Source organism: Scomber japonicus, chromosome 8, assembly GCF_027409825.1.
Source record: "Scomber japonicus isolate fScoJap1 chromosome 8, fScoJap1.pri, whole genome shotgun sequence".
Taxonomy (NCBI): Eukaryota; Metazoa; Chordata; class Actinopteri; order Scombriformes; family Scombridae; genus Scomber; species Scomber japonicus.
The window spans coordinates 19,589,012-19,799,630 of NC_070585.1; the positions used below are offsets into that span (position 1 = coordinate 19,589,012).

The window sequence follows — 210,619 nt, forward strand, 5'->3', positions numbered from 1 at the left end:
ATTATAAACAGACATGCATTTGCAAAGCTTTTGTGATGATCCCAGTTTCACAGGCACTCATCTCCTGCGGCTTTTTGGTCATCTGGCTGCGGATAACCTTTAGATAAGTTTAAAATTAAACAGTTGTCACTGGAATGTTTTGTCATAGCACTGATGTCTTTTTGGAGCTGTAAATCCCACCGTTATCCTGTCTGTTGAATCAATCAGCCGTGGATTAAATGTTGGTCAAAAACAATAAGCTCCAGCTGAGCACAGAGCACAGATATGCCATGCTGGAATCCAATTATGAGTGTCATTGCTTCATCAATCTGCCCGTAATTCAAAAGAGAACCAGCCAGGGGAACAAAACCCTGAACTCGAAGAGTATTATTCTCAGCAAAATGAGCTCCATGGCTCTCAGGGTCCTGTTTCGGACAGTGGGAATGGGGGGGCTCGCTTTGTTTCTGTGTCATACACAGCGCTTAAAGGATTAAACTGTGGGTGTGTAGTTGCCCTGAGTGCTTGGACAGCTCTGAAGCCCAGTCTGCGGCTTCTCTGTTCAAAGCACACTGGGACAAGAAACGGGCGGCCTTGTTATTCCCAAGCGAACAGGAAAAGGCCCCACTAAAAAGCGCATGGCCAAACCTCAGTGAATTCCTGATGAAGGAAAGAATGCAGTGAGAGAAGCCACGTTCTCTTCCTTTTTAGATTTTCTTTTTTTATAACCAATGAAAACCTCCCACTATTGGCTCGCTCAGCTCCTCATTCACTTGCTCAGCTCCAGCACAGAATCGTAAAAATCCCTGTAGTAGATATCTGGGGGAAAGAGGTGAGCAGTGGAAAAAGGCTTTAATTTTACTGCGGGAATACAGAAACAGCTCACCCACTGATAATTCATCCTCTGCTAGGAACTTTAATTTTGTTTGTTGGAGTGAGGGGTGATGATGGGTGTGTATAGCTAGAAAAATGGCCCTGATTATTTCTGTTTATTCACAGACAAGTTGTTTGGTATATTGCATAGGAAATGTCTGCTTAGAGAGCCTGACAGTGATTATATACACTGCTGTTTTATTAGGGAGTGGTGTCACCAAATTAATACTGCATGCAACAGTGAGAATTAGCAGCTGCAGATAACAGAAGACTGAAGAGATCTGACAGCCTGCAGTTTGTCAGGGCGACTGCATCTGGATCACCTTCTCTAATGTCATGCAGGGCCCTGACAACTAAAACCACCAGTCCCAAATATGATGGGGTTGATTTAAAAAATGAAATGACACAATAAATAAGGAACATACAATGAACACATAAATTAAACTCATTATCTAAAAGACAGTTGTCCAGCCTGAATGTCTGAAAGGTTTTGTTTGTTGTTGTGTTCGGGGGCTGGGGTATATGTGCACACACACACACAGCCTGGATTCCACTGGTTATCAAGGCTTCTGTGTTACCTGGCAACCATGTTGCTCCTGTGGGCGGAACCTGTCTGAGTTCTTTGGAGAAAAAGAACTCTAGTGATAACATTCCAGAACATTCCAGAACATTCCATTCAGGACTCAGGTACCCCCCCCCCCCCAGTATATGTGTGTGTGTGTGTGTGTGTGTGTGTGTGTGTGTGTGTGTGTCTCCCTGTGTGTCTCCGTGTGTGACCAGTATTACTGTGTTGTAGGGACATAAATCTGTTTGCATATCATGGGGACATCATCCCCATGATATATACTTGATCTAAGGTTAGTGTTGAGTTGAGTCTTGTGGAAATTGATGTAAATCAGGGTAATGTTTTTGATTGATTGATGGAAACATGACTGTGTAACAGTGTGTGTGCTGATATTTTTGTTTTTTCTATTGATTCAGTGTCAAATTGTAGAACTGTTTCCTCTGATTGTTGAGGCAGAAGACAGAAATTGATGATGAAAGTAATCAAACATTCTGCTTGGTATATTTCCTCGTGAATTATAACATTTTGTTCAGCTGTAATCAAATTTCATGAACATGAAAAACTAGTATGAAGCCGTGTCTTGAGATAACTTGTAATGATTTATGAATAAAAATAGTTTTCTTAAAGCTGCACATCAATTTCCTATATTTAAGCCTCCCTCCAGTCAAAAATGGGTTTTCTTGCTGTTCCTTAGTTGGATGTTTAGGCTTCACTGTCTAACACTACAAGGCTGAATGAAAACAGTACTCACCTTAAATATGAGTTCAATGGCGTGTACAAGCACTAGCTGATGAAAATGATGGAGCATTTAGCAGATAAAGAACTTTTTAAATCTTTATTTCACTAATGCGTTTCATTGCAGAGCCTTCATCAGGACAATTAAGAGAATATTGGACATCAGCAGGTGGTTTGAAACATGACTATAAATGCAAATGTTGCTCCCTGTCTCCTGGATGCATTTGCTAACCAGCTTGCCATGATATGTAAATATTTTACTTCTATACAAGCCAAACAATCAATAACTGCAGCTTTAAGTTTTCACTCATGAAATGAAACTATTTCACGGAAGAGGATTAAATATTTTAAATGTTTAAAAGAAGTAACAAAACAAAACATGTATTTGATAAGGTGTAGTGTAACACTGCTGTTTATTTTTTAAAGAAACCAAGGGGAGTTTGGAGTTTTTTTAATGGGAAAAAGGGAGAATAACAACCTCTAAGTGCAGGCAGACAGGGATCTGACAGACTCACACTCAAATACTTGAAGGGTCAAATGGGGATATGCAGGTGGGAGGTAAAATATCTTTTCAGTAGGTCACTCATCAATGCCTCTGTGCACGAAGACGAGACTCACACACAGAAGAGTGTCGCTGGGACTGTTCGCTCTGAGGCTGTAAATATTTGGGTCTGTTTACCGAGTCCTTTACAGCAGATTTGTTTCCCCACTCCAATGACCTGAATGCTTCTTCTCTCCGTCTCCTCCACGGGAACAGCTTTAGAAAGTCTGCTCATGTGGTCAGATGGTTTGCAGTCAGCCGTACTTTGTTTTTATCACAACTCTTTTTGATGATTTCTCAATATGCAAACCATATTGGTGTGATGAACTATGCAGGCTTCGCTTTGAGAGGCCTGCCCTACTTGAAGCTCACGTGTTTGCATTTTCCACAACGTACAACAGCTGTGTGGTCATCTCAAATCCAGATACTTTAAATGTCCCTCTTGATCACAGAGACATTTCTATATTACCAAAAATTATACTTACATCTAACAATATTTCTATGTAATTTCTCCCCTCTGGCATCAGTTTAAATTTCCCAAATATTCAACCCACACTTTAATGATTTTCATTCCTGAGTTTCTATCAAAAATGTTGACGCACATCTTTTCATTGTACTGAGAGGTTGGATGGAAAGTTTTGTTTCACAGGGAGCCGGAGACATGAAATTTATTTTCTTTTGCTAATTTCCCTGTTGGTTAGTATTGTTTTCAGGGTCGAGATATGCTCAGGGTTACTATCAACATAAGAAGAATAATATTAGCACTAAAAAGGAAAGTGTCAAAGATCACAGGGTTTGGTTGTCCTCTGTTGTATCATTAACAAATAAGTTATATGACATACAGACAGTTTACACCCATTTTTCCCCTATTTCTCTTCAACATTACTGAGAGACAATATTTTTTTTAGATCCGGTTATATTAATAAAACATATTTTTAGCCAGCAACTCTCTACTGCAGACTGGCATTTGACTAATTTGACAACAGTGTAAGTAACCTAATAGTGATAACCAGATTTATTTTGAGCCTCAGGACTATAATTCATGTTGTAACCATTATATCACCAACAGATGCCTTTCTTTCCTTCCATATATTCAGGTCAAAGAGATGTTTTAAAGTTGTTTTGTATGCCAGAGGTCAGAGCGACAGCATACCATTTGGGCTGTTTTCCAACCTCAGCAGACTCCCTCTCATACACTTCACTCTGCCCAGACTGGTTCAAGATATGAGGAGACACACTCCACCTCGCTCCTGATGGGTTTCATCGCAGTCAGTCAGTTTGCATTCCTTCGTTCTGTTTTTGCTAACTGTGTTTCCCCCCCTATTTTTTTCTTTTCCTCCTACAGTTCATGCAGCCAAACTGAAATGACATCATGCCGAGGGGAAGTCAGAGCTGAATACGTACCCACAAGGCCCTGAAGGAGAAACAGGGACCAATGGCGGGAGGGGTATCTGCTCGACTGTAGGATGAGATGTTTATCAGGAGGGAGGAAAATCTAACATCACATCAGGTAATTCCCTCTGCAGATGAACCTCTTTGCAACAACACGTGGACTGAAATGTGGAAAATATCCGTTCTGTTTTGACCTGATGATGAGGAGGGGTAGAGGACAGACAGATGGGATGGGAGGGCTTTGATGAAAGGGGATCGGGTGAAGAAGCAATAAATAAATCCAGATGGAAAAAAGGGGGGACATAAAACACTGGCACAGGCTGGAGAGGAGAAAAGGGACATTCTTTGTGTTCACAGCCCCAGTCTCTAAAGAACTGCTCTTGAAAAAGGGCTCCAGTTTCTGCAGTTCCTAAGTGACAGAGGGTTTGGGCGAGAGCAGGTCAAGAGCTTCAAGATTGTTATGAAAATTCTATTCTACTGTTTTAATGACTTGTTTGAATCTGAAGCCAATTATCATATTAAAGAGTTCAGAGAAAACCCTGTGATCCTGTTAATAAATCCCTGTTTGCTTAGAGAAACTGTCTCAGGGCCCTCGCAGAGTGTCAGCTGAATGGTCACACAAGTCTTGATCCTCTGGCCCACCATGTTGGCATTATGACTGGCAGAAGAAACCACCACCTTATTGTACAAATGTACACAAATCAGTCTAGTTTGCCCTAGAGGAAACATATATAAGGGATGAACTGTGTTTGTATAATATGGAACTATTACAGGCTTTGACTTGCACTCAGTACCACAGCACCATTTCCATGGAAATTTAAGGTATGCCTGCTCAGTGCTCATACATACCCAGCGTGAACTCACTCATCTGGAATCTTCTGAGTCCTCCAGACTGAACAAGCTCAGCTCAGACAGCTACCAGTAATGAGATATATATTAGGGAATCCTACACAAACACAGAATAATTATTAACACAAGTGACACCAACAGCTGGTAATCTGATGGATTTCATTTTCAGTTTGTGTCATTTGTTTTCCGCTCTTCCCCTATGTACGGTGACATATGAATAATGTACTTCCCTTAAAAAGGGGCCACATTTTAATAAACATGACATCTGTTTCATCAGAGGGGGAACAAATCTCTATGGCACCTCTTTGTTTTCTTAAATGAATCATCTTGGAAAGTGTGAGTGTGTGAGTATGGGTCAGTGAAAGTGTGTATGACTGATAGTGGTGGGGGTTGAGCAGAAAGGTCACTGACCTTCAGGAGCTGAGTGTTAAAGAGACAGAAGCTGAGGGTAAATCCACCACACACTCGGTTAAAGAGGATCATGCATATCATGCTATTCATGTTTCTCTGTTATTTACATATTGTTATGACGTCGGATATCTATGCTAAACACAATCAAAGGTGTATAACGAGTATGTTTAAATGCCACCTGCAAGTCAAAATCTCAGGCTTCAACCTGCTCTGAATGCTCTCTGCCCTTTTTTTTGAATAAGTAAAGTCTGTAAAGCCACTGGAAAATAAAAATACAGACCTTTGAATGTCCATGATATGTCTCCTTTAAATATCATAAATCAGTGAAAAGACTTTTTTTCCTTAATGCGCCCCAAATTTATACTTTTTGACAATAACCAGAAAACAGGAGTGCACTTTAAGATGTCAGCTGCAGTTTATACATATACTGTCAAGTGCAAAAGACTAAAAGTAAAAGAAAATAGAGAGAGAATAACAGCCTGTACTCAAAACTCAGTATATTTTGTAACTGCTCTCTATTCTGATCTATTGATTCTTAGTTAGTGGAGAGACTGCTGTCTTTGTCTCATCAAAGACAGATGTCAGCATCCATATCCTTGAAAATAACATCATGTCATTTATATTATACTTGGTTATCTTCAAGAATGGGAACAAAAAGCACAACATTCAGTCCCACAGGACACCTGGACTGCAGCCCAGTGATTTCTAAAGCTTTTGACTTGTGACCCCTTTAAATTAAGCAAGAATTACTTGTGATGCCTCATAACATGGTGTGGACATAAACTGTGAGCACCAGAGAGTGATTTTTTTCCCTTCTCTGATTGTCTCATTTGATGCTTTTGATGTTTTTTAGATGTTTTTTTGAAATTAGAGAAAACTCATGGCTCAGTTTCATCTTGGAGCCCTGTTCAGTGTTACCAGGTTCCACTTTTTTAAGCTGTAAGCTTATTGTACAAAGGGACATAATGCTGCTCACCTAAAAAAAAATGACTTCTGTTATTTTACACACACTATCAAAATCATCAAATGTCTTAAAGTACTCCTGCAGCGAAGTCAATATCTCTGGCAAGCGTGTATTTTCCCTGCAGTGCTCCATGTCCACATCTGGTCTGCCCACGACCAGAAGGCCTTCACAGTTTCAGTCCTGATGCTTCACAGCCAAAGAGTGGGCAATAAAATGACCATCACACCTGGTGTTCATGTATGAATGATCACAATTTGTGAGTTGGAGCCCATGACTTTCCAGAGCAGTGGGAAAAAAAGCACCATCAAACAGAGGCAGCAGTGTGTCAGTGTCATGGGGTCGATTCCCAGTCCAGGAATTTTTCTTTCATCTGGAGCTGACGTGTTCTTCCTGTATTCAATTGCTTGTGTCAGATGGATTTACAGACTGAGATGTGTGAAGCGTCTGTATTAGTCCTGTGATGGACTAGAAACTCGTCTAGAGCGTTTATTTACATGTGTCCGCCACACAAAGCATGCTGGGAGCTTTTTTCTTTGCTCCAGCCACTTGTAAATCTTGAAGGAATAAGCTGGTTAAAGCTGGATGAAGCTTGAAACATTTAATGAACGTTATTAAACAAACCAAATGGGGCCAGAAATTCAAGATATATCACCAGCAGCTGTTTTTAATGGTTCTGTGGCAGACTTTACTTAAAACTGTCAAAGAAACTGCAGGTGCTTCTTCTGAAAACTAAACCATAAGTGAACCTTGAAACACGTGTTAGACAAGCAACCACTAATATATACTGTATGACAGGCAGGAGACAGGTGGGACACTGGACCCGACAAGGTTGTTGTTTTTCATTTTGACAAGATGTCTCACCCTACACATCAATTTACACAGATTGACGAATTGAGAAAAGGTGACTGGAAAGTTTCCATCCTGTATAAGTAGATTTGATACAGGCTTTAAAGGGATATAGTTCCATATTCAGGGAAACCAGTTTATTTGTGTTTTTGCCAAGTTTAAATGAGAAGATTGATACCGCTCTCACATCTGTATAGTAGATATGAAACTAGGCTAGTAGATGGTTAGCTTAGGCTAACTCTGCCTGACTCTGTCCGAAGGTAACACAATTCTCCTACCAGCACCTCTAAATCAAACGTTATATCTCATTTGTTTATATGAGGTGTAAAAACAACAATTTGTTGGTTTATGTAGGTTATTTAAAAGACTAGCTCATTCTGAGCAAAAAAACACGTGTTAACCCACAAATTGTTGTCTGTACAGTTAGTTTTTTGTATGATTAAACAAAAGAGATATAATGTATTAATCAGTGAGATTTAGGCAGATTTTTTTTAGTTTAGCTTTGGCTTTATGCTAAGCTAAGCTAACCAGCTGCCAGCTGTCGCTTCATATTTACTGTACAGACATGAGAGTGCCATCAATCTCCTCATGTAACCCTCAGCAGAATTTTTTTTAAACACATTCCCCAAAATGTTTCCTTTAATTAATTAATAATTACAGATATATTTAGGGTGTGAAAAATATGAATAGCAACTTTTGTGAGGAAAAGGAGAGGACAGAAAGAGAGGAATCCACTGAGAAACAGGAGCCAAGTTGCTCAATGCCAAACCCACACACATACATACATACACACATACATACACACAGACACACCCGCACGCACGCACACACACACACACACACACACACACACACACACACACACACACACACACACACACACAAGGATATCTCTTGTGTTCACTGTCTGTAGCTCAGAGAGGACAGGCAGTGATACCATCATCACACACAGCGTGCTTACAGAGTTACACATTTACACTACTCTGGCCTTTTGCCTCCTACCTTCCTTCTCATCCGCAATGATTTCTCTCTATTTCTGGGGGAATATTCCTTACACTTAATCTGTCAACACAAATGCAGTCATGTTGAACAGGAACAGCACCAGCTAAAGATTTTATTACATGCAGCGCAGAGCAGGTTCGGTAGATGTTTCCTCTGGGGTGATGTGCAACGAGGACAACAGCGGCCACATTGTGCCGAGAGCCTAACTTGTGTCCTTGTTGGGAGATTCCTCAGCATTCCTGAAAGCACTGTCGCCGTGACTGGGAGCTCTGTTTCAGCACCCCTGAAGCCACACCAAACCCATGGGAGCGTTGCTACACGGCCTCCCAAATTCCACAGGTTCACAAAGACCCTGAATTAGAGATGAAAGACCTCTTGTAGATCAAGGTCAAGCAGCCAGGGAGTGTAGGACGAGGTGAACACTTTTGCTGCCAACATGCCCCAACAGTCCTCTGCCTGCCAGGTACAAGGTTTGAGCATACAGGAGTGGATTTCACCTCTATATATGACTCCTGGCACAGATAATGGTAATTAGAGCACAGTTATGCCAGAAACAAGACTTTTCTTGCTTGGGTGTAACTGTAGGCTACAAATAAAAGTGCCAAATGCTTAATATGATGGAAACTATACACTTAAGATCTATAACTGACTCAGTGAAGGAAAAACAATCACCAGGCATGTTGATACACTGCACTGATCTCTCATGGTGTTAAACATGTGCAATGCTAAGACTGAATTTGACAGCAGTATGCTTTCAAACATAATTACAATTGCATAAGTACATGCATATGTATTATACTTTATGATTAAAAAATCACTTTATGCCTTTCTTTCTCAAACCTGAATTTTCTAGTTGTCTGAAAATGGGTCCGAACAACATTCTTCAGTTAACTCCAATGTTAATGTTAAAGGGTTAATCAATTCAGATAATTCATATTATAGTGTATTACTGGTTAATAAAATGTACAAATGTTTATATATATTAATTATAAGCCATTATAAGAATAAAGCTTGGATTGGGAGTTTGTGAAATAACATATTTACCTGTATTATTTCTATCAGGTGATACTCAGGCTATAAATGATGGTAGACCATTAAATGTCTCACTGTCTGTAGTAAGAAGATGTTAATTAAGTGTTAATAAGTGGATTTTGGTCCAGGTGGCCACACAGAATCTAAATGTTTTTGTTGAACAATGTTATACAACAAATACAGGATATATTTTGTTTTGTGACTGAGATTTTGAGCAGATAATTATGGTTTGTCTAACTTTCCCTCCAGCACCAGAGGCAGATTAATGTTTTCTCTTGTCCAGTGAAAGATCTACTGAATGGATGAGCACAAACAGACATTCATGGCTCCCAGAGGATCAATCCCACTGACTGGTGATCCCTTGACTTTATCTCTATTACAACTACAATAACAACTATTACTACTAGTAACTTCATTTATAGAGCACTTTTCCAATCATTTACAAAGTGCTCAACAGTGAAAACCATCAGAGTAAACTGTAAAAATGCTAAAATAATTTGATTAGAGACTATTTAAAAGTAACAAGACTGAAACTGTAAGAAAATCAGGGAATAGAATAATAAGACCAAAACAAGATTCTTTTTTTTTTTTTTAATCCAAAAGTTATGATTTAAGAAAAGGCCATCTGATAAAACATTGACATGGGCACAATTTTTTCTTCAGACATTCATGGCTCCCAGATGATGAATCCTAAAGACTTTGATGATCCCTAGATTCTCTCTAGCGCCACCATTAGGTTGACATTTTGTATTGTGTGATTAAGATTATCAGTCATCCAGGTCAAGCTTACATGTTGTGAAACATACTTCAACTACAGTAGGATGAATGACAATTAAGTTTGGTACAGACATTCATGTTCCCATCTGATCCCTTATCTTTAGATTCATCATTGTTTAATTTCACTCATGCTTTTATAATAATAGCCTATTTAATATTTCAGCTTTGTGTAAAGACATCATTGGGTTTTTTTCATTTATTATAACATGTGAAATTAAACAATTTAAAAATGTGAGAATTTATTTATTTATTTATTTTTTTAATTGAAGGCCTTGATTTATTAACTAGCACACAATCAAATCAAACACCAAAACATAGACTGTTTCTCTTGTAAACAGGGACTGAACTCAAATTCAAATAAGCTTTTACTGGCCTGATAGATCATAAATCTATTTTGCCAAAGTAGTACAGAAGATTACTAACAGTGACAGATGATTTCAAATAAATATACAAGATGCAAATATTTACAAACATATCAGATACAATATTTAAAAGGCTCGCTCTCTCTCTCTCTCTCTCTCTCTCTCTCTCTCTCTCTCTCTCTCTCTCTCTCTCTCTCTCTCTCTCTCTCCCTTTTAGCCGACAGGCGGAGGCGGGGCGCTAGGACAGTGAGGAGGGAGGAGAGAAAGCACTTCTTTACAGACCACAGACTTTCATTAGTGACTCTCCCTGTCTGGGCTTGGCAGGTTACAGAGAGAAACTGTGGCTCCGGACATTCAGGGAGACTATTATTTGTACACTCTGCTAGAAAAAAAAGTGCAAGAAATATCTTCCTTGTGCTGAGGTCGGAAAGCACGTAGACAGGCAGAGAGTAGAAGGAGAGAAAGTACTCCTGCCAGCAGAGATGATGAGGAAAACCTGGAAAATGATCCTGAGCGACTGGTCTGATGGGGAGGAGGACGTGAGTGGGATGTAAACACGGGACTATCGATCTTAAATCAGGAGGTAATGTATCAGATAGTACAAACTATGCTTTACAAGTTTGCTCACAGTGCTTTCACAGGTAGCTAAAGGATTTGTTCAGCCTGATGTAGGCAGGTGTAAGGTGGTTATTTTAGGGTGAAATGATGAAACGAGGAATGTCTGGATGGCAGGTTTCATGTGTTTTTCTGTACTGTTTTTGTCTCACAAGCAGTCTTTAAACCATCTCCCCATGCTTTAATACAGATGTTAGAGAGAGCTTAACTTTATTTGACTGCTGCATACATCAGACAAAATTAGATGACTTTTGGATGCCGAACAGGGAGTCTACTATAGTCTGCACTGGACTGTTTTGCATACATGCTTGTGCAACATGTCTCCTGAAAGAGCAGACTGTAATATTCCTTTTTATGCACCAGATATGTCAAAACTGGCTGTCCAATCTGCAGGCAAAAAACATGAACTGAATGCCTTCAGTAATATATTGTCACCTGTGCACAAGGATTGATCCTTTTTTTCTGTAGCTTTCATCAGAATGAGAGTGCCTTTTGGATCAGAGCCTGATCATTTAGTTTTAGAGTCAAATACTCTAAACCACTAGAAATCATTGAGAACACATTTTTGTAACAATTTCACCTCACTCACCTGAAATCACCTGTGAGTAATATCTGGATCATACTACAGGGCTGTCACACAATATGGAGATGTATTTCACTACCCCACTGTCAACCAATTTACCACTTAAGCTCAGCTCTAACAGTCTGCCTCAGCTGTCATGTATCTGACACGTCAACATGGAGGGAAATGAGTGCCTAGCTCTGTAATTTCTCTGCGAACAAGAGCTCCTTCTTTATGTGACTCCTTTGTAGTTTCACATGATACAGCACGGAGGTGTGCTGACAGGCCACACCCTGCAACCCCTTTTGTTAGAAATAAAGCTCTTTTTCGCTGCCATGCCTCAACTTGTTCCTTTTCACTTTTTACACACCTGTTCTCTTCGTGCCATGAGTGCCTCCGGGCCCACAGTCTATAGAGAGGATCAAGTATCTCCTTGTCCCTGCTAATCTTCCCTGAAAGCCCACGCACTGCACAAGTAGTTAATGTTTGATGGGATACATCTCCTTATCTCTGAGCTTCAGCTTGTTTACCAACTCAAGCAGCCACGAATCTGTCATGTACAAAACACTCAACAATATTTCAGGTAATAAACCATCCAGCATTGTTCTGGTGTGGCTGTGGCTTTCTTTCTTCATTCCCTCTTTAATTGAACTTTCCTTCAGTTCCTTTGGAATTTGTTTGCGATTTTTTTGCCAATCAAACAATTTTTTGTTTGTTTCTGTCCGGCGGAAATCCTATTTTCCTCGTAATCTATATTATCAGAACAAGAGGTTCATTGTTGGGCTGTGTTGCAACATTAGATGTTAAGCTGGCCTCACTTACATAGGTTATTACAATCAACAATCATGTGTGAACGAGTCCAGATTTATTTATGGGGGTTTGTGTGTTTGTAAGACTCTTTGGGAATGTTTTACACAGATGTTTTCTTGACAAACATTTAGGAATTCGTGCAATCTCCCACGGGGGAAAGTTGGGAAGCTGTTATTCATTTTCCGTGTCTTTTCAGTGTTTTCCGTCAATACGATGACGCCACGTGACGGCTCCCTCCTGACTCACCTGCTCCTCATCCTTCTGCTGCTCCTCCAGCTCCTCCTGCCTCTCGCCCGGTCTGTCCTGCACCCTTCTCAACACCCGCAGGTCCATGTCCCGGCGCTGGTCCCTCACGCACCGACACCTCTCACCCGCTCCAGCTTCAGCTCTCAGACTCAGCTGGACTTTACCACTCACTGTAACGCCAGTTGCTTCCGCAGAGGAGAGCAGGAGGCCCAGAAGGAGCTGCTCACTGAGAGACTGGCCTTTGAGACGCTGTACTCTGACGGCTCCCGCACTCTGACCACCGTGGATGTGGAGGATGAGGTGGAAGAAGATGTCAGTCTCTTTGAGCGCAGGAGGAGAGGGCCCAGAGTGAAGCCCAGACACAAGCGTGTGAGGAGGCAGATTTATGGAGCGGACGGACGTTTTAACATCCAAGGAGACAACTTCCTGTTGGATTACCCTTTCTCCACGGCGGTGCGGATCTCCACAGGCTGCACCGGCGTCCTTGTGTCCCAGCAGCACGTCCTGACAGCCGCCCACTGCGTGCACGATGGGAAGGATTATGTCAAAGGCGCGCGTAAACTCAGGGTGGGCTTCCTGATTCCTCCATCCATTAACGGCACCCAAGCCAGCCTCACTTCTGCCAAGAAGCCTCTGGTTCGCTGGGTCAGGGTGAAGCGTACCCGTGTGCCAAAGGGCTGGATCCAGGGCCCTCAGGAGGTCAGCATGGACTTCGATTACGCACTGTTGGAGCTGCGATGGCCTCACCGCCGTCCCTTCATGCGCCTCTCTGTGGCTCCCGCTTCTGATGACCTGGCAGGAAAGCGCATCCACTTCTCCGGATTTGACAGCGACAGACCTGGGGAGCTAGTCTACAGATTTTGTCCTGTCGAAGAAGAGTCAAGTGATCTGATATACCAGCACTGTGACGCCCGACCTGGAGCCAGCGGCTCAGGGGTTTACGGACGAGTGTGGGACAACTCTTTAGAGCGCTGGGAAAGAAAGGTCATCGGGATTTTCTCTGGACACCAGTGGCTGGAGATAGATGGAGAGAACAGGGACTACAATGTAGCTGTGCGCATCACTCCTCTGAAATTTGCGCAGATCTGTTACTGGGTGCACGGCAACCGACTAGATTGCTTCCAGGACTAAAAGGGAGTTTAGAAAGTTTGGAGAGAAAGAAAAAGAAGCACAACGTGACTGAAAGAATACAGGGTGAAATGTCTTAGATTAAAAAAAAAGGATTAAACTGAAATCAGAATAGCATCCTTCAGTGGCACAGCAGTGAAACAGGGGCCACTTCTGGATCCAGTTTCCTCACTTGAATGATTTCTCCAGTGTTTAATTTTCTCTCTGTAACCTATTAAAACAAATCCGCCTGAGATCATCACCACGGCATCTTTAATATGTTTTACCCGCAGTCAGATTTCTAATAACACAGTCAGTGTTTCCACAGTATCAACATAAGCCACTTGTTACAAGAGGGGGAAAAACAATCGCGCGCGGGTGTGTGTGTGTATGTGTCAGTGGCACCAGATTGTAGATGATGTCAGTTTATTGAGGACTTTTTTTTCTACACATGCTTTGATACTTTAACAGCTCTTAAAGGATGTCTGGACTGCTTCTACAACAATCTGCAGACTGGTCGAGAAACCTGCATGAGCAATCAGAATACAAAACTCTTTATGGACACACCACTGATGCTCTTTTATCTAAAGTCTCAGCAGAGTATGCTCTTCTCCGTGTGGACTGGAGAGACAGAAGGTTTGTTAATTTTATTTTTTCGATGAAAAATGTTGGATATATTTTAATAAACAGAGATTTATGACGGTGTGTGTCGTCAGTCTTGACTTGGGTTTAAGGAGTGGTGCTGTCGTGCCACTCGGTGGTCAGAACAGGTACTGCAGCATGAATGGACCAGTATGTTGGCTAGTAGGTCTTTCACACCTTCACTGGTGTTTTACTGGGTGCTTCTGTGTCGGACTTGCATGAGGTCACCAAACTTTATGAACCAATAAGGGTGATAAAGGTGTAACATAACATAGATATTGTTACCAAAACCTGGCGGGAAAAACTCCAATAACATAACAGATACCTTCAACCAAGATGGACAATAAAAAATAACTACATTTTAATCAAACACAAATCAAAAAAGGGACAAGGGACTAAAATGTGCTCTTCCAAAAGAAAACAAAGCTCATGTATGATACTCGCCAAACTGCTGATCAAACAGGCAAAATCTTAAATCTGGACTTTCCAGAAACCAAATGCCTACAGACAAATATTCAAGCCCTCATCATGACAGGAGATAGTAAAACAATGTTGGATTTTGGACTGTCGATCAGACAAAAATCAAGCTTTTTTGACTATTTCCACATGGGATTTTCTAACAATTGACAGATATATTTAATCAAAAGGGGTTAATAAGAAGTAGCAGCTAAAATTTAATTGGAGTCTTTACCTCCCTAGCATACCTAAATATTTAATCTATATACACATATTTCTGAATGATTTAATAAAAACCTTGTCATTAATAAATGGGTGATTAATCCTTAATACAGCTTTCAGAGCATAGTGTATCCTTGTGGTTTACACTATTTGTCAATACATTTTAAAAAACTGGTCCTGTGTAACATAAATCAGAACATAACCACTATCATGATTTCAATGAATGAATAGCTTGATAATTGTTAATTTTAAAATTTGTGAGGCTAATTTAAACCAAAAACACTATATATAAAAATGTGCCAGTTGCCCAAAAACCTCAACAAACAAAACAGGTCAAATTTGCCCTAACAGTGTGCAAGTTAAATATGCAAGTTAAAATTTCAAGTTCTTACAAAAAAGGCCACCTACTAGAACTAATGCTATTACATACAAGTGGCTAATCTGATGTGTGAATCACACTGTCGACCAAAACTTGAAACATCTGACCACACTGCAGCTGTTGGTCTGCTTCCAATGCAAAAAAAAAAAAAAGCGGAAAAAAGAGAAGACCAAGTCAGTAGTTTAGTGCTTTTTATTAGAGATAAGGAGACGATACAAAACATCCACCATTCAATATTCAGGCTAAACTCTGACTGTCGGTCTTTCATTTACACATCGCTCCCCATCAGACCTTCATAACACCAAAGTTTTTAAATCGAGGAGATCCTGGTTTTGACAAGTACGAGGAATGTGTTTGTTTACTACATCAAATGCCATTGTTTTCAGACCCATAACTGGAAATAAAAAGGAATCACTCAAGTTTTGGAATTTGCATGTTCAAAAAGAAAAAAAAAAAAACAATCGAAAAACAAAACAGAAAAGAAAAATATATATATTTAACCGTGTTCCCCCAGAGAAGGTTTTGATACATTTTGTGCAATCAAGAGTGAATTAGTTTGTACTACACCTAGTCTCAACTACACACACTTACAAAACTTAACTAGAAGTTTGGCAAAAAAAATGTAGTTGGAACAATTATCAGGATTCAATGGTTGGAAAACTAAAAGGTTGTTTGTCCCTTTCTCTGCAATCGTTCAAATGGAACCCGGAAAGAACAAAACCCTGTCCTTACACATGTGTATTAATCATCATCATCATCATCATATCTTCATCATCCTTCCTTCATTCATTGTATCTTTACGTTTTTCTTTTGTGTGTGTTTTGTTCATAATCTTTATGTTGCGTTAACTGGAATGACAGTCTGCATTTCTGGAATTTGTCTTTTTTTTTTTAATATTCTAAAACTGTCACTTGACCCCACACCCACCCGCAATATCCCTCCCCAAGAGTCCCACAAATGGTGCTGGTTCTGCTTTTGCCCTTTTCCAAACCACACTGGAATGAACAGCTAAACCCAACAGATGTGTCTGAAAGGCCTCGATGATTGAAGCCGGAGGGGAGGGGGGGGCAATATTTATATAGGGGATCCTTCCAGGCTGATTACTGACGAGCCGCCGAGCTTTTCCGCGAGGGTGTGCCGGTCTTTGAGGTCTTCCAAACCATTCACCTGCCACTCGTGCTTGATACCTGAAATGAAGAAAAAAAAGACAGACACACATCTTAATGCAAAATCAAATTTAACAATATTCTAGTCAGAAGATCATCATGTAGGTGAATAAAAAGCACATTTCCTAAAAGGAGAGGTGATGCATGGTGCGTGTATTGTATACCTAGTACATTTTAGCAGGTTTTCCTGGAAAATCAGAAGAGCAGCCATTTATAGACAGATATTTTACTATAAAGTTATCATAAAGTTATAGAAATTTTAAAGCAACAGCTACAAAGGTATAAATGATGCAGCAAAATCTGTGACAGTAGACAGGTTTATATTTCCACAGAGTATGTAAGGTCTTATTGCCCAAGGAAAACTTCTAAAAATGTCTGTCCTATACATCCATAGAGGGTTTTTTTTAATAGGTATTTTAAACACTGTCAGAATGCAGCATTAGACTTGTGTTAAAGATGGCGGGATTGAGGTATCAAAGAAAACATAATGGCAACACCAATTTATTCTGCTAGGTTAGGTTAAAAAAAAAGTGTAGTGCAGTATTTTAAAGCGCTTTAATTTTGTCCACTAGGGGGCAGCAGAACACACTGCAAAGACAACATTCACGTTATTATACAAATATTTTGATATTGCGAACAGGTCTCCAAATTACCCAGTCACACATTCAGGCCACAAAACTGGCATTCAGTTTGAGCTGTGTTTCTGGCCATCTAAATTTTTTTTCAAATCAAACTCTAATTGTTACTCTGCTTTGGTCTCCAACAGCTCCTGAGGGAAGCGTCTGGCTCTTTAGATGTTAAACACTACATTATGTTAACAATGTTGTTTTTTAGAGCTCTTCACTGAAAACCGCTGCCCGCTTATGGGAAATGAGGATGATGAAACAGTAAAGTTACAGCTTGAAAAACAAAATAAATGAGCTGAACAATGTGGAGTCTGGTAATCACCATCTTTGGGTTTGTTACCAAGCGATCTCTTTCACATTACACCAAGTCACTTCACATATTCTTATTATAATAGTATTGACCGTTACAGCTGTTAGGTATGTATTAGCTGTTGTTAAGGTTGGGATTGATAGTTAATTAATGTGTGTAATGTGCAGCTCGAAATTTCGGATACTCACCTTCAAATTTTCTCTTGATAGCATCTTTTGAGCTGGCATAGATCATCTTGCTCTTCAGGGGGGCACTATCTGGAGCCCTGTGAACAGAAGGAAAAATATTAAAACCAAACGCTGCCGTAATGACAGTCAGTCAACACTTTATTATCTGATAACGGCTGCTCTTACCAGAAGATAAAGACCAGGTCCTCCTTCTTTGTTTCTTTGGTCTCGTAGGTGGCGTCATACAGGGCGTAGCGGCAGTCGTCTGGGGGCAGCATCTTCACAAAGTGCTGGTAGGGGTCCTGGACGGTGGTTCCCAAGTCACCCAGCAGGATTTCTTTGCCGTCATCCAGAACAATGTTCTTGAGGTCCTTGCTCAAGCAGAAGAGAATGGCCTTCTTCCTCTTTCTCTTCTCGTCCTCGTTCGCCTGAGCCTTACGCACCTTCATGTCGTTGAAGACTGCGATAACTTCATCTGTGACTTTCACACCGGAGGCCTGTGTAGAGAACGAGCTGTTAAGTAATGTAGTTACAGTTTGTGCTGCTCCAACAGGAACATTTAATATCCTTTTACAAACTGAGGCCTCAATAAGTTACACAACCCAGAATAATTATTGTGCGAAAGGAGGCACAAAGCTCAGAGTCAATAAATACAGGTTTCAGAAAATAACTAATTTAAAAAGCAAATAAAACTGGAATCTGTCATGATTTTTACAGGTGAAAATGGCACTTAAGATGAATTTTGGGAACATTACAATCCAAGGTAAAAAAACCCCCAAAAAAACAAAAAAGAAAAAGAAAAAAAAGGGCATTAGTGATATGTTTCAAAGTAGAACTGATATTATTCATAAGAAACCACCAATTAGATGATTATTTGTTTGAAATCACTTGCAGGTTAGAGCTTTTTCTATTCAGTGAAAAACTAAATATTTGGGTTTAAGACTGTTGGTAGGACCAAAAAACCCCAATATAAATACGTAGTTGTCGGTTATGGGAAAGTGTGATGGGCATTTTTGCCATTTTCTGACAACAAATTATCAGATTAATGGATAATGAACATTATTATTTGCAGCTTTGCTCTGCAGTGATAGTTCTGTCTGTATGTCGAGACATCCGTTTTGCCGTTGTGTTAAACAAGCCTCAAGTGACGACTCGAGTACAGAAAAATACAGCTATCATGAAGCTGAAGAAGGGCCTGAGAGGGCTGCATGTGACTATCACACACACAACAGGAATGCTCTTTACGAGGACTGATAAGGAGGATTGAAATGCAAAAGGTGTGGCCGTGACAAAAAGCAGTTAGATGTGGTTTTTTCCTTAAACTGCACAATTTAAAAATAAATGAATAGAAAGGCATCCATCATACTTGAGAGAATAAAGTGGGCAAGAAGTGAAAGAAGTGGGCAACAAATATAAATAAAAATGGAAAAAACATGAATAAAAACTTAAGTGATTGATCAGGACTTAATGTAAATAGGTGATCATAAAAATATTGGGTTTAAATTTTACAACAGTGTATATTTTGTATAGTATAATTTGTTTAAATATGCAGCAAATTTAATGGTGGTGGAAGAGTTAAGCTGTGTAATGCAATCTGAAAATTATCCAATTGTAAGCACAGCTGGTCCAAATGAAATCAAGACTGACGATTCGGTCGGTACAGCCTTTTAATTCCATTTGCTTTATGTAAGGTCAGACTGTAAGAATAAAAAGAGGAGCAGAGAGTGGCCAGTGCTGCTTGTCCAAAGTCCACCTGGATTATGAATACTAAAGCTGAGCTCAGCCAACAGGTGTGTCTCGCTGTCACTGTGACCGAAGCAGAACCAGGATGCAGAAAACATTACATAAGTTCTCTCTGCAGACGGAGGAGCAGCAGCCGAGGACACTATCTCTGCCATAAAAAATGACCATGTGGGTAAGGGTGTGGTCAGGCATTAAGCGTTGCAGTGCAGGGTTCACAGTCAGACAATGGGGCTTCTGTTGAAATGTAGAAGACAAGTCACATCGCCAAGTCACAGCTGCTCCATAAACTCACTCAGTCAGGTCTTCTGACTCTGTTTAACGCACTCCATCATAGGAAAATGCAGTCTCAGGACAAGATGGAAGAAAACTGCTTTCTAACAGCAGTGTGACAATGGGTAAAAAAAAAAGAAAAAAGAAAAAAAAGGAAAAGACAATGAAAAGGAAATAATGGGACAGGAAAGACGGAAAAGGAATCTGACAGCAAAGCAGCAGGAGCAGGCGCAGGCGCTGTATGTTTGCTTAGGGTGTAAACGGCCTATCAGACAGTGAATATTAGAGTAATAATTAACCAACTGTACTCACTTCCTTAATCTCCCCATCAATAAAGCATTGTAATTTGGTCTTTATTTGCCCCCCATGGTGGTGCAGTTTTAGCAAAGTCTGCTTTCAAAATGAGCTGCTATTTCCAGACTCTTTGCATGAGTCAGCATGACATCTGCCTAAATGCAATCTCCATACATATTAATTAAAAATGATTATCTGTAAAGTCAAACTCTTTATTCCTGCATTTTTCCTCCTCACTGCATTGCTTTGACCTTATTTGCAATGAATGCTGTTTCTATACACTGTTTATTTTTTGTTGTAGCAGCTAGCTAATATCACCATGATCTCTAAACTCCCATCTTATCTAATCTTAACAGTGGATACTTTTATTTATAGTAAAACTCTAGTCGCAGTCCAAGTCTGAATTCCTTTATACACACACTCACAGTTAAGGTTAGAGGCCTCAGACCACACCACAATTGCACTAATAGTTTCATATTCAAACTCAAAGGAAACACTGGATAGAGAAAAAGGGGAGGCGTGTGATGGGCTGATTTAATTGATGTCAGGTTGTTAACGGTGCAGACTCAGCAGCAACAGACGACATAGCTGGATTGTGACAAACAAAAAAACCCGATGGTATAACATTGATCATATGATATATAATGCTATGATTGTAAATTTACTTTTCATGTTGTAGTGATGCACAAAAGAATAACGCATAAGCCGTCATATCTCTCTCTTATGTTTGGTGACTCTGTATGAATGAATAGAGGCATCTGTTAATTAATCCCCTTTGTGTTGTGTGGTAGTATAATGCCATGACGTGCATGCGGGCTGTTTAAACTGCTGTACAAATCAGATGCGCAACTAATAAAAGATGCGCAGCAGCGAGCATCCAGATCCAGAGGCAGCGGCCCGTTAGCCTCAGCTAGCGGATCCGGAGCTGACACACCGGCGTTACATAATGAAGATAAATCTGTCAAATATGAGCTACATCCTGTTTTAAATACATGGCAAAAATATCACATAAACGGCTGCTTATTCAGTGTAACAGCAGATCTGGTTATAAGACGGCACCAAACAAAATGGTCTTTGCACCAAATTCAGGGTGGGGCCGTGAATGCAGCACACGCACATGTGAGCTGCTATAAAAGGAGAAACCCACCAAACCACCAATACGATGCAATTCACACATTTAGGAGCGTAATGAGATTTCGGCCATGAACTTACACGGTCCTTTTAGTCTGAAAAGGCTCAATGTAACGTGGTTCAGAGCACGAAGTCGAGCTGTATCCAGCAGACTGTCAGACATGAAGCCGTGAACAGACAAAGGAGAAATCTCAGCTAGCGCCATGATGGAGTCTGTTAGCAGCTCCGTTAGCTCCGTCAGCGGCCCCGAGGCGCTGCTGCACCTGCTGGCTTTGACAGTTATATACCGAGGACGCATCGACGAAGAGAGAAGAAATAACAATGAAATGATGCGGAGAAAAACCCCGAGGAGCCGTGTCATGGCAGCGGGCTGGGTGTTAACCGGGACAGGGCCTTTTGTAATGCGGCTTTCTGAGCCTGAAACACGGGGACATGGACGAAATGGCGCCCGTTGTTTAGGACCCGTTAGCAGCTTATCTGCCGTATTTTCACACTCTTGTCAAAGTTACCTCACGGCTAATAGAGTGTGTTGAGTATAAAACGCGGTTTGGCCCCGCTGAATGAAAGCAGCCCTCTCGGACAGCTCAGTGGCTCTCTGCTTGGCCCCGGTGCTAGCTGCTGCGGCACAGTCTGCTGCTCTCACCGGTTCTGATGTCTGATGCTAAAACAACTATCATCATCATCATCATCTAAAAATGAAAATAAATCTTCCACAAACGTCCCAGAATAACGATGTTAATTCTAAACTTGGCAGTAAATCCACTGAAAATATACAAAGCGTGATTAAAGACGACGATAAACCTACCATTGTTGTAGCTCTGAGTCGGTCTGTGTTTGTTGAATGGACTGTGATGATGAGGCGTCGCGCTCACTCTGGATACACCGCGTGAACGCGCCTATAAGTACGAGCCGGACTCGGGCAAAGTGCACGAGCGGGAGCACACGTCAGGATGGTCCGGCTGTTTATTTTGTTGTCTCCTATATTACATCAAGGTGTGGATGGTCCAATATCTCTTATAATACAACATGACGTGGACCATCCAATGTCTCTAATACACCACGGTGTGGATGGTCCAATAGGTTTTATAATACACCACGGTGCGGACAGTCTAATAATGTCTCTTATAATACAACACGGTGTGGATGGTCCAATATCTCTTATAATACAACACGGTGTGGACAGTCCAATATCTCTTATAATACAACATGGCGTGGACAGTCCAATATCTCTTGTAATACAACATAGTGTGGACGGTCCAATATCTCTTATAGTACAACATGGTGTGGATGGTCCAATATCTCTAATACACCACGGTGTGGATGGTCCAATAGGTTTTATAATACACCACGGTGTGGACAGTCTGATAATGTCTCTTATAATACAACATGGTGTGGACAGTGTAATGTCTCTTATAATACAACATAGTGTGGACAGTCTAATATCTGTTATTATACACCACGGTGTGGACAGTCTAATATCTCTTATAATACACCACGGTGTGGACAGTGTAATGTCTCTTATAATACAACATACTGTGGACAGTCTAATATCTGTTATTATACACCATGGTGTGGACAGTCTAATATCTCTTATTATACAACATGGTGTGGACAGTCTAATATCTCTTATTACACACAGTGTGGACAGTCTAATATCTCTTATTACACACAGTGTGGACAGTCTAATATCTCTTATTATACAACATGGTGTGGACAGTCTACTATCTCTTATTATACACCATGGTGTGGACAGTCTAATATATCTTATTATACAACATGGTGTGGACAGTCTAATAATGTCTCTTATTATACACCATGGTGTGGACAGTCTACTATCTCTTATTATACACCATGGTGTGGACAGTCTAATATATCTTATTATACAACATGGTGTGGACAGTCTAATAATGTCTCTTATTATACACCATGGTGTGGACAGTCCAATCACAGTCCATCGTGTGGAAATGTAGGCAATTAAATTATAAAGGTCATTATAATTATTAATGTTTAGCTTCAGTCGGATGACGTACACACACTCACAGATTACAACAGGTAATACAACAAAGCAATATTAATAATTGAATCGATGAGCCCCGACACATTTAACAAAGCCTGAGCATTATTGTTAAAATTATAATAATTTGCATCGATATACGGGAGAATATTTAATCTGTGAGCTCTACTATTTTTTGTTTAATTATTATTTTTAAATGTATTTTCTCCGCTACACTATAATGGCATTTTCTATTAATATTTCTATTTCCTTTGGCTGTGACGGCCTGCAGGCGTGAACAAATCAATTATAACAAGCGGGAAAGTGTTTGTATCGTGGTCAATTTGAATAAACCAACACATCTCTAATACTATCATATCTTAGAGACGGGTTTAAGAGTGCGACATTAGTGTCTGGTGTAGTTATATTAATTATTCATTTATTTCCATGAAGATTATGAATGAAGTCTTTTGTCAGGGCTCGTATGAAGCGTTTATCTATTATTATATTATCGTTAGTTTACTGTATGCCAGTACAAAGGTAAACATTAGTGCATATCTTACAAATTCCATAACTGTGAGTGACAGTGTAATTTGCGTGCCGGGGTAATAATTATTAGACCAATGGCGCGGGGGGTGATTATAAGGATGGGAGGTAACGCTCCGCCATCCATCCTCTCTCTCCCTTTGTCTCTCCCAGTCTCTCTCTCCCTCTCTCCCTCCCCTCCCCTCCTCGTGTGGTTTTTGTTGAACTCACTTCCATATTTGGAAGTGAACGGTGAGCGGCGGCGGCGGTCAGTGCACGCGCCTCGCTCACAGCACGAGGAGGGTCGGGCCGCGACGCTGATCACCATATAAGGAAACAAGGGACACCAAATTCGCTATAGAAGATTTTTTTTGCACGGCATCGCGTTGCGGGGAGAGAAAGAAAGAGAGGGAGAGAGAGAGAGAGAGAGAGAGGGAGAGGGAGGGAGAGAGAGAGAGAGAGAGAGAGAGGGCCAGTGTGTGAGGATGAGAGGCAGCGGGGAATGACACGTCAAATCCGGGAGCTGCAGCCACAACATTTCGCCTGTGTGTGTGAGAGACAGAGACAGAGAGAGAGGGAGAGAGAGAGAGAGAGAGAGAGAGAGAAAACGACGCTGCTGCTGTAATGTAACTGAGCTCTCATTCACATGATGTAGCAGCTATTTTTTGTTTATATATTTTTTTAAGGGGCATGTAGCTATAGCAACGGCGCTGTGGTTGTAAACACAAACACACTATGACCTACATTCATTATGTGGCAGAATATCCACGCCCCTCCCCCACAGAAAAAAAAACATTGAGAAAACCACGTTATAAGAAGCACGAGAACACATACTGTTTCATTTGCTCCAAAATTAACAAATCCACAAAAGTTGAGCACATATAAGATGCCATGACCTCTTTTAACATGCTAACTCTTTTACACTGTACACAACACACAGCAGTGTAACTCATACTATTCAACGTACTGTATTGTTACTGCTCATACTGTGCATATAAGTACATTGTTAGACATAATAATGCAACACATACTCATACCATATAATAGTTTATTAGTCTATGTTGTATTTGTTTGTGCCTGTCATACCATACTCCATATTGTTCAGATATTCATTATATGAGCAATCAATTACAGACAGGTGACAAATTTAAAGAAAAAAATAGTACAGGTCTTTTTGGGTTAATGTCTTCAGTATATACCTGGTGACATTTGAATGAAGGGCATTGAATGAAGAGATTGGAAAGACGAGTTTACAGTTTCAAGCTCTGTTTATTCTTTATAAAACAGCATTTCTCAAGTCAAGGCCACTATACCCCTGCAAGAGATGATTTCAGTGGCGGTTACCAATATATTGCATGCATTGAGTAACTTTTGGAACAAGCTGTTTGCAAAATCCACCAGAAAAGGAGGGCAGGTGCAATCTTAAGTGCTGTGAAACACCCTGAAGGTTCCTCCTCTTGCCAACAGGGAAAGATATGGAATGTGCAAAATGTTGGTCAAAAAATCGTGGACTGAGAATCTCTATTATCCTCTCATTCTCATTGTTTGTATGGTCACATTTAGCCCTTTATTCTCATTACTGGCACACAATGGAATGACTGTGAGATTAAAGCACTTTTCTTTCCTATTCTGTGTCTATGTATATGGTTAATTTTGAAGTGCACAATGCATTATAAGTCCAGACTACAGGACTCTACTTTCTGTCTGAGGCCATAAAGTCTCATGGTATTTAAAGACTTATCTTATTAAATACTTGCCATTCCACATTCTCCAATCCAATGTTTCCAAAAGAATCTGCATTTGATTATATTCAGAGAGGCGCAGATGCTTGGCCTCACAAAAGGAAAAAAACAATTATAAATCTAGTCTACACGTACATGAGGACTCACGGATCAAGTCAAGCCACCCCCGATTTATCATTTTTGTCATTTCTGTAGTATGGCTTTATAGGTTATGTTACTCTTAAAACGTGCAAGTCATTCAAAGATAAGCTATAACCTGAACATGCTATGCTGGATTCAGATATATATGGTCATTTCTCCCAAATTAGTTTGTCATTGCTCATATACTGAAAGCTGTTATATGTTGGCAAGTGTTCTTATAGTTTGAGAAATGTGAAATTGTTTAAATATCCACATTTTCCTTTAACTTGTAGCGAGATCATCAATGTGCACTCTATTCTACATCACAACAATGCAGCTCAGCGTACTTTCTCACTGCACTACAAAAAGGCCCACAGTCTCATTTACTGCAGGTTTCTCCTGCTTGTTATGAGCATGTTCTCGTCTGTCTTCCTTAAATGTTCCATGTCTGTTTAACACGTGATGTTTCAGTGATAAAGATTTTTCTCACTGTTAATTTCACGGCCATTTTATGTGCTTGAATGAATAAAACTTTGTTTACACTGCAGACTATATTTCAGCTATAGCTATATAGCTATATAGATATATATATATAATAATTAAAGCTAACTCTTTGGCTGTCTGGTTGCTGTATTCTTATGCTGGGCGTTCAGCACCTTTGACTATTCCAATAATGCATTTATCTTTGGAGTTTTGCAGAATAAGGATCCTATATATAATTTCTCTAGAAGAGTCTAGTGCCTAGTCACAAAATCTACAAAGTGTACATATTTCCCTCAAGGAATAATCAGCAAAGCATTTGAAACAAACGAGTTTCAACTGAACCTCCATTACAAACAGCTTCCAAAATCTGCTGAGCTATATATAGAAAGTGCATTTTCTCTTCTAATAACAAAGTAGTGACAGCTCACCTTTCTAGAAATGCAAATCTATATCAAAGATAATGTAAATCTAGAAACACAATGGAATGTTTTTAAGGCCACAAAGTAAAAAAAATATAGCCACAAAGAAATATGTATAAAGATAGAAGCTTTAAAGCCAGCATTTTTAAGTAATTATTATAAAGATATACTGCAGAAGCTCGCTGGAAAGCACCCTGACTACCCCTGCCCTGTCTGAACAATATACAGCCAAGTGAGATGCATTCAAATTAAATACAATTTAAAGTGTTTTAGAAGTTTCAAGGTAAACGCTGACTTGTCTTTTAAGACCAATTGTAAACTTGTAAAATGGCGGCAGTGTCGATTTAAGACATGAAGTATCAATCAGAAGGATTGTGACAGTTTGACCCCTGTCTCAATGAATCCAGTCACCTTTACTTGAGCCTGGGCTTCAACAGGCAGAGTAACGTGCACAATAAAGATGCTGGTAAATTGGCATTTTGTACCATTTGTGCATTTGTAGCCTGTGCCAATGTAGTTTAGCTGCATGTTTGTTTCAGTGGGTGGCATGATAAGGCTTTAGTGCTGAATGTGTGCTTGTGTTGTGCGCTGTGGTTGCATTGCATCGAGATTATGAAGGTTCAGAGGTCCTCTAACTGGATTTCTTCTGTTCTGCGATGCTTGTTCCTCTCGACTTGTTTAACACCACCGTGGCCTGGAGAAAGAGAGAAAGGGGAAGACAGTTAATTTGACCGCATGCGGTTTCAAGTGCTTCTTGCGACACTCCCTCACTTCAGTTTTTCTCTATTGTGGTTAATTCAATGAAAGCTCTCAGCCTCATTGGTCATATTTTTAACTCTGCCAGCATGAGTGCAGTCGATTGTTTCAAACCACTTCTGGTTTTGTGAAAGTAACAGGAGTGAACTCCTGGAAGAACAATAAATGGATGTTGACAGCTGTTAATGGGGTTAGTTTTTGTTTTCTGTTTGTCTCACACATTTTTAATTGAGTTTTATCCTAAAGAAAGCTTTCTTTCCACACTTCTTATAATATTAACACAGAATTGACAGCAATAAAAGTACAAGCAAGACTGCTGTCAACCAGTCCTGACATACAATTGAATTATCAAGGATATAAACACAATAAAGTCTTTTTGCAGAACTCTTGAATCTGAGAGGAATGATGTTTATTAAACGACCTCTTGTTGCATAGTTATGATGATTGCTGATGAGACTAAAGTGCTTAGTTCAGTAACCGGGAGGTGGATTTTTTTATTTAGCGAGTGAGACCTAACTTAGTTTTCATTCTTCTTCTTTCCACGCGATGGCTGTGAAACTGTTTGCAGCCCGTCCAGCAACAAACAGCTGACTGACAAAGTTAACAACTAGCTGGTGAACACCGTCCAGCACGTAGCAGGATGATTCAGATGGATGATTATGTTGCTCTTGTCCTCTGAATGTGTGTTTACAATCACATTGCCTTTGAGAAGTTTATATTTAAATCCGGCCTTTCAGTAGAAAACAGCTTTTAAAACACGTCAATTGAGCCAAAAGTCAACACTTAACAGATAGATTATCTACACTGCAGCTGGCTAAAAAACCACAGTGATGACACCACAGTCTTTGCTACTGTCAAAGGTCAGAAATGACTTGACATAGGACAATGAATATTGCTTTAGCTATAACAGCCTTTTTCTTGTTTATAAATTTGGACCCTGCTGACCACCATACAGTGTGATCCAAATTTCTGCAGAGTCTCCCTCTCCTCTTTCTCAAGTGACAAGAACGTATTTTAACTTTAACCTCTAAATCTACTAATACCCACTTTTATAATTCACACCGTACATTCACTTGATCTACTTAAACTTAAAATGTGCTTAAACTAGACTACTATTAATTTACTTTATCCTAGGGTTACTAAATGCCATTGTTGTTGTTCTTTCCAGTATCAATAGCACCCTCTCGTGGTTTTACTAAGGCAGTTCACAGAAATATGCTAAAATAAAAGCTCTGACTAACATACCTGTGCAAAGATCAGTCAATAAAAACTGAATCATTATTCCATATATGCCCATTATTCTCACCTGCTCCAGGACAACACCTGCTGCCTGATCAATGGCTCCTCCTACAGGCCGATACCGACCGGAGTATCGGATGAAGGCCCACGTCAGTATGGCCATCATGACCACGCCCAGACTGCAGTCACACACCAGGGCAAAGGTAGACAGGCCGACGAAGAGAAACACACCTGAAACCACGTAGAGGAGGCACACAAGCACAAACAGCACGGCAGGGGTCCGGAAAGCACTGAAGAGATTTTTTGACTTTTACAAAAAAAAGGAGAGAAAGAAAACACACAATTGAGAACACTTTTCGAGTCCTATCATTGCCAAAAAACAGCCTTGAATTAGTTTTTGTATGATAATAAAAGGCATGTATGAAACACTGCATATGTGAAAACTTTAATGTTGTACTACTAACTCACTAATATGAGAGTCACACTCAGATGTTTTTAAGGTTTAATAATGACCTTAAGAAAAAAACATACAAAGTTTTATGTTGCGTTTATAGCATAGTCTCATACCTCGTTGTGCTTGCTGAAAGACTGCCACATTTCCTCCAGCTCCTTTTCCAGCTGTACTTGGTAACGGTCACAAAACTCTTGTCCGCCCATTTTCTTGGTCGAGGAGAAGGTGTGAAGAGCTCCTCGGGAGTTAAACTGATGCTTCTCCTCCAGAGACTCAGGAGACACATAGGGCAGGTCTCCTCCGCACACCTTAGAGAGGAAAACAGAGAAAAGTTCAAATGTACTAATCATTTCTCTCTCACTTTAAAGTATAAGCTAATGGAAATAATGATAATCCCTTTTATGATGTTTCCATGTCCCACATTGCCAAAAGTGATCACAATATGGTTAATACATCATCTTTAACCCACCTTCTCCATGTTTTTGTAGTATTCATCTTTGGCTGTTGCCACGGCTGCCAGGTTATTGGCCTCTGCTGTAGCCTGTAGACACAAACACACATAAATTACACATATAGACAATAGTAAATAAGAAAAAAAGCATGTCAAAATAATTCTTGTCCATAGCTGAGTGTCGAAAGGAACATTTATTAACAGGAAAAATGTGCTTATTCATGTACCATGAGCATAGTCTTTGGCTGTGGCAGGTCTTCTCCCTGGTAAATCTTGATGTAAGCCTGGTGACACAAAAATCACAATATGAGATATGACAAATTGATTCAGGTTCAGCAAGGACACTCCGATGGAAAAGACGTTACCTTGAAGAACTCGAGCAGGCCCCTGCAGGTGACTTTGTTTCCATTTATTTCTTTCTCAGCCAGTCTGTCTGGGTGCAGCAGTTTGGGGATTAAACTCTGCAGCTGCTCTTTAAACTCCGGCGCCACATCTGACAAAATAGGTGTAATAATGCTTAGGCCAGCATTCAGTGTATTGTACTACACTTACATAAAGTCAAACTGTACGGAGAACTAGAGATCTTACCTTCAAGTTGTCCCCGAAAAGCAGGGTGGGTGGCAACCTTCAATCCAGGGTGAGGTAACAAGAAGCAGGAAATGTTGGTGAAGCATGAATGGATGTGCTCCCTCACTGTTTGCAGCTCCTCATGTTGCGCCTCCTTAACCTTTGAAAATGAACAAAACAGTACGATTAATTTCCAAACTCAAAATTCAGAACTTAAAAGGATTCAGCCAAATGATTTTCTATATTTTTCTTATTGTTGTTTTGTGCAGAGACAAACCAACAATGAATTGATCTATTTATAATTATTGCGTGTGTATCCAAAGCCTGATATATCTTATTCCTCTGTGCTGCAGACCTCCACTGTTTTCCAAAAAATACTTTGAACTAAACTGAACATTGTCAAGAACTTAAGTGCAAAGTTAAGAGGTTGTGATATGTAGCTCAAAAAGCTAGGAAAACACTGTAATCACAACTAGTCTCCTGAGACTGACAACATGCTCCTAATTATAAGTCTTTTCTTAAACTAACATGTTAATACTCTTCAGGGTGAAAGAACATCGCCCAGTGCAACAGTTTCACCCACTGATATGTTTATAATCATTTTTGAACAACAACAGAAGTCTATGGCACAAGAGAGTATGATATATCAGGCTTTGGACAGACACATAATACTTGTAAGAAGGATGAGTTCATTGCTGGTTTAACTCTTGTTGACAGTAAGTGAAATACAGGAAATCTTTTTATAGCTGAGGTCCAAGTGTATTTATTCTAACTCAACAAGATTGAAATTGGTACCTGTAACCGTTTATCCAGGAATTCCTTGCCTCCTTTAAACCCATAGGTGTATTCATAGGGAAAACTCCAATCCCTGATTAGGAACATCAAAGACTGTAGGAGGAAATAAAAAGTGACAAATATTTTCATTAAAAACAACAGCAACAAAACATTAGATCTATGTCCAACATCAGCAACAATGCACCAAATGTTATGGTTTCCCTTACTTACTTGCACATAAAGAACAAATAAAAAAATTCAGACTAGTCCGGATTAAGATTTTTCTGCATGTTACAGTACAGGGCTGTACAAACAGTGAAAAACTGAGCAAAAGAGCATACTTTTGCTTGCAAACCATTTCCCTTACTTACCTGAAATGGCTTCAGAAAGATTTCATCCATGGCAAGACGGCCATACTCCGTGAACAGCTGTGAGGAGGTGGAAGACAGGAAACAGGAATTATACAAAACTGCAAAACTCAGAGAAGCAGCAAAAAACCCACACACTAAAATGACTGACTTGCTTACTAACGTCTTTCTGTGAGACAAATAAAAAACAACTTTGACGATATATTAATATTAATGTAACAAGTAGCATTTCTGGATACAGTGAAACAAGTGTCATCAAAACAAAATATGCTATGACATAATCAGACCTGTAGCTGTTGAAGATCGTCCTCTTGTATGTTCTGTGACAGATTGTAAATCTACAACAGAGAAACAATGTGAGCATTTATTACAGGAATTCACTTTGAGAAACATTATGATGTCAAAGAGGAGATGAGTCACCTGTACTGAGCTGGTCATGGTGCTGAGGGCAAAGATGGTGGCACAGTCCTTCACAGTGGATTGGTCATCAAACGCTCCCTGAGTGTCCATCAACACTACCGCCACCTGCAGGACAAACAAAACTCACAACGTGACACCTTTGTGTGTGACTACAGTTTTCATTAAATGGAAAACTCCAACTTAGTTGAAATGTACCCGCCTTTTTTGTGTGTGTGGAAAAAATCATTTTAATGAAATAAAAAACAAAACCATTAATAATATAATAATATATTGTATTGGCCTGAATATAAGATAATTTTATTCTAGACATTGCATTTGAAAGCGTGTGAGTGGTCTTTTATTCAAGGACTAAACATGTTCATAAGATCAGATTTTTGAATGCAGAGTTCTACAGAGAGAGTCGCATTATGGGTTGTTTGAGGCATTATTTTTGCAAGGATAACAAGTGTCTTCTGGTCTGTTTATGACGAGTCTGTTGGACTAAGCCAGCACTAAAAATGTTTGGTTATCTCAGTTATCTGGTTATCTGCAGGATTTATTAGGAAATTCATGACTTGACGTATTAACTGCAGAGACACTGAATCATTCGTCAAACAGCCAAGATCCATCGATGACGAAGAGCTCAAACAGACTGTCTGAAAAAATATAAACTGACAGGAGAGACTGTTAGGGCCCTATTTTAACAATCTATAGCGCATGGCGTGAAGTGCGTGGCGCAAGTGCCTTTGGGGCGTATCCAAATCCACTTTTGCTATTTTAACGGCGTGAGGAATGGTCACTGCGCCAGGCGCATGGTCTAAAAGGGTTGGACTTAAGTCCCCTCATTAATCATAGGCGTGTTTTGAGCGTAACACGCGGTAAACCAATCAGAGAGTCATCTCCCATTCCCTTTAATATCCAGGAGCGCTGTCACTTTGGCGGATTGCTATTATAACAGCGCATTTACCCAGCAATGCGTTTCAATAATATAACATATTACTTTATTACTTTTGCTGAAAAGAAAGTTGGCTGATGAGCTTCTAACCTCGCATTTAATTCATATAAAAGGAAGAATATGGAGATATAACCAACCAGTCTGATGAGTGTAGAGGTGTGCAGCAGCCTGGTGTCATCATAAACAGTGAGTGGCTGTGTGTAATGGCACTGCGCTCTGTGCAGCATCTCAGAGGCTACAGACTTTCATAGGTTCTTAGGACTGTTCACAGCTGCATTCTCCATTTTTTTCTGATAAATATTATGACTAACTAATATGACATGTATTTTTAATATGTTGATGTACATCATAATACGAATTCACATTGTGGTCCTTTTATTTGTAATGTTTTGCATGTTTGTGTGCTGCTGCGAGTCCATGTGCATAACAGTGTCTGCTCCTATATACCCGCCTATAGGAGCATATTGGACTCTTGATGATGTGCCCCTTAAATAACAGTAACATATGTGCCAGTGACTTTAGACCTGTTTTTTTGGTCAGTAGCGCAATAGCTTTCCTCTGCCTCAAAATAGCAACACACCACCAATGCGCCTGACCACGCCCATAGGCGCACAGACTGGTGCAAGTGCATTTGCTATACAACGTGGGCACAGGGTTAGAAGATGACAACTGCGCCGGGGTAAACTAACAAAGACACATGCGCCACGCCCGCCATCCGCTGTGCGCCAACCGCAAGATGGAGCCCTCAGTGTGTGTGACTGGTGGGATTTCTGTCCTGCTTTAATGGAAGTATTTCACTATTATGAGAGAAAAGGACGAGGACTCAAAGATCTCAGGGAAACTTTCCCAGTTCCTCCTGTCTGCATGTCAAAATGTCTTTTAGCGAGATACTGAAATCCCAAAATTACTTTTGATGGTTGCGTCTGCACCCTGCGTCGTAGCTTGCCACCATTGGTGTGTGTGTGTGTGTGTGTGTGTGTGAACAGGTGAGTGAGCAGAAGAAAAGTTGTAAAGCACTTCGGATAAAAACGCTATGAGCAGCCATTTACCATTTCCAGAAACAGCTGTTGGATATGGAGAGTGTCTTTCAATCAGACTCGTCTTATGGTTGGGCCAGTAATGTTATGGTTTATAAAGATTAAAGTAACACAACTGCTTCAGTACTGGGAAGGTAACTGAACTTCTGAACCACTGTCTCTCATTGTTTCTATTTACTCAACTCTTATCATTGGTAGCATAACAGCAGAATAGTTTTCTGATTGAAGCTTTATCAAACATGCAGGTCAGACTAACACATGAAAGCCTAGTAACAAAACATTAAGATGAAAAGTTGCAATTCACCACTTTTACTTTTTCCGCCCTCAGTAATAATTCCAGTACCTCAACCCTGATTATCTGCTATGGAGCACAAGACAGATACCAGGTCATTCTTTCCCCCTAATTTAATATCAGTCTACTTCACTGTGCGGATCTCATCGGGATTATTTTTGAACACTGAATGACAGCAGAAACACTGAATTTCTTGATACCAGAAAGTGTTTAAAAGGGTCCGTTTCAACACTGATTCTGGTCCAAAGGATCAGGGAATCACTAGTGAATGAAGAGGTAATGCAGTTTAAGGGAACAAAATCAGAAGAACAGCCCAAACAAACTAAGGAGCTCTCACAGAAATGTCTTTATATGCATTAATTAATAAATAGATTTATTTTCAATGAACTTCATTGTTTTATTTCTTAAACTGTTTTCAGTCCAACAAACTTGAATCCAATAAGTAAAAAAAATGAAAACATAAGTACCTCTGTTCCATCACTCCTTTGGACGGGGAAAACTTCGCTCCACAGCTGGATGCCAGTTGTCTCTGGTTCTGAACCTCCCCTCCACGAAAACCCCGTCAGCGGCTCATCATCCTTACCCAGCCAGTTTTCATCATCCTGCAGTAATACAAAATTACACTTTTGAGTCCACTCAGTGAAAGGAAAAGGTAAAGAAATCTTCTGGTTTACTAAAAATATTAAACATGGCCTGTCGTGTCGATCATCCGGATGAACAGGTCAGTGACAAGGGTCGACAAGATGGGCAATTCAAAAATATCTTTAAAACTTGTTTTAAAAGAAGCATCAGGTTTGTTAAAATGTACATTTTGTATTTTTGTTGGTTTTATGTCATTTGAAATGACATTTGCAACATTTGTTTTTTCCAAAAGACTGAATGCACCTGAAAATATCAAATGGTGTAACCACAAAAGAATGATGAATATAAATGTTTTTATCCATCTACAGTGTATTTAAGTGTACTTATACAAATGATTACTTCATTTTATTCAAAATGAAATGGTTCCTGATTTACATGACTCCCCCAGATTCAATTTTATATTTAGAACAATTGTATTCCATTACCTTTATTTAACATAAAAAAGTTATGATGTAAGATCATGTCAAACTAGTTGATTTGGTGTTTTATTGAGAATGTTGTGTTTTTAAGCAAGTTTGATTATTTGGTAAGTTTGGAACGTTTTATATGGTTACACCACTTAGACATTTTTGCCAAAATCCTCTAATATATTCTCTAAAAATGGATTAAAAGCAGAAATGTTATGCTGGGTCCACAAAAGAAAATAATGTGTGCAAGATATTCAAACATTTATTTTGAAATTTGAATCCTTTTAAATTAGACTAAACCACATGGAAACAAAAAAACTTCATTGACCCAAATGCAGAAGCAGCAGCTGATGACATTTCACAGTGAAATATAAATGTAAATTCTGGCTGCTCTGCATTCTTTACAACACAAAAGAAGAGGACATAATTATGTCCCTCAGTTTACACTTCATTTAACTGCACTGAAAGATTAAAGTTTGGTCTGATGGTGGCGCTGCAGCAAAGAAAATAGAGCTACCAAAATCAATTTCGATTTATCAATGAGTACATCAAATGTAATGTCAGGAATTAATTAAAAAAATATGTGCAGAAAAGCAAACAATTCACAGACTCCACCTCTGGGCTGAGGCTAATGACTACCGTGTGAACTGATCCATTCACATGTTAAAGCAGGGATGGGCACTGCTGTGGGATGACTGCGTGTAGGATTTCATTCCAACTACGGACCGTGAGTAATTTTCCAAAGAAGAGAACAGAGAGATAGTCTGTATAATCTGCTGTGATCTCTCACTAGTGAACATGAAACTTTCCAGCATGAGTTTATGATTACTTAGCAAATAGTGTATTATAGTTTATAGTATATAATTGAGGTAGTCTATTTAGTTATTGTATATAATCTAAGCTTTATTTATATTTGTTTCTATTACCTACCTCATTCTTTTTGTATTTTGGTTCATATCAATATCAATGGCTGCTTTAACACTTTAATTTTCTTTGGCATTAATAACATACTCTCACACACTCTCTCTCGCTCTCTCTCTCCTCTGAGTGCTGTAGACAGATATATGGATCAACTGTATCTTGCCTTGAAAAACGAGACTCTGAAAGATTGTGTTAGCATGTGACTCACCTTTCTGTACATATAACGGAGCATGAAATCAAGCAGGAAGCTCTTCCCCTTCCTGAAGGCTCCAGCCACCGACAGCACCACCACATGCTTATCTCGGACTTCAGGTGCCAACAGAATCCGAGCCAAAGCCTCAGTGTCCAACGCAAAGGAGTGATCCTCCTTACACACTGTGACGACCTGAACTGGGCCTGGTTCACTCCCCATTGCTCAGAGGTGCTGGTCCCTGTTGTTATCACACACACATATATATATATATTGAAAATCACGAAATAGATTATTAAATTATCAACATATGACCAATCTGAGTCGGAGCAGCTCTAGTTTTTTCTGCCAGTGAGTCACAAGCAACTGTAAGACATCACTTCAGGCTCTAGTTACTTGTGATGGGCGTTGAGTCACAGATTTATCAGTTCATGAAAAAACAAGTAGATGAATCAATAATGAGAGAGGCCATTAGTTGTAGACTTGCAGGGTGTGTTATCTGAAGATCACATTGCTGAGCCTTTTTCTTTCCAGCTTCATTAAGACAAGAGACTTGGATGAAAATCACACTCAAAGCTGTTTACTCTGACAGTAAATGCCATCTCTGCTGTGCCTGCTGTAATATCAGACATGTGCATACTCTTTTACAGCGTCAGTCACAATGTTTAGTCTCTGTATCGAGATAACTCTGCTCTTATGGGTGTCATGCTGCTTTGCCCCCAGCTTTGAGATTCAGCATGCTCCCCGACACACTCCTCATCTTAGCTCCTTCAATGGGCTGCATTGTTGCAGCTTTCTGTGTAGGATGCCCTCTCCCATCATGAGTAAGACAGGGACTTGCTTTCATAACAGCGTGTATCTGCTCACTCTCATCTTTCACAAACCTCTCAAAAAGGTGTGGTTGTCAGATAAAGGTTTGTCAGGTATTTCTCTGCAATGAATGTGGTGGATCAAGTAGATGCCATGAAGCAATAATAAGCACTTCCAAGTAGTGCGGTAATCTCGCTGACTTTTTGCACAACACAAACCCACCTCCATAACTAGCTGGAGTTAGATTGCACAGTAACTTCAGTCCTCTGTAATTAAACGTGTTTATTTTAGCTGCTAAAGCTCACAGACAGCGATGTTATCTACGCTGGCAGAAAATCACTAAAGCTAAACAGATCTCTAATGTTAGCTTAGACCAGCTAAACATTTAACTAACGCAACAATTGTGTACGGACTTACTAACTAGCTGACGATGAAGCTCATAACTCAAATTAACGTAGTACGAAGCTAACATGTAGCCGCTGTTAGCCATCAAGGAAGATTATTGTTGTAAAAACTCACAAAACAAAAACATTTAAAGATTAACGTCCTAGATAATCTCCAATATGACCACTTAGCTTGATATAGCACCAGTTTTCTCAGTGTATTGTTACCTTTGAAGTCTTCAAACAGCTTCAACACAAACTCATGAGAGTTGAACAACGACTGAGACGTTACTTTTTAAGCCACTGGCATGAAAACAACCATTAAAACTTTTTTTTCCAACACGAAATTCGCATAACTTCCGTTTTCAACTTGTGCAATGACGTCTGGGAAATGTAGTTTCAATGCGTCTCTCCCCGGTAGTGTTATATGTGTCTGAACTACATTACCCAGTGTGCCCGTGCTTTCTAGCAGACATGGGACTTGTAGTTTTTTAACGTAAAATTACGAATGCGGAACCTCTGAGCAGGTAATGTAAAACAGCAGGAGTTTGACTTTAAACAAATCATTTATGAAAGACTGCCGAGATTAAGTATTTTAGCAACAGGTATTGGTTAAAAAAAAATAATAATAATCTAATCTAAAGTCAACAGACAACATATTAAGTGACTATGTGTAGAAGAAACTGTAATTGTTTACAGAGATGTGTAGAATACACAATTTTATTTATTTTTTGTAACTAAACTGACTGACCCAAACTGATCCGTTGTTTAAGCTCTAGTGCCCGAATGATACTGGATTTCAGGGGCCGATGCCGTCACAGATAGTAAGAGCAAAAAAAACCAGACATTGACATATTGGCCGATAATGTTATGAACAGAATATAAAAACTCTTTTTTGCAGTGATCCATTAAATGTGGTTATCAAACACTTGTGACAAAGATATGTAAGGGAGACTGTGATATTTTATCATTTTACAATAAACTATTAAATTCCTAGTGGTAATTACTGTTTCAGTGCACTGATTGCGTTCTATATGATATTTATAATTAGCTCTGAATAAAAAAACATGAGTATATTAAACTTGAATTAAGAAAAAGGATCAAATTCATATATTAAATGCTGCCTAAATAACTTTGAACAATAAAAAAAATTATCGGCACATATAGGACAACATATTCGCTGATACACATAATATCTGTGTGCTGATATCATATTCATCAGATGACTAATGTATTGGTCAGGCTGTAATAAAAAAGATCCAAAACGTGAGAGAGATACAGTCATAGTTCACAAGAACAGCATGACAGATTTTTATTTGTTAGATTACAAAATCGAAAGCTTTTGAAAATACATACAATTTACAGAAACACAAATTCAGTATACCCTGAAATGTAAAGTGGTTGAAATGGCAGTAAGTTCCTCTCATATTTTTAACTGAAAATTTAAATCAAACTGTTCCTGACATCTCAGTTTACAAGATTATATTTAGATTTATCCAAATCTACAGAAAACTTAAAGCATGTCAAGGAATTCAGTAACATCACATTTTGAAGCTAAAATCAACTCTAACAAACATGATCAACAGATTGATCAACAGTGTATAGAAACTAACTAGAATGAAAACTGAATGTACTTATTGTAACTGAGCAGTGCTTTCACATAGAATTTTAGATTATAACTTAAGTCGTCTTTTAATGAAGTATTATTACTCAGCTACAGTTTGGAAAGAGCAATTTCAGAATAGTTACAGTGTTAAGACATAATGAGCAATTGAGCTGCAACGAATATATGATTAATTGATTAATCCATCGACAGAAAATTAAATGTCAACCATTTAGATCATCAATTCATTGTTTTGAGACATCTTTGAAGAAAAAAATGTCCAAATTCTGCTGCAAAATGTGAATATTTTCTGGTTTCTTTAGTCCTCTATGATAGTGCACTGAATATCTTTGGGTAGTGGTCTGTTGGGACAAAACAAGACATATAAAGATGTCACTTTGGAGTTTAAGAAAAATAAATCATTATTTTCCCACATTTTATAGACCAAATGACAAATTGATTAATTTAGAAAATAGTTGACAGATTAATAAAAAATGAAAAAACTAATTAGTTGTAGCCCTAAAGAGTTTTTAAGTGTCTAAGAAAACTTTCTTATAAAGAAAAGATGGTCCCCACTTTCAAGAATCAGAGGCCTGAGGCATATTCATATTGAAACGGTAACAGTGTGGATGTGACTTAGTGTATTCCTCAGAAGAGCGACTTTTATGATTCTTCTAGCTTTTAACACAGTATAAATCTTATTTTAACATGAGAAATATCTTAGGAAACAGTGCTTCTACTTGAGTTGGAAGTCCTTCCACCCCTGAGAATGACCAGAGTCGATAAAAAAACAAAAAAAGTGCAAAACCTAAAACCTTTTCTATTAATACTTTCTCCTCAGTTTCAATATCTCAGAGTATCATTTTATCCATAGTTCTCAGTTTAATGTTACAAATGTGAATCTATGTATAATTTACAATTTGGAAAATTGTATTGGAAAGGAGAGAAAAATTTGAGAGTTCCTGAATCAAGTACGTAATGTGATTCATGGTCTTGTTAGTCCATCAGAAAAGTTGATCTATATTTTTTTAACTAACTACATAACAATATGTAAGCTTTAAGGCAGTGTAAATGTATCAGGGAGAAGCAGCTGATTTAACAATTATTCATCGTCACATAAGACCTTTACAACATAAATCCCCATTTATGTTGGTCTGTTGGAGTATTTGCTCGCAGCGGACTGAAGCACTGCATCACTTGTGACTGTTAGATGTGATATAGTATTAATATCCACCTCCTGCCAGGTCCAGCAGTGATCCAGCAGCCTCCTGGGCCTCGGCATCCAGCTGAAGGATCTCCACAGTCTCCAGGTCCAACTCGGTGTCACCTGGCAGCACCAGGTACTGGTACTGGTGAGACTGGAAGTAGTGTAACTCAATGTACCCACTGTCTGACAAGGGGTCTTTCTCCATCTCCTCACTGACCTCCTCCTGCTGGTAATCAACTGCCTCCATGGTAATGAGCTCCTCCTGATCTGGGGTCAAAGGGCAAGGTGGGTTTTCGGCAAAAGATGAATTATCAGTGATCAGGGTTTGGGATGAGGGCGTGGACAGGAGGAGGGTGTGTGAAAGAGGATCTGCAAGAGAAGAGACAATACATAAAGATTATGTATGTATTTTACATAAAGAAAAAGATAACTAGTAACTTATTTTAGTATAGACTGGATGAGCAAACACGTCAGATTCTTCAGTGGGTATATATGGTGCATAGATTTAGAAATAACAAGCGGGCAAAAGGAGACTAGCTAGACTATTTCAGGGTTGCCAAGGTAATAGAAGGTTGTTGCCATGGAAACAGAACACAAACACAGGAACAATGTTGCATGCTGAGAAAGCAGCAGAGATGGAGAAAAGCTGCAGGTAATAAAAGTGTCATGGAGAGCTGTTACTTTCCATTGATGAAACATTGTAGGTTAAACAAAAATCATAAAAGGTCAAACATGTGGTTTCCTGTGCTTATTAAAGGACATAAGCCTGAGTGAGTTTCCTCATCACTAACCTGAGATTTCCATAGATTCACACACTGCAGGCACCCCATAGTCAGATCCTTCCAACCTGGACAAAACAAGGTAAGATAGTTAGACAGCTACTTAAATGTGTGTTGTTGGTCAGATGTGAGTATATGTTTTGCTTTAAATACACCTCAGTAAAAGTGTCATTAAAAATGTAAAATTATTCAGAAACTCTTCACACGCAACAGACAAGTGGAGCATCATCATCATATCTTACTGCTCTCATTAGAAAGCAGTCCACAAAATATTATGCACTAACATAAAAATCCAATAGATCGAATCCATTCAAGTCAGACTTTAACTAATGATTCTATTCCTTATGGAGTTCTCTATTATAACAAAACATATTGTATGAAAACCGTCAAAAAATGTGAAAAGTGCCCATTGCAATTTCCAAGATTCTTCAAATTGCTTCTTTTTATTCAACTAATAGTCCAGAAATCTAATTAATTTCAAGTTATATTAAAATATTGAGCCAATGCATTTTTCCCATATAAATTAACTCATCAATGGTCAACTTTGTAACCAATTATATGTATTTCCGCTACGATTTAGAGTTTACCTGTAGTCCAATGTCTGATAAAGACTGAGTGAAAACAAAAAAAAGCATCTTCTCCACCTTTGATTATCAGTTACTTTGGTCATTTATCAAATAACAATACAACACATTTTCTGGTTTCAACTTTCAGCTTCATAGATGTAAGAGGCTGTTTGCCTTTCTTAATTTAATATTGTTTCAACATGAATATGCAAACAATAAATATTACATTTCAGGAAAGCCATTTAGGCTGTGGTACCTAAAAGCAATTATTATTTATTATTATATTTAAAATGATTGTTTTTGACCTTTTATGTCCTGAAATATTAATAAAAAAGTAATTAAAATAACTGTTTTGTGGCCTTAATGCAAATACTTGACCTGTGTGATTATACTCACAGTTCAGGCTTGTTTATCAGGTTGCTGTTGGTGCTGTGATAACTGTGGGTCTTTCTCAGCACCTCGAGGAGCGCCGGCCGATACTCTGGACACACACACCACAGCGATCCCTTCCCCACTGACTGAAACAAATAAAACATACAATAGATCAAAGATATTAAACAACAGTGACACATCATACTGTATCATTTCTCTTTAGGGAGGTCTAACTATTGTCTTAACAGCTGGATTTAGTGTGTTACTCAAGGACATTTCAGTAGGATGGCTGCTTTCAAATATGGCTTCTTAAACTTCAGTCCAATCATTAAGCACCATTTCTTGACTTCCTACGTGATGCTGTTGCCCTCGATGTGAGAAACCCACCTGGCTCTTGTCCCTCTGAATACGACGGAAGCTCTTGCTCAGGGACAGATTGTGTCGGACAGAGTTCCTCCAGCCTCCAGACGCTGTCCCGTAGTAGGGGAAATTATTCACAATCCATTCATAGATATCCTTCACTGGAAGCCTCTTGTCCGGTGAATCTTCTATTGCCATGAAGATCAGACTACTGAAGGAGTACGGTGGCTTAGAGGAGCCGGGAGGAAAAGGCTGAGAAGACATGGAGGACTCTAGCTGAGGCAGTGGAGCCATTTTGGGAAGGGGCTGTAGTGGAAGCAGGTTGCCTCTCTGATGCAGCCAGCTGAGGCAGGTCAGGTCATCCTGGTCAGATAGGTTCGGTGGGGTGAGGCAGTGCATGTTTTGTCCTTCGAGGCACTGAGATACCAAGCAGTGTGAAAGAGGGAAGGAAGACTGAAAAGACTCTGCTGTTGCTGGAGAAAGTGAGGCAGGGGACGGAGGGAATGAAATGGGCGAAAGTGGGAGTGAGAGACGGCCATTTGAGCAGGTCTGCAGCGGCGAGGAAGAGAACGGCAGAGACCCTCCGAAAGTGGTGGGACATGGAGATGAGGGTGGCAGTGTATGAGAGCTGTTCTCCATCTCTCTCCCAGGAGGACACTTCTGTCATTCAACTGTACTTCTGCTGAAAAAATACACAAACATGAATTAGTGTTAGTGCTGTGAGGAAAGATTGACCAGGCTGGATGAGGTCTGTGGTTGTACTGAGGATCATGGTAATGTTGGTGTCTATGAATATTGTGGTGCTGTGTTCTCCCCTGTCTATTGTACTGGCTTGAGATGTGTGTGCCTCTTTCCTGTTGTCCTTAATCCTACAGACCCCAGAGGTTTATTTTGTGTCATTTTTCTCAGGTGCTTTATTCTATCATTCCAGTTTTTAATGACTTTGTCAATCAGTTTGTCCTCTCCTGGCTTCATGTCATTTATTCTGTATTGGTCAAAAGCACCTAGTTCCCCCTATGCAGTTTTAATAGATTTAACTATTTATTGAGTTCATGCTTGCTCTGGGTCCTATTTTTAAAGTATTGCACACTATCAGGGTTAGCCCGCTAAATGGAAATTTTGTATTTGTGATAAATGTCAATATAAACTATATGAAAATCAACTAACTTTCCTAAAATAATAATAATCTGTTTTTATTTTTCAGATAATAACTAATAGGGCCTAATATTTTGAGAAGAATTAAGTTAACATTTTGCTATGATGGTTATTTCTTACCGTAGTTTATGTGTGTTAAATATGTTGATGGGATAATGGTTCATCAAATATTTTGTCATCATAATTCAAAAATCATCAATTTCAGCATGATGGGGCAAATGTGTCCAGAGATAAAAGAATAGTGAGATTGCACTAAAATGATTTGCATTATTTTAGTTTCTTTAGATTTTTAACTTTAATTTACTTTCAGAACACAAAAAGAATCCAAACATGCAGGATAGCTACCCCATATTTAGCCTATTCAACACCAACGTTTTACACTCAAAAGATACTGTAAAAGAAACCACTGAACAGCCTGATGCAGTTAAATGTTAGCTATCCTTTCCCCTCTGATGAACATCCACTATACCGTTCAAAGTCCACTATGAACACCTTCAGTTTTCAGGTGGCCAGAGGTGGTGGACAGGTGCAGGTCCGGTATAGAAAAGTCAAGGTTGCTCATTTATACAGAGGGTGTTCTGACATAAAGCAAAAACTAAGACAGCCAATCGATTTTTATCACATGTAAAAATAAATGTATGGCGCTCTAAAAGTTTGGACGTGATACCACATGGCTCTACAAAGCAGTTCAATGGGCAAATGGCGGAGCTATATAAAGTTTCATCCAGTCAAGAAATCCGCCTTTTCCTCTAACAGGTGACCCACTCGATGATATTAACATCGGCTACATGACGAATAGAATTAAACTATTACTTACTGAGTCTCACAGGCGAAGCTGGGGGGGATTTGGGACTCCTCAGAGGTCCAAAGGAGAGGTCGTTCAAAAGTTTAAGGTGAAATTATGATCTCAAAAGCCAGGACCGGGGTCGGACACCTCTCCCTCCGTGCTCTGTTGCCGTCCGCGGTTTCCATGGAAACGAAAAGGACGCTTTGCAGAGTGCGCGTGCCCGGGCGCGCTCCCGTAACAATTACGTCCTCACACCAGAGCTACAGATACAACTATTGAGACCACCTTTCCATCTATCGTTCTGCCTCACACTGTCCACGAAAAGACGGGATTCAAGGCCCTATATCTCTTTAAAAGTACGACTTTTAACAGTTTTATTAGAATAAACATAACAAAATAAGCACCGAACCTCTCTAAATGCCAATATTATACTAGATACAGTGCTTCCAAATAAAATAATTGTGTCTATCTCTGTTGTAGACTACAGGCAAAACCCTGATCATTACAAATGAGTTATTAAGTAACTAAAGTCAATGTTTCAGATCAAACAATAAACAAAACATAACACACAAAGAGAGTTGAATACACAAAGCTACATATATTTATTTTTTTTCTACAAAAGTTCCAAACATTGTCATGCTTTGTGAAATTTAGATAAATAATATCAACAATTCACACACAAAAAGGGGGAGAATGCAGCAACATTAACATACCAGAAAAACGGTATTTGGATCATGTGTGAAATGTGTGCTTCTGTGTGTGTATTGGGTTTGTGTGTAAATACTATTAAGTATGTCCAGGGACATTATATAAAAAGGAAACTTGAATTGAATCTGAATTATGATTAAACAAATCTTACAGTAAAAGCCCTTGTCTTCAAAGTTAGGTGGCCAAAAATAAGCATTTGTCAGTATCACTGTACAATCACGGTGGAGAACAAAACTCTTCTGATGGGACATCTTGTGTCTCATACTTTCTGGTTAAATCAACGACACCATTTCATTATGAACATGTCTGTCTAACAGACACAGCAGCCCAACACTGTCTACTTATGTTTTGAATTAACTGACAAAAGAGCATGTAAAGGCAGGTGTACAAACATTGAACCTCAACAACCACATTTTTTGGGTTCAACACACATGGACTTTATCTTGTTGAATACCTCACAGTCACCTGACCAAGTGAGAGGTTAACCAGTATATAATGATTGGCTGAAAGACGGCTGTGACCACTGTGATATAAAGGCGGAACTGGGGTTTGGCACTTGATCCAGTTGTCATGGAGTCTGATGAGAGTGAAGGGATGATCTTCATCTTCAGAGAACGAACCTGCAGAGATTGAAACATTTGTTACTCTGCAATTCAACTTCAATGGTGCAATAAATAGAAGTATATTAAATACGTCAAGCTCCATCTGTACAATACTACAAAAGATGTTACCAGTTAGCATTTAGGTTTTGTTTCCCCTCCTGGTTATTTGTTTAGTGTGTGAACAAGCTTTCTTCTTCTCTCTGTGCATTTGTTTCTTTTTAAAATACCCTGGTAAAAAATGATTATGCCACATTAAAAAAACCATAACTTATAGCTATGCTTGTGTGGTATTAAATAATAAAAAAAGTATTCAAAGTTTAAAAAAGAAATAAAACTGGTTCAGTTTATAGTGGAGTAATAATCACATGTCGTCATTCCTGCTGTATTGTACAGAAATTAGTCAGTCAAGTGATTTGGCTTTGTGTTTTTTTAAAAACTTCTGATTTATAACTGTAGTGGATGACGTGATCACTCCAAATACTCACAATGAAGAACATTAGGGCACACGAGGACCAAGCAAGTGCCACAAAATAACCATCACTGCCAAACAGTAACCCGCACAGCACTGTGAAGATCATCCTAGATGAAAGACATATACAAGTGTATTTATAATATCTAGAACTACCGCAGCAGCAGTTAATAACGTAACTCAGTTAATAACATACATTTAGCTATTTTAAAAAAAGAAGTTGAATCTAAAAAACAATCTGTAAACCTCTAAGCTGAACAGTTTTCTTACATATTTTACTTAGTAGTTATTTTGTTTAGTTTGAGTACCCGGTGAGTTAGAGCTCTGACCTGAATGCAACCCCCAAGATCATTTACACTATATTTACCCAACATATTTGTATCCACTATAGGCAATGAGATCGAAGGTTGAGAGGTCACTGTGTACCGTCAGCAGGTACAAACTCAACAACATCACCAAAACCTCGACGATGATCCACACGAGGGCAGTACTGGCACACAGTCCCAGCACCTCTGGACTGAACCTTCACACAAAGACAAACACAGTCCTCATTTAACTTATTACACATGTTATCTACTCACTACACATTTAGTGCAAGTCATATAATGAAATTAGATGAAGAAGAATTTATCACCTTTTTTGAATACCGAGAGCCATTCCAGCAAGTAAAATGTAGGTAATGAAAGCCATCGCTAAAAAAATATAAAAAAAATAAAAGTTAATACATTGTACAGACATGCCAAACTTTTGGGTTTATATCATCTGAAGTTTAATGTTCTATTTACTTGGTATGTAAAGATCAGGTGCATTCACATCCTGTCTTGGAGTCAGTGGAGTGTCCCGATGGTAACGAACTTCCCAGTCCTACAAAGAGTACAGAAACACAGTATGGACATATAACTTTATGTAACTGTACACAGCAGTGTTATAGGTCTGAAGGATTCAGAAAAATGTCTTAAATGTGATTATTTTAACTTATAATGTAATTGCAATATAATTTGCGATATAAGAGGGAAAGATTATTAATTAATTGATTAATACAGAGTAAGATCTTACACTTGAAACTAAATAAGTTGTGGCAGAATGAATTGATGAATGAATGAATTCCTTAAAGCCATTCATTCCTACAAATGTATAGTTTTGAATAGCTTCAGTTTTAAACAGAATGAATCATTTCTGAGTCAAACGTTACTGTTGTTTCAAATAATGTAATTGCTGGACTATTTTCAGAGCTTCACAGCAGAAGGACAGTATCTGTGAGATCAACTCAAAATAACCCACATAGCATAGTTCATGTTAATGAAGGAATGTGTCACCCAGTGTAACAGCCTGGCTCACTGATGTGTCTTTTATAGTTTTTTGGACAAAATTAGAGGCCTATTGACCCAGAGAAATAAGCTGTATCAACTTCAGGCTAAACAGACAACACATGTTAATAGAGTTATTTTTTTTATTGTTTGGAATTTGTGGATGCTAAAAAAACTAGAATATCACCAAACTTTAAGTAAACCCAAGTCATGAGGTACTTAATGCAGGTTATACTAACATTACAAATGTTTATCAATACAAAGTAGCCCTGGTGTTGTAAACAGACTTGGACTCAGTGTAGTTTGTACAGTATCAGAGCACAGAATATTTGGAGTGACGACTTAATTTACAATCTGAATGATTTATATGTGGGAATTAACTGAGCTCAGTGTGCTTTTATATCCACACTGGCAATCAAAGTATTATGATGTTCATAAATAAAACCCTGACTCTCCCTCTACCAGTGATTAAGTGGCTCATAATCTTTTTCTCATGGTCTAACTGTGATAAGTGGTTGAAAACATGATACAAGAGAAAATTATCATGCCTGTCTTTAACTATTAAATATTTTGTGTCGTGCTGTACGTTGATGTAGGACAAAGTCTGATGGGATGAAAGGCTCCGATTACCTGATGTGTGTAAGGGAACATGAGGATCATAAGTTTCTTCAGCACATATTTGCTATCGACGGCAAAGAAGTATTTCAGCTTGTTCACAGACATAAATCTGCCGATCTGTAACACAAAACAAGTGCAAAAATTAACTTAACAGATGGGGGATGAATCTTGCCAAAATTAATGAATGCTGCTGAGTCATAGTCATACTAAAAGTGGGTTGAGCCTGCCCTCAGGATTGTGCATTTTGGCTGAACACCTAAAATATACTTTGAACCACCTGCATATTAAAGTTGCCAATCCAGTAGAACAGCATTGATTTTATTTATGTGCCTTCCACACTCGATACTTTCATTGAAAGTGTTCATCTCTTACTCCTTGGTACGGAAATTCAAAAACTATTACTTGATATAAGAATCGGACCATATTAGAAAATTGACTATTTCATTGAAAATCTCTCTGTGAACGGTGACACATGTACATTAATGTTTTAACTGTAAGAAATGCTCTAGATCAGGCAGAGGAGCAATGAAGAGTGTCTGAAGGCCAGAAAGTATGAGACTGCTGCTGGAAAGTGACTGCCAGTGAAAGAACACATCTGTGAAAACTTTAAATGATGAACTTAGGAAGGAAATAATCAGTTTTTGAAGAACTGATTAAATACAGCTGTGAAAAAAAACATGTGGATGGAGAACAACATCATCTGCTTTTTCATGGTTGGAAAGCAAATCATGATATTTGAAATAGTTGTAATTTCTTATTACATATTTCAAAAGTAAGACTATGTCTAGATCTGTGTGCTTGGTCACGCAGCATCAGCAAAACTCTAAACCCAGTGTAAAAAGTTCATTTAAACCAGAGTTCAAAGCTCAACACTGATTGAATCACACAAGACACACTATCAGGTCAGCACCTTGACCTTACTGATTGTTAGTTTAACACCCCATCCTACCCATTCAATCACACATTGTACATCATATCAGAGGGAACCTACTGTTCCTCACCTCTTTGTTTACCATATCCTTTCCTTGGTTGGCTATGGATGACCCATACATCATTGCTGCATTGGCCATTGGGTCAGTAAAGAGGTTGTTCACCCCAATACCTCCTTGCATGTCATTTGATTGTGCTCCCATATTGTACCCAGGAGTGTAGTATCCCTGACTATTCATCGCTGGTGGTGCTGAGCTGGTATCATCAAACAGGACAGACTCTGCTCCTGGGGGAGCTGCACGAGCTCGTGGCTTTGCTGGGAAAAGATTGACATGACATAGACATGAATGAGGAACATAAGACTTTATATCAAAGGGGGGAAAAAAGCTACTTTTAAGAGTAAAGGTTGTCATGCAGTTTCTGGCTTTTTCCTATCCCTTAAGACCTTCCAATCATACTGTATCAGGTCTTTTCTAAAGCAAGACAGAAACAAAGCTGTTTACCTGTACTGAGCAAGCTAAAACTGCTTATTTCATTTTACTACTCTGGAAACCCCCATTAGTAATCTATGACTGTGTCCTCAAAAATTTTCTTGAGAGTTACACTCAGTTATCAGTTTAATGTGTTAACTTACCTAAACCTAACACAGTGTAGTACAACAGACCTGCAATTTATCCAGCCTCCATGAAGGTTATAAGGTTCAGTTTTTTGGCAAATGTTTAGAGCAGTGATGATGAATCATTTAGCCGATAGGCAGAAAGTTAATTGTCACCAATTTTGATAATTTGATAATTCTTTGAGCCATTTTTTAAAGAACAAAGAAAGACAAAACACTCACCTGTATTAGCACAGGATTTACAGCTTTTGTCTGTCAAAACAAGCCTTTTGAATATGTTACATTTGGCTTGGTAGTAGGCATTTATCTGTGTTTTCTGACATTTGTTTGGTCAAAACTAAAATAATCGGCTGATTAATTTTTATAGTTGCAGATTTAAAAGTGACTTAGGGAGGTGTTAATTCAACACTTTGGAGGCTGTTAGTTTATAGTGATGTTGTATTGTGCTGCATTATAATGAAAGGTGTTTCACCCTATGTATATCAGTGAAAGCAGATGCTGTTGCTGATTACAGATTAGATGACAGCATTAGTTTTAGTGAGGTGTATTTAATAAACTATAAACCACATAGCTGAAAGCAGAAGCTGAGTCTGGTGAACTCTGTGTGTTTGTGCTTCAGTAAGCAAATAGGAAGTCCGACACTAAGTGGATATTTAGCAAAATGATGATGACTTAAGATAACACGGTGAATCATTTTACCACTTACTTGCTCGGTAACCATGATGAGGCAAATCCATCGTAACGTTATCCGTCGTTGACGTTAGCTTGAAATTAAAAACAGACTCGTTAGCTAATGTTAGCTACACAGCAGCTTATAGTGAATACGTCTTTGGTTTGTTAGCAATAAAAAGCACCAGGATGTTATTCTAGAGCTAACATTGCTCAGCATTAAATGACAAAAGCTTTATTGGTAACACTTATATGCTAGTTCTAGCTATATGCAGCTAACCTTCGTATAAACTTATTTACCACTTCTGTTTCCAGTTGATGCTAAGTTAGCCAGCTAGCCAGGCGAGCTAAATTAATGGTAACATATGTTCAGCTGCTGTTCAGTGGAACAGAATAGATCACAAAAATACAGCCAGCAGTGCACTTACAAATGTCAGCACAACTTGTCCAATGGATAATGTTTTGATAATTAAGTAAATCATGAGGATAAAAGAGCACTTACCAACACAGCTAACGTGGCTACGTGTCTATGAGGTTGTTCGGGCTAGTCCCTCCCATTCACGGTGCCTGCGTGGCAGAAAACATCGAAGTACACAACTGCACTAACACATACAGCTGAGACTCATACTGCCATGTGTAGATGTTACTTTGCTTACAGTTTCGTCTTCCATTCTTAACAATATGTGGGGACAGCAGGAAGGTTATATTTCACCTTCAGGGAGCCACAAACTTCATTCAAAGCACCAGACATACTGTAACAGCAGCATAACAACACACATTTAGTGAACTGTACTTCAAATGCAATTTTGAAGTACTTGAGTATCTCCATTTGATACTACTTTATGCTTCCATTTCACCACATTTCAGAGGGAAATATTTTTACTTTCTACTCCACTACATTTATTTGACAGCATTAGTTACTTTTCAGATGGAGATTTGACACAATGGATAATACAACAAGCTGTTAAAATACAACACATTATTAAAGATTAAAACAGTGGTTTCCAAGCTTTAGACTGTGACCTCAACTCCAAAGCAGTGTGTAGATGTCTATGTTTGTCTATGTTTCAGATGTATATGAGTTGTTAACAGCTCCACCAAATAGTGATTTTTCCCTCTAAACTTCTCACATGGTTTAATTTCAATAAATGTTCAAATGATCCAATACGTCACCAAAAATCAAAGATGAGAGAAAAAGTCCAAAAACTGAAAACAGATTTGTGGATCAGAACTTTGTTTTTTCTTCTTTCAGCTCACGACCCCTCAGATTTGTCTGGTGACACTTTGAAGGGGCCCGACCCTTTGAAACTAAACTAAACTACCTAACTGTAAATAAAGTAGCGTAATCTAGCTCCACCTCCAGCAGCTACAACAGAACATTCTGCTTCAGTATTAAAAATCTAATGATATCATATAATATATCAGTCAGAGGGATGAAATGAGTACTTTTACTTTAATACTTAAAGTACATGTTGCTGCTAATACTTAATGTACTGTGTATTTCTACATTGCTGTATTTGTACTTGTACTTTCATAAAGCATCTGAATACTTCTTCCATGGGTGTAAATGCAGTCATTTACCCCAGATGACCAAAACAAAATGTGCTGACCTATTTCAAAATATGATAATATGAATATGTTCTTTCAACAAAATGTATTCACATAATTTATTGATATTGTGACAGTGGTACATAATATGCATTGTTATGACACACACATTACTCACTGTATGTCAACACTACGTCTCCAATTCAGGACAATCAGTACTTTCTTGTCATTTGCCAGTTCAAAACTTCCCTGAATAATCACAATAAGATAATCTATGTTTTCCCATGATACTTCAGGCAGGAAATGTCAGGGAATACATTGCAACACAAGTTTAAACCAAAAAGATGTACGTGTATGTGACAGGAGGATGCTGTTATGCTCTGAGAAGCACGTGTGTTTGTGAGATGGGGGGGGGGGGGGGGGGTGGAATGGGTGTGGGTGTGTGTGGGTGTGTGTGTGTGTGTGTGTGTGTGTGTGTGTGTGTGTGTGTGTGTGTGTGGGTGGGTGTGGATGAGTAATGTGAATACATGTGGAGTTTTTTAGGATGAGTAAAATGAAATGGAATTAACTTCCTTCAAACCCCAAGAAGATGGAGGGAGTTTTGGAGGGAACTGTGCAGGAAAATAGAAAACAACAAATCAGAATTCTCAATAATATTTCAAAATGAAACTGAATCATTGTTTTAATTTATCAAATTAAAGCAGACCTTCTTTGGTCAAATACAATACACGAGACACAACTGGTGGACAAAATAGAAATGCAAGTAGAGAAAAAAAGGTGTCCAACATGTTATGACATGTCTCAATAGAGACATAGCAAGTCTGTCATCATTACATTCCTGAAGCTTTAGTCATCTGATGCTCACCTTTGCCCCATATTTTCTTCATATGATACCTTCAGCTAAAGAAAATATCCTGCATGTGTAGCCTCATCATTACAGATTGTTGAAATCTGAAACATGAGACTCTGCTGTGAAATGGGTCAGTGAGCAACAGGTATAGGCCTTTTAATGCTGGCAGTTTCACTATTCTCATTCATAAATCATGAAGAGATGGAGGACTATAGCACTACGGTTTTTTTTTCCTTAAAAGAGGATGTTTAGCTGACTAGCAATTGTCAATTGACTTTTTAAAAAAAATTGACAGTCCTAACTCCAAGGAGAGGTATTAGCAGTAATATGAGACATTCAGCAGCTAAGAGAAGTCAGCTTTTGCCGGGAACTCTTTCCTTAGGGACTGCAAGCTCAGCAGCTGTTGTGACAGACTAAGCTTACTGAATCTACACCATGCATTTTTTGAATCTGTACTAGGTGCTATATTGTGCTTGCAAGTAGAAAACAGCCGTTGAAACGGATGGTGAAATAGTTTAGCAGCTTTGTGGCAATCAACTGACTCATCTCCACAGGCATGCATGCACATTGATGTGGTTTGTGAAGAGAGAGTGACTGCCAAAACCTCCGTACAGTTAGGCATATGAAACCAAGCTTTGCCCACACTCCATCATTTATTTCATGATGCCTGTATGCACTCGTGACATGCTCATCATATATAAAATATACAAATGACAAGAATATAAAAGTAGCATTTCACTTTATCTTCATGCTGTTTTCCCCTCATTAAGATAATTAACTATAACAAGCCACCCACTGATATTCCCTGAATTAAATTATTCAGTTAGCTATACGATAAAAACAAGAGTTGCTTGCAGATAGTGTTTTTACATTTTTACAGAAGTGGTATACATTCAGGTATTAAGTAATTACATTTATTACTAAATACAAATATTGTCATCCTTTCAAGACAATATTTTATTTTGTTCTTCCTTTCAATATATAACATCAACCTGCCCAGACTGCTGATGAAATTTGGATTTAATAAGACTCAAAAAGTGAAAGTAAAAAACAAAGTTGAGAATAATAACATTTTATGAATAAAACACATGTTCATATTAAGATAAGATAAGATAAGATACATTTATTGATCCCACAGTGGGGAAAATTCATTGCTACAGCAGCTCAAGAATAGTCATTTAAAATTGGTTTGCGTCACTAAATGTATGTACCATGTTTTACAATATCAATTTAAACCTAGTAATTTAATTTTGATAAAAGGTTTTACCAATTCAAATACTTTTACCTCAAAACACCCCACACACCCCCTCTGAATAATAATTTTTAAAAAGTTAGTAAATACAATCATTTCAATAAAGTACATTTTATATTTGCTACTTATATTTTTACTATAAACATTTTACTTTAGCTTCAATAGAATATTATCTAAGTATCAATAAAGAAGAATATTGTTGTACTGTTATTATCATAAAAGACCATGAGGTGAAGCTGTGTCTGTCTGTGAGGAATCCCGGGTATACTCTCAAGAGGAAACTCACCATATATGGTAAATGACGTCATAACACGTGTGAACTTCGTGAGAGATTCCAGACAGCACTATTTCCCGTAATCTCAGGGGGGGGCGTGGCAAAAATATAGTGCCGCTTTAAGAGTTTACAACCTCACAATCATTTCCAGATGCTGGCTTTTACGTGTATGACTAAGGACGAGAAGTTGTGCTGAAAGTCGTTTTTAGCGTTTTTGATCCGATTTGAAAAAAAAGCGAGGTGGTATTTCCTTCCTTGTTCCCCCATCAGGACGTGCCTGTTTGGACTTACCCATTTACCGCAATAAGGTGGGCTTGCCCAGAGTTTGAATTGACACACGAGTCTCATCTCGAAAGTAGTTTCGCGAGAGCCTGAAGGCGATATAGCCGTATTTGGAGCCAATTTTTCTGTTTTATTTAAGAAGAAAGGATGTTTCGAAACTTTGGGAGCCACGGACGAGACAACCCGGCGTACACAGGAGGAGCGCCTGGGTCAAACACGGTATCTCTGGGAAGCACCAGCACTTCCACGACACAACAGGAGCAGGTAGGTGTACCTTCATTTAAGTAAGATAAGGGCTATCCCAGGACGGCGTCAAAATTAACACAAAAGAATATAAACTAAGCTGAAAGAGTTAAAGAAAGTCAGTCAGGCTATAATAACGTAGTAAACATGTAATACTGCTGTCACATAAGCGATGTCATTTCTGTCTATAGCAAATGAAATGTTTTCTTTGTAACTGATTTTCTTTATCTGTTTTCTAAGATATTTTAATGAAGGAAATCTCAATAATAAAAACATGAATTACAAAGTTTTCTATAAGTTGTTGTTGTACTATATGTGTAATAGAAGGGGGAAAAAACCCACTTCAGATACATAATACTTACCACATTAGTCATGTTTTACTTTACAGAATTTTGATCTCAGGAACTATCTGTTTTGTTATTCATCAGGTGTTTGATTAAGGCCCTCCACTAACTTCTGTTTTCTATTTTTATGTGTTTTTACAGAAATTTACCATGGCTGGCAGTCAATTTGTACCAAGCCTCAATGCCATCACAACCAACCAAGACCTCCAATGGCTGGTCCAGCCCTCCCTCATGCATCCACCAGGTCCCTCACAATCTCCAGTACCTCCTTACCCTTCCCTGTCAGTAGCACGGCCACTGGGTCCACCACCTTCCCAAGCCCACTTTCTCAGACCAGGGGTCATAAGAGCAGCTGCAAACACTACGACTTCAACAAAGCGCAGGAGCGATGATCATGTAAGAAACATATCAATGAGTTTTAAATCTTGTTACTCTTCTAATTCTTCTGACACATCTTTTGAAGAAACACTGATTATTGTAAGTTTGTTTGGAAAGTGAGAGTTGGCAAGAAAATGACAGGAGTCCTCTAGTGATTGATATATTTCCTAGTGAGATAAATAGTTAGGTGTGGAAAGTGGCTCAATCATGTCTATGCAACAAGTGTGTAATATCCTGTAATGCTCTGTGACACAATTTCCTTTAGGTTCGCTCATCAACTTTAACCTATTTACAAATAGGAAGATTACTTAAATGTTCCGTAATACATTATTTAAATAATCTTTCCATTCTTAGACAATTAAAAAGGGAAATTTTAGTCTCTAGAAGAAAGTGTACACTGTTTATGTACTTTGATGCTGTTTACTTTTAGTCAGTGTTGACTCAGTTAAATGATCACCGGTGACACACTGTTTGCAAATATCTGCTTTTTGTTAGCAGAGCAATGTTACATGTCAAGCAAGATAGCGATTATGTTATGATGACCCCAGTACAACTGTATCCTTATTAAAACCATCATCATTTTCATCACGACCACAATATACATTTTCTTTCTTTCGCTTCCTCGGGCATGCATTGGCACATATCCCCCGTCATGGTTTTGTTCTTGGAGTTGTAATTTCATGGTACAGGAAGTAGACTGTCATGTGACTCACAGGGGCAAGTCATGTTCTATGACTCACACCTGACTCACCCAGAGGGTCTGAGGATGACTCATCAACCTGAAAGGGCGGGAAACATTGGATCAACAGTAATTATTCAGTAGGGCGCTGGGTGTAGTCAGAGTTAGGGTGTCACAAAGGCACAAAAGCTCCAACGTTTCCAAATTATTCAGCCGCCATGACTGTGATGACTAAGAGCACACACATGGTGGTAGCATTTCTCCTCTGTCATGTTGCCAATGGTGGACTACACGTTTCCCTGTACATTTTATGTATTGACGTGTGTTGTTTGCCCAAAGCAAGAAGGTTACATAATCCAACATTTAATTTTGACTCTTTCATTTCATTTTGTTCAATAACCTTATTCTCTTCTTCTCCTCTTTCTCATCAGTTGTCTCGTGAAGAGGCGGAGAGACGAAGAATAAGAAGGGAGCGGAATAAACTGGCGGCAGCAAAATGTCGCAATCGCCGCCGGGAGCTGACCGAGACACTTCAAAGTGTGAGTTTACATTGTAAAAAACAATACAATATCTCAATCAGGGCATGAGAGGATTCTTACATTATGTTTGTTTTTCTTCTGCTTCCTTCTGATGCAGGAGACTGACCAGCTGGAGGACGAAAAGTCCACTTTACAGAAGGAAATTGCTAATTTACAGAAAGAGAAAGAAAAGCTTGAGCTGGTCCTGGAGGCTCACCGTCCCATCTGTAAAAGAGAGGACTCTGATTCCGATTCTGACCCAAACCCAGCACTGTCCACTTTAGGGGGCATCAAAATGGAGCCGCGGGACTCCAGCAGGCCTGGACCTTCAAGAACACTGCCAACAAAGATGGAGAAGCCGAAACCAAAAATCACTATCCCTACCAAGCCTGTGACAACATCTGCGTCTGCTGTTGTCTTTGAGGCAGAGTCGCTCCACACCCCAATTCTCATATCCACTCCCTCACTCACTCCCTTCACCGCTGGTATGATTTTCACCTACCCCTCTGCCTCTTCAGACACCAGCGCCTCCACCACATCCCACGCTACATCACATCAGGGAAATGTCCACCATTCTCAAGCCCCACAGCCGTGTGGGGTGGCTCATCGCCGCAGCAGCAGCAGTGGCGACCAATCAGACCACTCCCTGCACTCTCCGACCATCCTCACACTGTGATTGACGGCCCTGTCATCCTGAAAACACTAATGTTCAGTGTGGACACAGTCTAAGTCATAGTGTGTGAGTGTGTAACAGAAACACTCTCTGGGAGATGTGACAGAAATGAAAATGATTGTGATTAACATTTAAATACAAGCTATGAACATCTGCTTCATTTAATCTTTTTAGAAAGTTGGTTCTGCACTTGGATAAAATACAGATTAGCAACATTATCAGGATATGATTATTACACTCTTTAGATTTTTAATATTTTAAATATAGTCTTTATATTTCATATTTTAATAGCTATACGGTGGCATTAGGAATTAGTTTGAAAGAATTGCATGCAGAATATATTATATGAATAATTATAAAAGCTATCTGGGAATAAATATATATAATAATATATTGATAATAATGAGTATATATGATATTGCATTTCGTGACATGTTACACTTTATAAATGTCCTCACCAAGGACAATAGAGTATTTACGAATAAAAAGGTCCTTATTTTTATATGTTTATTTCAAAAATGTATAATGTCTATGCAAATTATTGACCACTAAGGCTGGACCGTAGGAGTTGATACAGATTGTATTGTCACATATTTATTTTGTAAGAGTGTGTTATATTTTTTGATAATGTTTTTATTTTCTCTGACAAATGAACTGTTTTGGTGGGCAGTGCCTTACTTTTGTCTTGAGTCAAAACTGTAACTGTTTCAGAGACAATAAAGAACAGATTGATAACAGTGTGAAAACTTTGATGGGTGACATTATTGGTAAAAACAAACAAACAAATAATATGAGGAAATGCATCTTTGTAACAACAGATTAATTTGACTCTGTTTAGAAATAATAATGTTAATGTGCAATTTTGTAAAGTGAACATTGAGACACCTGAGTAACCCAAACTGGAATAAATACACACAATACTGTAGGACTGAGACAAAGTGTCAGTTAATGGATTAATTGAATGACAGAAGATGAATCTATCTCAATCAATCAATACTTTAACCATTTTTGGTGTTTAATCAAACAAAAAAATGAGCTGGTTGCAGCTTCTCCAACATGAGAATCAGCTGCTTTTCTGTGTTCAATATTGTAAACAACTCTCCTTGGTTTCGGTTTATTATTTCACTATTTGTTGACATCTTATAGACTGGACAAACAATCTATTCATGGAGAAAATAAGTTGCAGAATAATTAATCATAAAAATAATTGTTAGTTGCAGCTCAAAAATATTGAGCCTGTAAAAAAAGGTTTGGTGGCTGCAACATGACCGCTCTCTGACCCTCCACTGTGAACACTGTGTTCTCTGTTACTCCATTTCCCAAAAATGAAGTGAATCTCTTGCTAATACATACGTGGCTCAGAGGGCACTGGATTGCTCTGCTCAAATGGGGTTAGAGAGAGAGAGAGAGAGAGAGAGATAGAGAGATAGAAAGAGTCTAATTGAGAGCTTTGGAGCAAAAAAAAAGAAAAGAAAAATCTGTGTGTATGCTGCTGTCAAAGGATGTCTGTGCATCACTAAGTGGGTAAAAGCATTACCCTCACCAGCTCTCCAGACTGTGCAAATAGGGATCCAAAAATAAAACTGATGAACATCCATAAAGTCAGCCTGTATGACACGAATGACACATCAATCAAGTGCAGTTGGTTTGGACATGAAGGTCACAACAACAAGTGCAGAAATCAATCCTTCATTCTGTGTTGTTGTAAATGTAAACGCTTGTTTCTGCAAAGTCGGACACACAAAGAAAAGGTCAGAACACGACAAAGTGTCATACCCACTGTATTTAAAGCTCTTCAATGCACTACGAGCATAGCCCACCAATAAACAGCTAAAGACAAAATAAATCTTTTCTAATCCATGTGCATTATCTATGATTTAAACTGAAATTGGTTAGTAATGCTAGTTAATACAGATAAATCAAGATAAAGAAGGGTCAAAGTTAAAAGTGTCCCTAATGTTACAGGGTAAATACAAAGCATGAGTTACAGAAGAGAGAGAGAGAGAGAGCTGACCTTTGCCAACTGAAACAAACTGTGATATGCTAATTGAACATCAACAACAACGTCATAAAAAACATAACACAAGTGAATTTAAACAGCTCAGCTTTCTGGTCTATAATGAATAGAAATCATTCAAACCTGTAGATCTTCCAGTTTGTTACAAAGAGTTTTCCAGTTGGAGTTTTAAAAAAGTGTTTGACAGAACATAGTTCAGCCAGTTCAGCTCTGAGTGAGGTCCAAGGACATCTATCCTGTCTAATCCTAAACCTTAATGAGTGTGCTCGCTCTGTCCAGGCTCTAGCACATGTACATTATGCACATTAAGCAGCCCCACCCACAGTAAACCTGAAGGGCCTTAACATCAGACCGGTTAACCAGCCTGTACAAATTGTGACAATCATCATGCACATATGGCACTCCAATCCTATCCTGAGGAAGAGAGTGCATAAAATATTACACATTATTGGGCATCTAGCAAAAAAGCAAATATCAAATAGTTTCATATTTTCTTTTATCACAACTATTTCAGTGCTATTGGAATTCAGTGGACTAAATATGGCTCAAAACCGGATTGAAATGAATCTTTAGATCTCTGATTTAAAGATCCACGGTAACGCTGTCCAGTGCAATAGAAAAAAAGGCTTCTTTCTACCAGTGTCGGCTAGTCCAGTGCATGAGATAAATTTATGTGACCCACTTTTTTGGTCCCATTTTTTTTCCAACAACAGACAACTGAAAAAATGAGATTCCATCCCCACCCTCCCCTCCCCCAAATAACAGAAGACTCATTAGAAAAACACTGTAAAATTCTGGTACATGATCATGTGGCAAACATCTATTAAATGTCTTTGTAAGTCCTGATCTTTGTCAAGTCAAAACCTAGTGGCACACAAATCTTGCAGCATTCAAAAGGCTCTAATGCTTTTTGCACCAATTTGATTTTTACAGTCTGACAAAGCTCGTCTGTGTCATTCTGTCAATCACTTCACCCCTAGTCTACAGCTTCCATATTCAGGTCGTAGAAGCCCTGACTGCTGACATGAACCTGCCATCAGTCATCAGGTGAGCACACTAGGTGAAGCTGGTCTGGACTTCCCACGCTGCCTGTGCTCGAGCTCCCGTCCCCGAGGTCCCGGGCCACCATGCAGGGCAGATTGAGCTCGGTTGACCCTCCAGGGCTGGAGTCACTCCTGCTGACGCACTCCTCCTCAAGGACCAGGCACAGCTCCTTCAGGTCCAAATTCTCCTTCACCAGCCCGTCCTGCATGCGCTCTAGGTCGGCGAGCTTTTTCAAGTACCCGCCCAGGTCCTCCCGCATCACTTTGGCCGCGTGATGCCCGAACAGCTGCCATTCCCTGGCCAGCTTCTTCACTTTGAGCCGGTCGTCGTCCAGGAAGCAGCATAAGTCTCGCAGCTCCACGTTCTCCTCCTGCAGGCGCTGATTGATGACTTTCAGTTCCCTGATTTCAAGGAGGTGTCCCTGCAACTGTTTATTTACCTCTTTAATCAGCCGTCCGCGCTGGATGAGAGCTGACATTTTCTCTGACTCCTCTTTACGCAGCCGGCTCACCAGCTCCTCTTTGGAGCACGCCAGCAGATCCTCGTCAGACATCTTTGACAGTTCCCTGTTTAACATCTCACCTTCGCTACCCATTTTTTTTTCTCTATTAAAAACCTACACCTAGAGAGGTACCTGAGAATCGATTGAAAGCGCTGAGATGTGTCAGTGCTCAACACGGAGTCATCACATCCTCTTCATTCAGTGTGCTCCAGATGTCATGCACGGAATCATTACACCACTGGAGGCCAAATCAAGGCTGACACATGTGATATCTTTATTTAGAGTACTTTCTCCTCCTGGGCGCAGTGCTGAACCCAGTGTCTGTTCTCCGTGGATAATGCCTTAATGAGGTCGTGTATGAAAATGCACCACATCAAACCTCCATTAATGTCAATCTGTCATCCTCCCAACAGCAGGCGGTGTTCTCCAAAGGCCTCCAGGAATACAACTGTCCTTATTTTACCTCCTCTCGCAGTATTTTGAAGGCAACAGCCGCCTCGTGGGCTTTTCTCTGTTTGTGATGTATGTATGCACGATGGAGGCTTAATCCAGCAGCCTCGTATGCACACCCTGCAGATGTTGTGGCTTTTACGTCGCTGCCATCGTCTCATCAGGCTCGCCTCGGCTGAATGAACTCAGCTCCCCGGTGGCTGGAGGATGAGTCCGTACGGTGCAGCAGCCCCCCCTTTTCTTTAAAAAAAGGCTACAAACGATTAATTGTTTAGATTAAAAAAAAAAAAGAATCACAATCCAATCTCGCCCTTTATCCGCTCAAAATGAGTGCATCATTTCTGCTCATCCTCAGGAGCTGGACTGTTACCACAACAATGTCCGCCTCCTCCGCCACTTTCACGGCTGTGACTACGTTCAAGCAGGGAACTGTGCGTCAAGCTGAGCGCACAACCGGCAGTGAAGCTCCACCGCCTTCCAAATAAAAGCACCGACGTGTACAATTCTAGTGAAAGAAGAGGCAGTATTGCAAAAGATATATCAGTTTATCTACGTTATAGATGTCCGTGTTATTCTTAATATTCACTTTCCTTCATAATGCGATATTCTTTGACGTCTCGACGCAGCCATGTCTTTTATTCTGTGTGATCTGACAGGATGTTGTACTTTTTAATGATGGCTGCCCTGTTGCTTTGACACGTCGGTTAGATTGTGATCACACATATTTGTGGTTTCCTCTGTGGTTTCCAGTGGCTCTTCAACATAGCCGATTATACGGTATGGTCGTTTCACAAATATGACGAATAATAAAAACATCAACATGAGCAGCGCTGTGATATCCAGCTGAGATCCGCTTCAATAAGAAAAACACCCAGATGTATGAGGATGAGCTGCTTTACATGCGCTCTCTCAGTGAGGAACTTGTGCGCCCCCATTTGGATTCAAAACCATATATTTTTCTTCTAAATGTATTAGTCAATCAGACAAAAACAACAGAGATTCCACATTCTCTAAAGGAAATGAGTAGGAAAGGCCTGTGGGAAGACACTTCATCTGGGGGGTTTTCTGTTCTGTAGAAATTAATCATCCTCAAAAACAAATTACACAAGATTTTCTACCTTAATGGAAACATTAAAGCTCTCAACCAAAACCTTTGCAAGATGAGATATACAGTTACAGGCCTGACATGCCTGTTGAAATCCCTTTAGGGAGAAATGCACAGTATAGTAGAATCTGACTCCTGGTCTGCAGTCTACCCATTTCTTTTCAGCACTGGCGGAAAGTGTGACTGCAGGCTTTTTTCCATGGGTTTAATGCTGAGGCATTCAGCCACATCCTTCCGCCCTGTGTCCCACCTCCATTGTTTCACTGAGGCCATAACAATGTAGGGTGTTAACCGTGCAAGAGGGAGCAGGGGACGGAATCAGGGTGTCATGTGAGGTTAGAAATGAGAGTGTCGATGTGCAGTGAGAAGAAAAGACATGTTGACTGAGTCGTTTTCCCCCCCATGTTGTGAATTTGAAGGACACATGCAGAAACACAGAAAGGGAGGGAGAGGAGAGGGATTTACAGGGATTTATTTAGATTAATCGCCGGAGGAAAAGAGGACAGATTGTGTACACGCAGCAAGCAAAGCCCATACAGGCCCCGACGCTCATAGCCTGCAGAGGCCTATCTCTGATCTGACACATTTAAAAATAACTAAGAGCACAAATGAAAGGGCAGAGATCAACAATGGGCTATATGGCCTGTAATTCAAGTTGTTTTTTTTATATAATCGTATACATTTTCATTTTTCCTATAGCCATTAATGGGGGTTTTTTGCTTACAATGTTTGAGTTGAGTTGAGAAGGACTTGAGTCCATACTGTAAAGCGGTAGGCCTCAATTTTCAGTCTACAGGGATTATTATCCACTAATGCATTGTGAAGTCACTGTAACACAAAGGGCAGGTTTGGCAAAAATGCACAAATAATACAAAAAATAGATTGAATTAAGAAAACAATGACAATTAAATAAATAGGAAGATATTCAACCATTCTTTTTTGTTTGTATCACTCTAGCAAATAAAATTATGATAAAATGTCATCATGTTTTCCCTGATAATGATTAATCTCCCAGAGATTCATTCAGGGAGCTCCAGCAAAAAGGTCCTCAGCAAAACGCAGAATAATTTATTTTCACTATAATTCCATACATACATACCTCACTGACAGAATATATGAATATTTTGTCTTTAACGTGAATCCTTTCAGAGCATATCAAAGCATATTAAAATCACCTGTAGTTTAATTGAGAGTCTTCATAAATACGCTCTCCTTTTTTGTCTTATCATAGTGATGTCTACTTGTTCAATATCTCTTCACAGTTTTGTATCCCATATTATATTCACTACTGATGTTGTCCAGTGATGCCCATGATACAAACAGGTCCTAAAAGCCTCAAAGATCAAATCTATGCATGAGAGTGAAATAGTAAATAAGAGTAGACCTAATGTAGGAGCAATATTCACCTATGAATTGTGTTAAAAGTCCGTTTTGGAACACTGGAACAAGCAGCATAGCAACAGAATCTTAGCCACATTGTTACATCGTTAGAATATTCCAACATGTTCCAATGTAACAATCAAATGACAACAAATGAACACAATATTAAATGTTAACTAGAGAGTAGTTATTAAACTGTAGTGAAACAAAATATAATAAAACAGAAAAACTTTAAACAAACATAAATTTGCATTAACGTCCCTGTGCATTCAATACATGGCTATGTAAATCCCAGGAACATTGCACACATGTTTATAATCTCTAGAACTTGTGGATATTGCACATTTATTTTCTATAAATCGTAACTAAAGATAGGCTACGTCTAATCTTGTCCTATTTGATCTTATCTCATCTCATCTCATCTCAGTACATAAAAATTTAGTAACATTTATGTTTAACACTGCAAATGGTCCCAGTGAATAAAATAAATAATACATTTAATTTAATTTAATTGACTAAAGACAGTTATGGAATCACTCAATATTATCATATGGGCATCCCTGAGACTACATCTTATCAAATTTGAGTCTGTGGCCTGATGTGTATCAAGTTGGGAGTCCTTGACATCAAAAAGGTTGAGAACCGCTGCAGTACAAACAGTACAAACAGTAACCTGCACCTAAACAAACAACAACACAAAAACATTTATTAATTATGGGAGGTGTAATTTTTATTTATTTATTTTTGCAACTCTCAGGAGGGATCATAAAAAAGTACAACACAGCCAAGGGTAAACCACAGACTGCATATACATTTATATAAACTTTATATACAGTCAATGGGACAAACAGGCATTATGTAAACTAAATCTATGAAGCAGAATTAATACATTATATTTTTGACACAATTCATGTGTCCTCACAGCTGTAAAGAGGAGATACTGTGACTGAAATAGAGAAAACTGGCACTCCTTAATTCTAAGGAAATTGTTTTTGTATTGTATCGTTATTAATGATAACAAAATAAAAATTTAAATAAAAGAAAAAAAGAAAACTGTGAAGCAACAGTGCAGCTTGGCTTTCCCCGTGACGTCACAAACCGGAAGCTCGTGTATCGTGACTGCTGTTGTTGACAGCAGTAAACCCGCTATTTGATGTTGTATGTTCGTGCTTTAAAGACTTATGTTAACTAACTGATTACACCGACGTGTTATTTTGGACGTAACTAATCGTTTTGCGGTCTTGGTCATTCATTTATTCCGGTAACTTTGCGACGTAACCTAGCATTGGATGTTAGCATGTAGCCTTATGGAGGAAATCAGCTAATTAGGACGCCAAACTCATTTTAAGCTGATCTCAGAGTTTGCTGCGGTAAACTTTGAACGTCAGGTTTTACTATAGTCTGGTGCTTACAACTGGTTGGGATAACAATCAAAGCTAGGTATGGTGTCACGCTGTGTGTTGTTTTAAGCACTTTAAATGGTGCTTAGCTATACAGTTGATTGTGAGCTAAGTTAAGTGCTTCATGTCTGACATCTCCTCTGATCTTGTGTTGCTGTTTTGCCTCCATACAGATGGCAGTAGAGTTGGACGTTTTCGTGGGTAACACCACTATCATGGATGAGGAGGTCTATCAGTTCTGGTTGGATGGATACACAGGTACTGTAGGTCACACGAAACATTTAATATATATTCTCTGTCTCTGAGTATTACAGTGTACTGAGGAGGACTGGACAAAGTTACAACTATAGGCACTTGTAGAGAGTCCTGGTGTGTTGGAGTTGTTAGTCCAAAGATGTGAACAGCCTGGTTTGACCGATTCTTGGCTTTAGTTCCTCGCTGCATCTTATGACTGCATAAATGGTCACAAGATAATTCAGAGATGCCTCAAGATTGTTAACATGATTTTGCTGTTACATGAGAAAGGGTAACTTACTTTATCTTGACTTGTCTCTGCTTTTTGCCCTCAGTTTTAGCTCTTCATGCTTTTAAAGCTGTTAAAGTAAAACACTCTGAGAATGTGACATCTAGAACAGCAATGATTAGTTGATTAATTTCTTAGCTGGTAACTATCCTCAAGCAATATTGCCAAAACTAAGACAGTTCATGCTTCCCAAGTGTAAAGATTTATTGTTTTTCTTTTTAATATATGACAGTTAGGGTTAGGGGTTAGGGTTAAGGTTAGGGATACACACAATGAAGCCTTTAATGAGCTGAAGCAGTACTGCGACAATTACCTTTATGTGTCATTCAGATTGTTAGTAAGTAATACCAAATAAGTACTTTGGTGTGTTTATAGTGTATGTTAAGACACACTTAACATGACTGGATCACTAACCCAGTGACACATGCTTGTCTGATTTATCCACATAAACAGTGAATGATGCAGTGAAGGTACGAATGGAAGGAGGCGTACTGGAGGAGTGTGACGCGAGTTCAGATGTTCTGCTGAGCGACACCATGGACCAGTACAGGACTTTTCAGATGTGTGAGCGTCTGCTGCACAGTCCGTCCAAACTAGGCAATCAACTTCTGTTCCAGATCCCACCTCATCGACAAGCCATGCTCATAGAGAGGTGCAGCTGTGAAGCTCTCATTTATTCTCATTTGATTATCTGATGTGATTCCAGCTTCTCCTTTGATCTGATCAGCTGTGTTTTCCTGTGTTGCAAAAGTTGCACTGTTGAGTAACAGGAAGCTAGGTATTCTCAATGTCAACGTTTAATTACAGTTTTAAGTATTTTCTTCTCTTTTGAAACATTTTGCCTCTGCTTTGAACTAAATTATTCTCCTCTCAAGACAGTTGTATAGACCATAACATGTGTTTGTCTATCATGTGTTTGTTTATTTATTCAACTCCAATTCTTTGTTTGGTTCCCTGATGTAGTAGATGAGAATATCCTTCACTTTTTGTGTCTGTGTTTCTTTATGTAGATACTATGCCTTTGATGATGCATTTGTCCGTGAGGTCCTTGGAAAGAAACTCTCAAAAGGAACTAAGAAAGACTTGGACGATATCAGTGCCAAGACAAATGTGACGCTGAAAAGTTGCAGACGACAGGTAATGTCGAGCAGTGGGGATGGTTTATTGCACTTAAATATTCATATTTTATATTTATATTGTAATCAGGGTGTCCTTTAAAAAGACTTGCTCTCAATGGTCTACACTGTATCAATAAAGTTTTAGATGAAATGAATGAATGAATGAGTTGTGAAAGAGCATTTGCAGCTGAGTGTCTGCAAAGCAACTACTTCTGCAGCTTCTTCAGGTTTTACACAAGTCATCTTACATGCATTTTAATTGCAGTTTGACAACTTCAAGCGTGTTTTCAAAGTTGTGGAAGAGCTGAAGGGACCCCTGGTGGAGAACATACGTCAGCATTTTCTACTTTCTGACAAGCTTGCAAGGTAATCATTGAGAAGAGTAAGCCTTGCTGCCTCAGGTTTATTTTCCAAAGTACTGATAATGTTGTTTTTTTATGATGAATCACATGGTATTGTAATGTTAGATAGTTTAAACAAAATAATACTGTAAAGATCAGAATCCAGGATACCCACACCTATGAAAACAACAGCACTCTGATTATAATACCTCCTCTGCTTGTTTCAGGGATTACGCTGCTATTGTTTTCTTTGCCAACAATCGCTTTGAGACTGGGAAAAGAAAGTTGCAGTATCTCACTTTCCAGGATTTTGCTTTCTGTGCTGGGCTGCTTATCAACAACTGGACAGTTGGGGCAGTCGGTGAGTGATTTATGTTGTTGTTCTGAGATGTAAGGGGCCTGTATAGCATTCTTAATGAATTATGTAATATATTTATTAATCAACTGGATCTGTTTTCCTTTGACTGAGTTGGAGGGTCACAGAGAGTTAAATTAGTGATTAAATCCAAGAAAAACAATGGTGAGAGCCAACAAGCAAAACACTGAAAGGAAACCCAATTTTACACTGTCTATGTTGGTTATGTGTGATGAATAATACCTTTTTATAGTGCTTCTGTCAGTGAGGTCTGTTGACCAGCAGAGGTTCTTCAGGTTTTGCAGATCATCATTAGAATTAAGACATATTTCAAATTTGTAAATAACTAACAAGAAAAGTGAAAAGGGTTCATTTAGTTCAGTAGAATCCAAGTGATGATATAACAATTGACTGCAATGAAAGAAAAAGAGTAGGTAGTAATAATAATATGTTTTATGTGATGTGATGGTTTCTGACTTGAGTTTTCATCATAGACAACATGGTGGAAGACATGGACGTGGATCTTGATAAAGAGTTCTTACAAGAGCTGAAAGAGCTGAAGATTTTAATCACTGACAAAGATCTGCTGGATCAACACAAAAGGTCACAGAAACACAAGAGCCTACACCATTTGTTGCTGATTAATGAAAAATGTTTCTGACGTTTGAATGTAATTTTATCCACACTCTTACTCCTGATTTGTGTTTTCTGTTCTCTCTGTTTAGTCTGGTCTGTACAGCCCTCAGGGGAAAAACTAAAACTTTTAACGAGATGGAGGCTAATTTCAAGGTGAGAAACTTGAAACTTAAGTTTAACTTTAAATCATATCTTAAGTGTACGTAGTAACTGCTAGTGAAAGGTGACGGAAAGTTTTAAATTTGATACTTTTGATTGAGCGTCATCATTTTGTCTGTTAACAGTGCTTTTTTTCCCCCTCTTCTTGTAGAATCTTTCCAGAGGCCTCGTCAACATTGCAGCAAAGTTAACAAACACAAAAGACGTCAGAGATTTCTTCATCGATCTCGTTGAGAAGGTGTGTTCTTTTTCAAAGCATAGTCTCATTTTTTTTAGCACAGACAGACAAATCTCCAGACACAGCTCCGGTCTGGCTTTGAGGCAGTGTGATGTAACGCCTCCTTCCCTCTTTTTCTCCCTCAGTTTATTGAGCCATGCCGTTCAGACAGATGGACAGCTGCGGACATGAAACTCTACCTCACTCACTACACCAACTCTGCGCACATACTGGACACATTCAAGTGAGTTAATGTGCGTTTATTCTGGAGAGCTTATCAGGTAAAAAAGTGGCACCAGCCCCGCCAGGGTTACGTATTCCCACGGGAACAACCCAATGCTTGAAATACAGTCTTGATATTGTAGAGTGGTTTGAGAAAACAAACCGATAACCCAAATAAGGTTATACAGTTTGGCAGTCATAAAATGCTGCTCAAGCACAAAGTTATATGTTAGAATCCTCCCTGATATTGTTGTCCCTTCTGCCAGTGGGTGTCACCCTACCTCGCCCCTGATTTCTTAAACTGTAGTTACCTTGTTTCTCATGCAAACACTCTGGAATGTAGTTAAGGGTTTACACAGCCCTGCACCACTACACGCCTAACAAAGAGATATTCATAAAAGGAAATATAGACCACTTCTCCATTACAGCGAGTGGACAAGGATTGCCTCATTTACTCTCTTCACACAGATTTCACAATTATAATATGTCATGAGAGTTACAGTATCCCTTTGCTTCATTTACTTACAGTTTATTCTCTCTGTTGCTCTTTTTCTACCCCTCAGACATCAGGTTGTGTGGGACAGATACATGGGTGTCATCAAAAGCTGTATCTTCAAAATGTACCACGACTGAAGGGATTTCTTCTCGGCTCACTACTCGTCTTCTCTGCTTCCCCCTTGATTTGTTTTGTACACCCCCCCCCCCCCCGCAGAAGCTGTTATGTTAGCCCCTTAGTGCTCCACGATCTCTGTTCCCCTGTTTGTGACTTCTCTCTCAGTATCTGTAAATCTGTTTTTGTAAATAAAATGAATGTATTTACATTGAAAGTCATTTTGTTTTATATTATCACTTTATCTGCTAGGTTATATGTTATATCATTGACCCATTCCAGAGACAGGATTTACTGATTTTGTGAGTCTTGGATGGAGATTGGACACAGAAGGAGAGATATAAATCAGTGTAGATAAAGTGAAGATGGCAGGGGATTTGTAAAACCCTGGATCAGCAGTTTACACTAAGTATGAAGCAGAAACTGTATCAGTGCCCTAGATTTGAGATGATTTACATTTACATCATGATTTTGAACCTCAGCCAATGTGTGGGGTGTCTGTGTGTGGTCATTGCAATAAGGGACAAGCCGGGGGGCACAGTTGGTCTATCTAGGGGGTCGTAAGTGTCACTTTTAACAACACCCCTGTAATGACAGCTGTCACCACCCAGAACCACAAGACAGATAAACAATCTCTGTCTAAGTAGAGGTTTTTTACTCCAAAACACTTTGGGGGAAAAATACAGTAATTACTCCCATCATTTTAAAAAAGTGCATAATTGTTACTGTCTAAAAATATAAAGATTAGTATCATTATTAAAAAAAAAAAAGATTCTAGGCAATCATTTTGTAATCAGTGTTACATCTCTAAGCCAAATGTGAGAAATGTGAAGTAATTTACAGTTGGGTCAGATTTAAACTAATAAAGACAAATGTGGGTTAAGCAACATCCTAACAAGTTTGCAACATAACAGACTGCAATTACAAAAAAAAAAAAAGATACTGCAGGAAATGATTCCAAGTGCAGTAATGATTAGTCATGTACAAACACAGAGCAGAAAAGTTGGTCAAGAGTAATGATAGTAGTTTATTTTCAGTATTTTATCCCAGAAAGCGCCACCAGTTTATTATGTGAAATAGGCGGACAAATTTTCCGAGTAGGTCTCCCTGCACACACACACGCACTCTCTCTTCCACTCTCTAATTTTTGTCCACATTCCATTAACTTCTCTCTCCCTGGCTATAAATATCCTGCATGTCAGATTGGACGAGAGCGAGAGTTTTAGTCGCTTTATGGAAAAAAAAAAAAAAAAAAAGGAAAAGATGGGGGAGGTAAGTATAGATAGATGGGGGGTAAATGGGAAAAGGGAGGGAGGAAAGGGGTGGGGAGCTTGGGGCTTTTGCGGGGGTTTAGTTTAAATGAAACCAGGTGTGTTGTGGGACTAGTAAGAGGGGGCATTGGGTAAGAGGATGGGGCGGGGGGGGCGCAATGTGTGTGAATCTGTGAGTTGTTGTTCCGCCTGCGATTTGGATGGATTTGGAATTTTGGTATTTGGGCCGCAGACCAGGAATTTGCATCCTGGGGGGTCAGAGAGGAGGGGGTTTGGAGAGTGGAGGATAGCAGTGCAGGGGGCCAGAGGGGGGGTAAGAATGGGCTGTCCCTCTCTCCTCCCTCTCTCCTCCCTCCTCGTCTCGGCTTCTCTCTCTCTCCCTCTCTCTCTCTTTCCCTCCCTTTGCATGTGTTCAGCTGTTCCAGCTGTCTCCCCACTCACTCTCTCAGGGTCATGCAGGCAGGAGTTTAAGGGACCACTTCTGTACGCCAACTCAGCCGGGACAACAGCAGCCAGCAGGACACACTGGCCAGAGAGAGACTGAGACTCTTCCGGAAAGACTCGTCTGTGAGTACTTTTTTGCCTTTCTTTTATGTCTGACATCAACGTAAGAAGGGATTTGTGTCAAAAAGGGAACTAGTGGATGACCTATTAACTTTGTCAGCACATTAGGAGAAGTTAGGGAGGTGAGATGTACCCTCTTACCTACTTTTCTGGTACAGGCCATACACGTCACAGCTGCACCATTGCTCGGCTCTGCTCTCTCAGCTACACTTGGCTCCTCAGAGAAGCCAAGATAACGTGGCCCACAGTCTGTGTAGTTTGCCTCTTGGCTCTGTGTTTCAGACACTGTAATAGGAGGGTAGACAGGAAGAGAGGCAGTGAGTCACAGGGCATGTATTATTGTACAGTATATTGCAAAATTCTTCACTCTTGTACAACTTTTAAAGTGAATGTCACAATCTCAGTTTAGTCACTCTAGACTAAACTACAGCAAGACAATCTGGCTAAAATTGAAATTAAAAGAGAAATGTTAACAGCATGTATTCAACAAGAGAAACAGGTGTCAGCTACAAACACACATCCTGAAACCTGGATGCCATCACATTGCAAGATATTGCCTTTTTACTATTTGACAGCCCTTTTCATTGCTGTTTGCAGAGTATACTGCTAATAGTTAGCATGTGACAGCTCCAATGTCACTGTAATGACTCCGGTGGGATTATAAAAGCAGGAAGGACCACAGATCCCTGAAAACAGCCCATCATCCGGTGCCACACTGTCAGCACACACTAATGCATCACAGCCCTTTTGACACATTAACCGAGGCAGACAGAACAGCAACACCACTGGGAGAGCACAACAGCTCAGGAGGGATTTGTACAGTTACAGTATGTGAATTTCTCCTGCAGTCTCACTCTCCATCATTGACTGTGGAGCTTCCCTGAACAGAAGCTAAGCTGCATGTGTGTGTGAGATGGAGACCCCGCTGGTAGTGGATTTGCAGGTTCACTGCCACAACGGCAGCAGAGCGCAGCTGTAACGCACTGGGCCACCGTGCTCTCAGGCTGCTCTATGCGCAACCGAGCAGAACTACACAAAGCTAGCTATGTATACACATTACAATATATGACAGCGTGTGTGTGTGGTCTAACTGTGTGTTTTTCCTGGTCCCCATGTGGCCACTTTTACCCCGCTGCCTGACATTTTGATTGTTAAAATGTGCTGACTGTGTGAATTTAAAAATGGGTCAATGTGCTGTTATTGAAGCTGAGGCCTATACAGAAATGATGTGAGATTTTAATTATTTTATTGTGAGAGGTATGTGAATACAATACACAACAGGTGTTAGAACAGAATGTTGAGGCTTCAACTGTGATACTGATGTTTCTTTACGTCATCAGTCATCCAAACCGAGATGATGAACTTCTGCACTAGGGACACATTGTCTGACATCCTCCTACACAATGAGGAGAGATATGAGAAGTTCAGGGCAGTGGCTGGAGGTTTGGCACCAGCTGTCCTCTTATGCAAACCATGGGGGGTTTCCCAGAACCTGATACTCTGGGAACCACTGCTGTGGCAGGGCATCCCAGCTGAGAACTGGCGCCCACATCCTTGCCACGGGCATTCCAGAGGTCCACCGCCACTTGATCTGCAGTGGCAGTCAGGCAACACCCACGCATCACTGTTGGCCACACTCAGTAGCCATCGAGTGACTGGACCCTGGATTGATGGTCAGTTTGTTTTTGGGTGGTTTCAGGACACATTTTTGCTGGTTGTAAGTGTCCCCCGAGCCAAGTCAGAGAGGTCACGTACTGCGGCCGTCTGATTGCACGGTGGCATGTGTTACCGTCTGTGTGTACAGGGTGAGCGCATGTTTTGCTACTTTTCACCAAACAAGGGTCACAAATGGCCAATGATGTCACTCATCAAGTATTTGAGGGCATCCAGGTCACTCTGCTGCCTTCTAGTTGTCTCAATGTGAAATACAACAATAAGCACTGCCTGCAAATGTGGCATGAGGAGTTTATATCCGAGCGTGTGTACGTGCACATAGACAGGCAGTGATTATAACTTTCCTGTCGTGTATTTTAACTGGAACTCACTGACTTTGCAAACAACACTCACTTAAACTTTTCTTTTCATTTCTTCAAATGGCCTGCTCTTTCCATGAATTTGGTCTGTGGGAGCTGGAATAGATGATTTGTTTATGTTTAGAGTCAGCTTAAACACTTATAGCTTCTCTCCAGGAACATTAACTGAAGTATGGTTTGTCTCTGCTGAGAAAAAGGCCCTCAGAAACCTCAGCACACAAAATTTACTATAAAAATACACTACACTGTGCAGAACACTATGACAAAGACAGATGCCCTCATCCATTACAGAGAAATAACAACAACATCTTTAGAGGCGATTCCTTGTCACAAATTAATTTGAGGTTTGTCTCAGAGACTGAAGTAGCTGAGCAGCAGATGTGAAACGTTGTAAAATGTGCAAGCAACAACCAGAATTTATGTGCTCCCACCGACGCTGCTCTGATACACAGTAAACCAAACCTCTGGAGGCAGTGCTCAGCAAGACTATCATTCCACTGAGTTGTAGTCTGCCAGTCTGAAGACACAGAGGGCTTTCTGTGAGCAGCAGCTAATATGAAAGTATTCCTGTGATGTTGACTTTGTTATTTTCAGCCAAAGGAGGGAGTACGTCACAATGTTTATGTTTTTACCTGGCAGTGGTTCATTCAATTTATTCTTGCTGTGATCAAGGGGGAACTGTTTGGTCGACAAACAGTGAACCAAGTCCAAGAAGCTAACTGTTTGTGTTCTGACTGACTACTTAAAAATTGGCTGCCAGACTTCAAGTTGATTTATCCATTTCAGCTGTGGGAACAGCTTACAGAGCCGAGCACGAAAGCATAGCACAAGTGTGTTTTGAGTCTGAATCAAACTATTTTTTGATTTCTGAGTTTCTAACATGACCTTTTAAATGTTTTTTTTCCACTTTCTTGTCTCTCTCTGAAATACAGATACCACTTGGCTGCTCTGCACATCACAAGTCGGCTGCCTCTCTCATCTTTAAAGCAGCTCTACCTGTCTGATAGCTCTGTGTGTGTTTGTGTGTGTGTGTGTGTGTGTATGTTTGTGTATTTGTGTGCATGTTTTACGTGTGTTCCTGTCCCATCTCCCATCAATTAGTGCATTAGTATGCAGGGTGTTTGTGTGTCAATCTTGTGCGTGTGCATATGTGTGTCTGTGCTCCTCCGCAGTGCTATTTCACAGCCCCATACAGAAAGTGACACCTACACGGTAAGGATTGATGAATCTCTCTTCCTCCTTCTCTTTTCCTCTCTCTTCCTTTCTTTTTCTTTGCATCTTCTCTTCTTTGCTTCCATACCATATATCATACCTGCCATACTTTTTTTTGTGTGTGTTGAAATTTCTGCCTCCAATCCTCCATCTTCTCTCTGGTTTAATATTCCACAGCAATGTTTGTTTTCCAGTCTTTTATGGTAGTGCTAGCTGGGGGTATTTTTGGTTTTAATTCCATGTTTCTCTAGGCCTAGGTTTTCTTTCCATGAAGGTCACAGCACTATTTTTTTCCAGAATAATAATAACCCTTTTTCCAAACAGTGGCCTTAAATCGTTTGAGATTTGTCATTTAGAAGTGACATTTGGCTCTAGGACAGCTGTTTAAAATGTCACACATCCTTTAACAAGCAGCAGACTTTTTGTCTCTCTGGCTCAGCACTGTTACACGAATACAGAGGAAACAAGTTTCCCTATCCTCTGCTCTTTTTTCAAGTCCCACTAGTGGGGATTGTGTATTATGAATATATTATGCAACTGCTTGGCTTATACGGGCTGTTCACATCTTTCTTTCCATCATTTTCTCACACTCTCTTCCTCTCTGCTGCTTTTTTGCAGGAATGCACAGATGGGTATCATTGGGACCCTCAGACTGAGCACTGCAAAGGTAAAACACATTTAAACATATTTATTATCCACCTCAACACCTAATCCTTATGGATAGTAACAGCTTTGATCATCCTTCTGCTCTCCGTGGTCTTTCCTGTCTTTTTGATTTGTTCTTAACAAGGACAAACAGTCTGCACTTCATGTTCAGAGTCTAACTATGTGTCTCTGTGACTCCCATCAGACATAAACGAGTGTGAGACTATTCCAGATGCCTGCAAGGGGGAAATGAAGTGCTTCAACCACTATGGAGGGTACCTGTGCCTTCCTCGCTCTGCGTCAGTCATCCCGGCTCCAGAGGCCCCCATCACGCCCACCGAGGCCTTTAACCCCTGCCCCCTGGGCTACGAGCCACAGGGAGACAGCTGTGTGGGTGGGTGTCTGGTTTTGTAGGTTTGGGGGTTGAAGGTAGACAGGTGGCCACAGGATGAGTGATCATTAAGCATGTTTGTGTGTGTGCGTGTGTGTGTGATTGTGTAAATTTATTGTCAGTGGCCACAGATTGTGAGGGACAGGTGGCCGTGGCAGGTGCTGGGACAGGAGGCAGCATGTTGGTGCAATCAGCGTGGGTGTTAGTGAGTATGTGTCTACGGGGGGCAGCCAGACAGTGTAGGAATTTGGAGGATTTCACACGAGGACAGCTGCGGTGTTTTACAAAACCGGACTTGCAGCGAGAAAGCTACTGGTGCCGGAGGACAGCGGCGAGGTGTTCATCTGCATGAGACAGCAAACATGATTCAACATGATGTGATATTCTCAGCTGTCGGGTGCAAATGAGGGGAACAGAGTCGCCCATCGTCTGCCCTCGAACAGTCACACTGCTTCTTTCAGTCATGTTGGATGAGGATTTGTTTGCTCACAATAACCACTTCTTTTTTTTTTGGCATGTTGTATCACATCATCCACAAACACAGATGTCGATGAATGTGAGCGAGATGAACATGACTGTCAGCCCAGCCAGGATTGTGTTAACACACTGGGTGCCTTCACCTGCCAGTGTCCCGATGGTTACCGCAAGGTTGGCACAGAGTGCATTGGTGAGATCATCTTGAGTTATCCTTCAACAAATACAGCTAAGCGTCTTGAGATATACTGTAGCTAATTTGAAAAATGTTTCCTGAGGTGGGATTAGTTATATCCCTTTACTGACTCTTTCCTCCTCCATTTCCTCTCAGACATTGATGAGTGCAGGTACAGGTACTGCCAACATCGCTGTGTCAATGTGCCTGGTTCCTTCTCTTGTCAGTGTGAACCCGGTTTCCAGCTGGCAGGAAATAACCGATCTTGCATTGGTGAGTCAACGCCCTCAGATTATGAGACTCAACTGTCACAAAAAACACATTCATTCAGCATTCAACACTCACATCCAAAGTATTTCCATTTGATGATACTTTATACTTCTACTCCACTACATCTCAGAGTGAAATAATGTACGTTTTACGCCACAAAATGTTTTGGCAGCTATAGTTAATATTTTCTTTGTACAGTAAAATTTTACATGATGCATTTTTTCAGATTAAACTAAGAAATAAGTAAAATTAGGTTGTAGAGAAAAAAGAGTAAAGTAAAATATGTATGCATTTAACAGGAGGGAGTCAAATACACAAACACACAACAAATACACACCATGGACTTGCATTATGGTAATGGTAGGATTCAGAGGTTTTGGATCTTATCAAGAAATCTCTGCTTCTGCTGCATCAATTTTGATCTTACTTTTTAAAAAATGCACCCCTTGTGTCTCCCAACTACTGGCAGTACAATACTAAATCCCTGCAGGACTGCTTCAACCTGTTGCTCACTTAATTCTTTAGAAAATGTAATCAAATATTTAGATTATTATACCACTATGAAGGATTCAGTTCTGCATAACAAGTAGTTCCCCCATCAATACTTTGGTACATTTATCTGCTAATACTTCTGAGCTTGAATGCAGGACTTTGACCTGTTATGGAGTACTTTAACTGTGTGCTATTGCTATTTATACTTAAGTAAAGGTTCTGAATATGCCATCCTTCTCTGTCCATTCAATCCTCTCAGATGTGAATGAATGTGATATGGGTGCTCCCTGCTCTCAGAGGTGTTATAACACTTATGGCACCTTCCTTTGTCGCTGTGACCCGGGTTATGAGTTGGGGCCTGATGGCTTTGTTTGTAATGGTAAGAGACCTCATTTGATTAATGTGTTCAACAGTCAGTAATACCATGTTTCTTTACTGGGATTAAGCTATGTTTTTTGTTCCCTTTCTACCTTTCATGTTGGGCAATTTATAAACCCTGAACATGTCACTTGACAGACATTGATGAGTGCAGCTATTCCAGTTACCTGTGCCAATACCAGTGTGTCAACGAACCGGGAAAGTTCTCCTGTGTGTGCCCAGAAGGATACCAGCTGCTAGGCACAAGACTATGCCAGGGTAAACACACCCGCTTCCATTTCCTTCCACAACTAACACCTTCCTCTTTGTGCTTTCAGAGTCACAAATGAAGCACTGACTTGATCCTTATTACTTCTTTGACAGCAGCTAGACTCTTGTACAATCCTTTTTTGTCCCGTTCAATCACACATTATGAGCTGTTTGTCCTCCGCAGATATAAATGAATGTGAAACAGGGGAGCACCAGTGTACTGATACGCAGACATGTGTGAATATCCATGGACGATACCAGTGTGTGGACACCAACCGGTGCCAAGAGCCTTACGTACAAGTATCTGAGAAGTGAGTGACACCTCATGAAAACTTGTGTGTGCTCATACACACAAAAACAACACACTTTTACACACGTACACGCCTTTTCCCAATTACTAAAATATGTATTTGCCATCAGCCCAGAATATAATCAGCCCCTTTACTGAGTATGGCTAAAACTGCAAGATTACTCCAATTACTTTTTCCATGTATGAATCCAACTTTGCAACCTTTTCTTCTGAACATGGTCCAGTGTAATAAGAAAACTGTTACAGTCGTGAACAAGTGTTGGATTGGTCACAGGTTTGGGTCACTATTAACATATCCCAGATGATTTGGTGGTATAAAATGTGTTTTGGAGAAACATGAAGGATAAAAAATGGCTACTGTACAATATTTATTCAGATTTGAGGAGAAGAGAACTTTCCTCTTGGTCATGTTACCCCCTCTGCTGGCTGATTTATGTACTGCTCCATGAAAATTAAATCACAGCATTTAAATGTAGTGATTATCACTCACTGTTCATTTTACAAAGATTTATCTTGATCATATATGTACATGTATTATAGCTGAACTCTGTGTTATTGCTGCAGCATGCATATTGCGATGTTTACATATCAGTTATTGTACCAAATATCACCCTCTCTGCCAGCCGCTGTGTATGTCCTGTCAACAAGCCCGCCTGTAGAGAGCTACCTTTCTCTATTGTCCACCGCTACATGAGCATCACCTCGGAGCGCTCTGTACCCTCCGACATCTTCCAGATTCAGGCCACCAGCGTCTCCCCAGGGGCTTACAACACCTTCCGCATCCGCTCTGGTGACGAAAACGGAGACTTCTACATCAGGGTGAGAAGAGATATGATGTATCACTGACTTTGACATATTTTATGTTTGAAGTGCACTGACCTAGAAACACTTTTACTTAGTGCTACGTGATTATATTAGGAAAACATTGTCTTTCTATTAAACATTGGTCAGTTATTGGTGGTGTCCACTTAATAAGATGGTGGTTCCTCCCTGACCACAGTTACTTAAAAAGTCCTTTAACACATTCCACACATTCATTTCAGTGCATCTTTACTAATTCATTTATCTTACAAAGGTCAAGGAATTTCTTTTAGTGTTGATTTAGAGTGGCAGGTCAGACTGCATTAAGTTACTTAAAAATTACCAACAAATTTAATTAGCCTGAGTTTCCAAGGAAAGCTTTAGTGTCAAAAGATGCTTTTGTTGGGGATTTTTGCTAAGAAAAACCAAATCTATGTTTCTGATCATGTGTAAAACAGTACATTTAAAATATTGTTTTCTCTTTGTTTACTACTATGTATAGTCCAGCCTTACTGTTAGCTTTAATAATTAGACTCACAGGATATAGTCAGCCATGTCTGTATGTCCTGCTGATAAAGAGAGGGCTAAACATTTTGTTTAAACCCACTTGTATCTGCGCCCATAACAAGACATAAAGTCTGTTACATTTCATAGGAAGCACGGGTTGTGACCTCATTTAGTTGATACAAGCCTGTCTGACTGTATATTAAATATCCTGATGTGAAAACAAGATTTAACATGGTTTTGGATGCCTAATCCAATGATCTATGTTAAAGCTTTTTTGCTTATGTCCTTTGTCTACTGAAATATCTTCTCATAATTTACAGTTTCTTATTAACTCCTTATTACAGTGTAGGATATATATGCAGCCCCTCAATTCTGCCTCTGTCTGAAACAGGCCGTTTTTAGCTCTCTTTAAGGTCCCCCTCCTGATGAGCCCAGAAGCTATGTAAATAAATAATAGTAGTCAGATTTCACTTCTTTTCCTCATTCTTTACTCAAAATGTAAACTTCTCAAATATATTAATTCAAGTTTGGGCCCAAATCCGAGAAATATGAGAGTGGACAACATGAACACAACCACTTAAACAACCTTAACAACAAAGGCTACAGAACTTACAGCTGTTTGTGGGCGTAAGTGAACGATTTCACATCATCACAAGGAGGAAGTAGAGGTATTTTACAAACCAGCATTTAGGACAGGTTCAAGCCCTGTTTTTTGTCTTGCAGGGAGCATTTTACCTTCATTTACTTCAAGTTTTGTAACTTTGACCATGTTTAGCACAAATGTCCAACAAAAAGTATGTTATGTCCCATTTACGTTTGTACCACCTGTTAAGATGTGATAGCCTACACCTTTATCATTCTTACTGTATGGGTACGCAGGGCTTTCAAAGATTCATGTTATCCACACACACTGACCTTAATTTCCTCTGCAGCAGAAAAATATGCTCAGTAACATTTCTTTTGTCTTTTCCAGCAAATCAATAATATCAGTGCAATGCTGGTGCTGGCCCGTGCTGTGTCAGGGCCGAGGGAGTACACGTTGGACCTGGAGATGGTGTCCGTAAACCCGCTGCTCACCTATCAGGGCAGCTACCAGACCAGCTCTGCCCTCAGACTCTCCATCTACGTTGGGCCGTACACCTTTTAAAGAAGGAGGAGAGGAAGAAGAGTGGAGGGACACAGAGAAAGACGGAGAGAGAGAAACGCAGATGCAAAACAAGTGGTCAATGCAGTTCAACCAGTCACTGTGATGTTACACGTTTAGTCTTCGAAGACAAGTCACACATTTCTTAAGTGTAAGAATATTCATGCAGCACAGTATACAGATACACAGCTTTAAAATAATTAGTCCAGTCAAATGTGTTCCCTTATGTTTAATCTGTCCATTTTCATCATTATTTTTTTCCACTTTACACATATCTGACAGCCTCATTCTGTGGTCAATGTGTATAAAAAGGGATTGTACTCATCTGTTCAGGGTGATAACAAATCTGTGTGACATGTTTTTTTTCTGTCTGCCTTCAGATGGAATGATTCACACCCAGCGTCACTTCATTAATCTGTTTTTTCTAAACCAATTTTACACCCTTATCTTTCGGTTCCCCTCTGTTTGTCACTTTATTTTTGTCAGTCCCCATTTCCTGTTGACAGACATGATTCAGTAACCACTCAGTTCAGACCTCAGCATCCACACTCCTCCTTTACCCTCCGCTGTCCATTCCCATGTTCCAGCTCTCTGTCACTGCCGTTTGTAGGTTCGTCACATTGCTGATCGTGTTGTACTTTGTATTTTTTTTTGTCTAAGATTTGAACCCAAATTAAACAATATACCTTTTAAACTGTGTGACTCAGTGAAATTCTTTTATGTAGACCTCAGAGGACATGTTGACATGTCAGAATAGGAAAAGCAAAGGTGTGAATAATAAAAGTAATGCTTCAGTTTCAGGATCCTTTCAGGGTCCTACTTTTCGACTATGACAAGGCCAAAATGTTGCAAAAATACCCCAGAATTTACTTGTTCCAGCTTTTCAAACATGAAGATTTGCTACTTTTCTTTGATTTGTGAGCGTAAACTCAATATTTTTGTGTTGAAGATGTTACTTTGGACTCTGGGAACTTTAAGTGAACTTTTTTACGCTGTATTCTGACACTGGGCTAACTGGGCTTCGTCTCTTAATTGTTTTCTTAAATTCAGCATTTATTGATTTTTTTGGGGTCAGTCAATCAAACATTCAATATGGAATAATTCACACTGCCCAAGAATATCAAATCCTCTCCCAGCCTCATTGTCTTGTCTTGCCCAGAAAAGAGTGTACAGGATTTAAAGTAATACGTCTGTGTAAAAAATAATAATAATGGTAAAATTGATCAAATAAAAGTCACAGTGACTGTTTAATAGTAATACTTGGTAAAATTGATCAAATAAAAGTCACAGTGACTGTTTAATAGTAATACTAATAGTTGAATACTGTGGCAGTAAAGGCTGCTTCTATCCTAGCTGCAGATAGTTAATGAAACAGGGGTGATAAGCCAATGTTTTTGTGTCAAAGTGTGTAATTCTTCTTATTTTAATTGGACCTGATATTGTTGATTGCACACTTTTATTTTATCACAACCTTAAAGGACAGGTTCACAGTTTCTCAAGTCTGTCCTAACACAGCAGTCAGGTGCCCAAATGAACACTGATAAATGTTTTTTTTTGCTGTAATTGTTCCTCTTGTTCATACTGACCATTAGAAGATCCCTTCATAATGTAACCACAGCGTATGTTTTAAGATAGACCTGAAATAATGTGAACTTGCTATAGCCCTATTTCTATTTATCTCTGTCCTGTCCAAAATGACCTCTACATTACTTCATCCCAAGCTGAACTGCATATTAGTATGACAACTAAGAGACAGAAAGATCACTTCCCCATTTTGATTTCTCTCTTCCTCACTAATAATATAAAAATGCTTTACTTCCGTAGTATGAAGGACTAGATTAAATCTTGAACTCACATCCTAATATCCTTACATTAGGAAGGGAAGGAAGCAAATGGCTGCAGTTTCAATTAAACAGGACTGAAGCTTTGCAGCTTTCTGATCTATTTTTACTGCTACAGTCACTCTGCTTGTGTGCTAACTGATTCTCCTGACCCACAAAAAACTGAGGAAAAAGAGAGAGAGTGGGAGAAAAAGAGAGAGGGGAAAGCCCTTATTTCACAGTCCACTGCTATTTGCTCCGCCCAGTCCTACACACAAACACACAAACACACACACACCGCCCATCTGTCCTCACTGGGGGGTGATGACTCACACACACAGCTCTTGTTTTATGTAATCTGGGCAGACCATTTTCAGCCACCTGGGGGCAGTAGATCACACAGATCTCTTCCAAGCAGTCTAAGAATAGCAACAACATGAGGAGAGAGTGTTGGTTTTATAATCTGATTGACTAGTGAGCCTACATTTTCTCCAGTTTTTTCCATGAACTCATACACCTGTGGGAGGAAAAAGTGATGGCAACTTTGTTTTACTTTTTGCAAATAAAGTACAACACAGCAACTAAAGCGCATAGATACACTCCAAGCTGTAGTATAGATTTCTTTTCTTGCATAACTTGGCTTCTTGTCAGTGTTTCAAAGACTATGAAGGCTAATAAAAATGACAGAGCCTGGTGATGGTGTTAAAGAGTGCAGTAGGGGAGGACGTCTGAATGGCACAAGTCCCCTGGCATTTCCTGTTGGCACCCAGACATGAAGAAAACCCTGATTCTGTGTGTTTGCAACCAGTATCATGTGTACGTGTTTGTCTGTGTGTGCCTCTGTGTGTGCAGGGTGTGGGTGTTTACATAGCTAGCATGTGTTTGAGAGTGGCAGTGCCCACACAGACGAGTGGGAGGAGTGTTTCAGGTGGCAGAGGGCAGTGCTGGAGTGCCTGCATGGGCCTCATTTCTGGCACCTTCGCCCGAGTATGATCTAATTTCTGGGCAAGCCTTGCCCCTGTAGGCTGCAGTCGGGGGAATGGCGTGGGACCGGAAGCGGAGAAGCGAAGGCCCATGCATGCAGAGCAGAGCAGGGCAGAGTGCACCAACACACCTCTATCACTTTAGAGGACTTTACTTTAGTGGAACAAACATGGTGGACAGAAAAAAACATAAAAAAACACCTGCTCTTTTCGGTCTCTCGGTTTGAGCCACGCTGCCATGATGGAGGAGCAATTTGTTCCCAATTTGTTCTCCTCCTATTGCATTACAAAAGCTCTCCATGCACCCCCCCACTACACCACAATGCAGGTATTATATTTATGAATGGAAGAGTGAGGTGGAGTGTCATTTCCCTCCACCCACACCTACTGAACAGCGAGATTAGTTCATTAACGAAAAGAGCGGGCAGTGGAATCTGTGGGACATCAAAAACAGGCTTGACAATACAAAAAGGGCCAAGTGATTAGGGAGTACAAATTAGAGAGGGCATGAGGCAGGAAATAGCTCTCTCCTCTGGATATTTCATGCAGTATATAAATATATGGAGAGGGTGATAGGAAGGAGAAAACAATTACGCAATGCTATATTAGCATATTAGTGTCCATCTGAGTTTGTATTCAATGTCTACTGGTTTTTACAGACACAATATTATATATACACATATGAATGTGTTTATTTTTCATAAACACATTTGGAATCACAGAATAGAAAAAAATGACAACTCAAGCTGCTCTCTAAAGGAAAATGAATGGTAACTAAAATTTATAATTTTTACTGACTGTCTTTAGATTTCTAATATTACTAATAGTGTTTGATGAGGCACTTTTAGTCATGAAGTCCTCCAGGGCAGTGTTTACCAGCCAGAGGTGTCTCTGTACTTGCTGGGGGATAATTTGAAAGACAGTAATGTATATCACCTTCATTAAGCCTACATATTTATATTAAGTGTATTCAGTTATGACCAATAAACTACCAACTACCATGGGCCGAAAGCACAGGGTGAGTTAATTTTAATTTTAATACCATTACACCAGAATTAGTTAGAAAGCCAGTTAAAGCCGGTTAAAACTTTAAGCTTTTGCCACTCCAAGTGTTAGAAATAAATGCAAACTTAGTAGTATAAAGCAGTATCAAATACAAAAGAGACATCATCAACTCCAGGATCAAGACCGTGTCTAGGAGTATTTTGTATAGTTAACAATAACATTATTACATACTGTTTAAAATGGATATAAATTGAGCCCATTTGGAACATGATGGGTTGGTGTTTAAGGGACAATTGAGCTCATGTAACATGGCTGTGGGGAAATAACAGAGAACTTAGTAATGCTAAAAAACATACGTATCTACAGTATAGGCTAATCTAAACAATTGATAAATACTAACACCAGTGTAGTCACTGTGACATGCTGATGTTTAACAGGTTTAACAGTCACCATGTTAGCATTGTGCTAACTGGCACTTAAGTACAGCTGAGGATGATGGGAGATAGTTTTGCTTGTATTCAGTCATAAAGCAAGGTATTGAATAAATGGAACATTTGGCCTGATGATGCCATTTGAGGAAAAGTCTGGTTCACCATTAGAATTCGACCTGAGGGTGACATGAATATGGTCATGCTAGCAGATTTGTGTAAATTGTTAGATAGATTTAAAAAAAAAGAAGAAAAGTAGATATGAATTTTGACCTGATGATGGCGCAACGTGAAAAGTCAGGGAAACATACTGTAAGTTTAGGAAGATCATGAATATCTGTGTGAAATTTCCCACCCAAAAGCTGTGGAGACATTTCACTGTAAACCATAACTGTAAAGCTTGTGGTGGTAATAGCTGAGAGATTCATCATCGGGGGATCATGAATGTCTGTACAAAATTGAATGTAAATCCACTGAAAATTTGTTGAGATGTTTCAGTCTGAAAGAGGTGGATCGACCAACCTGCCCATCGTCACAGAGCCATGCTGCTCGTGTGGATAAAAGGCAGCCAGCATTTACATTTAAACCTACTGGGACTCACATGTTTGACTGTCTAACGGGATGAATAATTTTCCACACGTAATGGATTTTGATTGGATTTTGTATTACTTAATAATAAATCCTGTGGGTTTAAAAAAATAAAATAATTATGAGCATTTATCAGAGCAGAAGTGACCTTGACATATCACACAGGAGCTTACATGTGAAATGCTCCCTGAATTGAACTGTAATACAACAGGAGTCGTTTCCTGTTAGCCGTGGAAATAATTAGCTTATCAGTCTGGTCCAATTACAGGTTCAATTGCTGGGTATGTTCATTACCTCGGGTCAGTGTAATCTTCTGCGAACACCCTGGGAATTTAGTGCAGGGCGTCACAGTGAGCAGGATATTGGGTCACATTTCAGTAATTAACAACAAAGTAATTAAAAAAATATGACTGTGCATGTGTCTGAGAGGATGACTACACATAAAGCACCCTGTTCACTGTCTATGTTGAGATTCAGGTGCCTAAAGAGACTTCCACAACATTTCTCTCTGACTTTGTCATTCAAGCAAACAAAACTGGAGCTGAGACGCTGCATAACACAAGAGTTGCTGAGACTTCGGGTCCAGATGTTGATCTCTTGTTTCTCTGGAGCCTTGGATGGATTTATATAAGGCTCTAAGCTCAACCCATGCCTACTCTACCTTCAATTTCTTTACTCATTGCGTAAATGTGGTTACCAAGAAACGACAACGTGTTGCTAGGGGTGTGTGGGTGTATAGCTGCAAAGGAACCTATGCTGAAAAGACATTCAGCCCTGAGAAAAATAACAGAAATGGAAAAACTGAAAGGTATGCAGACGCCAGAGAGCAGAAGCTGGAGCATTTTGTGAATCAGAAAACACAAACTGATTGTGAAACAGATATTTGGTGTGTGACTTTTTTGCCGAAAGCTGTTCTCTCACTGTGGACTCACTTCGCAGTCTGCAGAGTGATCTCTCATCCTAGTAAAAATATTGATTGTCCGCCAAAAGGTTGTTAGTCAAGTTGCCAAAATAAGCAACACAGTCACACCCAGGAGCCCTCACATCTGTCCAAAAACCAAGAGGTCAAGGGGACTTCTGTTTTTTTACTAAGAAAGTTAAAATCAGGGTAGTTTTGATCACATTTTTGCTACTGAGTCTTTAATATTTATATATTTATCTGCCAGCCAAAACCAATTCAATATTTCATTTTTTATTACAGCTGCACAGCATACTGTGGCAACAGTGACGTTTCATTAACACAGTAAAATTAGTAAAGCAATTTAAATCAGGACAGCAGAATAGCTCTGCTTTAAAGATATACTGTGGCACCACCACACCACATAAAGGTGGTGCAAAAAAAGGTGTTATTTATTTATAACATTCTTATTGAAACAGAGACAAAAATAGAAAAAAAAAGCAAAATAGAAAAAATCTGCAGGTTCACAGCAAGCAGCCACCTCCTCTGTTCTTCGGACAATGGGTCACATAACCTTATAACAGGTTGTAATCTTGTGTAACAAAAGGCAAAATACACACGCGAGACAAGCTTGTGTTCTTGTCGTTACAAGCTTGCTGATGAATTAATTGATTAACAGAAACGTTAAAAAGTCTGAAAAGTAGTGATTTAAACACACAAAACAGTGGTGACGTTGTTGAAAAGGGTCTAGAGGAATGAAAGGGGAGTGATCTGTTCTTGCTGTATCTCAGCCTACCTTTAATTTCTTATCCATATCATTTTTTTATGCTGTGCTGTAATATCTGTATAGAGGAAAGTCTGTGTAGATCTAAAGCTTTGCACAGGAGTCAGTCAACTAAACACTTAAGTTGAGGTGAAGTTTTGAACCAACAGCAGCACCTGATAGCTGTGGTTCACCTGGAACACAGACAGAAAATGACTACAAACATGTATCATTCTAAAAAAAGCTGAATTCCCACTGGAGGGTTAAAACATAACAAATCACCCTCAACAATCAGGCTGCTTAACAGGCAATAAAAAGACTGCAATATTGCAATTTGGTGATATTTCTGAACCTGCTTTTTATAGTCATTTCTAATTTTGTGTTCTGTGTTTGTGTAACAAGCCAATATAATAATAATAACCAGTGAATGGCTTCCTTCCTAAAAAATAACCTGTTACCTGTTTTGCAGCTTGTTGACACCACACAGGTCTTTGTTGTGTAAATGTATTTTTGGAGCGCTATAGATAGAAAGCAGGTTTCAATGTGGGGGAAAAATAAATCTAACAAGCCCCAGCTGACAAGTAGCTTATTGACCCTCATCCATTCATGAATCAGCCCAGCATGAATGAATCTGTAAATTGCTCGGAACAGCAGATAACAGAATGGGAGTACAAAATGAAGTAAAGTCCTAATGTGAAGGATGTCATGTGAGCAGTTTTTTGAAACACCTGGTCAATAGTGGTGTATTTTGAGCCACATTGCACAAGGACAGAGAGGGAGAAGAGGACAAATGGACCAAGTCTAAGAAAAGAACAAGGTACAAACGTGGGTTATTGGTTGGTAATGAAGCCCATTCAGCACATATGTTCTTCCCTCCACTCTTGCTGTCTCTGTCAGAACATCAACCCACTCTCTGCGTTTATGCAATACCTCGCTACGGCCGCTCATCTTGAACATATGTCCGGATGTTATACATTCAGATCAACACTTGAGCTGAACCAAACCCATCCAAATGCTCTGTCCACGTTCTTTGATCTGTGCTCGACCTTTTTTCTAAAAATGGGGGGTGAGAGTTAATTGAGGGGGAGCAAGACAGAGAGAAACAGGGATAGGGTGGCGGGGGGTAGAAGATAGGGAGGGAGTCTCAATGAAAGATCTGCTGCTCGGAGGTCTCTCATGATGTAACACATCTACATCACGTTACCATGGCAACCCTGCATCAGCACCAATTTACTGTGGGGAGAAAGAGTCAGTGTCTGTGCTGGTATGTTACTGTACAATACTCTGCATGTGTCCACCACAAAAAGACAATACTTAAAAAATAAAAAATTAAAATATCAACATTAAACACTAAATTAATATTTGCTAGTGACCATGTGCCAAATGGAAAATATTGTGTTCTGTTAGTCAGATGTTCCTGTGGCACATGCACCTTTAAAAATGCACAAAAACACATGTTCTCATACCGATCTTATCCTTGTACACGAACACCTCCAGTCTCACACAGTATAATATAGGCTATATGTGGCAGACTCCATCCTTAATAGAAATATCTTGGCTATTTACTGAGCTATTGTCCCCATGTTCTCCTGTGAGTCTAAGTATAATCCAGGGACCTTGGGGAGACAGAGAACTTGAACACAACTAAGAGCACTAGTGAAAAACTTCTGCTCCCTGTTCTGTGCCTTGGCTGCTAAAAATAAACTGGATATTGAAAAGCGAAGAAAAAGGTACAAGGCTACTGGCTCACAAAGCCAAAACCGAGAGAAGGGAGGCAGCGAGTGATGGATAAAGGCAGGAGGTGAAGAGCAGCAGTGTGGGTGGAGCTGTATGTGTGTGTGTGTGTGTGTGTGTGAGTGTGTGGGTGTTTGTATGGCTCATATTCACAGGTTGCGTCTGTCTGTCGATGGATCCGTCAGGCTTTAAATCTGACAAAGTGACATGAAGTTAGAAGTTGGAAGGTGTCAGAGTGCGAACTGACCAGCTGATAACATGCATGTTAAACATTATGATTACACGCTGGGACATTTAGTCCAGTTCTTCTACTATGTACATGTGAAAATGACTAAATTGTTCTTATTTTGTCACATCCACAGCCTTATAACAAAGTCACTGTGTCTATGTACCTATCATTTATCTATATATATCTACAGTTTTTGTGAGTCTTACCTCTATGGTTGATCTATTTATCTTAACATGTATTTAGTGTATATATTGTACTTGAATACATTTACCATCATCAACAGTTTTGGACTAACAGCATCATCACTTTCAGTCACAACAACTTGATTGTTTTTTTTTGTTTTCTTAGATTTAGTTTTCACATTGGCTTTTGTTGCTGTTTATCTCTTGGTTGTGTTGTGCTGCTACAACACAACTTTTAGTCTGAATAAAAGAAATGAATCTTACATTTTCTATACTGCTTATTATGATTATTTAGGTTCATGAGGGGGCTCAGCATGTCCCACAGCAGTAATTTTCTACGAAGGGGTCAAGACTCCTGCAAGGGGTCACAACATTTTGAGTGACATAAAAGGGACCACATTCCTGCTCCTTGTGTTTTTGCTCTCTCTCTCTCTCTCTCTCTCTCTCTCTCTCTCTCTCTCTCTCTCTCTCTCTCTCTCTCTCTCTCTCTCTCTCTCTCTCTCTCTCTCTCTCTCTCTCTCTCTCTCTCTCTCTCTCTCTCTCTCTCCACATACATATATACATATATATACATATATACATATATAGGTGTCTTACAAGGTGTCAGTGAGTACAGTTTCCTTCACCATCAAAAAGCACTCATAGCACAACAGAGTCAGAAGACAAGTTTCTGAGTGGTCATAGTAAGCAAGTCTCAGTTTCAACTGTGAAGAGAAGACTTTGAGTTGCAGCTAGAAAGCCATTGCTAAGATGTCAGAATAAGAAAAAGAGGCTTGCCTGGGCCATGAAACACCACCAATGGACTACTGAAGACTGGAAGAAAGTGTTATGGACTGATGACTGATTTGTACGCCGTCGAGTAGGCGAAAGGATGGTTCCTCAGTGTGTGACATTAATTGTCAAATATGGAGGAGGAAGCATGATGGTCTGGGGCTGTTTTTCTGGATCCAGGGTCGGCTACCACAGCATTCTGCAGTGCCATGCAGTACGCTCTGTACTGTACTATCAAGAAGGCAGGACTTGTCTAACATATGCGTCTATTTAAATGAACTCTGAGCCATCAGTGCACATTTTGGCGACAAACCAGAGGACACCAGTCTGACCCAGCATGTGTAAGACGAGTTAAGCTCCCAGGGGTTCAAGTAGGACCACATCCTGTCCTGATTGTGGGCAACCTGAAGCACAGAGTACATGTTGTGGCCTGTTAGTAGCTGATACAGCGAGACTTGTTGTTGATCAATTCCCTCATATCTCCAGTGCTATCTGTGCCAAGACACATACAAACTAGTTTAATCGAATAAGACTTAACCTACGTGGACTCCCTCTCTTACTGTTCTTGATCAGGTTGTATTGACACTACTTAAAAAGAAAATCTGAATGTTAGCCCCATCTTGAGGGCTGATGTTATGATGTATAAATGTAGCAACAGATCTCAAACATAAGAAAGAAAGAAATATTGAAAGTGTCACATTTAGTGTCAGTGCAGCAAATCAAATAACAAATGAATTAATATTAATTAAAGTTTAGCTTCTACATTTCCATTTTTACACAAATAAAACCCAATTTAGATATCAGGTATGTATAAATTCTCCAATTGGCTCGTGAAATCTAGTTTTTTTATTATATATCTGGTGGTCATTTCACTGGCCTGGCACAATACACATAAACACTGTCATACAGGAAGAAGCAATGCAACAGATGGTACTACTTTGGACGTCTATCAGAAGCTAATTTACAACCCTAGTTTCTGATTTAAATTCAAGTTAAAACAACTAAACAAACACATCTTTACAAGATTATATATATATATATATATATATATATATATATATATATATATATATATTTATGTTTGTGTGTATTCATATGTATTATGTATTCATATATTAGCAGGAATGTGTTTGTAAGTACACTACTAAGTATGTAGTAGAACATGTCCAATTCAGTTCTGTGTGTTCCCAGTTGTCTGTCTCTACCTCTCTGTGTCCCCAAATTTCTGTCTCTTTTTTTTTTCTCCTCTCAACTCTCCTTTTTACTCCACATCCTCTCTCGCTCCCGCTCGATGCAGGAGTGGGAGGTGTTGCTAGGCGACAGATTAGCTCCTTCCTTTCAAGAAGCAGAGTGCAGACCTTGACTCTCTGGGTGTAAAAATAAATAGAAAGAGAAAAGACTTAGAGAAAAAGGACCAGTGTCTTTCACCTCTGGCATGAGAACCACACTTTTTTTAAGGTTATGTATGTATTTTTTTTTGGCATTTTTTTGGCATTTACCGGACGGGAGGCAGTGAAGGGGTAGATGGAAAACAAGGGGAGAGGAAGATGGGTATGACATGCATTGGGGGTCCCTGGCTGGGTTTGAGCCAAAGATGCTGCTTTATGTGACCTCTGCTGTATTCACTTGGCTACTGGGGCACTGTTTTTCCCTGAAAGTAAGTCAATACAACCCCCCCCCCCCCCTTTTTTTTACACCCTCATTTCTGGCACTCTTCACCCTGAAGTGGTCCAAAAATAATTCACTTATTTATATCCTGTTTTACATTTGAGATGAACACAGTCTACCATCATCATCATCATAATCATCATCAGTACAATCACTGACATTGTTATGAATTTTCATAACTCACACCATGATGGAGCTGTTGTAGAGACAGATTATCTATCCTCTCTGTTCCCTGTGATGTGATGACTAAGGTTGTGGAGGAACATGCAGCTCATCCCTCATCCGCAGTTTCAGTCGCTGCCAACGGCGACCGGAGCTGTGAAAGTCACACCTGTTGGTAAGCCAGCTGCCCGCGACTGTACGAGTGTTTGTGGACAGAAAGACCCAGAATATTCCTGCCCTTTGTACATCAGCTCAGTGTGTGAGTGTGTGAGTGTGTGAGTGTGTGTGGAGGACAATGACAGAGCGTACGTGTTGATCAATGAGTGTGTGATTGTGTGGATTACTGAGTATAATGAGAAATGTGACTGAATGTGTTAATGTTAAAGGGTGAGCAAGGTGTGTGAATGAGTGAGTGTTGTATGCTTGTAAAGTTATTTAAGGGCAAATGTATGATCTGGGGTATCAGGCTGTATAAACAAAACTAACTTAACAAAATTTGATTAAAGGGTAAAGGTACGAATGAGTGACTGAATATGAGCGAACAAGACAGTGAAGTGACAGAGTGAAGGTATGGATAACAGTGAGTGAATGACTGTTAGAAATGTGAGTAAATGGGTTGGTGAATAAGTGAGTGATTGATCCATTTTTGAGTGAATGAGTTAATGTGTGGGTGAATCAATCTGGGTGAATAAGTGAATGCGTGAGTGAGTGAGTGAGTGAGTGAGTGAGTGAGTGAGTGAGTGAGTGAATGAGTAAAAGAGTGAGTAAAAGAGTGAATGTATGAAGAAAGAGAATGAGAATATTAGGGTGAATGTTTGTGAAAGATTGAGAGTGTGCAAGTGATTGACCGGTGAATGAAAGGTAAATGTGCAGATAAAAAAAAATTAGTGAGGATCTGAATGTGTGTGAGAAAGAGAAGGAGTGAAAGAATGAATGTATGACAGTGAAATGGTTGAAGGTGTGAGTTAGTGAGCAAACGAATGTATCCATAATAGTGAGTGAGCAGATGAGTGACAGAGTGAATGTATGATAATAGAAAACAAGAGAGAAACTTAAATGAATGAAAAAAAAGTGATATGTCAGTGCATGAATGAGTGAAAATGGGCAGGTCAATGCAGCAGTGACACTGGTCCTTGAATGTGATTGTTTATTACTCATATAGAATATGATGGTACTACTATGACCTATGACTTTTGATTTTCTTAATATTTTTTTCCAGCAAAAGCCTGTCTTAGTCCTTTTCTCTGTGACTGAGTGAACGGGTGAGTGAATGAGTGAGTGATCAAGTGAACAAGTGAGGGAAAAATGGATCCATGAGTGGGAAAATGAGCGAGTGAGTGGCCGAGTTAATGAGCCCGAATGAGTGATGGTGCTAAAGAGGGATAGAAGACTAAATGAGCCTCCACATGAATATTGAGACAAACAGGAGTTTCTGGCACAAAGACGGCACACTAATTGGATTCATTTGAGTCCATTTGCTGTCAGGGAGACGAGGCACTCATCCCTCCGACCCCTCGCTCTTCACAGATCCGCCTCTCCACAGCCATGTTCTTCTCCGCCACCCACCTATGATACCAACACAGCACCGTCTCATAATGGCAGGGATTATCATGACAACCGCAACAATGGCAGCGCTTGAGACAACAGAGTGTGTGGGACACCGGGACAGCTTAAGTACCTACGAGACTGCTGGGTGGAAAAAAAACAAACAACTTTGAGTGTTCTTCTTCTGGGAGCTCCTGCATAAAGATGTGTGCTATTTTTGCCCAGAGAAAAGTCTGCCAGTGCTGCTTTTCTTAAGGCGTTCTCTGAAAACACTACATCTTAAAGAAAATAGTGTCTGCTTAGTCACATAAAATCCAGTTAAAATGAGACTCATATGTGCAGCAGCAGACTGGAGCAGGGTGGAGATGTAAAGCTCAGTTACTCCTACTTAATACTGCTAATCATTCATTTGATTGTAAATGTTCATATTTTTCATACATTGTTCACATTATTTACCAAATCTGAGTGCAGAGGATAGTTTTGTGCTATTCAAAGAATCACTGTATGTTGAGTTTCACACAACATAAAAATAATAAGATGTATATATTTATGTGTTTTGTGAAATCTGGGGAACTGTCAGAACAAACACAAACAGGGATTTCTCCTCTAAAATGACATTAACTTTGGAAAACATTGTCTTGATTTGACTTGTTCAGGCTGCTGAAGCCTCAGATTACACTAACTTTAGATGCATTTTTGATTTTTACACAGACTGACTGGATTTTGTCTTACATTTTAATGATTACAGTAAGGAAAAACTGTTTCAGCCTTATATGGGAACCTGTCTGTAGTTTTAGGACAGATTTGAGAAACTATCCTGAACCAGAAGTTAAGTCTTGTTGTGATTTAACTGCATAAAGCTATATCACATACAGGCACTGATTTCTTTCAAATTTACAACAGCAATTTGGCTTCTTGGCTTGCGTTCATTTTTAATAATTAATAATTATAAATTCTATTTATATTGTCCTTTTTGGGGCACTCAAAGATGCTTTTTAATTCCCAGTTGAACTAATAAATATCTTAGTTAGTTGACCCCCCACCCCCCATTTAAAAAAAAAAAAAGCTATTTTGTCCTTCTTCTTCTCTCTACTTTCATTCTGTACAAGTTGTGGGAGATTTTGGGTGGAGTGGGGTTGGGGTTTGGATAAAGATATGGTAGCAGTCTCTCTTTTCTATGTTTTTTTTCTCCTTCCCTACGCTGCCACTGTCTCTATGCACTATTAACAAAACCAATAAAAAGAATTGTGAAAAAAAAAACCAAAATACAAACAGGAAAACGTAAATTCAGATGATGACTACAACAAATTAATTGTTTGGCTAGATTGGTTTCCTCCCTGCTCCAAATTAATTACATAATGATGGGTGTAAATGTATTGAACAATGGTGACTGTGTGTGGAAATTGCCAATATAAAGCGAACAACTTCTGGCAGCTTAAATGCCTGCTAGGAAAATATGTATCTTCTTTTTTCATATGAGAGCAAGACAGTGGGGGAGCAAAGCACAACAACTCCTCAGAAAGTTCAGAAACATATTCCCGTAAATCTGAAAAAAGGATGTAGAGAATGATCCAATGAATATGTGGTCCAGTAAATAACACAAACCATACACATAACAATCTAACACTGGCATGGTCCTTTAAGGATGATGAGTTGGAATCTGTCTGATGGTGTCCATGGTGACGGCCAACAATGTCGAACAGAGTAATATTGCAGTTATTCATCCTCTGGAAAATTAACTTTTAAAGATTGTTTTCTGTCATTCATTTCTTTAATGATGGCCAAAATGAGATGAGGCCACAGACTTATGATGCAGTGGATTTATTTTTTGTTTGTTTTTTTTACAAGAAAAGGAAACACTAGAGAGCTGATGTTGAACACAGTGAATATTTGTACTATTTCTAATGATGTGAAGAAGCACAAGACTGTGAACAGTTTGTTTCTACGAGCGCAACTTGTGGTGTATAATTCAATAACTTACCGAAGCCAAAGAAGCTGAAATATAAAGAAACCACGGAAAAACTGAGTAATTCTCAGCAGGTGATGGGTGGAAGTTTTTTCAAACAAGAAAAACGAAAGAGCAAAATGCCATAATGCAGTGTGGAGCTTTTCCTGAGGAAAATGTCAGGAGCCTGAGAGTTTAGTGCTGCATGAGACAGAAGTGAAATCACAGCAGCAAAGTATGAAAGTTAATCCAACATCATTACCTACCCTAAACCCATATACATGTAATAATCAGCAGATCAAACCAATACATATCAAATCTGACTGTAAATCAGATAAGGACTGAGATGGTTACAACTATAACATAGACAGGCTGTGTTAGCTGAACTTGCAAGAAAAAAGGAGGAAAAACTTGTTTGTGAAGGAAGAAAGTTGACTGAAAAACAAAAGGGAAGATGGGAGCTCAGTGCAACGAGAGAAACACAAAGTGATGAAAAGCAGAACATGAAAAGAAATGTGTATGAAATGTGTGAAATGTCAGGCAGAAGTACTGAAACTGACAAATTGAGTTAGCATTTAGTTTTTAAGAATATCAGTGTTTAACCTCTTTCATTAGAGAAGAACACCAAAATCAGACATTACATTAAATATTTAGGTACACACACAAGCCTTTACTGCACTGAAAATGTAAGTGTTTCATAATTGAAACAAATAATGATTTTAAATGGTGACAAAGTGATGCTAAAATCCCAAGAATTACTCCTGCAGACCAGATTTAATAACATGCAACTGTTTACTGAGACCAGAGTTCCAAAGCAGAGAGGTTTGTGGGAAGTGAAGTTTAGTTAATATGATTATAGATTAATCTCATGATTATTTTATTAGTTTATTATCTTAATTAGTTTATTAATCAGTTAGTCATAATATCTTCAAAAAGTCCTAAACCAAAATATATTAAGTTCACAAAAGAGAAAGTCAATCTGCCACCAAAGAATATTTTACATTTTTGATAATTAATAAAACATTATTAATTCATGTATTATTAGAATAGTTCTAGATGAATTTCCTATCATCTATAGTTCCAGCTCTAAGGGAGATGTAGGGTAATCTCTCATATTATTTATTTCCATGCCCTCTAACAATAATCACTGTTATCTTTGGAAATAAGAGTCCATGTAAATATTCTCTGTGACTCTACTGTAGTGACTGTAAGTAATTTAACTTACCTGTCAAATCTTTAGTTAGCCAAATAAAGCTATCCTATCTGCACCGTTGTAGTGTCATTAATCTAAAAATAACAATTTTAGTGTCTGCAAGGAACTCAACAGGTATTTTAAATCTCAAGAAAAGCAATGTCTTGAAAGCAGATGTATGAGACACACTGTGGTTTTCAGTTTTTGCTCTTTGGACATCTTCACCTTAGTAAAGCCCACCTGTGGCTCTTTCACTCTGTAGTCCAGCACCCAGACTCAGTCCATCACATCCAGAAGGAGGAGTATTCTCTGGATCTTTGACACCATGTTGAAGCAATATCAAATCAAACTCAAAGGTTGTTTCATGCACCTAAAACAGAGAGCAAGACCCAAGTTTAGTCCTTTATAGTTAAACACCCCTCTGAGTGGACAGGCTTATGAACAAGTATGATGCTGCATCCACAATGGCCAAAAGGAAAACTGATGTTGCCGTCCAGACACATTACGGTTTCCGCTTTAGCAACAGACCAGTGTTTAATGTATTTGTCTTTGCTCTAGGGGCACTGCTCTGCCATGCAATTGTCACGGGGTTGGTTTGTGTTAAAAGCCGAAACAATAATTTAGTTTTAAAATGTTGCCAACAACGCCACCTAAGTTAAGGAGCTTAGGACTCCATAATTGCAGATAGGCTACAGGTTCTTTTTATCAGGACGGAGCAGAGTTAAAAAACCACATAAAAATATATAAAGTTCACCAGGATTTATTGTAAAACAGTCCAAAGTCTTTTCCCAGTTCCAGACCGTCCTGGAGGTCCTTCCCAGGACTGGATGCTGATTTTCATTCTCGGAGATGATGGGGGGGTGAGACCTTCTTCCTCCTCCGGATCTACTCGTTCCCTCAGTCCGGTACTCCGCCTGTAGACACAGAACACAACCGCCAGCCCTCTGTCGACACACCCGTCTACGCTCTCACTCCCTCCTCTGCCTGGCCCTACAGCTGGCCTTCCCAGTGTCTGCATTTTATATTTGGGAGTAAACACTCACGGTTTTCCTGGGTGATAACTGAACGTCATTCACCCAGGCTGGAGTAATTACGCCGACAGACACGGGCCGCTGCACTTCAGGTAGGAGGATCTTTCTGCGATGGTAGGTTCTCGGTGGCCTGCTGGTTCTCCGGCTGGTTCCTCATCTTCTCCTTCTCCGGCCTCTCTGGCCTTCCTTCGTCTCTGGCTCCTCTCTCTGGCTCCTCTCTCTCCCTGACGTCTCTGGCCTGCAATAAAAAGGGTCATACCTGCAAGCTGCCAGCTGTGGCTTGTTGCACTGATTGTCCGTCAGCTGTGGGATGTTCAAGGTCAGCTCGGAAAAAGAAATTTCAAACATAATTAAATCACAGCAAACCAATATATTAAACTGACCCTGTCACATCCCCCCACAGCTAACAGTTGGCAGTCTCTGCAACAGTTCTCACAGTCTATAGCGCTCTGGTGATATTCACCGTCGTACAGGTGCTTCATTAACTTCTGCAGGCATGTTGGGGCAGGCACACAGAACATAGGCAGTTCTGCTGGTCTTCCTCCAGTCAATTGTGAGGCTGGGGGTCATGGCTGTGGCAGGGAACCTGCACACAGTCCGAGAGAGTTCCTATGCAAAACCCTCTCCCTTCCCCGGCGTCTCTGGCCTTCCTGGCTCTGGCGTCTCTAGCCTTCCTGGCTCTGGCCGTCTCTAGCCTTCCTGGCTCTGGCCGTCTCTAGCCTTCCTGGCTCTGGCCGTCTCTAGCCTTCCTGGCTCTGGCCGCCTCTAGCCTTCCTGGCTCTGGCCGTCTCTAGCCTTCCTGGCTCTGGCCGTCTCTAGCCTTCCTGGCTCTGGCCGTCTCTAGCCTTCCTGGCTCTGGCCGTCTCTAGCCTTCCTGGCTCTGGCCGTCTCTAGCCTTCCTGGCTCTGGCCGTCTCTAGCCTTCCTGGCTCTGGCCGTCTCTAGCCTTCCTGGCTCTGGCCGTCTCTAGCCTTCCTGGCTCTGGCCGTCTCTAGCCTTCCTGGCTCTGGCCGTCTCTAGCCTTCCTGGCTCTGGCCGTCTCTAGCCTTCCTGGCTCTGGCCGTCTCTAGCCTTCCTGGCTCTGGCCGTCTCTAGCCTTCCTGGCTCTGGCCGTCTCTAGCCTTCCTGGCTCTGGTTGGGGCAAGTTGCAGGAAACCGGGAGAGGGCATCCGCGTTGATGTTCTCCCTCCCAGCTGGGCTACCCAGCGTTGCTCCACTGCACCCAACCTGGCAGACTCGGCCTTTTGTGTCCACATGCATCCTCCTCTAATAACAGGGCGTCCTGTCGAAGGGCATTGCAGACTCATCAGGGTGCTGGCGGCATATCTCCTCCTCAATGCTTGAGTTCCAAACTTGTGCCCCCAAAGTTTGGTACCCATGGTGCACCCAGAAAAACAGGCATTATCATCATTTTTAAAACTTATAAAAATGGTAAAAGCCACCAAAATAAAAGTGTAAAACAATACCTTGGTTTTAACTCTGCTCAGGTACCTGATCCTGCCGACAACGCCAGAAAATGTCACGGGGTTGGTTTGTGTTAAAAGCCGAAACAATAATTTAGTTTTAAAATGTTGCCAACAACGCCACCTAAGTTAAGGAGCTTAGGACTCCATAATTGCAGATAGGCTACAGGTTCTTTTTATCAGGACGGAGCAGAGTTAAAAAACCACATAAAAATATATAAAGTTCACCAGGATTTATTGTAAAACAGTCCAAAGTCTTTTCCCAGTTCCAGACCGTCCTGGAGGTCCTTCCCAGGACTGGATGCTGATTTTCATTCTCGGAGATGATGGGGGGGTGAGACCTTCTTCCTCCTCCGGATCTACTCGTTCCCTCAGTCCGGTACTCCGCCTGTAGACACAGAACACAACCGCCAGCCCTCTGTCGACACACCCGTCTACGCTCTCACTCCCTCCTCTGCCTGGCCCTACAGCTGGCCTTCCCAGTGTCTGCATTTTATATTTGGGAGTAAACACTCACGGTTTTCCTGGGTGATAACTGAACGTCATTCACCCAGGCTGGAGTAATTACGCCGACAGACACGGGCCGCTGCACTTCAGGTAGGAGGATCTTTCTGCGATGGTAGGTTCTCGGTGGCCTGCTGGTTCTCCGGCTGGTTCCTCATCTTCTCCTTCTCCGGCCTCTCTGGCCTTCCTTCGTCTCTGGCTCCTCTCTCTGGCTCCTCTCTCTCCCTGACGTCTCTGGCCTGCAATAAAAAGGGTCATACCTGCAAGCTGCCAGCTGTGGCTTGTTGCACTGATTGTCCGTCAGCTGTGGGATGTTCAAGGTCAGCTCGGAAAAAGAAATTTCAAACATAATTAAATCACAGCAAACCAATATATTAAACTGACCCTGTCACACAATGTGCAGCAGAGATGACAAACTCATGTCTCTCATTTCTACAGGACCTGCAGGATGCCAATTAAAGATAATGAAAACTGTACAGATTCATTAAGAGAGCTGAGAGTATTTTTTAGAGGAACAAAAATGCTATTCAACTGTATTTTCAGGTGCAAATTCATCACTCCCCTCTGATCATCTGGTAACATTCTGGTTGCCTTTGGGACATTACCAATGATGAAAATACAGCTACAGAAGAGGAAGCAGAGACGGCTGAGTCATCCAATAAGAAAACCAAAGAAATACGACACAAAAACAGACCCACAAGCACCTGAGCAAGAAGTAAAGAACAAAAAATTAGACACAGATGGACTGAAACAAGCAATGCTGAAGGTCTCTAACAAGAAGCAGGGTGTTTCATCAATGAGTTGCATATTATAAAATGTCAAAGTAAGTAAACAGTGGCCGAAAACTAATCAACATATTTTAATAAATGTGTCCTTGTCCTGTTGATTCTTCTTTCATCAAGTTGAGGTAGAATAGATAATAGATCAGGTTCTGTATCCTTTAGAAATATTTTGTTGTATTATTTGTTGTATTGTGCACATAAATACTTGTTTCCATCAGTGAAGGGGAGTATTGCATTGACTTTAATTCCCTAGAGGCAAGTCTTAGTGATTTAAATCTGACAGCTTATTACAGTTTTTGGATGCCTGTCTCATATTTAAAATACTACATGGGCTAGCACCTCCCCCTTTGAGTGAGTTCATAGAGCTGAAGGGTAGCAGTGGCAGGGCGACCAGGGCAGTCACCAGGGGAGACTGTGTTATACAGTATAGGCGCAGTACGTTTGGACAGACAGTCTTCTCAGTATGCGCTTCAACCTACTGGAATACTCTCCCTACTGATGTAAGAGAGTGCACCAGTTATCTATCCTTTCAAAATAAACTTAAGAGATGGATTAAAAATAACCAAAACTGTAATCATAACCAGACTACTATATAACCTGCACTGTAATTTCTTGCTTTGCATGTCTGTCTGTTTTAAACAACTTGTTGTTTTCATTGTGCTGATTTGTCACTCTGTCTTTTTAGTTGTTTTTTTTTAGCTTTTTTATTTATTTATTTATTTATCTTTCTGTCCTGACTTGCCAAGGGACAACAGATGAAAACTAGCTATTTTAGCTAATTCCGGTACATTTACATTTTAATTTGAAATGTTCATGAATGTACACTGTCCCCTTTTATATAAATAAACTAAAAAAAAAATCTATGTAGTAGAACTTTAATTTCAGCCGCAGAAGGGAGACAAATTCTCCAAAATATGTCATGAGCAACAGACACACACACACACACACACACACACACAGACAGACACAGACACAGACACAGACACAGACACAGACACAGACACACACACACACACACACACACACACACACACACACACACACACACACACACACACACACACACACACAGACAGACACAGACACACACAAACACATTTGCAGAGATTTTAGATCAGAAAGTGATAAAGAAAATGTGTGAAAACAATGTCTCCATGCAGTGAACATATTTGCCATCATCTCAATAAAAATGGTCATATGTGTTTGCAATTCGTCCAGATGAAACTTGTGTGTGTGTGACACCAGAAGCATAGATAAAAGTGTGTGTTTATGTGTGTGTGCTCTGCTCAAGGCCTGCCCATGGCACAGGCCAAATAGGCAGTGACCTAGTGCACTAAATGAGGGAGGGGATGCCCAATGAGTTTCTTCCTCCATTAACTTGCATTGGTTTTCATCTGTTTGATTTTTAAAGTCTTACTGTTCAGTCAGGTTTCACAGGACAGCCACTGGACTTCATGTGCTACTTCAGCTGATGTCACCAAACACTCACTGAATGGCACCTTGACCCCCACTTGCCTTTTTGTCACAGTCTCTGTTTAGACTGTAAATTGTTTCCTCTGTGTTTTGAATAGATGACTTGACCTTTTGCGCTTTATAATCATACTGAGTATATGTATGTAAAACACAACATAGCCTGGATGGGTCTAAAACACTGGATTTGTCCATAATTCCTAATGGCTGACCTGAACTAGAAGGACTTTGTCTGGGCTGGAGGTACCATTATGTCAATTGATTTTAGTGAATTCATATTTGCAGTTCTTGGACGGGAAGCTGCTCTATTTTTGGGACGGGGGGGCTCCAATCTAAATCTTTTGGGGCTTCAATATAAAATCTCGCCTAGGGCACAAACATATTCAGGACCGACCCTGATCCACATCTGAAGCACATACTACAAATCTATTTCTGGGCTAAGACTGAAATCTCCTTTCTATAAATAGGACGATTGGAGCTAGATGCGGGGGCGCGCCTCGCAGTCCTTGTCTCGGTCACCAGTGAAATCTATTTTTAGCAACAACACGGCTTACCTCACGTGAGACTGGTGACAGGTTTGCAGGTTGCGCAATAGCCCACTGCCCGCTGCGCGCGCGTCAAACTTATTTATGAATGTCATTCATTAAAATGACTTTACTTTTCATTAAGCTCTTGAAGATCCTCTCTGTAAATTTGGAAGAAAGAGAAATCAAAGCTCACACAGCTCACATATAAACGTCGTTTGTTAAACAGTAGACAGCAATATTAAAATGATCATATTTTACATGGCTGCTGCTTTTTGATGGTCTAATCGAATCAAATCGTCTAATTTGAGGATCATATCAGACTCACTGGTGCCTTACTGGTCAAACTGGTGTACCAGCAAAACTGTCTGGTCGTTTTTTTAATGATAACATTTACTGCTATGAATGCATTATCAAAATCAAAACTCACCTCCAAATTCATTCCGTTTGTCTAAGAATATATTGTTCTATTGATTGTCATTTCAGTCTACTTCGCATCATATTTAGAAATTAAGACGTTTTCTGAACGGAAAGAAAAAAAATGTAACTGCGGCTAAGAATGAAATGCGCCGAATTCATGTCTGCCAGCCTGAAAAACTGGCAGCTCTCGGAACATTTCTGTATAGGATTATGCAGTCATTATTGTTTTCAACTGCTCAGACCTGATTTCCATTCATAAAAGGCGACGGAGAGACGGAGCGATGTGAAACAGCCTCAGCATCCATGTCCGCCTCCTGTAACAGCAGCTCGGTGACTGAGCATGTTGTGTTTAGCAGCTGCTCAATCCATCTCACATGTTTAAGATGTTGACAGTGAATGTGCTCAAAATGAATTGGTGAATCGCACCTAACAAGCACCTGTCGTGTTTACTGACAGGTCAGGGGCAAACAGTGACAGGTAGCCTACCTCGGGTGCCAGACATATAAACACAGAGACCTCTTTCGTATGCAACCCAGTCTTCCCATCCCCCTTCCTGCACCCCTCACCCCCCCCCTCCTCCAATACACCGGAGTCCGGTGACTCCGTTTACGTTTTACGCTTGCTCCACCCCTTACTCGGTTTTGTCCAAATCGGGCTTTTTGCGTCGCCGGAGCTCCCGATTTCATCCCTACGTCATCACCGAGTAGAGGGAAGAGCTGACGTCGAGACAGAGTCACCGAAAGGAGAGGGCACAGGAGAGGGAGGGGGAGAGTTTCACCATTGCGAACACTGATATGAGACATATCTCTCCCCCTTCGGCCCCCCCTTCTTCTCCACCCCCCTCCCTCCGTTTTACGTCGGTGTTGGTGCGTTGGGAGCCCCCCTACTCCGACGGAGTCCCAGGCTATATAAGTGACCCGCGAGCAGAGTCCCTCAACCAGATTTACGGGTTCCAGGACTTCTGTGCGAGAGACGGCTAGCCCAGCCGCCTATTCACCTGCACCTCCAAAGGGGGACAGACATCCAGCAGCCGGCCAAACCTCCAAGCTGGACGCCGTGGCGGAGCTAAAGCAGACGGAGACAGGACAGGAGAAGGTTTTTTAAACCTTGCTCTGGAAGAAAAACAAAATAGCTGAGATGAAAGTCCAATAACACACCTCAGAGCTTCACCACTTTGACAACCTGTCTCCTAACACACCTCGGAGACAGGGCACCCCGACTTCAGCCGAGGCACGACGTCTTACAACACTCCGCTCGCAACTCTCCAACTCACAACTGGAGGAATTTCCGATAGTTCACCGCAAACAACCGGCCACAATGTACCGCTCAACCAAAGGAGCATCCAAGGCTCGACGGGACCAGATCAACACTGAGATCCGGAACCTGAAGGACTTGTTGCCCATATCCGAAGCAGATAAAGCGCGGCTCTCATACCTGCACATCATGTCTCTTGCCTGCATGTACACCAGGAAATCCGTCTTCTTTACTCAAGGTAAGCGCGAATGTACTCTGAATAAAACGACCTGTTGATGAATCTCTTGTAGCACTGCTGCAAAGACCGACTGCAGTTCCTTACAGTGGTGGAATCAACAAGTGTTTTACTGACACTGCAGGCAATTGTCTTGATAAAAATGTGATTTTGTGATCAAATACTGAACTATTGATCGTTAATCATCAATGTAGAAGCTGACAAATGTGTTTAATAGTATTATTCGCTGTCCATGGTGCTGAAACGCTTTAGCACCAAAAATCAGCCTTACCGCTGTCCACGGTACTGAAACACTGCAGACACTATTTTTCTACTGCGGGGATCGCGTATAATGTGATAAGTAAATCAGATCAACCTTTTGTTAACTAATGTGGCGCTTTTGTGTTCTTTCCTTTCTTTATTTTTCCTTTAGAAGCGGGAACTGCTGCTGGTGTTGGAGAGAGTGCACAGTTTCTGTCTTTCCACGAATTGTCGGAGTTTATGCAGGCGCTGCCGGGGTTTCTGATGCTGCTGACCGGGGAAGGGAAGCTCCTGTACCTGTCAGAGAGCGTCACCGAGCACCTCGGACACTCCATGGTGAGTACACTATTTTGATTTATGCAATATTTCTCATAGACGTGTTCGAGCTTCACTTTGGGCTTCATAAATAACGTTTTCGTTTGAATTTTTTCAGGTGGATCTTGTGGCACAGGGAGACAGTGTGTATGATATAATCGACGCCTCAGACCACTTAATCATGAGGACCAACCTGTCAACCTCTACATCACTTGAAACAGGTAAGACAACATGATAATATATTATGTTCAAAAGCTTTCATTATTTTTTTTTTCCAGGAATATGATTTTTAATAAATCTCCCACCGTCTTCTTTACAGATCGTCTCTTCCGCTGTCGTTTCAACACATCCAAGTCCGTGCGGAGGCAGAGTGCTGGGAACAAGCTGGTTCTGATCCGAGCTCGCTGCCTCATCCCCCCCTCCTCCGCTCCTGCTGCCGGGTCCTACTGGACCTCCAACCCTGTCTGGGTGTGTTTCTGCTCTCCTCTGGAGCCCCACCCGACCCGCACCGGCCCCGGGGCAGAGAGGGAGTCAACCTCTACCCCTCCCCTGACTGACACCAACTTGTTCCTGGCCTGTTTCCACTCGCAGCATGGCCGGGACATGAGGCTGCAGACTGCCCAGGATAGGTGAGTTCCCACAAATAACGCCCTATCACCCACCTGTTGCTTTAATATGAACTGATAATATGTGTATGTGATAACTAAACGGGTAAAACGTGATCCTGCTAACACATCACCACCCACTCTCCCCTGCAGTGTGAGCGCCTATCTTGGCTTTGATGTGACAGCTTTACGCTCTTGCTCCTGGTACAGCCTCCTCCACCCACAGGATCTGTCACATGCCTCTGCTCAGCATCGCAGCCTATGTAAGTGTACTCTTCTTCAAACGTACCTACCATCACACACCATATTACAACCGTACATGCCCACACATTTACACACATTGTGCCCACAGGCAACATCCACACAGTGTAAACACTATGATGATTAATAGGATTGCAAAACAAACTGATGCCAACTTGTGCTGTGACTGTCCCTCAACAGTGAGAGAAGGAGGAGAGGGCAGAGCTGAAATGGTGGTGCGTGTGCAAGCTCAGGACCAGTCGTGGGTTTGGCTCTACATGGTGCTCCAGCTGCAGCCTGGAGAAATCCCCATCAGCAGCAACAACTACATCATCAGGTATGTACTGCCTCTTTTAACAGCACAAGACTCATCAATTTGGAAACAAAACACTGATAAACACCCCCCCCCTCCCCCCAAAACTAACTCAATGTTTCTCCTCTTTTTCCTTTCATCTCTTAGTGAGTCTGAGGCTTGGTCAGTGCGTCAGCAGCTCAGCTCAGAGCAGACCCAGCTGACCCTGGTTCTGAGTTCTGGTACCTCCCAACAGGAGAGTCTGAGCCTTCAGTCCCCAGAAACCCTGTCCAGCCCAGACCAAGTCTTCACCCCTGGCAGCAGCGGCCTATCTGCCCAGTCCTTTGACTTCAGCACTGCTGGCTGCAGCGTTGGCTCCTCTGATGAACCAGGGAGCTCTGCTGCTGAAGCCATGAGGCTGGAGGGTGACCCTCGCTCCAGCATCTCCTCTCTGGAGGAAGAAAGCTTATTTCAGCAGCATCCCACTGAAAGCCCCTCAGCTGCCTCCTCTCCCACTCCAGTCACTGTTGAAACAGTAGCAGACTTAGACTTTTTAACCCAGAACATTCTCCTGCCACCCTCCTTCCAGCTCGACCCTCCACTGCCAGCTCTCCCCCTGCCACTCCCTCCTGTGCCCACCCCACAAGCTCAGCAGAGCAAAGAGTTTGTGTGCACACCACCCTACACACCACAGATCAGTGGAGCTAGCTTCCCATTTGGTGAACCCCTCTTCAGCTTTGACCCCACCGGTACAACCACTCCTCCTCCCTCTGCTACCACAGCCACTGCCACCACCTCCATGGCCCCCGCAGCTTCCTCCACAGCCCCACCAACTACCGCTTCCAGCCCTTCTCCCCCCACCACCCTGTCTACCAAACTTGCCCTTGCACTACCAAACCTCACCACTGACCTCCTCTTCCCTATTGACCCCTGCAGTGGCTCTCTTTATGAGAAATTGCCTCCTACACCTGACAGCCCTGGAGATGGTGACTGCACAGTGATGACCCTTCCCGAGGTACGGGGTCCTCTGTATGTAGATGTGCCACTAGGGCCCCTCCAGTGTCCCCCTGAGGGCCTCCTCACCCCTGAAGCATCACCTGGTAAACAGCCCTGCCTCTCCTTCTTCTCCCTAGAGCGAGAGAGGGAGAAGGAGAGGGCAGAAATCTCCCTCTTAGCTCAGCATATCAGCTCACTGGCAGAGGGATTCTACCTGGATCCACTCTTGTCCAAAGTCTCTCCTCCCTCCATGTCACCCTCATCCTCCCCTCCCTCCCCCTTCCTGTCTCCTGCCATAGAGACCACTGATATTGATTCAGTCCACATGCTTAGGGAGTTTTATCCCATCAAAGCATGGAGAGGTCTGGACATTCCCATGTTCCTCGATGATGATGACTCTCTGTTTGAAGAGAGCATCCTAGAAACCCTCATCCAAGACGACTTTGCTCCTCCCCAGTCCTCCATCATCTCCTCCCCCTCCCCCTCATCCTCCCCTATGCCCAGTCCTTCCAGCCCAATCTCTCCTCAAACCCCAGTGTGCTGGCACCAACCCTCCCAGTTTGAGGGAGTGGGCCACTTCTGTAGCGTCCAATCGGCGCAATGTAACTCCATGGCTGGGTGCGGGGCGACTATGGCTGCTGAGGCTGGGGCAATGGCGGAAGGGGAGGGGCTAGCGGAGGAAGCAATGGAGATTGAGGTGGTGTCATCTCCTGTGTCCTCTTGCTCCTCCATCCCAGCTTCCCCTCCCCTCATTCTCACTGCCTCCCCAAGCCCCGCTATCTCCACACCCATCGCCTCGCCCTTGCCCGCCGTGTCTTGCACTCAGTCCCTCCTGGAGGAACTGGCCGTTCTGGAACCCATGTTTGGGGCAGGTGCCTCGATCGCCCCTGGCTTAGGGCAACAACCTGAGTTGTATCAACTCCAATGTCATCCATCGCCACAGTGCTTCCATAAAGGTGAGAGTCGGCCTCTTTTTTTCCTCATTTTTAGTACATTTTTGTTAAATGAAATGAGAAAACATTTTCTGAGGATGCATTACTAATTTGTTTTCTCTCTCTTTTCCATTTTTTGTCTTTCAGATGGGAGTGGAAGTGTTCCTCCGTTCTAAAATAAGTCTGTGACTTACTTCATTAAGTATGGCATATTGTCATATTTTGTGGAGCCCCTTTTACTGAAAAGTAAAAAATAATTAAGTGTATAAATATACATAATGTATATACAACTTAAGGACTTTAACTCCTACATGTCTCCTAAGAACAAAGATTGGCTTTATATTTTTGTTCAGTCATTAATCTGTATACTACAAAACTGGTGCAACATTTACAAGATGGTGCAACCATATGGACCCATAACTGACTGGGTTTTGAGTCCATGTGGTGTCTTCTCAGCTTTTCTGTAACACAAGCTTCAGATATGATCAGACAGAGAAACCTCTCTGAAATTGTAAGCGCTGTTTAACTTCCAGACATGCATTTGTATTCACTCATAGTGAAAAATCAGTTGTGAACAAAAAAATCATTTCTTGCTATTTCAATAGGGAGATGAATTATAGCACTTTTGCCTGACATGCAGCAACGCAAACCCAAACCTCAAATGTAAAAGAAGTCAAATGTTTACAGATTTTTTAGATCCTTAAAATGACCTGTATCTATCAGTACATCAAAATTTCAAGATTCCTTGCTAAGAACTCTTCTATCCAGTCTTCAGAGCCACTTCAGCTCTGATTTGGTTGCATTCCTTTCTCACAGACTTAAAGGCGACATCAAAACTCATAAATAGTATTCAACTTAAAATCTCAGATACTTTGAGCTTTGAGTTTGCGGCTTCAAAACCTTTAACATTCCATATTTATCTCTCCATCTAAAATCTTGTGTATCAATGTGATGTGCAAAAAAACAAAAAGAAAAAAAAGAAAACATGTAAAGAGATCCTGGCATGTGATGATCTCACGAATGTTGAAGGTGTCTATTGCTTTACGAGATGCAACACCAATCAAGAGATTGTCTGGAAGTTTGCCGGAGCTCTGATCATGCCACAAATCCACTGCTACGTCGTACTGTACATTAGACTCTGAATGTGGGCTCTTCAGGTCACTCCAGGCCTGAGGGCAGTCAGCTGGATATTCTTGCAGCATCAATATTTGCAATGCTGGCAGCTTATAGCGGCTCCTGTGTGCCTGAAACGGCCCTGACCTGCTGAACTCTGAACTCTTTATCCATGTCCATTCAACATGGACAGTTACATCGTTGCTCCACTGGAGTGCGGTGTAGTGAGGCACAATTGACTATGTGAATGAGTGATTCTTCTTTTTTGAGAGGGGTTAGAATACAAAAGTTTTGTTTTAAAAAATGAAAATAGGGATGGGGTGCTATTTCTATTCAGTTACCAAGCGACACGGGTTGAGAATGGTACTATTCCCATGGTGTCGACATGCTCACGTAGAGTTGTCTACGGTCAAGTAAAGGATTGATTCCTACGTTCTAGCTATTAAAGGCTAAGTTAATATACATGTGTAAAATTATATTATTGTACGTGTGATATTTGAAAAAGATGTTATTGCATATGCATTATGTCTGTGGATATAGGCATATGTTCTTTTCAGAAAGGTTGTACACATTTGTACATTTGTATGAAACTGTTATTGGTCTGTATATATAAGACAGAGATTTTTATTGCATAAGATGGACTATATTCAAAACATTACAATACTTACTGCAGGATGGACATTGTGGACCAGTGTTCTATTGTGTTGCTTATAAGTGTATTTGGTTGTCATACAAATGCATTTATATTAAAGTGCACTTAATGCGGCTGATGCATTTGTGTCGTCATAGTCAGGCCCCCCTGTTCCTCCCTCAACCTCATCATCATCATCATCATCACCATCACCATCACCATCATCCCACCATCCCTGCCTCTTTTCCTCCCTCCCATACACTCTCCTCCATTTCTTCCCCTGGAGCGAGTTTCGCTCAGCAACAGCACTGACGCACACACATGACGAGACAGAATGAGACACTATCTGACTCAGACTGACGCACACACTTGGCGTCGAGGTTTTTTTGCGTGCGAGCATGCGCACGCACAGGCACACCAAGTTAGCCTCCCACTTATGATGATGCACACACACACGCACACACATGATAGTAGGCATATGACCCCCCCAGCACCCCTCTTTACAAATCACTGTTTCCCACATTCACTCCATGTACCTGCGACTCCATCAGCACTCAGTGTGGTGTAAGACTCCATATATAGGCATTCCTGCTCAAGAGCTCTTACTGAAACAGCCTCCCATCTATTCTCAGCCTCCATTCAGAAGGCTCAGAGAGGGGAGGGCTGGAGAGAGAGAGGAGACAAAGAAAGAGCAAGAGAAGGCTAAAATTAGAGGTACAGTAAAGAGGGATGTGGGACAAATTGATACTCTGTCCCCACAGGATGGACGGGCTGGACCAAATCAAAACAACATAAAAACACACATAACCCATCTTCTGTCAATCATGATAGATAAAAGATAGAATATTGGTTTTATGGACTGAGGTCTGTAGTATCTTTTTGGCCAAAACTATTGCACTATCATCACCTGTGCCACAGAACATACATTTAATCATTCATATCTGAAGAGGCAAAACCCTCAAAATGATACAGTTTCTCTGCAAGTGAACATTTTGTTCCATCCCTACTGCAGTGTCTGAGCTGGAAGGAAGATGAGCAGTGGAGGGAGTGATACATAGCTGACTGCTGCTATCTGCTGGCAAAGAAAAGCATTGCAGCAGAAAGGGGCATTTGTTGTGTAAGTAGCCATGTTAGGAAAAGGGCAGCCATAAGGACATTCTTCTGAATTTTATCTTAGCTTGACCAAATAAAATTCAGCATCTAACAAAGATAAAATTGGCTCTATTTGAGGTGTACATGAAGGTACAGTCTGTGTAGGGCTGGGAGATATGATTAAAATCATTGATATAATCATATTAGCAGGATCAGTATCATGATAGGGAAAATGAATGTAAATTCAAATATAAAATAATCTTGCTGTTCCAGGACATGAACAGTGTTTCATTGAGGATTGCTGTAACAAATAGTTAATTAGTTAGCTGCCAACTATTACATTAGTCAACAACTGTTTTGACAATCAGTTAATCATTTTGAGTCATTTTTAAGAAAAAAATCAAAATTCACTGATTCCACCTTCTCCAACAAATATAGTATCATATTAATTAATCATTTCTGGTATCTGTCCTCTGTGACAGTAAACTGAATATTTTTGACTTGTGGACAAAAAAAGAAGACATTTAAGGATGTCAGTTTGGATTTTGGGCATTTAATAAACCAACAACTAATGGATTAGGAGAAAACAATTGACAGATTAATTAATAAAGAATATTATCAATTAACCTGTCAATTTATTTTCTAATTGTCCTAACTCAAATGTAATAAATTGGTAAAAATAATCCAAGCTGGCATCTCCAAACTGATCATTTGGTCTGACCAATGGTCCAAAACCAAAAGACATACAATTTCAAATGATCAACACAAATTCTCACATTTGAGAATATATAACCAATGAGCGGTTGGTATTTTTTTTACTTAATAAATGACTCATTGGTAATCAAAATTGTTGACAATTCATATATTTTTCAATTAATTACACAATTATTATAATTCAAGATGTCTTATAAGAGACCAATGTTGAAAAGTGTCTGTGGACCGAAAAAGACAATGCAAAAAGGTTGAAACTTTGCCTTTTTCAGTCAGCAAGACTTTTGGAGTTACAATCCAGTGTGTGGACAATCCTTTTTTCTCCCATTTGTTTCCTGCCTAACAATGACCTAAAAATATGGGATGTGTTACACTGATAACCTGTTAATTATATTATGGCTTGCCATCATGAATCTGAGCAAAAGTTTTTAGAATAATATGTTATGATTCCACCAAAAATACATTAGTGATACTGAAAAGTGATATTGAATTATCACACAGGCCTAACCTATGTGATGAATGCTTTATATTCCAGATTGATGTATGATGTGCAGAAAACCATCTGCAAAAGCAGACAAACAGCCAAATCGCTTCAAGAAGTGTTAATAATAGATAACAACATCAAAGAGGCTGAAAGTACAAATCCTTCCAAGACAGAGAAATTACAGTTTCATTAGCTTGGCTTGGTGGAAATGAAACGCTCAGGATCATAAATATTTTCAAAATGTTAGTGGTTGTTTTTGCTGCCAAGATGGAGGGGGTGATGTAAAATCGTTATTCAAATGTCTGAAAATGCTGAAAGCACATAAATTGATTCATAAAAACAAAGACTGACAGGAAAATTCACAGTTTTTCCAATGGATTGTTTATTTGATCTGACGTACACAACATTAACAGTGTATTGTTACAAATGTAGTACACGTATAAAGTCAATATAAATAGGAATGAGGGGTTCAGTGCTGGATGTTGCAGGTCTTCACCTTTTCTTGCCTGTTGCAGCAGCGGCAGCTGCAGCAGCGGCAGCTGCAGCATCAGCTTTCAACTTCTCTGCTCTCTGCTCCATGAAGACTTTGTACTCATCAGCTGAGAGGCTGAAGAGGAAGATGGGAAAGAAAATCAGGATATTCATCTACTCAAATTGTCTGACTTACCATTAAAGGAAAATCTAACATGCAACAAAAAATTGTGAAAATTTTCACTCCTGGGCAATTTTGCTGTTCAATATTGACTACGATCCTGTGTAGATATTTACAGTGGAGATATGATGATATTTAATAGTAGAAATTTCAACTTGATAGGAGAAAATCCTTCAGCTTTAGCTGTCTGAAAGTTGAAATTTAAACATCAGTTTTTGGCATCAGTCTCCCAGAATAAAAGAGCAATAGTCTCTTTCTGGACTCACAGCAGTGCTGCAGTGTTCAACAACCATCCAGGGACAAATTCATTGTAAAAGAGGCAGAGATTCCAATTTCTCCACTGACAGTACTCTCAATAAATCATAATGCACTGAAGCCGCAACATGTGTTAACTTTTAAGTAATGTGGAGAGAGGGATTCTGGGGAAAGTACAATATGATTAACTGAAGTATGAACTGAAGGAGCAGGTTGAGGGATTGTGGTTCTGCTTGAATACTAAACTATAGCAGTTCAGGGGAAAAAATAACTGAACATCACCAATGATAAATAGTAAAAGTGTGAGCATAAACTCAGTTGGATCTGTAAGTTCACAGAGTGTAAGCAGGTGGATGTTACAGCTGTAATAAAATAAAATATAATACAATATAATATAAACTGCAATGTAATACACAAGACGTATATAACCGTTGTGGAACATATAATGTAAAAGCTTAGTTGACACCATGTTTAATAGCTGCTGATTCTTATATTTGTAAAGTAATATTTGTTTTTTTTGCACTTTTTGCTTTTATTGGATAGTTCAAATACATTTTTGAGACTGCAGTTCTTGGTGTTGTTCTGGACTGCTGGAATGTCAGTGTTTATATTTATGTATATTTATTTATGTATAAGAGGAGGGGCGTGCAAAACAATAAATATGATATGATGCCAATCGGTATTGCTAATCACATTAGACACAAAAACTAAAATTTGAACCATACATATAAATATAAATTTAGATACATTTAGAAATTCTACTATTACAATGATTATTCATTTTCAGTTTTTGTAGACACTGTCAGTGAGGTGGTGGTGTACGGTGCTACAGTGTGTATACAGTATATAATGTATGTATACATGCACTGTATAATGACTGTGTCTGGCAATGTACTGTGCATTGGTTGGGGAAATATTTTAAATTAATTTATAATTTGCAAAATGATATTACAATATTACGCTTACTGTACCAATACAGTGCAGTAAGCTGTATTGGTACAGTAAGTAGATATGAAATTTTGGTATTGTGGAATTGAACATAGTAACACAGTAATGAATATTCTCTTCTATAATCAGAGCAAAAATGGGTTTTTAATTTTCACATAGGTTGATTTTGTTCCAGAGCTTCTGTATCCATTTGAATCTAATTATACTGTATAATGCAGCTGTTCACATTATTGTGTCCAATCACTCACTTTTTGTGATTGTATCTGACCTCTAGTGGCCGTTCAGGGCAGAACAGCGCTACAGATGACACTGAACCAGCATCCTTCAAATGCAACACCACAGGCCTGTATGAAGTTTTGAAACTGTGTGTCCTTGCTCCTTTGAAGAGCTTCATGCATAATGATACCAACAGTCTACTTGCATCAGCAGCTTCTCACACTACAGTCTGTCAGGTTTATGATCGTGAGCACAGGAGCAGGACTTACTCGTTGACAATCTTGATACCCAGCGACTTGGCCGAGCCGATGATGCTTTTGACGACAGTCTCGAGGGAGGCATTTCTCATTTTGAAGCAATCGTCCTGGGCTTTCACCTGGGCTATTTCATACACCGTTCTTACTGACACCATCCCCGCTGTCTCGTGACCTTCACACACACACACACACACACACAAAAAAGAGACAGTACAGTATGAATGAAGCAAATGCAAAATTCAATAAGCGCACAAGCAAAAATTTTGACACAAAAGAGGACAAATAATCAGTATGTGGGTGTGTTGTAGAAGGTGCAGGGCTGGTATTACGAGTCAATGACTGAATCGAGGCTGGAGAAACTATAGATCAGAGCATAAAAGTGGGAAATCCATAATTCTCTTTCTATAACGCACCACCGTTGCCACTTCCTTCCTCTGCTCCAGTGCTCTCGCATGTCATGAATATAACATCAATCAGAGCAAACCTCAAGACTGAGCTGATGGGAGTGGTGTGTGTCTGTTACATGATGGGCTCAGTGGGTGTAAATTGGGAGTGAGAGCAGATACAATCATCTCACCTGTCTTTCCAGCCCCTTTCTCAATGCCCGCCGCTTGCTTGAGGAAGTAAGACACTGTGGGCTGGCCGATTTTCAGGTCATAAGTTCTGTCAGGCTGCAGAAACAAAAAAGAATTGAAATTTTATGTATGAAAATGTTACCGCAGTGTCCTCAATGGTAGCCAAGAACCTGTCCATGACTCCTGATGATCACAGAAATTACACACAGATCTTCAAACAAAATTAAACCATAATTCACTGAGCAAAAGCACAGTCATGGGGCTTTACTTCAAGGGTTCACTTTTATAAAAATCAGACAAATTTCTGTATGTTCCTAACTGAGGTAAGAACTTTGGACCTAAAATCCACAAAAGGCACTTTGAGAGAAGTCCAGTCACTAAGCCCCTGAAAATCATTTATTTCTGTAATAATACCAGCTTCCAGGTTTCTCTTAATTCAACCAGCCTGATGAAAAAAGTTGACTTGAGCAGGAAAAAAGAGGTTAATTGACAAACAAAACGATTTTCTTCTTGCCTTGCCTTGCCATCAGAAGAAAATCGTCCTTAACTAAGATTGAGGAGAAGTTCACAGAAGTTACAGAACGCCTTGAACATTGAATTACAGGCAAGAAAAGTCAACAGTCGCAAAAAAGAACACTGAACAGCTTAATGCAAAGTTAATTGACATGGAAGGACGCAGACACAGGGTTAACATTAGCTTTCACAGATTAAGTGAAGTGGAGGGTGATGATCCAGTGCGCTACTTTGAATCATAGTTATCATCCTTCCTGGAAATGGAGACTAAACGAGGCATTATTAAAATTGAATGGGTGCAACGCAGGTTTGAAAGACTCAGGTGGTTGTTATCAAGCTTCATAACTGTACTGACAAAGTTAATGGCTGCAGAAAAGGCAAAGAATGAGCTTTATGTAAAATAAAAGCAAGTTAATATTCTCATCAGCTCTATCAGGGTGAAGTTTGCAGTACATGCAGTACCCTGCTATTCTTGGACTGACATGCAGAAAAGATACACAAATTCAGATCCCCAAAGATGTTTAAAATCTCCTGGATAAGATCGATTGAACTTGATGCTGGATGGTATGATGTGCAGTAACTTTCCCTCTTACAGCCTTTTACATGAGCAAAGAAAAGGTCAGAAAACTGGTACACTACACTTATGGATATTTGGACTTGTGAAAGTGTGGCTATTAGCTTATTGTTATTTATTTATTTTTTAAGACTGCACATTTTGTGAATAGGCGGCAGATCTATTTGGCCTAGCCCTTGATTGGATCCCAGTTAAAGGAGGATGGAGTTACATAAAATGGATTAGGAGTTTAGAGGGAAAGTCTGGTGATTGGTTTAACCCTTTTTGGTGAGAATAACCTTTTGTTTGTTTCTTTTTTCAGGCTTCCCCTGGTTAAACTTCTCTTGGTATTACATAGGTTACTTTTTTTTTCTTTTTACCTCTTTTTGTCACTAAATGCTGGTGTGTGTATTATGAGTTTACATGTGTATCTCACAATGTCCATTTGCAATGCATTTCATATTCCACCCTGCATGAGACACACATTTTTATACTAAAGTAATTATTGATTATGTGATTGTATTATATAATTGTATTACTGTGAGTAAAATCAAAGTTACTTCACTTAATGTAAGGTTGGATATAAAGCATGAAGAGTTTTTTTTTTGTTGAAAAAATATTACTCAAATTTCCCTACTTCAAGAGACACACTTGAATGATTCAGAACACCCGAAGCTAAAAAAAAATAGCTGGTCTGGTCGAGTTGATAACTTCTCCTCTTCTTCAAAAAGAAAAGGTGTGGCCATATTAATACATAAAAGTCTGCCTCTCACAATAGAACTCATTGTAGAGGATGAAAAGGGCTTTGTTTGCATTTCTGTTTTTTTATTTTATTTAAGAAGCACTTTAGTTTTGGTTTGGTTATTTTAGGAGGCGACTACATCTGTGTCTTGAATCCTGTAGTTGATTATTTCCTTATTTCTACTATCATATTAGACAGAACTGGGAGATCTACAGTTGGCTCTAGTACACAAAGTGATCACTCACCTATTTTTATTAAAATTTGTCCACCATACAGAGACCCTTTCAAGAGGCACTGGCAGCTGAATCCGTCTCTCTTGAGTAATGATACTTTCTATACTTATCTTAACGAGCAATTTACGAGAAAGCAAAAGATAGAGACGGTGACGGTGACCCATCCATGGTATGGGAAGCTGCCAAAGCATTTATCAGAGATTCTATTATATCTTTTGTGGCTGAAAAGAAGAGGGAGGAACTGGCAACTCAGCTCAAGCTTGAATCTGAATTAAAAGCCTCAGAAGCACAAACAGGAAACAAGACCTTTGGGGTAAATATACAGTATCTGGTCTCATGATGAGAATGTATGTTGACTCTTTCAAAAAGACAGGCAATCTCAAACCTTAACTGTGGCTGATATCCCTTTGATACTATCCAATTTAAGTAGCTCTTATAGGCCTGTCAGCCTCTTTAATGTTGACCGAATTGAGCAGACTATTCCTAAAGTCAATCAACATAATACATCAAGCTGAAATAGCCTCAACAAAAAAATATTGTTATCTCTCTCAATGCTGAAAAAGCATTCAATAAGTTTGAATGGAATCACTTATTTGCTTAACAATTTTTGGTTAGGAGACACGTTTATTAAGTGGATTTGGCTTTTGCACCATGCACCAAGAGCAAGGATTATTGTGAATGGAGTACACAGAGAGGAACAAGTCAAGGCTGTTCCCCTCTCCCCACTACCGTTTGCCTTGACTATTGAACCACTTGCAAAAGCCATAACTGGTCATGATGATAATGAGGGTATTAACCTGGGCAAAAGCATTTACAAAATTGCAATATATGCAGATGATATCTTATTTGTATCAAGCCCAGAAACATCTTTAGGTACTATTCTGAAGATTATACATTGTATTTTAGCTCTTTTTCTGGTTATAAGATAAACCTTCACCTTGGTTTATCTGGGCTCGTACAAGGACACTGCTAGTCTTATAAAAACTCAATTTAAGTTGTCTCTCAGTGGTTTATCTTGTCTTGGCATATTTGTCTGCCCTAATGTATGTGCACTGCACAAATTAAATATGACTCCTCTCTTAAAAGTTGTGAAGGCAGACTTGGAACGCTGGGTTAATCTTCCTATTTCTTGGATGGTAGGATAAGCTTAATTAGAATGAATATATTACCACATATTCTTTATCCAACACAGATGATACCATTTTATATGGAAAGAAAACAGGAAAAGGGGCAGAATTTTGTCGAGGTTCATACGAAGAGGGAGAAAGGCAGGACTGAGATTTACAGTTCTGCAATTACCCAAAATGTCTGATGGGCTTGCATTACCAAATATTCTATTTTATAACAGTACAAATCATGCCAGAATTGCTGCGCAGCGGCTTAATGAGTACTTGGAAATAACTGATAGTTGTGATAGCTGCTGCTGTACTCCTTTTACTATGCTAAGTCTCCTCACAAAGGATATCACTGAAGCGCCAGCAGCTATTACTCAAAACTCTTTAATAAGTACTACTATACGTTCCTGGCACAATATTATGAGATTCTGGGGTAGAAATAACAAGATGTCTTTCCTCACCCTTTTAATACAAAATGCTGAAATTTCACCAGGTATAGATGGCACTGTGTTTAATTGGTGGCATTACGATTATTCATGATGCCATTTCATCACACTCAGACTAAATATTGAATACTTTTATAACATTTTTTGACAGGAACTTGAGATATGTTTTGACCTGTGGCAGCTCAGTGGTTGGGAACTAACTGGGCACAGTAAATAGCCCACATGCTTGTTTTGTGGTCAGTAGGGATTCAGGCCTACAGGGAGTAGAGTCACTGCTGAAGTTGAGCAAAAGAAGAAAAACATCTCTCTTAAAGCGCCGGCACGACTACAATACATAAACCAGAAGGCAGTGCAGAGCAAAACAAAAATCAATAACTATAAGCCTGTACCCAAACTCATAAGATACTCAGCACAGAATGAGGATAAAATCTATACTTGATGAATAAAATATTATACTTTGTGTTGCAGATGAGCATAGAAAACAGATAAGGTACTGTATCTGTTCATTTAGACATATAAAGTTGGATTATTTTCCAAAAAATATCTAATGTTGTGTCAAAGGGTTCAGTGGGATGGAGTATAAGAGAAAGCCTGAAATTGTATGTCCAAAACAAAAACAAGTCAGGCCATTTATTACAAATGATACTATAGACTGGACTGACTTTCCTCAAGGTTTCCCAGCATGAAACATCAATCAATTCAGTATTTCTGAGAGCTATTTAAGGGTGTTTTCTCATTTTGCTAAAAAAAACAAACACCAAATGGCATTGGCACATAATGGTGGTTAATATCTATGATTGCTTTTGTTTATTCAAACAAAGAATAACTAACTAATGGTCATAGCACAACCACATTGTTATGAATGTTAGTATTATTACAAAAAAGGAATAAGACCAATATGTGTTTTCCTCGGGATCTTTCACAAAAAAGTGTGCCTTGAATTTTCTGAGAATGTATTTCCTTTTCCTGTGGTATTTCTTCTGCCCCCATAAATCAGGAGCACCCGGTTTATGTTTCATCCCTCCCAGATCCAAGAAGTGCAATTTTTTATACCTTGAGCCCAATTCCTTACAGTGTTGACTGTCAGTTTGTGTAGTAGTGACTTTACCATTGTGTTTTATTGAAGCCTAGATAGGTTTGTGACTCGACTCTAAACAAAAAAGAAGTTTATCATTTTGTGGGCAGTGCAACAATCTGTTAAAACAAAACAGACATACTATCACCCGCTAATGTAGTTATGGTGAACGCTGAGGCAAATAGCTGCCTATGAATAAAGTAGATACAAAGCTACATTAGCATTCATTTGGAGTCGTGTTTCTGGCCACCTGGCAAATTTAAGTTCTACATGCACTCTGCTTTTAGCTTTGTCTTTGATCTCCAGAAACTCTGGAGGGAAATGTTTAGCTAGTGCTGGGAAGCATATAGTTGGGTTATCAGAGATTTTTTGCTAAAACAGCCGACTGCTGTGTTTGAAAAGATGTTCATCAGAGAGGTGAAAGAATAAAAACAGCTGGAAAACCAAAACAAAGAGCCTTCATATGATACAATGCTTACAGAAAATATTTTAACTGTATTTTGACGAAATCATTCATGTGTTCACATTATTTTGTCCACCTTTTGTGTGTGTGTTCAGCTCTGTGCTGCTGCACATCTGCTCTCCAGCTTCCTTCCCTCACCATCCTCCCCTCAGGGCCAAATTAAAAATAATCTCTTCAGCCTTGCCGACTTATTCTGACCCTTTTATTTAATTTAGATTCATTCTCTGGCCAAACACCTTTATTAACTAAAATCTGACATATCGATCCAATCAATAAATCATCTGAAGGAGGTTTTCTTTGGATCATCTGTTTCCTGTCACGTAAAAAACAAACAAAAAACCATGGAAATAAACTGCAGGCTGAGCTCAGAAGGGACTACAGCGCAGGTGATTTGTCATCAGAGTCACGTTATCTAACAGAGGTGACCTTTCGACAAGGCAACAGAATTTCTTCTCTATCTATGAAAAGCTATTGGTTGTAAAGGTCCAAAGAGTGTTGTTGTTTTCTCCTTCTGTTTAGAAGATCAAACACATTTAGTGCATCAGCCTTTTTCTGACTGAGAAAGAAAAACAGACACTGAAAAATGAGCAAGTGTAGGGACAATTACTGGAGAATACATGAAAGTAACAGTTTGGTATTTTGGAAAATACGCTTATTCACTTAAATGTATAAATATTGATAACAGTAAACAGTGTGTGAGAACAAAGCTACAGTTTGTAGTGTCATAATGTAATAAAAATGGCAATGCAACATATTTCCAAACTCAGTTCAGGTATGGCTCCATCGGCGGAATGAGCACATCTGCCTAATCGAAGTTGACTGGACATCGCACTGACACAGGGAGCGTACCCTTGAATTCGGTCGTGCTTCACTGGAACATTTGTAGGATGGACGTGTAATGTGACTGGACCTTTACCGGCTGTTCAGTTAATTCCTCACCAATAATGATTATCTGATTAGCTTAGCATCAGTAACATGACAAGTTTGGTCAGATTTTGGATCTCTCCACATGTTGAAATGTTACCTTGCGAGACAGCTCGATTAACAAAATGATATCATCACCAGATCATGCAAGAATCCATGTTGTTAGGCTTAAAGTTACAAGCTTCCTTCTGAACCAACTCTGGTTCAGACCAATGCACGATTTTTGTGATTTTCACATCCAGCTGTCTGGCCAGGTAAGACGATGATAGACGGATGGTTCATTCAATCACCTGCCAAGTAATTTCTGAAAGTGCACGTTGTTTCCAAATAGTTTCTGTGTAACAAACCATCTGGCATGTCAGGATAGAACCGGTGTGCATTAGGCTTTAGTACAGTAGGAGTGACACTGTTAATTTAAATAATCTAGCTGGCTGCACTTACGTTTTTTTGTCTTTCCAAAACCTCTAACTCCAGCTGCAAATGTTAGCATATCCGGCTAACGAGCTTGCTACCTACAGTAGTAACCAAGTGTTCCTGTCCTGTTAACTGACCACTACTACTACCATTAACTGACTACAATAGCTTGTGGGGTTATAGGTTATATTAAGGTCAAGATTAAATTGAAAAATGCCTTTGAAAGCCTTTTAGATCACATCCCCTGTCATACTGTGCACCTATTTAACAAAATGTGATAAAAAAAAAAAAACAACTCTGTTACTAATTATACACTGCAACACAAGAAGGCGGCAGTTTCTTTATTTCCTCGTCTCCTACACAGATCATCACCAGACATTTTGTTAATTTTATACATATAACCCCAGTGACTCCAGCCTGCAGCTCTGCTCAATATGAAATATTACTGTTTTAGTATGGATTACACAACAAGATACAATCTTGTTGAAACAATGATGTTAATTAGTGAGCTTCAGATGTGTTGGAAGATGTATTTCTTAACTTTGGCGAGAGCCAGGCGGGCTGTTTTTCCCCTCTAGCGTCCATTCTTTATGCTAAGATAAGCTAATCACCTCCCGGCTCCAGCTCCATAGTTAATCACAGACATGGCAGTGGTATTGATCTTTTCATCTCACTCTCAGCAAGTGTATTTCTCTAAATGTTGAGCTGTTCCTTCACAGTGAGATGAAAGGTGTTGTGAGAGGCGCTAAAAGCTACTGCCAAGGCTGAGGTGAAAGGCATCTCAGAAACAGCTGTCTCAGATGCAGGAACATGTTGCACGCCTACATTAAACATCACATATAAAGAGTTTTAGAGTGCAGTGTGGACAGAGCAAGCGCTACACTGCAAACCACCAGCAGATGGCACTGATCGGCAGCAGCGAGGCCCCATGTGACGGTAGAGCTGTTGCTGGATATTGCATGTCAAAATAAATTCATGCTTTTTACAGGATTAGACTTCCACTCCTTACATCACAAACCTCATTACAACACACATATATATTCAGCTCAAAGGATACAACTCCTGATTTGAGACAACGCACAAACTGTTGGTGGTTGTGTTAAAAAAAAACAAAAAAAAAAACTACAAGCTCTTTTCTGAGTAATTCACATCTCTGGAATACACTTAATGCTTCTTGACTCTTAGTTCCTCTGGGTATTGCTTCATTAATGAATACAAATGGAAAGGCTTACTTTAATGGTAGAGTATGAATAATGGAAGTGCTCTGGTAATGTTATGCAGCTGGTGGAATTAACCACAGTTGTGGGAGAGAGCGGTACTAAGTGTGAAAGGTCATGAATGGGTTAGAGAGACCCACACAAACACAGACGCACCTTCACGTTGATCTTAACTGTGAGCGGGATGCCCTCCTTCAGCTCCTTCGTTTTCTCATTGAAGTCCTTGCAGAATTGTCCAATGGGGATTCCTCTCTATATGAGAAAAGAGAAAATAAACACGGAAAAAATGAAGCGTGGATTTCTTTAAAATGTATGAGGAGTCTGAGCTCACAAACATTTCAACTGAAAGTCACTCGTGTCACACTGTGCTGTCAGAATACAGATGCCTGGGCTGCTGTCAGTCAATCAATCACAGAGCTTCAGAGAGGTCTGACTATATTTGCACACATGAACGGCTCGGGGAATGGGCATCTGATGGGATGTTAGTGTGACTAGCAGGAGTGTGTTTATGTGCCATAACATTTTGGTGGAGATATTTTTATACTTCATGTTAGTTTTTCTTGTTATATTCACACTGAAATGCATCTGTGTGAGTACAGTTTTCTGTTGTTCCAGACAAAAGTGTTTGTGTGTATCTGTCACTCGAGCTATGACTGAATGCATGTTTGTGCCCAGAGCCAGAGAAACCCAGTGATGAATGAGCCTCCCATTTTCCAGCTCCTGCGAGGCCAACCAGAGCGAAAGCAAAATGGATGGGTGACATTAAGTCAACACCCGGCCAACGCTGCTCCTTTGCACCATTCCTCTTTGGAGATGACTTCAGTGGCAAAGACTAATAAAGAATCTAATTATTACTGCTGAAATTTACACTGACCTTCACCCGCCATCCTTCCCGAAGGCAACATACTGATTGAAATGTTCACTTCTGAAATGAAGGAATGAAAAAAGGGCTTTTATATACAGTTTAATGGACTCATGAGCTTCTATTGCTCCACGACGGAGCACACTGAGCAGAGCACAGCCCTCTGATTCTAATAAAGGATCTGATGAAGAGTCAGTCATCCTGAGATGTTCTCCGATGACAGGACGGGGAAGACATTTATTTGAACTTAACGGAGCATAAAGTTCTCTGAACATTTCCACTAAAGGCCTCAAAAGCACCTGATGAATGCTAATCAGACGCTGGATCTGCACAACACTACCACTTCATTAGTGTCTGAAATGCGACTCATTACTCACTGGAGATGTGCATCCGCTGACACAATAACAACAAACAGATTGAAATTTCGGCACGTCATACGAGTCAACGCAGTTTATTGTTTCAGAGCTGATGGGTGCTATTTGAATTACAATATCCTACTAATGAAATGAAACGCAGCTATGTCCCTGGAGGCCTCACTACGCTCTACCTCTTCCCTCCTCCCTCCTCTCCCGTGCTTATTAATAGTAATCCCATGTCAACCTTGCTACCTTCTACCCATGGTCTTCCCTCCCACCACTTCCCATAAAACAACACAGCAAGGGTAAACAAGCAGGGAGGGAGCACTGAAAGAAAGTCTAATTAAATATGGATTAATATAAAGGCTGTGATGTTGGGCATGAGTCAAAGCAAACCCTCGGGCTCTGCCTCACACATTCAATTCCCGTTCCTTTCCTTCTGTTCAGCCCATGTCAGATAATGATCTCTCCCACCGACTCAGACGGCCCTTTCATGCTGCACAATATCATGAAAGGGCCTTCCTGACCAGCCAGAGATAATGCCTGATGGTTCTAAAATGTGCTTAAGCACGGACAGCGAGACATTATGCAGACAGTGGAGCGACTGTGCTAAAGATAGACAGAGGCAAACCTTCACAGGGCCTCCCTGACCAGACAGTCCTTTTCTGCTAATAGGGCTTAAACAAACAATGAAAAAAAGACTAAAGAGTGGCAAATAAGAGAAAGACTAGCCTGAGGAGGAGAGACACAGCCCACTTGGGGTTGGCACACAGTTTGCCCTAAGCTCTACACACAATTAAATAAGCAGCAGAGACAGGTAATCATATTTTAATTAAGCTGTTCCACAAGAGTTCAGGCATCTCAACTTCTGAAGATGACAGTGTGAGCAAGTTTTATTTTGGCCTCTGGCTATTTAATAGTTTAACTGCAGTAATAACAGCGATTAGACCATGTTGGTAATTGCAATCAGAGTCCTTAAATGTGGCGGAGGGCTGACGTGCCATGAAAGCAAGGTTCAAGGTTAGTTCCTCCAACTTCCCATGACATTTATCAGAGAGAGGAGGACTGGAACAGTAACATTCATGCCCCGGCCAAATCGCTAACCCCGCTCACTGGATCTGAGCATCTAATCATCCTCGAGTCCGAGCTGCTGGATAAATCCTCTCTCCTTCACCATGACTGATTAGAGCCGGGCGCTCTCCAGTATAAAATGGCTGCAGCCCATCACCCCAGGCGGGGCCTTCCACACTGCCTGTGGACGAGGACATTCAGCCGCACATCTTCAAAGACTTCTGAGATCCTAGGCACTGGGATTAAACGCTAATCTACGAAGATATTGCTCGCCGTCAAAAACCAGCAGCGACAGTGGTGAGTAATTGCTATATGATCCATTCAAGATCAGCGCAGCAGAGTCTTATTACTCATAATTATGGGAGCAATTAGGCATTTGCAATTAAAATCTGAGAAATGTCCATTTGATTTGACCCTTCCACCATATTCTCTGCAGTCTTTTTTGACACTCCCTCCGTGTTAATGTGATTGGCTTTTCAGCTTCAGTAACTCTTTTTAACAAGATGTAGCACTGGTGTGGCGTGTGTGTGTGTGAGTGTGTGTGTGTGTGTGTGTGTGTGTGTGTGTGTGTGTGTGGAGGGGAGGAAACTTGATGGGAGAAGAGGAGCGACAAGAATGGGAAAGAGCGAGAGAGAGAGAGACAGCTGAGGTGTATTAAAGTTGTCAGAATGCAGGCAATGATCGTGGTCAATATTTGAACAATGAGAAGGAGGTCTGTTTGACTGAGGTGAATGACGGGAGAGAAGTAAAGCGAGGGCCGCAGGAGGTCCTCATGAATATGGGCGAGTGTGTGTGTGTATGTTTATGTATGAATACTTCAGCCTCATTTCAATCTTGTTTCAATCTGACAAGACTATCAGCTGAAGAGTGGGTATGTGTGCATATTTTAGCTGCCAGGGACTGCTGACGGTGAGGAAGTATTCGTTGTGTGTGGCCGCAGGTGTCTCTGCATCTGAGAGAAAAGGGGGAAAAAAGAAAGAGAAAATAAGGAGGAGGAGGAGGAGGTGGAGAGAGAGGAATAGATGGAGGGAGAGTAGGTCAAGAGAAGCATTGTGCTTATGGAAGCGTGGCAAACATGGAGATAAAGGACACAGACGTAAGGATAAGGCCTTGGGGCAGGAGGCAGGATTAATTGCCCCTGGCACACAAGGCCACTGGATAGATTGCCCCGGGTGGTCGACACGAAGGAGGGCTGTGATGCGGCAACGAAGGTGTTACAGTGTAGAGAGGGTGGTGGGAGGTGAGGTTAATTAAACTCTTCAGTGTGAAACACTCTCATTCATTACCTTCATTACCTTGTTCATTTAATCTGCTCCTGTGTTGGCATTTTATCACATTCAGCCTCATTGTGGCGTCATACAGCTGATTAGGTTTCATGTTGAACGCCCTCAGCTACAGCCCGCCAGCCCTTCGAAGGGGGTAACTGAGAGTGCCCACCGCCGGAAAGGCTGAACAGCGGGTCAGTTTAGGCACTACCGCACACAGCAAAGAGCACAGAATAAATTGAGTTCACGCTGGACGTACATTTTACTTGATTTTCCACTCTGGAATGACTGGATTAGTCTTAAAAGTGGAAAATGAAAACGATTTCACCCCCAGTCTCCAGTGAACTGTGCTGAGGCCAATATACAGCCCCGAATAAAAGAACTGAGGAGTGCTGCTCAAACAGGCATGAGTGCAGAACTGACGGAGCGAACCACTCATCTTCCGAACGACAAAAACAAGCCAAAACTTCTCAACACAGTTTCTGCTGTCTGGGAGTTTGCTTAAAATAGACACAGCCTTCATGGTTAGTCTGCACCTGGCCCAAAAAGAAAATGTCCTGTTTGAGGGCATGGTGAAAGTGAGCAGGTGACGGTGGAACAAAATGGATTGCATCACGACAAAACATTCGATTTTCAACTCCATTAGGTCCCCCTCAGAGTCTTGACAGTGTTGTGCTTTTCGCCACTTCACATGATTAATCACGTGTGGAGGCTGCAGCAGAAACACAGGAGCCTGAACTGCAGGCAGCTGAGGCTCCACACTGGAGACGACTGAAGAATCACACTATTCGCTGACAAGTGGAAGACAGACACAAAGAAAGAGAGCCAGTGGTTGGAGCAGCCTGGAAACAACATATTCTGCAACAACAACTGGTAGCAATATTTTAACCCAGCTTTGCTGAGTAAGTTTGTAATAGAGTCAGAGGGATGATGGTACATTTTGCCTACTAAAGGTGGTGTTTAATTCATGGCTCAGACTCCGAAATGACACAGAGAGCGCGGACGGAGAGGAGGAAGGTTAAGCGATTGAATCCTCCATGTTAGCCGTGTTTGTGGAGGTCAGCCTCGGGTCTGACGTGGAGCATGGAGCACTGTTGACGCCTTTAGCATTCTTATACATTCTGTAACCCAATGTGTCCTTCCAAACTTCCCCAATCATGTCCGAAGCAAAAAACTGATGACTGCACAATACCGTGGACAGCTTGCCCGACTGGCTGCCCCTCGCCCTCCTCTGCTATTCTCGCTGTCCATTTTTCCTGCCTTGCCCCCCCTTCCTCCTCCATCCTGAATGTGAGCCAATGTGCAGAGTGACCTTCAACCACACCCACAGTGAACAAAAAAAAAGAAAGAAAGAAAGGAGATAGAAGCAGGAAGGAGGATAGAATGGGATAAACATGAGGAAACAAGTGATGAAGAACAAAAAAAAAGCCCCATGCTGAAGTGAGGAAAATGGAAAATCTCTCTTCTCTTGGAAGTCAGCGGAGCGCATAGCTGAATCTGACAAGAAAGATGACTCTTCATCCCCTTTCTCACCAGTCTGATTAAACCTCTCACTCTAAAATGAACCCGGCACACTGAGAGCCACAGAATAAAGGGAGTCGAGCCTTTGCAAAAGCCACAGAAGGGAAACCCTACAGATACACTTGACGGAGCAGGACCTTGTGGACAAGGTGATGCTACCGCATGAAATTCATAAAAAACCGCATCTGCTCCTGTTCCTCACAAAGAAACCAAAATTAAATTCTTGAACGGGATAAAGCAGCCAGCCCCTCTTTCAAACAGTTTCCAAAAATGATTTATTTTTGACGAGATCTGTCTCAGAAATTCCCAATCCTTCTGTTTAAGTATGCGGTAAGCCGGCTGTAATGAGTTAATCTACAACAGAGGGATGATTTCCTTGTGTGACTAAGACAGTAAGTAGACAGAAGGAGGACTAATTAAAGTTGTAACATCTGCCTTCTGAGCTCTAAATGTGTCTACAGACTACAAGCATCTTTCGCTCCACTTCCTTTGCTCTTAATCCAAGCGAAGTAATTGACAAAACATCTTTTTCTATTGTTTATTTATGTTTTGGGTAAGGGGCCGGCAAACTAAGAGTTTCTTCTCCTTTGCTCCGTTTCGATTACGGCATGTGTCATTTGAGTGCTGATTGTGAATTGCTTTTTTTCCCTCCCTTTTCTGGAGCCATGCATCACCATGAGCTGCACACATAAATAATGAATGACTAATGAATAAATAGCCTAAAGGTATCAAGCCTGCTTCCAAACAATGCAACTAATCTTCTGCAAGAGGAATCATCATGATTACCATAACCAATGAGTATACTGTAACTGGGTGCTCTCAAATATTCATAGCATCTTCCATCTAAACTTCCACAGCTGATGGAGGAGGAGAGAGTGAGGAGGGTGGGAGGTCTGTGCTGGAGCACGTAACCTGCTTACAAATTAACACCATTGCCAAAGTCGGACTGGGCGCCAGAGAGTGAGCGAGTTTCCCTTCGGTCTCCTCCCGCTGTTGCACGGCTCTGCCTCCTCTCTCATGAGCCATCTTCTTGGTCTGCGGGCTCCACTTGAAGCATTTCGCGTCGTCTTCTTTTCTTCTGCTCCACTTCTGACCGACTTCGCAGCTGCTCCTCACAGCCGGAGCCCGACCGCGCAGCAGCAGCTCTGCACGGCTCCCTGCCCCGCTGCTGTGTCAAAAGATAAACCGACAAAACTGCAGACCCAGACACTGCGGGAAGTGACAGATTCAGATCCAGATCGAGCCCCTGCAATACCCGCGGAGCCATCAGGCCAGCAAGCCAGCCGAGGGACGGAGATATCTGCCATGCGAGATCTGCACACAGGAGCAAATCCTCATAAGTCTGAACCGGTTTTATTTTGGTTCCTTACACACTCGGGTCTGCTCGGCGTGGCAGTGGCAGCCTCAAGAAGCCTTCTCATGGAGCCTGACTGTACTCTAACACCCGGACTGGAACAATAAGACTTTATCACCCAGCCCTGCTTATCAGCGGAGATAAAAGAGACTTTATCGATAGCGCTTCTACTTGACAAAAAAAAAAAAAAAAAGAGAGAGAGCTATAAATCGAGCCTGGAGGATCGAGCCCGAGTGCAAGACGAATGGTTTGGGTAACTAAAGCTTCACTTTTACTACCAGCCATGCACGATTAAACCTACACTACCTGCTGTTAATAGGCCAGTTATGAAACAGGTGTTGCAGAGAAACAGCTTAATAAAGACTGTTAAAATTGCCGGAGGATGCAAGACGTCGCAAAACAGCACTGCATGCTGGGCAGCTGATGATAACCACATTTCAAGGGGAAAAAAAACTACTCTCGCCTCCGGCAACACTTGGGCTACTACCTGATAAATCAACAGATGTTTTAGTCATGTGGATTTAGGTCTGGAGAGAGGATTTATTCGACAATGCATTATCAGGGATTGCACTGCCTGCTTCTCTATTAATTACTTAGTTTAATGGCATAGATGTTATCCTGGTGCCCTTGGTGACTGGGTGCCACCTGTGATAACTTGTGAAGGATTCTTGTTTAAGAGGTGAGGTCTTTGATAGAATCTGGAGCTGTATGTGTGGAGATAAACTGTGGGTGTAGACGAATTCATCTTTGCTCTACACAGATTTGGTCCACCTGGAAATCAGCCCATATATATTCTAGAAAACAAATGCAAGTGGCAACCTACTCCCCCCCCCCCCCTCCCTTTTGGATGATTACTTAGATGCTAGTGCACATGGCTCCCACCTCTATGTGCACTAGTGTCACAGAAGATGAAACAAACAAAAAAGGATTTTCAATGCAAAAAGAGAGGACATGTTCAAAGATGGACACACATTTTTCACCTGCACACTATCACCTGCCATCACTCACGCTTATAGCGAAATAGGTTGCCTCACCTTGTCACTAGCGGTGTCACTTCCCAGACAGGGGGAATGATGAATTTGGTCATTATTGATAAGCTGAGTGGACACACGGTGCTGCCATCCTGGTGTCTCACTCAGAACAGAATAAATTACACAGAGATGACAGGGGAGTCAAAACACAAACACAAGCTGACAGGAACACTTCCAGGGTGAAATTTAAGGTGCAGGTGGAATAACTTAAGAGGCACGACCTCGAGAAAGGGGTGTGTGTGTGTGTGTGTGTGGGGGGGGGGGGGGGGGGGGGGGGGGGGGGCAAGCTGCAACCGTGGTTGTAAACTTCTCAATCCGGTTTGTTACAGCGAGAAAAAAAAAACATTTAAATTCCAATATCCTCTCAATCTGCAGCTCGCTGAAATTCATTTAATTTTGAGGGAATGCTGATCAAGTTGCAGTGTGCAGGGACACAAAAGGCTTCATAGACAATCAGATATTACGAATGCTGGCATGATCCACGGCTGTCCTCCCACCATGCCTCCAAGCAGATTAATCAGTTTAGATCATTCCTTTCTTCATCTCTTTGATTAATCTATTCCAGTGCAAACCTCTACTGCTTGTGATATTTCAATATCGCCAGTGTTGAATACATTTGGATTCATCCAGGCCAAGCAGGCTCATGAAATACATGTCTTCACGTAAGTGGGTGGAAGTCACTTTGTATCCACGTTTCAGTCTTTTCCTCTTCATCACTTTCACCCACTCTCCCCCTGAGCTTATTTATGAACTATTACCATCATGCAGTAACACTTTATTAAGCATGTAGAAAGCCAAAGGGCCTATTAATCTTTCACTTGCAGTCCTACACTCATTCTCACCCTCTCTCCATCCCCCCTCTCTCTCTCTCACACACTCACAGGCACACACACACACACACACACACACACACACACACACACACACACACACACACACACACACACACACACACACACACACACACACACACACACACACACACACACCCCTTTTTTACCCAGTGGAGTTCCTCAGCCCTTTTGAATGATTCAGACAGCACTGAGGAGATGGCATAGCTCCTGTTAGTCTTCCAGTGAGGGAAGTGATGTGTCTTCCATCGGCAACATATCAATACACATTTTTCACTGGCAGACTTTTCTCAGAGCCTGCAATCATGCTGACAATCTCTTGCTCGATCACGCTCAACTGTTGCCATTACGACACATCTGAGCTGGTAATGATTTTGTATTATAATGTTATCGATCCAGTTGAGGGGTTGACACCCCCGGGTGGGTGCTGAGCAGATAACAGTGGTATGTGCTGTGCTTTTCAGCTAAATACGACAAAGCGACGTTAGTTCGATTACACTGTAAACTCAATGATCATTTCTCATGCTGAGATCAATACTGAGGTTTATACTGTCCGCCACTGAGATATGAGCTGCAACAAAATTAGCATTGCCTGCATGCACTCACCCAAACATACACAGTGTGTACACAAAGACACGAGTCAAACACATCTCTGAACAAATAGCAAGTTATCAATATTCATCTGAAATGAGAGGGGAATTTGTGATGATTAAAGACTGCAGCACAGTATGAGAATAAACAGCACACTATAGAGGAAAAGAAAAGGCTTTGACAGGGCACCTAGCTGCGCCTCAGTGCAATTAATTAATAATAGATAAGGTGAGTACAAAAAACCCCCCAGAAACAACAACAATAAACAGAAAAAAGTAATAGCAGAGAGTGTGGGAATATCTCAGAATCAGAAAGGAGCAATGTTAGGACCTTTATGGAAAATGAAGACTATTTAATTCAAAGAGCCGCAGAGTAAAAAACCCAATTTAACAGGCTTCTCAGCTTGAGCAACCAGGGTAGATGTAACTCAGGCCAAAGATGAAGGGCACTCACTGCTTACTAGGCACCAAATGTCTTTAACCATAGCAACAAGCATTAAAGTATTTTACATTTGGTTTTGAATTAATGCTGTAAAAAAGAAAAAAATATGTTCTTTACCCTCAAATGTATCAGCTATGTGGGGACAGATGGCAGTGTGAGGAGCGACGTGAGCAGCGTTTGAATTCTATCGAACAGCAACAGATTTCTCACTGTGCATGTGTGCATGTCTCTTTCAGGCATGGTGCCCACGCCCCAGGTGTGCGTATCAACCCTGGTCACGGTGAGCACGATGGCAGTGGTGGACCTTTACCTGCTGGAGCAGAGTATGCTGGGGGCTCGTGGCATCCCCGGACCCAGTGTGTGGCAGTGTGCGGCAGTGTTGCTAGGAGATGTGGGCTTCCTTCTCGCGCTGCGTTTCGTGTCAGCTGGGGTGGTGTCAGAGGCGCGGTCGCCACGTCGCGGCTTTGCCAACGCGCTCTGGTTCTTGTTCCTGTCCCTGCTCCAGCTCAAGCTCTTCTTCGTCTGTCATAACTACAGGCAGGAGCGTCGGCCACCCGACCCGCTGGCCAGGAAAACCCTGACGCTGCTGCTGTCCATCTGCCTGCCATCCCTGTTTCTGATCCTGACAGGAGCTGACCACATGACGCCGCAGCGTAGGAAGCAGGAGGTGCGGGGCCGGCTCCTGTGGGTGGTGGTGGACCTTCTGGATGTGCTGGACCTGCAGGCGGGGCTGTGGGAAGCCCAAGGAGGGGGTACAGTGGCAACAGCGGGCACCCCTGAGCAGAAGCTGCCCATTTGGGCTGAGGGCTTGGTCTTCTTTTACTGCTACGCCCTCCTGCTGCTGCTGCCGTGTGTTGCCCTCACAGAGCTGGGGGCCACTGGACTTCCAGGGCAGAGGGGGCCCCGTAAGGAGGCTTTGTACCCTTGGCTCAGCTTGATCACCATCAACATCTTCACCCTGGCCCTGAGGGGCACAGGCATGCTGTGGTACAGGGACCCTCGAGTCTCCACTGTGTTCCTGGGGAAGAACCTACTGGCTCTGGCTGTGAAGCTGAGCTCAGCCTGGGAAAGACACAAGCAGGAGCGTAGTGCTGGGGGATCTGGGGCCGTGGCTGGAGCAGAACCAGCAGACTCAACCGTGCCAAGCCAGAGCTCAGAGCAGGGAGAGGGCCAGGCTCAGGGCAAAGCTCCTCCCTCGCACTATCACACACTGTCTCGCTCCCAAAGCCACACTCTCTCCCACGTCAGCCTGGAGCCCACAGAGACGCCCTTAGGACCCTCTTTCATCTCCCATGAACTCTAGAGTTTCACACACTCTGACCAAGCAAGCATGCACAAACACATGCGCACACACTCAAAACACGGACGCGCCAAGCCAGTATCACATCCAAGCAGATATCAGTGATGGGTATAATGCAGTGATGTGGAAATGCATTTGGCAAGCTTGGCTTTGTGCACATTTTGTTGTGCTACAAATAACTCTGAATACATTGCTGTGATTTGAGGGTGTGTGTTTTTTGAATTGGACACTGAACACATCTTTCAGAAGGTTAAGAATATTCCAGAAATGTATTTTGAAGTCTAGTAGTGTTAATTTCCTTGTTAAATCTTGGCACAATTGCTCTAACTGCCACATATTTGTTGAAATCTGTCCTCCACACATCATCTTGAGGTCACACTTTGAGTTTTTTTTTTTTTAAGTTGTGATTGCTTGCTACTTGTCGGACACCACTCCATGTACAGTATCTGTGTAGGGGTAAGGAACAGTGCTTTGGTTCACTTATTTGTCAAATCTGAGTAACAGTACATTTTCTTCCTTACATTCTCCTGACTTAAAACATTGAAAATTCCAAGGACGACCTTTAGCGTACATTTTCTCTGTCACTTTACAGGGAACTTTAAAGAAGAAAGATTTCATAAAATGTAGAGGAGAGATGATTTATTTTTTTCCTTCAGTACCCTAGACCCATGATTCATAAGCCATCTACCAATAAAACCCACACATTTCACTGTGCCCCAGTACTTCAGTGCAGAGTCTGGTCTTTTCATTCGAGATATTCATTCCAACCAAAGGCAACATTGGCTGATATCACTTACTTGCCTGACAGAAAATGTTAATCCGAGAAATCAGTCACTGTGGTGTATGGTTGGAGTGAAAACCTGCAGACTCATGAGCCTGATAATCGTCAACCCTAGACCACGCATCAAACTCCTTTTCAGATATGACAGATATTTTATTTAATATAAATAAAAAACTGGATATTAAGTTTATTTAGTCTGTTTTTAAAATATGTATGCTGAACATAAAGTTTCACCTTTGCTGTTGAGGTTTACCACAGCAAAATGTGCATAACTCAAGAAGCCAACTGTTGCTCATAGAGTGAACACTGACATGTTTTTTTCTCTGTAATTATTCCTCCTTTTTATACTGATCCCTTCATGATGCAACTTCAATGTAAGTGATGGGGACAAAATGTATTTAAAAGCTCATCTTAAGCTAATATGAAGCTTCAGCCATCCAAATTAGTCAAATCAAGTCGATATATTTTAACACCACAGTCTCTTTAGTGCCAAAGTCCCTTTTTTTGTTATTATATTTCCACTGCAGCTCAACAGGGAAACACTGTTGAAGGAGACACAAAGAGGGAATGTGATGCTAAGAGACTGTAACTGTGAAAGATATACATTTTATTTGACCAACTCAGATTTCTGAAGTTTCTATTAAATTCTGATAAACGTTTTGCTCAAAATGAGCAAAACCTGCTTCAATGTTCATTGAAGCAGGTTTTGGCACCTGGCTGTTGTTTTAAGACAGACTACAAAATTGTGAACCTATGCTTTAAAGATTGGCAATAAACATTTTGCCTCATCTCAATCCTGTTCTAACATAAACTATAGGTCTATTTTACTATACTGTTTACAATGACAGAATACCAATGTAGTAATCCCTAGAAGTAATCCCTTTACAGTTTGAAAACTCATTTGAAATTCATGTTTTGTTGTATTCGATTGTCTGTAACTGTCTCTGTCAGTCATTTTCCAGAAGAAGAAAAAAAACTGTCCTGACGAGCCCTCAAATGTCTTTTTTCCACTTTAGGTGAAACTTTTTAACTCCATTTGAATAATGGATGAAGCCTTTCATCCACAAAGTTATCAATCTGTGGGTGCTGCAATATGTGGACGTCATGAGATTATGGGTTAGAGCAGCAGGTGTAGAGGATGTACAGTACAGTCAAGTGCCTTGTTTCCCCATGGAGCTACCAGCCTCTGAGGTGCACACGTTATGTGTACCGTGTGAAACTTGGACATACGCCATGTGTATACTGTCACGTTATTCCACAGCTGTTGTCAGTTCCACGACCAGGACAGAGTGCAACCTAATAAAGTGTTTCATACTCGCCCTGTGTTGACAGTTCATTGGCTATTACATAGGAGCATTATTGACAGCCTGTCATCCACATAAAGGAAAAAAGCAAGAGGAATCAGTGCAAATGATTCAAGGCCAAGAGGCCTTAGGGACAAATGACTGCCTCATACTTGCAAAACCTCCCCTGTATTAAAAGTCAATCAACCCCAATATTGCAGTCTCAGAAAATTGCATGTTTTTTATGTTTTTCTAATGCTGGGAGTGGTGAAGTGAATGGAAGCCCCCCCCCCCCCCCCCCCCCCAACATTCAAGCCAGAAAAAGCATGCTCTTTGCTTCACAGAGCGGCACTCTGACGAGAGGCCGTCATTTATCACAATTATGCTGGCGGCCCCATCAGCTTGGATCCTCTCACAGTAATCCTTGAGTGTGCTGTCGTGTTGTCTGCTTCTAATGCTGAAAGAGAGAGACGTCTTGATGCGATGGGTTGTGCGTGTCAAGAGTTGTAGTAAGTGTGTGTGATGTGTTTCAGAGTGAACTGGCTCTTTGCTCCCAGCGGCTCTGAATGCATCCGTCGGCCTCGCCTCTGAACTTTAATGGTCATATTAATTGATATTGAGGCTATTTGTTGAGATCTGAGAGCTTATTCTCACTGCTTTATGCTTGATGTACAGACGATATTTACTAAGGGGGTAACGGTTCATGTATACATCCCAAAGAGGATCTTTGGTTCGGTACACGACTCAGTACGCTCTGTGAGCCAAACAATTATTGTAAAATAGTTGAATAATCTACTTACTTTGACATGTGGAACAATAATTTTAATACTTGAGTTCCACCTGGCACATTTTGGCAGTGCACCGCTTAGCTTAGCTATAGCATGTTTATGATCATAGATGTATGCTAGCCGGCTTAGCCAAGTTAGCCTGATCACCCTGGTTACCAGTAGCTACTCATGTAATGTCACCGTCACAGTATTACGTCTCCCTCGCCCCCTCCTTTTTCTGCAATGGTTGGCTTCGAGTGAAGCTATTATTATTATTATTATTATCATTATTATTATTATTATTATTATAAACACGTTTACAACAACTCTGAGTGACCATAAATCAGCACAAAACAACTGTCAGCAAGTGTCCTGGAACAAAAAAATGGTTTACTTTTTCCACTGCAGCACAACTAAACTGTTTTAGTAAATGTTTCAACCAATGAGGTATTATTGGCTGTTTGCATTTTTCAAAAGATAGGACCAAAATGTTATTTTATTAGCATTTTTTCTTCTGTACTGAACCATGATTCCAAAACTGAAATACATACTGAACCGTGAATTTTGTGTTACCATTACACCACAAATCTTTATAGGGTATATAAGCACTCATGTACACATTCAGCCACAAAATTAATTCATTTACAGTTTCTGCGGGGAATTCCTCTCTGGTTCAGAAAGACTTTTAAGGAAAACCACAGAGGGATAACCAGTGTAGCAGACAGCATCCAACTCTCGCCTACCCACTTTCTTTCATCTCCCCTTACTGCGCTCTACATTTAATAAATAAATAACTAAATAAATAATAATAATAATACATTTAATGTGTACTGCAATTTTCATTCATAGTGAAATTTCAAAAACACATACTCCCTGTTGGGCAACTTCTCATATTTCTATTATACTAAAAGGAATGACTGCATAGGCAGCCGGCTCGGTGAATGACTACCTCCTAGAATTTGTTACACCTGTTAAGCTCAATATACAGTGCTCAGCATTTTCCCTCAGCACACTCCGATTCCTATAACCTGCTCCTGAAGAAAAGTGCATCATGCTCTCCCATTTTGTTTCTTATTTTGCCACTCTCTCTGGCGCCCTCTTTTCATTCCTTCCATTCGAATGTGCTAATTCCAATGTAGCCTGTAATTATACTCATGTACCAAAGCTTTCGGTTTCCCTTTCTTTGTCTCCTGTTCCTTTTTTTTATTTCTCTCATTTGTTTAGATTTGCCCCGCAGCAGAGAGGCAGCCTACCTCTCTCTCTCTCTGCACTTCCCCTGTCAACGGTGGTTAGTCAAAGGCGAGGAAAAAAAGAGAGGGAGAGGCTGGCTAAGATTAAAGGGTCAGGGCCACCGCCTAAAGCAGAGTGGCTGCCGACTGCCATTTATTTACCGCTTGCTACTGACTGTGGGCTTGATGGAGCACAGGAGCCAAGAGAGACAAACGCACACAACACGCTGCCTGACAACAATGACATCCCAAACAGTTCAAAAGGAGGCACCTTTAGACAAACATATGGCTTTGTTTTGCTTGGTTGAGCACTTGGTTACAACCCATCTCACCTCATTAACCCTGACGCAGCGACAGCTACAGCTACAGCTACAGTATGTCTGTGAGCTCACACCTGCCTAGTCTACGAGAGAGAGCCACATTTAACAGACAGATGTCTAAATCATTCATCATAGCGCACACCATCAGCACTGCAGCCTTCAGAGAGAACTTCAAAGTATATCCTATAAGAAATGAATGATGCAAAAGACTCTGGAGACAAATGCATACTGATAGTGGTCTCAGATGTTTGGGGTGACATCAGCCGAGCACAGGAGATCAGTGAGCCTGATGCTAAAAAGAAATCAAATAATGAAGGACAAGGGTTGAAATGATCGTCCGATTAATTGGTTAGTCGACTGACAGAAAATTGCCAACTATTTTCAGCGTTTCCCATAAAAAATTTTCGAGCCTGATGGTACGCTCATAAAAAACCCTAAATAGATGCGCAGATACCCCTGCCCAATATGCCCCTCTTACTTTTCCTACTTCTGTCCCTGTCCCTTTTTCTCCCTTGCATTAGAGCCTTTTCTCTTTTTAGGCGGTGCCATGCTCATGTTAGCTAACCTGCAACACGCTCACACACTCGCTCTGTAGTGATTTAAAGGCACTCACAGCAGTTGTACTCCCATTGCATCACGAGTTTCCCAGGCAACAACACAGAGATTGTGACAGAGGTCATGTTTGGGTCCTTTTCAGACTCGCAAACACAAATGGTCGTTAAATCTTGCGTTATTTTTAGCATTACAAAAAAAGATCTTTTTGGCTTGGCAGAGGTTCTCGTTGGCCTGGCAGCACACTCGGCCTGTACAAATTATTGGGGAAATGCTGATTTTGATAATCGCTTAAGCTGTTTATCAAACCCAAATGCCAAAACATTCGCTGGTTCCAGCTTCTCAAATGTGGGGATTTGCTGCCTTTTTACATTGTTGTTAACTGAATGAACTTTGAATTTGGACAGACAGCCTGACAGAAAATGCAGCTTTCAATACAGTACTGTAGGGAGGACAGCTCTGTTTTGTTTTTTAATTCAACTGGACAAAACCTTTTTTTAATTTCACACAGGGATATGGAGGTGAGTTTCACAGAACTGGCCTTTCATCTTTCACAGTTTCTCTGTGGGGGTGACAGGATGACGCTGGCCAGACCAGCCCTGGGCTCTCAAAACCCTTTGAGAGACAGATGATCTGACAAGATAACGAAGTAACAGCAGGATGTGAAGACACTAAAATGATTTCTTGGGTTATTTTAGCTGGAAACAAGACTGAATACATACACACTCTTCTCCTCTCACCACCTGCCACACAAACACACATACATAAAAACACACACACACACAAATGCATCACATGTCCGGGGACCCCTGCAGTTTGCAGTCAGAACAAAGAGACTATAAAAACATTGAATGCAGTTTTAGATTTTTGTCTGAGGACAATTAATGTTGTATGTGAGTATCTGTGTATATCACAATACTACATTTCAATTTGTCATGTAATCAAATTGGTGTCTGTGCATCTGTTTTGTGTGTGGGAAGTCTTAACCTGTCTAGTCATGAATTTATGCTGAAATACATGCTACGGTTAGACTACTTTTTTCCTGAATATTTTATGTATTGCCTAGCTGATGAAAGGGCCAGACACATTTTCTTTAGTCAGGCTGGTCTTCATCTGGGTTCACAAAACTTAATTCTAGTTTATCTCAGTTTGCTTGTTTTTGTTTTTTTACATCTTCTATTTTTCCTCGTTTCCTCACCTGAAGTGTACGTGTAATTTATTCTTTTTCTAAAACAAGCCTTAGTGCACCTCAGTATCGAACTGTAGGAACAGTTCCTTATTGTCTTTTTATATCTTGCACTACAACAAGTCTCGTGTTTTTATAGCATTTTTAAAGTTCTGTTGTCCAGTCAATGGGGTCACGCGTAAGACTACTTGACTATTTAAGTAGTTTGTGTTGCCAAAAAGTTTGATTTGACACTTTGGCCACAAACTGAACAGGCATCAACTGAGACCATAATACCAGCCCACATCTGACTAGCAGCCTACATCTGACTGCCTCAAGTGAACCATAATAGCAACACATCGGCCTGGACTTCTGCCCGTCTGCCATGGAGTGAAACAGCTAGACTAGCTTATGGGCTCACTGTCAGGCCCTCCTTCGTTTGGCGTCCAACTGTACCTACGGAGTTCCCTAGGAGCATAGTCGGCACCGAAAGATTAACAGCAGAGTCCTGCAGGCTTACAGGCCTGCTCCTTGCTGGGAAACCGCAAAAGTGGACACAGGCTTGTACACCAACTTCAAAACCAACTGAAACAGACTAATCCCTACACAAATCTTCAACAATTAGGCAAAACCAACAGCTTTCTGGTGATAGGAGTTGATGCTAAATGGAAATAATTCCCTCAGAGAAGGGATCATTTCGCCTGATGTCTCACTGTTTTTTGATAACTTTAATATTGGAAACAATCACAGTAATGAGACTGATGAATAATAATAATAATAAGTTACTTATTGATGCCCCAGATATTAACAGTGAAAACATTCAAAACCAAAAGTAGTATCACCTTTAGCTCTGATACTTTGAGACATTATGAACACCCAAAAATATCACATGCCCACTGATACTGACACATCTGTACTCATGTCACTGTGACACATCTGTACTCATGTCACTGTGACACATCTGCACTCATGTCACTGTGACAATGTTTTATATGATGCGAGGCACAGGGGATTAGTTGCTATTGTTTGTTGATTTGGGGTTTTTTTACATCTATTGGAAGCTTCTTAAAAGCGAACTCCACCAATTTTACACATTCGAGTATCTACAAGTCTTAGGAAGCACGACTGCAAATGTGAAAAAAATTTGTAAGAACTCTTTTGTGGCTCCAGAGGGAGCTGCCGAAAATCTGATGAATTGCCTCAAGTGATCGTTTGGGGACGAAAACTACAAGTTTGAAAATGGAAAAAACCAGTGGGTTTGGGGTTAGAAATAAGTGAGGTTACCAGACCTCTGTAAATGGTTCCTAATCTCTGCTTGAGGCTGGAAGCTCAAGGCTACATTAGTAATGTATGTATCTACGACCAAACTGTTGGCGGTCAAATTGCATTTTGGGTAATGTAGCTGCCAGGTTTGTGTTGCAATATCTCAGGTTCTGTAGCATCGATTTTCATCCTTTTTGTTAACACTGTCTCTAGTGAATGCAACAATGCTGTAGGCCTGCAATGCTAAAACAATAGAGTACTTGTTAAAAATATGATTTTGCAACAAAATGTATGTGTTTGCATAAAATATTACAGGTGCACTGTGCTTTCTCTTATGAAAAGTGGAAAAATTTTAATTTGATTGATGTCTAGGGAAGGTGTGCCACCGATGTGCCAAACAGAAAAATTCAATGACCTTTATAGTCGAGCATGACAATCCAAGCAAGATATTTCATTCTTAGCTTCGGCTCGGAGGGAATTCTGGGGTCTCTGGGGCAGCAGAGTGGGAGGAAGATTTAGTTGCTCCTTAAATGTGATCTGTGAAAAACTTTAAATCAATTATACATCTAACTGGTAAACAGTTTCGGAGATGGTGAAATTGGGTTATTACAGTCTCTTCACTTGGCAGCAGTTAAAATCCTGACTGCTGCATTTTTGAGTAGGAATAAAAGATGCAGAACTGGAATGAGATTAAAGCTTAGATTCTCATTTTTACTGGATGTTTCTCAACTGTACAAATCAGTGCTGTACTACTCACTGTATTTGTATTTCAAAAGTTGCTGTTAAACCTCAATCTGAAAGGTCCTGGCCACCGTCTGTGTGCCTGCGAGATTCTTTATTAAACTTATATTAAGTGAATTTTTGGACACCAGCACCTGAGCAAAATATCTGGTTATGTTCACCAGCTGGTCGATAACCATGTCTGCTCTCTGGGAGCTGGGCAGCTTGTTCACAGTCGGGCTTGTTCAGATTTTTTTGGCTGAAAACAGCTGCCTGCTGCATCTGGAGACAAGCGTGAAAACATAAAGCTGCGGGCTGTAAAACCAAAACAATAAGTTAAAAGACTCTGAAGCTCTGTAGAGCCAAGAGGAACTGCAGGGTGTTATCTCTGTGGGTTTGTCACTACAGGCAAAAATATTGATCATAGCAACCTTAAGGCAGGTCTCCTCGGCTGTTTCTGATGTGAAAAATTCAGACCCCATGACTCAGTGGAGACTTTCGGTTTCTGCAAAGGTAAAACTGAGTGTCATAGATGAGACGCCCACATTACCTTAATAAATGATGCAGTATGTGAAGTGAGGGATCGACAGACACTAAAACTGAGCTGGAGAGGATGGAGAGATTGAATCACTTTAACTTAAACTAGATGAGAACAAAGAATTGGACAGGGAGGAAATGTGCAGACCGACTGAAACAAAGAGGTACTGAAAATGATATTAAGTTAAACAAAACAGCAGAGGAATGTGTTTAAAATGAGTTAAAACTGCAGTAATTCCGAGCACTAAATCTAGTCAAGTCTGAGTCAGGCGTTTGATCAGGTTCCCAGTGATGAACACATTTTATGTTTTAGTTTATGTTGTGCAGCTGGTGACAGCAAAGCACATTATTTTCAAAAAGGACCCTGAAATTTTGGCACTGGGTGTCAGATGAGAGAAATACGAGTCTGACATCATTTGAGTCCTTTGTGACACCAACATTTGTTCTCTTTCTGATACTATTAAACACATGCAGGGTAGCTCTCTTTTCTTCTTTCATTTGTGTTGTTCTCTTGTTGTCATTAAGTCACAGAGATGGATTAACTGTGAGGATTGATGTGGTTTCCAAGCATGCAATGGCATCCAAGTCTAATGAGCACTGTCCATTAAAGAGGCTAATTAGATCATTTGTATACAATATACTTGTGTGATTTAGATTAAAGTACAGTCAGCATATAACTTCTTCAAATACAAGAGGATGAATTTATTTACAACAATACATAATTCAGCCTCGCTTATGTTTATTCCTCCTGTATTGTTCATTCCTCAATGCTTGAACACTGCTGAGTTATTTTATTATTGTGCCAGCCAATACATATATTTTTCTAGTTGGAATTGGCATCGGTGATGAAAAAGTTGTGTGGTGCATCCCTGAGCAATAAAAAACAAAAACAAGACAGCCTCAGCTGTCTCTGTGGAGCAATTGAAGCAGGAGAAAGTATACAGAATTTAAGACAAAACCTTCACAGGTGCATTCCCATTTCATCCGCCAGCTCTTTTAAAAGAGTGAGGCTAATGCATATAGACAGCTATTGTGGATGAAGGTGCTGATGTCTCTGGCTTGGAAACAGCGAGAAAATAGTTGCAGACTGAGGCAGAGTGTGGCACCCACCTGCACAATGGAGCTGTGCGACTAGAATAAGAATGGATGAGAATATGAATAGAGCTATGGGAGGAGACGGAGGAGGTGATGAGGATGTACGGAGAGGTGACTGAGGGGGAGAGAGGCAACTGTGTGTTCGGCAAAGTGACAAAAAGGAAGGATCGGGTTGTCTCGGAGTTAATGAGAACTGTGTGCAGGAGGACGGCAGATAAAATGAAGCCGTGCTCCTGCAATTACGTTAATACTGCTGATTAGTTGAGGCGAACAGATGGAACAAGAAGTGGAATCGTGAAGTAATTTTACCTGCCCCAGGATGGGCCCCAGTGGGGGACCAGGAGCTGCTTGTCCTGACCTCACTATAGCCCGGATTACACCGCTTACATCCAATTTCTTCACAGCCTTGGCTGCCTTGGTGATCTTTGACATCCTGGTCTGTGTGGAAAGCCTTAAATCTGCCTCGAAGTAAACAAAGAATCCATCCACTGAAAAAGCAGAAGAAAAACAAACAAATTAGCCTTTCAAGCATACACAACTGCAACAAATCATTTACACGCTGGGCTCATTAAATGATCATACACCCAAGTCGATACCGATACCCACAGGCGAAAATCGTGCCTTTCCATTGCAGCGGGCGAGTAATTAAAAAAATCTTTGCCTTCGATCGGCTCAGTGAGAGCCACTTTCCTGGAGGTGTTTGCAGTGTGGATCAGCAGTGAAGCGAGATGCTCGCCGTGTTGAGGAGCGTGAGAACTGGCAGGATTTAAACTTCTTTCAAAAAAAATCGCAGGGCGCATGCCAAAATGCTTCACCTCTGTCTCAGATGTGTCACTTCTAAACTCCCTGTGCTGCTGCTGAGCTTCTTCCCCATCAGAAGAAGCCAAGAGTTGAGGGCGGAGGAGGGATAAGTGACAATACTAATACACAGAGGAAAGGGTAGAAGTGTCATTCTTGTATATGAACACAAAGAGGGGTCGTCTTTTTCATTCCACCTTAAAATGCATTTGCCAAATAAGAAATCAATTAGAGGATTGTGGAGAATGGAGAATGGCCTGAACTCCTGGCCTTTCTCTGGGGAGGCAGAGCACCTAAAAGCAGGCCTATAATCCTCTGCTGGAATAAAAGTGATACTGACACAGCTTAAAAAAAAAAAAAGGCAAAAAAAAAAGATCAATGACTGGAGCCAAGGGACAAATAGAAGTTTTTAGGTTGAGCCTTGTGATTCGGGGAACGTTGCATTCAATAAAAATAAGCACTTGAGGGGAGAGAAGAGGTCTAGCAATGATTCCTTGTAGGCAACAGAGGGTATCCAATTAGATCAACAGAAGAGACAGTACCAAAAAGATATATGGGACCTCATGCTGCTTCAGAGCAACAAACCGAGAGAAACTACTTCCAAGAAAAGTTGCAATTCTATCTGGGCTGCTGATTATCCAGCGGCCGTTAAAGTACAACCACCATGAGGCAATATTTGTAAGGGCATTAAGGTGATCCGCATACTGCAGAAAGGGAAAGAGACCCAAATAGAGTCCATTTGGTTTGAATTCCCTCAATAGCCGTCTTTACAATGTAACTCGAGTACGCTGCTATTTTTCAGAGGTCAATTTCTAGTCCCCTAATGTGCTCAGCTACTTCATTGTAGAAAAATTGTGTTGCAGTTCAGATCAATTTTGGAGCCAGTTAGAGACTGCAGAGACCAGTATGTATTAAATCTGAAGTGAGAACACCCTCCACAGTTATCAAATGATGACAGGAACACTCATGAATCCTTAACCGGTGAACTGCAGAAAAATAACTAAAACAGCAGTTTGAGCGGAGCAAAAAAAAAAAGCACTACAAAAAAAAAAGGTATCACCCAATAAAATGACATTTTCTACACACAGAGAGATGAGGCTTAACTGGAGTTTCGTGACTGGGGGAGCAAAACAATTAGGCTCAGCATCAAATGTTGGGTTTAATTCCAATTTGGGGCAAAGGGAGTAACACTTCTGAGAGTGGGGGGAAATGACAACGTCATGCTTTAATGCACCGCAACTCCAATCTCTGTTGGAGTATGAATAATAAAACTGCAGTTCCCTCGCAAAATGAAATCACTCATCACAAGGCAGAGCTACAGAAGAATTGACCTACATAAGGCATCGCAACTGCACTCACAGTAGGTTTGCACACAGCTGAATTTACACTAGATTCAAGGAGTAAAGCAGAATTAAACTGTAAAGCGGCAGAAACGCGGTGCGACGCTGTACAATAAGCCCCAATCAGAGCTGGGTTAATGTTTTTGCTGCGAATAATCAAATCAAAGACGCAGTAATTTGAAAAGGAACAGACACAATTTTGAGCTGCTTTTTAGGCTGAATATTACATTCCTATGGCAATTACTGGCAACGGCGGCGTCAATAACAAGAGAGTACAGAGAAAAAGCAATTTGTCCGGGCCTGCGTAAAAGCACTTTGTTAAAAATGTGCTTGATGAATGGTGTGCCACAAAGCCAGCATTTAAATTACTGACTAATAGGAAGAAGGTGAGATGAGCTAAAAGGGAGCAAAAACCCACCGCCAATGTCGGTCAGTTCTCCAAAATGCCATCTTTCCTTTTCCTGACATTTCAAGATCTCACCCTGACAAACATTCACTAAAGGATTTGGTTTTAAGTATTAAACCATTCTTGTATTTTTAGTTAATGAATCGTTTCTCGCCCCCAAGATCCAAGCAACTTATTCCTTGGTGTCTCTGTCAAGGAAAAAATTGTCTCTCCAGCTGACTGTCATAAAAGCATCAAGGCTGGTAACAAAACATCGCTGACAGAGGTAAACATGTCAATAAAAACTCAGCGCACGGTAGACAAAGCAGAAGAAACCCCCCCCCCCCGTCGCCATTATGTGCAGGTTTCAATGAACTGTTGTGAAAGATAATCTGAAATTAGACTCCTGGTGTAAAACCTCATTAGTTTTTTTTTTATTATCACCTTTTCATTATAATGTGTCTGAAGTGTCTGACTGTTTTCACAGAGCGGTAAGAGCGGGTTTCTGTGTTGAGTTTCAGCATAATTAAAACTGACTGCACTTCAAGGATAAAGCTGACTTTGATTAAAGAAATTAATCAGTTTTCTATTAAAAAAACTTGGGCTTAATTGCACCGGTGAAGCCCACCGCTGTTTGTTGTTTAGGCTATTAGTCTCTCTTTTAGTCTTCATTAAGGAGACAAACAGAACAGTGGGCAACATCAATGATGCCTCTAAGTCTCTTATTTTTTACTGACAAGTCAAGGTTGGAGTTATCTGTCTTAGAAAAAAAACGGAAGAAAAGATCTTTGAGAGATTGCTTTGGTTTTAAAGTCCAAGACCTTCTTCAACATTATAAATGATCCTGACATTGTAGGAGCGAGGAGAAGGTCGTGTCTTCTTTTTTATATCTTTCACGTCTTTTTACTGCAGTCTGATGAAATAAAAATCTGAATACTAATTGATTTCTCAGTGGGATCAGGCCTGTGACAACACACATTCTGCTCTGGTTCAATAACTTTTGTTACACATTATCTGCTTTCTCTTCTTTTTATCTCTGCTAATTTAAAATCCAGTTAAGTAAAGTCAATGAAGGGAGATTTTTCTGATGCTGCAGATTCTGTGTTGCCACATGAAGCATCAGACATTATTCTACTATTGGAGAGACACTCTAACAAAGACTCATGATGGTAACGTGTAAAGACTTTTTTTCCCTTTATACTATATTTCTATCAGAGCATCTTTATGTAGTTGGTTTATGTTTCTCTACGGCTGGTTCCTGTCCCATCATAAACCACATTTGTAGCTTGGGGGGGGTCTTTTATTTGCCCAGGTTTAATACCAACATGGTTAACTGTTCCTTTAAGTCCTGTAGTGTCAGGAAATGGAAAATGTTATCTCAGTACATCAAAAAGACAAGCAACTGAGATTAAGTGAAAGGGATTAGAGGTACAACAATTTATCGATAGGCAGGAAAATAGAATAATATAATATACATGTCATTTTGATAAACGATTAAACGTTTCAGTCAGTTTTAAAGTGAAAATGTCAAACCAGCTCCAGCTCGCCATTTGTGAGTGTTTGCTGCTTTTTTTCCATCTTATGTTACTATAAATTCAACATCTGGGGATTTTTTAGTGTTTTGGTCGAACAAAAAAGGCAATTTGATGTCCACTAGAGCTGCAGCTAATGATTATTTCCATCATCAATTCATCCGTTTATTCCTTTTTCAATGTAATAGTGGTCAACTGACTTTTCACAGCTTTTGGTCATTTTATAGACCAAATGATAAATCAAGATTATAATCAGCAGATCAATAATTAAAGTCATCATTAGTTGCAGCTAAACTGGGACGTAAAGTTATCGGCCCAGTTTCTACTATTTTCTACAAGTGATGACAAATTGTGATGGTTTGTAGCTCTGATGCCATGACTGGACTCCTGCATCTTCACTCTCTTGTCTTATATTTTTGTAGTTGTTTGTGATTTAATGTTTTCTTTCTCTTAATTAAGGATCTATTGATTCAATGTTTTCTCCCAAGATATAATCTGGTTCCTCAACTCAGGATTTCAGGATTTGTCTGTCAAGTCTGGTGGCCATATGAACACTGACAGAGGTTTTCTTCACTGTAATCGTTCCTCCTGTTCATACTGACTATTGAAAGATCCCCTTCAAATCTGCTTCAATGTAAGTGATGGGCGGCCAAAATCCACAGTCCTCGTTTTCTTTTTAAATATTTAAAAGGTTTATCAGAAGCTAATGTGAGGCTTTGGCCGTCTGAGTTCGTTAATATGAAATTCCCAGGCTATATTTCCCCAGACAGTGTTTCCCTGTTGAGCTGTAGTTGAAGGAGCGTAGAAAAAGAGAATCTGGCACTAAAAAGACGAACATTGAAAGATATCTACTTGATTTGACAAATTTGGACAGCTGAAGCTTCAAATTAGTTTCAGATAAACCCTTTAAGACATTTTTCCACTGAAGGAGGCCTGTGGATTTGTTTTTTTCTTTCTGAAATCTGTGAATGACTATAGCAAGAAAAAAAAAAGCTTCAAGGTTCATTTGGGCTTTTGAATGTTGTTCTAAGACAGACATAAAAACTCATGTTGTCAAATAAACTACAAACCATTTATTCTAGATTTGTTTTTTACTTTGTTACCTGATGCAACATCCTATCCAACTGTTCCCTTTGTGATGTGGAAACATGTTATCTACAGCTTTCTATCTACAGGCCATTGCCAGCCCTAATTAAGCCGTCATTTCAGCTGTTTCAAATGTACTAAAGCACACTTATGTCCCATCCTGTGGTAGATTTCACATGTGCAATCCATTACCTGATAAACTCCCTGGGGCTAAAGCATTCTTATTCAAGTCTCATCACTCAGTATTAATAGTAAAACCCATTTCTTATTCTGCCTCTTTAAACAGATAAAACCTGTCAGGACTCATCTCCAAACAGAAACTGTGATTTGTATTCTTTGAAATGACAAAGAAATCATTCTCTCTTATCTTCTTAACACAGTAAAAGCAGGTCAGTTTTATTCAACTCTTAGTTTGGCAGTCCATCTAGTGGCAGAGTTCACCTTTACATTTGACACGAGACATTAAGCCGGGAGATTAATTCACAATAAATTAGACGTCCTTGCCACCAAATGACTTAAAGAGGAAGAAAGACTCTGGAGACAAGCCGATGTCCCCAGATACTAATAGAAAAAAAAAGAGCACACAACTAACAAAATTATAAAAGCAATTTTGGTTTCTGCCCATCTTTGCAAAAAGGTTTGAATATCATTAAAGCCACAATAAATGATGGGCATCCTTGAATGCATAAGATAACAAAATCCTCTGTAAACAGCACAATAAACAGCACAGCAGGAGTTTTCACTGACAGCGGGGACCTCTGAGAGGCCGTATCTGCTTAAAATGACACCATGTGATGAATTAGGAGCCACAGATTCACTGTAATCAACAAACTAAATGCGGTGACCAAACAGAACAAATGTACCGGGCTGTGATCACCGAGCCACAGGAGAGACGTTCACTAAGATTAAGAAAATACATCAGATATGAAGTTATAGAGAGGCAGTCATATGCCAGAGCTGTTCCACTACATTAGTATTCATCCCATCAAACTTCAGCCCTGGAGCTATTGATCGCTGAACGCCAAGTGCTGAAGGCCAGTCAAATAAAACGAAGAACTCAAGACGAGTCTGAATGATCCCCCAAGACTGGAAAATGGAACTAGCATGACCCGGTTTGACCCAGATCTGAACCTGCAGGTGTCGTCTCTTTAAGCGCTCAGATAATGTGTGCATATCAGAAATCTAACTAATCATCACGCCCACCGTAGAGGGAACGGACTAATTCTACATCAAATGATATGATGTAAAACCAAATCTCATTAGCACTAAACTACAAAATAAGCAGCAAAGAACTGCTTCCATCAATTTATCAGTTTGCAATTTCCTTGGAAAAAAATAGATTGTGATAAACGGTATTATCACTTTAAATTCAAATCACATTTAGCTGATTTTATTACTCTGCAGACACACGTTTAATCTGAGCCAAAATATTCATCCAAACTGGAGAGGAGAGGCTTCCAGTGTTCAGCATGTTTTAGATTTAAAAGTATTATTAGACGTCTTATTTTAATCTTCACATAACATTTTAAATGATCCATCTTACTTCACATGTACAGCTGTAATGATTAATCCATCGACAGAAAATTCATCAGCAACTATTATCAGCTTCCACCTTCTTAAATGCCAGGATTTTATACTTTTTTTTTGGGGTGTTTTATATGACTACCAACTGAATAATTTAGTGTTGTAGACATTTGAAGAAGTTGTAATGTGTGAAATTTAACAGGCATTTTTCATGATTATCTGGCATTTTATTAACTTGATGCAGCAGATGGTTGTTGTCCTTGGAAACTGTTCAGAAAAGGGCAGCCACGTTCAAAAAAAATACTTGGCAAGTAACTGCATGAACCATCACAATCTATCATCCAATCAGATCGATGAACCATATGACGTAGCAGGAGAGTGTCTAATAGAAGAAAAAACAACAAGCTGCAATCTGAGGAACTTTGAAAGCTGTCTCACTCTGGCTAAGGAGCATATTGGAACTCATCCCTCTTGAAGCAACAAGCTATTGGTTGAAAAACAAACCATTCAAATTTTTCAATATCTGGAACCCTTTTTTGAACTATATTGGGGAAGATGGGGCACATACCCTTCGGAGGGGCTTGACTGGTCTGGCATGGTCTAAAATAAGTGGGCACAGTCATTCTTAGTTGGTCATGATTTAGTCTCATGATACTTATTGACTCCTGATGCCACATTTTGTATTTGCTTTCTGTCTGTTTGACATTGTGTGGGTATTTTTGTGTTAGTTTATTTTTGTTGTTTATCCACTTTTTCTTTTTTTTAAATTTATTTATGTAAAATGATTATTATTATTTTTATTTATTTTATTTTATTATTTTTTTTTCTTCTAATTTATTCTTGGTTAATCTAAAAATCAATAAAAAAATAAGTGAAAAAAAAGAAAAAAGAAAGCTAGTAAGTACATCAGTGTAGCGAGCAATGCAGTTATATACTCTCCAGTTCTGATATAACTGATGCTACAGCTGCATCCATGCTAACCTCAGGTGCAGCCATTGTTGTTTTCAAACTACTTCTTGCTGTCATCACACCTAAACCACACCTGTAGCTGCCAGTAGTTCCTCACATGACGCTGATTGGTCCGAACACATAACTTGAAACCTGACAACATGGATTCTCGTGAGTCTTTCAAGACCAGCTGCCTCGCAAGGTAAACATTTTGTAGACTAAACAATGAATTTGATTTACTGATTAATCGATAATGAAAACAATCGTTAGTTGCCGCTTCACAGGTGATGCTGAATGTTAAGAAAATGTAAAGTAATGGTGACAATGTTCCTGATCAACATCAAACATATTTTGGTGAATCTGTACTGCAGTTTCTTCAGTTCCAACACAGATATACGATATCTATGATGAGATGACATTGATCGATATATTGATTAATTGAGCTCTAGTGCTTATTAAACATTCAATATCTGTTTTCTTTTTGGTCTGAGGCAGTTTTCTGGGCTTGGACCCAATTAATTTCAATGCTACAAAACTTGGAGCTTCAAACTATATTTTCATCATCAATCAATTAGTTCATCCATTTATTGATTGATTGTTTAGTGTATAAATCATCAGAGAACAGTGAAACATAGCACAGTGTTTCAGGGCCCAGATTTCTTGTTTTCTCTGACCAAAACCCAAAGATGTTAAGTTTACTATAATGTAAACTTAAAAGAGAAGCAATTAATCCTAATATCTGACAAGCTGAAACCATCAAAAATGTGTTTGAAAAAGTACTTAAATGGCTAATTGATTATCAGAATAGTTGCAGACTCACTTTCTGATGACTAATTCATAAATAAACTTATCGTTTCAGCTAATTTGATAAGTTGCCAAAACATTCATCAGAGCTGCAGGGTAAAAGTTTTCTGTTCTCAGCATGTTTTCCAGCCTTCATTATGCAAAGTGTAATTTCAATCTTCACATACAGAACACTCCACATATCTGCCGTTATCAACGTCTGATATAAAAGACATGTCCACTTAGTTTTGTGTACATTTGATCCGCTGCCGTTTTTAATAGTCTGTTTAGGCTGGTGTGTAACATCAGTTCACTTGTTTCCTAGTGGTTATGCAGCCACATGCAAAAATAACACAGTTAATGAGGCCAGTGGCTGTCCTCTGCACTGTTTTAACGCTGTTGTGTGAGAAGTTGACTGCTGCAGCAGCACGTACGTGCCCATCACTGCAGCCAAGGTTCAAACCAGGACCTTGTAGCTGAATAATGATGACTACCAGTCCAAACTCCCTGCATGCATTATCTCCGACTGCCTGTGATCAAATCCCTGGGAGGCCGTTTTCTTTGCCTGCTCGCCTGAATTACATTTCCCCTCCTCCTCATCATGTTTGAACGGCACGACAGAATAAGTTGCAAACTGCCTGCACTCGGAATAAATCTTAAAAGCAACAAGCGGCAACAATGAAGAATCGGTGGCCCGGTTGGGTGCTGGAGAAATATTTTTTTAAAAAAAAGTAAAAACAGCATTCAGCTCAGATCATCTTCTGATATATTTTTGCAGGCAGGCAGCTTGTTTTATATGCTGTGGATACATAGCTGTCAGGTTTTTTTTTTCTCATATAAGAGCACAGTTCACATCAAACTCAAACCACTGACTGGAGTGTCAAAAAACAGACTAAAGTTAGACTGGAGGCTCAACTTTTGTGTGAATCAGACTTTATTGTCTGTGAATCAGACTTTATTGTCTGATTCACACAACGATGGGTTAAGTCAAAGATCCTGAAACATTTCTATAGTGTCAATGTACAAACAAAAAAAAGGACAAACACATTTTAGAAGAGGATATGAGGGGTACCATCACCAGGCTTCCCTATAGTGAAGATAATATTCAGCCGCAGCATGCACATAATCAATGTGAGGGGACTGGGAGGAGAAACAGCAATGCAGGCACAGATTTAGATGATTAAATCCTCGGGGGAAGCATCACAGCCGACACTTGGATACACAAGACTCTGACATTATAAAACTCACTCTTCAGAATTACAGCTCCGATACTGCAAGCCAAGTGTGACTACAGCCAGAGAGTGACACAGTCAGTGCTCTGAACCCTGGAGACGTTTGCTCCTGTGGGGCTGCAGCTGGATCACTGGTTTCCAGTCTGAAGCTAATATTAGACCCTGATTATACAGCAAGAGATGTGAGAGAGTCACTGAAATTGATCGCCTTAAAAAAAAAAACCCCAAAAAACAACTACAAAACCTGTATGAGCTGGAATGTATTTTGTAATGTATGCTCTATGAAAATTGGAACTGTGCAGGCATAAATTAATGTGGGATTACCAGCTGGGCTAAGTGGCCATTTGCCCCCCAGACCAACAGACCTCCAGAGGCCCTAAAATCTCCAGCTTCACTGTGTGCCAGTTGCCTTTTGGTAATTTGATGACTTTCGCATTTGCAAAACTTGAGTGCCCTTTATTATGTCCATGTCGATGTAAAGAGGCTCTGTGCCAAAACTGAGCTCAAACACTTGTATTATGTGTGTTTAAAATGTTGCTTTAATGGAGCAGAAACCTGATTAAAGATGTGGTTCAACAAATTACAGAGACCCTGGGGTCAGGTAGTATGCCACTTCAGGAGTTAATGGATAGATCAATACATCAAAATAAATCAAATGAAGCTGCCATCGTGAGCTGTGTTCACTACTCCTGATGTAAAATTAGAGGCAACAAGATCCTGACAACAACATACATCACCAGATAAACCAATAGCTCCCAACACGGGGTCCTAAAGTTACTACATGATTAGTATAAGAATTAAGAAAAACAGTAAATTCACCTACATACATTTTTCATCTAATAATCAAAATCATTAGCCCACTCTTCAATGTTCAAATCAAAAATTCCTCCCACTTTTCACTTGGAAATATGTCACAATACAGAAGTTAGAAACTCTCAAAACGCTGTTTCATCTGGACATTAACTTAAAACTGGTTTCTCATTCACCTTTGAAGACAACATATAATGGCAGATTAGAGTGTATAGGGGTGAAGGGTCCACATGACCTTTTTACTTTTCAGATGAAAATTTGACGCAATAGATTATAATAAACTTTTAAAACACATCAGATTGTTAAAGATGAAACCAGTGGTTTCCAAACATTTTGTCTTTTGATGTCTTACAAAAAGCAGTGTGTAGTCAGGTCACATTTCAGATATCTGTGAGTTGTTAACAGCTCTACCAAATAGTGATTTTTACCTTTAAACTTTTCACATAGTTTAATTTAAATAAATGTTCAAATTATCCAATATGTCACCAAAAATCAAAATTTAGGGAAAGGTCCAAAAACTGAAAACAGATTGGTGTATCAGAACTTTGATTTTTCTTCTTTCCTCTCCCATTAATCATCCCACCATCCCTCCGATTTATCTGCTGACCCTTTGGAGGGGCCCGACCCCTAGGTTGGGAAACACTGGACTAAACTGTATATAAGGTTGATTGAACTAGCTTCACCTTCAGCAGCTACAACAATAACATGCTGCTAACAGACTGTGACTGCTTCCTTGGATATACCATTGAAATCATCAAACCCTGTGATTAAGAACAAGACTGATATAATGATAATCAACATCTTTAAAGATCCTCTCCAAATGTGTTATAATGTACATAAAATACTCTGAAGATAATTTGTGTCTGATATAGTGTAAAACCTTAAACTGACATCTCATTTGTCTCCATTAAAAATTTCAGAGTCAGTAAATATGTATATGTTTCATCTCAAATGTTTAACAGCTGAATTCAAGATGTCTCCTCCACTGTAAAGCCTCAATGTTTGTGCACTGCAGACTTCAAGTTTCCTCATCACACTATTGTGAATATTGGACCAGGTTTGGCTTTAAAACTCGGTGTGATGTCACAAATCCTGCAGGCCCACCCCTTAAAATGAGATTTTCAGTGAAATAAATATTGTAATTTTTGTACAATCATGTCAATATTTATTATGTGCTCAATTTAAGTAAAGTGCTTTTGGTACTAATTATATTTTGTAACCTTTGTTAAGTAGAAAAGGGACAGGAATGGGCCACAAATTAGCCTTGGCTAGACATCCTGTAAGTAACACATCTATATCATGTTATTATAACTTGTTATAGTGGGTTTTTTCATTGTCCCTGACCAGTAAACTAAAAAATGAGCACATAGAAACTTGAAGGTGAAAACAGCCTTGTAGTGTCAAACTGCACACACATCAGTCTGCACAATGAAGCTCAAACATGAAACTGAAGGAACAAAAAGAGAAGCACATTGTTATTTAGGAGTGGACTTTAAAATCCCGCCTGATAAATGTTAAAACGTGACAAACAGCAGTTCAACACACAGCAGTCACATTGAACATCAGAGGAAGCTGCAAACACACAAGCGCCATAAACACACCGAACATCCACACACACGGCCTCAGACTGTCACACTAGTACAAAGAGCATCGTGTTAAACTAAAAGGATATTAAATAAAGCACATAAACCACGTACCTGTCAACTGTCCTATACCTTCACGCCGTCAGCAGCTCCCTTCAGGGCGCAGACATGTTGGATTACTGAACACAGCGACCTGCGTGCTGCTGATAATCTGCACACTGCCCCCTGCTGGTGTGGAGGAGGAAGAGCTGCAGGACCTGACAGGAAACAGAGACCTGATGTTGCTCAGGAGCACTAAAGTGGTTCCCAACCTCTTTGGTTAATGAGCCCATAAAACAAAGCAAAGTCATATATTGTATTGTAATGAAAGAGAATTTATCTTGTTTCATTCTTAATAACTGTTAAAGGCGATAAGGAGATAAAATACAGTAAATCACAACAAATAAAGCAAACATTTGAGGAAGGTTTGGAGAAAAATAACCCCAACAAATTTATGTCAGACTTTTTTTTCTGTTTTCCTGTCCTGTCCAGTCCTCTCATCTCACAACCCTTTAGATAATCCACTGATCCTTCATGAGGGTCCCGACAAGTTGGGAACCACTGACTTAGCTTCACTATTTTTAAAGTCTATTTCTTTAACATGTTGTTTATTGGCTTTTTACACTGCAAAATGTAAGTAAATATATATGCTATTCACATAATGTATACATCCAAACTACCATATGCTGTCCATTTTAGATAGGCCTATAATGTAATTTCATCCAGCTCATCAGATATAGAAAGAGGTTTTCCTTCAGATCATTATAAATGCATTATGAGGGGATCTTCTAATGGTGAGTATGAACAAGAGGAATGATTACAGCAATAAAACATGTTTCATTGTTCATGTGAGCATTTAACTGTTATTTTAATAAAGGCTATAAAGTTGTGAATCCATTCTTTAATTAATATAACCTTTAATTCTGAAAATGTCTATTTGATTTTGCTCTTAATTCTGCTCCCATTATTCTCACAGTGTTAGAGAAGCCTTATACATGCAGTAGCTGACAAAATAATCACACCACATGGTCCATGCAGTAGGTGTTCTGGTGCTTTCATTGAAATCACACCACCTTGATCTGTAGGTGGAGTTGCCATGGTAATGTACCCTCACCCACCACTTTATTAGGAACATCTGTGCAATGTAATGCAATCCAATCCAATCGCTCTGCCATAAATTGTACTTTATATGTATTATTAAGGTCATAATGTGTGGTGGTGGTGGTGCTGTACTAGAGTGCATTGTATTGAATAGTGTTCCTAATATTTTTCCTCCCTCATTCATGTTAATAGAGTGGACAAAATATTATAAACCTTTTTCAGTATAATGCTCCAATATAGCAGATATGTATTTATGGTAAATCTGTTGTACTGGATTGCATTAGTGCATGGTGAGTTTATGTGCAAATGCAAATTTCCATTCTGTCTGTTTTGTACACTTGCCCCCATTTTTTCACTCCTCTGAGCACTTAAAGGACAGCAACACATATTCACATATATGTTACATTATTTTATTTAGTGACATATTGAAACCCAAGACTCTATTTTCTTTGGACACTTATAATATCCATTATAATTTAAAATAATGTTCTGTAGCTGTGAAAATAATCCCACCACATGGTCCATTTGGGAACTTTTCTGGAGCTTTTAATCACTTCACATGATCTAAGGATTCATTGTGCTTGAAGAATTTCCCTCTTCTCTAAGAAGCACCTTCAAGGATGTCTGGATCATGTTGGTCTAAAATCTGAGGTTCAAAGTTCACTCTTTACTATGGAAACAACAGATAACACAATCGCACAACAAGGTCAATTTTGTTGCTACTGTGGAGCTTTTAAACATCACATGAGCTTCAAGGTGAAGAATTAACTTTGGACGTCTTATAGGCCAACATGAAATGTGAGCATCTGCTGATGAACCAGAACAGCTGCTAAGTAGACCTTATGGTGAGATTGTTCTGAGAAATGTCAGTGGGTCAGTTGAGCTAAATTTAGACAACTAAAATTATTTATTGAAGACTGAATTGATCCAGAGACTGACTTCTCTACTGTACCTACTGTAAATATTTGCATCATAAGTTTTTAAGTCTGAATTCATGTTTACAAGTCATCATTTTAGGCTGGATCATAATCCATCTTATACTTCTGGAAATGAAAGTGTTTTATTTAGTGTGATGTTACTTGGCTTCAGGTACTGAAGTCAACAAAAAATGAATTAATGTTGTTGCACTGCGAGATAATCTCCCTCCTGTGACCTGGACCACAATAATCCTCTAATTAATTCTGTTACACTTCCATAATGAAATTGCACCAGCATTTCCATTAAGTGTTATAGAAAAAACTGCCACAGTTGTTGGTTATGGTTCATTGTTTTGTTTTAGCAAAACTGCAAAGCACGACAAATTGCTGTCTTTCATCTGAATCAGCACTGTTTTTGACAGCACAAAAAAAAAATCTGTAGTACGAGCCAGATTTGATGCAGATATTTGGTTCAAAGCTGAGGAATTTTCTGCACATTTGATGTAATCTGATAGAAAAATGGGACGTGAAAGCAAATTACCAAGACATTTTAATCAAACATTTTTTATTATAATTATTTTAATACATCTCACTTTCCATTTACAGGATTTCACTGAGTGGATTAACTCGTTCAACTCATCTTTCCCCAAATATTGTTTCAGAGCAAATAAGCCAGGGACATCAGTAACCAATTTATTCGATTTTTAAATCGACTTTTATGCAAAGACTTTCACAGTGTCTAAACTCAACTTAAATACACCAAGACAAAAATATGACTGAAATATATTTATTAAAATATTTAAATTGACATACATTCAAAGTACTTACATTATATCAAGTTTCCTTTGACAGCATGTTTTGATATATGAGTCAAATCAACCAGAATACAAACTCACCTTACAGTGTGGTAAGTGCTCGAAGTGACAAAATATTTTAGGAAATTCAAATTCATTCACATGAAACAGTGTAGGGTGAAACTCAAACTGTAATATAAAATCATTGTTAACTTTCTCCTTCGAGTTTAACAATAAAGAGGTTTCAAAAGGCAGCTCCCACAAAATTAGTTTCTGATTTAATAAACACAAATATGTCAAAATGTATCACACTGACAGTGAACTAAATACTGTACGAATCAAAGGAAGAAATTCACAGCATGTCTGACAGGTTTGAGGTAAAAACAACATAAAAAGGGTGTTTGACATTGATAAAGTAATGGTCAAACATATTTAAAGGCATTTAAAGACAGACATTCAATAAATAATTTCATGTTCTAAAATGTCAAAAAAGTACCATGAGAAACACAAGCAGGATAGCAGATCACAGTTTCACAGATCAGGTGCTGGAGTTGGTCACTTTGTGTAGGGCAGCAGCGCTCAAATGTAGGGAATGCTCATTGGGAAAAAATTCATGAAACAGGAATGACAGGAGCATCTGTCAAAAAAACATCAGCAACATAATCAGAACAAGATTGACACAATATTAAACAAAACATGCAAATTAGGTATAATTAGCAAAGGTTTGGATACTCACATAGACCAGCGTTTTGTTTTCTTCACTGTTCTGCAAAAGATTAAAAACAGACTCCATATCCGTCTTCTTGAGGACAAGATAGTTTGAATCTATGGAAAGAACATAAAAAAATGTTTCAGATGCATCATCATCAACAACAACAACGACGACGACAATATTTCCTGTTAAAGCTCGGGGAGGCGCCACCTACATTTAGCATTAATGAGGTTGTGCGCTCGATCCCTGGCCTCATTTTTGTCCTCGTCTGTACGAGGAGTTTGAGGAGGTGTTGCTCCCGCTGGTGACTCTGGCCACAGCTTGTCACGCAGAGTGTCGACGTATGCGGCCATCTGTGTTTCTGTTGGGTTGAGCTTGTCTAAGAAAGTGTTCACTTTCCTGGAGAGAAATACAGCTCACAGTCACTCATAGAACAAATAAATGAATACATGCATGTGTGTGTGAATGTATTGTGGCACCAAGCTTACTTTTTTAAGATCGGCATGAAAGGTTTCAAAATGGTATCAAAAATGTTTATAAGAATGGAGTTTCCTGTAAAGAAAAGAAGAGTATTAGATTTGCCTTAGATTGCACTTCTACAGGAGGACAATTTCTGTTTTTGCATGTTTTAGCTTTTTTGTCATAAATGATATATTTCTACCTATTAATAATTAATAGGCGCATTAATTATTATTTGAAATACAACAAAACATTAAATGTTCAGACATAAAACCAAACTAAAACTAGAAGAGGCAACAAAGACTTGCAGAGCTACAGGGTTGAATTCTCTGATTTCAGCACTTTAAGAAATCCTTTCACATTACACATGAAGCCTTTCCATTCAATGTTAGCACCTAAAATATTGATTAAAGTCCATTTAACATTTTCTACAGATATTTAGAATTGTTAAATGCATTTTCCTTCCTTCAGCGAGCCAATGGTTTTAGATTTAAAAAAACAAATTAAATGTCACAAGTTTGAAGTTTTCTTGAAAAGTTCAAAGGTTATGTTCCTGATTGAGTTCCATTTGTAAACCAAGCACTGAAATTCAATTACCTTTGACTAAGCAGTCCAAATAACCTACAACCTGTATGATTAAGAATTTATGTAATGGAACCGTTAATGTTTGATTATTGTCTACAACTTAATTTTCACTTTTTGACAACATGGCTTGTGAATACAAAGCAGCAAAATGTCAAGACTGGAAGTCCATGAATGCAAAAGGTCTAATAAAAACAGCCATGTTTACACCTAAAAATAATGATTAATAAAGAAGACCAAATGTTCACTGCAAGAATTACGTTCAAAAATTATGAAAAAATGCAATGATGAATCTGAAAAGATCCATTATGCTTTGAAAAATGTTGGCAGTCAAGTACCAATTTCTAATAAATGGACAACTAACAACAGTCGGTAAACTCTTAATGCACTGAACCACACCAGCTGACTTTAAACAGTGAACCAACCAGATATTTCTTTCAGCAGATCAAACATGGCTTTGGTCGTCTCTAGCTGCTCCCGGTTGGCTGGACTTTTCTGAACCTGGGAGTCCTCCCCTCTTGTCACAGTGCCCTGGTCCTTCCCTTTAGGTTTGAGAGACCCACCTTTGGAACATATTTTCTCCTTTTTATGGGACTTCATATTGAAATGAGGCCACTCATGTAAGCCTCCATTTTGGCTGCAGTGTGATGTAAAACCTGAATGAGGCTGGTCTTCATCACTGGCATTTTTTGTCAAGGCCAGAGACTCTTGTGACCTGGATCGGGTCAGTCCTCTGAAGATCATTTTAAAGTGAGAGGTTAAGGGATTATCAGAGTCTTGAGAGCAGCTTTCACTTGAGTCAAAGCCTGCGACAGATTTCTTTTCGGTTTCTGTCTCTTCTTCTGCTTCCTCATGCAGATTTGAATGAGACTTGCATTGGGAGATAAGAATTGATGGCACTGTTACACCAGTAGCATCACTTCCCTTTTCAGTTGAGGCACTTGGGTTTTCGAAAGGCTGATGTGGATATGCTGGTCGTGGAGATGGCACTATGATTTCTTTCTTGTCTTCTGTCTGAGGGGTTGAGTTCTGTAAAGAAAAAGAAATACAAGCTCTGACAGCTGACTGAGGCTCTGACCTTTATGGTGCAGCATGGCAGACACCGACAACAAACAAATATGACTTTTGAAAAGGGCACCCTACTGATTTTACACATGATGTTCAGTTTACTCGTAATGGAGTATTATACAGCCTGCGAAAACAGCTGCATAATGTCGTCTGTGACTCTGAAGAGAGATTTCTGAAGTCTGACACTGTGTCTTAGCAGCAAGCGAGCGTCTGACTATCATGTCGCATCGTGTAATATCAAACGCTTTCTCTCCACTTCTGTTATGTCATGTAAACAAACCACCTACCTATCAGCAGAGCACACAAGATCAGACTGGAGACATAACCACTCAAGTAAAAGATGGGTGATGACTATCCTAGCCTACATTTACGTTTTAAAACAGAAAACATGTTTTATATTTTGATATTTAGATGTTTCTTTATTGGAACTGACAAACCATGTAGCCAACAGCTTTAAATGTCCAAAGATGCCTAAAGCTCCATGGCAATCTCCCTCCAGCCAGCTGCTACGTTATTTAGGTTTTTGAAATGAAATGAGGAGTTGTCATGGAGATAACTCATCTGACAAAAGTTCAGCTCCAAAATGGAGCACCACATTGTGCTGCGCAGTGCTGAATCTAATCTCAATGTCTGCCCTATTTAAAGAAAAAGGCTTCCTTTAAAGTCAGTGTATCTTGTTGCGACAATATCACAGCATCATGTTTCAATTAACATTATTATCTTATCTTTAATATCACAATCCAAATTAAATCCATAATGTTTACTACTCTTATGGAGCAAAAGATTTGGTGAGCAGTCTTACACAGAATGGATGCATGGAAAAGGACAAACTGGTTTGTAATTAAGGATTTAAAATTCACTTGTCACTCCATTAACAGGGCTCAACAGGCAGACATGCCGCTCCAACAAAAACATATCTAAATGTAGCTGCAGTTGGAGCATTTATTCTCTGAGAAATATCCTAACCTCTCCTTTTCCCATGGCAATGCATTGCCATGGCATGTGTGAAAAGGTGAAAGATGGAAATTATATATACATAAACTTCTATAATACATTTCTTCTTGTCAACAAAGCAAATGAAAAACAACCATGTGCTATCAACTCTAAATAAAAAATGAGTCCAATACATAATTTAAGTTTTTAGAAAGGCTCACTTATTGTATTACTCTAGATTCTAGCAAACATTACTTAAATGAGAGTAACAGTGTCTTTGTTGGGACATTATTGTAGGCTTTGAATTATTACACATTAAGACCTCTAGTGAGTATTTACATTTACATGTCATCCACTGCAGGTGTGGCTCACTAAATTGTTTTTCTTATAATCTTCTATAATAACAATAATAATAACAACAACAACAACAACAACAACAACAACAGAAGTCTATGGCACAGAGGAATAAGCTAAATGAGGCTTTGACTTGTTACTTGGATCAGTTCATTGTTGATTTTGAGTTTTTGGTCAGACTTGTTGACAATTAGAACTATTGAAAATTACCACTTTACCTCATCTTCTTCTTGTCCTGGAGTCAGGATGTAAGCCAAGCCGCTCAGAAGGCCCCACACGCCTCCATAATGTTCCTCTTCATTCAAGAGTTTCTCCAGTGGGCAGAGGAACTGAAAAACCGGTTGTGTGTGGCCCATCAGATTATCAGACATTAATTCCTAAAAACAAAACAAACAAAATGTTGAGCCTTGATGCATTTCAACTGTATCTACAAATCTGAGTTTCTCTTGTGTCTTTCACCTGCAGGAAGTGCTCCACTGACAGTCTTGCTTTTTCTTTGACCTCATCGTTGATCTCTGACTCATCCAGCGCCAAGACTGAGGGTAGGTTGGTCGAGTCCTGAAAAATTAGTTTATTACAAGAGAGCTTCAAATCTTAATAGCACTTGGTATACAAGTTTTTAAAAAACAGTACTCCATTTGAATGCATTTAAATTTATGATACAGATAAGTCATATTCAAGGTCATGAGTCAAAGAAAATTCGTACTGCGGGAAAAAAAATGTGGAAAATGTGATGCAAATCTATAGTATGAAAGGTATTTCCAGGTAATAGGTCACTACCCTTAGTTGATGGCAAGTACAGAGTCATTGTTTTGCTGAGTATTGTAGTACTTAAAATTTGAGCTCCGTTGCTCCTGAGGTAACTCCTGAGAAGCTCAGATTTATTAAAATAGACATTTAATTAATGTCATGTTGCCAAAAAGCATATAGGACAAAAACATCTCAGCCAGATTAGAGTTAACTTACCTTAAGAAGAATTTATTGCAGTGAATTGATTAAGTAAAAGCAGGAATACTACACATTTAACACAAGCAAAACAGGTATCTGGCTGCCCTTTACCTGCCATCTGTTGCGGAAATATATTATGTCCATGTAAGACTTTCTGATATCCCACTGGAGGTTCTCTGGGCTGTCCTTTTCCTCTAGGTGAACAGTAAAGATCAGCTCCTCAGTATCCCAGTCAACCTACAACACAGACAAATCCGACTTCAAACACCAAGCTCAAACATTAACATACCGTCCAAGGACAAGCTTTTATAGAGCCTCAGCAGGCATATAACAGGCCTCCTGGACATTCCACTCTGTCACTGATATTTATAACTCACATGAGGGATGCTGACAAGCCAGCAGCCAACGCACCACATCTCGTACGACAGCTTGAATTCCATCATGTCCTCTTGGACGCTTGTCAAGTACTTCTCCAGATCCTTGTCCTCCTAATGAGTGTTTGGCCAAAAAGCAACAATGAATCTGTCATGCTTCACAAACTGTCGCCTTCAGTTTAATATACTGCGTTACCTGCGGTGACCTCACCCCGTCAGAGTCCTGCTGGCTGTGAACCGAGCCCTCTCTGCTACTGACATCATCCTCGTCCATGTCGCCCTGGAGGGACATTAACCTCATCACCAGCCTCTGCTCCATACCTTTCATCTTCTTCTTCTTGGCTTTCTTGGTCTTTATCTTGTCTACAAATTTTGACCATCCCTCTTTTAACTTGTTGCCTGAAAAGTATGACAGTCACATATCAAAAAGTGAGATAATTTCACAACTTATGTTCCGTCGTTGCGGTTCTACCTTATTTTTACTATCTTTCGTACACATTGTTTTTCCTTCAGATGCAAGTAGAATATATGGAGAGAGCAACAATTCATTTCACCTTTATCTTGAAATGGGGGAGAAAACTTTGCTGGATAAAATGTACACTTGATTAAGCGTGCAGGCAAAGTAAACATGATTAGCAATCAAACTTTCAATGCTATGATGTAGGTGATGGCCTGATAATTATTAAATATTCCATCAGAGTTTGAAAATTCTTACAGATTATGACAAATGAAGTTTTTTTTGCAGAACTTACAATGCAATCATTAGAGAAGATATGCATATTTATTACATCAGATGGTTCATTATCATAACATAATCAATTCTCATTCAGTCATCATTACGGTTGAATTGTTTGCAATACAAATAGACCCTAGTTGCTTGAAGACAGCAAAGAAATCATTTGGCATTCAGCTTGTCGTTTGTGTAATTAGTCGTCTGGACCAACAAACAAAGGAAACAGGGAGTAATTATGCGCCGAAATGCAGGCTGGTAAAAAACGTAATGTCACATAGATGAGAACACGTTGCTATTCATCAAACTGTTGTAGAAGACGTTCTGCAAACACAGGCCTCTACTCTTTGAACACATAACTACTCCATCTGCCTCTCTGAAATCTCCATTATCTTCATCCGAAGCCATTTTTCAATCAAAAGTGAAAGGCAGGGTAATCACATCTATTGTTCTTAGAGGTTTAAGTGTGAAAGAGCTTTTGTATTACATCAGCCCATTTCAACAGCTCACTCAGAAAAAACAAAACAAAAAAACAACTCACTTTTCCTTTTGCCCTTGATGCTGATGCTGGTTGAACTTCCTGCCTCCTCAAAGCTCCTAGAAATCCCCAAAGAAAAATATTTAAAAAAATAAAGAAGAAAAAAAAACAGTCAGCAAACAAAACCAGGTCAGTTCCAATTTCAAACACAGAAGGTGGCCGATACAGTCATTGCTTTGAGGCTCTCTATGACTGGGTGAAGCTGGCGGGGCGCAAAAGATGACAGCTACTCACACTTCACTGCCCTCGCCCTCCTGTGAAGCCAGAGAGGCTAGTTCCGGGTCTGATGCGCACAGCTCCTCCACAGAGCCTTTGGGGGTCACGCTGTCGAGCTGGCTCACCACCAGCTGGTTCAGGTTGTCGGGGTCGGACAGCCATGTCACCAAATGCCCCAGCCCTGAAGAAAAACAACCAACACTGTGACTATAAACACACTGAAATCCTGAGGCTAGATTTTCACACCCAACACTAATCAATGGATTCTAATCCTCTTAACACAGCTGCACAGTCAGTAATAGTTCCACAATTTAAACATTTAAAAAGGAATAGTTCAACATTTTGGGAAACACCTTCATTTGCTTTGTTGCTTAGAGTTAGCAGTAGCTGGTTAATTTAGCTGAATATATTTCAAGCCTGGAGGCAGTAGGAAACAGCAGGGCTGGCTCTGTCCAACACCTCTAAAACTCCCAGCCAAGAAAGAAACAGCCTGGCACATAACCAGACAATCATATAAATAATATAACAACTTGTGAACTTGTTCCTTTGTACTGAGGTGGTTTTGATGTTTAGTTGAAGTTTGTTGCATTTATTCTTTATGTCTAATTTGTGGTGATGCAATTTTAAATTTCAAGATTTCCTTGTTTGGTTTCCAGGTCTGTTTTCTTGGCAACATGTTTGGAAACAACTGATTTCCTTTTCACATATCATCCATTGGATTCTTAATGTCTATAATCATAAATAAATCATATCATAACTTGACATATTCTTCAAATTCTTGTTTGGATTAAACAATCAAGCTATAATGCTTTAATTAGTGAGCTTCACAGAAGCTGCTGATGGATTTGTCAGGCTAATTGTTTCCCTGTTTCCAGTCTTTATGTTAAGTTAACCATCTCCTGGCTCCAACTTCACATTTATCCCACTGATATGAACATTATATTGATCTTCTCATCCAACTGCAAGCATGAAAATGAATAACCATATTTTCCAAAATGTGAAACAATTTGAAACATTTCTTTTCACTTCTAATGTTTCCAGTAGTTAAAAATAGCTGGTGCAAATCTTGTAAAATATGTAGCCAAGCAATCATGTTACAGAAATGCATCAAGATTAAGAATTGAAATTGATAGAAACATCATCCTATTATTAGGAGTGTATTGTCAGTTTCCTGTTTGCTGTAATAAACCGCCTTTATAAAACTGCTAACTGTTCCCAATTATTTAATAACACTCAGTTATTTATGAAGAAAACACTTGTCAGAAATGAGCTGTTTTGGGCCAACAAAATAAGAAACAGCCTTGACTTGCAGATAATTCTTTAATTAACGCCATTTATTCTAACTGAGCAATATGCATAATTGCAAACCCTACTGCACAGTAAGACCCTCAAGAGATAAAATACGTTATCTGTTACTAAAAAAAACCATAAAGGGAATTGGCAAATCACTGTGAAAGGATCCTTCCTTTTATGTAACCCAAAATTCATGTCCTGAGCTCAACAGTGCCACCGACAATAAAGGATTACACACAATTCACACTTGAAAAAGAAGTCACTGAAGGCTTAGCCCTTATGTAAAACTGGTTTCCTGCAGAGAGAGAGAATTAAATGCTTTCTTACCCTTTAAGGCAACAATCTCGTTTAAGGCACAGCGGTTGACTTCGTGGCCCCAGAGAGATTTGGAGAAAAGGTTACGTACCAGGGCATCCGAAAACTCTCTGAGGACTGCCATCTCTTCCTCTCTGGAGCTGAATAGGACCTCTCTGTGACAAAATACACAACAGGGGAGGCAATGGAGACGAAAATCCAACGATTAATAAGTACTAAACTGGATCAAAGATGTTTATCACCACAGGTCTGATAATCGCTTGATCTAAATCTTCTGTCTGGATTAGATGCACTTCCCTTGAAACATCACTTATCAAAAAGAAACAACATGAGGATGTCACTGCAGGTATGATCCAATAAAAGTATGGTAAATTATTCACAGGCGATAAAAAATATTGGAGGTATTTATAGAGTTCAGACACATTTTTGAAAGTAAAGAGTAGCTGAAGCAGCAGCAGTATAAACGGTGAGTCATTTAAAAAAGGAGGAAGGTGTAAAGTCTCACCTGTCAGAGTGCCTCGCATTATGCAAGTACTGTGTCAAAACGCGAATGGAGCCCACGACCGCCTGGCAAACATCAAAGTCTTTGGCTCGTTCAATGATTCGGTCGATTACGAAGTCGATCTCCCTGCTGAGCACCTGGTGCAGAGGCTGGCGCTCACACGGCTCAGGGACGACGTACCAAGGCAGAACAAGCTGAGCGTAGGCGCACTCAAACACTATGAAGAGTACCCGCAGCACAAAAGAGAATTCACATTAACACTGAGCTGCCACACACACCTCCACAACATCAAACTCAGGGACTTTCAAGCTACTTTGGTGTTTTTTATTTCACATCTGATGTCTGGTGCAGAAATCCTGTTGAAATGTATTCATTTTAAGTTAAAACACAAATATTCATTCCAGGTTTTTCCTTCAGATACAAATCTTAACTTAATCTTTTATTTAGAACTGAAAACATTTAAGGCCTTATTTTAGCTTTCTTAATTCCACAAGTTATAAATAGTTGAAGGTTTGCAAAAACCTTGAGCAATTTCAAAAGGAAACTCCATGATAGTATTAAAAAACAACAAATTAAAAAAAACCCCAACACCCGTATTCTCAGTCAAAGCGGATATCTTATTATACAAAACCAATTTAATTGATACAAAAAAACAGCAACAAAGTGAGTACATCTGATAATGAGATATGAAAAGCAGATATACAGATACTTCCTCTTTTACATATTACAGTCATATGCAACCCATCTGTTGAGAAATGGCTTGTTTTTCATTTCTGGCCTTGCAGCCCCTCCTTGCTTTATGTAACGTGATCTCCAGCTGCATCTATGCAAAACTGTCCTCCATTTTAACTGTGTCAAGTAAAAACACTGCCAACATTTGCTGACTAAACACTCTGAAGAGGTCAAGAACAGAAACTTGATTTTACTATCTATCATTGACTTAAATATTCATGCAAAGTATTTCTAACCTGCAATGCCAAATTAAACACAGCAAAGAAAAACAAATGTCCTTCTTTGTTAAACACGCCTCACCTTTCTGAAGAGATCTCTTGACATGTGGATACTGTGGTTGCAGTGCTTCATCGTGCCAGTTACCTTCATCATAAGTCAAGTCATAAGACAAATGCTCTGCAATCGTTTCCTGGAAAACAGAAAACTATGAGTGCGTTTAAATGCGTGTGCAATATGATCAGGTTTTTTAGAATATCCCATTATGTGTTAGGTATGTAAACACTTAATCCTGGTTTTGAAAAACCTAGATATGCTACCTGGAACCCTCCAATAGAAACTAGGACACTGTACACTTGATCCAGGTTTCTAAACATTCTTTGTTGGTACAGAAATGAGCAGCTGAGATAATGAGAAATGTTGATATAACTGGACAAAGATCTTTAGAAACCTTCTTATTCTTCTTATGTTCATTTAAACATCAGATCCAGAATAAGATCAAAACCAGGATACTTGTGTGCATGTAAAAGCCAACTATTGTGAACTCTAGGGCAGTGGATCTCAAAGTCAGCCCCCCCCCCTCCTCCTCCATAAGTAACACAAAGACATAATCTATTAATATTTTGGTCAAGGTTTTCATAAACCTCCTGTAATAAAACTCAAAAGATCATCAAAAAGGGCCGGAGGTCTAATTGGTGTCAGTTTAGGGGTCCTTGATGTGAAAAGTTTAAGGACCAATGGTCTGTGAAAAGCTCTGTGATGCATAAAAAACACGTTTTTCTTGCCCAAAATACACTGCACCCTTCCCCAAACCACATTACATTCCACCCACCCCCTCCCCAAAAAAAGCACCTCGGGCAATAATATTTCAAACATGTCATTACTTTAACATTTCAGGTATGTTTGCAACTTGACTGTAAACAAGGCAAACGAGTTAAATAACTGACCCACACACTGATAAGGAGATTAAAGATATCACCACTACTTTAACATAATGTTTAGAAACGTCTCAGTAGTTAACGTGTGTAAGGTAGTAAAGTTGTTTAAAGTGGTAGCATAAGCAACAAATGTATAATTGAATTCACATGTTTAATTAGGCCTACCTCATTAAACGATGACATGCAACTAAACGCATCCGTTTCCTGCAAGAAGATAAAAACACCGTACAGTGCCATAGAGCAACATTCATTACCTGGTTTTCTATCGTCTCTTCGTCAGTTTGAGTGCTGCTCTCTCGCCCGCTGTTCGAGAATAACAGCGGAGTAGAAAAACAAAAGAAGAAGCATAAAAAGTACTGTGTGACTGTGCGACTACAGTCTGAAAAATACCACACCAAGCCGAGGGTTATGGCGATGGAGAGTCGCCATAGATACATCTTCTTTTCTTAAAACGCGCGCTTTCTGCTCCTATCTCCTACTTTAAGCCGATAAGTGTTGCACATTGCCGGAGCCGATTTGTTCAGCCTCATCTTTACCGACAAGAAGACGCTATTTCCTCCACAGAGGAAACTCAAACAGCGGAAAAAGATGAACTTTAATACACTGGTTGAGGCGGAGCTGTGATTAGCTGCAGGCGCTGCAGGCGCTGCTCGCTGCTGCTGTTGATTATGACAGGATGCCATCTACAGGTTATAGCTTTACCTGACAGCAAGGACCCATCCATCCACCTACCTACCTAACCATGTACCCACCTACATATCCACCTACATATCCACCTACTTATCCACCTACCTACCCATCTATCTATCTATCTATCTATCTATCTATCTATCTATCTATCGTATAAATTCAACATATTGATGAAGACCTTGCTCATTAAAAATTGAGCATGTTTTTTTTAATCGTACAGTTGAAATTCAGATTTAATTCGTGTATTTCTGGATTTTTACTTCACAGATAATGTTTGTAAAATATTTAAAAGTGTGTAGGCTGCTTGTTTAGTTCATGAAGGCCTGAGGCTATTGACTCTTAGACTAACGAGTAACATTTTATTTACAGATTTAATTTCTCAACCATACCCATGATCACACGTATCCACAAGAGAGGTAATTAAAATGAATAGATAAATAATTAATTTACACACAGAAATCTTCTATCTTGTAAATGATGAAAGCTCTTATGATGATGTTAATGAAAAATATGCAGCAGTGTGTGAAAGCAGAACTGGTTTAAAGGTCACTGGAGCTCCTCTGTACTAATATGATGTTAGTATTGGCTCTAAATATTATCAGTACTATAATATTATATATTAAATTATTATTATATTAATTATATTATCTTCTATTATATTAATTATACTTACATGAATTCAAGGATGGCACTTGCCAGTTGTGACCATATGGTGGCGCCAACGCTTATCTTTAACTAGATGCAGATTACAACAGAGAGCCAAACAGACCTTTTTTTTTATACCAGAGGCATGACGCTTGGCCGTAATATGGTCCAGATGTGTGGTTAACATTTAATAAAGAAACTCTGGAAATAGCTAAATAAATTATGGGGTAAATGAATGTCTGATGAGAAAACATTCAAACTGAGTAAAATACTTTCAGACAGACAGACATGTCTCAGTGACATACACACTTCCATACAATATAATAGAATAGATACCGGTTTTTTTTTTTAAATAAAATAAAAATAATACCAACATTTAACTGGAGCAGCTTAAATGTGACATATAGATAGATTATCCAACTGTGTGGTTTTATTTCATGAGTGGAAATGCTGAGGTCATGACCCAGCTGAGCCATGACATAATTTAGTCAAACAGATGAAATTATGCAACAGCCAGGCTGACAGGAGGCTTTTAGTGACCTAGTGTGAAGGGGAGCATCAGTGATCCATAGATCTCAGTGTGGATACGCTCACTGTCTTCCTTTCGTTTTTTAAGATAAAGCTAAAGCTCCTTAAACTGAAACACAAGGATGAAACAGCATGTTTTCATTTCCAAAACTGGAAAATTTAATTCAACTTAAAGTTTGGGTTGGCTTTGTTTTTTTGTGCAATTTTTAAAATATTTCATCATGTTGATTTGAAAATTACAGTTTTTGTGTCTTTTTGTCTGGCTCTGCAGTCATCTGAAAGGGCTACAAGGGGAAATGCAAATTCATTTATAAATAAATCTCTTAACACAGATACATTAATGAATTAAGACACAGAGCAGCCATCACTGCTGCCTGCTGGCAACGTTTGTGTGGTGACAATTCAAATGTGTAGACTGCACTTGTCTGACTTACTGCCCATGTAACCTAAAATAGGCATGACGTAGCCACATGGACAGACAGTGTGTAAATGGATGTGATCCCTGTTGCTTCTTGTTCACTAATCCCTGTTAAAGTTGTAATGGGGCAGCAATGGAGAGGCTTGTTGAATTGAGGATTAACTGTGCTACCTGCTGAGACAGGCGTCTGCGGGTGAACCGGTCAAAACAGTATTAAAACTAATTTCTTTGGGTCAAGGGTCACGTCCAAGACCATGAATACTAAAAGGATGATTAGACGACACCCAGCTGAGTAAATCGTGTAATCTGATAGTGTTGCTAAAATGAGAGCTCCACTTGAGAACATTCTGAGATGAGCGTCCAAGACACACCGATTGTGTCTGAAAGCTACATCCTACTTACCATGCAGTGCCACACAATGATCTCTCTGTATAATACATCAGCTGCAGACAAGCACTTTATCTGCATTTGATTCATTTAGAGCAGATGTTCAAGCTAACTTGAGCAACACATTGATTTGTACTGTCACGGATTATTGGCTGTTTTTTTTTTTTGGGGGGGGGGGGGGGGGTGGAAGTGATTGATTTAATTTGAAGCAATTTCTAATGATACTTAACTGAAGAGCCTAATGGAAAAAATTACAAGACAGAGTTTCAGAGACAGAATTAAACTTTTGATAAACTCTGAGAGTGAATAATAGTTCAAAGTTGGACCTTAGTTTAACTTATTTCCATAGAGTCAATTATGTAGTCAGTTTCAATAAGAGTAATTACAGCTGAAGTGATTGATGAATAGCACATGGAAGATTTCAGTGATGTTCAAGGTCTGCGGCTGACAGCGAACCTGACTATATTCTAATTAACTTGACTTTTACATCATCACTAATAAGAACGTGTCAAACAGCCGCCTCTTAATTGAAACACAGTCTCCTCATTTATTTAACCTTGAAATGGGAAGATTATGTTACCCAGGGGGAAGCAGCTCTTTAACTGGTCAAAAGGCTGATGGATAATTAAAGCTGCCAAGTGGCCCTATGACGTTATAGTAAAAATTGACAGTGCAGTGATATCAAATGTTCAGAGTCCAAACATTCAGCAAGTCAGATGTCAAATACGGGAGACACTTAGTGTAGAGTTTTTGATAGCCTACTATAAACACATACTTGTCATTTGAGATGCAACGATAAGTTCAATAGCAACTATCAACAATCAGCAACTATTTTGATAATCAAAATCATTTTAGACATTTTTAAGTAAAAATGCCTGACGTTCGCACTTCTAAACTTCTCAGATGCTTTGAGTAGTAAAAAAGTCAATAGCTTTGGGTTTTGGACTGCCTATTGCACAAAACAAGACCTCTGAAGAAGTCGCCAGTGAAATTGTAACAATCATATTTCACTTTTTTCTGCCATTTTATATACACCGAACAATTAATCAATCAATCAACTCAAGAAATAATGAGCAGATTAACTGATAATGAAAATAATTGGTACTCACAGCTTTACTTGCCACAACTGTCCCATATTTGGTAAAGTAGCACAACGTTATAATAAAGATTGCAATTGGCTCTTACAGAATGGGAAATAGATGCCATGTTTAGAGGCATAGAAGGACACCATGCCCCTGTCCTGCGTAAGCAACAATCATGTGATTCTTTGCAGCTGGAAAGATCATGTATCAAGTGGTGGCAGTAGCAACACCCACCTAACTCCCAACTAGGATCTGGTCTACGTCAGCCTCTCTTTTGCTTTACTGGGATCTTTACGGTTTAATTGACATATAGAGATCACTTGGCTGTGCCAGGGAATGGATGGAACAGGTGTGTAATACCGACTACTCAATGGTCAAACAGCTCAAAGTTAAAGTCCTCAGTCACACCAGTTGGAGTCAGAAGAGATTTGGCAGAAGATAAAAGTATATTTAGTTGGTTGGCATAATCTACCTCACTTGAGATAATCCTGGCGCTTTCGCTGCAGCAGCAAGTAATTTGTGCAAATGTTCTGCTGAACTACCAGTATCTGTCAAATACACTAGCAGACTTCCTTGCAAATAGGCCTATGTATCACTTTTCTGGAAGCGTCTTGGATGAAATATTGTCAGTGGGTCAACTTTCTCGGTTGATTTTGGCTAATCACCAACCACAACCTGGGAGACCTCTGCAGTTCTAAGCTTACATTTCGCACACGAGGTTGGCAAACAGCTTCCCAAAGCAACACGACTGAGAATATGAGGCTGCCAGGACACTTGGTCACACGCCGTCTGCAATAGTACCCTTCATACATGGCATTAGATTTCAAAACCAGGCAGGAGATTCACTCAGTAGGTTGCCTTTATTTCTCTTTTTCTGGCAAGGTTCCTGTGTTCAGGGAATGACATTCTGGTGAGGGGCAAAACAAAAAGAAAAAGTATGGGCCAAGAGAGGAGCAGGACAGATTCTCCCGTTACAACTAGTAGAAAATACTAGCTGGTCCCTATAAATATATAATCGCAGCATTTCAGTCCATCCAAATGTACAAGATATGTTACAGTTTAAACTTCACAACATGAACAGTGGACATAAAAACTACTTAGATGACTTTCTTAAGCTCATCGTACAAGACAAGCACAAAAGCACCACCCATGCCTCTCAGCACGTTAGACCACGCTCCCTTGAAGAAAGCCTTGCCTCCCTCATCACGGGTGATCTTCTTCCAGCAGTCAATGGTGCCGGAGTACATGATGTCCGCTAGAGAGAAAGAAAAAAAAACAACAGCAAAGAACTCAAACCACCATTCTAGCAATGCATTGGCATAACCTGACAGTGATATTTTGTATTTGTTACCTCCTTTGCGTCCAGACTGCATCATCATACGACGACGGACAGTATCGAAGGGGTAGGACACAAGACCGGCAACTGCAGTCACAGACTGAGCAATCATCCAGCTGACAAAAATGTGTGTGTTCTTGGGGTCTGGAAGCATGCCTAGAAAAGAAGCATAAATCAGGAGTTTAGTGAAGGTCTCAAGTCATGGAAGTAACTTAGCAATGCAAGATAATGAAAACTCACCCTTTGCTGTGTCATAGACACCAAAGTAAGCAGCTCTGTAGATGATAATGCCCTGGACCGACACACTGAAGCCCTGGTACAGACCCTTGATGCCATCGGACTTGGAGATCTTCACTAAGCAGTCTCCCAGGCCTTTGAACTCACGCCCTGCTCCGGCTTTTCCCACATCGGCAGCCAGACGTGTTCTGGCGAAGTCAAGGGGGTACACGAAACAGAGTGATGTGGCTCCGGCGGCACCACCAGAGGCCAAGTTACCTGCGAAGTATCTCCAGAACTGCTTGCGCTTGTCCACGCCGTCAAGGAAAACCTTCTTGTATTTGTCCTTGAAAGCAAAGTTGAGGGCCTGAGTGGGGAAGTATCGGATGACGTTGGCTAGATTCCCTCTCCAGAACGAGAGGAAGCCCTGCTCTTTGGGGATACGGACGACACAATCCATGATGCCCTTATACTGCTTGTCAACTGAGATTTGTTTGCTGGCATGTTGCACCTGTCATTAAAGCACAAATATTGCAGTACATTATAGAACAACATTAGCAACCATTACATGAAGGCAGATAATGTAGTTTGACTTAGCTGTAGTGTAAATTAACTTTTACTTTTCACTTCAACTTTTAAACTTGTGTAATTCAATACAAATCCCCATGATTCTCATGCATCTGTCTGACAGGCACATTTGCATCCATGTGCCAGAGTACTCTCTGTCGGCATCCATTCAACTATTCACACCCTTTCTTCCATCCCTCCTCCTCCTCCTGCTGCTGCTGCTGCTGCTGCTGAGCCCAGGCCCAGTGCAGCAGTGAGAGCCATGCTGCAAACCTTGCTGTGACCTTGTCTGTTAAGTTTTGAAGCCTAACTAAGAGGTGTCATGGAGGATGAGTACTTTTGATACTCAGAAACACAGTGGATAGTCATGCCTATTGCTTTAAGTAACTGTATTATTGCTGAGGAAGACTGCAGCTTGTATTATGTAACAGGTCTGATACAGCTCGGATATGCTCATTCCTCATCTATCCCTGCAGCAGTCTGATACAGCTGCTCTCATTTACTACAGACCTGTTTAAGAACTCTACTTCTACTTAACAATGCAGCATCTTTACATCATTTCAACCACAGCATCTCTTTAACTAACTAAACTTAATAAATCCCTCCATCCTTAGAAACTGCCACATCAACAAGAAAACGTTAAAAATTAACCAACATGTTTCCTGTTTGTGTTGCAGAGACATTACTTGCAACTGTCATTAAATGCCAAGTGCGTGCAAAGGAAAAAATAGTTTTGTTAAAAGTCCCACTCACCTGAAGAAGAAGCTTGACTCTTTCAATGGGGGCAACAGCTGTTTTGGAGATGGCAGCAGCAATACCGCCAGCCAAGAAGTCCTTGGCGAAGGAAATAGCTGTCTCACTCATATTCTGATGTTATCAGTCGCCGTCCCGTCAGACTGTCGGAGGGGTTTGCCGGTTGAGTTGAAATGGCCGAAGTCAATCTAGAAGTGAGGGGATTTAAGGAGACTGAGCGCGAGAAAAAACGCGAACTTCCACTCTCGCTTTTCATTGGTAGGGTGCGGGTGGAGTGGGCAGGGTTGACTGATGCCCTCTGATTCAGATTTGGTGCTCTCCCTCATCAGTCAAATAAGTCACAGCACAATATCTGTCCCACAAGCACACTGTTTCACCAACTTCTTTAATGTTGAGAAGTGTTGAGATATTCTGACTGAATCACATCTCACAACAAAGCAGGTACTAGTGTGTCGTTAAAATCAGCTTTATGGTCAGAGTTGGGTTGAGGTCATGTCAAATGTCAGTCTGACGCAGTTGGGGCATTCAATGCCTCTGTTATGGTGTGTAAAGGTCATCCCATCTGTTAATGTCCTTTGGTTGTCACTCAGTTTCCCACAGTATGGAGGAGGACATGATTGAATCAGCTGACTGATTCCACACAAAGTAAGTGTCAGCAAACTAAAGCCAGACAGAACCAGTTGTGCAAAGTAACTGAGTACATTTACTCAAATACTGTACTGAAGTACAATTTTAAGGTACTTGTACTTTATTTTAGTATTTTCATCGACAGTTACTGCTGTCTTACATTTAAAATATATATATATTTCTTTCTACTCCACAACATTTATTTGACAATATTAGTAACTTTTCAGATGAAGAGTTGACACAATGGATAATATAACACACTTTTAAAATACAACACATTGTTAAAGATTAAACTAGTGGTTTCCGAGCTTTAGGTTGTGACCTCAACTACAAAGCAGTGTGTAGTCAGGGTCACATTTAAGATGTCTGAGTTGTTAACAGCTCCACCAAATAGTGATTTTTCCTTTTAAACTTCTCACATGGTTTCATTTCAATAAATGCTAATTTCACCGAAAATCAAAGATTCGAGAAAAAAATCCAAAAACTGAAAACAGATTTGTTAATTGGAGCTTTCTTTTTTCTTCTTTCCTCTCCCATTAATCATCTCACGACCCTTCAGATTTATCTGATGACCCTTTGGAAGGGCCTGACCCCTAGGTTGGGAACCACTGGACTGAACTATCTAACTTTATTTAAAGTAGTGTAAACTAGCTCCACCTCCAGCAGCTACAACAGTAACAAGCTGCTCTAACACTGATGCTTTAGTAATAATGATATAATGATGTCATATATAATAATATATTAGTCAGAGAGACCAAAATACTACTTTTACTGCATTACCTTAACTACATTTTACTGCTAATACTTGTGTACTTTTACTTCAATACTTCTTCCACCACTGCAAAGAACAAAATCTTACAAATGAACTGGAAGTTTTACAGATCCATTAAACTAATTTCAAAGTGAAGATATTAAGTTGTAGGTTATAGTTACTACTCTGACCAATGACACTGATGCAAATGTCAAAAACTAGAAACAAAAGGCCACTTTCTATTCTGAACCTACACCAAAGAAAGTGGGCTAGAGGAGGTGGTTTATTTTAATTTAATATCAGATTATCATATATATTAAATCTACAGTATGTACCATACAAAAGTACACTTAACAAATAGAAAGTGTCAATAAAAAGCCATTTTAATGTTTCATGCACCTTTCTCTCATCAAAATCAACATTTTGCTTTTTTATACATTAAAAATAGAATCTATCACACAAAATTGCATATAATACGACAATATTACACATTCATGATGCTCAAATTTTAGTTCAAGACATGAAAGAGCATTTTCAGCCTACTGCATGTGAATACACTGTAGTACTACATGATTGTTGCTATAACTGAATAAGCCCCAAAATAAGTAAGTAACGCTCAAGGCACATAATATTAAGTTAAAGACAGTCATGGAAATACATCATGGTTGAGTGAACAAACCATTTTACAATACTGTCAGATAAAATAACAGTGTTCTGAAAGAGGTAGGCTGTTGCTGCAACAAGATACAGTGAACATGTGTTAATTGCTGTAATGGAGATATAACACTGGGAAAACAATGTTATGTAATTGTTACTTGACTCTGAAGTCCAATGAATATTTATGACCCATTTGGACTCTGTCGGTCAAGTGAGTGCAAGATTTGATGCTTTTCACGAGACATCCTCTCATTTGAAGTTTCACCAGCGGTTTCCAAAAGACGACTCTCCTGACCCAAAGTTCCTGTTTCTCAAGTAACGCTTCACTTCTTGAAGCTCGTTCGGCCCTAGGCTCTGGTCGACCCCCGGAGTAAGCTTGTAACTCAGAGGTGAGATGATGTACCCGTTGCGGTAAAGGCAAACCTGCTTACACATCTCAAAGCAGGTGAAGAGAAGGCCAAAGTAAGGAACAATCTGTGAAGGAATAACTAAAGGTAAAAAAAGGAGCCTAGACTCTATTCAACATTCAATGAGCTTTATTCTAATTCAGATTTCACTAAAAGGCTGTTCATGACAAGGCTTTACATCTATAAAACGATGAACGGCCATCATGACATTAGCAGCTGAAATTGGAGAGTGGAGCATGCTGTTCCAGAGACAGTCTCTGCCCACCTTGCCCGTAATATTCCTGCTATGAATTACACACTGAACATTGTTTTCCATGCCCCCCCCCCCCCCCACACACACTCCCCCACTCCCCCTTTTTTCGTAGGCCATGGGTTACAATTCTTTGATAGTCATATTCCAAAGAGCACGTGCAGTTATTTCAGTTCCTATTAATTGTCTGCAGTGCAAGATAAAGTAGGCCTGTTTTAGCCATGTGAATGATAGAGGGTGTAAGTGTGACTGAGTTAATAAATAAACAGAAATTATACTGCATTATGGATTGTTCAGACACTGTACCTTTATTGTGTTAGCGGTAAGACCGTTCCAGAGTGAGAGGACGCCCTTGTTTCTGACCACCTGTATGAAACAGTCGACCACTCCATTGAAATGAACATCAACTCCACCAAAATGGGGGAGACGGGCACTCTGCGCCTGAGGAAAGAATGAAAGTGAAAATGAATGATAGTGATAACACGTGTCCATAAAGTGATGTGATCATGAAGTCTTTTAGCCAAGGTAAAAATCGATCTCTCTCATAATGGCTTTGAGAGTTATTTATGCTTTTATTACCTCTCGGTTAGATTATGGTAATTATCTGTATGTGAGTGTGGATCAGTTGTGTCTTTGTCATCTGCAGTTAGTTCAAAATTCAGCTGCTCGTCTTCTAACTGGTGAAAGAAAGCGTGATCATATAACGGCAGTATTGGCCTCTCTCCACTGGCTTCCTGTCCGTTTTGGGATTAATATAAAATTTTTATTGCTGCTCTATAAGATTTTAATGGTCTAGCACCACTTTATCTAGCAGAACGCCTGCATCATCATTCTTCAGTTAGAGCACTAAGGTCGACCAACCACATACTCTTGGATGTTCTGAGCTCCAGGGTCAAAAATAGAGATGACCGAGCCTCTGCCTCTACCCCAGATCTCTAGAAGAGCTTACCTGTTCATATATGAACTGCTCAGACGTGAGAAACTTTTGAGTCACTGCTGAAGACCCACCTCTTCTCATTGATTTTCAATTCTTGTTCTTATATTGTGCAGAGAGTCTTTTATTATTATTATGTCTAGTGTTTTCTTTTATTCTATTTTTTTTAATTTGTTTTAAATTGATTTATTTTGGTATTTTAAGCTTACACTTTGGTAAACTTTCTTTGTTTTAAATGTGCTATACAAAGACAATTTGATTTGAGCTGTAGTGCACTAAAGGAAAACTAACATTCCTGTCTCTATTTAGAAACACTTTACAACAATTTAGCGCCTGATTAACTCTCACTGTGTGTGTGTGTGTGTGTGTGTGTGTGTGTGTGTGTGTGTGTGTGTGTGTGTGTGTGTGTGTGTGTGTTTGATTGTGATGGGGAGTGCATTTGCTGATCTAATCAACTTCTCTTTTCAACTTTTACCAACTTCTTAAGACATGTAGAGCAACTGACCTGACCAAAACTACAAATATTTCATTTCTTTACAAACAACAATAATATCATATTATCATATCAAATAAAGGGACAACAGCAAATTAGAGTAAACACAATTATGCCCTTTTGAGAATAAAGTGGGAAAAAAACTGTTAAAATCAGCTATGCAGGAGATTATTATGAGGAAGAGGAAGTGTTTTAGCAGTGATAAGAAATTATGTTAATTAAGTTGTGTATTAAAAAGCTGATAAGACTCTGTGTCCTGTGCTCCGTTGTTAACCACACCACAACTCTACAGCCTGACTGCCACGTGACAGATATGTATCTTTAGAAGTTTCAAGGTTCCCAAAGGGAGCATGCATCCACAAGGCTTTTAGACTGTTCAAACATCTTAATTTGTAGATAAAACATCAAGCTAACTAGCGAGTTAAACAGTACTTTGCCTGAATCATTACCCTAAGCTTCTGCAAACACACTAACCAGTGTCCCCATCATCTATTATCTGCATGACGTTTAATGTTTAGTTATTTACACAACAGAGACTATAGCAGTAATTATGTAACTTTTATGTTTGTTGTAAGGCAATGTAATGGTTTCGTGAACTGGACATTTAAAGCTCTCCCCTTGCTTGCTGTCTGATAGTAACTGTCTATCTTTAGAGAACTTATCTATAGCTTCTGCAGACCCGGGACACATTCAACATTCCCAGCTGCTGTTGAACCTTGTGGTAGCTAATAATAGGCATATAAAACCGGATGTAGTATTCTGTCCTTTGATGCACTATTGTTCCCAAGTGCCCTTCCAAACATACAAAATATATGTGAAACGTGACGTAAAGACTAAACCTGCAGACTAAGCATGTTTACCTGTGACCATCATGTTTTTAATAACGCATGTGGAAAATATCCTGACTCTTTAAATGTTCACAGGCTTAATGAGGATAACAGGAAAAACTCACTACAATTACTATTCTGATGGATTTGATTAAGAAATAAAACTTTCCATGCTCCAAAACATGAGTGACCAAGTGAAGCTATCATTTAAGTACACCCATATTGCCCCCTTGTGGAGTAAATGTGGAAATCGAGCCAGCACTGTAGACCTGTTTATGTTTACAGTTATTTTCTAATTATTTCAGGTAAGATCAAACTGAAAAGTCTGTCAAATTATCTCCAGCATTATTCTTATGATGTTGATTACAGTCACACTGAAATATTGCTAGGATATTTAAAAAGACCACAATAACACAACTATACAGATACACTATATTGCCAAAAGTACTCACCTGCCTTGACTCGCATATGAATTTAAGTGACATTCCATTCTTAATCCATAGGATTTAATATGCTGTCGGTCCACCCTTTGCAGCTATAACAGCTTCAACTCTTCTGGGAAGGCTTTCCACAAGGTTTAGGAGTGTGTTTATGGGAATTTTTGACCATTCTTCCAGAAGCGCATTTGTGAGTTCACACACTGATGTTGGACGAGAAGGCCTGGCTCTCAGTCTCCGCTCTAATTCATCCCAAAGGTGTTCTATCAGGTTGAGGTCAGCCTTTGGGGTCATCCCAAAACTGTTCCCACAAAGTTGGGAGCATGGAATTGTCCAAAATCTCTTGGTATGCTGAAGCATTCAGAGTTCCTTTCACTGGAACTAAGGGGCCAAGCCCAGCTCCTGAAGAACAACCCCACACCATAGCCCCGCCTCCACCAAACTTTACACTTGGCACAATGCAGTCAGACAAGTACCATTCTCCTGGCAACCGCCAAACCCAGACTTGTCCATCAGATCGCCAGATGGTGAAGCGTGATTCATCACTCCAGAGAACGTGTCTCCACTGCTCTAGAGTCCAGTGGTGGCGTGCTTTACACCACTGCATCTGCAGAAAGTTGGTGACCTCTGCGCCTCAGCATCCACTGACAACGCTCCGTCATTTTACGTGGCCTACCACTTCATGGCTGAGTTGCTGTCGTTCCCAATCGCTTCTACTTTGTTATAATACCACTGACAGTTGACTGTGGAATATTTAAGAGCGAGGAATTTTCATAACTGGACTTGTTGCATGTGGCATCCTATCACCGTACCACGCTGGAATTCACTGAGCTCCTGAGAGCGACCCATTCTTTCACAAATGCCTTGGTGCGTGATTTTATACACATGTGGCCATGGAAGTGATTGAAACACTTAATTTCAATTATTTGGATGGGTGAGTGAATACTTTTGGCAATATAGTGTATCTAAGTTCAACCAAGCGCTTAAAAGTGATGAAGAGTTGTGATGTCTTCTATATTAATATATAGTATATTTATTTATTTTCCTATTTTAACCGCAGACATTATTTATATCTTCTTGTGGATAGTGTGTGTGTTTACCAATGCTTTGCACTTGCTATTTGTCTTTGTGGCATCTTGTTGTTTTCTGTCTGTAATTTTTAACCATGACTTATTGTGTGTTGTCTTTAAAAAGAAAAAAAAATTAAATGAAATTGATCTCTTTTTAACATATCTGTTTCAGTTCTGCTGAAAGCCAACATGGTAACTTACCTGCATCTTCCGTTTCACAGTTTCAAAAGGGTAGGAGAGTGTTTGAGCCACTCCTGCTGCAAGACAACCATTAATGAAGTTCTGGAGGGAGGAGAAGCGAGAAGGAGGCTCCTGCCACAGCTTGTCCAAGTTCATGTAGACCGCATAGCATCCAACAGAAAACGGAAATGCACCTGCGAGTTACAATTAAATGTAATATTAATGAAATGTGTACAGCCAATGATGTGTGGGCTAGAGATGAAAAGGCCTGTAAGTAGATACAGAAATGCTTTTAATAGGGGGTGGATATTAATATTTTGGTCACTGGCCCAACAAAACTTGACTGTTAGCTCATAAGGACGCATTAAAACTTTTTTTTTTTTTTTTTTTTTAAAGCAGAGCTCCTCTTAACGGTATTCATGTTTGATATCTTCACATTAACACATTCGTATGAATATGCATACACACCCAAGACAGTGAGGGAAAAGCCCCTATAGAGAGCAAGCAGCCCTTCACTCCTGGAGATCTTTGAGAGAGTGTGAATGACGCCAACGTATGTGGGCTCTCTGCAGTTCTGAACAATGAGCCTGGTCTCTGCCACTTCCAGAGGATACGTGACCAGGGCAGCGGCAACACCTGCCAGTCCACCTGCGAATATGGCCCTCCACTGAGAGATGAAGCCCAGTTCATCCATGTGAAGGTGGACTATCCTGCACACACAGAGGAGGAAAAAAACAAAAACACTTAAATGAAGGGAAAGTATTGATTAGACAGTGAACTCCTCTTATTTGTCTGGGTAATTTGATGGCATTGTTTGACAGATGTGAGCTTTAAGTGCACACATGCTGTTTTTGTTTTATGTTTACTTTGTTGTAGGGCTGCAAGTAACCATTATTTTCATTATTGATTAATTTGTCAATGAATTGATTAGCTGTTTGGTCTATAAAATGTCTGCTTTTGTCTTGACCAACAGTCAACAACACAAAAATATTCTGTTTACTATCACAGAAACCATATTATTCACATTTTAGAAGCTGGAACCGTAGATTTTTCATAATTAAAGACTCCAAGGGAATAATCGATTATCAAAAATAGTTTGTTATTAATTCAACATTTGGTAACTTATCGATTAATTATTGCAGCTATAGTTTGTTGTTTTCAAAGCTAATGTAAATATGCGTGTCCACAAAAAGGAACCCCTCCCTGCATATTTATTTTTTTGGTTAAATGTAGTGTGGAAAAGAATAAATTTTAAAATTGATAAATAAATTACTCCAGAAAATTAACTGCAAACCATTTCAATCATGAATCTATTAATCATTAAAATAATGTAGCATTAACAATAGCTGGTTGCAGCATCACAAATATAAGAATATGTGACTTTTCTCTGTTTGACATCACTGTTAATTAAATATATTTGAATTTAAGATTGTTGGTTGGACAGAAAGAAGAATTTGAAGATGCCAACTTTGCATTTAGCTATTTTCCCACATTTTATAGGCTGTGTTCATCAAAAACAAAAAAAGACTGCAAAGTGAACACAATCACTTACTGGCAGTCCTGGCTCAGTTTATAGTTTATTAAAGTTGTAATGAATGTATTAATGATATCACTGTGTAGTAAGATCAATATTAAGAAGTCTGCACCTGAAACCCAATGTAAACCTCAGGCCATGTGTGAGGAAAAGTACATTGTGTACTGTCCAGCCCCCTCATGATGGGGTGTGTTTACATTAACACGTGTCCGTCCGTCACTTCTGAAACGTGACGGAGTGTCTTGTGACTCAGGTAGCTTCCGCCTACACATGGCAGACTGTATTTATGGCTGTTAGTCGGATTACTCGCTGACTGGTATGTTTATTTATCAGCCATGCTGTGGGCACTGCGGTATGTTTTGTCCTGTAGTAACCTGATAGAAGACACTGGGAGCTATGTGCCCTGAGTTCAGCCTCGCGGGCAGCACTTCCTCTCATGACCAGTATGAATGTTTTCTTCCACAGGACTGTGTACATGCAGTCATTACAGCAATCAATGACACATCATTTAAGTATAATATATAAATTGATATATTAGGGATGAAAAAAAACTCACTTTTTTTCAACAATTAGGCAATGTCAATGTCTAGAATGCCTATTATAATTTCCCACCTATGTTATCAAATTCAAAGTGTTTATATTGATCAACCAACAGGCCAAATTCAATATATTTCATTATATTACAGATACAACGATTTGTTGATCGTTTCAAACGAATAATGTAATATCCATTACAGTCTCTAATAAACCAAAGGTGATGTCTTTAAATGTCTTGTTTTGTCCATCCAAAGATAATCAGTCAATCTGATATGAGAAGATAGTTGAGGGGGAGAAGTGAAGAACCTGTGAGACAACACTGAGGGCAACACTGAACCTTTTCACTTTGAATATCGACAGAGAAAATGACGCCCTCTGATTGGCGGAAAAAAGAAGGTGTTCATCAGCACAGTAAAAGAGGAAGTACATATTTGATAGCATGAATTGAAGTAAACATTGCATTTAAACGCACTATTTACTTTATTTTAACATTTTAAACAATGTTAAGGTGCATATCGATGTTTCCGCTGACGAACTTGATGTGTGTTACTCACTAGGCTACTCATCACACGACTTGATTAATCAATGTAAGCTGACAAACAAATAACAGCACAAATAACGCACAAAACACGGATGAGAAAACCACCAGAGATGTTATTAACTAACCACAAAGTGACAGTCAAATGTCTACTTACTTTTTATATGTTGTCAGATGGACTGCAGAGTAAGGAAACAACCGGAGACAAGAAAAGAGATTCCCCTTCCAAAATCCTTTAAACCCTTCATTCTGGTAGATGAGAAGAAAACTTTGCCAAAAACCCCGTTTAGAGTGAAAAGTGCCCACCTGGCTTTTAATTTTAACCACTTCCAAAGGTGACGTGACGGTTTTGCTGAAAAATCCGGCGAAACCGACACACAAAAAGCCCTGAGACCTCGTCAGTCTGTCGTCCGTTTTAACAGAGGCCATCCTGGTTCTGGCTTTCCTCAAAACACTCTGGTTAACGGGTGATTTCGGCTCTCTCAGAGGCAAAGGATAGGATTTGTTTACAACAGGTTAGACATCTAAATATAGAGACCCAAGAGGTAAATCCGCCTTCTGTCAAGACCAGCGGTGTAATGTGACCCGACACGTCAGTGGTGGAGCTGAAGAGATCTCACAGCAACACCAGGGGTCGCCCTTTGACCAGCTGTTAAAACCTGAAGCCTTTTTCTTTTGTTGTCTCCTTTTCCTTTACTATTGCTTATAATAAAATACAAATACAAATATAGGGGGCAAAAATACAAATAAACAATAAAGCAATAAAATACTGATTTGTTTTTGCTTTACGGAGTATTTGGATCAGCAACATCATAAAAAGTACATCTTGATAGTCACAGCTGCATGAATAAATGCAAAGCAGGTTCAGCGATAACAGTAGAGGAAGTGAAACCTGTCAATCATTCTTAGGTGTTTTTCTAGTATATAAAAAAAGAGAAGTTGTCGCATTAAACCCGTCCATTTTCAGCTGACCCTATATGTGGAAACCACATAGTTATGTAGGGATGAGTTGAATGTCTTCTGCCATAGGTGGCGCAATAGTCCACCTTTTTGGGTGATTTATTGGTAATTGGGGTAGATGAAGTCGCAGAACATAACACTCTAGTATGCTTGTGGTACAATTAAAAGTATAAATGTGAGGTCTGGTGGGTTATTGCGTGTGTTAGTTACTTAGCTCTTAGATCCATGTACAGTAAAATGTGTTTTTCATTTATTCTCTTTAAAAGGAAATTATTATTTAACCAGGATGGTCTGCTGACATTCACATGTCCTTTCAAGTATGCGTCATTCTCACTATATTCAGCTCAAAATGGAAGTTCCCTAAAGACTCAAAGTCAGCAATGCAAACATTGATGTAATATCCTCTTTTAGGTCCATAAAGTCATAACTCCAGCCTTTTCTATATTTTTGCTTTTTTCAATAGTTTAGTTGAGAACACTAGATTATAGAAATTTGAATGTACTCAAATGATAAATTAAACAACAACTCAGTCAATGCAATAATAGTTCTTCACCCTTGATGGAACATTTTCATTCTTCCTTTGTTGTGTTTCAAGTGGTGGTAGCTCAGTTCCTGTAATTTTCATATCCATCATTGTTTCTATTAAATGTCTTGTTCTCTTTGTGCCAAAATGTACAATTAAACAGTGAAGCTGTCAACATGTTCCTGCACCAGTCAGACTTTTGTTGTAATTTATTGTGCCATAAAGATAAATCAAGTATGATTCACTATACAACTGTATTCATCAGCAGGGATTTGTTGTCGCTGTCATGTTTCAGCACCATGTTTGTTTTCTCCTTGTCTTTTCCAGTCAGGAGCGCCTCCCTCCCCTGCCGGGCTGACAACCTCAGATGCATGCGAGGAGCCCACCTTCTGTCTGCGGCTGGACCACTTGGCTCCTTCACAAAGGCTTCTGGAATAACAGAGCCGACCAGAGGAAATGACAGCCTGATCACAAGAGGTTTCCCTCACTCCCCCTTACTAGCTGCCTACCGGGGTGGAAAAGGGTGTTGCTGTGAATGGGATACTGGCTTTCACCTCTGAAAACCCAAGGCCTAATTTTGATGCAATGGAGGTAATTGCTGTGATAATTAAGAAGACAGTTCAGTGGTTATTAGTGCTCTCTGAGATGTGCATTCACTGGAGTTGTAGGTCATGCTAGCTACTCAGGGATTCAGGTGACCATTTTAAAGTTCAGGAGTGTTTGAATCACCAATTTATTAAGTTTTAAGAGCCACAATGACAGGTTGGTAAGAGGAATTTACCTCATAAATATGCTCAAACTAGAAAATCTCAAAGGAATATATTTTTTCCTCCTCAGAGCAATAGAAGGGCACTTTGAAAATGCTGTGAAAATTCTTTGATCTCACTGTCACATGTGTTTGGTTTGTAATACACCAGATAATGAGATGGCTGTCTTTAAAGATAAGTGGTGTGATGCTGTATCTTATCAATAAATGCTTGAGCAATCAAACAGGACACCGCCAAGAATCTGTTGCCACTCTGTCTTGTGGGTCTGTCCTTCCTCTGTCCCTCACATTGCTTCGGCCCACCAGTATTTGTATAGAATACAGACAGAGCACTGCCTTCTTCCTGTATGTATATCCCACTCCTGAATGAGCACTTCCTCCACAGAGCCAAGTAGTGCGGGAGCTGCCTGCATGCCTTTGTGTCTTGGGGACTGGCACGTAGCAGTAGGTGTAGGCTGGCTGAGGCATTGTCATTCTCTGGATGTCATGCGCAAGTCGACCCTTGATCTCCCACTTTGAAGTGCATTGCTGGAGGACCTGAGAGAGCAGTCTGTGTATCCAGCATGAGCTCATAGCAGTCAACAGAGGGCGCCCGATACCAGAGAGCACGCACTGAGGCCGTCGCTGTCATCCTCACAGACTGGTGCCAGGCTCACAGACTGTTGCAATAAAATTCTCACCTCATTATCTGAGACAGTCACATCACAGGCTTGTGTTGGCAGGGGAGGGGAAAGAGAAGAAAGGGTGGGGGTAGGAAAGGGGAACCGGCATGGGTGAGTGACACCAAGAGTCTGTCTGTATGTGAGTGTGTCTTTTTAAGGATGGGGGGTGTATTGGTGAGAAAAATCAGGCATAAGTACAATTCACTGTGGCATCATGTTCACACCTTCACCAACAAGGCTCAGGCTGAAACTGCTGCTCTCCCTGGCTCACTTAACTGGAATGGGAGACTTGTTATGCATAGGAGCCTCATTTTATATTAATGGTTTCTGTGATGGGTTAAACTGTGAAAGGTTGTCAGTGTTTCTTAGGAATAGTAAACATCATTACTGGGAACAGCCTTTATTACTACAAACACTCAAACTGCCGTTATTTCAGCCCTGCAGGCTATTAAATGTGTTTAAATACAACACATAAAGTGTAAAATTGGCAATAAATGTGTAGCCTCATGGACTTAATTTGTGTAATAATTGATTAAAGTGCAAGTCCATAAATTATTATGGTAATGTGGGATTAATATTAGCACGTTTGCAGTAATATTGTTCAATGTGTCAGCACAAATCAAATGTGATTCTTAAAATTATTTAATTTTGAAATTGTGCAAAAATGAGTTTTTTTGTGATTTGAACCTTCCTTGTAACAAGGAATGATGCATTACCCATTTAGCCAGGATGCAGATGACCAGGAGGCCTATTGTCTGTAAGGATGCAGAGGAGAACTTCTGGCAGCTGGTGTCCCCTTATCTTCCCATGTACACCCAATAAATCAATATCAAATCTAAGGAACAGGAAGCCAGATGGCCTTCCCACAGCCCACTAGGCCAGGGCACTCTCAGGGCCTCCTCGGCTACTGTACTACTGGTGCATGCAGCAATCCTTTGAAGACATACACATTCAACAAGCAGCTCAATGAATGACTAAAGGGAACAAATAAGCTGTTACGACTCTGCTCAAATCAGTGTTTGTGTTTCCATCCACATCAAAGGCTCCAGTCTGTTTGATATGCAGCCCCCACACCTTGATCCAAGCCATGTACAGGTAGAGGGGAGGAGCAGTCCATTGAGAAGGGAGAGGGTCATGTGGTTGCTTCTCTCAGCCCTGGCTCGAGGGTAGTTGACCCAGACGAAGGGTCTGGTGGTGTCTCTTGTTCCCCAGGGAGCTATTGCTCCTTGCAACCATCACTAGACACATTATTTATTAGGTGGCCTATTGATTACATGTTTTTAAGGAATATTCAGAGGAATCTGGAACAGTAATTACAAAACAGTGTACATCCTGCATTTAAATATTACAATGAATATAATACTAACTGAAGTAAAGATCGCAGAGAGAAAAGTTTTTGATTAGTGGCTGGCTTAGAGTTAGGTCAATGAGGTCAGTTACCTAAATACATCCCGCCAGACTCATCTTGATTTCTGTGTAGGCCAGGGGTCAGGTTAAACAGTAGTTTGATTGAATGGCTGTTCACAGGCCAGTGTGAAATGCCAGCTCTATTGCAATGTGGGAGCGGGAAGGAGGGGGTTTCTCTGGCCTTTGTGTGGCCCTCGGTCTTAGAGGTCTTAGAGCACGGACCCATTGTTAGAGGCTGACCAGCCAGCCCCTCAGACTCTCCTTTGCCCTGCTTTGTCTCAAGCAGCGTGACCATTTCCTTCATCCAGGTCAGGGCAGGGTCGTGACTTTGGACACCAGTCTTCCCTGTCTGTCTGCCAGGCTTGCATACTCATAAATGCACATAACACTGAGACAGATGCACTGTTGCATGTAACTGTTAAAACTGTAGCTGTGTTGAAGCAGTTTTGAACCTTTTGTGAATTAAGAGGATCACAGTAAAAAGATCGACTGTAATTCTGACTCAAATTCATAGAAACATGACACTGAAATGTGCCATTCAACATTAAAAATAAAAATATATACACCAAGACTAACTGATTGGTCAAATCACTTCAAGTGATCTTTAATGAATTAGTCTGAATACATTTATGAACAATATAATTTGTATGGTGAGAGATGTCTCACTTATGCCTTTTTGCGAGTGTGTAAAACACAACAGTACCACATACAAGGAGCTGAGATAACCGCTTTACTGCCCTGAAGTGTCCGAGTTATGCAACAGAAGAGGTTTAGAAAAGTGGACAGCGCCCTCCTTCTGTCCTGAGGCCGGACCTGTCTTATCATGGCCTGGTCATCACAGTGATAAGAAAAGGAAAGGCCAAAGGGCCATAAGGAACAGTGTGCATGGTTCAGGTCAACAGTGTGAGGAGGCTGGACTCAAAGGGGAGGGAAGGCGGACAAGAATAATATCTGATAAGAATCACCAAGGTCTTTTGATCTCTGAAGGGCTGATCCTGGGCTACAGGGTGTCATGCTGGGCGGACGAGCAGAACGACACGGCAGGTACAAACAAGCAAGCCCCTTGAAGATCATCTGAGGCTAAGCATATTTACACAGGGAAGACTGGAAAGACTCTTCTGATGCACACATACAAACAAGCTTGTTGTCCTCAGGATCTCACACTAGAATAGCATCCATCGTTAGGCTATTATTTTTTCTTATCATTTTTTGGACCTGTCAATTCCCAGCTAATTATATAATTGAAAAACACAACACCATCTTATGGTACACAGGATCATGGCCACTGTGAGCCATAATCAGGCAATAAATTCAAAATCCACAAATGGATTATGAGCCCACTGAAGAAACGTCACAGTGTGGTCTGGTGGGTTTCGTCTCGTAAGTCACTGATTAAAAGCCATCATGTGGAGGCCAGACAGGACCTGAGGCTGCAGTGCAAGCTGTGGCCTGAACCAAATGCCTCGCCGTCGCACCCAAGGCAAGATGGAGGGATTTTTTTTTTGTTGTTGACTAGAGTGGCCAGAGGGAGGGAGGGGGGTTGTCGGCAAGCTGCTGCAGAGTTAAAAGTGTCCTTGGTTTCCCCTTAGCAACAGTTTACCAAAACAGCAGATAGTCGCTGCACTTGTGTCTACAGACTCTCTCTCTTTTACAAAACAAGCCTCAGTCAGGTTGAAAGTGTGTTAGTCTACTGCTGAAAACAGTTCACGACAAATGCACGTTTTACTCCTTTTAATGTAATGCTCACCACAAACTACAGCCCAGTTAATTTAAGAAATGATGTAGCCGTTTTTTGGAAAAAATGAAACTACACATTTATGATCTGCCTTTGAAGGTTTATGTCTTTTGTTGGAATGAACAGGCTTGAAGCTGAGAGTCACAGTGGGAAAATGTTGAAAAAAGGACTGCTGGTTTTAGTCTGTTCATGAGATTTGTTGATGGTAAAAAATGACCACCAGCTTGATCCATTAATGGCCACAACAAATGTACTGACATCAGTTTTTCACATTCCCTTAGTGTGAGCCAACTGGAGAGGTATCACTCTTTATCTACATGTACTGCACCAACTTTCTCCACACAACCTCAAAATAAGGGTTATGATTCTTTTATGACAATTAAAAATAATGCCTTAGTTCCCATCAAGCAAAGACACAATGTGAACAAGGTATCAGCAACCTGTTACATCCACGCTCCAATTAAAAGAATTAAGATGTAGGGGGCTTTCATTATCAGCTCTCTCTGAAGGACATCAAAGGCCCTGGTGGAGTGAGAGTGCAGCTGCCCTGACGGTGTGAGTTTCTCCTCTCTCACTCCAGAGGAACTTGTTTGTGTTGAGGATGTTTACTGATCCCAGGAAAGACAAACAGCCCTCTTTCTTCTGTGTAGTACCACAGCTCAAACATAGTGCTGTGAGTCTGTTCTGTGAGAGCGAGACAGAGCGTCACGATGTGCTGTATTGTTAGGTCGGTGTTTATCTTGTCTCTTTGTCTTTTTACTTCATTTCCAAGTTTCCCATCAAGAGCTCAAAGTTCAATGCAGTGAAACAATTTGTAGACACCTGATGTCTACAAATATAATGTGAATATGGTGATTGATTACATAATTAATGATTACTTCGAATACTTCAGTCTTATAATAAACCCATTAATTCCTTTGTATTGTTAAGCAGCAGAAAACAACCAAAATACTTACATTTCTATGTGTCCAACAATTTTTAAGGAACATCAATTGGTTAGTTACAATACCTCATCTGAACACATGGTGTCACTCTTTCTCATTTATGCTGTTGGTCGAAGAAGCCCTCAAACTTCTCTCCAGCTGTGTGTAAATTCATTGCACTTATACCAACCACAAACCAATCCTACTGATGAATTGCTGTAAACAGTGTTTTTTGGCATAATACGTCTAATTCTGACAGCCAAAAGTGTCACCGTGACAGACAAACACTTCATGTGATTTATTTAGACATGTTGAAAGAAGAGCTGCAATGATCACTTGATTAGCTGAACAACAGAACATGAATCACCAACTAATTTGATGGTCCATTTCTCATTTTAAGGAAAAATGTTAAATTCCCTGCAGCTTCTTAATGTGAATATTTTCTGGTTTCTTTAGTCGGTTATGACAGTAAACTGAAAATCTTTGGATTGGGGACAGTTGGCCAGGACAAAAGAAGACATTTTGGAAACAGTGATCAACATTTTTCACAATTTTTTGAGCATTTTATAGACCAAAAGACTAATTGATTAATAAAAAAATACAGAAATAAAAAAGAATCAACAGATATATTGGTAATGAAAATAATCATTAATGGCTGGCCTATTAAAAGTTTCCTGTCATTTGTTAATATAACTAGTTTAAAGTGGTTGAATAAGATGAATATAAATAAAACATGTTATGTTAAAATTGAATGATGTAGAATTTTTTCTTAACCAAATCAAAGGTTTAATGAAAGAAATTGTTGTATGTTCTGAAAACTGAAAACCCCTTTCAGGCAAATTTATGATTTTGTGCTATTTAAATATATTTGAGTTGACTTGTCATGTCATGTTTTATCTTTTCAAACGTATGCTGTTGTTAAAATACATTTTATTTGGGTAATTGTTTGGTTTATGACGGCTAATGAATATGTCCATTACTTTTTCATTTAGGCTATAGGAAAGGCAAGAAAGTGCCATTTCTCAAAAAATAAATGATGACACTTCACAATTAATCTTTCAATTCAGCTAATACTGATAGAAAAAATGATGTAGCTGCGCTTCCTGGCTGTCTTATGAAATATAGAGCAATTGACATCTGTATTGCCACCATGGAGTGTCTCATTCTCTGAGCTTGTATCAGCAAATGTCACTCTGTATTGAGGTTTTCTACCACAGCTATAAATCCTGGGGGAAACAGGCTTTCACAGAGATGTTTTATGGCACAGAGACTTCCCTTCCATTCTGCAGGGGGTATAGCACTTTACACCGTTCATGTGTCACAGCCCTTTTAACTGGTGCAGTCTCAAAACAGCAGTATTTTTCTTTGCAGCGTTATTCGGGTGACAATATAACTCTCGTCTTGATAAATCATGAGTTTTGGTAGAGAGAGACATTGCTATATATGGAAATGGTTAAGTCTGGAGCTTGAAACACAGGCTGGTATTAAACAAAGTGTGACAAAATAAACCAATTCAAATTACTGTCAGTGTTTACTTTACATGGTTTAAACTACAGTGAAACAAAGATTACCACTCAGATTACAGTCAGATGACAACAGAGATGCAAATAACGATTATTTTCATTGTTGATTCTTTAATCAATTAGTCTATGGAAAGAAACTAGTGAAAATATCCTCAGCTGACATATTCAGATTGCTCATTTTGTTTAATCAATAGTAAAAAAAAAAAGCAAGTATTCAGTTTACCATCATACAAGGAGAAGAAAACCAGCAAATGTTCACATTTTAGAAGCTAGAACAACTTTATGACTCAATCAATTATCAAAATTGGTGAAGATTAATTTTCTGTTGATTTCATTTTAGCCAAGGCTGAATGATCAATAAAACAAACTGAGCAGCTGCACTGTGTTCCAGGCTTCAAGCTTCAGGCTTACTGTGTGTAAAGTGGTGTGTGCTGACATGGTAGAGGTCCTGAACAAAGGTCCTGCTTTACTACATAATATTGTTACCCTGTCTTAAAGAAGTGAAATAACTGTAAGGCTGCAATGCTTAATCGATTAGTTCCCAACTTTTAAATTAATCACCAACTACTCTCATAATCAATGAATCATTTTGAGTCAGTGTTTGTGGAAAAATGTCAAAATTCTCAGATTTCAGCTTCTCAGGTGTGAATATCTTCTGGTTTTGTCCGTCTTCTGTGACAATAACCTGAATATATTTGGCTGGTGGACTTGTCGGGACAAGAGAAACTAAATAATAATTTGAGGGCATCATCTTGGGCTTTGAGAAACAATGATCAACTTTTTTCACAATTTTCTGACATTTTATAGACGAAACAAACTGATCAATTAATTGAGAAAATGATCAACAAATTAATGGATAATGAAAATTATTTAGTTGGAGTCCAGGATGACTGTACATACTGAAGATCTACGTGCATATACTGTACATAGCCCACTTTAAGCACCTAAAGTAACTTATTACATTAGCAATTTACACTACTGTAACCTATGTATACAGTTTGGCCTGTTTATAAACATATACGTAACAGTCATATGTTTATAATCTTCTCTCTGTTAGCCTGCTGTACTTGTTTAGTTGTATGGCTTGTGCACATTTTTTCGTACATTGTACATGTGTACAGTATGAGAGCCACTGGAAACTGGAGTCAAATTCCTAGTTTGTGCAAATATACTTGACTATTCTAAAACCATTTGTTCTCATGTTGCATATTCCCATGTGTTTGATCAAATGACCAAACAGCTCACCAGGGGCACAGCAGTGTTCAATAAAACAAAAACTATACACAGAGGGTTTAGAGGGGCTGTCTGTCAGGTTATCATAACACAGCCATCCATATGAAAACATACAATGTGAATACTTTTGATTTTATAGATTTGTTTGTCAGTTTTCTGTAATTTGGCTTTCTTGGTCGATTGTGTTTTTCACACAAAATCTATTGACTAGCCTATTTTCTGAATGAAATGTCATATACACAACTAAATGATGTAGCACTACACTCCCATCTACATGTACACATGTCTACAGCAGCGGTAGGCAACTAGCAGCCTGTTTGCTAAGTCTGGCGCCCTCCAACAAGCATATTTGGTCCCTTTATGAAAGCTAAAGTTTTCCTTTTTATAGATGACATCAAATCCTTTACATGACTCTTAATAAACCATGTAAATGCCAATGAAAATTAGCTTTTAACCTTTTGTACAGTTATACAGATACATAACAATATTTTTCCTATCTGACCAGAACAGATTTGTGTCAATGACAGTACTTTATCTTCACTCATAACATTCATCCTCAGAAACATTCCTAAAACGGTTTTATACAAACAAAAGCATATACATTTTTTTAAAACTGTGGACAGTGGGTGGGTAGTGATCACAAAATGCAGTACAAAGTACAAAAAGTACAAGTTGGTGACTTATTTGAAATATTGTAATTTAAGGCTTTATATATAGGCCTAATGTAGGCTATATAAAGTATACTTTAAATACATTTAGCTGATAATACTTTTATAGGACTTAAGCCGGATTTTTCATGCAGGACTTTTATTGGAATATTATACATTGATGTATTGGTACTTTTACTCAACTCAAAGGATCTGAATACTTCTTCCACCGCTGCGTTTGGACTGAATACATAATAGGCTATCATACAGAAACTGGGACAGGTTATTGTGGCAATGGGCTATTCTGTATAATGGATAGCTGTAACTGTTTTTGTATTGTTGTTCTGTAGCTAATAATTGACTGAAAAGCACAGTATTACATTTGTAGTTATGTCAGAGCAGTGCAGTGTGTACACCTGCCTGGACTCCTTCCTGTACCTGAACGCCTCATCGCCTTGTACTGTGTTTGTTCTGGGACAGCAGCCCAGCCTTCCCCCGTGTCGAGCTACACCTGGGACAACGTGTCGGGATGATTCACCCGCAGCGATGCGGTAAAAGAAAAGACGAAAACCTCTCGGCGGTGTAGTTAGACGCTGGTCAGACTTTAAGCAGTGTGAAGTTGGTTATTAGGTGAGTTTACCTCTTTGTTTTAGCTAATAGCGAGAGGTTAGCTGCTGCTACTGCTGCTTCCGGGGGAGGACAAAACCCTCCACACAGGTAAGACGAGTTTCGGTCTCCACTTGAGCAAATTATGTTCCGTTTAAGTAAACAAACACCAAACAAATATGTTTTAGTCTGTCAGGAATGTATCGAGACTGTGGTTAATTGTAAAAACAATGAATGTATTACAGCATAAATGTTTAGTAAAAGTGAGTTGGCGTGTATGTTGGCGCTCTACGTTACGTACTGAAGGTGAAGCCATGTCAGGTAACGAGGCGCTGAGTCTGAGACCAGAGAAACCTCAACTTTTATTACCTCCTCTGTCATTTGGATCTGTCACATTCGTGTAGCGATTAGGACCAAACCAACAGCAACATGGGCTGACATGAAGTAGGGGGTGTGGTGGTGGGGGCTTTGAGTTATTTATGGTCCTGGTGACAACAAAAACATCCAAGCAGGGGTGGAAAGTGATCACAAAATGAGCTGTTTTTTCCTCATGTACAGGTTGGCGACTTTGTGGATATCATCACTGAATTAGTTGTATTAATTGTAAAATGGTAAAGGTCGACATCAGTGGGAGAGAGGAACAGAGGACATTTACTCAAGTATATTGGACTTAAGTACAGTTTTGAAATACTTTAATTTAGGGCTACTTTATGCTTCAAATGAATATATTGTACTTCATGCTCCATTTTAACTGTTGTAGTTATTGATCTATCTCCACCTCGAACAGCTACAGCATTGAAATACATATTAGTGTTTCGGTAATATATTTAGGCTATTATAAAAAGATTATAATAGTCTAAAATGGGCCATTATCTGTGGTGAGTACCTTCATGTAAGTAAAAGTAGAGACTCATTTAGTGTAAATAAAGTAATCTGACTCCACGTTGAGTAGTATGCATAATGGCCCTTTTTAGAGTGTTACAATAGAAATGGACTGCATTTACATAGCACATTTTCTAGTCTTTGGACCACTTAAAGCACTTACAATACATGTCAGCATTCACCCATTCACACACTTAATCATAAACTGATAGAAGAGGCTGATCGGTAAGGTGCCAACCTGCTCACTAGGATCTGTGCCCTGGGATAACTATTGTTGTGATTTTGCGCTTTATCAATAAAATAAAATCTAATCTAATCTAATCTAATCTAATGTACATTCACACACACACACACAGACCCACCGCTCGTGCAGCCATCAGGAGTAATTTGGGGTTCAGTATCTTGCCCAAGGACACTTTAACAAGCGGACTGGAGGAGCCGGGGATTGAACCATCAATCTTACAATTAGTGAATGACCCATACAACCTCCTGAGCCAATTTGAGTCATAATTATATTATTGAAACACACATTATAAGCAACATTTTAATGCTTTAGTTGGTGGTGCATTATCCTCTTTTACTTTTACTTTTGTACTTGAGTAGTTTCTAACTAAAGTGATCCTAATCCACCTTGAGTAACAGTATTTCTACTTGACTTTTTCTTTACAGCAATTCTGTGTTAGCTGTTGGAAGTACTGCAACAACAGAGAAGGCATTTTTAATGTTGAATTATTGTGAAGTAAAGGACTACAAATGTAGTAAGATAGATACAGTGTTAACTTTTGTCAGGTCCCAGGCAGCCTTATTTGTATATTTCTTGAGCAAAATCAATAATCAGCTAACCGAGTAATGTATTAATTTCCATATTCACTGGATGATCCAGTGAGTAACGTACTGACAATAAACATAGGGTCTCGTTAATGAACTACTATTGCATGCTGCTCTTCATGCTTAATACAAAGGTGACATCCCTGAATGTTATGTCATGGTTTGTGTTTGAACCCAGTTTGGTATGTGTACACTGGCAGGCTGTCACACAGTAGGAGGCTCAGCAGCTCTGTGAATATTAGCTCAACCACTGTGTGTGTTTTGTAGGGGACAGTGGTGACACTCCACATGTGAGGCTGCAGTGAGGTTTAAAATCAAGCTGGATTGGTTCAAAGTTTAAATGTTCAGCTATGGAAAAAGGTGAATTGGAAAACACTTTGGACACACTCAGATGTTGATCACAAGGACACTGTTGTTGATTTCCTGTGGATAGATATGCCTTGCAAATACTGGTCACTGTATTTAAAGTAGCAGACTTTGCACATCGTTTCCATAGCAATTACACAATATTCAAAGACTGCTCAAAATAGATAGCTAAATATAGCATTTTATTTTAATTACAAAGGAAAGGTAACTTCACTCTAAGACAGGCACAGATCAGAGAAAATATCCATGTAGCTCTAGTAATGAGTAAAGTGTAATAGACGCTGCCATAAAAACTGGGACATGTTGGAGCTATGATTATGTCATGCTCAAACACGGTGGTAGCAATCTGGTTCATTTTCCATTTCATGTACTGTTTTTAATGTGTCATTTTTTTGTTGGTAACTCCAGACATTGGTGTTGAAGTAGAGGCAGACATTACACAGCTCCTGTCTCATGGACCAGAGAATTTATTTGTCTAACACGGCCGTACCTGTGTTCAGGGAGGGTGTGGCGGCACATGTGACTCACTCATATCAACCATCAAAGCGAGTGATTTGGCTCAGCTTTAAAAGCCACCTCGGGTAATCCTCCGTGAGACTGGAGGACACTGTACGACCACAGAAACTTCGCCCCAAAGCTTAGACTGTCACATGATTACAAAGCATTTGATTTGAATAGAGTGTTCACTCATTAAAGCTGGTCGTATTGAGCAGATATCCGTTGTTTGGCTCTAAACCTGTAAAAACATATCTCACCTTATCAACTCGGGAACTGTCTTGTTATGCTACAGATATGAGCTTTAGTCTAAAATGTTTCACCAAGTCCTGGATTCTTGTGAAATAATGTTTCTGCTCTGGTTTAGGATTAGCTGTAATCCATATCTGTGAAAGCATACATGTTACGTTGAGGTATTACACAAGCTTTCTTAAAGCAACCCAAGACCAAAGATGCATTTTTGAAACAGTAAATGACACTCAAATCCATAATGAAAATGTACACTTTTTAGATTGACTAAGACTTTTATTGATTTTTTTTTGACGGGGGGACAAATTAGTTTGTTGTGGAGTCTGTTTAATGTCAGAACTAAGGCTTCAACTAACAAATATTTTTATTACAGTTTAATTTGATAGTTAATTTCTTGAGTAGTCATTTGCTGTGTTTGGTCCAATCAACAGTCCAAAACCACAAAAATAATCAGTTAACAGTTGTGAAAAACTTAAGAAAACCAGCAAATATTCACATTTGGTTAGGCCCGACTGTCATGATAACTTTTGTTGGATGATATATTGTCTCAGAAATAATTGTGATAAATGATATTATTGTCATTTTATACCACTAATATTATGATAGTTTAATAGGCTAAAGCATAATAATGCAAGGTTGGTGGGATTATAGAGTGGGCACTACGCTTCCGTAAAAACACAGACTGCCATTATGGATTCAGACAGAGCAAGTTACCTTTTAATTCCATATAAGCAGCGCTGCTTGCTTTTGCAGTCTCCACTCAGGACATGCACTGTGAGGAATGGAGGCAACTACTTGCTTAGCCAATGTGACATGAATAGCCTCTTAGCTGCTAATGCAAAGTGAGGCAATATTGAGGTCCGTGTCCGTCTATCATATGATAAGTCAATATATAAACATGATGATGTTGATAATTATGTTATTTTTTATGTCGATGATGTAATTATTGTGACTACATTTGAGAAGCTCAGACCAGAGAATATCAGCCCAAAAAACGACAATAATCATAATTGTACCAGATCCACTTGCTGTCAGTCGACTAATCCTCGCAGCTCTTCTCTGAATAATTTCACAGAGGCAAAGATTACCTCTTCAAATTGTCTGTTGCCTCCGACCAAAAGTCCAAAACTCAAAGATATTTAATTTACCTTGACGTAATAGAGGAGCAGAAAAGCTCACATTTGAGAATCTTCAATACTTACTAACTAACTAACTAATCAATCAGCTCATCGTCTCTGAACTACCCTTTTTTTTACATCATGCTATACTATTTTGACAAGCGTCCATTTCATGTGGAAGATTCCAAGAAATATGAGTACGTTCATTGATTTCCTGCTGTATCCTTGAGAAACGCAGGGATAAACTGCTGTGTTTCTGTGATGTCCGACACCCACAGACACAGTAAACGGCAGGGTGTCCATCATGGTCTACTCTACTCTAACCAGGACTGCATCTTCAGTGAAAGCCTTTGGGTGCTCTCTGTGCACAGCTGTGACTCCCTGCAAGTGTGTGTCAGAGTATCGCAAAGCAAATAACATGCCCTCATTAGAAAGGAATTTGATAGCAGTGAAAAAACTGATACTGGGAATGTTTTTCTTGATAAGTGAACTAGGTGCACTCTTTATAGTGAGGCATAATGATAAGTTTAATGTAAGTTTTTAAGTGTATTTTTTGTCTCACATTTCACATTCCTGTACCAGGTAATGTTTTTTTTTTTCAAATTAATGGAGCACAGCCTGGTTTCTATTGTGCCTCTCTCTCAGTGCTACAGGATCCATGACCCCTATCCATTACAGGAGCAGGTATCACTTGTGCACAGTGAAGACAAAGAGAGGGAGGGACGGCCTGTATGACCTCAGCCAGTGTGTGCGTGCATCTGTGGAAGGGCACAATATTTGTAATCAGGCGTTTGTGTTTGCAATCAATCACTCAGCTGTTGAGAGTACTTTACCTGTGGTTGTGCTACATCAGCAGCCTGAGTCCCCCAACCCCCCAAACACACACACACACACACACACACACACTTCTCCCATCCTCTTAGCTGAGCTCCACTCTGCCTAGTTACACCAGTTTCCCCTCGCATTCCTTACAGCGGTGCAGCCAGAGCTCCAACACATCCACGCTCATGCACACAAATATGTGTCCGTACACACACACACACACAGACCTTATCCTGACGGTGTGCAGGGGAGGCAGGACTCTGGTTTCATTCAAGCTTAAGGCAGCTGCAAGGTTAGAGTCTCGTGTTTGTGTGCAGTGGCTACTGGGAGCTTGACAACAAAGATATCATCTCGGGTGAGTAGCTTGGAGGTAACTGAAGCTAAAGCTGTCTTTTTTTGTAGCTGAAATCTGGACTGAAACCACAAAGAGAGAGAGACTAAAGGTAGCTCTTTTTTCATATCGTTTGTGGCAATGTGCAATGGAAAATTACATTGTTTTCTTTACTCTTTTTTTTTATTTTGAAGATATGCATCTGAAGGCGTGTTGGTATTTTTTGTGTGTCTTTCTTTCCCACTTTAGCCCCTCAGACAGCAAGTCCTTCTAAAATAAAGCCTGTTAAAGTGTTCAACTTGTTTGTGTTGTACAAAAGCCATTTACAACCACTAAACTGTACTTCTGCTCCTAATGTTTATGGTCTTCTTGGAAGCCCTCCCTACCTACGTCGAAGCACACCAGTTTATTAAATGTAATCTATTTTACAAGGTAGATTTTATGAGATCGAACATACCGTTATTTGTTGTGATTCATGAAATGTCAGTTTATCTGATGTATTTGTTCATATGTGGAGTAAATGACCCAAAGTTTCTCAAAAGAATGCATTCCTAATCAGCGCTCCCCTTATGAGAAGGAATTAGAGGAGATTAGGAGCTGCACAAAGGGATGGAGATCTCTGCTGATTGGATGCAAGGGGGCCATTAGTGATGGGAATTGCTTTTCTGCCTAGTCCATTCAGAATTCTTGCTCTCGTGTAGTGCCATGCCTTTGTTCCTTCCCATTAGCGGGGGTTTGACTTTAGTTCGCTTTTTTTGCCTCATTGCACCGAGTTTAGCTCTTTCAGTGACGTGCACGGTGACTTTTAGCTGAGATGAGAATTCCTTTGGTCCCTCAGGAAACTTGCTGAGAGGAAGCAGCTGCGGCTCGCTGCTATATTGCTATTGCTTAGTGGATTTGTCATTTCCTGTGGGGCAGGTCGTTATGAGTAGGAATAGTCCAACTTGTGCAGTAGAACTCACTGTTTCTCTCTTTCAACAGAAAATCAAAATGAAGACATGGAGATAACACTGCTGACTGTGGATTATAGTTTCACTTTTACCGTTTGAGTGGATTTACCTTTTGAGATGCAGACCTTATACTGAAATATACTGGACACAGTTTTTGAGGAGATAAGCAGCTGTGTAGAAAAGGACGCAAAATTTCCCCTGTGCAGCGGATGTTTAGACTGAGCCAATGGCTACAACAGAAATCAAGGTTTCCAGCAGCAGCAGCACTGCAGGCCTGTCATGGGCGAGGGTTTGTAAGGAGTGTGGCCAGCAGCATGAAGGCCAGGACAGTCACCTGTACGAGTACCAGGATGAAGTGGACGATGAGCTGGTTTGCCACATCTGTCTGCAGCCTCTGATCAAACCTATGGACACCCCTTGTGGCCACACCTATTGCTTTCATTGCCTGAGCAACTTTTTGAAGGAGCAGGACTTCTGCCCTGTGGACCGCCAGCGGCTACAGTTGCACCAGTGCCGTCCCTCCAGCCTGCTGGTCAGGAACCTGCTGGACAAGCTGATTGTGATGTGCCCTCACTATGCAGACTGCCAGCAGCAGATGCAACGCTGTGAACTACAGCCTCACCTGCACAATAGGTAAGACTCCTGTGGTTGTGGGTGGGGATGAGGTCAGATATCACAGGCATGCAATGGATAGCACTGTCAGTGGTTTACCACTGTCAGTGGTTTACATCTAGCTAGAATAAAGGGAAATGTTCAAAATCTGATAGTGTGAGCAATATGTACAGTACCAGTCAAAAGTTTGAATGTATCCAAACTTTTGACTGTAATGTAATTTTATATTAAAAGGCAAAAATATTTTACATCTTGCTCGCCTTTAAAACAATTAAAACAATATCCCAAACACTACATGCAATGTAAAGTAATACTGTGTAATAGTAATACCACTAATTCCATGGATGCCCCTCTTTTATCTGTCAAATGAATTGGAAATTATTAACATGCTCTAATTAACATAGTATGAATTGATTTCTTTCATTTGTGCAAAAACGGAAGAAATTGTGGTTTTATGTGAGGTTATGTACGGGACTACTTCTTAGCCTGATGCATTGACTACCTTAGGACTCCGCTGGTTGCCTGGCAACATCACGCTGACAACAGGAGTCCAAGAAGCCACTGGCTATTAGCTAAGAAGTGGTGGCACACATAACACCTCCATAAAACCACAGTTCCCTCAGAATAGAGCCTGTTTCCAGTCTTAATGCTAAGCTAAACTAACTGGTTGCCAGCTGTAGCTTTATATCTACTAATAAGGCATATAACGGACATTAAATGACAGATATGAAAGTCGTATTAATCTTCTCATCTTACTCTCATCTAAAAAAGAAAAGACCCATTTTCCAAAAATATCAAACCCTTCCTCTAAAGTAAAGTGTATGCATTTTATTGTAAGGTGTATCAAATGTCCGTTTCTCTTCTGCGTGACCTTTCCAGGAATGTGTTTTCAGTCTTAAAGCTGTAATGTTATTTCTGATAACAGACTAAAGTACCATTCCTTTTCAGACGTACAAACTTGTAATTATTGAGCTCAACACAAGATGCAGGTCAGTCATCCTGTTTTTCACATGGCCAAAGAGGTGCTTATCATCTTGGCGGCTGGTAGTGTTGACGCAGTCAGGTGGAGGTAGAAGATAGTCCTGTTGCAGCCTCTCTGTGTAAACAATGAGGAGGCAAAGTTCAGACATGAGGAATGAGCAGCAGTCCCAGCACTCTGACTGAGTTAATCAGACTCAACCGATCTCAGTCAGACACCCTGCAATGCAGTGAAATTTTCTACTCATCTGCATAGTGCTTCTCGTCTGAAGTCTGTGCATAAGTACACTTGTTCTCTCCTCTTGTTTCCTCTTCACCCTTTCAAAAACACGTTTGACATCATGTTTATAGGTCGCAATCATATCAATCTCTTACTAGTTTCCTCGTGTTCCTGTCTTTTCCCAGATGTCCTGTTTTTAGAAGACTAAGGGAGGAAGCAGAGAAGAGGAAGAGGCCCTCTTGGAACGAGTTAAAGGGACGCAAGGGTGACAGCGAGCCGTCTGGTGATGCTAAACATTCAGCAACTATATCCCGAAATCCCACAAGAGATCAGCCTGAGCCTGGGCTAATTAATCCTGCCTTTGAAGAAAGTGAGGATGGTATGGATTCATTTTTATCATCCTAACCGCTACCAGTATAACAGCTATTCAGCCCAGAGTGACCTAACTTCATAGGAAATTATTTGCAATAGCGTGTTGATCATACGCTGTTGCAACAACTGTGGATGTTTATAGAAGCATGATGCAGAAAACCTAAATCCAGGTGCCCACTCCCTTCAGTGGGGGTTGGTTGTCAAAACAGATAAGAATTGCTGATGTTTTCGCCTTAAGGTTCTGATTCCTATGTCTGTCACAGGTGAATCATCAGTATAGATGTAGAAACATGTACCAGCTCACAGGTGTTTAACCAGACTGTCTCATTCACAGGGAAAAGCCCTTTGAGAAACTTGCAAGCCCGTTCCATGAATCAAAAGTCCACCAAAACATAGTTGCCAGGCAATTAGTCATCACTGTCCACAGAGAAGTTTACACTGTTGTAATTTTCATCCCTATTTTTGATTAAATTACTGCCTTTAATGCCCCTAAAATCTTTATAGATATAAGTGAAAGTAACTGAGTTTACACTTATATATCATGATAAATATACCACTAAGTTCTCTTTTTATTGATTGTTAAAATAATATTTTCTTAGATTAAAAATGTCAGCACTTTGACTCACCCAGATTAGGCTCTTTTATCACTGCTGTCAGCTGAATATGTTTTCTGTAATGCTGGTGATAGTAAAACGATTTGTATCACAACTAAAGAATTGACTGTAGCGTGTAAATACTTGTCCAGTCTCTGTATACACTCAGATCAACTCCAGTGTGCTAAAACTCTGCCTCACTCTCTTTCCTATATATATGAACAGCTTCTGTTCACTGTAAAAACAAATGTCACCTATAGTTCAGCAGCAAGTTATCATTTATATCTCCACAATTTTGAGATATATAGTTTCTCTTTTCCTGGAAGTTACATGTGTGGCAATCTTCATGCATTCAGCCTATACAGCGTAGTATAAAATGGCAGTTTGTGTGACTGTGATGTTATAAAATAAAATATTATATTATATTATATTAAACACAAATGCTCTGTACAGTATCTCCAAAGTGCTGTTTAAAGGATAATTCCTGTTAATTTTTTCAGACAGTTCTGGCCATCATTTCTACAGTTTGATACTTTTGTAAGAAAGTTATTGCTGATTACCCAGATAATCTAAACCACTTTTATTTGGAAGTAAAACAGTAGTAAAAACACCCACAATGTCAGTAATAATCCCTCACTGCACAGGAAAACTATATGGGTATACATCTGGTTAACCTGGCAGTTTGTTTAAGATTGCTGATGTTTTGTCCCCACTTCTGACCATTTTTTAAATGATGTTCCTAAACCTTAACAATTAACTTGGTGAATACAATTGTATATATTAGAAATCATCACCAATGAATGAAACCCAAGAATGATCATTTAATCCTTTTATATTTGGTTTGTGCATTGAATGTTTTTTTAGGTGGTGTTATTGTGTAGTAAGAAGTAAAATTCAGGCAATGGAAGCTGAGTGCCAAAGTGCAAGTGCAAGAATGTTTGTTTCATAAACTGGAAATCCAGCCATAGTTATTCCCTCTGGCCCTGTGTCCTTCTTCCCTCCAGACAACACCCCCCTGCGCTCCAGTCTGGTAGCTGAGGCCAATGTGGTGGAGCTGTTCAGAGAGGAGCCTGAGCAGGAGCTCGGCCTGCGCATCGTGGGGGGAAAAGATACACCGCTGGGGAATGTAGTCATCCAGGAGATTGTCCGGGACTCGCTAGCAGCTCGCGATGGCAGACTGGCCCCAGGGGATCATATCTTAGAGGTGAGAGAGAATAATAATGGCCCTTAGTGAAGCGAGGAATGTGATGTTTTTCTCTTCTGAGTTTTCAAATCTGCCTGGGAGGGTATAAGTATTCTGGCGGCATAGCTTGACACAGTTCAGTTGAGTATATTTTAACATAAACACCTTGTTATGAGATTCTCATGGAATTGTAAACACAGTGCTCTGCAGCCAGGAATGGGAAAGTAGATAATCAAGAAAAACAGGTTTTAGCTCCATGGCAACGGGGCATGGTTAATAATACTGCGCATGAAGATCTCATGTCACTGTAAACCACTTATTCTGGTGACTGTCACAGATTGACAAAACCACCTTTTAGGGTTTAATGTTTGGGTCAATGTTTCAACATGAAGAAGACTTCAATTTAATCTGTCTTTATTGAAAAGGTTTGTAGTTTTCTGCTTCTTATAATAATTTAATTTCCCAATGAGTGAGGGAGGGAGATAGATAGATAGATAGATAGATAGATAGATAGATAGATAGATAGATAGATAGATAGAACATGCTTTTTGGAACACTTTCAAAGATAAAGATTACTTACTTTTCATTGTACAGAACATACAACGAAATTCAGATGCATTCAAGACCGGACTCGTATATTAAAAAAATAAATACATAGAAATAGTTGAGAATAAATACAGGCATCCATCCATCACTCATATACTCTCATCTATATAGCAAACAGACCATACACTCATTCATGCCAGCGTATGCAGTTAAAATTGGATAAAAAAGTGCTCATAGATATTATTGCACAGTTATAATAAATAAATGATTGCACATTTTGTTTTAATGTGTTCTGGGGGTTCCACAGAGGAGACTGAAAGTACATAATATGACTTGAAAGAGATATTTTTATTTTTTTTGTAACTTTTATTTATAAAATGCAAGTCACAGACATATAGTGCATACGAAAACACAATTTCTTTTCTTTTTACTTGAAAGAGATATTAATAAGTTGTTGTTTCTTCTCTTCCAATAATGTCCTTCCTCTTGGATTTCTACCCTCCAGGTCTTCTGGAATGTGGTACCACTGTAAACTGATCTTATAGACTATTTCAGTCTTGGCTCTGGCACCTCTGCTTCAGTGTTTCCTCCAAAATGCAGCTTTTCCTCTAAAACAAACCAATCCCAAACCTGAAAATGAAAACAAGTTGCCCCCAGGATCTGTAACATTAGCTGCAGTTTGTATAGCTTTGTTGAAAGCTGATGGATGTAAAGAGATATGAAGACGATAGCATCTGTAATTTCATGAAATGCAATCTTTCTCCTACACTTGAATCGATGCATAGATTGTTTTTTTTTTGTGAAGGCCCACTCTTACATCAGATTTGTGAAGCAAAGATCACTTTGACAGAAGAGGCAGTCTGACAATAACTAAAGCAACTAAAGAAACAGTGCAACACGTTTCAAAACAATCAATTCATGACGAAAAGTAAGATTTGTTTAGTCTTGCTTTCCTGTTTAATATAACACTTTTCGTAACTTGCCATAGTGGTGCAAGTGTCCAGTATGTACTGCCTTGTTGGTGGTAGACTGCTTCACTGTTGACTCTCATGTTTTTTCCATCTGTGGTGTCATGTTTCCAGGTGAATGACGTCAGTCTGGCTTCTGTCCCCCACTCCCGGGCTATGGCAGTGCTGTGGCAGCCTGCCCTCCTTAGGCTCACTGTTATGCAGGAGAAAGGTTTCAAATCAAGAGATCAACGCTCTGATCATCACCCATCCTCATCCTCCACTTCCACTGGCACCCAGCCTTCTCACAGTCCCCATGGCAATGCTACCTCCAATCACAACCCTGGCACAGTCCTGCAGGTGACACTTATGAAGAGTGTGCGTACCGAACCACTCGGCATCAAACTCATCCGCAAATCAGATGAGAGTGGGGTTTTCATCCTGGACCTCCTGGCCGGGGGTTTGGCAGCCAAAGACGGAAAACTGAGGAACAATGACAAAGTTTTGGCCATAAATGGACACGACCTGAGGCACGGTACACCTGAGAGCGCTGCCCAGATCATACAGGTGTGTCTATGTCACATACATAAAAGCCATATTAAACATGACCTACAAATGACTCTTATATCAAGTTTTTAGATATTTCTTCTTCTTCCCATATCACTAATTACTGTGTGGCTTGAAAATCAACTTGTGGGCCTTTTAAAAGCTTTGATAGTCGATCATAGCGAACATTTAGACCTTTATTTTTGGTAAAAGTGATAATGTGGAGCTGTTGTAAACTCATCATTGTTGGTGGATTCAAGGAAGCAACAGAATTGAAATTTTAAAGTCAGCTGCCAATGAGCACCAAATTCCTGTGATGATAAACAAAATGTAAATGTTTACTAAATCTTTGAAACATACACAGTATATATGTATGTATGACATAGATGTTGTTTGTACCGTGTATGATTTTTTTTTCGCTTATTTCTTTTGTAATAAGAATTCAGTTGCTAAAAAGGAAAATGGAAATGAAGTAAACAAAACATTTAAAAAAAGCAGCTGTTCAGTAGCCAGTTGTTATTAGTTGTCATTATCAGTCTATGGAGTTTCCACCAAATACAATTGAAAATGTCCTGTTGGTATGATAAAAGTCTCTGCTATTTTCATACCATCCTGAAGTTAATGTAAACCTGTATCTATCAGCAGTACTGTATGTTTGTTCATGAGCTAAATCCTTTAAACTATCAGTGACTGTGACAGAATTGAACATAGAATGTTGGATTGTCATTTGTTGTCAAATTAAATGTTCTTCTCTTGTTTGCAGGGCAGTGAGGTGCGTGTGAACTTTGTGGTGATGAGGCCTGCAGAGACTCACGAAGAAGGAGGAAGTAGCAGAGAAGGACACAGCAGAGTAGCCAGGAGGGCGCCTGAGCAGCAGTACTTTAGACGGCGGTCCACCTACATGAAAGTAATACAGAACATTTGCTCATAAATCACTGTCAAAACTAAAGATTGCTCTCTGACTCCTTTTTAAATACAATCTATTTTTATTTTGGGTCCTTTCCAGCTGTGGACTACGTGAATTTACCTTCCTGTTATACGTCGAGCAACAATGCTGGTTGTAGTATCCTGTGTTTGTGTTTACACTGTGTAAATGCGAATCACACTCCAGTTGTACCATACACTGTCAGTAGAAAGAATAGCAACCCCCCCCCACTTGGGAGTGAGAAGCTTTGAGAGCAGACACCTGCGTTGGTGAACAGAGATGAAAGCCCCTCTTGAGGGCCTCCCTCTGTCCTGATCAAAAGGCCCGGGGTGCTGCTCACTCTGCCACTACGGGGCCACTGTCTTGTTGTTTTTTGCTTGTTTCTTTGGGTGGCAGAGGATCAAAGCTAGTAACAGTTAGCTTTCGCCTGCAGAGTCGAGCCTTTTCGTCTTGCTGGGGGGGATGGGTTCCCTGCTGGGGGGAGGAAGAGCCTCCCCACCTCCCCCAAGCTTCCCTTCTGATGGTTTACAGACTCCAGAGAGCAACTAGCAGGCTGGTGGAAGCTGTCATTTTCCACACATCTTTTCTACTACGAGAGCTTAGTGTTGATCCTCACACGTTGCCTCTACCCGTACCTCTCAGCTCCATCTCAAATGTTTCACATTTGTTTCTACAAGTGGAATCCATTAAGTCAAAGAATCCTGGGGAGGTTTAAGTTAATTGTTAGCACAGATTTCATGTATGTAACTTGGAAACTTTGTTTTTTGTGAAGAAAGTGTAGAACAGGAGATGTTAAACAAGGGTATACATACAGTAATCTTGATCGTGATTATCATTATGAAGTATTAGATCTAACCCTAACCCTAACCCTAACCCTGTTCTTACAGGATCCTCCAGGTGGGTTTTCCAGCCAGGAGAAGACAGTGAGCCTGAAGAAGGAGCCTCGGCATTCCCTGGGCATTACCATCGCTGGAGGGAGAGACTGTCGCAGCCGTCTGCCCGTCTACATCACAAGTGTGCAGCCTATCGGCTGTCTGCACCGAGATGGCACCATCAAAAGAGGTACAAAACGGCATCTGTTTGTGGTTGAATGAAAATGCATAGGGAGGATTTTTTATGAGTTTATAGATATAAAGAATGGGACCACTCTTGTAAATTCAAACTCAATTGACTTTCTTCATCTTTAGGTGATGTTCTGTTGAGTATCAATGGTGTAGACCTGACCCAGCTGACATACAGCGAGGCCGTTTCTGCACTGAAGACGCAGACAGCTCAGCCCCAGGTGGTGCTCCGTGTCATCCAGACCATCTCCGAGGACTCAGAGGAGGACCCCGAGGCTGCCAGCAAGGATGAAATGGATCCCATGGATGACCCACGAGAAGACACCCTCAACTGGACTCCGCTGTGGACTCGCTGGTTGGGATTACCAAGGTACAAACCCTTATTAACACCACTTAACCTGAATTCTGTTCCTTCACTTCACCTGTGCTCTGTTCATGGTTCATCTCTAACTCCGCCTTTGTCATTTCAGTCAGATGCACTGGTGCCGGGACATTGTTCTGCAAAAGACCAACAATGAGAGCTGGGGCTTCAGTATCGTCGGAGGCTACGAGGAGAGCCACGGCCAGCAGCCTTTCTTCATCAAAACCATTGTGCCTGGCACACCTGCTCACTTTGATGGACGCCTTAAGTGAGTTAACCCCACTTTGACTTGCTTAACATGATGTTATCCACTCTTGCTGTGTCCTTTCATCACTCTTACTCCACATTCACTGATGGGCTGTGGTTCTTTCCAGGTGCGGTGATGAAATAGTGGCGGTAAACGGAGCCACAACAGTGGGAATGAACAACTCGTCTCTCATCCCCATGCTCAAGCTACAGAAGAATAAAGTCACGCTGACGGTGGTGTCCTGGCCGGGGAGTCTAGTGTAGCAAAAAAAAAAAAAACTTGCTCACTCTTGTTTTTCTTTCACTCACCCTGTTTGGTCTGCACACACACACACCCACGTTCAGCGGCATTCTTTGCAGGACACACACTATCCCTACCATTTTGTCACTTATGAAATACAGAACATGTGTGCACTTAATCATCACATGTACAAAAGAAAAGACTTTTACAAGCATAAACTCGGCAGGTAACAGGTGTGTTTTTAATGTCTGCTGCACGCAAAGGGCCGTCAATTGCATAACTCGGTGAACACTTAGGGGTTTAATCAGGGTGCAAACATGATGACAATCAGTGAATTATATGTTAGGAACAAACTGGAAGGATTATTTTATTGGAACACCTTTTTTATCATTTTTTTGAAGCTCACTGTTTTTGCTTGCTTGTTAAATTATGTTATCATTTTGTTAGTTATGATTTGATTCAAGTAATTTACAGTACAGCATCCAAAGATGAAATACAGTGCAAATATGTAGACTTATATAGAGATGAGTACATATAACAAAATGATTCCTGACTGCATAGACTGATGCCAAAGACAGAAAAATCATCCTGTCGTATACCTGTTGTACCACTAGTGTGATTTTATCAGCTTTTTTGTCTTGCACTTCTTAAAACCTTGCAACAGAATGCTTTATGAAGGATAATAAAGCCACGATCGAAATTTGAGTATCGAATCAGACATTTGCTATAATTTACTGTAGTTTATTTGCTGGAGTTGACTCAAGCTGCGTTGAAGTTCTTAAGGGCTTTAAAAAGGTTGGATATATTTAAAATGCAAAGATACAGTCCTATCCACGCATTAAATGTTAATCACTAAAATCTCACACACTACAAAAATGAATAACAAACCTGTATAAATGATTTTGCACTGGCAGGATACTGCTTGGGTCCAAGTTTATTTCCTGTCAGCCATTAATACTGGCAAACACTGCAACAGGAAATACATTCAGGCAGATTTAAAAACTCTGAGGTGGTGAACAAACCCCATCCCATCCATTTCAGATGTTTTTTGTCTTCCTTTTAAAAGGGTTTATCATCCATAAATAAAGGCATTCATCAGCTTTTCATTTATCAATTGATACAAGCCAATTTACTAGTG

General features: G+C 40.1%; 16 protein-coding genes across 20 annotated transcripts in view; 7 read left to right on the forward strand and 9 right to left on the reverse strand.

Annotated features, from left to right (window-relative positions):
• The first annotated feature begins 10,615 nt into the window (after positions 1-10,615).
• On the forward strand, positions 10,616-14,253 carry LOC128362622 (serine protease 23). 2 transcript variants are annotated; one of them, XM_053323442.1, is made up of 2 exons: positions 10,616-10,908; positions 12,509-14,253. In XM_053323442.1, exon 2 carries the CDS (start codon positions 12,526-12,528, stop codon positions 13,687-13,689), a length of 1,164 nt encoding a protein of 387 aa, XP_053179417.1. In that variant the 5' UTR covers positions 10,616-10,908; positions 12,509-12,525; the 3' UTR covers positions 13,690-14,253. The 2 variants fall into 2 exon arrangements, with proteins under 2 accessions (XP_053179417.1, XP_053179418.1); XM_053323443.1 differs by having other exon boundaries at positions 10,616-10,864.
• A 1,288-nt stretch (positions 14,254-15,541) lies between these two features.
• Positions 15,542-21,966, reverse strand: cfl1 (cofilin 1). The gene is made up of 4 exons (XM_053323459.1): positions 21,877-21,966; positions 17,820-18,130; positions 17,655-17,731; positions 15,542-16,551 (listed from the first exon to the last, which is right to left on the reverse strand). Exons 1-4 carry the CDS (start codon positions 21,877-21,879, stop codon positions 16,439-16,441), a joined length of 504 nt encoding a protein of 167 aa, XP_053179434.1. The 5' UTR covers positions 21,880-21,966; the 3' UTR covers positions 15,542-16,438.
• A 2,872-nt stretch (positions 21,967-24,838) lies between these two features.
• On the reverse strand, positions 24,839-115,362 carry atl3 (atlastin 3). 2 transcript variants are annotated; one of them, XM_053323435.1, is made up of 15 exons: positions 115,353-115,362; positions 37,224-37,276; positions 35,821-36,043; positions 34,110-34,244; positions 31,380-31,484; positions 31,247-31,297; positions 30,963-31,019; positions 30,613-30,705; positions 29,839-29,977; positions 29,616-29,743; positions 29,478-29,534; positions 29,269-29,340; positions 28,916-29,107; positions 28,416-28,655; positions 24,839-27,047 (listed from the first exon to the last, which is right to left on the reverse strand). In XM_053323435.1, exons 3-15 carry the CDS (start codon positions 36,022-36,024, stop codon positions 26,985-26,987), a joined length of 1,536 nt encoding a protein of 511 aa, XP_053179410.1. In that variant the 5' UTR covers positions 36,025-36,043; positions 37,224-37,276; positions 115,353-115,362; the 3' UTR covers positions 24,839-26,984. The 2 variants fall into 2 exon arrangements, with proteins under 2 accessions (XP_053179410.1, XP_053179411.1); XM_053323436.1 differs by lacking the exon at positions 115,353-115,362 and having other exon boundaries at positions 37,224-37,322.
• si:ch211-145o7.3 (forkhead box protein N2) lies at positions 39,822-42,521 on the reverse strand. Its single transcript, XM_053323449.1, has 4 exons — positions 41,905-42,521; positions 41,547-41,675; positions 40,597-40,652; positions 39,822-40,174 (listed from the first exon to the last, which is right to left on the reverse strand). The coding sequence occupies exons 1-4, from the start codon at positions 42,519-42,521 to the stop codon at positions 39,822-39,824; spliced, it is 1,155 nt and encodes a 384-aa protein (XP_053179424.1).
• Positions 44,403-50,310, reverse strand: yif1a (Yip1 interacting factor homolog A (S. cerevisiae)). Of its 2 annotated transcripts, none has more exons than XM_053323452.1 (9): positions 50,246-50,310; positions 49,781-49,838; positions 48,530-48,774; positions 47,541-47,645; positions 46,389-46,467; positions 46,238-46,295; positions 45,971-46,126; positions 45,620-45,713; positions 44,403-45,152 (listed from the first exon to the last, which is right to left on the reverse strand). In XM_053323452.1, exons 2-9 carry the CDS (start codon positions 49,809-49,811, stop codon positions 44,994-44,996), a joined length of 927 nt encoding a protein of 308 aa, XP_053179427.1. In that variant the 5' UTR covers positions 49,812-49,838; positions 50,246-50,310; the 3' UTR covers positions 44,403-44,993. The 2 variants fall into 2 exon arrangements, with proteins under 2 accessions (XP_053179427.1, XP_053179428.1); XM_053323453.1 differs by having other exon boundaries at positions 50,250-50,290.
• On the forward strand, positions 53,906-57,530 carry fosl1a (FOS like 1, AP-1 transcription factor subunit a). The gene is made up of 4 exons (XM_053323463.1): positions 53,906-54,213; positions 54,678-54,932; positions 56,025-56,132; positions 56,230-57,530. The coding sequence occupies exons 1-4, from the start codon at positions 54,097-54,099 to the stop codon at positions 56,785-56,787; spliced, it is 1,038 nt and encodes a 345-aa protein (XP_053179438.1). The 5' UTR covers positions 53,906-54,096; the 3' UTR covers positions 56,788-57,530.
• On the reverse strand, positions 59,653-61,000 carry ccdc85b (coiled-coil domain containing 85B). The gene has a single exon (XM_053323455.1). It carries the CDS (start codon positions 60,438-60,440, stop codon positions 59,838-59,840), a length of 603 nt encoding a protein of 200 aa, XP_053179430.1. The 5' UTR covers positions 60,441-61,000; the 3' UTR covers positions 59,653-59,837.
• On the forward strand, positions 64,396-69,065 carry fibpa (fibroblast growth factor (acidic) intracellular binding protein a). The gene is made up of 11 exons (XM_053323450.1): positions 64,396-64,722; positions 64,856-64,940; positions 65,659-65,857; positions 66,216-66,342; positions 66,589-66,689; positions 66,892-67,025; positions 67,514-67,622; positions 67,745-67,808; positions 67,966-68,052; positions 68,178-68,275; positions 68,817-69,065. Exons 2-11 carry the CDS (start codon positions 64,856-64,858, stop codon positions 68,884-68,886), a joined length of 1,074 nt encoding a protein of 357 aa, XP_053179425.1. The 5' UTR covers positions 64,396-64,722; the 3' UTR covers positions 68,887-69,065.
• On the forward strand, positions 70,551-80,461 carry efemp2a (EGF containing fibulin extracellular matrix protein 2a). The gene is made up of 11 exons (XM_053323440.1): positions 70,551-70,701; positions 73,664-73,943; positions 74,562-74,610; positions 74,794-74,982; positions 75,524-75,646; positions 75,785-75,901; positions 76,650-76,769; positions 76,907-77,026; positions 77,202-77,328; positions 77,951-78,146; positions 79,609-80,461. The coding sequence occupies exons 2-11, from the start codon at positions 73,842-73,844 to the stop codon at positions 79,780-79,782; spliced, it is 1,317 nt and encodes a 438-aa protein (XP_053179415.1). The 5' UTR covers positions 70,551-70,701; positions 73,664-73,841; the 3' UTR covers positions 79,783-80,461.
• Positions 103,203-107,170, forward strand: npas4a (neuronal PAS domain protein 4a). Its single transcript, XM_053323432.1, has 8 exons — positions 103,203-103,377; positions 103,787-103,950; positions 104,048-104,150; positions 104,249-104,558; positions 104,688-104,797; positions 104,976-105,111; positions 105,235-107,018; positions 107,142-107,170. The coding sequence occupies exons 1-8, from the start codon at positions 103,203-103,205 to the stop codon at positions 107,168-107,170; spliced, it is 2,811 nt and encodes a 936-aa protein (XP_053179407.1).
• On the reverse strand, positions 111,384-154,181 carry mrpl11 (mitochondrial ribosomal protein L11). Its single transcript, XM_053323456.1, has 6 exons — positions 154,114-154,181; positions 142,288-142,466; positions 121,780-121,875; positions 113,931-114,024; positions 113,366-113,525; positions 111,384-111,632 (listed from the first exon to the last, which is right to left on the reverse strand). The coding sequence occupies exons 2-6, from the start codon at positions 142,408-142,410 to the stop codon at positions 111,518-111,520; spliced, it is 588 nt and encodes a 195-aa protein (XP_053179431.1). The 5' UTR covers positions 142,411-142,466; positions 154,114-154,181; the 3' UTR covers positions 111,384-111,517.
• On the forward strand, positions 131,205-132,269 carry tmem265 (transmembrane protein 265). The gene has a single exon (XM_053323451.1). The coding sequence runs from the start codon at positions 131,205-131,207 to the stop codon at positions 132,267-132,269; it is 1,065 nt and encodes a 354-aa protein (XP_053179426.1).
• A 2,596-nt stretch (positions 154,182-156,777) lies between the features above and the next one.
• On the reverse strand, positions 156,778-167,199 carry si:rp71-46j2.7 (uncharacterized). Its single transcript, XM_053323643.1, has 16 exons — positions 167,143-167,199; positions 166,907-167,015; positions 165,878-166,091; positions 165,385-165,527; positions 163,783-163,945; positions 163,552-163,607; positions 162,492-162,679; positions 162,284-162,394; positions 162,018-162,143; positions 161,418-161,516; positions 161,177-161,335; positions 159,029-159,632; positions 158,051-158,114; positions 157,777-157,961; positions 157,587-157,675; positions 156,778-157,487 (listed from the first exon to the last, which is right to left on the reverse strand). The coding sequence occupies exons 1-16, from the start codon at positions 167,197-167,199 to the stop codon at positions 157,389-157,391; spliced, it is 2,466 nt and encodes an 821-aa protein (XP_053179618.1). The 3' UTR covers positions 156,778-157,388.
• A 5,173-nt stretch (positions 167,200-172,372) lies between these two features.
• Positions 172,373-174,549, reverse strand: slc25a5 (solute carrier family 25 member 5). Its single transcript, XM_053324408.1, has 4 exons — positions 174,383-174,549; positions 173,087-173,573; positions 172,862-173,002; positions 172,373-172,765 (listed from the first exon to the last, which is right to left on the reverse strand). Exons 1-4 carry the CDS (start codon positions 174,491-174,493, stop codon positions 172,608-172,610), a joined length of 897 nt encoding a protein of 298 aa, XP_053180383.1. The 5' UTR covers positions 174,494-174,549; the 3' UTR covers positions 172,373-172,607.
• Positions 174,550-176,131: 1,582 nt separating this feature from the next.
• slc25a43 (solute carrier family 25 member 43) lies at positions 176,132-184,116 on the reverse strand. Its single transcript, XM_053324405.1, has 5 exons — positions 183,782-184,116; positions 181,484-181,725; positions 181,037-181,209; positions 177,381-177,515; positions 176,132-176,891 (listed from the first exon to the last, which is right to left on the reverse strand). Exons 1-5 carry the CDS (start codon positions 184,051-184,053, stop codon positions 176,679-176,681), a joined length of 1,035 nt encoding a protein of 344 aa, XP_053180380.1. The 5' UTR covers positions 184,054-184,116; the 3' UTR covers positions 176,132-176,678.
• Positions 184,117-194,470: 10,354 nt separating this feature from the next.
• The window catches only part of lnx2b (ligand of numb-protein X 2b), a 16,508-nt gene continuing 359 nt past the window's right edge, over positions 194,471-210,619 (forward strand). The window contains exons 1-10 of one of the 2 annotated variants that reach the window (XM_053324403.1): positions 194,471-194,720; positions 200,682-201,283; positions 202,646-202,839; positions 204,430-204,629; positions 206,237-206,668; positions 207,411-207,554; positions 208,460-208,634; positions 208,760-209,003; positions 209,104-209,262; positions 209,369-210,619. The exon at positions 209,369-210,619 is cut by the window's right edge and continues 359 nt beyond it. In XM_053324403.1, the coding sequence (XP_053180378.1) occupies positions 200,877-201,283; positions 202,646-202,839; positions 204,430-204,629; positions 206,237-206,668; positions 207,411-207,554; positions 208,460-208,634; positions 208,760-209,003; positions 209,104-209,262; positions 209,369-209,504 (2,091 nt within the window). In that variant the 5' untranslated portion in view covers positions 194,471-194,720; positions 200,682-200,876 and the 3' untranslated portion in view covers positions 209,505-210,619. The remainder of the gene's footprint in view (positions 194,721-200,681; positions 201,284-202,645; positions 202,840-204,429; positions 204,630-206,236; positions 206,669-207,410; positions 207,555-208,459; positions 208,635-208,759; positions 209,004-209,103; positions 209,263-209,368) is intronic. The other variant, XM_053324404.1, reaches the window with a different exon arrangement.

What these genes read in the sequence shown, in the direction of transcription:
- LOC128362622 (XM_053323442.1), top strand. Translation starts at nt 12,526, where the DNA reads ATGACGCCACGTGACGGCTCCCTCCTGACTCACCTGCTCCTCATCCTT.
- si:ch211-145o7.3 (XM_053323449.1), bottom strand. Translation starts at nt 42,521, where the DNA reads ATGGAGAACAGCTCTCATACACTGCCACCCTCATCTCCATGTCCCACC. An exon ending in CTGATAAACAAGCCTGAACT is followed by an intron (nt 40,653 to 41,546) that starts GTGAGTATAATC and finishes TGTTTTGTCCAG; the next exon opens with GTTGGAAGGATCTGACTATG. An exon ending in TGAATCTATGGAAATCTCAG is followed by an intron (nt 40,175 to 40,596) that starts GTTAGTGATGAG and finishes CTTCTCTTGCAG; the next exon opens with ATCCTCTTTCACACACCCTC.
- atl3 (XM_053323435.1), bottom strand. Translation starts at nt 36,024, where the DNA reads ATGGGGAGTGAACCAGGCCCAGTTCAGGTCGTCACAGTGTGTAAGGAG. An exon ending in GCCTGCTCGAGTTCTTCAAG is followed by an intron (nt 29,535 to 29,615) that starts GTAACGTCTTTT and finishes TTGTGTCACCAG; the next exon opens with GCTTACATCAAGATTTACCA. An exon ending in CTTTCAGCAAGCACAACGAG is followed by an intron (nt 28,656 to 28,915) that starts GTATGAGACTAT and finishes TTTTTGTAAAAG; the next exon opens with TCAAAAAATCTCTTCAGTGC.
- ccdc85b (XM_053323455.1), bottom strand. Translation starts at nt 60,440, where the DNA reads ATGGGTAGCGAAGGTGAGATGTTAAACAGGGAACTGTCAAAGATGTCT.
- fibpa (XM_053323450.1), top strand. Translation starts at nt 64,856, where the DNA reads ATGGCAGTAGAGTTGGACGTTTTCGTGGGTAACACCACTATCATGGAT. An exon ending in CTGGTTGGATGGATACACAG is followed by an intron (nt 64,941 to 65,658) that starts GTACTGTAGGTC and finishes CCACATAAACAG; the next exon opens with TGAATGATGCAGTGAAGGTA. An exon ending in AGATGGAGGCTAATTTCAAG is followed by an intron (nt 67,809 to 67,965) that starts GTGAGAAACTTG and finishes CTCTTCTTGTAG; the next exon opens with AATCTTTCCAGAGGCCTCGT.
- tmem265 (XM_053323451.1), top strand. Translation starts at nt 131,205, where the DNA reads ATGGTGCCCACGCCCCAGGTGTGCGTATCAACCCTGGTCACGGTGAGC.
- slc25a5 (XM_053324408.1), bottom strand. Translation starts at nt 174,493, where the DNA reads ATGAGTGAGACAGCTATTTCCTTCGCCAAGGACTTCTTGGCTGGCGGT. An exon ending in TGTCTATGACACAGCAAAGG is followed by an intron (nt 173,003 to 173,086) that starts GTGAGTTTTCAT and finishes CTTCTTTTCTAG; the next exon opens with GCATGCTTCCAGACCCCAAG. An exon ending in GCAGTCTGGACGCAAAGGAG is followed by an intron (nt 172,766 to 172,861) that starts GTAACAAATACA and finishes CTTTCTCTCTAG; the next exon opens with CGGACATCATGTACTCCGGC.
- si:rp71-46j2.7 (XM_053323643.1), bottom strand. Translation starts at nt 167,199, where the DNA reads ATGTTTAGAAACCTGGATCAAGTGTACAGTGTCCTAGTTTCTATTGGA. An exon ending in CATCAAGGGCAAAAGGAAAA is followed by an intron (nt 162,680 to 163,551) that starts GTGAGTTGTTTT and finishes CATACTTTTCAG; the next exon opens with GCAACAAGTTAAAAGAGGGA. An exon ending in GGCTTGTCAGCATCCCTCAT is followed by an intron (nt 162,144 to 162,283) that starts GTGAGTTATAAA and finishes TCTGTGTTGTAG; the next exon opens with GTTGACTGGGATACTGAGGA.
- npas4a (XM_053323432.1), top strand. Translation starts at nt 103,203, where the DNA reads ATGTACCGCTCAACCAAAGGAGCATCCAAGGCTCGACGGGACCAGATC. An exon ending in ATCCGTCTTCTTTACTCAAG is followed by an intron (nt 103,378 to 103,786) that starts GTAAGCGCGAAT and finishes TTTTTCCTTTAG; the next exon opens with AAGCGGGAACTGCTGCTGGT. An exon ending in AGCACCTCGGACACTCCATG is followed by an intron (nt 103,951 to 104,047) that starts GTGAGTACACTA and finishes GAATTTTTTCAG; the next exon opens with GTGGATCTTGTGGCACAGGG.
- mrpl11 (XM_053323456.1), bottom strand. Translation starts at nt 142,410, where the DNA reads ATGTCAAAGATCACCAAGGCAGCCAAGGCTGTGAAGAAATTGGATGTA. An exon ending in CAGTTAAGATCAACGTGAAG is followed by an intron (nt 114,025 to 121,779) that starts GTGCGTCTGTGT and finishes TTGTTTCTGCAG; the next exon opens with CCTGACAGAACTTATGACCT. An exon ending in GGTATCAAGATTGTCAACGA is followed by an intron (nt 111,633 to 113,365) that starts GTAAGTCCTGCT and finishes CTTCCTCTTCAG; the next exon opens with CCTCTCAGCTGATGAGTACA.
- fosl1a (XM_053323463.1), top strand. Translation starts at nt 54,097, where the DNA reads ATGTTTCGAAACTTTGGGAGCCACGGACGAGACAACCCGGCGTACACA. An exon ending in CCACGACACAACAGGAGCAG is followed by an intron (nt 54,214 to 54,677) that starts GTAGGTGTACCT and finishes GTGTTTTTACAG; the next exon opens with AAATTTACCATGGCTGGCAG. An exon ending in AGCGCAGGAGCGATGATCAT is followed by an intron (nt 54,933 to 56,024) that starts GTAAGAAACATA and finishes CTTTCTCATCAG; the next exon opens with TTGTCTCGTGAAGAGGCGGA.
- cfl1 (XM_053323459.1), bottom strand. An exon ending in GACCTGGTCTTTATCTTCTG is followed by an intron (nt 17,732 to 17,819) that starts GTAAGAGCAGCC and finishes TTCTGTTCACAG; the next exon opens with GGCTCCAGATAGTGCCCCCC. An exon ending in TATCAAGAGAAAATTTGAAG is followed by an intron (nt 16,552 to 17,654) that starts GTGAGTATCCGA and finishes TCTTCATTTCAG; the next exon opens with GTATCAAGCACGAGTGGCAG.
- yif1a (XM_053323452.1), bottom strand. Translation starts at nt 49,811, where the DNA reads ATGGATTTGCCTCATCATGGTTACCGAGCAA. An exon ending in AGTGGATACAAATATGTTGG is followed by an intron (nt 45,714 to 45,970) that starts GTAAATATAGTG and finishes TCTTTCATCTAG; the next exon opens with GATGATCTTCACAGTGCTGT. An exon ending in GTGCCCTAATGTTCTTCATT is followed by an intron (nt 45,153 to 45,619) that starts GTGAGTATTTGG and finishes CAATCTCTGCAG; the next exon opens with GTTCGTTCTCTGAAGATGAA.
- slc25a43 (XM_053324405.1), bottom strand. Translation starts at nt 184,053, where the DNA reads ATGGCCTCTGTTAAAACGGACGACAGACTGACGAGGTCTCAGGGCTTT. An exon ending in CTGTGAAACGGAAGATGCAG is followed by an intron (nt 177,516 to 181,036) that starts GTAAGTTACCAT and finishes TTCTTTCCTCAG; the next exon opens with GCGCAGAGTGCCCGTCTCCC. An exon ending in TTACCGCTAACACAATAAAG is followed by an intron (nt 176,892 to 177,380) that starts GTACAGTGTCTG and finishes ATTCCTTCACAG; the next exon opens with ATTGTTCCTTACTTTGGCCT.
- efemp2a (XM_053323440.1), top strand. Translation starts at nt 73,842, where the DNA reads ATGCAGGGTGTTTGTGTGTCAATCTTGTGCGTGTGCATATGTGTGTCT. An exon ending in AAATAACCGATCTTGCATTG is followed by an intron (nt 75,902 to 76,649) that starts GTGAGTCAACGC and finishes CAATCCTCTCAG; the next exon opens with ATGTGAATGAATGTGATATG. An exon ending in ACGGAGACTTCTACATCAGG is followed by an intron (nt 78,147 to 79,608) that starts GTGAGAAGAGAT and finishes TGTCTTTTCCAG; the next exon opens with CAAATCAATAATATCAGTGC.